General features: G+C 46.3%; 40 protein-coding genes and 1 long non-coding RNA gene across 51 annotated transcripts; 20 read left to right on the top strand and 21 right to left on the bottom strand.

Moving 5' to 3' along the window:
• Positions 1–12,428: 12,428 nt before the first annotated feature.
• Positions 12,429–14,969, bottom strand: LOC122613011 (RING1 and YY1-binding protein A). Its single transcript, XM_043786968.1, has 2 exons — positions 14,462–14,969; positions 12,429–14,082 (listed from the first exon to the last, which is right to left on the bottom strand). Exons 1-2 carry the CDS (start codon positions 14,598–14,600, stop codon positions 13,769–13,771), a joined length of 453 nt encoding a protein of 150 aa, XP_043642903.1. The 5' UTR covers positions 14,601–14,969; the 3' UTR covers positions 12,429–13,768.
• Positions 14,970–15,113: 144 nt separating this feature from the next.
• On the bottom strand, positions 15,114–16,586 carry LOC122612272 (lipopolysaccharide-induced tumor necrosis factor-alpha factor homolog). Its single transcript, XM_043785768.1, has 3 exons — positions 15,832–16,586; positions 15,634–15,763; positions 15,114–15,560 (listed from the first exon to the last, which is right to left on the bottom strand). The coding sequence occupies exons 1-3, from the start codon at positions 16,094–16,096 to the stop codon at positions 15,440–15,442; spliced, it is 516 nt and encodes a 171-aa protein (XP_043641703.1). The 5' UTR covers positions 16,097–16,586; the 3' UTR covers positions 15,114–15,439.
• Positions 16,587–16,733: 147 nt separating this feature from the next.
• Positions 16,734–18,008, bottom strand: LOC122612273 (lipopolysaccharide-induced tumor necrosis factor-alpha factor). The gene is made up of 2 exons (XM_043785769.1): positions 17,440–18,008; positions 16,734–17,075 (listed from the first exon to the last, which is right to left on the bottom strand). Exons 1-2 carry the CDS (start codon positions 17,769–17,771, stop codon positions 16,970–16,972), a joined length of 438 nt encoding a protein of 145 aa, XP_043641704.1. The 5' UTR covers positions 17,772–18,008; the 3' UTR covers positions 16,734–16,969.
• Positions 18,009–18,012: 4 nt separating this feature from the next.
• Positions 18,013–18,602, bottom strand: LOC122612274 (lipopolysaccharide-induced tumor necrosis factor-alpha factor homolog). The gene is made up of 3 exons (XM_043785770.1): positions 18,425–18,602; positions 18,224–18,359; positions 18,013–18,154 (listed from the first exon to the last, which is right to left on the bottom strand). Exons 1-3 carry the CDS (start codon positions 18,567–18,569, stop codon positions 18,049–18,051), a joined length of 387 nt encoding a protein of 128 aa, XP_043641705.1. The 5' UTR covers positions 18,570–18,602; the 3' UTR covers positions 18,013–18,048.
• A 1,442-nt stretch (positions 18,603–20,044) lies between these two features.
• Positions 20,045–20,501, bottom strand: LOC122612277. The gene is made up of 2 exons (XM_043785773.1): positions 20,259–20,501; positions 20,045–20,190 (listed from the first exon to the last, which is right to left on the bottom strand). The coding sequence occupies exons 1-2, from the start codon at positions 20,357–20,359 to the stop codon at positions 20,088–20,090; spliced, it is 204 nt and encodes a 67-aa protein (XP_043641708.1). The 5' UTR covers positions 20,360–20,501; the 3' UTR covers positions 20,045–20,087.
• A 1,419-nt stretch (positions 20,502–21,920) lies between these two features.
• LOC122612275 (lipopolysaccharide-induced tumor necrosis factor-alpha factor homolog) lies at positions 21,921–22,724 on the bottom strand. Its single transcript, XM_043785771.1, has 3 exons — positions 22,551–22,724; positions 22,273–22,405; positions 21,921–22,217 (listed from the first exon to the last, which is right to left on the bottom strand). Exons 1-3 carry the CDS (start codon positions 22,660–22,662, stop codon positions 22,115–22,117), a joined length of 348 nt encoding a protein of 115 aa, XP_043641706.1. The 5' UTR covers positions 22,663–22,724; the 3' UTR covers positions 21,921–22,114.
• A 534-nt stretch (positions 22,725–23,258) lies between these two features.
• LOC122612276 (lipopolysaccharide-induced tumor necrosis factor-alpha factor homolog) lies at positions 23,259–24,617 on the bottom strand. The gene is made up of 3 exons (XM_043785772.1): positions 24,532–24,617; positions 23,598–23,749; positions 23,259–23,532 (listed from the first exon to the last, which is right to left on the bottom strand). Exons 2-3 carry the CDS (start codon positions 23,726–23,728, stop codon positions 23,430–23,432), a joined length of 234 nt encoding a protein of 77 aa, XP_043641707.1. The 5' UTR covers positions 23,729–23,749; positions 24,532–24,617; the 3' UTR covers positions 23,259–23,429.
• A 656-nt stretch (positions 24,618–25,273) lies between these two features.
• Positions 25,274–26,360, bottom strand: LOC122614086 (lipopolysaccharide-induced tumor necrosis factor-alpha factor homolog). The gene is made up of 2 exons (XM_043788558.1): positions 25,943–26,360; positions 25,274–25,635 (listed from the first exon to the last, which is right to left on the bottom strand). The coding sequence occupies exons 1-2, from the start codon at positions 26,251–26,253 to the stop codon at positions 25,539–25,541; spliced, it is 408 nt and encodes a 135-aa protein (XP_043644493.1). The 5' UTR covers positions 26,254–26,360; the 3' UTR covers positions 25,274–25,538.
• Positions 26,361–26,666: 306 nt separating this feature from the next.
• LOC122613516 (lipopolysaccharide-induced tumor necrosis factor-alpha factor homolog) lies at positions 26,667–27,213 on the bottom strand. The gene is given in 2 exon segments (XM_043787724.1): positions 26,667–26,868; positions 26,930–27,213. Coding segments are annotated over 2 exon segments (369 nt in total). The 5' UTR covers positions 27,196–27,213; the 3' UTR covers positions 26,667–26,765.
• A 602-nt stretch (positions 27,214–27,815) lies between these two features.
• LOC122613515 (lipopolysaccharide-induced tumor necrosis factor-alpha factor homolog) lies at positions 27,816–28,972 on the bottom strand. Its single transcript, XM_043787721.1, has 2 exons — positions 28,609–28,972; positions 27,816–27,973 (listed from the first exon to the last, which is right to left on the bottom strand). Exons 1-2 carry the CDS (start codon positions 28,890–28,892, stop codon positions 27,871–27,873), a joined length of 387 nt encoding a protein of 128 aa, XP_043643656.1. The 5' UTR covers positions 28,893–28,972; the 3' UTR covers positions 27,816–27,870.
• A 922-nt stretch (positions 28,973–29,894) lies between these two features.
• Positions 29,895–30,603, top strand: LOC122615046. Its single transcript, XM_043789880.1, has 2 exons — positions 29,895–30,324; positions 30,446–30,603. Exons 1-2 carry the CDS (start codon positions 29,963–29,965, stop codon positions 30,555–30,557), a joined length of 474 nt encoding a protein of 157 aa, XP_043645815.1. The 5' UTR covers positions 29,895–29,962; the 3' UTR covers positions 30,558–30,603.
• A 47-nt stretch (positions 30,604–30,650) lies between these two features.
• LOC122615051 lies at positions 30,651–31,352 on the top strand. Its single transcript, XM_043789885.1, has 2 exons — positions 30,651–31,082; positions 31,152–31,352. Exons 1-2 carry the CDS (start codon positions 30,802–30,804, stop codon positions 31,270–31,272), a joined length of 402 nt encoding a protein of 133 aa, XP_043645820.1. The 5' UTR covers positions 30,651–30,801; the 3' UTR covers positions 31,273–31,352.
• Positions 31,353–31,431: 79 nt separating this feature from the next.
• On the top strand, positions 31,432–32,038 carry LOC122615050. The gene is made up of 2 exons (XM_043789883.1): positions 31,432–31,727; positions 31,792–32,038. The coding sequence occupies exons 1-2, from the start codon at positions 31,531–31,533 to the stop codon at positions 32,036–32,038; spliced, it is 444 nt and encodes a 147-aa protein (XP_043645818.1). The 5' UTR covers positions 31,432–31,530.
• Positions 32,039–32,372: 334 nt separating this feature from the next.
• LOC122615043 (probable cytochrome P450 6d2) lies at positions 32,373–34,436 on the top strand. The gene is made up of 4 exons (XM_043789877.1): positions 32,373–33,154; positions 33,209–33,654; positions 33,705–33,953; positions 34,004–34,436. The coding sequence occupies exons 1-4, from the start codon at positions 32,475–32,477 to the stop codon at positions 34,165–34,167; spliced, it is 1,539 nt and encodes a 512-aa protein (XP_043645812.1). The 5' UTR covers positions 32,373–32,474; the 3' UTR covers positions 34,168–34,436.
• Positions 34,437–34,828: 392 nt separating this feature from the next.
• Positions 34,829–35,489, top strand: LOC122615049. Its single transcript, XM_043789882.1, has 2 exons — positions 34,829–35,157; positions 35,222–35,489. Exons 1-2 carry the CDS (start codon positions 34,829–34,831, stop codon positions 35,346–35,348), a joined length of 456 nt encoding a protein of 151 aa, XP_043645817.1. The 3' UTR covers positions 35,349–35,489.
• Positions 35,490–35,589: 100 nt separating this feature from the next.
• Positions 35,590–36,181, top strand: LOC122615044. Its single transcript, XM_043789878.1, has 2 exons — positions 35,590–35,874; positions 35,938–36,181. Exons 1-2 carry the CDS (start codon positions 35,615–35,617, stop codon positions 36,080–36,082), a joined length of 405 nt encoding a protein of 134 aa, XP_043645813.1. The 5' UTR covers positions 35,590–35,614; the 3' UTR covers positions 36,083–36,181.
• Positions 36,182–36,196: 15 nt separating this feature from the next.
• LOC122615052 lies at positions 36,197–36,575 on the top strand. Its single transcript, XM_043789886.1, has one exon. The coding sequence runs from the start codon at positions 36,302–36,304 to the stop codon at positions 36,485–36,487; it is 186 nt and encodes a 61-aa protein (XP_043645821.1). The 5' UTR covers positions 36,197–36,301; the 3' UTR covers positions 36,488–36,575.
• A 247-nt stretch (positions 36,576–36,822) lies between these two features.
• On the top strand, positions 36,823–37,387 carry LOC122615048. The gene is made up of 2 exons (XM_043789881.1): positions 36,823–37,010; positions 37,066–37,387. Exons 1-2 carry the CDS (start codon positions 36,832–36,834, stop codon positions 37,346–37,348), a joined length of 462 nt encoding a protein of 153 aa, XP_043645816.1. The 5' UTR covers positions 36,823–36,831; the 3' UTR covers positions 37,349–37,387.
• Positions 37,388–38,948: 1,561 nt separating this feature from the next.
• On the top strand, positions 38,949–40,439 carry LOC122615045 (peptidyl-prolyl cis-trans isomerase 6). Its single transcript, XM_043789879.1, has 3 exons — positions 38,949–39,115; positions 39,260–39,384; positions 39,834–40,439. Exons 1-3 carry the CDS (start codon positions 39,026–39,028, stop codon positions 40,234–40,236), a joined length of 618 nt encoding a protein of 205 aa, XP_043645814.1. The 5' UTR covers positions 38,949–39,025; the 3' UTR covers positions 40,237–40,439.
• Positions 40,440–41,431: 992 nt separating this feature from the next.
• LOC122613860 (UDP-glycosyltransferase UGT5) lies at positions 41,432–43,523 on the top strand. The gene is made up of 4 exons (XM_043788272.1): positions 41,432–41,626; positions 41,778–41,939; positions 41,996–42,083; positions 42,143–43,523. The coding sequence occupies exons 1-4, from the start codon at positions 41,612–41,614 to the stop codon at positions 43,477–43,479; spliced, it is 1,602 nt and encodes a 533-aa protein (XP_043644207.1). The 5' UTR covers positions 41,432–41,611; the 3' UTR covers positions 43,480–43,523.
• A 532-nt stretch (positions 43,524–44,055) lies between these two features.
• On the top strand, positions 44,056–45,018 carry LOC122613502 (40S ribosomal protein S24). Its single transcript, XM_043787704.1, has 2 exons — positions 44,056–44,191; positions 44,440–45,018. The coding sequence occupies exon 2, from the start codon at positions 44,450–44,452 to the stop codon at positions 44,843–44,845; it is 396 nt and encodes a 131-aa protein (XP_043643639.1). The 5' UTR covers positions 44,056–44,191; positions 44,440–44,449; the 3' UTR covers positions 44,846–45,018.
• A 391-nt stretch (positions 45,019–45,409) lies between these two features.
• Positions 45,410–46,777, top strand: LOC122613297 (zinc finger Ran-binding domain-containing protein 2). The gene is made up of 3 exons (XM_043787407.1): positions 45,410–45,651; positions 45,729–46,045; positions 46,102–46,777. The coding sequence occupies exons 1-3, from the start codon at positions 45,563–45,565 to the stop codon at positions 46,542–46,544; spliced, it is 849 nt and encodes a 282-aa protein (XP_043643342.1). The 5' UTR covers positions 45,410–45,562; the 3' UTR covers positions 46,545–46,777.
• LOC122613298 (28S ribosomal protein S15, mitochondrial) lies at positions 46,622–47,799 on the bottom strand. Its single transcript, XM_043787409.1, has 3 exons — positions 47,523–47,799; positions 47,329–47,462; positions 46,622–47,271 (listed from the first exon to the last, which is right to left on the bottom strand). Exons 1-3 carry the CDS (start codon positions 47,726–47,728, stop codon positions 46,769–46,771), a joined length of 843 nt encoding a protein of 280 aa, XP_043643344.1. The 5' UTR covers positions 47,729–47,799; the 3' UTR covers positions 46,622–46,768.
• An 88-nt stretch (positions 47,800–47,887) lies between these two features.
• On the top strand, positions 47,888–49,512 carry LOC122613825 (cyclin-dependent kinase 9). Its single transcript, XM_043788218.1, has 4 exons — positions 47,888–48,175; positions 48,238–48,322; positions 48,382–48,639; positions 48,705–49,512. The coding sequence occupies exons 1-4, from the start codon at positions 47,991–47,993 to the stop codon at positions 49,389–49,391; spliced, it is 1,215 nt and encodes a 404-aa protein (XP_043644153.1). The 5' UTR covers positions 47,888–47,990; the 3' UTR covers positions 49,392–49,512.
• A 124-nt stretch (positions 49,513–49,636) lies between these two features.
• Positions 49,637–51,499, top strand: LOC122613971 (alkylated DNA repair protein alkB homolog 8). Its single transcript, XM_043788417.1, has one exon. It carries the CDS (start codon positions 49,637–49,639, stop codon positions 51,482–51,484), a length of 1,848 nt encoding a protein of 615 aa, XP_043644352.1. The 3' UTR covers positions 51,485–51,499.
• A 1,555-nt stretch (positions 51,500–53,054) lies between these two features.
• On the bottom strand, positions 53,055–59,172 carry LOC122613972. Of its 3 annotated transcripts, XM_043788418.1 has the most exons (5): positions 59,049–59,172; positions 58,814–58,977; positions 58,446–58,640; positions 53,744–53,941; positions 53,055–53,676 (listed from the first exon to the last, which is right to left on the bottom strand). In XM_043788418.1, the coding sequence occupies exons 3-5, from the start codon at positions 58,599–58,601 to the stop codon at positions 53,062–53,064; spliced, it is 969 nt and encodes a 322-aa protein (XP_043644353.1). In that variant the 5' UTR covers positions 58,602–58,640; positions 58,814–58,977; positions 59,049–59,172; the 3' UTR covers positions 53,055–53,061. The 3 variants fall into 3 exon arrangements, with proteins under 3 accessions (XP_043644353.1, XP_043644355.1, XP_043644354.1); XM_043788420.1 differs by lacking the exons at positions 58,446–58,640; positions 58,814–58,977; positions 59,049–59,172 and adding an exon at positions 58,136–58,225; XM_043788419.1 differs by lacking the exons at positions 58,446–58,640; positions 58,814–58,977; positions 59,049–59,172 and adding an exon at positions 54,010–54,826.
• Positions 59,173–64,976: 5,804 nt separating this feature from the next.
• Positions 64,977–73,062, bottom strand: LOC122613973. The gene is made up of 3 exons (XR_006325713.1): positions 72,668–73,062; positions 66,143–67,540; positions 64,977–65,091 (listed from the first exon to the last, which is right to left on the bottom strand). It is a non-coding gene; the product is annotated as an uncharacterized LOC122613973 (long non-coding RNA).
• Positions 73,063–74,142: 1,080 nt separating this feature from the next.
• Positions 74,143–78,142, top strand: LOC122612450 (cilia- and flagella-associated protein 57). The gene is made up of 5 exons (XM_043786076.1): positions 74,143–74,485; positions 74,539–74,622; positions 74,688–75,613; positions 75,663–75,832; positions 75,893–78,142. Exons 1-5 carry the CDS (start codon positions 74,286–74,288, stop codon positions 78,026–78,028), a joined length of 3,516 nt encoding a protein of 1,171 aa, XP_043642011.1. The 5' UTR covers positions 74,143–74,285; the 3' UTR covers positions 78,029–78,142.
• LOC122612451 (charged multivesicular body protein 6-A) lies at positions 78,049–79,028 on the bottom strand. The gene is made up of 3 exons (XM_043786077.1): positions 78,870–79,028; positions 78,694–78,803; positions 78,049–78,631 (listed from the first exon to the last, which is right to left on the bottom strand). Exons 1-3 carry the CDS (start codon positions 78,942–78,944, stop codon positions 78,166–78,168), a joined length of 651 nt encoding a protein of 216 aa, XP_043642012.1. The 5' UTR covers positions 78,945–79,028; the 3' UTR covers positions 78,049–78,165.
• A 424-nt stretch (positions 79,029–79,452) lies between these two features.
• Positions 79,453–81,426, bottom strand: LOC122613250 (40S ribosomal protein S16). Its single transcript, XM_043787342.1, has 5 exons — positions 81,315–81,426; positions 81,196–81,237; positions 80,837–80,968; positions 80,416–80,530; positions 79,453–79,695 (listed from the first exon to the last, which is right to left on the bottom strand). Exons 1-5 carry the CDS (start codon positions 81,324–81,326, stop codon positions 79,550–79,552), a joined length of 447 nt encoding a protein of 148 aa, XP_043643277.1. The 5' UTR covers positions 81,327–81,426; the 3' UTR covers positions 79,453–79,549.
• Positions 81,427–81,820: 394 nt separating this feature from the next.
• On the top strand, positions 81,821–87,119 carry LOC122613522. Of its 3 annotated transcripts, none has more exons than XM_043787733.1 (8): positions 81,821–82,227; positions 82,312–84,728; positions 84,794–85,170; positions 85,232–85,510; positions 85,643–85,815; positions 85,857–85,966; positions 86,126–86,283; positions 86,349–87,119. In XM_043787733.1, exons 1-8 carry the CDS (start codon positions 81,930–81,932, stop codon positions 86,488–86,490), a joined length of 3,954 nt encoding a protein of 1,317 aa, XP_043643668.1. In that variant the 5' UTR covers positions 81,821–81,929; the 3' UTR covers positions 86,491–87,119. The 3 variants fall into 3 exon arrangements, 2 of the variants coding, with proteins under 2 accessions (XP_043643668.1, XP_043643669.1); XM_043787734.1 differs by having other exon boundaries at positions 86,132–86,283; positions 86,349–87,118; XR_006325693.1 differs by lacking the exon at positions 86,349–87,119 and having other exon boundaries at positions 85,232–85,966; positions 86,132–86,271.
• Positions 87,120–87,176: 57 nt separating this feature from the next.
• LOC122613523 lies at positions 87,177–88,207 on the bottom strand. The gene is made up of 2 exons (XM_043787735.1): positions 88,103–88,207; positions 87,177–87,649 (listed from the first exon to the last, which is right to left on the bottom strand). The coding sequence occupies exons 1-2, from the start codon at positions 88,112–88,114 to the stop codon at positions 87,371–87,373; spliced, it is 291 nt and encodes a 96-aa protein (XP_043643670.1). The 5' UTR covers positions 88,115–88,207; the 3' UTR covers positions 87,177–87,370.
• Positions 88,208–93,120: 4,913 nt separating this feature from the next.
• Positions 93,121–118,059, top strand: LOC122612375 (E3 ubiquitin-protein ligase MYLIP). Its single transcript, XM_043785945.1, has 4 exons — positions 93,121–93,741; positions 114,442–115,475; positions 116,028–116,666; positions 116,734–118,059. The coding sequence occupies exons 1-4, from the start codon at positions 93,655–93,657 to the stop codon at positions 117,014–117,016; spliced, it is 2,043 nt and encodes a 680-aa protein (XP_043641880.1). The 5' UTR covers positions 93,121–93,654; the 3' UTR covers positions 117,017–118,059.
• Positions 118,060–118,992: 933 nt separating this feature from the next.
• On the top strand, positions 118,993–185,328 carry LOC122614163. 4 transcript variants are annotated; one of them, XM_043788658.1, is made up of 14 exons: positions 119,024–119,272; positions 120,084–120,495; positions 124,574–126,186; positions 140,903–141,122; positions 141,184–141,443; positions 144,614–144,747; positions 144,828–145,106; positions 145,169–145,361; positions 145,994–146,118; positions 146,183–146,401; positions 146,935–147,076; positions 147,157–147,232; positions 182,106–182,876; positions 183,016–185,328. In XM_043788658.1, the coding sequence occupies exons 3-14, from the start codon at positions 124,585–124,587 to the stop codon at positions 185,022–185,024; spliced, it is 6,030 nt and encodes a 2,009-aa protein (XP_043644593.1). In that variant the 5' UTR covers positions 119,024–119,272; positions 120,084–120,495; positions 124,574–124,584; the 3' UTR covers positions 185,025–185,328. The 4 variants fall into 4 exon arrangements, with proteins under 4 accessions (XP_043644595.1, XP_043644593.1, XP_043644592.1 ...); XM_043788657.1 differs by having other exon boundaries at positions 119,024–119,292; XM_043788660.1 differs by lacking the exons at positions 182,106–182,876; positions 183,016–185,328 and adding an exon at positions 161,025–161,074 and having other exon boundaries at positions 118,993–119,292.
• Positions 129,293–131,254, bottom strand: LOC122614166 (esterase B1). The gene is made up of 3 exons (XM_043788663.1): positions 131,206–131,254; positions 131,099–131,151; positions 129,293–131,019 (listed from the first exon to the last, which is right to left on the bottom strand). The coding sequence occupies exons 2-3, from the start codon at positions 131,143–131,145 to the stop codon at positions 129,366–129,368; spliced, it is 1,701 nt and encodes a 566-aa protein (XP_043644598.1). The 5' UTR covers positions 131,146–131,151; positions 131,206–131,254; the 3' UTR covers positions 129,293–129,365.
• A 2,217-nt stretch (positions 185,329–187,545) lies between the features above and the next one.
• Positions 187,546–189,615, bottom strand: LOC122614165 (protein MTO1 homolog, mitochondrial). The gene has a single exon (XM_043788661.1). The coding sequence runs from the start codon at positions 189,605–189,607 to the stop codon at positions 187,622–187,624; it is 1,986 nt and encodes a 661-aa protein (XP_043644596.1). The 5' UTR covers positions 189,608–189,615; the 3' UTR covers positions 187,546–187,621.
• A 201-nt stretch (positions 189,616–189,816) lies between these two features.
• On the bottom strand, positions 189,817–198,574 carry LOC122615088 (small subunit processome component 20 homolog). Its single transcript, XM_043789968.1, has 6 exons — positions 198,375–198,574; positions 195,946–198,310; positions 193,024–195,885; positions 191,101–192,962; positions 190,410–191,042; positions 189,817–190,348 (listed from the first exon to the last, which is right to left on the bottom strand). Exons 1-6 carry the CDS (start codon positions 198,417–198,419, stop codon positions 189,914–189,916), a joined length of 8,202 nt encoding a protein of 2,733 aa, XP_043645903.1. The 5' UTR covers positions 198,420–198,574; the 3' UTR covers positions 189,817–189,913.
• A 216-nt stretch (positions 198,575–198,790) lies between these two features.
• Positions 198,791–203,429, bottom strand: LOC122615089 (5-oxoprolinase). Its single transcript, XM_043789970.1, has 5 exons — positions 202,960–203,429; positions 202,591–202,903; positions 200,323–202,095; positions 199,063–200,263; positions 198,791–199,004 (listed from the first exon to the last, which is right to left on the bottom strand). The coding sequence occupies exons 1-5, from the start codon at positions 203,402–203,404 to the stop codon at positions 198,852–198,854; spliced, it is 3,885 nt and encodes a 1,294-aa protein (XP_043645905.1). The 5' UTR covers positions 203,405–203,429; the 3' UTR covers positions 198,791–198,851.
• A 1,155-nt stretch (positions 203,430–204,584) lies between these two features.
• LOC122612671 (sodium/potassium-transporting ATPase subunit alpha-A) lies at positions 204,585–205,455 on the top strand. Its single transcript, XM_043786426.1, has 2 exons — positions 204,585–204,788; positions 204,850–205,455. The coding sequence occupies exons 1-2, from the start codon at positions 204,603–204,605 to the stop codon at positions 205,417–205,419; spliced, it is 756 nt and encodes a 251-aa protein (XP_043642361.1). The 5' UTR covers positions 204,585–204,602; the 3' UTR covers positions 205,420–205,455.
• Positions 205,456–205,462: 7 nt separating this feature from the next.
• On the top strand, positions 205,463–209,902 carry LOC122612668 (sodium/potassium-transporting ATPase subunit alpha). 4 transcript variants are annotated; one of them, XM_043786421.1, is made up of 6 exons: positions 205,469–205,799; positions 205,859–207,522; positions 207,725–207,899; positions 207,960–208,198; positions 208,265–208,425; positions 209,491–209,902. In XM_043786421.1, exons 1-5 carry the CDS (start codon positions 205,617–205,619, stop codon positions 208,386–208,388), a joined length of 2,385 nt encoding a protein of 794 aa, XP_043642356.1. In that variant the 5' UTR covers positions 205,469–205,616; the 3' UTR covers positions 208,389–208,425; positions 209,491–209,902. The 4 variants fall into 4 exon arrangements, with proteins under 4 accessions (XP_043642358.1, XP_043642357.1, XP_043642356.1 ...); XM_043786422.1 differs by lacking the exon at positions 209,491–209,902 and having other exon boundaries at positions 205,466–205,799; positions 207,725–207,895; positions 207,965–208,198; positions 208,265–208,673; XM_043786420.1 differs by lacking the exon at positions 209,491–209,902 and having other exon boundaries at positions 208,265–208,673.
• A 174-nt stretch (positions 209,903–210,076) lies between these two features.
• LOC122612670 (RNA-binding protein asd-2) lies at positions 210,077–227,140 on the bottom strand. The gene is made up of 8 exons (XM_043786424.1): positions 226,974–227,140; positions 222,219–222,297; positions 215,247–215,332; positions 214,885–215,148; positions 211,605–212,181; positions 210,903–211,148; positions 210,637–210,793; positions 210,077–210,537 (listed from the first exon to the last, which is right to left on the bottom strand). The coding sequence occupies exons 2-8, from the start codon at positions 222,271–222,273 to the stop codon at positions 210,438–210,440; spliced, it is 1,485 nt and encodes a 494-aa protein (XP_043642359.1). The 5' UTR covers positions 222,274–222,297; positions 226,974–227,140; the 3' UTR covers positions 210,077–210,437.
• Positions 227,141–239,593: the final 12,453 nt, after the last annotated feature.

Raw genomic sequence — 239,593 nt, 5'->3', positions numbered from 1 at the left:
ACACACGCACACTCGACCGCCTATGTACTGCAATTATTTATATTGCCTGCATTATGTATAGGCATCGATGCATTTACAAACACTTGCATTTATATACAAACACACACACGCACACACACACACATAGGCACACGTAGGCGCAGCTTCATATCCCTGTGTACACATAACGGTTTTACTTGCTTGCTAACTGCTTAAATTTGCATTAAATGTGCGTATGCAACAAGAGCTGTGTGTGCGTGATTATGTACACAACGCACACTGCCACAAAAGGTATAAGCATGTATATATACGTACATATGTGCATATGTAGTGGTGGGGAAACCACCCAATCGGAAATTTTATTCAATCGCCGGACCCCAAAATTAAAGCTTTAAATATCCCCAGGCAGTTTTGTGCCGGGCTCGAAACTCAACTCGGATTCGCAATTTGATGCAACGATCCGATTTGCCAAGTGGCTTAACCGATGATGGTCGGGAAAATCCAGGAAAGTGCAGCGCAGAGGTCGAGAATCGCAAAGGACTTTAATTTCACGTAAATCCATCGATGTATAAGGGTTATCTTCTCACAAGATCAGATCTTCAGGCAGCTCAGCTTGGTAACCTATTAAATCGCAGGTACTAGATTCTTATCAAAGTCTTTAAACTCGTGGTGCATCCCCTAGAAATTAAGAACTTGTTCATTCTATAGACATTCATTTACTATACTTACTACTTTATAAGACTGGCGGTTCAATTAAATCCAATATGATAAGGTTTTGATAAGGTGTTTGTCAGTTTCAGATTGCAGTGTGGAAAGGTGTAAACTCTCACCAGATGGCAAGTTCCAATGCTGCCAGTACAATGACTTGTTCTAATTCATTAAATTAATTCCGATTTGGAAACTTCCCTCCAGCGCTTGCACTCCCCTTATATGTATGTATAGTACAAGGTATAGTATAGTTGTAAGGTAAATCCCGGCATAAGGTTGGGCATTTATAGCGCTACAAGCTGAGCGGCCCGTTTAAGTTAGTTTTACTTAAAATTCAACTCACAAAACCTGACTTAAGCTCTCGCCGACCGCCCCATTCCTCCAGTGCTTCCTCCTCGAGACCTGAATCGGTGTGGTCTCCGTCTCCGTCTCCAGTCGCAGTCGCAGTCTTGGTCTTAGTCTCTGTTTCTGTTTCTATTTCTGTGTCTGGCACTGTTTGTGCCCCAGCTGCGAGTGGAAAATGCGACTGGAGCTGGGAGCTGGGAGCTGGATACTAAGAGCTGGGAGAGCGGTCGTGTGCCGGGCAAAATGTTGTTTAACCAACATTTGCATTCTATGAATTTTGAATTTTCTGAAACGCAGCCGTAAGAAAGCCCCGAGTCACGACAACAACCAGACTTCAGGCTATTGGCCATAAACCTCTTTTCCACGCTTCTGGGCTCCATTTGCCCGATGTCAGACCTCCCGACTCTGCGCCCTTAGGCTATCGCTTATCTTATCAATGCGTCGGGCTCTCGACATGGACAGCCCAACGGAGCCACCCCCCAACGGGCAACCACCCACCGCACGGGCCTCGTCACTTATCGGTCACAATGGGTGTGAGTTGTTGGTTGGTCGGTGGTCGGTGGGGGGGCATTGGATACGATTTCCAGGGGAGCTGCACTTGCATTTGCGTCGTGGCAAGAGGACAGCTGCAATTGTTACACGGAGAAAAGCGGAACAATGCCGTATCAGTTGGATATGTTGTTCATCCCAAACTCGTTGGGCTTTTTTCATAAAGTTTAACCACATTTTTCATCAGCTTTTGGCTTGAACTTTGATATGGAGGTTAGGCCAGAGGTTAACTTCTAACAGTGCTAACCTTTAAATGAGTTTTGTTTAGAATAAGAAAACCTACTTATGTACATGAAAGATGATACCCCACTAGTTTGGTCAAATGACATTCCAATTAACCCAATGGTTAAGAGGTCATGATTCAAAAATGATTCCAATTTTAATAGAAAACAGCCAAAGTTTGAAATGTTCGATATATACATAGACAAGCAATTGAAATAGATGAACAATTTGTAATATATATTTGTATCAAAATCAGGTCTGTGTGGTGCATTCGCCCAGTGCGTGGGGCCTTCTTGGGGGGATCTCATTAGCATGGCCGTGGCAGTGAAAGCCAGCGAGGGGAATCCTGTGTGCCGTATTCCGAGTCTAACTCCCATTTATCAGCATTTTCCACACACTCGCCATGAGACGAATTCCAAAATCGATTCCATGTTGCTGCTGCTGCTGCTGCTGCTTACACTTGGCCGTAATGTCGCACAGGGAGTTTCAGTTTGAGTTTGAGTTTGGGTTTCAGTTTGGGCTTGGGACTCGACGGCCGTCTGGCATCCAAATGTGTTCCTTCCACACAGATACACACGCACACACACGCTGTGTGGAGGGGAGAGTACGAGGGGAAAGGGAAGGACGAGGACGTCGAGCAACCCTTCGCACATTTCCATTCCATTCCCGTTCGCTGCGATTCGTTCGGTCTAGCGCTTTGAATTCAAACCCCCGTTTTTTCAAAGGACTAACTTCAAATGCCGAAAATAAATGCCCACCTCCCCCCGCGACGCTCCCCCCCGGCCGTGCTCCCTCTTCGCCAAGGGAAATGCATTCTACGTACGTACGTAAAAAAGTAGAAGGAACGAAGAAATTTTAATCCACAACGGACCCGTATGTGTGTCCCCTGGATATATGTGTGTGTGAGTGTGTGTGTGTGCGTGTCATGGATACACATTTCGTGAATGCCGCCCAAGGTGACCAAGGAAGGATATGCGAGGCACCACCATTAGCCGCAGCTAGAGCTCTAGCCGTAGCTGTGCTGTAGCTGTAGCACCACCGAAACACAAAGCAGCACCACCATCTGCAATCGCGGCAAGGTTATCACAGCAGCCACACACACTTACACGTATCTACCTGCCTGGCGTTGAATGGATGCGGATGTTGCATGCCGGGAATCGTTGGGCGTGGAATGTGGAAACAGGTGTCCTTGAATCCCTCGACCGAGAGCAGGAAGCGTTCGATGACTAATAGCGGCGCTGAGGGGGGAGTCTCCCTGGGAATCTCAGTCAAGTGGCATGGTCTTGGAGCTATCTGGTTGCATATCAGATACAAGTATTTATTCTAGATACATCTTCATCCAAAGTGCATAATAAAAACAGTAATCTATCTTGTACAGTTCTCTGAATATTAAGTCAGACGTATCAAATATTCCAAGGACTCTGGATCTATCTGCATCTATTATATTAAATAAAGGGAATGTTTTGTTGCGAACTAGAAGAGTCTTTTAATTATAGGAAATACTTTGAACTTCTATTTGAATGAAAGTGAAAGTTATTATAGTTGCTACTTAACTCTGAGTTCATGACTAATAGAGACTTTTGGGAAATATATAATATGTATATCTAGAAACTCCAGTTTCCTTGTGTATTAGAGAGTTGCGACTGCAATTCCTTCCCATTCCTTCCTTAGAGCAAAGGGGAAAATAGCGAAAATATCGCAGGCAGTGGAATGTGAGCAAAACGGCAATATCCACATCACAGCAGCGAATGTGAAACAAGCGCTGAGATACAGATACAAAACACTTATTTTTAATTTCGATGAATCACCATCGGTTTGGTTCAGTTCGCTTTGGGTTCAGTTCGGTTTTGGTTTTGGTTTCGGTTTCGGTTTTGGTTTTGGCTTTGGTGTTTTGGTTCGGTTTGGTTTGGCTGAAACGAAATTCAGCGACGTCGCCGATGACTGCATGCCTCGCACTGAAGACTGAAGACAGAAGACGGGCGACAGAAGACGGGAGAACGGAGAACGGAGAATTTGGGGAGCGAAGAACGGAGAACGGAAAGTTGAGAACAGGCGACAAAAGACACGCAAACAGACGACGCAAAACAAACTGAAAGAATGCACAAAGAGCAGACGACGATCAAAGCGAAACGTAAGGAAAAACGTTACAAAAAAAGTTCTGGAGGAATACACACACATATATGTATGTATGTATGTATCTCCAGTCGAGGGCCCCAAACCCCTCCGACATTCCAGAGACCCTACGCCAGTCGCCAGAGATAAGGGGTTATCGTAGCCCTCGAAGTTTATTCGGCGGTAGACTCAGCTTTTCTGTTGTTCCCCCAGAAATACGCCAAAAGTATCTCAACCAATTGTTCCGTGCTCTGCGGATTGGCAAAGGAACTAAAGTGGTGAGCTTGGTACTCAAAAGATTCTAGCTACGTACAAAAATTTGAATCTATATATAAGCTACATTCAATTGTAGAGAACTTCACTCCTTGATTTTTGGGCACGCAGCTTAAAAAGTTCGTACACTGCGAGATTAAATAGCAATTAACATTTGGGGTACTTTGCTTAACTTTCTAGATTGTGAAATGTATCTTTGACGTATAAAGCACCTAATAATACTGAATAATGCAGACCTACACCAAAGCGCATTCAGAATGAAGTTCATCCAACTCCATACAGATACGCACTATTATTTTTTCGAGTGCCCTCAAAAGCGAGGAACATCGCAGGCGGTCTCGGGCTGTCGCATCCTTTGTGCGCAGGAGAATAGAGCAGCGGCGGAAGTGCTTTGTCGCCATTGATGTGACAACGACTTCCGCTGTCTCAGCCTGACCTGGGCAGTCCCACTTCGCAGTTCCCAGTCCGGCTGCCTCGTGCGGCCTGGACTGCTCGCAAATATTGATTATTCGAGATTGCGTGCCATATGGGCAACGGCAACGGCAACGGAAAGGTGAGGAGGGTGGAGCAGCGGAGGGGCAGTGGAGGGGCGGTGGCGGGGGCGGCGCTGTGTGGGGGTGGCTAAGTCAGCGACAACGGCGCACATCAAAGGCTTCGTCAAAGTTCTCATTCTGGCGTTGTGGCTGTCGTCATTTGCATTTTGGCGGGTTCCCAATGCGAAGCGAGCGAAGGTCTCTCAAATTGATTGTGAGCCGCAAAACCTGGGAAAGACCTTTGCATATGCATGTCAAGAGTTGTCCGGTGTTCGCTGCTTGGTGTTCGCTGCTCGGTGCCCCATTGTTGTTGCAAGTTGCTGCTGTTGTTGTGGTTGCATGTTGCTGCTTTTGCTGCTGCTGTCAATATTGCTGCTCAGCCTGTTGCTTGGCTTCGCCTGGCAGCCGGGTTTCTGTGTCAGCCACCTGCCTGCCTGCTGCCTGCTGCCTGGCTGATCCGCCTTAGGATCTTTGCGACTCGTTTAAGCACCCTGCCTGCCCCCCTGTCGCCCCCCTTTGGCCCCAAAATGCGCTCCGCAAACCGCTCCTGTTAATTGCTAAGGCCGACCGATGCCACGCCCCGAAATGAATATTAAAATGTGTTGCAACAAATACGAAGAGCACATGAATAAGTAAAAACCGTTGACCACCGGAGCCAGCAGGCAGGATAGCACTTCCTTTTGACCACTGCATTATCATCGAAAAGGGAGCCAATGTCCAAGTGAAATGCCAGATGCTCTGCCAGCATAAAAAACTGCAACCGTTTACAACAGAGAAATATGCAAATATATCAAATACATACGATAACCAATTGAATTGGAGATGATTTAAAAATGTTTGGAAACCCAATTCGTTTTCGATCAAAGTGACGTGCCAAATTAGTCGTCATCCTGCAGCAGGTGATGGGTATTAGGGTATGGCTTTTGCATAAAAAAGGGCACCCAAATCAAATGTAACCAAATCATTATCCGCAGCCACACAAAAATGACGTGCGTGCAACAAAAATGCAATCCGAATCGCAATTGCAGATGCACTGCAGCGATTGTGTTGTTGCTGCTGCTGCTGTTGCTGTTGCTGTTGCTGCTGCTGTTGCTGTTGCGCCTCAATGTCGCTGCAGTGTGCTGCGTTGATGGAGTTGCAGCTATTGCTGCTGCAGTGGGTTCAGTACATGGTCGGAATATATTGTATATGCTTAATGGTGGGCGGTGGGGCGTGTGCGTGTCTGTTTTTTGGGGGTGGTGCTGCTTTGGGGTTGCATTTGGTGGACAGGAAACTTGATAAGTTGCCCGGCACAAAGGAAATGCATGAAATGTGCATGGAATGCATCGTGTCTGTGGTTACTGTGTGTGCGTGTGTGCGAGTGTGGCTGTGCAGATAATTGCAATGTTTGATTATCTCTTGCCTGCCCCGGAATGTAGGCAATAAATAATGAATGCAGTATTTTAAGTGTGTTTTTTTGTTGTCGCTGGCGACGGCCTGTAAAATTCCTAAATTATTTGAATTTTTCAGCAATTAATTTTTTTGTATTCTATTTAACATTTACGTGGGTCCACAAGCCCTTTGAGCTGCTTAACTTAAGCACGACCGTTGCGTTTTCAAACGTATTTCAAGCTCATTCAGCAACTGAGAGACGCAGATACATTCAGCGGGCCCACACACAGATACTGCGCACCAATACCCATGGCTGCGTGCCTCACAGATACACACACACACCACTGGGCCGAAAGGCGCGCTGTTGGCGGGGGTACAAATCCGCCCCAGAAAGTATCTCAATCGTTCGACCCGCCTGCATCCACCGGATTTTCACGATACTTGCCAGGGCGATCGGCGCCAGCAAGTTGGGCATTCGTTGCCAATGCCGCATTGGGCCACATTTATACGAAACATTTTGGTGGTGGCCGCACCATAAAGTAGCGGATACTTTTATCTGCCGCCTGCCTGCGTTGAATTTCATCGATTTTCAGATACTTTTCGGGGCGGCGCGCCAGCAAGTATGGGGATATGTCAAACGCTCGACGGCGTGGCGGCGAATTCGCTACTTGATGGCTGCCTCAAATGGGCGCTGCGCCCCCCGCTCCGCTCCCCCGCAGCCGTAGCTGTTGTAGCTGTAGCTGTAGCTGTAGATGTATCCGTAGCTATAGCCATACAGCTATTGCTGGAGCTTGCCGTCTTGCCTGGCCGCCTTGCCTTTCGCCTCCATTTTGCTCCATTCTGCCAGGGCTGCAGTCCGTATTCCATATAGTGCTCTGGAAATAAATGATGTTCTAAACTTGAGCTTGCTCAGCATCTATTGGAATCCTGACCATATAGTAGGCACTATTTATTTTGTGTGATTTAACTTACTTAAGCTAGCATTTAAAACGAATAAGAAACTCTTCTTGCTAAGCATTGTATACTAAAAAATAAAGATAAAAATATAGTAAGAAATATGCTAAATAATAATAAAATAAATTATGACTAAATATCGTACCAAATATGCTGAATAATAATCATAAAAATTATGACGAAGGAACGTACAGAATATGCTAAAAATTGATAGTAAAACTTATGACTAAAGATCGTATAAAATATGCTAAATAATAATCATATAAATTATGACTAATGATAGGCACAAATGTACTAAATAATTATAATACAAATTATGACTAAAGATCGTACAAACTGATAAATAATTATACTCATATTAATTCATTATTACTCACAACCGGAACTGAAAACTCCAAGTTAGTTGCTAGTTTATAATCTGTAGTTCTCTGAAATGCAGTCCTCTCTACCTTTGCACTTTGTTCTCCCCAGGGAGTTACACATACGCCTTTCTGGGGGAGGGAGGGCACACATTCTTATCGCACCTCCGTCAGCTGTACAAACCGAAAATATCATTTAATTTTCGGTGTTCCCCGATAAGGAGGCAAACTTGCGCTTCGATCGCAGATAGCCAGCGCCGCGCTTTCCGAATGACCCACTTCGAGGTGGAAAGATGGTCACAACTGTGCCCACATAGTGAAGTTTGTGGTAGAACTCAACTGATCCTGATGAGTAAACTAAGATCGTCTTTTAATATTGTGCTTATATTTTAGTTTGTCATTCTGTGAGTTAGATATAGATATCTGGTTTATTCCCAGGTCTGAGCAAGTTTCACATATTTATGGGTTTCCGAAGAAATTCTACTAGTTAGCTTGCTCGGAGGGCTTCCCCGCATGGTATATGTATATTTTATATATAAAGCCCCCATCTAGGTAGTGCCCCCCTTTTGGAGCCTTCGCTATAGAGTCTGTGCTCCATTATTTGCCAGATATTTGGGCAGTGCTGCAGCCCTGGAACCTTTGGCTGTTTGTGCTGCGCTGTCGCCTGGCAAGTATTTTTCTTTCTTGGACTTGGACACATAGCGTTCGTCCGTGAATTTTCTTCCCCGTCAGCAGCTGCAGATACAGGGTGCCCCACCGATCGCGTACCCTCCCTCCTCTCTACTCTCCCCACCTTGCGAAACAAGCAGACGAACTTCGCCCCAAGGCTGGGCCTGCGTTGCTCCACGTCTCTGGTTGCTCGTCACGCAGCGGGAAAAGGCAACAGAAATATTGTTTTTTCTCTCGAGTTGCTCGTGGCCCTGTATCCCCCAATATATGTATGTGTGTGTTTGTGTGTGTGTGTGTGGGGCAGCTGAACGTGTGTGCGTGCAAGTGTGCGAGAGTTTAAGCTTAAAGCTATTGTACACTTGGTGTGTCGTGTCTGCCAGTCCCCCGCATACCCCGCTGCCTGCTTCATCCACTGCCTGCTCCCAGGCCACTCCAAACCCTCGCCCTCCCCCTCCGCCACCCCTCTGCCTTTCTTCTCAGCCGCCCCAGCTCTTCTTCTTCGGCCTCTCCTTCGTCCTCGTCCTCGGCGGCCTGTCGCTGTCCTTTCAGCCAGAGCCAGCGAGCAGCCAGGCAGGATGGAGCAGCTTAGTGGCCAACGGAATGACCAACCAAGTTATACCCTTTTCTGAATTATGCATATCTCTATTTCACAGACCCCTTACTATTTATTAGTACTACTTTACCAGTTATTCAGCTTATAATTAATATTTTCAAATCAAGTTCATTCTACTTCGCATAGTGGTGCTACCCACTTGGCGTAGGGTGTTGCACTAACGTTGCCTTTGCTGTTGCCAGTGTCGCCATCACCATCGTAGTCATCGTAGCCAGCTGCCTCGGCCCTCGGCCACGCCCCCTGCACAGCACCAGCTCCAGCCCCAGCTTCAGCTCCCCCGCCTCGCAGATTCCATTTGGTGTCTCTGGTTCTTCTGTCCCTGGTCCCTCGTCGGTCCTACGCTTTTGCCAACGCATTTTTGTTTTGTTTAGAGCGCAAGTTATGCGGGCGCCAAGGAGGAGAAATCGAGAACGGAGCTCCAAGTGCGATGGAACCAGATGCAGATGGGTGTGCGGATGGGTGTGCGGATGGGGAATACCTCTTGGTACTCGACACATGCCGACAGGTATCGAAAATGTTGCCCAAAATGCAGCAACAGCGCGTTTGCCGCTGAAGGAAAAATGTGAGCGAAAAAAGCCGAGCGAACGAAAGAATTGAAGCTGGTGGCAAAAGTTTGTAGGCAAAGTTGTTCTTTAAGCTGACTTCACCTGACGTCAGACAGCACGCCGGAAGAGCCAGCCGAGCAATCACACCACCCCCAAAAATGCCACCCACTTCCAGCCACCCAGCAGAGTACACCCCCTAAGGCCAACAGCAACAGCAACACCATACCCATCCCCGGGTGATTTTCCCCGGCGCACGCACCTTTACACATTTTTCCACTTCCCTTTCATTCCGCCGGCGAGCTCGGGCCTCCGGACTGCGGGACTCCGGGACTCCTTTGCTCCTTCGCTCCGGCTCTGGGGCCAAATGAAAAATTGCACACGCGGGAATTTGATTTTAACATGAGAAATAAACACAATGAAGCTGACGGCCCAAGCGCGCAGGGCCAGGGGCGTTGAGGGGGGGAAAGCCTTGGGCGAGGGGCACTCAAAGGACCCGAGGGGGTGATGGTGACACTGCGATTGTTGTACGTACGCTGCTCGCTGCTCGAGAAACTTTAATTTCCAAGTTTAATTAAAGCAAGCAGCCCGGGATTTATGGGTCAGGCTATTGATGGTGCAAAAAACTATTACATGGGAATAGTGGATATGGAATAGTTGATAAGGAATAGTTGATAATAATAGCGTATGAACCAGATTCGTCATCCATTAACTTAGGAAACATTTTATCCCCCAGTAATACACATTTATGTAACCACATTAAGTAAATTCCCATAAACATTCTATATACATATGAAGCATGTTTCTTGTGGGTTCTTAAGACTGTGTCATATATCATTTTAAATTTAAATCCAAAAACTATATGTATTGTTGGCCAGCTGTCGCTTGAATTGCGGATATAAGTACGAGTGTTTTTAATTATTCGCCGCATCTGATATATTTGACAGACTTCCACGGGTGACGAGCAATAATTTCTGGGTGCAAGCAATTCGGCGTGCTGTGGCACATTCGAAACAGATAAGCGGCAGCAAATTTTCCAATGCCAGCCCAGTTTTCCACCATCTTTCCCCCTTTCGAAATCCCTTTTTTGGGCAGCCACCTCTTTCGCATAGATTGTGTTTTACGTTGCTCGCATTCCTTGCCTAATGCTGGAATTTCAATTTTAAAGACTAACTTGATTACGAGGCTGAGGGAGGGTAGTTCCCGTAGTTCCCCATTGTCTCGCGCATGAGTTGGCCCAAAGTTACTCTTACTCTTACTCCTACTCTTGCGCGCAAGGATCAAAGTGACATAAGTTTGCCGTTCGCTGTCGACTTTGGCTGCAGATTTCGCCTTGGCTTTGGATTCATCTTCGGCTCCAATTTATCTAATGCCTGCAAAAGTTTTTAATGTAATTAAAATGGCTAAAGCCTAAGTGTGTTTAAAGCCAGCAGATATCGCAGCTTTAAGGGGATTCCCGCACTCGGCATCGGTGGTTATCTAACGCACATGCACACGCACACACGTACAGATTTAGACACACACGTGCGCGTTGCGCCATAAAGTGCTCAAGTTGCTGGCGAGGATTACCAGTGCCATCCTGTAACTTTGCAGGCGATCCTCAAGCCGGACAACGCGGCGTATGCGTCATGCGAAAGCAATGCTTGCAGCAGCAAGGAGTTTTTAACATTTTCCAAATGCTGCAACGTTGATTTTGCTGTTTTTTTCTCGCTCCTCCGAGCAAAACGAGAGTTTCCCACTACACACAAGGACACGGGACGAAGGTGGAGGAACGCAGGACGAAGGACGATGGAGCCAGGACCGGTTGGGTGGCACAGGATGTGCGGACGGTCGCACAGATGAGGCGGAAGCACGGACAAACAAACGGATAAGAAGGCGCAGGGCCACGCAGGACGAAGGACGAAGGACGAGGAGCTGTAGCTGTAGCAAGAGATGGAGCCCAAGAACGAAGCGCACATGGAAGATAAGCGCACAGAGTGTGGCGCTGATAACGCAGGTCCTGCTGCCGCCTGTGGGCCGCAACTAGAGGGATGGAAATCGAGGGGGGTGACATGCCGGGAGGTCCTGTGAATTTTAACATTTTAGAGAAAATACGAACGACGAGAGCTTCGAGCGCCGAGCTAGAAGTCTGAAGCGAATTGCGCGATGGGATGTGGGGTAAGGGGTGCGGAATGTGGATGAAATTGGGTGTGTATGTACGTACGTACAGTCAGGCTTCGTTCGGTGAACTTGTATGCAGCTAGTTTGGGATAAAAATAGGAATTTGTACAACATTAAGCAATGTTTAAAAAATACAGAGGCATTTAGACAATTTTATTTTGTGGGTCAGCAATAAAGCATTGAGAACACTCAATAGCACATTTAAATGAAATAAAAAGTAGTTTCTTATTCAAAATGTTATTCCCAAAAACAAGTGCCCATTTGTAGCAAGTTTTACAATTAGGGAAGAGGTATCTATGCATACATTAAAGAAGAATGGTTGCAGCTAGGAAAGTTGCACTGTGGCAGCGTAGCTGGAACGAAACAATTTGTAATTTATTTGCGAAGCGTGCGATGTGCTCCGGCTCTGTGCGAAAAGTTGAGGCAGCTGCCAAAGGCGTAGCCATCGACCAGAGACGTTGGCTCCAGCTCCAGCTACAGCTACTGCTCCGGCTTCTGCTTCTGCTCCGGACCCGGCTCTAGCACCATCTCCTGTTCCCGTTGGCCATGCATCTGAAACCGAAACTCTGGCAGAAGCACAGCTCTGATCTGAGGCCCGAAAACTGGAGGCCGAGGTTGAGGACGGGAGCACGCGTAAGCAGATACTCAGATACAGATACAGATGGTGCTCTGGAGGGGGGCTGCCCCCCATCCGCCTCCGTCCGGAACACAGAGCACGGCACACTCGCACACACACACACACTTAGGGGTAGTGACGAGTGGAGAGGGAGGAGGATGCGTGGGTGGTCCTGGGTCCTGGGGAAACGGTGGATGTGTACTGGCATCCAGCCGGGGTGGTTCGCGCTCCTGCTGCTGCTGCTCTGCTCTGCTCTTTAAAGACCTTTAAAGTTTAAGTCGTGAATGTCAGCCATAAAAATAAGAATCAAAAAATAAAAGTTGGCAACAAAAGTTTAGCAAGTTGGATAAGCCCAAAATAAAAAATATTAAACTGAACTGAACTGAACCGAACTCTTAAGGCGGGAGAGAAGACAACGACTCCTTGGAATAGCATTTTCGAAATTTATTTAATGTATTTTATAATGCTTTAAAAGTTTACGCTTTACAATTGGAATTCAAGTTTTAACTATCCGTGTGGTCGTGTGATTGTGATTGTGTGAGTGCGGCTTTAATTGCATTTGCTTAAGTTTTGTCTTTGTCTTTGTCGTTGCTGTTGATTAATGCTCAACTGGCCAAGCATTTGGAATACAAACTGTTCATATTAATTGTAAATGTTTACGATAATCCAAGTTGAAGTTTGTCTATTGGAAGTTCTTTCCTGACTACAGTCGGCAGTATCGAGGAGTGTGTGTGTTTGTGTTCATGTGTGGCTAAATAATCTATCTCAAAATACAAATATCAAGCACTTTATAAACCATTATATCCGTTATCCAATATTAAATACAATCGTTCATATCAAAATTCATACTTTTTCATTGTTTGCTAAGTAATTATTGCTATGGTGGAAGAGCGTTTAAGCTCTGCTAAGTACAAAAATTCTCTTTTTGCGAGTTCGAGTATATTCGTCTATTGTTTTGCTGTTAGGCAATATCGGGTGTATCGGGTGTAAACCAAAAGGAAAATCGGACTCGGGCTGGGTGCGTGTGCGGGCCTCTATATATCTGGTTGGTAACGCTTAATCAGTCTTGTATACAAACAAATTAAAATTAGCAAATTGTCTACAACCAAGCTATGTGGCTCGCTCCTCTCGCTACACTTCGTTGTCAAGCAGCATTTTCTAATCAAAAACAAAAACAAAAAAAAAGGAGGGGGATCAGTTTCAAATAGTTACACAAACCATGTGGTATGGGCGCTGCTAGTGGAACATTGAGATTAACTTGCACTTAGTTAAACCATATTTTAATTCGACACTTATAAAACAAATGATATCTGTGTTGAACATGTACACGGCGGTTATACATACAAGTTACCTTTGCATCAATAAATTAGGAATTAGAGTAGCAGAATTAAATTACAACTAAAATTACGATACGAGACAGAGATATTCAGGGAACTCATGCATCGCTATTTACAGGGTCTAGCGCATTTTAAAATGGGATTTGGATTTGGAGAGCGTCGTGTAAATGCAATCGACTCGCCGTCGCGTCGCGTCGCTTCGCTTTGATTTGCCATCTTGGCCTGGACTGGAAGTCATGAACTAGTGGGGGCTTGGCTTTCGGGGCTTTAAACGTGGCCTAATACTTGGTAACTTAAATGGATTTCGATTTACAATTGTTATCGCCAGGGGCCTAACACTTAGAATTTACAACTTGTAACAGGGGACCGGGAACCGTGGCGTAGAATATTGGGGAGCTGGTTGCTTGGAGGCCTGGTATCCATCCTCTAACTCCGGCTGTCGTTGCTCTCGCTGAAGCTCTGCTCACTGGACTCGCGTCGGCTGCTCACCGGCTTGGCCTTGTACTCTGTGATGAACACGGTCACCGAGTTGACCGTCACCTCTCGCGTCTGTGCCGTCGATCGGTCCACGTTTTTCAACCGTGCCGGGTAACGCTTGTGCCGCTGCCGGTCGTGCCCGCTGCCATGCCGTGATCCGGAGGCGGACTTCCCGTTGGGCATGTTGGCACTGGCTCCCGGCAAAGTGGCGGCCTGCTGGGCGACTAGCGCTGAGTTCAGGCGTGGCTTTCGCGTGGAGGTTCCTAAAAAACAAAGGGGTAAAGTGTTAGTAAGTGCAACAGAATTTTTCAAGTCAAGCTAAATGGTTTGATTTTCGAAAAGTATGTGCAATTGGATTTTTTTGTTCTACGTAAGCAAATCGATAGCATCAACAGTATTTGTTTGCCTATTTATTGTATCCATCAACTACAATTCAGCCACATATATTCCAATGTTGTTGATGCTGATGTGTGCATAAATCAGTGTGTATCCTTGCAGAAGGATAAACAAATCGCTCGACCACAACTGCATAAGTGCATAACACATGATCCACAATACGAAAACAGGAACACACCTGGCAATCTGGGCAATCTTGGGACTCGGAAGCGAAACCGATACCAAAGCAAAATCGGGGTCACTCACCTTTCCGCACGTCGCACATGCGACACTTGAAGGCCTCCGCCGAGTTTCTATATGTGCAGACGCTGCAGTCCCAGAAGTTCTCCTCGATCACCTTCGCCTGCCGCTTTTGTCGTCGCACCGGCGAGGATTTCTTGTCCATAATACAGGAGGAGAGGAGGAACGCCTGGGCGCCGCTGGAGTAACCACAATCCAATCGAATCGGACCGAAACGAATCCAATGAAAATGCCCGACTTTTCCCTCTGCCGCCGCCTCTGCCTCTGCCCGCCCCTCTGCTGCTGCGCTGCTACTGCTGCTGGCCGTGTTCCTGTTCCTGTGATGTTTGGTTGCTCTGCCCACGCCTTTGCCACGCCCACGCACACACGGTGGCCTCAGTGGAGATTCGCTGCGCTTTTGGCACGCATTTGTTGCTTAATTCGAGCGATTTCGGTGGCTTTTTGTTGTGAAAAAAACTTTCTGCAATTGTCTTTTTGGCTGCGGCAAGATTGCCATATCGTAAAAGTGCTCAATGCCAGGCTATCGATAATTCGATAGTGGCGTGCCGCCAGTGTTGGACAGCGTGCGGTGGTGGCAACTCTTTCCGTTTGGGCGCCAAAATAGTTATATTTTGAAATATGGCTTGTCATTGTTTTTTGTTTGCATTTTATTGTGAAGCTTCCGCCCACGCTTTTATTTTTTTAGCCAGCCAAAGGCCAGCTGCTTCAGCAACATTGGGTAGGTAAGCGGTTTTGCTTATGTTTACTATAGTGCTTATGGGTAAAGCGGTATTTGAGAAACTTATAACATTTTTTTAAGCTACCTCACATATGCATAAATGACCAATTATGATTCTTTTTGACGCTTTGCGTTCTAGCCAATGGCTTGTGTACATACAAACTTAATTTATCCGCTGGCAAACATCAGCTGCCTTGTGTTTGCTTATAACTTGTATCTTTTGTATCTGTCTAGCCCACAGATCACTTCTTATCTTGGCAGTCTTATCAATGGTTCATCCCTTTTGGATTATAGGCGCCCAGGAAGGTGTTGCACTTGCGACAATAGTGATTTCCAGTGCGGCAACTGTTCATGCAATAGGGAACAAAACACGCACAGCAGCAAAATCTTTAAACAGAAAAAGTTACAAGAAATAAATTATTAGTTGATAGATAGCAACAACTAAAGAATCTTAACATACCCGACCAAACAGAGGAGACCAGCAACCATATGGGTCCTGGAGTTAGCCGTGTGTGTCATCCTCGTGGTTTTGTTGGCTCCACAGGCGGGGCAGAGAACCCTGCTTCGATTTGGACCCAAATGTAGAGTATCTGCAATAACAGCGAGTGACGTCAGAAGAGCTGAACAGCCTAACTATAGCTATTAATGAACTACACACCTGTTGGAACCACTGTGGGTGGTTGTGGGACTGGCTGCTCCACGACAACCACTGGCGGCGGTCTCGCTGGGATAATTGCTGGTGCGGAAACCGCGGAAACCGCTGGAGCCACCGGAACGGAGACCGCCACATCGTACGATGGAGGAGCCTCGATGGGCAGGCCGTTGGCGATGGGATTGCCCAACTCCCTGGTTGGCGTCGGCGAGGGAGCCGTCGGGGTGTTGAAATCCACTTGCGGATAAAGCATGGCTCGCTTCTGGTCCATGGCTAACGCACTATGATACCCTTGCTCGAGTGCGAAGTTCGGGTATTGTTTCGTGTGATTAAAATGACTAAGATATTCAGGTTTCTGTTCAGCGGAAAAAGTTGTTTACTTTGCGTATTTACAACTAGACGGCGTCTTTTGCACTTCGAACGCCGCTCGCAACTGCCAGCGGATTTGTATCCAGGTGGAGATTCAGTTTCTGAATCGCATTCAAGTTTTTTTTTTTTCGGCTCAGATCGGAGCGAGCTTGGAAAAGCTCCCATCCGGTTGAGCAATCAGTTTTGGGGCTGTTGCAAAACCGAAAGTATCTCTCGTCTCGAATAATGTTTACCGAGCTTTATCTAGTGCACACAGCGAACTTCATTGTTTGACCAACTTATCTCCGGTAGGAGAATAGGATGTCCGATAAAGATACAGATAGCCACTTCAGCACAGCCACTAATTAGTTAAGCTTTTGGTAAATTAAATCGCTATATACGCGTCCAAGGGCTTAGTAGTTAGCAGAGTATAATTAAACACTAAGCCAAAGAGCTTTCTGCAAATAAATCAAACAGAAGTGACTGTCTCAAAAAACTTAAGTTATCACTAGCTAATAACAACATTTCTTGTTGTGGCAGTTTAAAGAAAGTATTTATAGTAACATTTAACATTTTGTTTATTGCTTACAAACAATATCTGAAAACTGGGCTAATTTCCCTAAAACAATAATATATTTAGTTCTTTGCCATTTCCAAGCTTTAAAGCGTCACTTGTAATGACGAAATACTTTGCTTTAGTTCGGTTTGCGTGCTGCAGTCCATTTATTAACTAATTACTTGAAGAAAATGTGTACACATGCACAGGTCGCCCCCCCAAAAAAAACTTCTTGGTTGCTCATTTGCGATCGTAGGTGCCCAAATAACGATCGCACATGCCACAGTAGTGATTGGTGTTCATGCAACTGGAAATGCAGTACGGCAGGCACACGCAGCAGTACAACCTGTGGGCAATAAAAGAAAAGGAAGTGAGTCATCAACAAGTGGATTAGACACCTAACTCAGCTAAGGTCTATTCTATTATTATTTTCAGCTGAAACCGTCACTTAATGTCATAATTATGGACATTGCTGACCTACCAAACAGATTCGTAGTCTTATCGTAGATAAGAATATCGAACTCAACTTCACCTGTATTGTGATTCATAAATTCATAGGCGTACAATACAATTTTATAGAGCACTTTCTTGTATGATATATGTAGAATTTATCCGAATAAATGGAGCTTTTTCTGCTTCGCGTGCACAAAGTTGGCTACCAGTTGAGCTTAACTGGCCCATACCAAACCTTATCTTTTCCGGGTACTTACTGGAACAGGCACAAAATCAAGGCTATCAGGTGGGTGCGCGAGTTGGGCTTGAAGGAGACCCGTGTCCGGGCGTAATTGTGGCAGTACGGGCACAGCACATCCAATGGCTCCGGGCCGTAGGGTGAAGCGGGCACCACGGCGACCGTGTGCTGGGTGGTTGAGCTGGTCGCCGGCGCTGGAGCTGAAGTTGGAGTTGGTCCCGGTCCCGTGGTGGTGGCCTGGTCGTAACTGGGCGGCGCCGGTGGCAGAAGGTGCTGTTGCTCGGGTGCCGGCTGCAGCTCGGCGGATCCCTTGGGAGCCACCAAGGGAGCAGCTGGATAGACGGGATCCATGGTGGTTTATTGGGCCCGACTGGGTGTGTGAATCGCTGGGAAATGACTCAAGGGAGCGCCGTGGAAAAAAGTGTTTCGTATCGCGTATTTGTTATCAAGTAAAGCCAAAAGCTTGCCGGCCCGATTGTTTACCCCGTCGAGGGAATTTCATCGTCGGTCTGTCGACACCTGGCCGAAAATGTTCGCATTCGTTGGATGATATGTGTGTGTGAGGTTGTGATCGGAGACGGTGATCGGTGATCGGTTCGATTTGGTTGCATTCGTTTGGTTCTGTTTACTAATCGCTGTTGTAGACGCCGACGAACTTATTGCAATTGCCGCAGAAGTGATTGGCGTTCATGCAGCTGGTGGCGCAGTAGGGCAGGCAGGCACAACACCAGAGGCTGTTTGTGATATTCCACCAGAGATTAGATAAGCTGGGAGCTGGGCAGGTGAGAATCTGCAGATCTTACCCAACGATGCAGAGAATGGCGGCCATGCAGTGCGTCTTCACACTGGGCGAGTACTCCACGCGGGTCAGCTTCTGGATGTGGCAGTGCGGGCAGGTGATGAAGGTGGGATCCGGACCCACCGGCAATACAGTTTGATCTGTAAGTCATTATCATTCGCTTAATTATCTTATTCATTTATAAGCTGTGAACAGCTGAACCCACGTTGTATGATCACCACGGGCGGTGGGGCTGTCGAGTGCACCACCCGAATGGGCGCCTGCACGTGCACCACCTGCTCGTAGCTCGGCGGTGGCATCTGGTGGGGCGGATAGCCCGGGGCTCCCGCCGGCTGCTGATTGTACTGCATCTTCGCCTGGTTGGCAATAACGAACTAAAACCGAGTCAAAAGTCTCGCGTTTCAAAACTCTTGCGAGTGACTGATGTTGCGCAACATTGTTGCTGGCAAAAGCTCTTTTCGTAGCTTTGTATCTTGTTTGCATTGCGTTTGAGCGCAAACGAAGAATTAAGTTGTTTCATTTGTGGAAAGCGAGAGTAGATTCGAATCTCAGTTGAATTCAGGTGCAATTAACGAGGATTGCTTCAGCATCAAAGATTGCAACTTAAAATGATTTTAAATTTGAATGTTTATGCAGGTAAATCTGTTAACAGCGGCTAGGTAAAAATATTTATATTATCACAAACAATTATAAACTTGACATTTGTTCGTGTGCATTTGCAATAAAGATAAGAATGGTGAGCTGAGTCAAAAGCAGGTATTGCATTTTATTTAATCATTTTATAAATAATGTTCTACATACATTTGTATGTATATATTCAATAATATTAACATTTGAGATTGAAACAACAGTCTTTAAAAGTTGCATTACCCATTCATATTATCACTAGCATATTTATTTATCGGCTGTCCGCAGCAACAAGAGGACCTAAAATTAGTTTATAATGAAACTGTATTTCATCTCCACATAGGCAATCTTAGCTCAATAAACATACCGCGCACTAAACCACAATCTTTGGCTCCACGTCAACTTGAGGTCCTCAGAATGTAGGCATTCTTGGGATGTATCTTTCGCTTCGGAATTCGTATCTGTGGCCTTCGGTTCGGATAAAGTTCTGTAAACCTCCACGGATCGCCCCTTGAATGCTGGTGTGCTATTGAACGGCATCTTTCCAGAACTAAGCTCAATCGACAAACCACTTATTGAGCCGCCTCGAAACTCTGCTCCCGAAATCTAGAAACAAGCCCAAGCTGCACTGATAAGGCACCGCTGTTATCAACGAGCTTTTCCCAAGTGTATTTCGTATACTTGTGTGTTTGTATATTTACGTACCAATGCAAGATGCCGGCAAAGAAATCGACTTGTATGATGCTGTCAAATGTATATATTATCGATGTGATAACAGTTGTACATTTATTTTAAGGTCTTTAAATAAGAAATCGGAGATCGGATTTCTGCAAGACTTTTTTTATTTGCTGTGAAAATACTGACAAACTAGCCAACTGAATTGTAAGTGTAACTATACTATTATCATAGTATATTTATTTACGCACACAAGTAGGCAACGAATTTTACAAACGGAGCTTGTTTAATAAATCATGATCCTGGCTAGAATTATTTGGCTTTTACTAAAGGGAGAACCTGATTTCAGTTTTGTGGATGCAAATTCTTGTTACTATTATTATTAATTATTTAAACGTAAGTAGTTTTTGACAGTGTACTCCCAAAGCTCGAAAGCTTTTCGTATATATTCAGCTCCAACTTGTGGCACAGCAGACGCCAAATGCAACAGCTGATAGAAACTTTTGTTGAAATAGAATTGCGTTTTTATTTATGAATGAGATAAGTATATGAGAGAGTATGACATCTTAGTGAGATCGGTCAGGATTGCCTTTCCAGCCACAGGAACTGCATTTGTGGCAGGTGTCATAGATGCCGACTCCACAATAGCGACGACCGCAGCACAGGGCACTAATAAAAAATTATAAACATTTCAGTTGATTTTGAAGTAATATATGCAAGTACATATACTCAAGTACCAGAAATCCATTTTGAACTTCTTGAATCGCGAGATGGCCAGGCGACGTTTGTACACCATGGACTGCGAATCGCAGTTGGGACAACTCAAATCTCTCGGCATTTCACTTGGAGCTCCCAGCCTCGACTATCGCCATCTATTTCGCAATGCAATTCGGTTCGACTGCCGGTTGAATGTGCAATCGATTGACTCATGGGATTCTCTTGAAATCAACGCAGCATACACACAAAACATAAGAGCGCTGCTTCTCAGAAAAGTTTAGATAAACCACATAAATACATTGTATGTACATAGAATATGCGTCACTCCTTCAATCAGTGTTAAACTGGAATCAGTATATTTGAATATATTTTATAATTTGATAGCTGCATACATTTGAAATATCAGCTTTTAATTTCATCACATTTGAAATATCTACTTTTATTTTCTTCACATTTGAAAGATTGGTTTAGTTTCTTCGCTTCTTTTGTTCTGACTTTGGAACTTTCATTCAACGAACATGCCTCGCTGCAATATAATTACGATATTAGCTATTTACTATTATAAAATTGTGATCAACATAGTTTACCAATATCTTATGACACAACCTCTGCAAGCAATCCATCTCTGGTAGTCACCATAACTCATAGTTCGCTGGGCTTCCTTCTTCCGGCACTTGTGGCAATTGGCCCGACTCACAAAACGTCGTTCTTCGAATGGCGGATTTATCTTTGGAGTTTCGGGAATCGGAGGAGGAGTGGGCACTCTTTGGTTTTTCCCCTGATCTGCACTTTCCTCCTGGTTTTCCATCTTACACAGACCTCCGCTGCGCAGCGCTTTCCACTCTTTACTGAACATGCTCTTAGCTTCGTTTTTCCTGAACTGCAGTGATTATGCTGACTGCTGAATCACCCAAGCTGATGAAATTGCCCATGTGAATGACTTTGGTCAATCAAAGAAATCCAATTGAATCAAGGCTAATATGCAATCTTTTGGATTGACTAACAAGTAGCTCTCTGAGTTACTGCTTCTATCTGCAGGTCAATAGTTAATTTTAATACCTGAATCCAGGACCTGAAACTCTGGTAACCAACTCCTTCTAATGCGCATGCAATGGAATAAATACTTTTCCTCATTGGCATGAATTAAGTGTATTTGTTTATTAGTGTACTGCCATACCGCCCAATAAAAGTACTAATCAAACAAATGGATAAGCGATCAAATTACCTTTTTTTACGGGAGTTCCCCTATTTCCTTGATCACAGATATAAAATCCAAGTACATATTGAATTACACAATTCTTCCCTTTGTTGATTGGCATAAGTTTGCATAAGTTCGAATTGTTTAATTTCCTGATTATCAGGTTCAATAAAGCGGAAGTGATAATTGTGTGTACTTATTTTTTAAATTAATTGTAGAAATAATTGAAGCTTATTCCTCAGATAAGCAAGTATGTATTCACATAAATATGTACTCCAAATTCAGCTTCCAAGTACTGGGCAAGCATTTACATACGTCAGCGAAAAACCATTATCATAAAAAATATCAGAGTAGTTGCTGTGACCGAATTGAGGTCTCCTCCCCTCGCAAATTTCTGAAAAGTATTAATATTACATAGGAATTTGCCAACTGGAACCTTCCACTTCTAACATTTATATAGATAGCACCAAATATTCGTGTGATTATATATTTATTTTAAAAGGTACACCAATGCAGAAACAATGTTCAATAAAGCTGAATATGAGTTACATTTCGTAGGTATCTGTTCCAAATCTGATCCCATCGACCATTTCAAAGTGCTGCAAATGCAAAGTGGGATCGGTTCCTGTTCCTTCTGTTCTTCCTGCTCCTTTAGTAATTACTATTCCAAAAGCACTCCTAGTTCTTGTAGGTGCCCACGTAGGCGCCGCAGCTGCTACAGGTGTGCTTGGCCGACTGGCAGGAGTCGGTGCAGTACGGAATGCAGCAGCAGCAAATGCCCCTGAAAATTAGTGGCATTAGTCCGGAGTCTGGAGCAAACAGGTGGATGCACTTACCCCAGCATGCAGATGAGCAGGGCCAGCAGATGGGTCTTGGTGCTCGGCTCGAACTCCACCCTCGTCTGCCGCCGGACGCCGCAGCTCGGACAGGTGGCCATGGATGGTACGCCGCCGAGTACATTGGGAGGAGCTGGAAAAAAACACGATGCGTTTTCTGTATAACATGGGATACACGACGCTTGCAAAGCTTCTCTACAATCGCGTGGCTCCAAGAGATTGGCCACTATTGGCGATTGATTCACACAGTTCACAGTTCTTGGTATTGGAGTATTCACCCTGCATTATCACTGCCTGCGGCTGATTCATCTGGCCATAGGCCTGCGAGGTGTTATCATAGCTGGGCGGTGCCTGGAAACCAGGAGCCTGGGGCGGATAGTTCTTCTCCATTCCAAGTAATTATTCCGAGCGATGTGTGCTACGCGCTTGAAATTCAGCCAGCAACTGAAACCAACTGAAACCGAAGCGAGCTCCTCCAACGGAGGCCTTCACTTCGTCGCTCGGCGAACTTCTCCTCCGACGCGGGGGTGTCGGCATTCCTATGGAGCAGCACTAAGCGATTTCCGTCAAATATTATGTGACGATTAGAGGACTGGACTGCCTTATGTACATATGTACATACATATGTGCCTTTCTGGAGCAGCTTTGGCAGCGAATTGCGAGCCAGCTCAGGCATTAATCAATTTATGTCAATGGCTAGCAATAAAAGCGACATTTCAGCAATTACCTTTTAGTAGAGTATTTCATATTCAGATAGATACAGCACCAGCTTTTTCCCACGCGGGATGAGATGGTCTTTGCCGCTATTTATACGTACACGTGTTATTTATACGCATATACTATATGTATCATCAATTTGCATATTTATATACGACATAAGTGGATTTTAACGCCGCTCAAGAATTGCGTTGTCTCCCACTGAAAGAAGCCCCCCAAGTAAAACAACACTCCTTTACTTCCTGGAATCCTTTTATTGCTGTGCCGAGGATACAAAAGCATAAGCTGCTACTGCAATGTTCTGCGTGTAATCAAAATATTGCGTCGCAGTAAATGTGAGAGGGGTAGCAATACATAAAGTGGGCGAGGTGATGGGCTGCCTTTCGGCACGGCTACCGGCTGCAGTCCGTGGAAAAACACCAACTCCCGAGTGCAGCTGCTCAGCGCTCGTAGGTGCCGATGAAGGCGTTGCAGGATGGGCAGTGGTGGTCGGCGTTGCGGGCGCATTGGGTGCAGTACAGGCAGCAAGCACAGGGCCACAGGCTGCAAGGTAGAGATCATTACTGTGGCATGTAACTATATGTTGCTATAGATGATAGTTGGCTTACCAGGTGAGGCACATGATCAGTGCAATCAGATGGGTCTTGGTGGTGGCCTTCGGCTCCACGCGAGTGGTAACCTGTTGGCGGCAACTGGGGCACACCACGTTGCACGGTTCCGGGCCGACGGGACTTGACATTGGTGACACTGTTGGGGGGAACTGAAAGAATGCAGAAAGAAAGCACAGGAAGCTCTAATAACTCTCATATCGATTGCAGCGGCGGCCTTGAAAGCGTGACAACTTGAAAACCTGAATACGTCGCGTGCCGCTGCTGCGTTGCATGAGCATTAAATTGGCTGCCTAATGGCGATTTTAATTGCACACCCGCCATGCCAACAAGCTGTGATCAGCCTTATCTCCCGTCGATAACTCCGCGCTGCTGCGGCGCAATCCCTTTTGGCGCCGTGACATCATCCCCATGGCTCTTCCCCTCAATGGAAGCGCTTGTGCCATGTGGCAAGCTTCGCGGCGATGCCGTCATCGCACAACCGCTTCTGTTCGTGCCCCATTCCATCTATCATCTCTTCGCCGACACTCACTTTGGTACTTGCCCAATTTGCTTGCTGACCCGGTCTGACCCTGGCCAAAATCAACGGAATCTATTTATGTAGGTTCCCACTGGCTGGAACCCTACTACCTAGCACAATATCCTCATCTATCAGCGGGTGTGTCCGGCGCCAGTGATTAACACTCCACCCCCTGAAATCCGCCCATTGTCCTGCGTGCCTCTGCTCAGTTTTCCCCCGAGTTAAAAGTAAACATTTTGGGGAGCGGCAGCGCAGCGGTAATCATCTTGAAGGCGTTGTCCTCTTTGCCTAGCCACGCATATTTAACTATGTATACGTATGTATAATTTGGCCAGATATTTTTCTGATTACCCAATTACCCAATGTTTGTCCCAATCCCCAGTTTGAATAGCACATCTTTCCCGGTATACTTACAATCGGTGTCGTCGAAATAATTGAAGTGGAATGTCGATTCCACAGAGAGACAAATACAAATAGTTGATGCGCACTGCTGGAGCTGCGAAAGTGTTGTGCGGCCAGAAATTTCAGGGCGCGAAGCGAATAGCCGCGATGGCAAAAGTTATGTCGCTAGGAACAATCGGCTGAGCAACAGGATGTTGCTAATCGCGAGCAGATATCACTAGTTTGGATGATTCATAAAAACGACTTTGTCACATTCCTTGAGAACTTAACATTTAACATATATTCAAATATTGCACTAAATTTTTAGTACTTCGCTAATTTAATTTATAAGCATGAGCAGGAGAATTAAGGCATCTAAGCAGCGGTCTTAATCACATAATTTAGTCTTATTATATTATATCTTTTTTGTTTTCAGACATCAATTTGAACGATGTCAACATGGCGGGTCGCCCAGCAACATGACTTTTACCGGTTCAAACTAATTTCATATCAACATTTAGTGCCGAAACATATGTGGTGTGGCTACGCATGTTTCAAGAAAAGACCGCCAAAAAGTACACAAAAACAACAAAATATATGTACATACATCGAAGCTTAAAATGTATGTTATCATGTATATGTATTTCCTATACCGAAAACCAAACTGTATTTCCCTTGCAATCAAGTTGCCTAAATGTTGCAGCAACAATGTAGCCAGATCCGCAAACAGAAAATACAGCAATTCAAATAAGGGGAACCCCAGAAAACGCTTCGATTGGCCAAGCTTTTTTTTGTTTATTTTATTTTCCTTGTTCGAATTCGCTGTCAGTTGGGCATTGCTTACAAAGCAGATTCGCTTAAAGAATGTATGTATGTATATTTATATACATAAGTATGGTAAGTGTTACTGATAGAGGCACCATTTAGACGCCGTCGATCCATGAGGAGATACATATATATAGTTGGTTATATACGAATATGAATACAGAGTGTGTACGTGGGAGTAAATATGAAATCGGCGAGTTTTTTCGCTGGCGTCTTCAAAACGAACCCAAGCAGGCGTTGCAGTTGGGGCAGAACTGGGAGGTCTTGTAGCAGCAGTTGCAGCAGCAAGGGGCGCAGACGCAGGGCCAGCACCTGGAGGATAAGGAGGGGAAATGTACACATATAATATTGCTTACTTGGCACGATCGGCGATTACTCATACATAGCTTTTCCTGGTAAAGTATAAACAGAACAACTGCGGTCACAAATATAGCAGACTGGTCAAACATTACCATTCATAAAAAGCTATCAACTTAATTTGTTACGTATTAATATATGTATATATGTTACATATACATGTATTATATATTATGTATATAATGTTATATATTGCAGCGTTATATGTAGTACGTTTGTTGCTATGGCTGTGACCACAACTGTGAGAGCTCCATGTACTTACAGGAACAGGCAGAGAAACGCCGCCAGGCAGTAGGTCTTTCCGGTGGGATGGTGCTCCACGCGCACGCGAATCCGGGCGTTGCAGTGGGGACAGATCATTCCCTGGCCGGGATTGTCCACCAGCACCGTGGTCTGATGATGGACCACGTTCACGGGCGGCGGCGACATCGCCGTGGTTTGGATCATCTGGGGCATCGGCGGATAAAGGGGTGCGGGCGACGCCGGGTACTGCTGCAGGTCCGTCTCCGCCGGAGGAGCGGTAGCAAAGTCGTCCGAGTAGGCCGGCGGGGAGTCCACGCGCTTGTAGTCCATTTTAGATACTACTCGATATTCTTCAAATCACAGCGAACGAAACAACCCGTTGTTTACAGTTAAATACCGACCACAGCAAACCGAGAACTGATACCAACTGAAAGCTTCCGAAATGCATGTGCTTCGCTTCGGCGAAAACAAAAACAAAGTACGTATTGAGTACTTCACGAGGGAGCGGGACAACTAGAGGATCGCTGTACATATGTACATCGATGATATCGATGACAGTTAGCCGAAACTGCCTTATCGGCTTACACGGTATTCCATAGATTCTGAATTATTATCGATTACCTTATCTTCAGGGTATTTAGGGCACCAACATTATGAGTACTATCGAGTAATTATCGATAATATGGACCACAAAATTAAACGGTGCGTATGAGTAACGTGCCCCAAAGATGACTTCTTATGACTTAAAATGTTGTAATTATTTATTGTTTCTATATATGGCTAAAGTAGATTAGGTATTGACCTGGAAAGGATGGCTGGCAGTGCGGAGGGGCAGCTCTTGATCAAATGCTGTAGCTCCCTATGTGGCATCCACAGTTGGGACAGTAGTGCTGCACACTCTTGCAGTAGTTGATGAAGTAGGGGAGGCAGATGAAAGGCCAGCAGCTGGGGAATCGGGTAAGCAAAGCAGTTAGTATACCCGGTGGCATCCTGGCGCACCACTCACCAGCAGATGTACAGGGTCAGGCCGCACAGGTGGGTCTTGTAGGTGGGGGCCGTGACCAGACTGGTGGTGACCTCGCCCTTGCAGGCCGGACACCTCACCCTCACCGGCTTGGTGCCCACAGTCGGCGGCAGTGCGTCCGCCCCCACCGCGTTCAGAGTGTATACGGGTATCTAGGTCACCTCAACCCCACAGTCTGGCTGCGCGGTAACGGTCCCCATTTCCGTGTCGACCGGTGCTGGAGCTGTGCCCACCCATGTGCTGCTCATGTTTGCGGCGGGGCATGCACTGAAATAGCCCGCCATTTAATGACAACACTGCTCTATCGCAATCGTTATCTTTTCTGACTAATTGACAGGTACTTTTTAGGTGACCCACCTACTATGACGCTGTGGAGGGGTACAAGAGGAGTCGGCATGTGCAGCACCTGATCGATTGACACTGGTTCCAGTGCCGCTGTGCCATTTCCAGTTGTTGGCTTGATTGGGTGCCAAAAGGGTGGCTGCTTTCCAGACAACTTGTGTATATTGCTTTTGATACAATAGCTATTTATGATCCATTTTACTGATTAGGCTTTTTGAGCGATAGTAATAAGATTATTGTAAAATGGCCATTAAACTGTTGCCGTTAGTTTCTCGCAATGATCGATCGAAACAGCTATTTCCTTAATACCCAAAATGTTGTGGTAAATAACAAATAGTGGCCACATTATCGTCTAAATTTTTAAAAAATTTATATTACTTTATAATCCACTCGAAATACACAGCAGCCAAATGCTTAGTCCCAAGATATCTTGTCGCATTTCCGCTTCCTGTGTGAGTCTCATGAGTTTAATGCGTGACGTTCGTACATTCACAGTTGGTATATTTACAATTCAATTTCAGTGGGCTATGACGCTAGTGCTTAAGGTTTTCTATATTTATGCATAAATAGACGTTAGTTGGTTAGTTCTCGTAGGTGCCGATGTAGGCACTGCAGTTGGGGCAGTAGTGGTTGGCATTCTGGCAGGAGTCCATGCAGTACGGAAGACACACGCAGGGCCAGCAGCTGTGGATGGAGTGGAATTGGAAATTAGCGTTGTATTAAATGGATAGGTTCGGGGAATTAAGCTATTAGTCAGAGCACTAATTCCGAATTGGCCGATATCAGTCAGCTTGCTTGCTTTCACCCCCTTTCCCCCTTTCCAGGCCCCCATTCGTTATCTGACTCAACTCCAGTTCCAGTTGAGATAACAATGTTTTCACGTATCACCTGCATACAGTCGCAATACCCGTAGAAACCTATTGTTTTTCCCCGGCGATAAGGGGCCGCAAGTGGTTCATGGGCGTAGCTTTTTCGCTTTTTAGTAGTTAGCCGAGGCATTGTAACGAGTTGGAAATAAAACAAGTTATAAAACATGTTTGCTTGGGCGATACGCAAACATATCTAGATTGTTAAGCTATCTATAGAGTTATTACTGATTAAGATCTATTACTTTTGTTATAAAAAAAACCATTTCAATTCCTCTTTACGCAACTGTATACAAAAGTTCCAAGTCACTTGACTGGATTAAGGTTAACCTTATGAAGCACTAAGTCCACCTTAAGACACTTTGTTTGGTTTCAAACTCCTGACCCCTAGCTATGTATATACATTTGGTGGTAAGCAGTGACTTCGGATCAGATGCCTGACTAGTGACTCACATGAAGAGGCACAGGATGAGGGCCCAGCAGTGCGTCCTGCCCGAGGGAGTGGCCTTCACGGTGGTCAGTACTTCGGCGTGGCAGGAGGGACAGCGGATACGGGTGGGCCCGCTGCCGATGGGCACCAGGTTGGAGGTGGTGGTGGTCTGGATGATCACCGTGGAGGATTGCGCTGGCTGCGGCATGGGTGGGTACAGTGGTGGCTGGGTGGGGCCGCCGGGCTGATAGGTTTGTGCGGGAGTGTATCCGGACTGCTCACTGTACGGCGGAGGCTGCTTGCTCATGGTTCCGGATTAAGTTTCTTCTTAATGTTTCTTCGAAATGTATTTTTTCTGGTTTCCCGACCGAACTGAACCGATCGCTTTGCTGGCTGGCGTTGCACTGAGGAACGAATCTGAACTGTTGCTCCGGCAATACCTCAACGATTGGCCACTATCTTATCTTATCGCTGGAGAGGTGATAGCTTCCATACAAATGGGGTTTCTGTCAAACTAATAATCGGATACCTCGTTTATTGTGCACTTGATTTAGTGAGCTACAGCGATGCTACTCCTCCATAGGCGACATAGGCGGCAGATGAGTCACTTGCTTGATAACACCTTTATGGCACATGAAGGTGATGAATAAGCCTTAAATAAATGTAACATTTAGTACGTGTATTTTGCCAAGAGAGAGAGTATAAACAAACACAGGTTGTCGACTCGTGTGCTCTCGCCATAAAATAATATTTTTGTAATTTAGCAGGTGCGTGACCGGTTTGTATATATCTACATATGACTCTTTACCAGATATCGCATCATTTTTCCATTTCTGCAGCCTACATTTAATATGAACATTAATTTCACATTAGATGGGAATTTAAATTAAATCCTAAATTGTTTAATTTGTGTCAAAAAACAAACTTATTTATTCTGTCTCATGTGATGCATGTGCTTTATGTTCTATATATGCCCTGCAAAATCCTAGGAATGAAGTTAAACAAATAACAGACCCTGATCCTCAATGGGTTAAGTTAACTGTATATGTATATATATTTATTTGTTATAGGAAAAGCTCAGTTTACCACCCACTCGCCGGAAGCTTTGCGGAAGCTTTTCCTCATGGATCTACGTTCAAGTGCAGCCGTTAACTTCGCAGCCATGAAAATAGTGCTAGGCAAATACGGGGGCTTGACAAACAGATGAACAACTGGTTTGTCTAACGCCCCCCGCAGCCCCAAAAATGAAATATTTTATCCCCCTTGCCAACGAACTGGGCAAGCGATAACTGTTTGACTTATGTTTCTTATGTTTCAATTGTAAAATAACCCAATTTATAGGCAAATAGAAAACCGGAGTCGAGTCAGTTCAACAACATGAGCCGCCAGCTGAAGTTCCACCTCCAAGCGCCCGACGACGAGCAGTTCCCACCGGACCTGGTGGAGATTAACCTCAACCCCAACTGCGGCCAGGTCAAGCAGAAGTCGGCCCAGGCCCTGGACCAGCTGCTCCTGGCCACGCCGCCGCACAGAGGCTATCCCTACGGCTATGCCGAGGACTCCGAGCCGGAGACCTACTTCTGCCGCAAGAGCAACTCCACGGGCCAGCTGGCCGAGAAGGTATCGCCTCCACCGCCCACGGCCACCAACATCAGCTGCCTCCGCCAGATGTACTGTCCGGAGTGCCACGAGCGGTTGCACGAGCAGGGAGTCCGGCTGGAGCGACTCCTTACCATGTGGTGAGTGCACTTCTTCTGGGGTTTCCTTTGTATCTTTATATATGTTATGACACATTAAATAGTTAAGTTATAGTTTATATTTGTATAATATTAATTCGGATTGTTTCCCTATCGTTTCCAGCTGCTTTGCCCTGCTGCCCATCTATCCCTGCTGCCCGAGGCGCTCCACCAACGACTGCAAGGTCATCTGTGGCAAGTGTGGATACCTCTTGGGGGCATGGAAGAGACAATGAGGAGAGGGAAAGGGGAAGGGGCGTGGGTTGGGGCAACCGGAGTGGGTGCTCCGCTTGTAATTGTTTGTTTTGTTTAGTTTTTAAGCACTTTTTTGTTGACCTTGCGGCGAGTGATGAGCGCTGAGACTGAGTGCCAAATAATTTGGTGATTTCTGCACGATGCTCTCAGTGGTTTCTCTTCAATTGGATCTCTTTGGTCAGGTAGATCTCTTTTTCGAATTTCACTGCCTCGGGATTCGCGAAAATGTTTAGCATTCGACGCTGGCCAGTCGCAATGTCTCGGGGGAACGACTTGGATGCGGATCTGGAGTTGGATCTCCAGGAGGGGGACAGGGACAACCAGTCGGCGGCCACCACTATCACGCTGGAGGAGCGTCCTGGCAAGCCGCAGGTGCGATTCTTCAGCATCGGACCCAGCAGCTACCAGGTGCGGTGTCCACTGTGCCAGCAGAGTTCCAAGACGGAAACAGTGGAGATGACAGGAGCGCTGGGCCAGCTCAGCTGCCTCTTGTCCACGTTGTCCTGGTAGGAAACTCCTGAATTCTGAACGTTTAGTCCATGGATTAACTTTCCTCTTAACTCTCCACCTTTCAGTTGCTTTCCCATCTTCGCCCTGACGTTCGTGTACTCCTGTCTGCAGAGTCGCCTGAAGTCGAAGCGCGTGTTCTGCAGCCGATGCGGTGGTCACTTGGGATACCACTGGCGTCCCACTTAGTTTCGGATAGTCTCGGATTCTCGAATTCACGCAAATGATCTATAAATAAACCGGCAGCTGTTGTCAAATCTTTTTAATAAGTTACTTGAATTTATTCGATCATCACTCAGGCACTCAGGCGGTGCCTCCAAAAACGTATCTATACATCTCTCTATCCCACTCTCTGGCACGCTCTTAGACTTTTTGATCGCGAATGCAGATACAGATACATTATGCGAATGCTCGTGGCTCTTCGGTCAGTTGCTCTGTCGCTTCGAGATGGCCAGCACCGAGAGTCTGGATGGCAGCGCCTTCGAGGGCGACATCTCGGCCATTCCGCAGGTGGGCCACCTTACCACTGAGCCCCAGGAGCTGGAGTGTCCGGCCTGCCAGCAGCTGCAGACCACCCACGTGAAGTCGGAGGCAGTCACCTTTCTACAGAAGCTGGCCTGCTCGCTGAATGTGCTGCTCTGCTGGTGCGTAAAGTTTGGGATTTAATTCTATGAAGCAGCCTTCATGGTTCTAATCTCTATCCTCTAGCAATCCCATTCGCTGGAAGGGTCGTCATGATGTGAACCACTACTGCAGCTCCTGTGGCTGCTTCATTGGACGCGACATCACCCTGAGCTGGTACAAAAGGACCCTCTTCCGGCTGCAACGCGGCGAGGTGGAGGACCACGGACGCTGGCAGAACTTCCACAAGGTGGAGAAGGAGCAGCTGGACGAGAAGAAACTGGGCAGACAGCGCAGAGCCATCGAATCGAGGCGCGCCAATGAGCATTATTAAATAAATTTAAGCAATACTACGCAGCAGTCTTAAGAACAATTTAAAGAACTAATTGGGAGCATCAGGATATGCTGTTGATCATCGTGATATGCTGTTTATAGTTAGTTGGGTGTTTTGGCAGTTGGCTCAACAGGTAGTCTCTTTGGGTTTGTTTGCCGCCCTGCTCCCTGAAGAGTCGAAAGCTTTTTCCAGCTGAGAAGTCACTTGTTGATTTGCTGGAAGAGCAGCAAATTCCAGAGAAAAAGCCTCCAGATCGCTGGTCAGTTGTACGTAGCGCTTATCGGGGGTTCTACGTCTCTATAAGAACGCAGCCCATGCAGTAGAAGTGTACAGTTTGGGAGGTGTGCATCGAGAAGTTCGCCAATATTTCACCACTTTCAGAAATTGTAGACTTTCAATACCAAAAGTTGCTGCTCCCCCAAGAGAGATTCTCAAAATGTGGGCTATTCTTCTGGTGATCCTATGCGTGGGTCTGCTGTACAGATATGTGAGGCGGCACTACACCCACTGGCAGCGATTGGGAGTCGAGGAGGAGCCGGCAAAGATACCTTTCGGAGTGATGGATACGGTCATGAAGCAGGAACGAAGCTTGGGCATGGCTCTGAGTGATATATACGCCCGGCACGAGGCCAAAATCGTTGGCATTTACATGATGAACAAGCGCAGCATTCTGATCCGAGATGCCCAATTGGCACGGCAAATCATGACCAGCGATTTCGCCAGTTTCCACGATCGCGGAGTGTACGTGGACGAGGATAAGGATCCCTTGTCCGCCAACCTTTTCAATCTGCGAGGTGCCTCATGGCGGAATCTACGCCAGAAACTCACACCATCGTTCTCGTCCGGCAAAATTAAGGGCATGTTCGGCACCATCGACGATGTGGGCGATAAGTTGGTGCAGCACTTGGAGGGAGCACTGGACCAAAGCGACGAGGTGGAGATCAAGGATGTGATGACCACCTATGCGGTGGACATCATTGGGTCGGTCATTTTTGGCCTGGAGATAGACAGCTTCAGCAATCCGAAGAACGAGTTCCGTGAGATCAGCAGCTCCACGTCAAGGGATGAATCTCTGCTGCTGAAGATTCACAACATGTCCATGTTCATTTGTCCACCGTGAGTTTGAAAATTACCCTGTTTTATAGCCAGATTTATATTACTTTTTCGCAGGATTGCTAAGCTGATGAATCGCCTGGGCTACGAGAGCCGTGTCCTGACATCCCTGCGCGACATGATGAGGCGCACCATCGAGTTCCGGGAGCAGCACAACGTGGTGCGAAAGGACATGCTGCAGCTGCTGATCCGCCTGCGAAATACGGGCAAGATTGGCGAGGACGACGACGAGGTGTGGGACATGGAAACTGCACAGGAGCAGCTGAAGTCCATGTCGATCGAGAAGATCGCCGCCCAGGCATTCCTCTTCTACGTGGCGGGCTCGGAATCCACAGCTGCGGCATCTGCCTTCACCCTCTACGAGCTGTCCATGTACCCGGAACTGCTGCAGGAGGCGCGAGAGGAAGTGGATGCCGTGCTGGCGAAGCACAAGCTAAAGCCCAAGGATAGGTTCACCTACGAGGCGGTGCAGGACTTGAAGTTCTTGGATCTCTGCATCATGGGTGGGTGCACTCATAGTTTCTACCATCCTAAACTCAAAGTATGATTGCAGAAACCATTCGCAAATACCCCGGCCTGCCGTTCCTCAATCGGGAGTGCACCGAAGATTACCCAGTGCCCGGAACCGACCACATCATAACCAAGGGCACACCCATTCTGATCTCGCTCTTTGGCATCCAGCGTGATCCCGCCTATTTCCCCAATCCCAATGGCTACGATCCCCACCGCTTCGATGCGGACACCATGAACTACGACCAGGCTGCCTACATGCCTTTTGGAGAGGGTCCCAGGCACTGCATAGGTAAGGATGTGCATGGTGATCCTGATCCCTTAATCCTTAATCTTTATTAGCTCTTCGCATGGGAAAGGTCAACTCCAAGGTGGCGGTGGCCAAGGTGCTGGCCAACTTCGATCTGATCCCATCTCCGCGCAAGGAGGTGGAGTTCCGTTTCGATGCCGCTCCCGTTTTGGTGACCAAGGAGCCTTTGAAGCTGCGCTTGACCAAGAGAAACTAAATGAAACCTAACTGGCCAAATGCCTTTAATAAGTTTGCTAAGTTTGAGTGCATAGAACACTGTAATAAATAACTAGTTTGGTTTTATTCTACTTATGCTTAAAAGCTCTCTCTCAGCTCGGTTTGTAAACGAGAGAAACTACTAACAAAGCTAGTTTGAGCACATAAAAACATAAACAAATGCCTAAACATAAACAATCGTAGTTATCAGCTGTTTTCGCCGGTTAAACGTGTTTCTACGAACTATAGCGGCACACTGAAAATAAATTATAGTTGTACCTTTTATTCTATATATGGCATAAATCCTAATACGCATTTTTATGTGTTTAAAAAACTATTCCACTTGAAGTATCCCCTCACGATAGGAAATTCCTGAAATAATTTCGAAACGTTTTCCATGTGGTTTGGGTGCGACCGCTCTATATGTTGGGTAAACAAAAATATTCACCGCATGTTTGGCTGTCGATTTGGTTCTGGTTGAGGAATCCCACACCAAATGAATATCCGCCGAATAGCTGCTGATGACATCATAGCTCCAGGGTCGTGTTCGAATTCTTCTCTAGCGGGGAATCTCTCTTAGGAATTCTCTTTACGACTGGCGGCGGATCGGCGCTCGCTGATGAGTTTCGCTTGCTCTGGCGGAGATCAGATAGTCAGTTACCATGGAGCAGCAGGTGGAGCGGCTACGGGTGAGATTGGTGCCCGCCAGCACGGCGGAGGAACGTGCCAGGAATATCATTGCCAATGTGGTCGTGGAGGATGGTCTGGTGCCCTACATCGATGATCACGCGGCGGAGAAGGTGACGCTGATTCCCCAGCAGTCGGCTGCTCCACTTTCCGCCTCCCAGCAGGAACCAACCATCCGGTACTACGCCGTTGGACCCTCCACCTACAAGCTGTTGTGCCCACTCTGCCGGGAGCGGAGTCAGGCGGCGGTGATGAGGGCAGCCAGCTGCAAGGACGCCAGCTTGTGCCTCAGCCTGCTGTCCTGGTAAGTGACTATCCCCCCGTCTGGGATCTCGATCTTTGCAGCAACTAAGACATTCGTATTGCAGCATCTTTCCGCTCTTTTGGATCTGCTGCGTGTGCACCTGGTGCGGATGCAATCGGGAGTGGACCACCAAGGGCGTCTACTGCAGCTCGTGTGGCGGCAAAGTGGGAATCCAGCGCAAGGCCAAATAGCCCATTCAGCGCACCAATTAAATCGAGAATTAATGCCAAATTTTTATGTGTTCTATAATTCTATTACGCGTCTAACTCAATTAAAGACACACTGTAAATCACTTCGGCCGCTGCTCTTTCTGTGCTCTTCCCAAACTCATGCTCTTTGCCACACTTGGGAAATACACATGTTTTTTCTCTGTGCACCCTCTTCCATTTATGAGTTTCGAAACAGGTTGCCAGCTGGCTTGGCAGCGTTTCGCTTTCAGTTCGATTGTGGAGCGATCATGACGACAACGCTGCCGGAGAAGGAGGCGGCCACGCAGCGGGAGATCAGGGAGCGGGTGGCCAAGGCTCTGGAGGATCGGAAGGAGCGCAAGATCTACGAGAACTTTGCCACGCCCCTGGCCGGCACGTTCCTCAACCTGCCACACGAGCCCGTGGAGATCAAGTGCCCCGCCTGCGGCATCAAGGATCTGAGTGTGGTGCAGAATGATCTGAAGTGGTGGGCCAGTGAGATAAACCGCATTGTGGGCTGTCTCTTCGTGTAGGTTGCTCTATTTTCACATATTTCACGGTGAAATGAAAACTTTTAAAATCCCTTTTGCAGGACCTTCTGTTGCTGCTGCTGCTTCAATTACTTTGTGCCCTGCAAGCAAACGGATCGAAGTCATTACTGCGGCAATTGCGGCTGCTACTTTGGACGCTCTATGAAGAGAAGGCAGCCACTCAAATTGAAGGCAACCACCGCCTAGGCAGCATTGCTCGCATATTTATTGAAATTCCTCCAAATCACTCGAGTTCCCACCCACTGCAATACCATCGAAACACAAAAATAAACCGAAAATATCATACTCTCTCTTGTGGGTCTAAGTTTTTCTCTTCCCAAGTCATTTGACTTATTCCAACCATTTCTCTTCGCCTGCCTCAGTCTGCGTTCGTTTTCGAAACAGTCAACATCTTTCGTGGCGATAATGGCTCAGGATCCGAAACCACTTTACTTTGCCGTGGGTCCCGGCCCCAACGACATCACCTGTCCCTATTGCAGGACCAAGGCCAAGACCCGCGTGGTGCGATCCTGGCTGCGTTGCTGCACCAAGAGGCATCACTGTGGTGCCTGCGGCGAGTACCTGGGCGTATACCGCCGTCCACAACTTTAGATGCCCACCACCCACGAAGATGTCATCGAATCTGAATTAACTCAGTTTTGTACTCTTATTTAAATACAATAAAATACACTGTTTTTTAAGCGAATAAAACTTTCTTTCGAGTATAAGCAATATTTCTTACACTGTACATCCAATGGTCTTTGTAACGCAGAGAGAATTATTCATTTGATTTCCATGCGTTGACTTAATTGCCAGACCAACGCCTCGGTTAAGAGCAAGTGGCAGAGAGATTCCGATTTTGATTTTTCCCTCCCTTGATCACCCATGATCTTCCATGATCTCTCCAAATTTGATCTATCTTTCAGTCACCGCTCGTGCTCGCTGGAAGTCACACCATGACGATAGAGGAACCGCAGATTGTGGCCATCAGCGTCAGCCACAAGCCACAAGTGGGATACCTGAAAGAGGAGTCCACCTGGATTCATTGTCCTTCGTGTGAGAGGACTGGCACCAGTGTGGTGCAACTGGAGCTGGTCACTTGCCTGCAGAGATTCCTGGGATTCACAAAACTCTGGTTGGCCATCTGCATAGAGTTGGCGAAATCCGTCGTAATATTCAATTTATTTCAGTAAGAAATGGTCTGGCCGCCAGGACATCAATCACTATTGTTCGCACTGCGGCTGCTTCATTGGAAGATTTGTGCCCATCAGCTGCATGGAACGTTGCATTTCGAGATCGGCGCGTAAACAGGCGGCCGTGGATGAGATGACCCTGAAGACACGACCCAAAGATTGCGCTGAAAGGGCACAGAAATCCAGGGAGAAAGTTCTGGCCAGCAGGGAGAAGAAGAGAGCAGAGAAAGCTGCCAAGGATCTGGAAAAATCCCAAACGCAAATAGCAGTACACCAATAATCAAGTGCTTCCGGCTGTTTAAACTCACACCATCGACTAAACAACATTTATTTTATGTGTTACTTATTGTGCTAAGAACAGTAAATAAAATAAAATACCCTCCTTTTATGCTCCATATGTATATCCGTATCTTTAAGATAAACTTTTAGCTTGTAGCTTCTAGCTTGTAACTCTTTGTTCTCGTAATCAATGAAATAATTATCTTCTCCGCCGCTCTCCTTTGTAAAAATCCAAGAAAAACATATTACTTATGTTACATAATTCGAAATATAATGATTTACTTCACACTAAAGTAACTGAGGGAAACACTTATCAACGTTTCATATGTACATATACTTATAGTGTAATCCCTATTCACTGGAAATAATGTGATTCTGTGATATTTTATAGAAAAATAGTAAAAATAAATCTATATTGGATTTGAGGTACTCAGTGGCTATAAAAACTCAGCTCAGCAGTCCACATAGTTTAGTAGAGTTTTGATAGGCAAACAACATGCGACACATTCTAGTGCTCCTTATTTTTGGGCTTGCTTGGCAAAACATCCTTGCCATGAATATCGTAAGAATTTTGTATATCCTCAACACGAGATAATACGCCACTGTATTCTATTCCAAATTACAGCCCCCGGAATCATCCTACTATGATCCCGCTGATACTGATGATAATGATATAAGTATGATTTCTTTTCGGCTAAAAAATGTGGAAAATAAGTTAAGTGATTTGTATGAAATGATGGACAGAAAGAACCTCGTTAGAGAACCGCCAACTACTTTATCTGGCAATAATGCTTGGCCGTTTACCGAAATTAACAGTGAAAACGTATTTAGCACGGAATCTGAATCGCCTGGCGTAGAACATTCTTGGGGTACCGGATTCATACCGATTGGAACGAAGACATACTATATTGAGAACTTTAAGAAGCAAACCTGGGCGGTCGCTCAGTACAAATGTAAGCTAATGGGCGGTGTCCTGTTTAGTCCTCGCACCCAAGCTGTGTGGGACACTGTACGAATGAACTTGGATCAAAACAAAAATTACTGGACTGACACTCGCAAGGACGCCTCATATGTATTCGGCAGCAACTACGAAAAGGCCGAATTTCTGGAGTTTGATCCGAATTTTCAAAAGATGTGCATAGAACTGGATTCTCAATCGAATCATTTAATGAACGAAGAGCACTGCGATATTAAAAACTATTTTATATGCGAACTGGGCTTGTAATATTTGATTAATAAAATAAAAATAATATTAATAACTTTACCAGTAAACTCAACTCCCAGAAAATCAAACGAACTTTGTTTCTACGAAAAATTTAACTAATACATTCGACATATTAGCTAATGACGTTTTTATACAAAATAAATGTTACACCGATGAATTGAAGTAAATAATAAATTATTAGTTTCTTTATTTGTTTAATCCCTTTAACTTTTCATATTTTGCTGCAATATGAATTTTGAATTTTCCGCCAACGCTGTCATCGAATGGTCACACTTAAACATCGATACTTCGACAAAAACATAGAAAAACATGGAAAGTATCGCTAAACCCATCGATTGGGAGATGCAGCAAAGTTTTCTTACATCACTAACAGAAACCGAAATTTCAATCGGGAAATATCCATCGGCGACGTCGTTTGAAGAATAAACTGAAGCGCTGGGAATCTCTGGAACGATGAAGCTGTTCTTATCCGTTTTCGTGGTGGCCCTGGTGGCCGGCATCGTTGTTGCCGACGATAACAAGGGACCCAAAGTGACCGATAAGGTGAGTGCTCCATGGACTTTCGTCCTTACATTCTCCACACACATCTACATACCATATACCTGCATATACACACACACTCAAATTCACTGCGCCATAAATCAAGTGAGATGACTTGTTAATAATAAACCGCTTCCGATTGCGTAGGTTTTCTTTGACATCACCATTGGCGGTGAGCCCGCTGGCCGCGTCGAGATCGGTCTGTTCGGCAAGACGGTTCCCAAGACGGTCGAGAACTTCAAGGAGCTGGCGCTGAAGCCCCAAGGCGAAGGGTGAGTAGGGTATCTGAGTGCCGAAAATACCCCAAATCTAGTTAGGGTGCCTGTTACCGCTACGCCAGCAAAAGACGCCGCTGATTAGCGGCACTTTGTAGGTTATAGCGGTTCTCTCAGATTGAAGCAATTACGTGGCGTTTGAGCGGCCAATCGTATTCATCAGTTGACAAAGCACAACTCGGCAATAGGCGGCACTAATGGGTTAACAAAGAACGCCAACTAGTGCTAAGTCTATGCTATACTCTGCCAAACTATAAAAGTGCAGTTTATAGGCTCATTTTTTTTGTGCTCTTTATTTATGCGTTAGTTTTTTTTTGTTTTTTGATCCGAGTTCAAAACCCAGTTGTGCCTATATATATTTACGATTTTTGTTTAGTTCTTTAATTCGATTATAAACAAACAAGGAAAATTAAACTGATTGCCATACATCGCTCTTAACCCCGCAGCTACAAGGGCAGCAAGTTCCACCGCATCATCAAGGACTTCATGATCCAGGGCGGTGACTTCACCAAGGGCGACGGCACCGGCGGACGCTCCATCTACGGCGAGCGCTTCGAGGATGAGAACTTCAAGCTGAAGCACTACGGCGCCGGCTGGTTGAGCATGGCCAACGCTGGCAAGGACACCAACGGATCGCAGTTCTTCATCACCACCAAGCAGACCAGCTGGCTGGATGGACGCCACGTCGTCTTCGGCAAGATCCTGTCGGGCATGAATGTTGTGCGCCAGATCGAGAACTCGGCCACCGATGCCCGCGACCGTCCCGTCAAGGATGTGGTCATCGCCAACAGCGGCACCCTGCCCGTTTCGGAGGCCTTCTCCGTGGCCAAGGCCGATGCCACCGACTAAACTGGTTTTGGGAGCAGTCCTTTCATCCATCAGCAACATAACCGATTTGAATTAAGCATAAACGCATAATCGATTTTTCCAGACATTTGCATTTACCATAGCTCGCCATGTTTATTTACATTTCGTTCCGTAAGCAAGTAATTGTGCTCAACTAAACAAAAAACAGAAATGGCATAAATAAAGAATGAATTGTGTGTGATAAAGAGCTGGAATCATTCTGTGTGTCTATACCATGATGCCGGTGGTGTGCAGGTTCAATGAACCGGTTTTGGAACCCCATCCAACGCCGCTTTCTTTTGGCTCTGACTTCCCTTAGTGGCAACCGGTTTATGCCTTCTTCGCCAATTTGTTTGCCTTTGTATGTTCAGCCGTTCTCGATTTAGATTGCCCATCTGGTGCTGTTCGCTTTGTTGTTGATAAACAACGCTCGGTTCGTCACATTTTTCTGATTTACACACTTGCGACAATTTAAAGAACACACTGCCGAGTGCGTTTGTGTATTTGCTCAGCTTGTTTGGGTCTGCTGGGAACTAATTGGATATGATTTGAATGAACAGGTGCGGGACTGTCTCTGCAGAAGTTCATTGGGTCGATTCACATTTAAGTCTGACTGGCTCATCTTTCCATCCAGAGTCCTCTTAACCAATATTAGGTGTCTTTTTTGGCTTATAAAGTTTCCTTTCACAGCGCCGGATTTTAATATTTCGTACTATATATATGTCATAATAATATATGTCATACATAATATATACTATATTATGTATTTAGAGGTGAAAGCCCGAAACCAGCCCTCTAGTAACTAATTATATATAGCACTTTTGTCAGCTACCAGACAATAGTGAGTTGGCAACTTTAGCAATTAGCGAATGCACTCAAACACAACAACACTTTCTAATTGTGCATATGTCTGCCAATCCTTAGACTCCACTTCCCCAATCTTTTGTTTTGAGCGAGAGAAGCCAACAACTCAAGAGACGATCTCATATAGCTCAAATGGGGGGAATCATATATATGTGTATATACAATAAAGAACATACATATGTACATATGTGCAATTGTACCCCTTTCAAAGGCCCCACAATCGCTGTGTATACATTAATGAAAGCAATAGGATCTATATGGAAGGCATGTGTATTGGGGTCTGGTGGCAATCTCATGTGCCACACATGTTCCAGTGACCACAGAATTTCTGGACGTACTTCTAAGATTATATTCCCGAGAGCAATCAGTTGAGTGTTTTGTTTTTGTGGGGAGTCGAGGCGCAGGGAGCGATAGGTTCAGTCTGATTCGTATACTCAATACAACCGGAAGAGTTTACCGGCGAATGCAATTGCAATACGGCCGGAACTTAACTACAATTCCTAGCTGATCGCTGATGATAGGGAATATGGTTGGTAAACCGATAAAAGAGGTTCAGGAAAAAGGTGTCATCTGAATAGTTTCGAAGCTGCTGGAAGGAAGACTGATAAGAGATCGTCTTCTATTCGATGATGTGTACTTTCGAAAATGACCTAATTCATTGTGTGTATGCTAAACCATAGGAATCTCAATGGAATCGTTGGATCTTTGTGGCCATTTTGGGACTAGCCTTGGGGCAGATGGCACAGGCAGCCAAGATCCTGGTACTGTTTCCCCATGCCAACGAGGGTCACTTTGCGGTGATGCGGACTCTGGTCACCGAATTGGCCAATCGAGAGCACACAGTAAGTGACAGTGCTCTTTTTTAAAACCAATATCAAAAGAAAGTCTTTCGAAACAGATTGAAGTCTATACCGGTCATGGTTTGGGCGAGTCACTGGATAACGTGACTGAAACGGTGACAGCGGAATTTCCCTTTTGGAGCGAGTGTAAGTAAGCTTCTGGAGAAGATTGGTTACAAAAGTGATATATATAAACCCGCATACAGTGCAAAATCTGGCGGCGCCAAAGGGAAACCTCGCTGATCTTGGTCGCCTACCGTTGGAGAAACTCCGGCAGTCATTGGCCAACGTTGGAGCCCGGTCGTTGGACCACTTCCTCGCCCAGGAGCCCATCCAAAAGCTGCTGAAGATGTCCTACCTTGAGTTCGATTTCGATGTGATCCTAGTGGACTACTTTTACACGGAGGCGCTGTTGGCACTTGGAGCTCTTCATCAGCGGCCTGTTGTGGGCATCATTTCCACGGATTTCGGCAACTATATGGATGCCGTACAGGAGGCACTGGTACCTGCCGCTTGTTCACCCATCGATTTTGAGCGGGATCAGCCCCAAATGGGCTTCTCTGAGAGATTCGGAAATATCCGTACATGTATTGCCCGCCGTAAGCAGTTCATCAACGATCACTACGGCGGTCAGGAGCAATTGGTGACCAAGTACTTCAAGCTGCAGAGCTCGATCTCCGAGCTGCAGGCCAGCCAGCTATCCGTGCTGCTGCTGAATAGTCATGTGCCATTGATAACTCCCAGAGTTAGTATCCAACAGATAGTTCCCGCCGGTGGACTTCACATCCGGGGTCCCAAGGAGCTGCCCTGGAATGTGAAGCGCTTCCTGGAGGAGGCGCGTCCTGGAGTCCTCTACGTTCAACTGGGAAACGAACAGGCTTGTGGCCAGTTACCCAAGGAGAAACTCGATACCCTGTTTGCCTTCTTCTCCGCCAGAAAGCAGAGTATTATCTGGACCTGTCACGACGTCAAGACCCTGGAGGGATTGCCAAAGAACGTGATGATCCAGCATGCTGTGCCGCAGATAGACATCCTGGCGCACCCGAGAGTCAAGGCTTTCCTAACCAATGGAGACCTCCTGAACCTGCAGGAGGGCATCATGCGCAATGTGCCCATTCTGGGATTGCCCCTCTTCCAGCACGAAAGGCGGAACATGGAGCTAGCCGTGGGATTGGGAGTGGGTCTACAGCTGGATGAGGGCAATGTGACTACTGAGTCATTAAACTGGGCAGTGGACAAGCTACTCCACGAGTCACACTTCCAGTTGACCATCCGGGAAGTGTCCCTGGAGTTCAGGGACCGTCCCCTTGGCGCTTTGGCCAGCGCTCTCTTCTGGGTGAACTACGTGGCCCGGCACAAGGGAGGAGCGGCGCTGAGGACTCGAGGCATTGGAATCTCCTCCTGCCAGCTGCACCTGTTCGACCTCTTCGTTTTCTATGCCGGAGTAGCTACTTTAGTCGTAACCTTGCTGGCGGCCCTGAGTTTCGGCGGCATTTACATTTGGAATAAGAAAAACAATTCCAAGTCAACCAAAGTAAATTAGGTTTAATTTCTTAAATAAAGTGCACATTGAGCAGTTTTTGATGCCATATAAGATTGCATTCCCAAGAAAATGAATAAAAAAAAAGCTGAATAATCAAAAAGTCGTGTTCTGCCATTCAAGAAAGTCAAGATTTGTTTACTTCTTTTTTACAGAACCTAAATATAGTTATGCGGGTTTAAAAAATCCAATACATTTAATGGTATCTATTTGTAAAGTCGGAATCATTAATGGTTTTTTCATTCTTTATTTCCCATATGTTTTCTACCACTTCATTTCACGGCCTGCAGCTGTTTTGGGTACAAAGACTATAAAAATTTACTATATAGCAAATTGATCTTCAATTTGACGCTAAAAGAACAAAAAAAATTCTAACTTACCGTTGCTTAAAAAATTGTATGAATGGACTGTTAGTAATGCCTTTCAAGCTATCTAGTTACTTCATCAAAATATAATGATTTCATTAACGTAGAAAATTTAACAATTAATTCGATTTACATAACTTATTTAAGACCTTTTCATAAATATATTTTAAATTTACGCTACAATCTGGCAACAACGATTGCGCGAAAAATACTGGCGCTGCCATATTTCCAGAAATATCGAAAGTATCGAATCATCGCCATTTCTTCCATCTCTGAAACGGCCATCTTCCTTTCTACTAAATCGCGTTCGCAAAACGACGTGTTTAAAACCTTTTCAAGTGTTTTAAAAGGTAACTAATCCTCAGAACTGCTTAAAAATGCAGGCAAAGACCGCCAGCAGAGTGTCCATAGCTCCGTGATTGAGGGCAGTGTCCGTGGGCGGCTAATGAGCCCAGAAACATGTCACACGTGGAGACATGGAGCACCCACGGCCAGTGAGGTTATGTTGTTCAGCTCGGTGGCGACAAAAACAATCCGGAGTGGCGAGCATTTTGTTTGAATGAAAGGCCCAAGCTAATACCCAAACATTCTCTTGCAGCTCCGTCAAAATGTCCGGTACAACCGCTACCATCCGCACCCGCAAGTTCATGACCAACCGCCTGCTCGCCAGGAAACAGATGGTCTGCGATGTCCTCCACCCAGGACTGTCGTCGGTGAACAAGACCGAGATCCGCGAGAAGCTCGCCGCCATGTACAAGGTCACCCCCGATGTGGTCTTCGCATTCGGATTCCGCACCAACTTCGGTGGCGGCCGCTCCACCGGCTTTGCCCTCATCTACGACACCCTGGACTTCGCCAAGAAGTTCGAGCCCAAGTACCGCCTTGCCCGTCACGGCCTCTTCGAGCAGAAGAAGCAGACCCGCAAGCAGCGCAAGGAGCGTCGCAACAGGATGAAGAAGGTGCGCGGTACTGCCAAGGCCAAGATCGGTACTGGCAAGAAGTAAGCCTGATGGAGGAAAGCACGTCTGCAGGCATCCCCTGCTATTCCCAAAAGCTGCTGGTTATGCGTTAGTCAAACTTCTTTACCAACCATTCAACAACCGACAAAACAAAATCAGTGTTTACTTTTGGAGCGGCTTTTGTTTGTAAACTAAGGAAATAAAACTCTAAAAGTATACAAGTTTCCGTTGTTGATTATCTGGGAAAGGCGCGAGTGCAAGTAGAGTTATTTATTTATAGTTGGCTTCATAGTGTCTGGACCAATTTCATATGCAAAACTACTGGACAATCACGCAATATTGCCAATAGCTCTTGTTTGTCTATTGTACTCCGTTAGTAACTAGGAAAAATTTCTCCAAATTGAAAATTCCCGTTATTGGTACTTAATTTATTGCAAATGAGTTAAAAGTTTGACCTAACACTTAATAATAATAATTTCAATTGAATTAAAATTAAATTCCCAAATAAATTTAAGAGTACCGCATATACAATTTCAAAAATGTGGTCTATCGGGATTAAATAAGGGCAATCGATTGTAGCTGTTGGAGCCAGACTATCGATAATTTCATCGATGTTTTGACCACTCTATTTCGTACCGTATACAGAATATAATATTGGCAAAAGAAAAATCTCGGTTAGATGCTGCTCCTAAGGCCTGAGGAGGATTACTTGGACGCCCAGTAGCATTATCCTTTGGCAGAGGACGCAGCCAACGCCCAGACATGTCCAGTTCAAATGGAGGCGTGGCATCAGGGGCCGCGGGAAGCAGCGGCGTCGCTTCGCCTGGCGATTGGATTTGCCCAGATTACGAGTGAGTGCCCGTAAAGATGCAGGGATAGCGGCCAAGTGAGAAGTCCTTCGAGTCTCATCTTTCCCACGATTTTGCAGCTGTCGCCATCTGAACTTCGCCCGCCGTTTGCAGTGCAACAAATGCGACCGGGACCGTGATGGCAGTGATAAGCCGGACCGGGACAAGGATCGAGACCGGGATCGGGAACGCGGAAACGGGAGCAGCAGCAGTAGCAGCAGCTCGAGCAAAAAGAAGCTGGGCACCGAGATCGGCAAGGCGGCGGCCGACAAGTCGCGAGGCTTGTTCAGCGCCGAGGATTGGCAGTGCAGCAAGTGCGCCAATGTGAACTGGGCCCGTCGCCAAACCTGCAATATGTGCAACGCTCCAAAGTTCTCGGATGTGGAGGAGCGGACTGGTGAGTTAATAGAAGCCTCTTCCGCTTCAAAACCCACTTAACCATTTTATTTGAAGGCTTTGGCGGTGGATACAATGATCGCGGCGTGGTAGAGTACAAGGATCGTCAGGATTCGGATAGCGAGTACGATGAGTTCGGACGTCGCAAGAAGCGAAAGCACGGCGAGCATCGGGAGGACTCCAAAAGGCCCCGAAGATCTAGTCGAGATGAGCAGCGGAATGAGGAGGAAGAAGATGAGGAAGACGACGAGGGAGATGACGAGGATCTGTCGAAGTACGATCTCTGGGGCGACGAAGAAGTCACTTCCACAGATGTCAAGAGCAAAGAGGCCACTGGCAATGGCGATAAGGAGCGCAAGCGTACCTCACGCGACTCTACCTCTTCCGTGTCTTCCTCGTCGTCGTCTAGTTCGTCCAGCTCCAGCGACTCTTCGTCGAGCAGCTCGAGTAGCTCCAGCAGCGGTGGCAGGCGGAAAACCGCCTCGTCCAGCAGACGTTAGCTGCAAACCGTATCCTTTAAGAACTTCCCCTTAAATGCATCTGTTTTTACACATTTCTCTAAGGCAAACATGCTTGCCTTCTTATTTATTGCCAGTATGCGCTCTGATGATCATGACATATGGTACGATGTCCAGTCTAACGTTTAAAGTATAATAAAACATATAATTTAAGAACACCAGCATTTACATTTATTGTAAGACACCGTAACATTAAAGAATCGGGCCTAATTGAAGCCATCCTCGTTTTGTTTCTTGCTGCTGGCGGCTTCCTCTGCCTGCTGCAGCTCCTTCAGCATTTCCAGCTGCCTTTTTGAGTCGGCGATCTGCTCTTCTGTCACGGTTACGGGAACATCGCAGGATATCTGCTCCTGCCGCACGAACTGCATCTTCTTGATGGCCTCCTCAAGGAAGGGTATTTGCTGGGCCTGCAGCTGCTTATGGTAGGCCTCAAGTCGATCTTCCTTGAGGTTTTCGCAGTAAGTGTCGGTCAACTTTTGCAGGGACTCCTTGCGGGTAATCCAGTGGAAATGTTCGGGCGGTGGCTTGTACACCAGGTCGAGCTTCTCAAGAATCCACTCGAAGCGAGGATAGTCCCAACGTCTCAAGTACTTGAGGAACTTCTTGCGTTTGTCGATGAGCTCCTTGAGTCGCACCTTGATCATCTTGTCGCGGGGATGCTTATCCATGTGCTCCTGGTAGCGGCGGATCACTGCTGTCATTTTTGCCACTAAAATGCGGATGAATTAGGGGCAACTGCTATATGTGCACTCTGCAAAATACGTACATTTGGCCTCCATTGAGCCGAAGTCCTGGGCATGTCTTTGCACCTCCTTGACCATCTCATCGCGGTAGAATTTTGTGGTCAGGTAACTGGCATTGTTGCTAAGCTTGAACAAAGATTTAACAGACTCATCGGCTCTATAGCAATGGTGAGATGATATTAATAAACAATTATATTTGCAGAGTACTGTAGCATACTTATCCAGTTCCTTACAGTCCCTGAATTCCGGCAGCAGTTCGTCGGCTTTCAGAGGAGGCAGCTTGGCCAGATCACCGCTCTTCTCGGGCTTAAAGCACGCGATCTTCTCGGGGCGCACCCATTTGATTTTCAGGTCCGACTTGAATGCATATTCCCGGACAAACTGGCGCTGCCCTGCCTGGGCTATATTCAACAGTTTATTCATTAAATCGGCTTTTATTTGTTGGCCAAATTTTGGCTAGGTTATATCACTTGGCCAGTGTATACCAACAATCGAAAAGTGATTGCTGCACAGCTGTTTGACTTATCGATTTATTATCGATGTGCATCGGCAGTGTGTGCACACCAGTATTATTTTATCCAACAGCTGTAGCAACACCAATTGTTGCTGGTTTCTTTCTTTTCGACTGTCGGCATCTCGCGGAACTGGGATTGTGAAAACTGTACAAATAGAGGCAAATTTAACCATGGCGCACATGTCCCACATGCTCCAGCAGCCTTCAGGGTCGACGCCCTCCAACGTGGGCTCCAGCTCGTCGCGCACGATGTCTCTGATGGAGAAACAGAAGTACATCGAGGACTACGACTTTCCCTACTGCGACGAGAGCAACAAATACGAAAAGGTGGCGAAAATAGGCCAAGGCACATTCGGGTAAGTCTTCAAATTGGTGATAACTAACTTTGAACACCTAAACCATAATCCTTCCATTTCAGGGAGGTTTTTAAGGCTCGCGAGAAGAATGGCAACAAAAAGTTTGTGGCCATGAAAAAGGTGCTGATGGATAACGAAAAGGAGGGCGTGCGTGATAAGAAACATCTTAAGAGAGGAATTCCTAATTTATATATGTGCTCTCCTAGTTTCCCATCACGGCTCTGCGAGAGATCCGCATCCTGCAGCTGCTGAAGCACGAGAACGTGGTGAACCTGATCGAGATCTGCCGCACCAAGGCCACCGCCACGAATGGTTACAGATCCACCTTCTATTTGGTCTTTGACTTCTGCGAACACGATTTGGCAGGTCTTCTGTCCAACATGAACGTCAAGTTTAGTTTGGGCGAAATCAAAAAGGTTATGCAGCAGCTGTTGAATGGTTTGTACTACATCCACAGCAATAAGGTGAGTCATAACATAAAGAAATGCTTCGGTTTTACATGTACATATCTTTTATTTTGCATCATTAGATCCTGCACCGAGACATGAAAGCTGCCAATGTGCTGATTACCAAGCATGGCATCCTGAAACTGGCTGATTTCGGCTTGGCCCGTGCTTTTAGCATTCCAAAGAATGAAAGTAAGAATCGCTATACAAATCGTGTTGTAACCTTGTGGTACCGGCCGCCGGAGCTGCTGCTGGGTGACCGTAACTACGGTCCGCCCGTGGACATGTGGGGAGCCGGCTGCATAATGGCGGAGATGTGGACTCGATCGCCCATCATGCAAGGCAATACGGAGCAGCAGCAGCTTACCTTCATCTCGCAGCTGTGCGGCTCCTTTACACCGGATGTGTGGCCGGGAGTGGAGGAGCTGGAGCTGTACAAATCCATCGAGCTGCCAAAGAACCAGAAGCGTCGAGTCAAGGAGCGATTGCGTCCGTATGTCAAGGATCAAACCGGCTGTGATCTGTTGGATAAATTGCTGACCCTCGATCCTAAGAAACGCATCGATGCGGACACAGCTTTAAACCACGATTTCTTCTGGACGGATCCCATGCCCAGCGACTTGAGCAAGATGTTGTCCCAGCACCTGCAGAGCATGTTTGAGTACCTGGCGCAGCCACGTCGCAGCAACCAGATGCGCAACTATCACCAACAATTGACCACCATGAACCAGAAGCCCCAGGACAACAGTATGATTGACCGGGTTTGGTAGACTGCCAGAGGTGTACGCACCCGATTTTGTACTATTAGTTTCTCAACTTCAACTAGTGTTAGATGATTAGGTTAGTGAACAATACAAATATTGGCATTTGCATTAGCGCTTGCTCCAAGTATACCTACATGTCTCGTTTCTTTAAAGATATAATAATGGGGTAACCGTCCAAGTAAGGGTATTCACAAATCGACTTATTTAGATAATTAAAAACATTGAAAAGGTGTGTACACACTGGCCTCGAAATGCACGTTGAGGAAACGCAGCAAAAGGTAAACAAGGCCAAAAAGGCGGATAAAAAGCAGCGAAGATGTCTTGCAATCATCAAAAATGACTGCGAGGTGTCTCCCAGCGATGAACCCACCACTTACCTGGCGATACTCAACGTGGGACTCAGCAATGGTCTCACGGAGGAGTGTCTGCTAATGGAGGCCGCTGCGACTGGTGGAAAAGTCGTTCAAGTGGTCATGTTGCCGGGAAAATCGTACTGTTTTCTGATTTGCGCCAGCTTGGAGGATTCCCAGCACATATATGAGGGGATGCACAACATATCGACCATTGGACAACAGGGAGCTGTCGCCTACCTCAGCTATGTAAAGCAATTACCGGCAAATGCGGGAAAAAGTGAGTGGAACAAGCCACTTCCCGGAGGCCTTCATGTAATTGCTGACTTTGTCAGCGAAGAGGAGGAGGCAACGCTGTTGAGCGCCATTGGTGGGGATGGCAGAACCTCCGAAGCCACGGGAACTCTAAAGCATCGAAACGTCAAGCACTTTGGCTTTGAGTTTCTTTACGGTAGCAATAATGTGGATCCCTCAAAGCCTCTGAAGCAGTCTATACCATCGGCCTGCGATATTCTGTGGCCGCGACTAGATAGCTTCGCTTCCACGTGGGACTGGAGCTCTCCTGACCAGCTGACAGTGAATGAATACGAACCCGGTCATGGAATTCCGCCTCATGTGGACACACACAGTGCATTCTTGGATCCCATTCTCTCGCTATCCCTGCAATCCGACGTGGTAATGGATTTCCGGCGAGGAGATGACCAGGTTCAAGTCAGACTTCCGCGCCGATCCTTGCTGATAATGTCGGGTGAAGCTCGCTACGACTGGACACACGGCATCAAACCAAAGCACATTGATGTGGTACCCAGTGCATCTGGCGGTTTGACAACTCAGGCCCGCGGCAAGAGAACTTCGTTGACTTTTCGACGTCTGCGAAAAGGTCCCTGCGATTGCTCGTATCCCGCGCTTTGCGACACACAGCAAACCAAGGTGCCGCAGGAGTTGACCGCATCACTGGCTGCTCAGGCCGTCACTCTGGAGCAACAGAATGTCCACGAGGTGTACGATAAGATTGCGGATCACTTTAGCGAAACGCGACACACGCCGTGGCCACAAGTAGCTGAATTTCTGGACTCCTTTGAACCTCAATCTGTGGTGCTGGACATTGGCTGCGGCAATGGCAAGTATCTGGGCTGCAACCCACAGCTCCTGGCCGTTGGTTGCGACAGAGCGCAAGGATTACTTGCTGTAGGTCGTCGGAAGGGACAAAATGTGTTTCGATGCGACTGTCTCAATGTGCCCGTCCGCTCGTCCAGCATCGATGGCTGCATCAGTATAGCGGTTATTCATCACCTAGCCACCAAAGAGCGTAGATTGGCCGCCTTGCAGGAGATGGCACGTGTGCTCCGACCAGGAGGACGTGCTTTGGTTTACGTTTGGGCCAAGGATCAACGAAAGAATGATAAGAAGTCGACTTATCTCCGGCAAAACAAGGCAGTGAATAAGGAGCGTACCACTGAGCAGCAGCAACGTCAGAGGCAACATCAGGAACTGGAACAGCAGCTGCCGAACAATAACCCACTTCCTATTCACACTAATCGCACTGAGTTCCAGCAGCAAGACGTTCTGGTGCCATGGAAGACCAAGGATGAGCAGAAGACCACGTATCTGCGATACTACCATGTCTTCGAGGAGCAGGAACTGGAAAACCTGGTGTCCCAGCTGCAAGAGGTACAATTAATCAAAAGCTATTACGACCAGGGCAATCATTGCGCGATTTTTGAGAAAATATCAAAAAACTCTTTATGAAATGATTACATTTATGTAATTCGTTTATTTGATTTCAAAAATACACATTCACACAGTTTTACTTTGGTTTTGTGTTAGCGAATTGAACGTAAACTAGAACTTAGTTAAGCTTACTGCTGACCCATCCAAATGATGATCTATTTATTGTAGCTTTGGACCATAAATTGACAATTCCTTAATAACAACGTTTGTGTTCCACTGAAGGGATTTTCAGTTGATGTAGGTACAAGTGCATGTGTATTTACAATTGTTGTATTTGAAGTTTGAAACAAACTGGATAGGATAGATCTCAAGTGTCTAACGCGTACGTGGATAGATAAAATTCGAGTATCATAACTAAAATGTAAAGAGACTACCTAAAACAGTGAGCGGGAGCAAATGGGCTTGGTGCCATAGATTCCTATAGTATTGTTCCTATATAAACTTCTATAAATCCATCAATAAGTTCGCCTAACACGAGATATACACTTTTGTATAGGGTACGCGCTACAGAAACATCTACACGGAATACACGCAAGAGTCTGGTTTCAAAAACACTCAGAAGTCGTCCACGGCACTTACTTTTGCAAAAAACTCTACGTCTAGTTAATAGTCATGAAATAGGATGCTTAAAGCTAATTATGGACTAGTTACAGTTTCAAACGTTTCGCTTTGGTCGTGGGTACAGTAGAGAATTTGATATGTTAGCATTGTAACATTTGGACTATGTGATTTCATTGTCTTAAAGCTACGAGCTAAGTGTATAGCAGGTGTCCAGGTATTCGTAGCTGGAGCTACCAAGTGGAGCCCGGCATGAATCACACTGCTTTCCGGGTTTCTTCGAGGATCATATCGTGAACTGAAACCCTGTTGATCCGTGCAAGGCTCTTGGACGCACATAACTAATCTTACTGGGTGTATAAATATATATATATGTATATATTTGGTAAATCTATATAGACCGCGTGTATAAGAGTGGTGGTGCCCAAGTGTTTTGTGTTCGTTTTGGCTATATGTATAGGAGAAGAATTAAAGAGAATCGATTTAATAGTTTCAACAGCTAGGTGAGTCTACGGACTAGGTTAAACCAGAAATTCATCATCGTCGTAATATTAAAGCCTGATAGTTTACTTGTTTGTTGTTAAAGCTGATTTATCAGTTAATAGGTATGCATACACACATACACCATAATCGACTTATAAAGTTCTACAGGTTGGTTTTCCATTGTTTTCGTCTATAATGTACATATGTGTATACGTCAGTCGTTGTTGAATATACAAAGCTTTCCTTGCCGGGTGATGACCACTGGTACAGTATCTTCTTTTGTTTTTCTATCCTATTACTACTTCTCGTCCTTTCACTTCCTTGTTTTTTGCATTCTACGTTTTAAAGCCTCTCACCGAAACACTTATTTGAGCAGCTGGCATACTTTCTCCGTCTCAACTATCTCGTCTCAGATTATTTAAGTAGGATTAGGATTGGGACACTCTGTCTGCGGCTTTGGGAATTCTCAAGGACTATCCAGGAGCAGGGGATCCGGGGTCCGGGGTCCAGTTGCCTTCAGTGCGAGCTTAGATAAATGTTTCGGCTGCCATTTGTTACAAGCACTCGGCAAGCGGTGGCTTCTCAATGGGCGGCGAGGGACCGGATACGGAAACCATTGGCACGGCATTGATCTTCGGCTTGACGATCTTCAGTCCCAGGTTGCCCAGGTTCTTGGGGCTGCTGTGCGGCGACGAGGAGGCGGTCGAGGATCGCTGGTGCACCAGGACCCGTGGCTTGGCCTCGATGGCAATGCTGGGCGAGGATGAGGCCGAAACGCTGGCCGTGGCAGTGGCACTGGCCAGGAGCGGCACGTGGACCAGCTCCTCCACCGTCTCCGCCGAGTCCTGCGACTCGTGAATCACGGCATCAGCATCGCTGTGGATGAGTGCCGCCGTGGACAGCGTATCGCCCTCGTCGTCCTGCATGTAAGGTGGTGGTGCCTCCAGCGAAATGCTGCCCACAATCATGTTGGCCGTGGTTATGGCCGCTGATCGCGCCAGCAGACTGGTCACGGCGGTGGGCGACTGCTTGCCATCGTGGATGACCGGCAGCCGGAGCAGCTCGCCTCCAGCGCCTCCGCACTCCTTCAGCTCGATGTCGTTGCTGTCCTGCGAGAGGTGCTGCTGCTTGCAGGACTCATCGTCGGTGCGCCACGGCCGCAGGCTCCTCTGCAAATGGAAATCATTGGTTGTAATTAAGGAATATAGCTCCAATCATCAGTTCACTCTAACTCACCCTTCTTCCGTTGTCCGTAATGTTCTCGGCGCTCTTGGCCTTCCTGCAGAGGACACTCTGGGAGCCGTGGCGCCGCAGGAACTCTATGGAGTCGAAGCCTCGCCCCTCCGAGGACACAAAGATGGCCGAGTTGATCCGGCTGCGGGTGCAGCGCTCCGAAATGGAGGTGGAGTGCTCCTCGGCCAGCATGTGGATGTGCTGCAATGAGAAGTAGGTCAGTAAGGATCTCCGCCGGGTGTTGCCGCATCCTCCGGCCAGTTGCTTACGCGACTATTGCAGTGCAACGGTGGGTGGGCACATTCACTGCTGTCGAACTGCGTTCCGCAAAAGGAGCAGAGCAAGAGAGAGAGAGAGGGAAGAGAGATAGAAAGAGATAGAGAGGAGACAGTAGAGCGGACAGTACCCAACAGGGGGATTCACACGCACAACACACATAAGCCCGCATCAAGGACCTCCCGCCACACTGGAGCAAGGACCAACAAGAACAGGAGCAAGCGACAAGCGATGGACAATCTACAGCCTGGCTACACACTACTGCAGTACAGGACACGAAGCCGGGACTCAAGCGGATGCGGATTGCGATTTGCGATTTGTGAATTTGCTGTGAGAGAGAAGTGAGCGGGTGTGGGCCGTTTCCATCCAGTGGGTTTAGCTGCTAATCTGTACAAGGTGATTGATATTGATGGGTGAGTGGTGCGATTTGGTGCTCCGGTCTGCAATCTGAAGTGGAACTCGAACTCGAAATCGAACAGGAACTCGAACTCCAGGCAAAACCATGTGAACGTGCTCCACAAGCTGCAAGTGCTGGGGGCTAGTGTTGGGCACATCCTGCTCCGTTTGGTGGACAAAGTCGATGGCGCTACCTTTGGCGAGGAAACGACAGTTACCCAATTGCTGCCGAGAACAGAATAACTTGTTTGGCCAAAGGGGTAAATAAAATGAACAAACTTGCATTGGAAAATGTCAACAGTGCGTATGAGTAATAAAGGTTAATAACACTTTCTAAATATTTAAATACTCTTATTTCGAAACGCTAAATAAGCTGCCCAGAAGCAAAGACATTAGAATAACAAGATGCGTAACGGCCATACATTAGTTTTGCACTATGCAGCCACTTTTTTGGTGACGACCAAAATTGCTCTCTTTTCGCTCGCCTAAAATTGAGAGCGTAAAAATCTAAAAATAGAATTGTCTTACTTGTGTGAGTTAAAACATTAAAGGAGATAGTGTGTATGTGTGCGTGCTTCTGCTAGAAGACGATTTTCGGGCCGAAATCAATTTTGATCTAAGAAACGAATTTGATTAATGTTTTGGTCAATTTCGATTCAAAACTATTATGGTTTGAAAGAAGTTTTTTTAATATTCGTTTGATAAATCGCCGCTCGAATTAGCTACCGGTTACATATTTATATTTATATTTATATTGATAATTATTAATATGTAATATATGTAATATATTTCCGTACTTTACCAATGCAACAAAACGACTTTAATTGATTATAAATACAATTATATAGCGAAATTTAAAAAATCGAGGAGCTATACGTATAGTCAGCTTTAAGCAAACGTTTTAAGAGAAAAAAAAAACGTATTAAAAGAAAAAACAAAAAAAATTGGCGCGCTTTTCTGCCTACCCATAATTGCGGGCTGTTTTAAAAACAACAAAATGAAATATAAGAAAATAATTTAAATGAATCTTAGTTGCATTTTAAATACTGAAAATGCTTAATTTTCATACTAGTAATTTGACTAAATAACTACAGTAAATAATTAAAACGTATACAAAGTAAATTATTATTACTACTGTAATTTAAAACAAAGAATTTCCAAAAAAAGAAATTACATTTCAAAAGTAAATATTTCATACAAATAATTCATATTAAAAAATTAATATTTATAAAATAAATAAAAATATGGAATCTGTTTATTGCAAAATTGATTTCTTGAAGCACGAAGTGCGGACATAAGCACCGAAGAATCATTGTCTTCTTATATTTTTCACACGTCGCACGGTGAATACTCTAATGACAATTATTGTAATATAAAGTCATCTTTTAAAATTATTATGCATTTTTTTGTACATAGATTGTGCTATTATTATTTCTGTGTTAAATTTGAATAATTGTTATGTTAAGGCAATGCAAGACTAGAGTTTTTAAGTGGTGTCAATTTATAAAAAATAATATAGATTTAAAGTCTAAGAACTTCTAAGATGAAGGGAATATATTGTCATTTTTACAATGCATGTGCATACGTGTGCACCAATACAGTGGTCAGCTGTCGCTGTATGCGTACAAGAGAGCTGGTGGCTCTAGAGCTCTCCGCTCTCTGGCTTTTGAATAAAATTTCGAGAGAGCGAAAAGCCACTTGAAAAGCCACCACGAAAAAATCGTGTGCAAAAAAATCGTATGGCGTTACGCATCTTGTTATTCTAATGTCTTTGCCAGAAGAGTGTAAAAACCAATTTGCCGGATGTGAATTCAAACTAAGCTTGTCCCAAGTGACCATGGCCATGTGCTAATTCCCTCGCCAAAGGGAGCCACCCAGTTTTGAGGTCGTTCCACCCAACACTAGCTGGCTGACTTACGCTGGCCGGCTCGCTGTAGTTGCTGTGGTTGAGCACCGAGGATTCGGTGTGGATGGTGTCGCTGGCCACCATGCTGTGGTACTTCTGCAGCTGGAGCTGCATCGTCGACGAGCCGCGACTGTCGCGCGATCCCTCCCGCGATCGATCCGCACAGGAGTACTGCCTCCTGTACTGGCGTCTCCTTCGCCCGGCACTGGCGGATGGATTGGCATCCGTGATGGTGCCCAGCTGGTGATCAGCGCATCCCAGCGCTCGAGGCGGCAACGGAGGCGGGCGAAAGTAGCTGGGATCGTAGCTGAATTGCCGCCTCCGCCACTGGTCGTACTGCCTATAGTGGCTGAACAGGCGACGGCGGCGCAGAATTAGCTGCTTCTTGGCCTCCAGCACCTCGTCCTCCTCGACAAAGGTGCGCTCCTGGGAGTTCTTGAGGATGCCGCGCTGCTGGGCGAACTTGCGCTGCTTCATGGCACCAGCCGCCTGCAGTGGCAGTATGCGATGGACGGGCTCCTTGGCCCGCTGGAGCAGTTGCTGATCCTCCCTATCCTTGTCCAGGACGTCTTCGCCCTCCACCTCGATGTTGTCGTCCCCAGTGGCCTCGCCTCCGTCCAGGCTGTCCACATTCTCCAGCACATTGGCGCCCACAATGGACTGATTATCGACGCTGGGACCGCGCACATAGGTGTTCACCGGAGTGCCATGGCTGTGGCCATGTCCGTGGCTGGACGCCGCGCTTACGGCCGCCGAGGAGGCTTCGCGGTGCGCTGGTTGCTAGCTCTCCACATCCGCCTTGTGCAGCAGGGCAAACTGGCAGCCGCAGTCGCGCTCCAGCTCCCTCCGCGGATACTGGAAGCAGCGGTCGAAGATACCACAGCCCTCGCACCGCGGCAAGCACTGTTTTGGGTCCGGTGGGGTGGGTTGGGGCAGGGCCAACCAATAACCAAAGTTCGGAAGCGGGAACAGTAAGAGCGGCAAGAGCGGGATCAGGAGCAGGAGCAGGAGCAAGTTCAGCAGGCGAGAGCGAAGTGAAAGTAGGGAATGTTTCGTCAGTGAGATCTCGGGAAAGCGCCCACCTGAACAGCAAAGCTCAAAACCAAAACCGCTAAATGCATTTAGGATACAGACGAACGAACTTCTTCAACTGCATACAAGATTTCGATTTAGTTAACATGTTGCGATGTTCAAAACTATGGGTCTTAATTGTTAATGTTTTATTTTAGGAACAAAATGTACTTATTTTATTACTTATGCTTGCGCTCAAAAAGTTCGTTCGTATATCTATGGAATGTGGATAGTACGAGTTATAAATTAGAAGTGCTCTCATATGCATAGCGCATCCTGAGCTCATTGAATCTAGGTGGAATCGCTAGTTGACATCGGCGAGCCGAAGACCGCATACTCTTCAGAAAGCTATAAAGTCAAATCCAGAGAGTATGCCCCCAGAACTAGTGCCATAAGCCTACGGAAAAGAAAGCTAAAATAAATGCGAAATGCACGTGCTACCTGGGCAAGCAAATCAAAAGAAGTAACAGTCGAAAGAGTCGCATTTCTACGGGAGAAAGGTATAAACACATTTCACTTGAATCAGAATCACCAGCTGATTTATGCATAAGCGGACCACTAGAGTTCCTTTTGGCAAGAAGTATCCAATTGATAGGAAAGCATTATCAATTCAGTTCTAGAACACTTAACGCTCGGAAAATATTGAACATGGTTTTCAGTCTATACTTGGGGAATGGGTCGGGGTTGTGCACGGATTAAAAAGGAAATTGTGATTGTACTTTGTTCAAAAAGAGTCGAATATTTACTTAAATTGATGCATAGAAAAAAGCGAGTAAAATGCAAAGATATTTTTTGTTTTTTGTTTGTTTCGTATATAAGTAAGTTGGAAGAATTTGTTATTTTTGAATACCTTGACAAAGAAATCGGGGTGTAGGTTCTAAAAATGAAGCATAACAAAAAAATGAAACAGAGATAAGTTCCTTCGCGAAAATCCAAACGCTCAGCGCTCCGAGTAAACCTAGAAACCCGCACAACCATCATCCCCACCTCCCCGATCGGGATCGGGATCGAAAGCGGCATTGGGATAGCAACAAGAATCCCCGTGGCGGAACTCACCTGGTGCGAGTGCTGTCCATTGCATCCGCTGGCGCTGCACACGCCCGTGCCCGGCACCTTCAGCTGCTCGTGCTTGTAGTCCGGCTGGTAGGGCAGCAGCATCCGGATCTTGCCCCACCGGTTGAAGAACAGCGCGATGGCTCCGGCCCAGACCATCAGCACGATCAGCACAATGCCGATCTCCACGCCGCGAATCTGCAGCAGGAACACAGCAAAGAATCAAAGATTTAAACAACAACATGCCTAAATACATATTCTGAGCTTGAGCTCATAATCCACTTATTGAGATAATTGACTTTAAAGCCAATAATCGAAATTCAATTATCCCCATTGCTAATGCGAATTAATTGCATATCATTGGTGCTCACCGTGGGCAATTCCCTGGTGGTGCCATGGGTCAGGGTGTTGGTGGCCGTGGAGGTCACGTCGTCGCCAAAGATGCTGGCATTATTGCTGCCATTGCGAGCGCCATTGCTCCCGTTGCCGTAGATGCCCGGCGGAAAGTCCTGCTGCGAGGTGTTCTTGGGCAGATCTAAAAATTCAGATAGCAATCGGGTGATTATAACCATGGCTGGAGAGGCAGGATATCGCTAGGATACTCACCCAGCGTCTTGAACTTGATCTGGCCGCGGCTGCGGTACTTCTTGCCCTGCCAGATGGCCGTCACAACGAGGGAGTACTGGGTGCTGGGCAGCAGGCGATCCAGGACAATGGCCTCGCTGCTGCCGGCGACGTCCTGTACAACCCTGTAACTTAAATTAATTCAATTACCACTCTCGAACGGCAGCTAAGGGTAGGTGTGGCGGGGGGTGCAGTGTGTGTGTGTGTGTGGGTGGTTCCAGGATTGTGCAATCGCAAGTGTGTGCGTGTGTGAGTGTGTAAGTGTGTAAGTGTGTGTGTGTGCTAATTGAACCAACTTTCAGTCGTGAAATATGAGGCCGGTCCGTGTTGGTAATTACAGCATTGGCCAATATTTCACTTTGTCACTTTCTCACAGCGCAGCTACCAAACATGTCCTAGATTTGCCAATTGAGCTCACATTACCCACCCCAAGCCAGCCCGCCCCACCAAAGATCCTGCTCCCCCTGTGTGTCCGGAGTGTCGCGCTGCCCACTGGCGAATGCCCCAAGCGGCGCGGGGAGGGAGTGAGGGGGCAATGGCAAAAGTGGCCCAGACTTCTGGCCTTTTGTGCACCGGCTTCCATTGCTGCGAGTGTAACAACTACAAGCGCCTGACAAATGATTCATTATTCATACGTGTAACAAACGCAGAACCACCGCTCACACACGACTCTGTGAGCCGCCCAATGGCCCCCCAATGGCGCCCGATGGCGACGGAGCCCAAACAGAGAACAGAGAACAGAAGTATGCCCCATTTCGCCAGCAGACGGGGCAAAAACACCGAACGCCAAACAAGCAATCGTAAATGTTGGAAAAACAAAACACAGGTAAACAATGTCGCTTGGCCGCTCTAATGATGCCCTGTTTACGGCGGAATGCATTTTAGAAAAATGCCTGGCATATCACAAAATCAACTGTTTTTTCGCTGGCGTTCCATGAATACTCTTTAATGTCAAAAGGATTATTTTATGTTTATATATAGAGAGCACTATTTCGGACCTTTATTAGCATACACGATTATAATTGCTGATCTAATCAATATGCACGTAAGCAGAAATAATGATTTTGTTCGGTGCAAAGGTCAATAGATTCTTGTTACTTTCTCCACCTTTTGTTTCGGAAAAATAAATCGGATAAAGTGAGCGATAAATATTCCAGCTAATTAGATGCTTATATGTGGCTAACATAAAAAGGCCATGAAGTTAAGCAGGAAAATGGGATTTAATAGGATTTTCTAACAACATTTTCGAATGACCTTTGAGTAACACTGCCAATTGATACGAATTAAGGACATAAGCGCGCTCTTACGGCGCATTGTGAATTCACATCTGGCTGGCGCGCAAAAACTGCTCTCGATTCGCCGCCGGCGGCGACTGCTAAATAATTGATTAGCCACATGTGTCGCATCCATTTGCATACAGCCAATAGACCCGCTGGGCCGCAGGGCAACTGGAATTGGGCCGAATTGGGCCGACTTGGGCAAACAGCGGCCAGTCGATCCCATCCCATCCTATTTCTACTGACATCCTGCCGCCAGGCTGCCACATGTGACAGCAGCAGGCGCTGTCTAAAGTTTCGCCGCTAAAGTTTTCATCATCGTGCGGCGTCGCTGGGGGGAAATCAAGTTTAAGCTCCCCTTTTCCTCGGCTCTTTGGCATTAAATTTCGGCGAGGAAGGCGCTTATTATACACAATTTAAACACACGCCATGGCAGCAGTTTTACTGGCATTTTTCTGGGTGGATCCCTTGGCCTTTTGGCTGGCCACCAGAAATGCAAGCGAATTTCCATTTGCCAAAGGAAAAGCGGAAAAAGGAAGGAAGGAAGTTTCTAATTTTCTCGTCGGTTTTCCCTTTCCAACTTTACGGCCTGATTGCGGCCTGTGGAAATTCATTTGATATTCAGAAATATGGCTGGATATGCATTTCGGCCGGGTTTATTTCTCTTTTTTTAATGTCCCCTTTTGTGAGCGGTATCCGGTTTATTCCGGCTTGATAAATAAACAATTAGCTTAGCAGGACGGCCGTACAACTTTCGCATTCGTTACTCAAACTTCGCAGTATGCATACAATATGTCACACAAAATATACAAATGTGTACTCGCACGAAGGGCTTTCTGTTCTGTTGTTATTTAATAACTTATAACTTCCATGGGACTGGTTTTGAAACCTAAAAAAAAAAAAACCATAACTTTTAGCCGCCATGTGTTGCCTCGAATGTAACCAAGCATTTTTGGTTTGATTCGCTCAGTGACAATCGTACTGCACCTTTGCTCCTTTGCACCTTTGAACTTAAAAATTCAATTAAAAATACGCATACGCCCCGTTGGCCGGCGCCATCAATGTTCAATGAAGGCTTTTTGGGGCAGGACAGATAACTGCCAAGGAAGAATCGACCGCAAGCACTCGAGTTCCTTGGCAACAGCACAATAAGCCAGCTTATTTGGCCATACACATGGCATATACAAATCAGGTTTAGATTATGCTGGCACAATGCTTTCGATTCCATTTCCTGTTACTGCGCGGCCCGTGCACTTTTGTGGCTTATACTGGAAAATTTATGTCGTCATCGCAGCTGGAAGCACACTCAAATCTCATCCGCTCAGCCACAACACAGCAACTATAGCTATCTACGTATATATGTACACATGTTTATACTGTATACACTTCAGTGGGGCCTTGGCATTTCAATTTCAATTTCAATTTTAATAATGTCAAATTGGCTCTAAAAACACCGATAAGAATAGTGAATAAAATCCAGCACACGGCTACCTATTGATCGGGACTTTCCATTTATTCCGCCTTTGTCCAGCACATGTCCTGCCCCGCCCCTTTTTACGCCTCGTGCCACTACTCCTCCTCCTCCGCTGGGACAGTAATTGTTATTAATTATTATTGTTATTGATGGTGCTTGACATGCTTGGACGTATTGAACTCCCACCCCCTACAACAGGCACTCATTGTTCGTCAAGAATTTCATAAATCCACTTAGTAATTTGGAGCATGCATGGCACACTGGCACAAAATCTAGTTACCCTGACCATTAGCCATGTTTTCCGTAGACTTAAGAAACTCTTTTCAGGTATTTCTGGTACTTATCAAAAGCTAGCTACACTTATAGTCAATATCCCCTATTTGTCATTTGTTTTCAATATATTATCAACATAAGTAGGCCCAGCTAGCCGCAGATTTTCTCGCAGTGCACGGCCAAGTGCATATCGATGTGTGTGTGTTGGCCCGTATCTGTTGTATACCTGTCCGAAACGTCTAGGACAAAAGCCCATTTCACTTGGGGGCTCGAGCCCAAGGCGAAGCCCAAGCTAATGCCAAAGCCAAAGCCAATGGAAAAGGCAATGGCAAAGGCAAAGCTCGAGCCGACTCACCGTCAGAACGTGTCTATGTACAAATCATACATTATTCAGGGACACAATTTACTCGAAAAACGGCAGGAAGATAGAACAGAGTGAAGCCACCGCCAATCACCCACCAGCACCACCCACCATAATGACTGGCAGTCGGAAGTATGTAATACTCGTACAACAAAAATCGATAGGAAAGTAACACAAAAATTAAAAACAAACTGACTAATAAATAATGACCGAACGAACGAAGCAACTACCAAAAAAAAAAAAACACACACACAGACCACCACTGGGGGGTCTAAGTTTTGTAATAAAATTTTTGACATAGGCGTGAACTTTATAGAACAACGGGCCAAAATGACTGCTCAGTGCTGGAATGGCGGGCAGTAAAAGACAAAACACGCTCATGCAGTCAAAAGCCAAAAGAAAAAGGCCAGCACTCACCTACACACTCACACACACACACACGCACGCAAGGCGGGCCATTAAATTGAAAAACACCTTGGCCAAAACGGTCGACTACGTCGGACTGCAGTCGAAAGGCAGAGAAGCACAAAAGCCGAGCACTTAACTTATTACACGGACGGCATTCCGTGGCAGCGAACGGGCTAAAATGCCCGGTCCAAGCCAAGCTGCCACTGCGAAACCCGACTTGGCCAACACGGAGCGGAAGTGCTTAGTTTGCTGGCGAAATATGCAAGCTATTCGCTACATCGCACTGCCATCGTTCAGTGCACGGGGAGAATGGGATGCTCAAGAAGATTAAATCAAATTGTAAATTCATGACAAGTAAAGTATTTGTATAGTTAGTTTCCAAGTAAAGTAGTTAAGAAGTAAAGATATATCCCAATCTTGAACTACTCGTAATGTTCTTACCAGAATGGCAAGCGAATATGAGCCAATTAGTTGGTAATATTTTCTCACAGTGCAGGGGATAGTTGCTGCTCTTCCGGTTGCCACGCAGCAAACACGAGCGTTGAGCAACAGCAATCAGCGAGAACGGGACGTGTGTAGGTGGCAATGCAAATGGGAATGCAAAACGCTAGAATGCTACAACGCTACATAGAATGCTAGGTTGGTGGATGGTGGATGGTAGATGGCAAATGCTGAATTGCAGGCAAGTCAGCAGCAGCAGCTGGGCTGCATTATTCGGTAAATCATCAGGAGAATTGCCAGGGGAGTTATCTGAAGGCGGCGCGGTCGCAAAGTCCCTGACATATGAGTGCACATGAGCTCGCAGCTCATGAATATGGCTGCACAGCCAACGGCATTGCCATATTGCCACATAAGCTGGCAAACTTGGCCAACTCGAAGTTTTCCCAGCTCAAGTTCCTCGCAAATCGAAGCTAATTGAGTGGCAATAAAGTTCAGCGTTCTTGAACTGGCAGCCACCCATTAAAACTGGCATTTTTCACACGCGGCAAAGTCTTAAGTGTCACTGGCAGCATTCTTTAATTAACTATATTATAGTTTCCAAGTTTAATTGAACGCATTAAGCAAAAACTAAACTGTTTGAGTTTGATATAAAAAGGCTATATACAAATAAATGTCGAGAACGAACTCAAGTGGACTTTGCTTTGATAAATTGTTCAGATAAATTGTTCAACTACAATCAAATTTTCATGCCAATAAAACTCAGGAAAAGCTCGCGCATTTTATCTCTTAAATCCTCATCTCAGTTAGTTTTCTATGCAGCATTTTTGCCATGAACTTGAAAATGCTGAAGAGAATCGAGCATAATTGGAATTTTTATGAGGCAGCTGGTTGTGCAGGCTAAGGAAATTGAGTTGTAATTCCTTAGAAGTTGGCCAAGCATTGTGTACGAAACTCCTCGCACTTTTGCCTTTTGTTTTAAATAACTTGGCTACAAATACACGGCGCTTTTGTTTTTCTTTCGAGCCGCACTCGCGGTCAATTTGGCCCCAAGTCTCCCATTTACTTGGGGCCATTCCCACCCACTCCCTGGGTTTACTTTAACTTGGCCCGTTATTTAGCTCATGGCCAAGCAAACTCACACACACACACACTTACACTGACAGACCGGCCTCTTGACTGGCCGCTGGCACGCCCCTCCGCCCACTGACGCCCACAACAGCCGCACACAGCCCCGAAACTCACTCCATGGAGCGTCAATTGCAGGCAGAGTTTTTCCTTTGTCCACTTGAGGTCTGCATAAATGCAATTGCACTTGCCTTACACAACGAGAAAATGGGAGGTAGTTGCTTTTTCATGATCCTAAATAATGCTGAGTGTATGAATGGTGAAAGACCTTGTCTAAGGGCAGTATTATCAAGGAATTTAGAAGCAGTTGAGCAGCTTTTACAATTTAAATGAATCATATCACTGGAGAGCCTCGGCAGTTAACGAAATGTGGCCAATGCTTTTGGGCCGTGCAATCGGAAGCCGTCAGAAGCCCAAAGCCCCTTTAAGCCCGTCAACTGAATGGTAAGTGAGTGTGCTTTGCCGTCATTTGGACAGTCAAGTGGCCCGGCGGATTGAGTTTTAGCTTTGTTAGTGGTACCTACCTGTCGTCCGTGGGCTTGTACGTCACGATGTACTTCTCGATGGGATGTGCCTTCAGATCGATTTGCGTCTGCCACGACACTCGGACCGCCGTGGGCGTGAGGAACGTAACGGTTATGTTCTCCGGCGTGGCCGGAATGGTGCCTATTATAGGGATAATTGCTTGTTATTATGCCATTATCGTACTGTAAATGCCCGTGCTACGCATATACACATATACTCGCACATAGTGCTTTATAGTACAAACACTAGCCAAGTTTATGCGTCTGGGGATTTACGGGATTTGGTTTGAGCCGTATCGTAAAGACGTCAGCCCTTAAGTTGTGTCATAAAATTGGGAGCTTTGCGAATATTCTTCACCATATCTCTTGGCCCTCGAAGCAGATTACATTCGTCACTCGAGTTGTCAATCTTTTATCAATTGACCATTTGTGGTCTCTTACCACTTCTGATGCTTTTCAAGTTGTCTTGATTTAGATAGTTATTTAATAGGTATTATTTGGTTGTTGGGAAACATAAAACATTCTAAGCCAAATGCATTCATTTAGTATAAGCTGGTGGATAACCAAATACTGCATAAACTAAAACGTGTGTTTGGCACAAATTTCTAATTTATTTAGAAGCTTAACTAAAACTACAAATCTCAATGCTGAAAACATCTTATTTTATGCTTTTAATTGTCGTTCGACCTCAATTCTATATTCTAAATGCAGCTTTGGTAAATTTATTTTAAATTTGACTGCTTACTTGTCTATTAAAGTTTAGCAAAAGCTGAAGATATACAAACAATTTCGCTAACTGATTAGTTGGTTTTCAATAGAGACAATTTGCCATAAAATATAAATTGGCCTGACCTGAATTCTTTTATACCTTGCTGCATATCTAAGACAATAAATACGGAGTAGTTAGATTGCCAGACATTGCTAAAGATAAACCCAAGTTGAACTGGCTGACCCTGGAGGAAACTTATAAGGAGGTGGTAAAAAGTCGTCTAAAAGTCGTTGGGCAAACGAATAATCGCTGATGGAGCACTATTCTGAGCCCAAAGTAAAGGGCTTTGTTGGTGTCAACAGCTTGAGCTGCTTAGGGTTAAGGTATCGCAGGACATGACATTGTTGCTCCAAATTATTACGACTTCTTTGGGAGGATTTAGGACCCTAAATTCACGGACTTGGGATCTGCTCTTCGTACTCACCCGCTAGGCAAGCGTTAACAAACAGCACAGCTATGAGCACAAACATGCTTTCGAATGAATCCTGCTTTTGCTTTTGTTGGCGGGCGCTTTGTTTTTCTTGCTTTGCTGCTTTTCCTGTTTTTCCTGCTGCTGTTGGAACTTTCCCTTTTTTTCTCTGTGGGCGGTTTACCTCTTTGCTACGGTTTCCGCTTGGCTAATTCGTTGTTGCAGTTTCGGGTTTTTCCCCACAAAATAGTTGCGCTTCCTTTTTTTGCTTTGGGGTTTATTTTTAAAATAATCTAACTAAACATAAAATCAGTCTTGCTTTGTGCCCAGCACACTTTCTTTTCGTGTTTTGCGATGCCTTTAATCGAGTTTCAAATTTTCAATAGTGCAGCTGCAGCGCTTCCGTTTCCTGCTAATTGACTTTGTCAATGACATTTGCATGAAAAGTTTTTCCCGTGTATTTATGTCCTTGCGGGGGTTGTGGAGGGGGGAGCTTGGGGAATTTATGCGTGTATATTTTTATAACACATTTTTATGGCTCTCCGTGTGCGTTCGTCTCTCCGGTGTCTCCGGTTTGAATCGTCATCGAATCGAATCGAGTCGAATAGAATCGCATTTGATGTACGTTCCGATAGTGTGCTATATTATATAGTTGGGGATCTGGGAAGGCGGGGGCACTGGGAGTTGGGTAAGTGGGATGAGTGGGGTAAGTGGGCTGAGTGGTGTGAGTGGGGATATAGCAGTAGTAGTAGTTTTTCCGTTTCGTGCTCGCCTCTGTTCAACTGGGGAATTATTCACATTGCGTTCGCTTTTTGTTTTTGTATTTATTCTTTTTATTTTTATTTTGCTTCTGCTTCTGCGGCTTGTGTTATTATTCCTTGCTGTTCATTGCTTTTTGGTGTTGTTGTTGTGTTGTTGTTGCTGCTGCTGCTCGACTTTATAAAAATCAATAAAAAGCGACTTTTTGTCTGACAGCCGTTGATTTGGATGGCAGCCTAAGTGAGTTTTTGTTCTGCTTCCGATTGTGTGTTTCTATTGAGGTTTCAATTTGGGCTAGGGTTTGGGCTTTGAGTTTTGGGTTCTTCTGCTCTGTTGCTTTCCGCCCCTACTAAAGCACATATATATAAATATATATTTACGAAATGAATTCAGGGAGAACAGGCCCTAAAAGCGACCACCTGTCGTCGCCTGTCGCTTTGGTCCTTTTGTAATTCCTGCGGTTTCCTGCTGTCAATTTTATTTAGTCTGTTACACTTTGTATTTTGTTAACAATTCCGGCATAATTGGCAAAGCACTTGGCCCGCATTTTCGTCGACCTGTGATTTTTCTGATTCAATTTTGGCGTTTGTTTTTCCTCGGCGCTGCTTTCGGCTTGCGGTTAATTATGGCCAAATGTTTTCGGCTGTGAGGAGGCTGCAATAAATCAGAATGGCATTAATGGCTTGCGGCAAAATATGCGCATATATTTGTGCAAAAACTATACCACTAACCACTGTGTGTGTGTGTGTGTGTGTGTGTGTGTGTGTGTGTGTTTCTGTGCAACATTTACATTAATTATAATGAGCTGTGTTCTCAACTCAATCACAATTAAGCGAACACGACTCATTCGTTATTCATTAACCAGATCGAAGCAAAGAAAACAGAAACGAAACGCAATTACATTATGTGCTGCATACTTTTTGGGGCTCTGCCTCCGAATTTAATTGGCATTGCGCATACGCCATGTGGACAACCTTAGCTCCGAAATACACACCCAAACTAACCCTAACCCCACACACACAAACGAACACACACAGACTGACTACACACGCATACCTAATGTGCTATACATAATCCCACATTCAATCCATGTTTCATCTGCATCAGACAATTCAATTTGTGGATTTCCCCGATCATGCATGAGTTTTGCGGAGAATTTCCCTTTGTGTTTTCAGATTTTCGATTAGCATGCACGGCTGGAAACTATGTGGTCAACATGTGCGGTCTGCGTTTTTCCTTTTGCTTTTTTGATCCGCTTTTTTTAGACTTTTAGCCCCGCAACCTGTTGATGGTGTAAATTTTTTCGTTTATTGGCGCCGTTTACTCTGATTTGGCGCTTCTCACGAAACGAAAGCAATAACATATTACATTTCTTTTCACTGACATTCCAAAGAAATAACGAAACCCAGCGGACTGTGGCCGATTTCACTTGCTCGAAAAACCAATTGGGAGCACTGCCATCAAATGTCTGTAAAAAAAGGGACCCATGTTTTATGGCCAATATTGAAGAGGAAAAGTCCTGATGGGACCTGCAATCGAAGTTGGCTATAAATCTCTTCTATTACTTCAAACGTATAAAGTGCGCGCAAATAGACGACATAAAGTTGCACAAAGTTAGACTTATTAAATGTTTGTAAGTATGGACAAACAGAGAGTACAGCACTTCATAAAGGTCGTTAAAACTTGATTTCTTCAGCTTTATGCTTAATACTTGGAGTATTAGGTTAAGTGAGCGATAATCTCTTAATACATCAAATTGCTGTCGAGGGCCATTCAACTTTTCGCCATATCTCAGAAAAATGAGTGTTTGCACTTAAGTAAATAACAGCATTTAGCAGCTGTCATTGTCCAAGGATAATTGGGATTACTCTCGCTGACTGGACACTCTTATCTTTTGGCCAGCAACCGACCACGCCCACCGCCTTCATGTACGCCCCTTGACCAGCGACGGGCCACCGCTCGATACTCATTAAATTTATGCATTTATGTCTCATTCTTGTCGGTCGAGAGACCCTTAAAAGTTTTATGAACTTTTGGCATACACTTTGGCATGCTCGAGGCTTTCGGGAACAAGATAGCAACAGCCATGAGAGAATGTGTAATGAGTGAGCGCACACGCTTTGCAATTTAAATGATAATTTTTAAACGCAAAACGAAGTAAATACGGAATAAAGCTTAAAAATTCCAAAACTGGAGTGTTTGGATTGGGTATACGGCCAAAAGAAATGCATAAAAGCGACATGACAGCGTTCTGAATAAGACATTAAATTATCAAAATTCCAAAGAAAAGAATTTCATTAAGGCGTTGAAAGAAAACCAAGCAGGATGACGTGACAACTGCTTGAATATTAAAATGAAGTTCAAAATGGTACATATGTATGTATGACTGCTGGAGTTTTGCAAAGGGTGTGCAAATACGAAATTAAATTTACATGTTGCCATTAATAATTTAAATAACATATGAAGCGATTATGAAGCTGGAGAGTGTAGCATTAAGAAAGCGAATGGAGAGATATGTGAAACTGTGTTGACGCGGTTAAGCGCAAATTCGAAATTAAATTTAAAAATTCAAAAAGTGTGTTGCTAATTGAACGGGGGAATAATAAAACAGAGCCCCAAAGAGCTGACGCATCGTCGGCGGGGGCAGACAGGTGGAGGTTGAATGGGTTAAACTGGGTGAAAGCGGGTGAAAATGGGTGGTTGCCTGGTGCTGGCATTCTGTGGAAATTGGGGAGCGAGTGCATGCATTCCCGCAGTGGAAAATAAGTAGGTGAAAGCAGTTACCGTTAAACGAAAATGGCGGCTAGTACGCGCTGTCGCTTTCGCTTTCGGTTTCGCTTTCGCCAACGCTCTTAATTATAACGACGTCACATGCACAAAGCCACTCTCTCACACACACACACACACAAAGAAACACAAAGACACACACACACATGAAAACAAACAAGCGCACACACGTCAGTTGATAATTTTCTGGTTTTTTATTGCATACTCTGCGGCGCAGGGACTCCTTTGGCATTTGGCGCGTCTGTTTGGCTTAGCTGCCAACTGGCGGACTCGGGATTGTCAGCCGGGCAGACAATAAATCAATCAGCTGTGCCAACATCCAATTCCTGCGCAGACAATGCTCCAATGCTCCCATGCCGCCGCGCCATATATTCCCAGCCCGGCATATTGGTAGTCGCGTGTGGCGCGGTGTGTGAGCGCTATTAACAAAAAGGTCAACTTGGCCGCTACAATTGAAGCCCGAAAGCCGAGAGGCACAGCCAAAAGGAAAGGAATGGCTAGGAAAGGAAAGGAAAGGGCTAGGGGATGTGGGAAATACCGGGCAAAGGCTTGTGTGTGTGCTGCGCTCCAGCTTTTACACCGGTGCACACTGCTCGAAAGTCAACATTTGACCTGGAACTAATGACTAAACTGGCAAGCCAACATGGCGGATGAGCAATAATGCCAGCCAAAGTGACACATAAAGCCTATCTGTGCGTGTCTCGGCAGCTGCAATTTAAAATGAGTTCATAATTTATATCTAGCTTACATAGGTGTATTTTGAGTAAAATTGTAAGTTAATGTTTGAAATTAGAAAGTGAGCTGAATCTGTAGATCAACAACTTATGATCAAACATTTTACTTAAGCCCTAAACAAATTGGAGTCTTGTGGTGCACTCTGAAATTTCTCCCAGTGCAGAGTGTATATTTGAACAAGTGCGAGCACTGGTGTGTGTAAGTGAAACGTTTCGGAGCGAAAGAGAGGGCGAAGGAAAGGGCGGGCGCATGCTATTATGTCCTGGCTGTAAAACAAAAAAGAAAAGGCTAGAGAAAATAAGGGAAAACACTTGACTCCAATTTCGGCGAGATTTTCCACAGCTATGCTGGGATGCCGAGGATGGCGGAAGATCGCTGATGAAAGGAGTGCAGTGTGAGGAGGGGGGAAATCAGGGAAACAGGCTGCCAAGGACGATGATAAAAAATTAAGCGCGTGATGGGGGGCTAAAGTGGGCTTTAATTGAGTACTACTTTCAGCTTAAAGCTCGCGAGCATAAAGAGCTGATAAAAAATAATTGAAGCAATGAAAGACCAAAATGGAAAATGTTTTTCTTTCTTTCTGCAATGCGCAGCTGAGTGTGGGAATGCTGAAAGTTATAAAACAAAGAAAAATAGTTAAGAAACACATTGAAAATAAAAGCAGTTGAATGCTTCTTTCGTTTCAAATAACTAATGAGATACCCTCAATTCCAATGGCTAAGTTACTCATATATGTACATAATATTCCAAATTATAATATTATGATCTTGTTAGGCAGGAATTTTTAATTGTACTCAAGTTTTAATTGGATACTCAAAATGATAGCTATCCTTGTGTACACACTTCAGCTAATTAGGAGCTACATAATGAGAGAACTTCACGTTGTTACGCACTTTTCGACTTTTTGATCGATTTCCTCATGCTGTGTTCATTTAGGCGTAAACTCATTCGCTTACAATGAAATGTTGTTTATTTACAGATCGCTAATGAGCACAAGCACAAGCAACTTTCAGCGATGAAGAAATTTCCATTTTTAATCGGTCAAACTTTGCGGCATTTTGCTCGACTTCGTGCAAGTCCACAAATACGCGGAGCGAGTCGTGTTAATATATATACATATATATATATAGAATCGGTGCATATATATCTAGATGTACTGCCACATGGTGGAGCAATGCACGCAATGCGACGACTGTGGTTGCGACGGATTTAAATTTAAACGAACATTTACGTTTTCCGGGCATTTTGCCGCCGATCCGATTTTCATTTGACCTGTTCTAGTTGCGGTGAATGTGCGGATATCTGTATACATACATACATACATACATACTGCCCGTGGGATTCTTTGTGGAAAACGATTTGTTTATAATAACCTACTACGTGCGACTCGCTATGGTTCGAATGGCCAAATAAAACAGGGGAAATTGAGAACTGGAAAAGATTTACAGCAGTGCAAGGGCGAGGTATTAACCCACACAAAAATTCAAAAACAGCCAGGTTAATTGTGAATTCGCTGCTTGTTTTCGCCAAACAAACGAAACAGGAGCATTAAAATTACTTTTTAATTGCCACAGCTGTGCTGCTGCTACTTTTCAGGTTGAGTTCGCTGGCTGACAGAGTCCATTAGGCCATTTTCCATTCCATTTCATTTGCGTTTTCATCGCGCATTTCCCCCCCACTTCCGTTTCTGATTTTCGCCATTTAATTGGCTTAAAATTCAGTCGCCTTCTTGAGAAGAGCCGCAAAGGACTCAGTACACAGGACTCAGTACTCAGTTCTCACTGTTAATTGAGCGACTGTCACAAAATCACAAACACACCTACATATGTATGAACACAGAAAAGAAATTCGGAGATCTCATTATATGAAATGCAACACGAAGGTATTTTTCTGCCCAAACATTGATAATTTCACAATAGTTTACCAATTATTTGAGAAAGACGTGACAGCACTCAAGTCGTAAATCGATAGAAAATAATAAAAGCGCCATAGAGCATTTTAATAGCTTGTCTAGATCAATAATATTATTAATTACAATGTAACTTTGCGTATAAACTAGTTTCCAACTAACTGTTACATTTAAAAAAGGAACAAATTGCTTTAGACAAATGATAACTGTGTGGAAATTGTTTCGCAGTGGACAAACAAAAGTTTCAACAGCTCGCGGCACGCTTGAAATCTGCAAAACACACACAATCCAGCCATCAACGGCTGTGTACACTGTCACACAATTTGCAAGTTTCTTTTTTTTGTATTTACTTTTTGCCGTCGGACTCTGGTTAACCGGCTCAGCCACCTGCTAGTGACACGCCTCTCCGGCTCGCCGCCTCCTCCGTGCGGGTCGCGCGCCTGGATACAATACTGATTCTGATTCTGAATCGGACGTGGATGCGGATGTGGATGCGGATTCGGAATCCCAGTCCCAGTCTCTGGCCCGATCCCTACGCGCAATCAGAGCTGGAAAGGCGTGCATCCACTGATAACGGCGAAAACAAACACTTCACTGCGCTCGGTTCTCAGTGCTCAGTTCTCAGTGGGCTGTTGTCTGCACTCGGTTCTCTGCCCGATTAACTGTGCTTTGGAGCCACTGCCTTTCGCTTGCGCTTTTGCTTTCGCTTTCACTTCCGTTTCCGGTTTCCGTTTGCTCGTTGTGCTGCGGCCGACGCGAAAACTACTACTGAAATGGACAGCGGAAAATGAAAACGAAACTGAACCGAAAAAGCCGAGAGAGAAAGCTTTTCACGCCAGCGGTGCACGGAATGGAAATGCCCTGTTGACTGTTTTATGGCTAAATCGGATGGATCGGGTTTACTTGAAGTAATCATCTAATATAATAACCTTAATATAATATTAACCAACTTGGAAAACTTCTGATTTTCCAGACAAAAAGAATCATTTGCTTCTGATATGGCTTATTTATTATTCGTGTAATAATATAATAATAATATAAATCACAAAAGTACCAACAAAGTTCACACCAACGCAGTCGTATTAACAATTATTCCATTAGGCAATACTGCTATTAAATGCTTTATACGCATGGAAATCGTGTTGTCTGCAAGGAAAACCATTAATCAAGACAATTCCCCACCCAATCTATTTCCCCAACTGGGAGTGCTCACACCATTTTCGGCATATCCAACTTGTAGGATTGTGGCCACAAAAGCTTTTCCCCTTTCTCAAGACTTTCCCAGCTGCAGAGAGGCCGAGCAGCTTTTCTTTAACTAACAATTTCTTGCGTTAGGTCGTGTTCGCAGTGCCAAGGAGACGATTGCCGCCAACTATTTGTGGGGATTTATGGGGGAGGGCACAATGTTTGGGGACACAACTGACCGACTGACTTACTGACTAACTGGCTGACTGACTAACTGACTTACAGGCTGATTGACTGGCTGACTGACTAACTGACAGAGTGACAGACAGACCCATATTCAGCGAAAAGCGCATTCACAGAGTTCAAGTGCGATTGTGTGGCTGCTGCTGTTGTTTTTGTTGCCCAGGAAACGAGCGCCAATTTCAGCGGAAATTTCAATGTTGTTTTTATCAAGCGCTTAGCTTTCATCACTGCCCTCCCCCTCCCCTTTCCTTGTCACTCGAGGGTTTAAATTAAAAGCATACTTAGCGGCGCTTAATTACTTATTCATGGACGCTCGCGGCTCCGTTCAGTTTGGAATAGAGCCAGCAGAGCCTGGTGTTGTTAGGCGCTCGCTTTCACTTGCCATGGATGCCATGGAGTTAGCTGTCGCTGGCAGGACTGCCTAACGATTTGCCTCAGGTTGTTTGATCGAATTTTCAGTTCCTCCAAGTTGTCTGTCTGCCAGCTAAAATTGGAATCCCGGTCCGCGTGCGTATATATTTTGTATAAAACTCGGTGAGAATGGATGAAGCCGGCAAGGATGATGCGAAGCGAGCCTCCATGTCCAACAGCACGGTGACGATAAGGCCACGGCTCATCTATGGTCTGCGCTCGGATGTGATTGGCAACATCCACTTCAATCTGACCAAGGAGGTCATCTATCCGGTGGAGGGCGTCCTGGCGTTCCACGACTACGTCCAAAACAAGCAGAGGTTTCTCAGGTACTCCACGTCTTATATTAAGGATTATAAGGATTATCTTTGTAATCCTGCAGGCTGCCGGAGGATACGCGACCCGAGGTGATATCCATAAGTTCCCATCGCAAACTGCTGGCGGTGCTGGAGAGGCACTCAAAAAAGTAAGAGCTTCATTTCAAATGATACATATTTCCTTGATTGATTGGACTCTTTAACTTCCTATTAGTGGACGGTATATATCCATTTATGAGTTGGCCACCCTGAAGAAGAGACGCCACTTGGAGCTGCCGAGCAACCATCGCAATGCGGAGATCCAGCAGATGATCTTCACCAACGACTCCAGATCGGTGGCGCTGATCACCCGCCCGCCGGAGGAGACCCTCATAATGTTGGTGCTGGACAAAACCAGTACGGTGATCGAGGGCAGGGCGACGATACCAGGATCTCATGGTGGCGCCGAGTGCATCGCTGGCAATCCCAACGATTGCAGTTTTCTGGCTGTCGGAGGAGAACGCACCCTGTTGCTGATGAGTAAATCGGAGCGGGGTTTCAGTATCAGCAATAATCTGAAGGTGAAATATCGGGTAACCTCGATGGCCTTCTTATCGCTGGACCTTCTGATGGTGGGCACATCGGATGATCAGTTGATCCTGGTGGAGAACGGCGAGCAGAAGTTGGCTCAAAAGGCAAGCGATGCGGACACCGTGGACTTGATGATCGATCAGGAGGTCTTCGATCGGGACAAGGAGTTGCAGGATCAGCGTTTCTTGCCCACACAGGCGGTCAGTCTTCCTGATAGGAGAGTCCTGTGCATGACCGCCTTTCCCAAGGGATTCGCCTACGTCATCTTCAATCGGGCCTTCGTCTTCGAGCGCGTTTCCAAGTTCAAGTTCGAGAGAAAAACCATTCTGACGGTGCCCACTAATCTGTATGCGGAGCATATGTACCAGATTCAAAATCTGGCCATCGACCACAAACAGGAAACGGTGATAGTGACCGCATCCCATTGCCAGATTTACGTGGGCATTCTCATTGTTCCCGAGACCCTGAAAACCAAGCAGCTGAAGTTCGAACCGCTGGGAGTGCTCATCCACACTGGAGAAATCATCGCCATGTCCGTGTGCGCCTGGAAACCCATCATCATGACTGCCTGTGCGTAGAACTTCCACCTTCTTGATCACATTTTAATATTATCCTGCAGCCAGGGATCAGACCATCCGGATCTGGAACTATGAAACCGCTTTGGTGGAGCTGGTGCGCAAGTTCCAGGTGGATGTCAACATTGTGGAGCTTAGCCTAACCGGCCAGATGGCGGCCATTGGCTTCTCGGATCAGCTGCGTATCACCCAGATCTTCATGGATGATCTAAACGTAAGTTGTTTACTTATACAACTTATTTACTATTATATATTTTACTGTGTATTACCTTAGATTGTCAAGACGTACAACTTTCCGCACTGCAACGCGGTGCGGTATTCCAACTTTGGTCACATGATGGCCGCCGCCTATGACAACAACATAGCCGTCACCTCAGTGTACAAGCTGGATGTGCTGATCAATCTGAAAGGACACAATGGCATTGTGCTATCCGTGGCGTGGTCGAGGACGGACAAGTTCCTGATCTCCGGCGGAGCAGAGGGTGCTATCTATCTGTGGGACATTGAGACGGGCGCCCGCCTGCAGGAGATCGTCCAGAAGGGCACCGAATACGTGACCATATCCTGCAGCACCAACGATCCGATGACGATCTTCGCGGGCACCAGCATCGGAACGATCCGCGAGTTCCAGGACTCCACGCTGGTGAGGGAGATCACCATTCCGTCGCGGACCAAGGGATCTGTATCCGATATTTGTCTGGCCAGATCGGACTTGATTATGTTTGTGGCTGATCATGAGGGCAACCTCTTCAACATGCAACTGCCGTTCCTGGAGGCCGGCGGCGGAACCTTCACCAATTTTCGGTTCTTCGATGGACCGGTCAACAAGCTGCGCTTCTCCTACGATAGCACGCTGTTGTTTGCGATATCCAACAAGGGCACCCTGGCCATTTGGGCCATGGACAACATCGAGGGCAAGGTGCCCTACATGGATCAGGATCTGATGCGCAGCCAGGAGGTCCTCATACCGCGCAGCCAACTCAACGACAAAATCGAACAGATTGCCAACCTGGAGTTGCGTTTGAAACAGCAGGCGGAGGAGTTCCAGTACCAGTTGAGCCAGAACGAGATCTTTGATGGCCAGCAGCTGCAGGAGGTGCACAGGAGCTACTGCTCGGCGCTGGAGGAGCTGAAGGAGTTGAACAACGAGATCGAGGCGAGGCACACGGAGGAGATGAATCACATCACGTTCCAGATCAATTCCATACGGGAGGACCATCGCATTCAGCTGGACACGCTGGCCACTCAGTACTCGGAACGGATGCTGATAGAGTACCAGAAGTTCACCAATCTGCGCGAGAATATGCTGGAGCTGCGCGAGAGCTACGAGGACAAGCTGAAGAACTCCACGGGTACGTTGCAGGATACGGTGGAGGCCCTGGAGAACAACTACAAGCAGCAGCTGAACGAGCGCAAGGAGCTCATCCGCGACCTGATGAAGGAGATGCAGGACAAGAAGGCCGAGTTCATTGAGTACTGCCGCGAGGTGGAGCTGGAGAACGATCGCAACATGGTCTCCACGCAAACGGAGTACGAAAACAAGTTGACCACTGAGCGTAATGAAACCCAAATGTGGCGTGGTAAGGCGGGAGTGTTGCAGAAGAAGTTCGAATCTCAGAGCCGAGAGATTGACAATCTGCTAGAGGAAGTGGAGATCCTTAAGGAGGAGCATCACAAGTCGCAGCGCAACATCCAGAAACAGATGCGCAACATCGAAGATCTACAGAAGGACATTGCCGATCGCGACTACGCCATCAACGGCAAGGAAAAACGCATCCAGGACCTGCTGCACAAGAACCAGGAGCTGGACAAGTACAAGCAGGTGCTGGGCCACAAGATCGCCGAGCTCAAGGCGCAGATAGAGCCGCGCGAATTTCAGATCAACGACAAACGCAAACACATCATCGAAATGGAGGCGGAGCTGGAAGGCCTTAACCAGAACAACGTGCAGCTGGAGCTGCAGTTGAAGGAGATGCGTGATAAGTACCTCAGTAATGTGGCCGAACTTCGGACGGAGCGACATCGGGCGAAGGCGTCCCGGGAGTGTCTGCACGCCATCTGCTCGGACATTTACTATGTGGCCGGGGAGATCAACTCGGCCGAGGGCCTCAAGAAGGCGGTGAAGGAGCTGTTCCGCAAACACGCCTCCGACGACGAGCTCAAGCGATTCGTCACCCTGGACGCAGAGGTCAGGGACGAGTTTATGCGGCAGCGTAAGCAGATCGAGAATGTGCTGGATAGATACAAGTCGGTGGCCGAGGACAAGTCTGTGCAGAAGAAATACGACAAGCTGTTTAAGGAGAACGTGATCCTGATTGAGGAGATCGAGAAGCTGAACGAGACCAACAAAATGCTGCGCAGCAAGGTCAAGGAGGACCTGCGTCGATCAACAAAGACAATCCACAAGTAGACAGGAGGACTGTCTATGTGTTCTGTAGTCAAGCATAATCTATTAAAATATGTATTTCACATTGGACTTATCGAGAAATTTAGTTGAACGACAATATATACATACAAAATGGCATTGGTTTCGTTTTACTTTAGGTTCTATGCCTCCACCAGGACTTTCTTCGGTTTGCTGCTGGTTGCTTTGGTCTTTTCCGGCTCCTCGACTGACTCGCTCTCCGCGGGCACGGGCAGATCTTCGGTGGGCACCTCTGGCAGCTGGACACCCTTCTGTTGCTCTTCCTCCGCCTCCAGGGCATCCAGTTCGGCCAGCACGTCCTCCTCGTCCTGCGTGGTCAGCACATCCGTCAGTATGGCGTCTATTTCCTGTTGCTTTTCGATGCCCTCGCGGGTCTCGTCCATGATTCGCTCCACTTCGTCGATGTCCAGCATTTCGTGCACCTTCTTCAGGGCAGCATTGCCCGCCTTCAGGCCGTCCAGCACCTTCATCTCCACCTGGGCGAACTCAATGTCCGCGGCCAACTTCTCCAGGTTCTCCAGCTGCTTGTCGGCATTGGTCAGCAGACTCTCCTGGTACTTCTTCTTGCGCAGCAGCAGTTTGGCCCGGCTAAAATGAAAGCAATCGGTTTAAATGACCACATACATGGATGCAGTGGGTATGACACATACTCCTTGCGACCCTGCTGTAGGCACTTCCTGGCCAGGAGGCGATCATTCTCCAATTGCGTCTCGATTCGTTTTTGGTACTGCTTGAGCCGATCCCTTTGTTGCTTCAATTGCTGCAGTAGGGAAAATGGTTAATGGTTGGTCCGGACTTCTGGGCGACCCAGTGACCACGAACTTACCAGCACCGCCTTGTCCTGGTCGGTGATCCGACTAGGAGCCGTCTTTTTGCTGGTTTTTCCAAACAAAGCTCCCATGACTAACTACGTGGCAGTGCAGACAATTTAGCTACTTTGTAGCTAGGGAGTGGGAAATTGGGGAAATCTGGAGTCGAAACACTTTACACAACAATAAAAAAGCACGTACAAAAGAATGTATAAACATAAAGTGCTTATATGGAAACAATAATCTTCAATATATAAGCTTTCCACGGAGTCATTTGTTAGATATTATTGGCTTAATTAGCTATACAACTATATTTTGAAAAACAAACGTTGGCTGCATTGCAGAGTGGCCGTTGTCGGAGTTCTGCGAAAAGTGCCGCGTTCATTTAAATACCAATAAATAATACCATACATATACCGCACTTTGATTGCTTTTAGCAGAGACACGAACCTAGCGGAATTTTTAAAACAATTTTTAAATATTACACTTTTAATGAGATAAGTTACTTCCAAATCTTCTGATTTGAAGGAATCCTTGTAACATAAACCACACCCGGCTGGTCGATTAGATACCCACTTATAGAACAAAACCACTCGTTTGTACAGTTAATTATTCCGTTTTATTCGCACTTGCGTGCAAACCATTTTCAAATTGTAAAAAATAGCTCTAATCCAAATTGAAAACCAGACAGAGTAGTTTAACGGTACGACTTCTGGTAGCGAGCACGGGCACCTGGACCGCCGAACTTCTTGGGCTCGCAGCGACGCGGGTCGCCGACCAGCAGGGTTCTGTCGTACTGCACCAGAATGTCCTTGATCTCCTTCTTGGAGGCCTCATCGACGTCTGCAAGAGAGAATGTTCAAAGAATTAGCAATATAGCACAGAACGTAACTAAAAAACAACCTAAACAAAAGTTTGGCTACAAGTGTCGATGAAGCCTCAAATAGCAATGGTCAAATCTGCCAAAACTCTCTTTGATTGCGACATGCACTTAATCTCCCTTGCTCGAGTCTTTTCCAGGAAACGGCTATTGGTTCCAGCAAAAATCTGGGAGAAGGTGCTAGCAATTCTCGTATAAAATAGTATAAATGTGCCTGAAGCATCACCCACTTTGCACAACAACATTGCAACTTGGTTGGTATATGCTCATAAATTCATCTGCCTTTCAATAATGATTCGGAGGAAAAGGGATAACAATTCCAACAAAAATCTGGAAAAAGGGGACTGCGTTTCCTAGTAGTGTTTCTGAAGCATCACCCAATTTGCATAATAATCGCGCAACTTGGTTGGTATATGCTCATAATAAAGTTTAATCTGCCTTTCAATAATGATTCGGAGGAAAAGGGGTAACAATTCCAACAAAAATCTGGAAAAAGGGTCTTAAATTCCTAGTGTTTCTGAAGCATCACCCAATCAACACATCTATCGTGTAGCTTGGTTGGTATATGCTCATAACTTAATCTGCCTTTCAATAATGATTCGAAGGAAAAGGGATAATAATTCCAACAAAAATCTGGAAAAAGGCGTTGTGCTTCTGAGTTCTGAATCCGAGGCTATACTTACATTTCTGGTAGAAGGCAACAAGAGCCTTGGAGATGGCCTGGCGGATGGCGTAGATCTGGGCTACATGACCACCACCGCTGACGCGCACGCGGATGTCCACGCCGGCGAATTTCTCCTGCAAAATACAGATTTATATCCGTGTTAATGGAGGCTCACAAATGGTGCATTCATATTGTTGTTGAGTTCGATCAGAATTAAAAATTCATCTCATTTGGCTTCGAATTCGGGATAAAGGTTATCATCATATTAGAGCTACAAGCCAGGCTTCCGTTTCAAAAGGGGCTGCGGATGCAGGTAACATATTTTAATGTATACATATTTCATTTGCCCTATATTTTTCTGTGTATCAAAACACATTGCTGTACCAGCATTTTGGAAGCGGAAACCTTGGCTTTCTGGGCTGCTCCGGCGGCGTACTCACCTTGCCGAGCAACAGAAGGGGCTCCTGCAGTTTGTATTGCAGGACCTTGGGTTCAATCTGCTCCAGAGGACGACCGTTCACCTTCAGGAGGCCGTTGCCACGCTTGCAGTAAGCGACGGCGGTGGCGGTTTTCTGCAATAATAAAGATCACCGGTTATCACTAAACGATCCTGGCTACAGTCAGCTTTAAATCCAATTTCCAGGCTAAAATCCTCGCGCACACGCACACAAACATAACCTCTGCGATGATGAGGCGGCGACAGCAGCGATTTTTTGCCGCCGCCGTTTGACGCGAGTTTTTCGCCTGCACGTGTCGCACGATTATTTTAGTGGATTTTGTTTGCTTAATTCACACACACCTTGCGTCCGAAGACCTGGACAGCCTGCACGGGTTCTCTGCGCTGCAAAATACAAATATTTGCAACATTTTAGGCATTAGTTAGAGACGAATTCGCTGTTTTTTCACAGGCACAAATACCTTCTGCTGCATTTTGCTCCGCGAGTTGGGTAGGAAAAGAGCGGAAGTCGCGTTGACAGTTAGGGTGACCGCATTTCGGCGTTCGCGCAGCTGTCATTGGGAAAATACCAGAAAGCGACACCTGCCGGACAGTGCTGCAAAACGGGGTGCTATCGGATAAGTCAGTTTAAATGTTGAGTGATATTCTTAGTTTGTTATTTACTTTTATTGTCATAAGTACTGCAAAGAATAAAAACCAAAATGTTAGAAAATTTAAAATTCTATTAACTTGCTGACAAATTTCTATAACTATGTCAGCAAGCGTTTACTTAAACTCCAAAACATATAAATTACTGCCATTAGACAACAAAAAGTAAAGAACTTAAATAATAATCGATCTGTGTGAATTGTATGTAAATTTAATCTCATAATTGGAATATTTTGTGTTCCTTGCGAATACATTTTCCATATCTAAGCTACGAAATACCGAGATTTGGTATTTTCTTAAACAAACGCACTCTATCGATAGATTACCATCTCTATCATAAAGACAATGAAAAAAAGATTAATTTTGGTGCATCAGTGTCAGTAAATATCCAAAAAAGTGCTCAAAGTGCCTAATTCCGCGAGCCAAAAATGGTTGTTTGCACAGCCACAATGCCCCCGGAAACACGGCAAGTACCCGCGATGAAGAAAGAGCACTCGGAACTGCTGGAAAACCCCGCAAACTCTGAACCTGCTGACCCTGGCAATAAAGGAGAGGTAGTCGTCGAGGAGGATCGCGAAGAGGGCGAGATTGTAGATGAATTCGAACTGATAATTTCATCCGAGGATGAGGAGTACAAGTTGCGCGCCAGGATACAGCAGCTGGAGGAGAACAACAAGGATGTGGAGCGCATGGACATGCTATCCGCCAATTTGGCACATCAATACAGTAAGCAACACGTTGGGTTCTACGCATTTAGATAAAGGGGGTTCCCTTTTGGGTTGGTTGAACTTATGCCCATTGTCATTGCAGATTACCCAAAGCCTGTACCGCGCTTGCCGTCGCAGCAACAAAAGTCGCCCGTTTACATCCTGTCGGATGTGTCCAGCCAGTCCGACGATGAGTTCGAGGCCCAGCGAAAGTATCGCAAGCACAAGGTGCGCCGCCTGGAGCTGGGCAAAAGGCACAATCCTACGTTGCCCAGTGACTATAGGCGAAATCCCTTTGTCAGGCGCCACAAGCACACCTCGCCACCTCCTCCGGTCACCACACAGCGCCGGCGGCAAGACTATCACCATCATCAGCCGCCCAATCACCACCAGCGTCGCCACCAGCAACATCACGAGCTTGATGATTCCCTGGACAGCGACGGCGAGCTGGGCGAGTACGACCTAAACGATGACAACGAGGACGACGAGATAGACCTGCACAGGCTTAGACTGAGCCGGAATAAGTTGCGCGTGGCCTTGGCGCGGGAGGAGCGAGAGGAATTTGTAAGTCACTACAAAAACAGTCTGAGGGAGCGACTTCAGTACCGCGTGCCCAAGTCACCTAGCCCAAAGCAGGAGGTGTCGCAAACCGAAGATCCAGCCGAGCTTAAGCTTCGACTTATAGCCCTTAAATCTGCCATACTGAAAAAGCATTTAGCGCGTAAGAAGCGAGACGCAGAGCGGGCTTACTCACCCACTGATATGATCAATCGCGTGCATCCCGCCATTTCCAACGACGACGACATCGATGACTTCATGGAGATCAGTCCAGCAGCATCGCCAGATCGAGTACAAAGTCCGCCGAGATACCCAATAGATTACGCCGTGGACACAAAGCCTGTGGACATGGAACTAGCCGAAACGGACAGCGATGATCAGCAAAAAGAAGTCTGGAATTCGTGGTCAAACAACTGGAACTCCATTGATAACGCAGGCGGCAGTTGGCGTTGCTTCTTGCCCAACAACTTGCCACCCGTTTCGGTGCCCATTGTGATAGACGAAGACGATGAGGTAGATATACATACGGATGATCGGATAAGGAGAGAAAATATGGTTTACGATGACGACGAAGTACCGCCGCCACCGCCGCCCTTTCACATTCCACAAATGCATCTGGAGGACGAGGACGCCCGGGATGCCATGCACCTAGTCGACCAGCATTCCAATCATAGCTATAACTCGGAGTTGCAGACCGTTTCCATGGAAAACTCGCAGACGATTATGAAGACATTTGACCAATCCCAGGCGAATTCGAGTGACGATGAGGCTGGAGCCTTGCGAGCTATTTTGCTATCCAATTTACGGGCAAATAGACCTCCACCACCACCTCCAAGAACCCCACATCCTGCTGATTCTGAACCCAATTCTGCTCCGGATCCGGACCACGTCTCGGAACCTATTGCAGTCCCTGTGCTCTCTCCTGTACCTGTTCCTGTTCTCGATTCAGTGCCTTCTCTTGTACCTGGTCCCGTGGCTCAACTTAAGGACGAATCAACGCAAGACAATGATTCAGATGATCCGGAAGAGCTGCGTTTATTGCTACTTTCCAGCATAGCAAGCAAAAAGCGAACCCATGACCCAAAATCGAAGTCCGGTTTAAGTCCGGAGATACTCAAGAATGCTGTGAAACGCTTCCAGCCCTCGGATTTGCCCATAAAAGATGAACAGTCTCAGGACCAACAGTCAGTTCTAGAAGAGAATAATGAACTGGAAGTAGGAAAGGAAATAATAAATGAAGTTGTGGCTGAGCCGATTGCATTGGAAATTGCGCCCATTAACGTGGAGACTTTGGAGCTGCCACAGCCAGTGGCCAAGCTAAAGATCCAGGCACGGAAGCAAACGTCGCCGTCCACAAAAATCATAAAAATTGTAAAGCCCAACAAAGTGATAAACAAAAAGACAACGACCAAACGGAAATTGCTCGGAAATGAAGGTTCCGGGTTGACCATAAAGCGGCCAACAGCCCTAATGATTAAGGAGCCCAGCGCTCCACTGCGTGGTCAGGAAGTGATCGCATCCAGCACTCGCCTGATCACCACCGTAGATCCAGCCAGCATCAAAGTAAATAAGCTGATCATTAGCTTAGCAGAGGAGTCGGCCGCCAGTGATGATGACCTGGAACTGAGTTCGTGCTTCGCTTATACAAACGCAGACATTGCCAGCCCCTTGAGTTTGGCAATGGGTAGCTTAAGTGGCTCCACCACCAGATCAAATACTCCCATATCCGAGATTGCCGAAACGGCTCCCAATGCCAATAACAATCTCAGACGAACTGTGATCAATGAATACTTTGAGAAGAAGATCGACGATTTTCTAAAGCAAGCTAGATCCAAAGCTCCCACAACTAACTCACCAGAGGCAGCTACAGAAAAGAGTTCTGAGAAACCCCAGGTTGAGGACAAACCTCCAGCAAGTGCTACTTCTTCCAAGACGCAGACGCCGCCAAAGACGACGCCGGTGGTGTGTTTACAAATCATTCGTATAAAAGCATTTTGATATTTAATATAATTTCATTTCTTTCTCAGGCTGTTCGTCATTTGCCAGTGGCATCGCAGAAGGAATACCTCCGTTTGGTCGAGCGCATGCAAATGTTGGAGCAAAAGAAGGTGCGGGCAGTCAAAGCAACTGCTCCTGTGGCCAAAAGTAAAGCACCTACGGTTGACAAGCCATCGTCGCAGAGCAAATCACCGCCAAGCACGGCGAACATTGTAAAGAACCCAGCCAAGGAAGTCCTAGCAAGTACAACGACTTCCACCATGACCAACGCCAAAGCTACCTCAACCGTTCAGAAACCTCAAGTCAAAGCTGCGGATTTAAAATCACCAAAAACAAAAGCTAAGCAAAATCAGATGTCCAAGGAGAGTCGTTTGAAGGCATTTGAGAATTCGTTTGTTAAGATTGGGTAGATATATTATAGTAAAAAGAGCATATAGTTACTATTTTCTGATTATGATTATTTTCAGGGGAAGCATGCTCGTCAATCTGGACAAATCGCTGCAAATGGTGGAAGAAGCCAAGAAGTCAAAGGCAATACGTCTGCGATGCTCACATCGTCTCAAGGAACTTTATGCCGAGATGCAGACCGTGAGGCAGGCGGTAAAACAGGAGGAACTTAAGCTAGCGAGGATTCAGCCCGAGATTCAGGCCAGCCATGAGATCATCATATCACTGAAGCAGAAACGACATAAACTCCATGCGGCGGCTATGGACTTGGGGCGTGGATTAAGGGGCGATGACTACAGGTATTACCATCATCAACCACAACAGCAACCAGAACGGCGTGGGAAATCTGGAACAAAACGATTACAGAAACCAAATCAACGACTAAAGAATGGGAGGAGCTCTATGCTACTAACGATTTGCTATTCTTACAGGTTAATCGACGAGGGAAAGGCTGCCATCACCACCAAATCAACTCTGCTCACAAAGGAGATACGCTTGTATAATTCTATTGTAAACTACGCTGACCTTAAGAAACTGACTGATGCGGAGATTAGTGAACCAAACACTGTGATGCACAAGGAATTCAAAGCGGTCAACAGGAGGAGTCAAGGGAAAATGTTGAGTCGAATTCTCAGGAACCGGAAGCTTTACAGCCTGCTCAACCTTTAACGGATCCTCAGATTAAAAGGCATAGTGAAGCAGAGATAGAGCCTGCGATTGGAAAACAACCTGAAACGGGGACTGACCCTCCAGATGTGCGTGGATTATGATTTGTACAAATTGCTTCAAAATCTATAGCTAAGAACCTCATTCAAGGCGACTTTTCGCAGTTATTCTTCAGTGTATTATCACACTGTTATTTCTAACTTTTTGCCACAAACCCGCATTAACAATACGGTTGAGTTTATTTCCAGGAACAGGCGCAGGAAAAAACTGTAGAAGTAGCCGTAAAATCTAGCGCACCCTACACGGTTAGCATAATGCGGGAACTGCGCGAGGAGAAGTGCGACGAGCATCTTGGGGACAACTATCTAAGTGCCTATCAAACACCCATGTGCAGGAACTACAATAGGTGTGTATTAATAGAGTAAACGGTCGCCTGCCGAATTGTATTTGCTTTGTATTCTCTTTTGTAAGCCACCTCGATGTCCACGCCACAATCTGCCCGTTTGATCTGATGGGTCGCTGTGAGGATGCGGACTGCTCCTACCTGCACTTAGCCCGCCCCGACTCCCAAAATGAGCTAATGCCAAACCCTCTCTCAATATCTTACCAATAACAAACTCACTAAAAACATAAATAACCCAAACAAAAATATGTAAAAGCGTGCTTGAATTCTGGTAAGTTGGACTCTTCACGCGACTTAATATTTAAATGTTGCTTTCAGTCAACGTTAAAAAGAAAGAAACCCACAAATCACATGCCAAGCAGACGAAGAGAAGCATCCGCCGGCGCAGCGAGTGCTAAACCATAAAAACCGAAAAATAGCAATGAAAAAACAATCGTTACTAGGTTGTACCTTGTTTGTTAAATACATTTATATATATCGTATATCGTGTAGTGCAAGTTCCACGTCTCCGTCGCTCGAGGACTAGTTTTCGGGCTAAAGTTTGAACGGATGTGCATCCCTTGTTTCGCTTATAGTTTTTTACCTTATTATTTAAACTATTTTTGAACAATGTCGCCATAAATGAATGCTCGAAGGCAACGATTATATAAGCTTAAATAGTTGATTTCAATGCGCGATGATTATAATTTATAAATGCGTTTGCCAATTACAAACATTTTCATATCGCAGAAAATACCAAATTTATTTTTTTTATTTCGAAATCACTTTTTGATATCCAATTAAAGAAGTTTAATTATTATAAAGTTTTCTAAAAATGCAAAAAATGAATTTACAAAACAAATTCGGCAAAAAACAAAAAAAAAATGAAGAGAAATAAATAAAAGAAGCGTACAAAATGAAATGAGGAGTCTTTCAGTGTGGGAAGGGTAAAGACCGCAAATACGCTAATTTAGCCTTGTTTATTCCTAAATATAATTTAAATAAATACAGTGGGTTTATCACAGCCAATCCATGCAGGAGCGCGAGCCAATTTACACAGTTTACACAGTTTACGCAGTTTCCATCGCCTCCTGGATCCCGCATCCCGGTTCTACTCGTTGCCGAAGTACACGTACTCCTGGCACCAGTCCTTGATGCCATCCTCGTTGCCGCAGCACATGGGATAGACAAACTCCGACTTGGTCACCTTGGCGCACCGCATGCACAGCTCCATCGTATTGGAGTCCTTCTCGCACTGTTGCACCTTCAGCACCGTCTCCACCGACAGATTGCCGTGGTATTCGCTGGGATCCACGTTGACCTCGCCCGCGGAGGGTCGGGCATCGGCACTGAGTACGAGTAGAGTCATCATCAATATGTTGCTGAACATCTGTAATCAGTCCAAAGTTGAACCATTCGTTAATTGAATTTTCGACTGTGACACAATTGAGTGGCGAGGAGCATTAGAGGCGCTTCAATCTGGTTCTGAGCCAGATAAATCAAATGAATTGTGAGCCAGAATAAACGAGTTTGTTGGAGTTTAAACCTTGATCCTCTTGCAATAAAAGGACTATGTCTGCTGGCCAAAGTGGCATAAACATTTTTAATTCATTTGCAAAATCTCGTTCACTTCCTTAGATTAGTTTCGTTTATTGGTTCAATTCACTTAAAGTGTTTTTCATGTGGCACCTGTCCAATAAATCATTCTCAAGTGTAATTGCTTTATTTGCAAAGTACATTTCGATGGCTGATTAGCACTCAGCATTATCTTCGGGAGTTTTACTAGACTTTGGAATCGAGCAATCGAATTCTCAGGGACAGATGTTCCATTTTTGGTGCTTACTTTCTTAGCCATCTCTTTCTCAGTTGCTAAACTAACACTTTTTATCCGCACCACGGCCAATTCGCCAAGTACGCGCCGACGTGATATTTCCTTCGAACGATCTGATCGCAACTGGAAGCCAGCGGAGCTCGGGCATTACTTTTTATACTTGGCCCACGCTGGCTGAACAGATCGTGCTGAGATCGTCCAGCATTCGTGACACATAATCCCTGATAGGCCAGTGGCCAGTATCAGGTAATACTAGCACCTTCTACTATCTCGATCTCGGCGAACGTGCCATTTCGATGGCAAGGAGTTGGCATTTCCCCCAAAACTCACAATCGCACATTCCCCTGGCATCGCAAAATCAGTAGGCGGCCACTTCACGCACGAGTGTGCCATTAGGTTTGAGTCGGTGCGTGAATTTGGCAGCGATTAGGACGCGACACTATCTTCTGTCCAGTGGGATGGGATGATGCATGAATGTATGGGGATTCTGGCGCGTGAATAAATCATTTGTGACCACCATATGGCTGTGTTGTTAAAACACTTTGGTGAAGAAATACTATTTTACGCAGCGTGTTTGCTTCTTAGTAGTTGCGATTGTTTGCATATTACTCATACGCACCGTTGCCATTCTTTTATAATGCAGTTTTTTATTTATATATTTAATATGTTATTTGATTTCCCTAAGCTAATAACCTATTTTAATCAGTTTTATTAATAATATAAGTGCATATGATGGTGAACGCACCTATTCCACCCATTGCATTGTAATCCAGCTGAACGCATTTCATTCCTATGACGATCGAACTAATAGATGCATGTGTGACCGCATAGTGCACATAAATGTTGCGTATACACAGTCAATTAGTGAAACATCATGTTGCTGATAAGCGGATTTCATGGGCGCCCAACTGATTAAAGCTGATCACTGTGATCCCAATCGCGCAATGCAATTATATTTCATTTGCTGTGCAATGTCTGGGACAGTGTTTACTTCCGGCAATAAAGCGGGTTCTCTGGAAGCAAAATCTTGGAGGTGGTTTCATCACACTTCTTCATACGCATTGCCGGATGACCTCACCCACTATCTACAGAGCCCTTTTTTCAGCACTACATACATATGTATAATTAAGTGCATTCATTCACTATGCGCAAAACTAATAAGCGATTCGTCGCCAACAGAAATTGCATTTCGAATTCTCGGAACTGACAGCGGTTATTCCCCGAAATATGTAAAGGCGTACACTTTTAATTGCTTTATTTTTCCACATTGTAGGTGCGAGCATTTTGCTGCCGAAGGTCGTGGATGGTAAAAAAGTATTCATTGGTTGAAAGGGGGGCTTTTAATTAGAGCTAGTGTTTTCTTAAAAACAAATAAATAATAACTTACGTGTGTAATGCGGAATGCAGAGGGGTTTTCGGAAAGGCCCGTCTAGTAGTTCAGTAAATGGCACCCTTAAGGCAACCCTGATCCCAGCCGATAACCCTTGATTGAGTGTAAGCGAAATCAATTTCCTCAATTAATCCGCACTGTAATCCATTCACAACTAAACAAGTAATGTAGGTAAACTAGTGAAGGGGAATTTTGGAACGAGCAAGTTGTATTTGGATTACATGATGCGTAGGAAAAGGGGAAATTCAGAAACTATGTATCTGGATGTAGAAAATGATTAACCTTAGTGCGGGGAAAAGTTGCTCGGCTGGATGGCGATTAACCGATTGATGGGTCCATCTTGATTTGTATATATTTGAAGACCTAGTTTGAAGTACATATACCGAGCAAACAAACAATGCAGCGCTGATTAGGCTAATCACATCATCGCAATCGTAATAGTTTCAACTACTTGAATTGCACCATATATTTTTGTAGCAAATTAAACCTTTGTTTAATGCAAATTGCTGGTGTGTTGAACTGCTATTTGAATATCCAGGGCAATGTCATTGAATGCGCCAATATATAGGAGCGATCATAAACAATGATTCCTGGGCTCGACAATGAACCTTGTAGCGAAAGATTAACGCAATCAGACGAAATTCCTGTTGATTTCTTTCGCTTGGTTTTGAGTTTTGAGTTAATTAGTCCAATCCAACAATCGAGTGGACAGGGAAACGATCCCTCCATCTACAAGTACATACATAGTATTTCGCCAGACAAATGATTTCGGTAATCTGATCGACACGGATCTGGGTACTTAAAGCGTGACAATTACTGGGCGAATTTTTGAAGAAATCATGGCAATTATTTGACTACTGGTGAATGGTTATTGATCGGAGGCCCTGTTGCCAAGTGGATCTCGCATGCACACGGAAATTGACACTTCTGTATTTATATATTTATAGTGCGAGGGTGAAATGCAGATTGGCGATTGCCGATCGCCAGCTATAAATACGATTCAGAATGTTTACAATACGGTGGCCGAGACTGCTGGCTGCTTATCAGAGGGAGGTCACCCACCGCCATTGTTTGTTTGTCTCCGGCTCGGTCCTAGATGACTAATGTCATCAGCCGAATTGCTTGGCCCCCACCTTGGCCCGACCCCATAAATAATGCCCAACTTTCCACCCACACTGTCTGCGAATGACTTCGGCATGTCCAAAGTCCATTGCCGTAATCTCGATTGCGTTTTACGATCCATGTGGCATGCGGCTGAAGTGTGTCGTCGATCGCAGGATATAAATCGGGTGATTAAACATTGATTATCGGTCACGAACGAGACGGTCAAGTGTATGGCTTCACCTTCGATTTTCCCTGCAATATCTTTCGATTTCACATTGGCACGAAACTAGTAGATTCGCACAAACAATTGTTGGCAAGTCATCTTACAAGGGATCTAAAAGATATCCCATCATATACCAATTTAGATTTCAGTAAATTATAACTTCACATTCTATACATGTGCAATTATATCTATATAACATATTTTTCAAACTAATCGTCATTGTACATATGTTTTAATTTTAGTTCGATTTTTTTTTACTTCTTTTCAAATTATGGCTGTTTGTATTAATTTTATATATATTTTCCTTTTTTCGTTGGGTTTTATTTTATTTCTACATTTTCTGTACCTTACAGACGTCCATTTTACATTGTATTTTACACAAAAGCTTGGCAGCCCGAAATATCTGTTTGCTGGTTCTAGAATACAATAAATGGCTTTTAAGCTTTCGTGTCAAGTCGAGGTAAATTGCCAAGTATAAAATAATTTAAGAATTTGCATGTATTAAAACAAATATTTATAAAGTGTTAAAAAAAAAAATTAAATATAAAAAATTAAAGGAATAAGTTTCAACATTAATAAAGATTATAAATTCCTTAAAAGCCTGCATTCCTTTCATTTAGAGTTTATATAAGTTTTTATTTCAGCACATATTTTGCATTCTAAAGTGTTAAACAATATTTTATTTGTACGCCAAACATGTGACACATTTGGTGCATATTTAAGCTGCACAGACATAATCCAACTTGAATGGCCAAATGCAGCTAAATAAACTGTTTATCCACTGATTACCCGAATGTTTGCCTGACAACTAATTAAATTGGCTGCCGGAATGCAGTCGACATTCTGCCATTTTGCCATTTTGGCATTGCGAACGCGCCATGGCGGACATCCCAGGAGACGCCAGATTTGCATAGTTTATGCCATGAAGTTGTACAAATGCCATTCCGATGCCCAGCCAGGCCCCATTTGCCCCCCATTTACCCCCCATACACCGCCCATTCAATCATTGTCCGTTGTCAATTGCCAATGGCCATTGCAGTGATATTGATTTTCTGTACCGAAACCCCTGTTGGGAACGCATTACGAGTGCACAACTATTTATTGCATAGTACGCTATAGCCAAGGTCAGTTCTAGACCCAGCCAACCAGCCAACCAGGCAACCCCATTATTGGGGGATTTGGGGAAAACGTGACCCGGCTCCATTCAGTGTCACCTGGTTCACCCCTGTCACCTTTTGTCACCTTAGTCACCTGACCCACAAAACCTACCCCAAACATAATAATGGGGGTAAATATCACGACGCTGGTTGTGCTGACTTATGCAAGTCACTTTACATTTGGAAGCTGATGGCTTTCCCATCGAATTTATCAGTGGTTCTAAGGTCGCATCGACTATCTAATCTTGTTCGCTTGTACTCATCTTACTCAGGATCATCAGGATAATTGGGATGGACCCTGTTATTAGCTGTTAAGTAAGCCCATAAAGCCCCCCCCCCCAAAACTTTGATTTGTTTAAGTATATCGAAAGCTTCTAGTTGCATGACAACCATCACGTAAGCCAGTATAAACACGCAGCGATCTCTATGTGACCTCCATGGGGGTCAATCGATCTAGCCTCTCATAATGAACTCATTAGAGAAACAGTGCCGCATTTCACTGGCTTATGCCAACGAGGTTACTGCAGGATACACACATCCTTTGAATGCATTCCCTACACAAAACAGCTGGTCAGTAAGCCAGAATCAGAATCAGAACCAGAAAAACAGCTGCATTGCAATGAAAAGGAAAAGGAAGAGAAAAGATAACTGCACATGCGCACATGCACAGCGCATTCGTTCAACGATTTACCTGCATTTCAGTTTCAATCTGAGAACAAAAGCCTCGTGGCTGAAAACAACAAGAACTGCAACAGCTGGAGCTGAATGAAACATACAGTAGCCTCTGGCTACAACTAACCCAGCCCATTGATCAGCGTTAAATTGTACATATGTACACATATAAGACATAAATAATAAATTGTTAACCATTCATTATAATAGTTAATAAATAATATGTATTTAACTAATTCCCAAGCAATTTTGTACACCTCAGACATTTCTATTAATATATTTACATCTCTTAGTAAACAAGTAAAACTCAAAAAGTAAATTGCACAGAAAGCCTCTTAACTCCTAAGCAAAGAGACCCGTTTTTGGTGCTCTTGAACTGGCTCTTTGACTGGTGCGCAAGAGAAAGCTTAAGAGAGAGCGCGCAATTGTTGCTACTTAAGCAACACGCAGCGCTCGCAGTTGTTCATTCTATGTTTGGCAGCGCTGTGTTAAACACCGAAAAAACCTGATACAAAAACAACAAGGATATCCGTGAAATCGCCGGGAAAACTAGCACGAAGTAATATTTTTATTTTTGCACAACAAAATTACAAAAACCAAACTGAAATCAAATTCAAGAGACGCAACAACTGTAGCAACAATCAAAAAAAAAAGTGTACGTGCAAATCCAGCGTGCGTTCGTTGCCGCTTAACAAATACGAGTATGTGTAGAAAATTCGAAAAGTGCAAATATATTTAAATCACTACGCCAGTGCTCAACGTTCACAGTTAACAAACAAAACAAGTCACATAATTGCAAATAGAATTAAAACAGTTACACAGACTGCAGCGATAAACGCGGTGCAACCTGTAGCGCTTCAATTGCGATTGTGATTTTGATTTTGAATATACATACACAAACACACACACGGCTTTTGTGCAAACAAGCCGGAAGCAAATCCCAAATGCAATTGTTTTGAACCGCAGCTGAGCGGAGCTTTTTACCTGTTGGACAAGAAATCACAAAAAAGGCCAAAACATGTGGTGCATTGTCAACCTGCCCAACGGCACCCAGCAAGCCGTCAAGTGGGATCCCAAAGCCAATGGCCAGGAGTGTCTGGAGAAGGTGAGTTCATCGGTTCTCTAACTATTGCTATACATACATATATGTATGTACCTACGTTGTTAGAACACCGTGGCTGGTAGTTTTCCATAGAAGCCGCTTGGCAGTTGAGTGAAAATTGCAACATCATAGCCTCTGATCCGCCACAACTTCTTATAGAAGGCACTATATCAAAATTTCACTTATGATATCTTAGGATATGCTTATCTCATTTCTTATATGTAAGTTCCATCAGAAGAAAAGTGTTTTTTCCGTTCCCGTATAAAAGTTCCCTTCTTAGTCATTAATTATCGATACTTTGTAACGAAACTCAATAACACCAGATAGGAAAAAGTATCGTGGGCAGTATTTACAGCAGGGAGTACATCTATCCTGATAAAGTGGGAGCCGTAAACTAAGTAGCAACCCCATATAAAACCACGTCTAACCGCGCACTTGCACTTGACACTGATGTTGATACCATCTCCATGATAGAAACCCACAGAACGTTGTTATTCAACAATGTGCCCGAAAACAACAGGCTTTTCCTTACTTAACGCCAAGTGCATGTGGTTTGAGCCATTAAACCATTGCTATTGCCAGCCACATTGCTATTTCTACGCATTACACTCACCCAACTCAAGGGCATCAGCCTCGGGCTTCTGGAACTCAAGGGAAAGTCAGGCAGCAGCTCCACTTCACCAGCAGAGGTTACAAAATTATCCAGGCGCACTCCTTGTCGTGTGGCATTACTTCATCGCTTATCGATCTTCAAACGTGGTTTACGCAATTTGGCACTGAATTACGTATCCTCTATAAGAGGATATTACGGTGTGACAATAAAGGGGCCTTCGAATCACTTGAGGTTATAGAGATTGGTTGGTGGCTGGTTTTATCTTTGGAAATAAATAACTAAAAAATGATTACTTTTTTATGACCAACGTGCACAGCGAACAAAAGTGTTCTCATTTCATTTTAATGACGCCCTTTTTTTTCATGGCGAATTTCGTTACGGCTAATACCAGAGTGGCTTACTACACGTATAAAAAAAGGCGATAAAAGAATCTTCATTTGGGGGCGCACTCGACTTCCAGTCGAGAGGCGCAGCACTCGATTCCATTTCAATTAGCATTTTTTCGTGGGAGCTCTGGACCTGATTGTACTATACCATCTTACTATACCATACTCACTATATGATACAACGCCTATCATCGGTGGCAAAAGTGAGCGTGTGTGTGTGCTTTGCATTTCCATTTCCATTTCGATTCGCATTTCGTTATCAGCTCGGGGGGGCCATGTCCAATTCCAGTGTCTTGTTGTTTACCAGTTTTGCACTAATTCATTTTAAATGCCAAATACCCTTGACTCGCGCTGCCCCCCGCGATAGTTTTTCACAGCCGCAAGGTGTTTTCAAAGAGTTGAAAAATACAGAAAGTAAGGGTATCAATGTTTCAGTGGCTAAGTTGACTTGCTTATGATGTATGCACAAATCCCTTCCTGTAATTTCGAATGCATCCATTACAATATTACCTATTTAGGAGTTTAGTTTTCCGTGCACTTAACATTTCGCCCGCGAGTTCAATGTCCAAGTGGCCGCCACTTAAGGCGATTAGTGCAAACACTTGACCATTCCGCTTCTGTGCGCTGTTACTACGAGCGCCATACATGCGGCTTTGCTCCACCAAAGCCCCCCAACCCCACCTCCCACCTCCCACATTATAGACCCATTCCAGCTACCACAAAGATTAAAGCCAATTCGGCAATTCGCCCTGTTTGTCAGGCTAATTAGTTCCCTGGCCTATTTGCGAACCATACGTACGTACATTAGTGTCTGTGCAATCTAATCGCGCCAACTTATCAAATGGATGGCTCTCGCCACACACACACACACAGAGACATTAATATGCAGGTGAATACGAGTGTACATATGTCGTAGGCCCGATTCGTTGCCAACTTTATTATCTGCCGTGGAAAACAAGAGCCGAACAAGAAAATATGCTTCTTCAACTGGTGTTTATCTTATCGCACGCCTATCCGTATCGGAGTAACTCACTTGCTATCAATGTTTACGGCTCTGGACTAAAGTTAAGATCGTCGAATTGGGGCAGAACGCAAATGGTTTTTATACATTTTATATGGGGGGCTTAGCACTAATCGTTGCAAAGGTTACGCTGCCTGTGATTCCAGCGATTACTAATTGATTTCTATTCTTGGATTGCACTTTACAAGTGCTTTTAGGGGCATATAGCGCAGTTCTATAAATCGAGCGAACTTTCTTGCGGAAAATGCACTTTGTAATGAAGTTGCAGTTGTGGGAACTGCACAATCTCCGTCGTTATATGGGCAATACAAGCTCATCGTGATAACCAGTTTATTGGTCAGCCTTTCATGGCACTCTTTGCATATATAGAAAACAACGAGCCTTTGTTCCCATTCCCAAGTGATGTTAATCGCTTCTTTCTACCCCAATGCAACAGTTGCATTAACCCCCCCAATGACATTGAATCCCAATCTGAATCTGGATCCGAATCGGCGCCTTATCAATACCACATGTTTCCACTCACGTATGCTCCAAGTGTGTTGATGTATGTATGGATTTATGTACTATGTATGCTGCACAGTTCAATGTTCAACTGCGCTCTGTATCAGCCGCGTTGATCTGGGAAAACATCTGGCAAAGTGTTTTAAATCATTATACTCGTATATATATAGCTCATATATATGGCCGCAATCTGTGACTCGCTGGGGATTAAACGAATTAATATTTCTGCCGCTGTGATTTAACTTTGAGCCGTGCGTCAGCCTAATCTATGAATACTAATATGCCAATGCCCATGATTAATTCCGGAGCAGCTTATCACTGCAAAAGAATGACGCGCCGTTTGTAACCATCGATAAGGTGTGTTACAAATTCGTCATCGTTTTTTATTTTGACGGCGTGACAGTGAGGAATCCTTGGCTATTAATAAAGTATGATGGGAAATTAATTAGTTATCTGCGCGGGAATGACTCAAAGAGGAAGCCTCTCCACTGAATGTCACCTGGGTGGACGAACCTTGAGTGATAGTGACCACTTCGAGGGCCATGGCAATGACAAGGTCCGAATTTTCAGCGGGTCTCAATCGCGGCTTAGTGATAAGTCCGCTTGGGTTGTAAACGAGGCACTTTGGCTGATAAGCGTGGCGGGCTTACATAACTTTCAGCACTGGCTAATCAACTCTGGGGGGGCTGGTACATCTAGTATGGACAGAGGGATGTGGACAGAGGCTCGGCACAGTTGCACATTTTAATTACGGGCTGCCAGGCGGACTCGGGACTCGGAACTAGGAACTTGGAACTGGGAACTTGGATCTCGAGTCCCGGACTGGGGAGCAGCAAAGTTTGCGCCCTCGTACAATCGCTGTGCGAAAAAGTTTGCGCCTGACGTCAGTGGGAGGACGTTTTCGACGAGTTTGCATGTCAAAGGAGAATTACATTTTTGTTACCTCGATTTAACAATCATACCGGCTACATCACACACACATGCATGCAAATATACGCTTTTGGGCGTGTCTGCCCAGCGATTCGCAGTCAGTCAGGCAATTTCCCCATATCCCATTTACCATTTACCATTTCCCATTTGCCATTTTCCCTCTGCCGAAATGCCTTTGCTCCTCATCGCCCAAGGACTCCGCTTTTGAGGACTGTGGGCCATGTGCAACAGTTTTATGCTCGATAATAGTTACTTGCAATTACCAGCTACTTGTAATTGTAATTGCATTTCAAATTGCCATTTTCGTGGCTCGTTTGTCGTCACAGCCGAGTTTTGAGTGGCCATTTGAGTTGTTTTTGATTGCCTGCTTGCGTTCTTCACATGGATCGAGTGCTGGCTCTCCACTGGGCTCGGCATTTCGAGCATTTCGCAAAAGGGCCTGCTGTTACATGACAAAGTCCACAGAACCAGGAAAAGGAAAACAACCCACGAGTTGGCCGACTCACGGTAGTGGAAAACTTTCCAATCATGGCAAGTTCCATGCTGAGGAAACGTGATCGCAGTACTGACCTAGGCAGTAACAGCTCCCAAGTATTACGCACCGATGTTATTGCGGTTCTACTTGTTTTCTTTGGCTCTTTAATCTCTACTTCAATCTTTATTAGCAACACTTAAATGCACAGAAAGCCAGCAGGCATTATTACTATTACTGTGCACTTTAATGCACTTTTCGCCCACTGTGCCGCAGGGTCCCTCCATTGATTGTGACTCCTTATCGGATTGCCTGTCAACAGGCTGCGTTAATCAGATCCCTCTGCTCCGCCAAAATGACATCCATTTTCTAGGTGTAATTATATTTGCGAACACTGCTGTTGCCTTCGTTCCCTTCGTTAAGGCTTTCTCCCGATGGGAGGCCAACTGGGCTGGGGAATGTGGCAGGGACAGGGAGGATTAGAAGGCAGCTGGATGATGAGTTCTTTCAACACCCTTGAAGTGTGGGATTACGAGCTGGGTGTGGCAATAGTGGGCGTTGGGTGGTGGGCGAATGCTCGAGTGTGCGACTTGCAACAATTGAAAGATGTGCAACGAGGCAAGTTTCCAGGCAAGATTTGATGAGGCAGCTCAAGTGGCAGAGGGGCGCCAGAGAGGCGCTGGAGTGGAATGCTGGAGGGGGTAGGCGGGGAGGCGGGTCAAGTGCAGCAGCCGCTGGCCAATTTGCGTGTCTCTCGTGTCACGACAAAAGGCCAATTCAAGCAGTGAAATTTGAATAAAAACCAGACATGTATACGGCAGTCAAGGGACTGCAAGGATATGCCAGAAATGCCATTCACAGCGGATCGTCCTTGTCAATATCATTAGTGTACAAAATCAACAAAGACTTGTTCTACATGTGTGCCCCCATAGGTGAGCAGATAAAAGCTCCCAAATAAAATCAGGTCCCAAAATCACATTTCTTTCTGCGCGTTAAGTAAACAAGCGATCTGTCCAGATGTTTGCATATACTATATATATACATTTAGCAGCGTTGAGCAAAGACAAATGTCAGAAAGCACAGAGAATATACTTATCGTGTTTGGGTCGCTGTCTCTCTTTTTATCAGCTTCTTCTGATAAGCTTGAGAATTTCGTATATTAATACCCGGTGTCAACAACGCAGAACAGACTGATAAAAAAGGGGAGCCGTGGGGAAAATGGAACAGAAAGAGATACAGATACAGAAACCGAAAGAGATACAGATACAGAAACAGAAGACAGAAACAGAAACTGAAGACAGGTAGAGCAAGCCAAGTCAGATATGGGAGCAATCAAGGCGTAAATGATAAATAAGCATTAATAATTTCGTTCTCGATTATTTTTGTCCGTAAAACGCAATTTCCGAGCTTTTTGCGCTTTTGCGCTTTTCATTTTTTTTTTGTTTTGCCATTTGTTTCCATTTGGCGTTCAACAGATGTTTAATTAAAATTGAAATTTCCCCACAACACCTTGTGCTGTGTGCTTTGTTTGCCCATTTGCTTGAACTCCAAGTTTAGTGATTAATATTAAGCATACGCCATGTACGCCATGGCCTTAAATCCTTGGGCCAAATGCGGTTTTTGGCCCTAACAGCAGGAAATTCTTACTGGCCAGAAGAGCGCACAACACACACACGTGCTGCTACAGAAAGAATAACTTACGGCTATAAGCAAAAGTATCTGTATCTGTAGCTGAGTATCTGAGTATCTGGTGCTTGCGCTTGTGCTCGCTTCGTATTTGTGTTTCCCTCCGTTTTAGGTTGTCTCGCTGTTTATATGTTTTTATTTTGTTGTTGCTGCGGAGCCAAGCCCATGCGAAAAATAAAAAAAAAATGTAAAGCGCAAAAGGCACAAAACGAGATTTACCTATTTTTCGTATTTTTGTCAAGTTTCATTTTTCGCCATACGTACACACGATATATACATATATTATAAAGGTATATGTAAGCATGTATATTTGTATGTAAATTTGTTATTTTATTTCGATGCTCTGCTTTCTGCTCCGCTTCGCGCTGCTTTTATTTGTTGCAGTCGACAGTTATTAACAATTTAAGCAAACAAGCGAAGATAAACACAAATATATTTAAGGCGGGTCCCCCGAGTTTTCAGTTCCATTTGGCACCTCGGAGAGCGAATGTGCCAGTTTGCCTCATTGTTTGGCCCCCCGAAAAAGATACAACGCAATAGAGTTCATTTAAATTGGGCGACAAGATGATTATAATTAAATGTCTTTATTTAAACGGCAAGCCAATGTATTTTCGCACTCGATGAGCCTGTATTACGTGTTTTTTCTCAGCGCATTACTCGGTTAAATCGAAACCTGTTCACTATATTGTCTCGATTAGTTTTGTACAACCAACCATGTTGTTTTCTATAAATACTTGTAATTTATGGTTTCAATTTGGTTATAAAATCTTTTGATGTTTCGTCCCCTGTGTGAGTGTGTATATCGAAAAGCATTCTTGACCGCCGCAAATATGCCATAAATTTTTAAAGTTCGCACAAGCCAACTAAAAACAAGCGAGTTGGCTTTATGTGCACATCCGTACAATACAATGTGAATACTGTATGGTGGTCGTATATCATCTATTTTTCCCCACTATTCGAATTGGGCTTGGGCACTTTACACACAGCAGTTGCAAAGTTCTGGCAAAAAAATAAGAGTGGCAAGAGGCCGGCAAAAGTTATTTAAATCGCAGGCATACATATTCAGTGGCCGTTGATATTGTTTAATTGTTGTTTACCGCTAAATTGCCAGAAGTCAACTGAAATTTTACTCATCGCTGGTAAAAAAATATCTAGTTAGTACGGAACAAATGCCATGTTTGCATTTGCATTTGCATTGATTGCCTGCACATAAAGTATACGCATGCACACATGTTTATTATGCACTAGTATCAATAAATATTCGCTCGTGCAACGAAGTAATCTGGCCGGAATTTATTTATTTATGCAGCCTCTATGCAAATGATTCTTGTGCACCCAGAAGTGCCAGTGCTAAATCTGGAAAATTGGTCAAAGCAAGAATTAATTTTCCAAACAATTAAATCCGAACGGAGCTGCCAACTACCCACACACTCACTCACCTTCCGCCTGTCCAACGTTGTTGGCCAATTTGGGAATTAATTGCCAACCGATGCCGAAACCCAAACCCAAACCCAAACCCAAGCCTAAAACATAAAACCCACACCCAGAAGCAATGCATTTTCCCCCGCATTTTCCACCGCATTTTCCGGCAGCCCAAACGCCATCACTTTCATGTCGCTTTCGCTGCAGCAGGACGTTTGTCATGTTCGCTGGACATTTGCGTTTGTGTCCGAAAATGCAAAATGCACCGCAGGCTGTGCCCAACCTGGGGCAACCCACACGTCCAGGGTTGCCAGGGGCACTACGCATTTTAGAGCATATTTAATACACATTTTAGAGACTTATTAAATAAATGTGTGAGTTTGTTAAACTTCAGTAAAAGTCTGGCGAGTGGCGGACTTTGAAAACTTTTTTAATAATCCATTTGCGAGGCTACGGCTAATGCTTTTCACTTTGGCAGGGAAAATCTAGTAACTCAAAACTATTTAGCAAATTAAGAAGTCTCAGTATTGCTGCCTAAAAGGTTTCGGTTATAAACGGGATTGATTTAGAGTTCTGGGAACGGCAACTTGGCAATTGTAAAGTTTGCCATTCGTGTGCAAAGAAAGTTTGCCAGGTGAAAGAGCTACAAGTAATTTGCAGAAACAAGCCGATTTAAGTTCAGAGTTCACATGCCTACACACTCACTTCCGGAAGTGCTGAATTCGGGCGAGTCGACAACCCTGGCGAGCATACATCATGTGCCCAGTGCTGAAGTTTGGAGCTGCGAGGGTCACACCACGAAGGCTTCGTGGTGCGTGCGCCATCCTGTCTGCGTCCTTGCCCTCCCTCCCACTCCCACTCCCTACTCCCTCCCCCTTTTTCCAGCTTTTCCTGTGCCAGTGCCTGTGCATGTGTGTGTGCCTATGTGTGTTTGTGTTTGTGCGCGTCCTTGGCAGCGCAATTTATGTTTACACCGTGTGCTGGCAGTGCGCCCGCAAATCTATCTGGAGAATGGAGAATCGCTCCCAGCCAGTCGCCGAATGAAGTCGGGCCGAGGCGCGCCCAATCAAAAGGAAATTATACTCGCGTGCCGAAGCACACCATGCTACAGCAGAGATTCGGTAGCTGCAACTTTCGCAATTGGAACTTGCTGTAACTCCAATAGAACGAGTAAATCAGCGCGTTTATAAGAAAAGTTTCCCACTTGATAAAACAAGCACGTGACATTTAGCCATTGTCCTTTTGGGCAGAACTAAAACATTAATCCGCAACTAATGCCATTTAGCACTGATCCACTTACAACGACCCCATCTAGAGAGACCCTTGTGTGCTACTGCTGAACTAGAGTTATAAATAGGTCAGATAGTATATGGATTCTATAAATGGAAAGCGAACTGTACGGCGAAATCGAGTGGGTGCACTCACTCCACGGGCAGGGCGGAGTTGGCATCGAATGAAGTCAGCGGCCGTCACGTGCAATGCGAACTCGACTTGATTCGCCACTCTCGATGCGAGAACTCCTCGCACATATCGATTAAATGGCTTAAGTCGAGCGTGGTGCTGTTTGGGGCACTTGGGGCTTGTAGTTCGCGGAGCCCATGCCATTCCCCGGCTAATTGGAAGCCGTTTTGTGGGGGGAACAAGTGGGTGTGGATGTGGGTGTGGATGTGGGTGTGGGTGGCTCAGCCATCTAGTAGTTGTAGTGTGTAGTTTTGGGGAGGTCTAACGCTAATCCAACGACAATGACAAGGCTGCTAGCGAACGCGAAGTGAGACAAGGAACACACAATTGGGGGGAAGTGGGGGAGAATGGGGGAAAGTGTCGTCTGCTTTTAAGCCCCCATTTAATGCAATTACCGCTGGCAGAGTCAGGGGCATTCTGTCTTTTAGCACCGTGCACTGAGAATACTACTAAAAAGTGATGGTTTCCACATTAACCGAGCGCCCTATTCATTCGGAAATAGTTCTAGAAAACTGTATGGACATTTTTTGTGTAACAGCTTCTATTCAGAAAAAATGAATGTTTTAAGCTCAACCTAGAGTGGCCAAAGTGATATATAAAGCACACACACATAGCACAGAATTTGGTCACTCTGCAGCTTCATTTCTGAGACCTGTATCTGCAAGGTTAGAGAAACTTGCTCCCTGTTTCTGGCAGTGCGCGCTGAGCACTTTGACGATGATGCAGAAATCGTGCCTGCACATGACAATGACGAAATTTGAGCAAAATCAATGTTGCCGGCAAATGATAATGTCATTTGCTAAGCAGGCGCCCCCACGAGTTTGCAGCAAATCCTCTTGAGGTCTAGTACTATCTATTGTTTCCATGGTTTTTGCATATTATCCTTGAACTGCTTTCTCCCCATTTCGCCAAAGGTTGGCGGTGGAATGGCGAAGCGAAGAGGGCGGCAGAAACCATAGAAACCCGAATGCACAACAACCAAGCGGAAATATGGCCAAGTAAACCACCGCCAATCCCCAACCCCCAACGCCCACTTTTCCAACCTGCCACCTGCCTGCAAATAAAGCTTACTCTCGCCCAGGCCAGCACATACCATACAACATATAGCTTAGAACAATATTAAACAATAAAAAAATGGGGAATTTCTACAGGAAACAGGAGAAAGCGAGTAAAAGCTGAGGAGAAGAGGCGAAGAGGAGGAGAACAATAAATTGCGTGAAAATGCAACCGAAAAAAATGCAAGCCGCAAAACAAACCGCAGAAACAGGGGAATGCATTCAATGCTTTTCCCATTGTATTCGAATTTAGTTTTGTGAAAAAGCCGACAAGCTAGCCCCTCCCTTCACACCTCCCCCAGGCAGCTCCCAACCTCACCCCCCTGAGCGCCATGCTGAGTGCCATTTTGATGTGTCTCTAATGGCAAGGCTTTTGTTTCGCCCTCTCTGCACTTTCCTTGCCTCACTTTTATTGCCTCTAACCGAAGCGAGTCCTGTGTGGCTTTCACTATTATTTTCTTTGGCCTTTCTTTTCTTTCTTTTCTTTGCTCCTTGCGCGATTTTCCCACCTACTGGCGGAGAGGGGGGAGCACAACAGAGGACCTTGCGAAACAAAGAGGGCCAATAAAAGCTTATAAAATTGTGATGGGAAATGAACTCGCGCGCCCAATCCGATCAGCAATCGGATCAAGGTTTGAATCACACAGCACAGCACGAAATTCGGAAGGATTTCAAATGAATCCTAATTCATAAAGCTAAACTATGCGTCAAAGTATGCAACTATAAAATTAAAGTACAAAAAGCGAACTATTTCACTTTGGCATGTGTTTAAATAGCTCTTTGCGATGACAAATCATATTAAATACTGTTTCACCTTGCATGTCATTTGGCCGCCTTTCCGCCCAATTTCAATTTTTAATTCGGAATCAAATTGAATTGCAATTCGTTTGCACAAGGCGACGGGCTTTTCATTCGCGATTTTCCCCGTTTCAATTAGCGCACGAATAATTCGTCCTTCGGCGGTCTTAATTAAATGCTTTTACTTAAATTTTACTGCCCAAAGATGTACGGTGTCCTGCGGCAGTCATGTCCTGTGTTTGCATTGTTCGCCATTCTGCCCCCAAACCGCCTTTGTTTTTTGCCAACCAACCTGCTCCCCCGACCCCTCCCCTCACCCCCCGTAGGAAACCACAATCAGCAGCAGGATAATGCCGTTTTAATTGAGCCTCTTAAAGCGGCTTTTCATTGCCAGGACCAAAATTAATTAAGGCGCACTGCCTAAGAAAACACACTTTTCGTTCGCGGCGCGTTTTTATTGCGATTTAATGGAAAACTGTGCTGGACTGGACGGGCATGTGATTTATTTATTTTATTGTAATTGGATTTAGAAACCGGTCTGTGTTTCTGTGTGTGGGGGTAGAACTTTACATATAGTACTATTATATTCATATTGCTGTGCCAAATGGCCCGGGGTCACGAAATGATAATTGCGGGAATTACCGAGTGTATCAATGCATTTTTTATTTGCACGTTTTCCCTTTTCGCAATGCGAGTAGAGTGGAACACTGAGTTCAGGAGTAATCAAATCGCACCCCCTAATCATTTCATTTCTAATCAGAGTGTGCTGCCTAGACCTGCAGTCTGCCAGGTGCCGGGTTTCCAGCAAATCCCCACCAAGTCCCCATCTAATGCCCATTTTCCATTCCATTTTCCCAGGCTTCGTCATCCACTTAGCCCGTATCCGCTACCCGAGCTTTCCTTTCGCCGGCATCAAAAGCATTTTCCGCTAGTAAATTGCTTGAAAAGAAAATTCTACAATTTTAACGAAGTGAAAATTGCCATTTGGCATATGGTGGGTGTGGAGTGTGGAGTGCGAAGCTCGCTGGTCGTTCGCCATCAAATGTCCATCAAAGCTTCCGAACTTGGCCAAGAAGTGGGTATTTGCGTAGTGACGGGGGAGCCTAAAGCCAGGCATCATTAACTGCAATGACTAAAGTCATTTGAATGGAGCGAAGAATGGCGGGGAAGGAATACAGTGCGAAAAATTGCCAACCAAATTACTTTCATTCGATTAGTTGCTACAATGTCGTAAATATTCTATCTCCTTTGGTCCTTCGAGCCGGAAGTTATAGCTTTTCTGATTTCAGAATGTGCACGATTTCGAGATTATTTCTCGCAGTGCATTTGAGGTCAGCGGTTGAGTGGGGGCCGAGCCATTGGACCATTGTAGTATTCGGTGAGGTTAAGCTTGTCACGCGCGATTTCCGATACCGTGGCGCAAATGTAAAAAGGGCCCAAGGACGAATGCAATTTACAATTAGAATAAATGAGCCTAGGCACGGCAGGCTCGGAAAACTCGGCGAGACTCGCGGAAACTCAGGAAACGGTGACCGGCGGACACAAGTTTTAAGTGAGCGAACAACTTTAAATGATATATTATTATGTGCTTTGGCAGCGAGAGTACCCCAGAACCCGAGAACCCATTTGCATGGCAAATTCCCGTCCGTCCGCCCCACCAGAATTATCAAGTGCAAACGTGGAATTGCTTCGGGGGGATGAGGGGGAATGAGGGGGGAAGAGCAGACTTTTGGCCAAAAAGAAAATCAATACGAGGCAGACAAGAGCCAAGTTGGCACCTGGCAACAGGCATCGGGATATACACACATACACCTACCTATATACGAGTACAAGTATAAAACAAAATATACATTTTTTGGTAACTGACAGATACAAACCGGCTAGCTGTGTGGGTGAGTACGAGTATAGAACGAGTATGTAGGTATTTGATAACTTAATTGAAATACATTGGAGAGCGGCCAGAAGCGAGGGCGAGTGAGGAAAACTTGTAAGCCTGCCTGCTGGATTTATGGGTAAACAAGTTCATAGCCGGGGTTATAAAACTGGGCGGTGGACAGTAGGTGGGTGTGGAGCTTTGTGGGCGAGCAGCGGATAAATCATCAAAGCAGCTGCAGCACGAGGTCCTTAAAAGGACGAGGGACGTTGGCAAGCCAGCTCATCGCTTTGTGTGTAAACTTTCGCAGGCCCCGGAGAGCCGAAAAGCGAAAACCGATTTGCTGATATCTCTGTTATTATATTTTGGAACTGTGCCACCGCCGTGCCATCCATGTGCCCCACTATACTTTATGCCGCATAATGTTGGCCCTATTATGCAGCCTTTTCCCGCGCGGACACAAAGTCCGCCATCCGGAAGAAATTTCTTTTTATTATTATGTCCTATTTTTGCTCGTTTTTTTTCCGTTTTTGGCCGGGCTCGGCATCTTAAACATTCGACAATTGTCCAAGTCCTGTGGTCGACCCTGACCTTTGGGCCACATAACCGCGCCCCTTTTGCCGTGGAATGCATCGCCGGCAAACATTTCGTCATCTCAGGATTCCTCATTCCTCAGCATTTCCATTTCGGGCTCTCGCATGTGCACTTGACATTCTTTTGGCCAAGTTTGCGCCTCCTTTGTTGGCCAGCAAAGTTTAGCCCCTTCCTTCCAGCAGCAGCAGTCATTTCATTTGGGCGCAATGCAATTTATCAAGTTGCAAATGTGATTCCGCCAGTCTGGGCAAATGGTATGGAAATCAAATGAATGTTTTCGGGCAAACAGTATTTCTTTCTGCCAGATGAGCTAAGTGATCACAGCCAGAGCTCTGGTTTCCAAGCCAACTTTTTGCGAGCAGGAAAACTTTCAGTTGTTGGCGCTTCAAGTTTGCCAACTTGCTTGTGGCGATAAGGTGGTGGAAAGTGTTAGTGGAATTGTAATTAAAATGAGTGACTTAATACCTTTATCACCATATCAAACCATCTATCTTTTAGCAAGGCAGGAACTTAAAAGGCATATACTACTCCTAAGTACCAATTAGTTGGGATTCAAGGAGATAGAATTTGATGGCGTTTAAGCTGATTATTTGGTGCTCTCGAGCAGTGGCAGCTCTTAAAAGCCGGCCACAAAGTTAAGCCAGCTATAATCTGGCAGCACGTCGCGGCAATTGGGAATGCAGTGCAGTGCAGTGCAGTGCCATGCTAATTAGGGCGAACTGCAACTGGAAAGCAGCCCCTTCGCTTTTCCCGCTCGCATAATTTCTGGAGCTGCTGCCCCTACAATGTAATGCATTTGCATGCTTATTTGGTGCGCTGTTTGCACTGCATCGCCAACTCCCGGGGGGGGTGGGGAAAACAAAACGAGGAAGTAAAAGGGTAGCAGTGGCTGTGGCAGTGGTAGTTGTGCCATGGGACCCTGCGGCTTTTCCGCATTTTCGCGCAACGCACGCAAAAAGTGGCAGCCACTGAAAATGACGCATACTTAACGAAACCAAAACAACAGAGGCGGATGAAACAAAAAAGAACGGAAAAGCACTACACACAAAAAAGTCAACTGAAAGGAAGGAGCAGAGAGCGGGGAGCAGGGAGCGGGGGGTGGGAAAAAATTATGGCAACAGCCAGGACACACATTCCTGCATAAATATGCACAGGACACATATATTTTCATTTGGGTGCCCTGATTTTCCCCTACACAACACACAAACAAGCGCACAACATCAGCATGATTTTTGTTCAAGACTGCAGCCGCAGCCGCAGCCTCAGTCGTTTGCAATTGACGTTGGCTTTTAGCTTTTAGCCGTTGACGCAACCGTTTTTGGCCCACTGCGAGTGCGAAGGCGAGTGCCGAATGCCGAGTGCCAAGAGTCACGTACCACTGACTGAGCTGGCCAAAACAGCTAAATACGGCCGAGAAACCGGCATCCCTCGCTCGCCGACAACAGCATTTTCATTAATAATGCAGCAGGACAGCCCCGCTGGATCACTCAGCGAATTGGGGCCAGCCATATCATTGCCAAAAACACAACAAAACCCAAAAAAGGAGCACGAGCCACAAGAAGGAGAATGTGGATGGGGATGGGGATGGGAATGAGGATGAGAGTTTTATGGCCCTGGCTCCATAAACTTGGCTCTGGCCCGACTCCGAAAGATGTGTCAACAGCCACCAAGCAAGCGGCTTTCACTTAGGAAGTGCGCCAAATGCGAGATCGCTGCAAGGACAAGCGATGCACTGGAAATAATTAAGGGGAAGTAATAAGGGATTCTACAAGACAGCATCTGCCTGACAGTTCCTCTTTTTCGACAGTTGAAGAAACAAACCATAATTATTATACTCATATATCTTGAATCCCTAGAAGACAGTCCACGTAGTGACGTAAGCTGTGTTTTTCTGGAGTGCTTCGAAATGTTCTACCACAATTGCTGACTAGAATTAATAGTTCATTTTAATAGCACTTTTTCAGAGACATGAAAGCTGCGAGGACATGGCTACTCCACCATTTCGATTGGCTTTTTAATTGCACTTATGAAATGGCATTAGACCATTCGTTACGTTCCGTTCCGTTCCGTCCGCTGCATTTGTTCTTCCCATTCTTCTGCGCTGCCTTCTTGCCTTCTTGTTCCTATTGCATTTTTAGTGTGCACTTTGAATGCAGCGCTTTTGTTGTTTCTTGTTTTTAGCTTTTAGTTTCTTCTAGCATTTGTATTTGTTTCGTTTTTGCTATAAAATTTATGGCCAACGATCAAAGTCCAATGTTCAGTCGGTCGCTGCCTCTGCCGCTGCCGACGGCGACGTCGCTGCCCACTGCACCGCTGCAGAAATAAAATGAAATGCATTCGCTCTCCATCTCTTTCACTTCGCCCGCGAGCAGAGAGCGCGAGCGAGAGAGATGGCACACACGTGCTTACATTCTAATAAGAACTAGTAAGTGCCTTTTAGTTTCATTCCAATCCGATTTCAACGGAACGGAAAATCAAAATGCCAGGGGGCCTGATTATATAGATTGGGGGGCAGGCGTGAAAACTGGCCGATTAGCAACAAAAGTGGCGCTTCCCTGTGCCATTTCACTCGCTGCCGCATCGAAAGGGAAATTCAATAATGGGGCGCAATCACAAATATCGCAGTGCCGAAGGTCGCTCCTGAAGGTTGCAGCTGACAACACTTGTTGATAGCCGATAGTTTGCATTACTAATTAGACATCGTGAGATTGTCGCTATTACAGCATTTAGCACATCTTTTCGCCAACGAAATTCGCTGAGTAATGTGAGCTCGATTGTAAGTGCTGTTTTGATGATTAAGGGAAAGGTACTTGTAGGTCATATGCTGAACACAAAACTAGTTCATTGTACGCTGGAAATGTATTCGGTATGAGTTTATTAAAACCCCCCTTAATATTATTATTCCCAGCTATAACTTCAAGCTAATATTGCCATTTCGCAAATATTTAAGTGGCTTGATGACAAATCGATTGGAAATACCGAGCTTTAGATGCCTTGCCAGAGGCGCGATTCGTCACCTGAATAGAATTCAGCTCGGAATGAAACCAAGCAGGTTGCATCAGTGGCTCAAACACTTTGGCACCTTGACATTTCGATCTTTAGCCTGCGATAATTGCTGCGCCCGGTGGTCCAGACTTTCCCTCAATTAATTTGCACTCGCCGCCGCTTTTCGCTTTCCCTATTTCCATATTTCCATATTTCATCTGCTCCATTTACCGGGTGTATGTTTCCATTTTCGCCATTTGTCAGATGAATTCTGCCATTCGGCCGCTTCTCACGTCGGCAATTAAAAGAAGGCGGCGAGGGGAGAGGGGAAGGGGGGCGGGCGGTGCAGGTTGCTACAGACAGGTCCGACTTATAAGGTGGCGCACATGGCGGGCACGTGATTCGCATCCCCCCGCCCCTGCCCCCCGCCACACCCGACCCCTTTCCGCGGCGCATAGGTAATTAAGTGCAATTTATAGCCAATTTCCATGCATCGAACCTGTTTCAGTGCACTTTAATTCCCATCAACAGGGAGAAAAGGGAGGATGAATTGATCACTTAAAATTTACATATCATTTGATAAATATTTTAAACTTTTTAGTATTATCTTGATTGCACACCAATGATAATCAACTCATTCAAATTTAAATTTGCCTATTCTATTGCCAACTTTTTTTCCAGTGCATCGCGAGGTGCAGCTGCTGCCGCCCCTCTTCCCCTCTCTTATTCTTCTCATGGGACTCATCTGTCATCGGTTGATGGGGGTAGGTGAGGGGCAGTGGGGGAGTGGCGATCACTCGATAAGCACATGACCTGCAAAATAGAGCGCAAAAAGGCGCTTATGCCGTTTATGGATTCGGATCTCCAACTGCCTTTGTTTATCTCGCTCAGCGAAGAGGAAGAAAACAGCAGCAGCAGTAGCCTTGATCACTCTCACTCTCTCCGCATCACTGTCTCCCTTACGCCCCCGCTGTTTCTCTCATTTGCACGTGAGCTGCTCGAAATGCATTTAATTATCAGCGGCACTCTCTTTCTCTCCACTTCTTGCATTTCGCTGCTCTCGCTCTCGCACAAGGGGGGTTCAAAGTACAAAAGTCGGTGCTCCACTGACGTCATGAGCTTCAGTTTCCATTACAGTTACAGTTTCGGTTTCGGCTGGCCATTAAACCAAGCAAATACAAAACACGAAAAAAAAAAACAGACGGCGATCGCTGATACATATAAGCAAGCACACAAGCACCAGCAAATTATAAACAACGGAGAGCACACAACAAAACACAGCACAGCACCGCACAGCAACAATGCAAAAGCAACAAGGCAACAAAACAACACTCACTAGGCGAGTGCCAGTCCAAAGTCCAATTGGCATTTCGAAGACTCGGGTCCAAAGTCCAATTCGGTCGGGTTTTCTGCTCCCAGCCAGTCATAGTCTCCCCCCACGAAGAGCCCCCCCGCCCTTGCCACACTCCTCACTCCGCGCGCTTACAATGGTTGTCTGTACCGAAAAGAAGAGAGCACCACGTACTCTTTGCACTCTCGCGCTCCCCATCTTCCACATGCACTTTTGGCTCCACATTGTTTACCTTTGCTAACTCTCCCTTAAGCGCGCGCTCTTGAGACTCTTAGGCGCAGGTAAAGTAGAGAACAGGTGTAGACTCACTTTACACGTGCTCATTAAGAGATGTTGCTTTGCTGCTTGGAAACACAAGCACAACTCATTTATTAACTCGCATTGTAAACCACCATTTGTTCTTAATCAAAGCAGAAAGCTAAGAAGGCGCCAACAAAATACAAGTAATAGTAACAAGCAAATTCCTTGGAACGAAAGTTCCCTTCATTTAGTACAAATAACTATAAATAGCAATAAATAGGTTCAATAAAACGGCAGTTTCCCCATTAAATCGCTTAATGCGAAAATGTAAACCTATCCCAAGACGCATCATAAAAAACTGAAATAAAAGCACGTGCAAATATGGGCGTAATTTCGGTCAGTGATTTTACGAGCCATAGTAAAAAGCCCAATATGGTCAGCAAATAAGGCACAATGCATTGTGCACACATACAAACATATATTACGAAATGCATTATGGCACATAATCAAAATCAAGAAGGGTACTTTTGTCATACATTTTCTGCTGCAAATATATAGTATATGGGAATTACGAAAGTCGGCGGTTATGTCAGATTTAGTGGAGCTTGAGATTGAGATTGAGTTGGAGCTCGGCTTCCCGGCTTATTTGCCATTTGGGGGGCTGAAAGTAAGTTCACGTTTCGCATTTTGCAGGCGGCGGCAACGGCGGCGATTCGCTTTCGTGTTTCATTTAATTTTAGCGAAATCCACAAAAGTGGACTTTGCACTTGACAGCGGCGACGCCAGCGACGATTTTCTGTATTTCAGTTGTATTTCAGCTGTATTTTCGTGTGATTTTCGTTATGTCTGATTTTTGTTATTTCTCTGCGCTGAATGAATGTTTGCGCTTCTGTTGAGTTCCGCCTGTTGCCACGTTTTGCTCTCCAACCCCAAAAATAAATCGAAATAAATCTACGGAATTATATCGGTGCGCACAACTTGTTGAATTGAATTGCTGCAAAGAGCTTAAATCATTTGTGTTTATAGAAAACTGGTTAGAATCATGTCTGATCTCAGTAGTATTAACAGCTCACCTAATAACGAAAGTAACGTGCTTATTCTACATTAATTAGTTGCTTTTTGTTTATTGATTTTGCCAAAAAGAAACATGCGTTTGAAAATCCAATCAATTTCGTGCTTCATCATTATTTGTTTATTTATGGCGCACAGTTGTTTGAAAACTTTTATGCGCACATTAACCCTCAAAATGTTGCAAGATTTCCAGAACGAAGACGATTTTCTGCGTTCTGAATATGCGCCATTTCGAAATTCAATTGGTGCGCCATCTGCCATTTAACTTGCCACTGCCACTCAGCCGAAATTCTGTTAAATGCGTGGCACGAGATTTGAGCTATTAGGGCGGGAAAAGCTCTCGAGAGGCTTCATTAGATTCGCTCTCCGGCTGTCAATGGCAACCCGCCCACGACTCTGGCCCCACTCAAGTCCCCACTTTCCACTCTCAGTTCCATCTATACATCCACCCATCCACCCATCAATTCATTCTCCATTTGAGCCCTGAATCCAAGGGCTTCGGTTTGCGTTCCCCCAGCAGCTGAACATCAAATTCTTCGTCGGCTGTCTGGCAACCGTTGCTAAGCTGCCACGCCCACCGCCCCCCAATCGAGTGGCATGTAAATTGATCTGCGCACTTGATTAATTAATTGCGTTCGACTCGAAGCTGCTGGAGCACTGCAAACTGCAAACTACAAGCTGCGAGCTGCAAACTGGAAACCGCAACTGCCACAACTGTCGTCTTAATTAGTCCAACGTGTTCTTCGAGTGGCTTCGCTCAGCGAATCCAGTTTCATGCAGTCCAGATGTCCTTTATGTCCTTTGCTCAAGGCGAAACTTGCCGCGGTTTCCAGGACACTCACTGCATTTGAACTGCGAAATGTGTGAGCTACTGGCACCTTTAACGAGCAACAAACATCAAAATGATAATAAATCATTACCTAAATAAGAACCTGAATAAGCAACAACTTATTCTGAAACCCAAGCAGCCACAAGCGCCTAGAAGTAGGCTATGAAAAGTGGCAGCTAAATATAACTTAAACACCACAAACATCGCAATTTGCAATCCTTAATAGACACCAAGCTGGCCAAACAGCAGCGGCAAACAGAACAAATTGACTCAAATTTCACTTTAATGGCTAATAATTCCTCTCATAAATTTAAACCTACCAACCCTCCTCCCCCACTCCCTCCATTTTCCATTTCCCAGAGGGTTTTTCTTTTCGTTGCTGCTGCGGCTTCGCCTAATTGGAAATGGGGAAAAGCGTAAAAATGTGCGAAGGCGTTGATGCGTGAGCAACTTGTTGCCTTGGCTCACGCACACACTCGCAAGTGCGGAGTGCGGAAGTACGTACACCTCATTATGCAAAGTGCTGCAGGAGCAAAGGATACACACACACATACATACGTATATGCATAGATGTATGTGTGTACTTGGGGAACTGGGTGTATTTAAAGCCTCGATTTTCCGCTTCTTTTGTTTGGCGGTTTTCGAAATTTGAAATTTCATTTCAGCGGCGGCAGCGACAGCCAGTGCAACTTGCCTTTGGGGTTTTGGGATTGGGATTGCGATTGGGATTGGGATTGCAACTGGCATTGGCTGGGAAAGTGTGGTGTTTTGGCTTGTTAAGGCCAACAAATAACCATCATCGTCATCGACGGTGGCAGTGGCATTATGGAGCACATAAGGATGTTGTTCTGCCAAGAGATGCGCTGCCAGCATTTGAACTCGTTCCATTCGAAATGATGACACGCTCGTTGCATAAGCAAATATTTCTGAAAACCACGGCATCAGTGAGGCGCATGCCGCCCACTTTACACCCACTTGGCACCCACCCACATGCGCAGCCAACCACCCACATTTCCCAATCCATCCACTTGCCACAGACAGTTGTTGCTGCGGATGTTGCTGCTGCGGATGTTGCCGCTGTCATGGCGAAATGTTGGTAGATAGTCGTGCCACACAGGACATGCTCTTGGCTGAGGACCAGCAGAGTCCTGGCCGCGTGTCGCTGACAGGCTCTGTCAAGCTGAATTGATAAGTCGCTGATCCAGAATAGATTGAAAAACATTTAGATTAAGCTTTAATTCGCAGTTGGCGCACAATGGAAAGCAGTGGCCGCCAGCTTAAGAGAGATTAAGTGGAGCAGTGCCCAACTGACCTACATTACAGCCAAGTAACTAGGAGCCACTACTGCTTACCATGCTCATAGTCTATGTAGTATCTTAGTTACCCAACTAACCATCCGTATCCTTCGCTTGCAGGTCTGTCGCGCCATGAACATCATCTGCGAGATGGAGTACTTCGGCCTGGAGCACTGGACGCCCAACCAGAAGGAGTCGCAGACGCGCCAGTGGATCAATCTGCGCAACCGGCTCTCCGGCGACAGCGGCAGCAGTGGCAGCGGCATCCAGCTGATGCTGGCGCTGCGCGTCAAGTTCTGGGTGCCGGTGCACTTCATCCTCCAGGAGAGCGTGCGCAATCTGTTCTACATGCAGGCCAGGCGCGATCTCCTCGAGGGCCGACTCACCGCGCCCGACTGGAGTGGCGCGGCCAAGTTGGCGGCGCTGCTCTGCCAGGCGGACGGGCTGCGCTTCAATGAGGCATCGCTGCGGGCCGACTGCCCCATGCGGATGCGGCGCGAGTTGGCGCAGCAGCAGCAGCAGCAACAGCAGCAGGCGCAGCAGCAGCGCCTGGAGCAGCAGCGCAAGGAGAAGGAGCACGTGCTGAGCTTCAAGAAGCGGCGCCTGTCCAAGCAGAAGTCCATGGAGCACATCGAGATCTGCGCGCTGCCGGTGGCCAGCACCACCAGCTGCAGTCTGCAGCCCTCGCCATCCGCCTCCGCATCTGCATCTGCATCTGCATCCGCCTCAGCATCAGCATCTGTCTCAGCATCCGCTTCAGCATCCGCCTCCACATCCGCCTGCTCGCAAACCCACTCGAACAGCAGCTCCAGCAGCTCCAGCAGCCCCAGCAACAGCAGCAGCCAAACGGGTCTGGACGAGCGACTGGCCAGCAATCCGCTGCGCGTCTACGAGGAGTACTTCATGCAGCCGAGCGGCGAGGCGGAGCCGCCGGCGGACTATCTGCGCCAAATAGCCGTGGAGCACGGCAAGCTGGCCAAGCTGCAGATGAGCCTCAAGACGGCCAAGTACTGGCTGCTCAAGTCCATCCAGGATCTCGAGGGCTACGGCGAGGAGCTCTTCAGCGGCGTCACCACCAACGAGAGTGCCACGCGCTGCGACATCGCGGTGGGCGCCCATGGCATCACCGTTTGCCGGGGGGGCGAGAAGCAGAGGTGAGTGCCAGGACGCTCCCAAGGATGCGATCCTTTAGCTACTTAGGTGTATTTTCCACAACTCAAAGTAAAGAACTCACAGGGCACAATTAGGAATATGATTAGAATCATAGAATTTTCTAATAGAATCTTTTGCATATTCCACTTCTGACTTTCCTAACTCATATAATTTCCAACACCAAATTGAGTAATTGCGCATCCATAGAAGCAAAGTCAAGGTGAGACCCTAAAAAAGTGGCTCAGAACGAAAACAACATTCTTACAAGTAGATGGTGCATTAACCTGAATAATTAAACGGACTTTTTACAGTCGTTTCTTGACAATATCGTTCGCCATGATTGTGGCTCCAAGTTAATGTAGCGCAAAATTAGCGTCAAAGGTAACACGTTTAATAGAACTCACTTTCTGCGTTATAAACCTAGAAATACATACTTAACATTTGATTTACAAGTGCCTTGTTAATCTATAGAGTTACCCAATTACTTATGGGAGTTAAGTTAAGCCTATGAAGTATACTGCAAAACTAATGGACTTGTGTTTCCCATTGTGCAGCATCCCCTTTGGCGCCATCGCTGCGGCCAAGTCGCTGCGTCGCACCTTCAAGCTGGAGTACGTGGACGACCACAACGACCGCAAGGAGCTGGAGATCAAGCTGCCCAAGCAGCCGATAGCCGCCGGCCTCTACCGCTCCATCACGGAGCGCCACGCCTTCTACGTGTGCGACAAGGTGCGCGGCGTGGTGACCAACCAGTTCACCCGCGACCTCAAGGGCACCATCGCCTCCATGTTCATGGAGAACACGGAGCTGGGCAAGCGCTACGTCTTCGACATCCAGCACACGTGCCGCGAGGTGCACGACCAGGCCAGGCGGACGCTCCACGAGCGCGGCGGCGATCTGGTGGCGGAGGGCGCCACCGCCGAGGGCTGTGCTGCTGCCGCTGGAGGATTGGGCGTCTCTGCCGTTGGCGAGCCGGGCGTGAGCCCGTGGGCGACGACTGGTGCCGGCGGCTCCATGGCCGGCAAGATAGATTTGGCCATACGCGAGAAGGAGGCACGTGAGGCGGCGATTGAGCGTTGCGTGGACACGCGCATCTCGGAGGCCATGCAGTGCAAGATCTGCATGGACCGCGCCATCAACACAGTGTTCAATCCGTGCTGTCACGTCATCGCCTGCGCCCAGTGCGCTGCAAGGTGAGTTGCTCTCAGCGTCCTTTGGTCCTTTTGAATCTATAGTAACTTCTGGTTTGCCACCTTGCAGATGCAGCAACTGCCCCAACTGTCGGGTGAAGATCACCAGCGTGGTCAAAATCTATCTGCCGCCGGAGCTGCGCACCAGCCAAACCGGCAGCGGCGCCACAACCACCACCAGCAGCAGCAGCAGCAACATGGCCACCGATGGCCACGTGGAGGAGCAGCTGCTCCAGCAGCAGCTGGACGAGATCTCGGCAGCACCCGCCTCGCTGGAGGCGGGAGTAGGAGCAGGAGCAGGAGCAGGAGCAACCGGACCTGGTGGACAGCCGAAGGTGACGACGGCCGCCTAGAATTGGTTGTGCTCGCTGCTGTTCCGGCTGATGGAATGGGTGTGCGTGCCGATTGTCTGAGAAGCAACATGATTCACCACTAGTACTCCATAGTACTCACTAGTACTCACTAGTACTCGTACTCTATGACCACAACCTACACAATGGGAACAAACCGACGAATGGCAAGCAAGCAACATGCAACATGCAACATGCCACGTGCCACGTGCAACAGGCGAAATGGGTTTGAAACCGATTCGAAGCGGAGCAGTCAGTCAGTCAGTCAACAATCGTAGCTCTATCTTTACTCAAGTATTTTAGCGACATAAGCAACTGAAACTTTAACTCTAAATCTAAACCTAACTCTAGCTGTAGCTGTAACTCTAATCTACAGAGTAGCCATATACACGATATATATATATACAGATATATATATATACTTACTATTTATAGATGTACGGACTTCGAGAAAGTGCTATTTAAACTCGTCTAAGACTTCACTGCATAGCCTATGCCTAGAATCTATAACTGCAGATTGTTTCATATTCATATACACACTGTATACTGTATACACATAGATATATATATTTACGATCGTTATAGATCAGCGATACCTTATACCATATACCTTATACGATGTAGCCCTTGAATGTACAACATAGTTACTTACTAAAACGTTAGCAATTTTACCAACTAAACTCGAGATGTATTTATTAACGCCTAAACTCTTTAGTATTCCACCTCACCCAAAGGATCCCAATCCTAATCCCCCATAAGAAGCCCCCAATTCTCATATATATATATGTATATTTACCCCACGGATACCTATTATAGCATAATATATGTACAATACTAGCGTGTGTATATAGGACAAGCGTACAATAATCGCAAACCCAAGGAGCAAAGTAGTACTAAGTACCTGCAAACAAACGGAAAAACCGAAACAGAAATGAAACACGAAACACGAAAGTATCTCTGCAGCGGATATTACATAGTCAATAATAGATGTTAACAATGTTATATTATACTATATATACATAAATATATATATACATATATATATATATATACATATAAAAGAAACCAATGAAAAAACCTTAAATGTAACTTCTTATCCGTTGTTTTTTATTTGGAAAGCAAATCTTCTTTTCCTGTCGTCTTCAGTTGAAAGTTTTCTGTGGATTATTTCTCAATTTCTCAATTTTCAGTTCTACTTATCAGTTTAATTACTTCATTTCCTTGCTTCATTTCGCTTTCGTTGAATGAAAACTGAATTCGAAATAAATGTTCTTGACCCAAAAACAACTCATCAAGTTCCTCTCATTTGAAATCATCTCCACCTCATCGTCTGCTCCTTTCATTTTCTTATTTATGAGCGCGTTGGAATTCCTCATAGCTGGCAAATATATGCGAAATCCTTATGAACTCTATGAAATGAGTCCAATCAATCTGCAAATGTGCTCGATTAAAAACACCATCAGCTGCGAATAGCCCATTTCTGGACTTTGTGTGGAGTGCTGGGATTGGTTCCTTGAACTGATAAAATCGCTTGAAAGATTCTGGCTTCTCGTGTCCACATTTCTTATGAGACTGATTAAGTTTTTCGGAATCTTCAAAGCACTTTTTACGATCTGCAGCAGGAATTCTTCGGTTTTGATATTCAGCGTATTATTTGGATCTGCCATTTTCCCAGTGAGCTCGTTGGAAAAAGGTGATTCAAATCCGATTCCCAAGCCTGTTATGAAAGCGAGTTAGTAGTTTCCATCGTAAATAAATAAATTGCTTACACAAGAAAAGCGGGAGAATAAAAATCATTGAGTTCATAATTCAGACTTAATTGTTGCTGCTACAGTGGATTTTGGGTTGAGATGTGGGGCTAACGTCTACTGTTTGTTTAATCGGAATCATTAGGATATCATAAACTCCAACTTCATTTTAATGGAAAAGCTAAATTTTTGAATTGCGCGCCCACAATTGCCACGAACGCGTTAGCACGTAACTCAATTTGAGCCGCCAATGAGCAACAGCTGATGCTGCGCTCTTCTTCTTCCACCGCCGACAATCACCCGTTGAAATGCAGCGATGTGGCAGCGCCGCCGGGCCAGGTGGCAATTCTGCGCCGTGGTGTGCACACACTGGCCGCCACTGCTGGTCGGCTCTTCTTCTTGCCACTGCTGCAATTATATATCGCTGTTCCGTCGTCTCCGCCGATCCAACTCCGCGCTAAAAATCGCTTTAAAACCGCACACTCGCAGCTCAACGGCCCGCGATTAATCCGTAAATATTGCAATTGCACGGTGGGCGCTAAAAAAACAAGCCAAATTAATAAGCACAACACAAAACAAACGGAAACGCACACGCACACACACACACACATGTAGCAGGCGAGCAGCTGACGCCGGCAGAGGCAGTGCAGCGACAGTGGCAGCGACAGCGCCAGCGGCAGCGGCAGCGACTGCAGCAACAAGCAACAAAAGTAAAAGGCAAACAATTGGATAAGCGCTATTAAGGTGTTAAAACGGCAGCCAACTTAACAGTCCAAGAGTTCAGCTTGGAAAGCTAACGGTTCCAAGGTCGCAGCGCTAAAAAAATCGCACAAAATACTCGCTATTTATTCGTCTTGTTGTTATTGTTGTTGTTCTTGCTGCTGCAACAGTTGCAGCCTATGCGTGTGTGTGAGTGTGTGATTGTGCGATCGCCGTCGTCCGTCTCGCTCGCACTAGCAGCAAATAGTCGCCGGTGAAATGGTGTCGCCTTTCGCAGCCGACGTCAACGTCGCTGCCGACGTCGGCGCCGAGACCACCACTGTGGCAATGAAACGCAATTTGTTGTTCTTGTTGCCGTAAAAATGTTTACAATGCGATCGGAATGCACTGGCAGAAATCGAGAGTGATCCGCATCCAATTATACCCCTTAAAATTTCAAATTAAATACATACAGATCGCAGTTACACGCATTTAAATATTAAAAAAATGCCAAGTGATCAAGATAAACATATCTATAAGTTCGAAACACATAAGTCCGTCCATAACGATGTGATTTATCATAATAAATAAAATTAATAAAAAAAAAATTAAATTCTTTTTAGATTGTTCAGCCCGAGCAAAAACATAAATTCCAAACACTATTTTAATCAGCTGAACATGGAAAACCGTGAATAATGCCGCAATTGCTCAGTTCAAAATTTGAAAATCCACCAGTGCTCTTAATAGCTTCAAAAGCAAGTGAAGAAATTTAGAATAAAACGAGTGATAGCCAACAAGAAACAGCGAGAAACGCCAAGGAAAGTCGAGAAAAGTCTAGAAAAGTGTAGAGAAGTCTAGAAAAGTGCCTGAAACCAAATGTGTTTGTACCGAAGTTAAGTCCCTTCGATCCGCCCAAATCGGCTTTAATTCCCCTCAAATCCCCCCACTTCCGCCCAATAATTCAACGAGAAAAACGAGCACATGAGTTGGATTAATCGGAGTCAACTGGAATAGGCCGAAGCACCCGGAGCACAGGTCAGTATCGGAACAATCAGGCCATTTTAACTGACATCGCTCAGTTAAAAAACATTCGAATTCAATTGAACGGTTCGCCTTCAATCGGTTGAAACCGGTTATCAGTTACCGATTACCAGTTACCGGTTCGCTTCAAAATTCAATTAATTTAAATCAATTCAGACCAGACAGTTTTGGTTTCATTCGCCTGCCTTTGCTTTCCATCACAAATATCGGATGAAAATGATTTAAAAAATTGCACAATTCCTGGCAAACGAGGAATTTAAAATGCTCTATCTTAAATGCACATCTCACTGATATTAACGCTTTTTAAGTGAAAAGGCGTGACGAAAGTAACACGTTTTTTACGGATGAAAATGTGATACAAACTGGGGCTACTTCAAGTGTTAGATAGTAGTCATGATTTGAAAGGGAAATTCCCAATAGAAGCTAGGAAAATTACTTAAAGCCTAGAAGAAGGAAAATTAAATCAAAAATGAAATTAACACCTGCCATTAAAATATATAAATTCGACATCCTTATACGGTTTTAAAGCCAATTGCTAAAATATCAGTAACATCTGATTGGCTGCAACGCATAAAATATTATTTCATTTGTCCAACTGATGAAATAATCATTAAAATGGTAATTTAATGAGGCGCTCGCCTTTTGCAGCAAGCAAAAACAAAAACAAACCTCATGATGAACATACAACAAAACTCGAAATAAAAGCGATGATTTATGCAATAATTTAATATGCATTTCGCACAGCCACTCACACATACATACATATGTATGTACATACATACAGATTGCTTCTTTGTTGGTCGCATTTGGTTTGAACTTTAAAGAGCGACTACGGTTATTAATTTAACCTTTTTATTCGACTCCACTTGGTTTAATTCGAGAGCAGAATGCAGCAGGTCCCAAAACCTGAATCCGCAAATCCCTGAGCCCCTTTTAGCTGTCCGGTTTCTTTTTTTGGGCGCCCTTAATGGAAAAAATGTTGAGCGGTCTTTTTGCCTTTCCCCCCTCTGGCTATAATCCCCTTTTTTGGATACCCTTGCAGTCGGACCTAGCACTTCGATTAGGGCTCAGTAGTTTGTAAAAGAGATTGGATTAAAGTATTTTGTTTCATGCCTAAAATGTAGCATACTTTGAAAACACTTTTTTTGTTTTTATATCAACAATATAAGGATGTTTTTATTGATCAATGCACTGTTAACCATGTGGCAACTAAATTTGATCTGTTTAAAGTGTTTGTTACTTAAGTTTTATCCTTGTATAACTAGAACTCACCAGTTCAAGTGAATCGAAACCCTGTTTGTTTCGATCTGCAAAATATGTTCTTCAGCAGAGTTGATAGTTGCAACTCCAATAGGGTATTCCTTAATTCGATACCACCAAAGTTCCATTTTATTCTCATTCCCCATTGTTTTTGCGTCTGTTTACGCTGAACTGTTGGGAAGAGGGGAAAGGGGAATGGAGCGGGGTGCCCCAAAGGAACCAGACGTCCTGCCATAAAATTGCATGTCCAAGTTGTTTTATTTGATTATGCGATCGTGTGCGTGTGTGTGTGTGGATTTTTGTGGCTGTGTTCGGTGTTTTTGTTGCAGCAAGAGTTTATTGCGCGGAATGCTATTTAATAAATTCCATTTTCTCTGTCATTTTGCCGTGTTTTTTGTTCTTTTTTGTTTCTGCATCTCGGGCAGGATTTATGTTGCTGCTTTTGTTAGCGCTGTTTTTCCGTTTTCCATCTTGTTTGGCCAATGCAAATTTTAAATAAAATTCAATTTCCCTGGCAACTTCAATTGCGTCAAAGGCCAGCCAAAAGTTGTGGAAAACGTGAGTTATGAGCATCCGTTGCAATATGCACAGCTTGCTGCTTGGCTCGCTGCAACTTCATATTTCACTCCGGGATTTATTACTAATTTGGTTGCCTATTTTTGCCCCTTTAATGCAGTGCGCTTCCCGCGGCGCTCAGTTTTCCCAGTTGGGGAAATGAAGGAAAACTGGCACAGGCGAGCAAAGAATAGATAAAAAGCGACGAACAATAAAGACGGCAAAACTTAAGCACCTTAACTCACTTTTGCCAGCTCTACAGCAGAAACTCGCAAAAAAGAACTCGACACATAATCGAGAGCAGAGCGAACGAAAAGAATTTCCCAACTACGCTAAAAACTTTTCCGAACAACGCAACTTTTTCGTTTTCCATGCCCCCTCCCAAAACTTTTCCAATGTTCCTGCAGCCGTTTTGTTATTGTTATTGTATGCAACTTCCGCCACAGCTAACATATAACTATAACTATAGAACTATGGAGCAACTACACAAAAAGGGGAGAACGAGAAAATACAGCCAAGAACATCGACGATAAGCGGGAGTTCAATGTTTAAAGCTGAGCATTTTCCGCATTTGGGGGAAAACTTTAAAGGAAAAAACCGGGGGTATGCTGGTTTGCTTTTCTATTTCACTTGTTCTCGGGCTGTGCCACGCCCTCAAAAATACAAAGGCAAGGACATGGGGGCCATAAAAATGTTCCTCTGGGCTGCTGGGCTGTTGGGCTGCTGGGAGGAGAAACAAAAACTTTGAAAAACAACTGCACGGGGTGGAAAAACAGGGGCAGGTGGGCGGCAACAACAGCAACAATGTTCAAGTGCAGGCACTGGGAAAAACTAGGGAAAAACACACTGAGACGCTAGTGGCCATTCTAATAGGAGAAGGTTTCTAATGTTTAAATGTATAATCATATTCACAGAATATAAGTACTAAGCATTTTTATACCCATAACAACTTATATTGCACCACATGTAACATGTGTAAATTGGAACCCTTTTTCTAATATTCAACTTACTTAGTACTGCGAATACCACTATTATCTTAACCGCCACTGTGCAGCCAACACACTGGAAAACAAACAAAAACCCTGCTAACAACTCTTAAAAGCTGGCACCAGAAAAATGGGGGAAAAATACAAAATATGAGCGCTCCAAACTGCATTTTCCCACTAGCAAAACAAAAAAAGGGAAAAACAATGCTGCAAATGCAGCAGCGAGTCGGAAAAAAATCAATATAATGCGCATAAATAAATTAAAAATAATTGCAATGTGAAAGGAAAAACTTCCGTTTTGCATGCCGCTGTTTACATTATATGCAACTTTATTATGGCCACTCGAAATTACTGCTGCTGCTGCAAAGCGCACGCATTTTCGTAGATAAATAATAAAACATTTAATTAGCGGAGTAAATATTATGATTGCATAATGCTGAATTAAAAAACAATCCACTTGCAAAATAGCGCACTTTGCTCAACTGTTGTTGCCATCTGCCATCATCATGATGATGGGAATCGCTAAACGAGGGCAGCACAAAATTGTTTAGCGAATCCATACTGGAGCTGGAGTATACTATACTGTGGCATAGTATGTACTTGATAAAGCGAATTAGCACCATTCGAATCTGGTCCGTGGCATAAACAAATAGCCGATATATTTAGCCAGGCACTCGACCGGATATATCTGGAACTCTGAAGTGCAAAAAAGTTGCTAAATCGCGTGGCGGGGGGAGGAAACCCGGCGATTTTTCTTGCCGTTCCGCTCGTTATCAGGAGGCCGTATACCCTGTATACTGTGCTGATCTTTCGAGTGGCCGACTTGCGTCACATGTCTGAAATTTACATACACATTAATGAAAACAAATGCGAGAGAGATCGGTTCGAATCAAATGGAATCAAAAAATGAAATCACTGCGACTCGCAAACAAGAAGCAACGTCCGACAAATCGTCGCATCACTTTAACATGCAAATCACACACTTTTCCCCCTCTTCCCTCCATTGGAGCAGAAGTATACACTTCCCACATCGATGCCCACAGAGCTCAGAGATCATGATCGCAGAGTGATGCGGGTTATCGCGAGACCCCTGCTCCAAGGGGCTATCTCCATAGGCAATCGCTCGCTTAACGAGCGGCGAATTTTCAATCACCAACTGCAGGGAGGTTGGCACCAGAATCAACCTCTTCCAACTAGTAATTCAATTGATTTAATATTAAAGATATTCACTCAAGTTCAAATATTAAATAATACCCATCTCTCGATTGCAGCTGCGTATACTATGGAAAAGGCGAAGGCGTACATCAAAAATGAACTTCGCGGTGGCAGCCAGCAATCCGAGCCAGCAACCACGCCGAACCCGCCCTCTCCGGCCTCGGCGCCTGGGACACTCCAAGCCACCAAGCAGCCCTATCCGCCCATGGAGCTGATGCCCTCGCCGGGAGCAGCCGCCCATCGGAACACCCGGACGCCGGGCGAGCAGTACCACTTTGGCTATCAGCCGCATCCCGCCCAGCATTACCATACGGGCGCCAAGTCGACGGGCAGAGCCTCGGCGCCGCCCGATAACCATCATGTGGCCATGACCATATGTTTTGTGTGCGGCGGACATGGCAGCTTTGAGCCGCAGCCCCTGCGGATTCGCCACAATGCCGAGCGTCCTTCGGAGTCGTATTTCCCATTTCTGGAGCGCCATGAACCGCCGAACGGCGTGGCTGGCGTGGCACCGGGCCAGGAGTACGTGTGGGCCTGCATGCTCTGCTTTCGTTCCCTGAACGAGCAGTGGGATGCCTACGAGCGGCAGAAGAAGCCACTGCTGCAGCGCATCTACCACATGAAGCGGGTGGACGGCAAGGGCTACATAGGTGCCGATGTGGCCACACAGAGCGAGTATGCCGCTCAGGTGCTCGGTCTGAGTGCCGAGCATCTCACCCAGAATGGCCTGGTGGAGGGGCATGGAGATCCCTACGCCCTGGCACGCCACTATTCGCCGCAGCAGCCGTCACACCACCACCACAATCACAGTACCTCCAGGAATGCCTCACCCTCGCCAAATCCCAGTGCTGCCGGTGGTGGTGGTGCTGGTGCCGCTGGTGGTGCTGGTGGTGGTGGTGGGGAGTTCTATCCCAGGAATTCGACGCCGTCGAGCAACCACAACAGATACCTGAGCAGGCCGCAATCGCGGGACATGCCCGTGGCCTCGCCCATATCGCGACCGCCCAGCGAACCGCCGGCCATGAAATCCGCCGGCTATGCGCAGCAGAAGTTCAAGCTGAGCCCGGCCCCGCCCACTGGCTACCAAGGACAGGCGCCCTATCATCCCGCCCAGTACCAGCAGCTGCAGCAGCAGACGGCTGCCTATCACTTGCTGCAGCAGCAGGTGAACGCCGCCGGCGGAGCAGCGGAGTCGGCCCACTACAAGGGCAATCCCTATGGTGCCTTGCCCTCACCTGGCAGCGGTCCACTGGGTCCACGTGCTCCGTCTGCGCTCGAAGATGACAATGCCACCGTGCTGGATCTGCGCAACTCGTCCAATTCCAGTGCTCCGCCAGCACCGCGGCATGCTGGCAGCACTGCATCCGTCGCCCAGCCAAGTCAGCCGCAGGCGGAGGTGGGCATCCTGGACCTGTCCATGCCGGACAAGAACTCCATCACCGAGGTGTGCTACGTGTGCGGCGATGAGCAGCGCCGTGGCAGCCTCATCGAGCTGAGCACAGTGAAGCCCCGCGAAACGGGCAGACCCGGACCCTCCGTGCCCTACTTTCCCCTCTTCAACGAGCAGCATCCGCGCCCAGCACGTTCGCGCCCCAAGGATCCGCGCGGCATGATCCAGGCCTGTCTGCCCTGCTACGAGGACCTCATGCAGCAGTGGCATGTCCACCAGGTGAGTTTGCAATGCAAATACTTGACTTTCTCATTCGCATACATGCATATGGAGCGGATTCATCCGCTGTCGCCAGCGGGCACCCATATCCATATCCAATTGATATATCGCCTTGAAGTGGCTGGGGATGGGAGACAAGTCAAGGGATTGAAGCTGTCGCAGCGCGTTGGTTGTTAACTTGAGATGCATGAAAGCTAAATGCAGCTGGGAAAATCATCTAGACTTCATTTAGTTTTCACACTTTGCGAGTTAACAGCGGAACAGTTGTGCTTCATAGGCTTTCAACCAAATGGTTAAACTAAAGTCCTGTGCACAAGCAACTCATCCCAGAGGCTCTCCATCAGTCTGGCCCCCAAATGTTCGTATGTTCCCCATGAAATGTTTGAATATGCAAATAGAAATGTTTATGGATGCTGGCAAATACGTACATGCCAGAGCTTTGCAAAATATGTGGTGAAAATTTCAATATTGTTCGCTCTGGCATAAATAATGGAATTCAATAAAAATGCTTTTGGGGCGTAGCTGCGTAGAAAGGAAGTGGAAATGCAAAAGCAAACATTGGCAACAAAATACGAAAAAAGAAATACAAGAGGCGAAACAAATTTACGAGAGCAGTTTTTCGCGTCGCACGAATCAAAATAAACAAAAATATGGCCACGCCATCCATTGGGAATGGGAATGGAGATGAGGATGAGGATGGGGATGATGATGGTGGCCATAACGATGATCATGATGATGTTGGCGCCATGCAGATTGACCCGGGACTGTAAGGCTCTCCACTGTGCGAACGATTAATCAGTGGGGTCGTCGTCGTCGTCGTCGCAGCCTCCACTCGCATATACATATATGCGTATATATGCTCCATAGAGCTTCCCCCCTGCTCCCCCCTCGTAAGAGGGCATTATCTTCATCCTCGGACAGTCCCCACCAGAGGTGGGAGGGGGGTTGGGGTCGTTGGGATCACACGGGGGAGCGGACGGCGGTCGTAAAGGCGGCGAATGTTGTGGGAATTTTGACCGCAGGGTCGCTTGTGTTTCTGATTAAATTTTAATAGCTTTCCGCGATTATTTCGCTTCTTTCGTTTTATTTCGCTGTCGCCTCTTTTTTTTGCCTGTTTTTCTCTTTTATTTATTTGTCTTTCGGTTTTATTTGTGAATGCGAAAATGTATTTATAAATTTGAGACATCGCCCTGGTTTCGCTCATTGATGATAGTGCTCGGTGGAGCATTGGGGCTTGCGGAGATTGGGGCACGAAAGTTGGTGTCAGTGTGCTTAGCATTTGTAGAGTGATTCATTGAAGGTATCACTTCATTTTAGTATTGGTTTCCTATTGATTTGATAATTCAGTTTTTTGCATAATGTGATATATATATTACAAGTAACTCAAGTAACTTAATTTGATGTAATGCGGTTGCCACCACTTTGGAAAACACCACTCACACGCAATCAAACCCATAAATGGAAATTAATTTGTTAAGTCTGAGTGCCCACAGCTCCATAACCCCACCACCCAAAATTACCCACCCATTACCACCCATCGCCACCCACCGCAACCGCCTGCCCTCGGCACGAAACCAAAACAATTTGAATTTTAAATTCAGAGCCGAGCTGAAATTTGCAACATGCCATAAAAATGCAAAATTCACAGCTGCTGAGACGAGACGCTGCCGCCTCCGGAGGGGGAGGGGGAGGAGGAGCGGGGAAATGCGATGTGTAAAATGCCGGATAAATAATTAAATGCCATTAATTGGAATTGTGTAAATTTCGCTGGAAAAAGTAAAGCCCAAGCGAAAATAAGCGAGGGGAAAAAAACTGAATGCCCACGAAACAATAAATAAATAAAGGCAAATAAAATGGCAAATGCTGCAATGCGGAATGGAGCGTGAGCGTGAGAGGTGTGTCCACTGTGTTCGCACTGTGTCCAGTGTCCAGTGTCCACTGTGTCCAGCCTATTCAGGGAAATGCTGGATGAATAAATAATCAAACTGGGAAAATCATAGTGGCGCTGCGTTGGGGCGACGAGACAAATTAATTAAATTTAACCCAGTAAACCATGGAAACTCTCCGTTGGCTGCCTGCCAGAATTGCCAGCCGCACCAAAACGAGCCTACGCATATTTTCCGCACCTCCCCCCAACCCCACCCATTTTCCTACCCTCCCACCCACCACATTGGCCATGCAGCGAAAAGTGCGAAAAGCAATTTAAATATTTATGCTCAAAATGTATTTAAAGCCCAGCCGGCGCAGCCAAACAAAATCAAATAATGAACGAAATAAGAAAATTTCAATCGATCCGTTGGTCTGGCTCGCTGCCAGCACCGAAATAAACTAAAGCCATAAACTATATCTAGATAAGCTATAAACAATTGTATAAACAAATCGATGCCGATATCCTCTAGAATCGGAAAATTCACACAGGCCTATGCGAATGGGTTAAACTCATTAAAACTCGTTTGGAAATCCACATTTATTTCAAGCTAATTATATCAATAGGAAGTTTCATTTCCGTTTGATTAAAACAAATACTTTATAGGAATTATTTATTTATGTTCTGCATAGATGTGCAAATGAGCCTGAACTCTATGCTTGTCTTGGTATTCGAAAATGTTCAGTTCCTGCGAATGCCCATAAAAAGTGGCGAAATTCCTTGAAAATTTAATTGTTATTTAAACATTTCATAAATTTATGAGCTCGTAAATGGGCTGAAAAAATAGAACAGCACCGCAAAGGAGAACGAATCATAAGATTGACAACAATGACCTGCGGAATTCCCTTGGCTCCCAAACCGAAGAATTTCCTGGCATTTTGCCCAAAAGTCAATAAAAGAAACGCAAACACGACCCAGACACTAGATCCAGATAAAACTGGCTGCGAAATCAATTCCAAGCGAAAAGCGTGCTCATAAAAAGGAAATAAAATGCATGGGCATAAATTAGGCAAATAATTTGTGGTGTGGGCTTATTTTTATGGGTCAGTTCTTGTGTCATATTTTTGGGGAAACAAATGCTCTGTGCTTTAAGCAAATGATATGAGACGCTGATTAAATTCCACTGATATTCCACTTATAAAAATGAACAAACGAAATGTATTTATTAGGCAAGTAAATGTTTAAGAGACTCCTGAAGTTTGAGAGATGCAAACCAAAAAGGATATATAGCTTATAGATAGACTTAGACTCTTTAGTAGAGGCTCTCCCTGGTGTAGAAGCTATCCCACACCACAAACTGTTTGCTCTCCGGCAGCGCAATGAACTCCAGGCCATCGGCGATGTTGAGGCAGTGTTCCACGCCACCCGGACGCAGTGGATCCCACTTGACCGGGGCGATGATCTCGCAGTTGGGATCGCCGGTGCTGGCGAATGATGTCCACATGCCCACCAGTCGCTCAATGGTGCGGTACTCGGGCGAATTCTTGTCCAGTTTGCTGGAGAGTACGCCGTAGAACAAGTAGGAAAGGTCATCCGCGTGGCACACACCCCGCACCTTCTTGCCGCACTTCAGGATGCGATAGTGATTGAAGTGCGACGAATCCATGTCGAAGCGATACAGATACGTGGGCAAGTTGGTGGCATAGGCCAGGCGAGCGAGCAAGGTGCGATGGATGTCGTGCCAGAAGTTCTTGATGCTCAGCATGTGGAGGCACTCGTAGAGCTCCATGCTCGCCCGCTCGGGGTCGTCGAAGTAGGACTTCTTCAGCCTCCGCACCATCTCCGCCAGCTCCTCCTGGTCGATGGCATCGCGAACCTGTTTGGGTATTATGGCCTCGAAGGCACTCAGCATATACAGCGGATCATCCAAGGTGGTCCGATACGAAAAGAGTCCTTCGAACGAGGTGCCGCCAATGATCAGTGGAATGGAGTTGCCCCAGGCGCTGGACAGCTGCTCTTGCTGCGACTTGGGGATCACGCAATCCTCGCCAACATATGGCTCGATGACCGGGGCAAAGGCCAGGATCTCGTAGTCGCGCTCCTCCTCCTGCGTCACGATCGCATTGCAGTACTGGGCCAGCTTGCTGGCCGGGATCTGCTGGAAGAACTCCAGCAGCTCCTTCTCGCTCTCCAAGTTGCCGGCATAGCCCAGTTCCTTGCCCAATCTCTGTGGCCACTTTCGATCCGGTTGCGTGGCCCAAGCACACAACGCTGAACCGGATTGCACGATGGCGCGGTGGAAGAGTCCTCTGGCCTGCTCCGTTTGCATGAGGATGTGCGTGGATGCGCCGCCAGCCGATTCGCCGAATACGGTTATGTTCTCGGGATCGCCATTGAAACTGGCTATGTTCTCCTTGACCCAACGCAGTGCCTGGATCTGGTCCTTCAGACCCGCGTTTCCCGGTATCTTGAGCGCCTTGTCCTTCAGACTCAGAAAGCCCAGGGCACCCACGCGATAGTTGATGGTCACCAGCAGGACATCGTGCTTCATAAAGTAGTCGGGTCCATAGAGTTCCCGCGAGGCTGCGCCCACTTGAAAGCCCCCACCGAAGATCCAGACCATGACGGGCAGTGGCTTCGGGGACTCCAGCCTCTTGGCGTACACATTGAGGTACAGGCAATCCTCGGATCCTTCGGCAGCGGCGGTTATGGAGTTCCTCTGCATGGGCTTCTCCCGGGCATAGGTGCAGTCCCGGACTCCCTGCCACGAGCTCGGCGGTTGGGGTGCACGGAAGCGCAGCTCGCCCACGGGCGGCTGGGCAAAGGGAATGCCCTCGAAGGAGTAGTACGGCTCGCCATCGTAGACTGTCCTGCGCTGCTGACCCTTCAACTGGCCATATTTGGTGGCCAGCTCCTTGCTGTGACCCGTGCCCAGCTTGTACTGCACCACCTTATGGCCAATCACCCTGAAAAGAGAGAGAGAGAGAGCAGAGCAGTGATGATGACTCATCGGTTCAGCACGCTTCTGAACTTTGCACTACTCACTTGGCGCCCAGTTTCAACTTGTCACTGAAGCTCACGCGCAAATCCATTGCTGCCTAATCTCAACTGTGTCGCTTACTAAGTATTATATTAATATTAAGTATACGCACTACAATCTACTTTGGCCGCAAATCCACGAATCCACAAATCCTCTCTGACACTACCAACGCGCTCGAACGCCAGACAGAGACTGAAAACGCTTCTCGCTGCTCCAGTTGATGATAAAATTGTTTAGATAGTCCCATAGCCGCGCCCTCAAGTGGGGGCCAGTGGGGCGACCATAATAATTACCACTGTTCTGGAGCCCCACAGCCCACTCAGTGAGTGGGTCGTGTCCATATGCGCTGTCCATATGCGGATCAGTTGATAGTGGTGCCGCACTGAGCACCGAATCCCTAATTCAGTTCGAACACAGCTATATTTGGGCGCTGGAAGCGATAAGATTCGAGTGGTGATTGGGCTGAAATCACATATTTTGGTAAACACTGTCAGGTGGAGATTAAAAAGTGCAGTTAAACAGAAGTATCATTACTTGGCATACAGTCAAGGTTAATGGGGAGATTAATGTAAGATGGGTTTAGGGAACCTGCCTAATTGAAATTGTATCTTAGTTAATGGGGAACAAGTTAATGATTTAAGTAATCTATATACTTATTTCTTATTAAACCACTTAAAATGCAAAGTATGCCCTTAGACACCTTCAACAGAGTTTATAGTGTTATTAGTTGCTGTAAAGTTAGGCATATATTTAATATTTGGATGATTGGTTTAAGTATCTTCTAGATATTTATAGCTTTTAGTACTTCGAGCTCAGTGTATATTGATTACCGTATGTGCGTACTGGTTAGCCCAAAAAGTGACTTAAATAGATGATGCAAATTCCACGGAATAAGTGATGGAGCAAAGAAAACGTGGCTGTCATTAATTAGGCATTACAATGCTCCTTGGAGCAGCTGCCTTTGCATTTAAGTTGATTTTGCGTTGGCAATTCACTCTTTACATTTGCGCCAAACAACGATGACGATGGTGACGATGGTGATGATGGTGACGATGGTGATGATGCTGATGACTTAAGAGGCTGAGTGGGTGGTTGGGTGAAAGGTGGCCAGCGTGGGTGGAGTGGCTGGTGTGGTTGGAGTGGCTCTGGTGGTGGAGTGGGTGGTTTCCCTGGCAACGGGCACCATTCCGAAGGAGAGTCTCCTGCGGCTTTAGCCTGTCTGGTCGCCTTGGTTGGCTGGCTGGGCTCTCTTGTTGTTTGTGCATTAGTTAATGTGATTATTTCACACTTCGTCTGCTCTGAACTAACATTTAATTTGGCTCCAACTCCCTTCCTTTCCCTGCCCTTCCCTTCCTTCCATTTCCTTGCCTTTCCTTTTGCCCTTTTGTTTGTTTTCCTTTTGTTTGGCCAGTATCATTGTTTGTTGTGCCGCCCGTGTTCAAGTGTGTGTGCGTTTACTTAACTTTTGTTATCACTTAAGATGCGTTTAGGATCGTGTTCTAAATGCTGCATCTGCCTATGGCCCTCAATTCGACAATATGTACTAAGCATTGGCTCAGCGTCTTTAGAGACTTTACTTAATTAAAGCCTTTATGCCTTCTGTCTCTGCATTAAATCTTAACTTAAATGATTCAACCATTTTCGGGCCCAATTCAATTTCGTTGGCTATTTCGCCTACATTGTTTCCGCTTCTCCTGTTGCCAGGTGGATTATTGGTTGCCTGAGTGTGTCTGAGTGCATGCCCCACACTCGCTGCATTCCGGCCCCCAAAGCACCCAATGCACCCAAAGTACCAGAAGTACCCACATTGTGCAAATTCGTGCTGCACTGTTGGTGTTGCCATCGACTAAATAAATAAACATTGCAATCTATGTTGGAGAGCGTTTGTTTGGCTGTGTTGCTGTTTTCTTATTTGCTCCGCTTTTCAGCTCGGCGCCATTGCAATTGCAAACAGGCTACGCATTTGTCTATATCCGTCTACAGTGGGCGCCCACTAGCTTGAACTCAGATGCAGTACAATTTCTATGAGATTCTATGTGGGACTTGGTGTCTCCATAGTACTATATTATGCTTTAAAATTATCTTGCATGTTTTAGCCAAAGCTTTAACTTGCGTTCATGTTACGGACGTTGCACTGTAGCTCTGTGTGCACTCCATCCACGAGTTATTCGCTCTTGGCATGACGACCTCCAAGTGCTTGCGTCTGCTTCAGTCCCTCCTCCACGGCGTCCCCTCTTTCGCTGCATCTTCATCGCCTCCTCCTCTTTACGGCAGTGTTTACATGAAGTTGGCAGCGCCTACTTGCCAGAGGTGACGACCCCCGACCTCCGACCTCCGACCTGCTACCCCCGACCTCCAACCGCCGACCCATTGCCCCTCGCCTTGTCCCACTTCTCTTTTTGCCACTGTTTTTCCTCATCACTTTTTTTTTTTGTTTTTTTTTTTATTGTTTGTGCTTCTGTTTTTCCCCGTTTTTGGCGTTTTCCTTTTCTTTTTTTTTTGCCAAGCACTCGCTTTTTACTTGATTTCACGGGCTTTTCGCCTCGATTTTTCATGGCTGCCGTCATCGAAGGAATTCGAGGCAATAAAACTTAATTCAGAGTGCTGCTGCTGTGGGGTCAAATTGGAATTCAATTCAATTAGAAAAGTATGTGCGCCTAAATCCGAAAACCAAAACAAAATCAATCAATTTTGTTTGTCAAGTCGAGTGCACTAAATAAATAACGTTTCCAATGCTCTACACTCTTTTCGTATGAATCAAACGTGATTCACATGAAAATGAGTATGCCTTCTCCCACATTGTAGTGTTTTCAAAATGGCATTATTATAAATAATTTGTATGCGGTTTTAATTGATTTTTTTAGTTGCGCCCAATTTGGTATTTCAGGCGTGCAGTGTAAACATTGTACGCCAAATATTCGCAAATTGCGGGATAAATTAAATTAATTATTGTGCACGCGCAGAACCTTCGGCAATATATTTAATTCTGCTGAAATTGTTTCCGCTAAATTGAGTTAGTTTTTCTTCAGTTCTCAATGTTTATTGAAAGTTTTTCGATTTGAATATGTACTGTGCACAAATCGTTGCATACTTTTTGGGGCCAGAACCCCAAATGTACTAATTACTTAATAGTATGGGTAAAAGTGCTCGGAAAGGGCATTAACATGTGAACTCACTTTTAAATTGATAGCAGCGTTTTATGAGTTAATGGAAATTTGGCATAACTAACTGATTAGCGCCTGAGTTGACTTTAGATAACACAACTGATTACCTAACCAGTTACTGTGTGTGTGTTTGTGGCCAACCAGTTTATGTGCCAAGCAATCTTATTAATTATCCATCCAAATCCATTCGTCAAACTGACTGATTACCGAACTAACAGCTAGCTACTTAGCGTACTTAGTTACTCACTACTAGTGGCTTTAGTTCAGTTAGTTAGTTGCTAGTTAGCCACTAGTTCCTGCCTCCAACTGACTGATTACCCAACCGTCTCGACTCTTCAGCTTTCTTGGCTCTTTGCGGCTTTCGTCTCCCCAATCGACGCTCCAGTTGAATGCGAATGCGAATGTGGTTCACTTCATTTCGTCGCTCCATTTTGGCTTTTCGATTCGTGGCTCTGTGTGCGTGTGTGTGTGTGTGGGTGTAAGCGTGTTTATTTTGAGTGCGACTCAGTGTCTGTGTAAGAGTGTGTGCGAGTGTGAGTGTGAGCTCCACACGAAGCCGCCGTCGACGTCGCTGCGACTGCGCCGCTTGTTTTGTTTGTTTGCGTTTGTTTTAGCTGCCTTGCTGCTGCTGCCTTTGCCTTTTGCCTTTTGCTTTGTTTTTCTTGCGGGCACAAGAACAAACGAACGAGGGCAGCAGCAGCAGCAGCAACAACAACAACAATGCGTCGCAGGGCTCCACTCTATCAGCAAACTCGCCGTCGTCGCCGCTGTCGCAGCTGGCGTCGCTGGCAGCGTCGACGCCGGCAGCGGGCGCTCGATCCGTTCTTGCCGCCGCAGTCGCTCTTTTCAGTCGTCGTCGTCGGCCGTCGCTGGCATCATTATACCGTTCCATCGTCGCGCGATTTTCAATCTCAATTCGCAATTGTTTATTGCTCGAATTAAATATATATATGTAAATATGCATTTGTGTGTGTGTGGTTGTTATCAACAAGAACGGCAGTATGTGTGCCAAATCAAAATTGATAAATGCACAATATAAAGTGTGACAGCAACAACAACGAAAACACAACAACAACAGCTTGTAGCAGGAGCCAAATGAGTGTATTAATAATAAAAGCAAACAAAAGTTCAATGTCTGTGGTCGCCACTGCCGGCAACGGTGGCAGTGCCCCAAAAACAGGTTTTCCCAAATGAAGTGCAAAGAAAATGTATAACCAGCAACTTAACGACGCCGCGTCTGCTGAAAAAAAAAACAACAAAAAACAGCAAACATAACGAGCAACTTTGTGCCCTTTTCCAGTTAGTTAATCGCCGGCTATCATCTTCAAGGGTTAACTAAAAGGTGTCAGTCGCTGGAGATGCGCGCGTGCTCGTGCTTTCAGCTCGGCGATGAGTCAGCGCACTTTGGCTCAGTGTATTCGATAATCGAATTGCCGCCAGGCAGTTCAATGATTTCCATGCGGGAACTAATAAAGCGCGCAATTAATTCAATTTAAAGCAGTTAAAGCCGTGCACTTGGCATGCCGTTACAAGTGGCACTGCAGCAAATGAATGGAAATGCAGGAATTACCAAGCGAATGCATTTAAATGCGACACCAATGTTGCCAATTAATCAATTTCTTATAATATTTATAAATGAGAACATAAGAAGTTCAAAATAAATGTGTTAATCACTGTTGTTCCACTGGAAATCAAACTCTATAGCAATTTGTATCCCAGGTTGAAAAGCACTCTCGCCTTTCGTTTGCTTATCATAGAAAGTTGTGATTTTAATTCGAAATTAGATCAAGATATTTAACATCATATTGTGTATTACTTAATATTTGAAGTTTTTGGGACTTGGCACCTATCAACTTGGGGAAATGCCATCTCTAGGACCCAGCGGGTCAAGTTTTTTTTGGCCATTATGCAGTGTATCTTAACCTGTCATCGCGGTGGCAGCGCCATTAGGTCTGCGCCAGTGTGCGTGCGTATCTGTGTGCCGCAAGTTGAAGTACAAGTACAAGTACAAGTACACGTAGAAGCAGGCGACTTAAGCAAGTGAGGCGGCGCGAGTCAAGAACACCAACTACCGTTTCACTTTGCGCGCTTTAAACACGCGCATTTTTTTCTGCCGTTTTCCGCGTGTGTTTGTTTGCGTGTACCGTTCTAAAAATAAAGCCAACGTTCCATGCGCAAGCCCCCTTTCTAGATTGTGTCTACAATATGCACACACATACATATGTATGTGCATATGGACACATACTTTTGCCACATTTTTCCTTTGCCGGAAAGCAAAAGATTGCTGGCCGTGTATTTCTTTTATCGGTTATTTAATGTGATTTATTTGCGTGCGAATGTTGATTTATATCGCCCGAAAGCAGTCACAGTCGAAACTATAACAACAATATCAACTCCCTGCTTTTATCACGCACATGGGCACTTAAGTGGGTCAAAAAATAATTGGCACGCCCCCTCTGGCGCCGCCGACCGCCCTTGCCACACTCCACACACCACACACGCACACACTAAACAGTTTACTGCTTGTCCTTGTCCTCCCACATTGACCCACTTGGGTGGGCGTGGCTCGACTGCGAGTTGGGGCTTTAGTTTCGGTGTTGTTATGTTTTGTTTGGTTTTGTGTTGCTTTGTTTAAGCCAAGGCCAAGCTGCTCACTCCCGTTACCAATTCGCAATTACCTCACAACGCCACTCCCACTCACACTCACAATTGACTTCTGTTTACAGACAATCCAATCAATCGGCTTGTTTGGAGTTCAGATCCCTATCTCAACTAACTAGCTCATGCTAAATAGGTGCATTTGAGTACTTGGCTTTCATCGATTTTCCCACCTCCCACTGAAGTCGATTAGGTTTTCGATATAATTGATTCATTACCCGCAGTCTTTTTGTATGCATTTCCTATGCATTATAACTAATGGTATTCATAGTCGGCACGAGTACTGAGCTTAACCGATAAGCTGCCATAATATATGTATTTCATTTAGGTACTTATAATTAGTTAGCTAGTTACTTTTTTACTTGCTGTTAACGAAAGTTACTGGGGAGCGTAGAATGTTTAAAGCAAAACTCAATCTAAAGTTGGCCAACTATTGGGGAAATCCCTCAACCTTTCGCACTGCCCCACGCTTTGCGTTTACTTTCGCTCGAGTGCGAAGCTTATTAGCCAACTTGTGCAGAGCAGTTTCCACACCCCTTGCCCACACACTCTGTTGTTATGGTTATCAACTGCCACGCCTTTCGCACGAGCTCCAACTGATTGCCAGAGGGGCGGGGAGTGGGCAGAGCACTCTAAAGGTCCCAGTACTCGCATTCACGCGATACTCATTCCCATTTTTGGGAAGCAACAGGTGCTGTTTACTGAGTATGCAGAGAAACAAGTATTCGAACAGATAGCTCATTGCCACAATGGTAATACTACTGATCGTAAATCATTGATGCACTGTTATGTTTAATTTAGTCTAACTATAAGAGTGGATGAAAACAGCTGTATTATAAGCACACAAAAGGCGAGTGTTAGTAAAAAACTAAATTCATTAAAAGTGCAACTAAAAAACAATGATCGTGTGCTGTGCGGTTTAATGTACGCCAGTGCTGCGCCTCCATTAGGCCTGGCATGTTGCATGTAATGCATAATTAGTTACCTCTTAATCGCGTGTGTTTGTGGAATTTCGCAGCACCCCGGGAACGGATACGGATGCATCATTATCATGCTCATCACCATCACCATCCCCATCACCATCATCATTATGAGCACTGTGATCATTATCATGGCGAGCGTCATCCGTCGTCGCGTTCGCGTTTTATCCACGCCCAAGTGCACACAGCAAACATAAAAAGAAGGAGAGCAAGAACGTTTATATCGGTTTCAATTAAATTTAATTTGTATCGTGTTGTAATTAAGGTGCCGCACACACACACACACACTCAGACGCCGTGAAATCTCTAATTAATCTGCCAGAGAAAACACAACACAACACCAAACACATGAAGTGATTCATTCAATCTCAATTGAATACAATTGAGCAATTGAAATGCTGTGAAAAAATGATCCACATTTGTGGAACAAAAAAATCCAAAGTATTTGAGTGCTCAGTGACCAAGTGATTTCCCCTCCCAGCTCAAAATGGCTCAAAACCTGACCATGTTGGTGGCCGAGAGCAACGGCAGTAACAATAGTACAACAAACAGCAATGAAAACAGCAATAGCAGCAACACGCCAGTCAATTTCAAGCCAAAGGATACGAATGGCTGGAAGGATTACAAGAAACTAAAGACATATCTCATCCTAAAGGATCAGCAAAGCGAAAAGGTAACATGGCTGAAGTTGCACAATCGATGATCAATGATAAGTTATCGATTTCTGCGATATTTCTGTTTCAACACAATAATAATAGTTTAGCGAAAGTCATATGATGACCTCAAATTGTGTGAATGATGAATGCTATTGTAGTTTTATGATGTTCAATTTGAAAAACTGCCGGATGTGACCTACAAAAATCGATAGCCAACTCGTACAAAGCACAATCGAAAGTTATTGCTATCGTTGATAATTGCGCTTCTATCTTACAGATAACAGTGTCAATCGCGCATTATAGAAAGCGTTCTACGGGGTATTCAATATGCCCGTGCAATCAATCAATATTGACCCAAATTATAGACTAAACAAACAATTAATAATAAACCATAAAGATAAAAAATGTAAGCTGACACAATTCTGAGTGTTTTATAATCCTCAGAGAAGGAAACAAGTCCATTAATTAGTAAAAGTTACTGACTCTGAGGGAACTACTTATACATTTATATATATTTCAGCTGAAAAAGTGTCTGAAAAGTTGTGAACAACTTTTTCGTACATCAAACAGAAATGTTGCCGACCGCAATCCAGATTTCCTCCCACTTTGTTTTATAATTAACAGAACAAACGCCACAGAAGTTATGAAAGAACGGAAAAAAGTTGCCCATAAAAAGTTATTAAACGGTCATGACCCCCATTTCGAAATGCTTATCAACAGCGTGAAAAGCAAAAACAAACAAAAATGGGGTCTAAAAGAGTTTTTTTTTCTTGTTTTTTGTTTTTGTTTGGTTTTATGGGGGGGCTCTGCAGACTAGAAGTGAAGTCAACGAGGGAGCATGGAAAGCGGACATAAAAAATGAACAGCAGAAAGAACATCTATAAAAACGAATGACGAACTTGTTCCTCCACAAAGCCAACTGTCAGACGTCGGCTTGTAAGTGGTCGCCCCCCAAGAGGGGGAGGGGCTGCAAGGAGAAGTAGGAGGAGAAGGAGGGGTAGGGGGAAGTGGAGACGCCACCGAGCCATTGGATCAATAAATATAGATGACATGGCACTGTCCAGATTGATGTGATATGTGTGCGCGAGAGCCGCATGACAAAGCAAACAAACGAAATGGAAGCAGATACGGATACAAATACACTCGCAAATATGTATATGTACAAATGTACATACATACATAAGTACTGTGCTCCCTGTAGGTATGGATACTTTTGTATCTGGAAGTTACCCATGCTGTGCCCGTTGTGCAATCAAAATGCGCGCCTATCAATGTCAGAGAATCTGACACAATGAAATACGGAAAGTAAACAAACAATTAAATTTACTTAGTGCCTAATAAAATATATGAATGCTCTGACCCCAGGCTCGCCGTGGTTTCTTCTAATCTGAGTGGACAGCTGCCCAGATACACAAGGCGAACAAGCTGCATAGATACATAAATTCTGGCGGTTGAAAAAAAAAGATTAGCAGGCAACGTCAAAATAAAAAATGCATAAAGTTATTCAAATGAAACGAGAGCAGCCACTCTGTCGTATACGTAATATGGAGCTCTTCATTCTCTTTGACGGTTTATGTTTTTTTTTTTCTTTTTTTGGGGGTGCGTTTCCGTTTTCACGTGCGTAAATTAATTTGCATAAACACAGATGACGTCTGGCTGCGGATTTCCGTGGGCTTGTGACAGCACCGTGCCAAACCTGATAATACTAATTACTCAAATTTTAAATATGTTTCATGCTCATACCGTATGTCTAAAGTGACAATTATTCTAGTAGAAAAACATTTTGGGTCAGGGATAATCCTCGAGCTTCTAGAAATAATTCTATTGCTAAGCCCAAAGAATCCAACGAATCTGAAAATCTTCCAATTGTATTAAGCTCTTTTATTAAATGCTCGCTGCCGGTTGCATCACGAAATGTTTTATTCATGCGTTTCAATCCATCAATCAACCCAAATGTAATCTATCAATGTCGTTTCTATGTCATCATGTTGAACATTTATGAGCATTCAAAGACGTCTTGCTGTTTTGAAGTGGAAACTTAAACTCAGTCAATTATTGCCTCGCGCTGGCTGGATAACTAAATATGTGATTATTATTTTGGGTTTTGCAAATTTGTTGCATTGCATTATTCACTTGGCGTAAAGGTCGTCACTATGAATAGGATTTAGCAGTTGCCTGCTAAAATTGCCGGCTTCGTTAATCGATTTTAAATAGAACCATATTTGTGTATTTCACACCTCCTACGTGGCTGCTTTCACAGCTCTGCTAAATGAATCTGTCAATTTTCGGATAAGGTCTTTTGATTTGGCTTCAGCCCATGACTAACACCATCTTGTTTTCACTTATTTCAGGCATCTCACAAACCGGAGTCGGAGCGATCCTATCAGCTGCGAAAACGCTCCACGCCCGCGGCCGAAAGAACCACTTTCGTTTGCTACACCTGTGGCACGGACACGCCCTCCTCGCAACTGCGCCTCGTCTACTGCTGTCCAAATGCCGAACGGGAGCCCTATTATCCATTCATCAAGACCATGAAGGTGTACAAAAACGCTAGTCCAATTAGCCCGCAAGGTAAGTGCGTTGAGTACCAGTTGTGTCATCCCAACTAAGGCAATCATCTCTTGGCTTTCAGGCATGGTCCAGGTCTGCTCCGCCTGCAACGAGAAGCACTCCGGCTTGGCGGAAGGCGGTCCACCTCCAGCTACGTCCAGCACCCACTCCGCACTGGGTGCAGGTTCGCCCAGTGCTGGCCACTCGCTGGAATCGAACTCGGCCATGTACAGCACCAGTGGAGCGATAACCGGCAATAGTGGGGCTCAGTTCGGGGGTCGTAACTCGCCATCCGAGAAATCGCTGGCCAACTCGGACTCCATGAGTAATGTGCGATTTAGGGTAAGGAATTCGCCGATAACTGCTGGAACGATAGTAGTTGCTGAGCTAGAAGAAATGTGGTCATCATGACAATTGACGAAAATCCATAGAGAATAGTACGGCACATTGTATTGTATCTGAAAGAAACCCGTTCGTATTGGTTAGAATAGGAAATGGTCTCCTCTGAAACTAATTCTTCCTGGTTTGCTTGAGAAGAGTCGGTTATTTCATAGATGACGCAGTTGAATGAATAGATTGCCAATAACAATTTGTGAGCTTTACTCGAGTGAGATTCTCATTTGCCTGCATTATAAATAAACCATTATATATATGCATGTGCGTGTGCTCACAGAGTATCGGTTAAGTGCGCAAACATGGAAATTTACTAGAGAGTGCGCGGGAGATAATAGTTATGGTGTACCAATATATGTAGGAATAACAATGATTGCACTTATTACAGCCAACTGGTGGGAGAGACTGAGAGGATCGGATCGGATGGGCTGGGATGGGATCGGATGGGATCGCCTGGGTCAGTAGCAGTGGCACCCGCAGCAGCGATAACCGTGCTCACATTTCCAGTGATTAGCCGGCACTCACTTGCCCCCTCTGCGGTATGCGATAACCCAGCTGATCCGGGACCCATTAAAGTGCCAGGCGTCTGGGAGTGGGCATACAGCCGACAGATAGACGGTTGGCTGGAGGATGGTTCACGACCTGGAATTGTTGAGTAATTCATTTGTAGCCAGAAGGCCGTCGGATAGGGTGGGCTTATCAGCCTCGGGATTGTTCTCTACCCCTGCCTCCCCTTTTGGGGGGAGCTAAGTCTAAAATGGATTCGATCGTCAGCATGCTGGCCAATTTGAGTCAACTAATGCCCAGATTAGATAGCCGGAACCCCTGTTCATTGCCCACGGCAACCGTGCATGTGCCTCATCCTCCTCCTGCTCCACCTCCTCCGGAGAAGAGCAAACAAATGTGGAGCAAGTGCGAGTGTAGCAGAGGAGGCGGAGGGGGTCCAAACGAAATTATCGTCTAAACAAGACAGCACATATGCGGGGGCAATAAAAACTGGGTAAACTTGGTCGAGTCAGAGTCGGTTTTTTTTGTGTCAGCTTAAGGCATCTGCCTCGAACCGGTTTACTTGTCTGCTTTTTGCTTAATTCTACTTAAACGCTTTTTATTTATAGCCGGCTGTTGTTCTTCTTGTTGCTCTCGAAGCGCCTTTAGTTTTGTTTATTTTGCGTTTAGTTCTGTTGTCGCATTCTTCTTTTTTTTGCTTTTTGGTTTTTTGCCCCCACAATTCTAATTCGAAATCTTTGAGCGTTTCGCCGTAGACAATTGAAAGACTTGTCGTCGCCTCGCTCATAAATTATTACCATCTTCAAATTCACTCCTCATATTCGCATGCGTTTACTCTGGGATTTATGTTTGTTTTATACGATCGGGTATAGTGAAATACTTTTGTTTAATCTGCCAGTGTTTGTTGACTATTTGTATAGCTTAATTTGTCTTTTAGTTTTTGCTGCTTGATTTACTGTTTCGTTTTGCTGATTTTAGTTTTGTTAGATTGTTTCCTGTGTGGCCCCTAGTCATTATTTATATTTGCCAAACAGCATTGAGTCAAAAGCTTCTACATTATACTTATTTCTTTGAGAATTCAGGCATGTCTGCAGCCTTGACAGAGTTGATTGACTTGCAAACACGAAATGATCTCTATGTTTCTAAGCAATTGCTTAATGCGAAATGTTTCTTCATGTGTCATGTGTTTCGGCTTTGATTAAACAGTAGTCATCTGTTTGCTAAGCGTGTGGTTCGGAAAAAGGGAAAATTTTCAGCCCAATAATTTATCTTTGAACAGGTGTCTGCCATTTGCTCTATTTTCCATATCTGTGGCCATACAAATACAACATGCGTGTACACATCATATACGAAAGCTCGCGTTATTCTGGGTTTATTCAGGTCATTGCACAATCGAGCAGAGTTTTCGAAACGCGTTTTCTTGCATAAAGGAACAGTAAACTGAAGCACAAAATACGAAATTAAATATAGATAAATGCAAATGTTTATCAATACGCCAGCGACAATAAAAACAATGCCAACAGTAACTCAATATTTAAACAATTCGTTCCGAATTGTTTACATGAGTATTGTCTTATTTGTTGATTTCCAGTTTTCATTTTCATGCGACTCCGACTCCACTCCGCACTATTTGCATTACGGTCTCTGGGCTTTGAATTGCAAATGTTTGCCTTGGCAACACACGATAGACGTAGGATCCATATCTGCTGACTATCATTGTCGTCCTTCCTCAGATAGCACATTTTAAAGGTTGTAAATGTATTAATCAAACAACGGCCGAGTCATTCAACTTTCTGGAGTAGTAAATATCAATAAATGCTGATAAATACCGAGTGTCCAAATACGCATTTAAAAGTTCCGTATAATCAGTTCGTCGGTGGTAAAACAATCAAGCTTGATTTAACGAATAGATTTAACCCCTTTGTTTGCTGCTCTACCCACAATTGATTCAAGTGATCACGAACCCATAATTTTCGAAAACCAACGACCAGAAAAGAATTCCTCTGTGACTTGTAGGGCCCTTGAAAAGCAAGTTGTATTCAAATACGGACATTGTTGACATACATAAACAAATTGGTGCCAAGTCATGTTCGGTATAAGTAAACAAATAAACAAAAGCAATAGTTAACATTCAGCTGGCTTCAACTTTGAACCGCGGTAATGATTGATATCAGCAGTTGTAACCCGAAATCATCTAATTAGCCCTAAACGGACCGCGATAAGGAGCTTTTGGTTTTGGAGCGGTACTCGCTCTCGCCCTCGAAATATAAGTCGCAAAACGAAGGGAGATAAGTGATAGCCACACGGTTCGAACTGGATCGAATCGGTATTGAACGGCAAAAGCCGAAAGCAAAACCAGTCGATCGCCAGTCATAGTCGAGTGCCTACTCCTTGAATAGCAAATCAATTGTATAAAATATTTAATAAAATTTGGTTGGTCTTTTTTCCACGCTCGCTAGCTGATTAGATAGGGTGCAACTTAGTCTTTGGGAAACGACAAGGCAGCTGGCATTCGCTGAGTACAAGAAGAGCGTGTGCGTTATATTCTTAGAACGAACACACAAATAGCTTATACAATCTGTATGTTTTCAATTTCATTCCATTATTGATAGCCCTACGAGACGAACTCGAACAATTCGAACTCAAACACGGCACGCGACCTCAAACAAATTCGTCGCAGCGATTCGCGTCCCAATTCGCCGAGTTCCAGCCAAGGAGCCATCGAAAATGGACACGGCCAGTATCCGTAAGTAAATCCAATATTATTAATACAACATAGGTGTATGTACACATGTATATCTAATGCCAGCGCATTTCTTCTTGCAGTTGCTCCATTTGCAAAGTGCTGTGCCCCTCAAACAAAATGGATTGGCTGTCCACCAGTGCCGAGCACATGAACTCCCACGCCATGCACTTTCCCTGTCTCAAGGCCAACGCCGTCACCAACAACAACAATAATAATAATACCAATAACAACAATAATAATAATAACAACAACAACGAACTTAACAGCAATCGCGTGCTAGCCTGCAAGGACTGCAAGGATTACTTGGCCAGCCAGTGGGAGACCATGGATGCAGAACGCGTTCCCCTGGAGCACAGAAGGTTATCCATATTATTTCAATGCATTATTGCATACATTTCTAACTGGTGTCATCCACTTGCAGATACAACATTCCTTCCCCCATGCTGACCTCCAGTTCACCAAACGGATCTCGTCACGGCGCCATGAGTATCAACACTCCGCCCTCCACACCATCCATATCCTCCTCGACGCCTGCCAGCACCTCCATCTACTGCTATCTCTGCGGGCTGCACTCGGACCTCACGCTAGCCAGAGTGCTCTATGCCAGTAAAGAGGTACCGTCATCGAGCAGGGCAATAGATATATTAGATAGCTCAGAAGGATCCTTCACGAGCTTTGCACTCAATCATATAAGTAGAACTGGGAATGATATAAGATAGACATACATACGGATGTAAAAAGTTATTGAATAGGCTAGGGGCTGTGCTAAGTGGATTTCTATAAATCACATGAGTTTGAAATGTGTAACAATGGACACTAGCTACGGTACTAATGCTTCGTTTGTGTTTGTGTTCAGTGTGTTAAGTAGTCACTTAATTTGAGCCACATTGTATTCACGCTTTTTGTGTGCATTGTAATCTCTTACCAAACATGTAATTTGCTGATAAGTAAAGCCGTTTTCCCATTTTCTATGAATATAACTACATATTAATGCATTTGCTGTTAGATAGCGTTCATAGTTATAGATACACAAACGACATATGTTTCGGCGAGCAATGATTAGCAAATTAACCAAAATTAGTTACTTTAGGTGTCAATCAGATCAGGTGAAGTATCAATAGTTTTTATATAAGAAAGGGTTAGCATTTGCCACCAAACATAGTTTTGATTATTCATTATTTTATCAGTATACCTATGATTTTTGTTCTAACATATGTGTAACCTTTACTCTCTTTATTACCTTTAGGGTTCGCGTCCGTATTTCCCACTGTTGCTCAAACACAATTCACTTCCCAATGCGGAGCAGTTAAGAAACAATTCTGCGTTGGTTTGCACCTTTTGTTACCATTCCATGTTGAATCAATGGCGAAAGTAAGTTCCCAGTCTTTAATATCAAATATTGAAATAGTCATTAATGTGATCTACCTTCTTGCAGGTATGAGGCTCAAAGTCCCAGCGTGAACCCAGCGGATCGTAAATACAATTGGCACGACTACAACTGTCACCTGTGCGGCATTACGACTTACCGGAAAAGAGTCCGGGCGTTACCCGTCAACGAGTTTCCCTTTGTGAAGCACCAGAAGAGCGATGACGGCCTGCTGCTGGAAAACGGGGAATACGCGGTCGTCTGCCTAGATTGCTACGAGAGCTTAAGGTGTGAAACTGAACAGAAAGCACCGCTTCGCTTTTGACTTATAAAAAAGATAGATCTTGTATCTAGTACCAGATACTTTATTTAGTACCTATACAGGAAAGCAAACCAGTGGAATAGTTTCCTTAGAAAATTGTATATACATTTAATTTGACAGATTAAGGTAGTTCCTTTTCTAGATTCTTTACAAGAAATGAAATAGATTTTATAAAAATGTATAACTATTCATAGAAATTAAGTTCATATTATTTCTAGTCAAGAAAATGGTATCTATTCTATTATTTTAGACTTCCTTCTTTGTTAATTGGCTCTGAATGTTGCTGAGCTACATTTAATCAGTTTAAGATTCATGTTTATGGCAGGTAGAAGCAGTTCGGTTTGGATGAATACTGGTTTGCATCACTGATAAAAGACGGTTCACTGCTTTTAGCACTATCATAAAAGTTCTCATAAACGTCACACATTTGTCATGAAAGTGAAAGCAAACTCGCACTTTTAAGATGCTTATCTACATAATTAATGCATATTCTTTACAGACAACAAGCCTCGCAGCACGATCGCTTCGGAGTGCCCATATCCAGGCGGGCCTACAACTGGGTGCCCCAACCGCCTCCGCCGGAGGACAGTCCCGAGTCCGCAGTGGCCCGCTTGCCCTGCGGCGAGCGCACCGATCGCATTGTGAGTATCTGCGCATTCCAGTAGCTCCCGATGCAATGCAATCTGACCCCTGTCCATGTGCCAATTCTCGCCCCTCCCAGCACATCAACAATGCCTTGAGGCCCGTGCCAGGAAAGAAGACCACATCGCCCAAGCAGTACGACAAGTCAAAAGAAGGTAAGTGACTCCTCTTTCGGCGGGGGAAGCCGATCCGATTTCGAGTCCGATTCCCATTCCGCCCCCGTTTCCGTCTCCATTCTGGTAATGCGAAACGCCAAGCCAGCGCCCCGGGGTTAGCAGGTTCAAGTGAAACCCAATTCGCGTCAATAAATTTCAATTGGTTTCACTTAACTTTGAGTGTTCGGCGTTGGCCGCTTTGCTCGGACAGTCCAATAATAGCCTGAGCCCCGACTTGGTCAATGGTTTGGGTGGTTAGGGCATTTGCCGGGTTCGGAGATTATTTGCAATTTGCATTTTTGCTCAAAAAGAGTTGAGCATTTGTGGGGAATCTGTGTTATGCCTTTCTGCTTTTGCATTTCAACTGATTTCACAGTATTTTGCATATGCAAGCTAGTCTTAGCGTTGTCCTTATGTGGAATTTATAAAAATGCCGCTTCTCCGTTTCTTTGTCACCTCCAACACATAGGTTAATACCCACATGCATCGTGTTAAAAAGTTTACGTTTCTGGTTTTGAACACTTTTATGCTGATGTGATTTGAGGATATTTGAGAAAAAAAGAAACATTTTTCCTACTCAAAGGAAAGCACATTTTTCAAGCATGTCCATTGTGCATTCATACACATTTGTCTTTGCCTAAATTCAATTTTTAGGTATATATGTATCATATATCGCCACTAGCACTCGAGTGTCCTTAATCCCACATGAATACCGAACCGCACACTCGGAAAAATCTGTGCAAAAGCCTCTCTAATTGCATTTCCCCAATTCGAATGGAGAGGAAACTTCAAGCTGAATAAGAAATCAACTGATTAAATGCCCAATAACAAGCTGGGACCACAAGGAGGTTTCCATGTACTAGCTGTTGTAATAAATATTGATTTTTTATGAATTGCATTGGGGCTGGGTGTGTGTGTGTGTGTGTGTGTGGAAGTGAGTGCTTTCGCCCCCACCCGCCCTCATGCCTCGCTTATTTATGCAGCAGCAATGGCGTCGGTAAACTTCTTCAATAAAATGCCAAAAAGGAAACATCATAAAAATAAATAAACAGAGAAACCACAAGCTCACAGACGGTCTCCTTGTGTATTTGTATGTGTGTGTGTGTGGGTGTATAACATTGCACACGAATTTTTATGCAGCCCACCCACCATTCCACCATTCCTCCATTCCTCCACCAACTGAACTACGAACCACGAACCACCCACTGAAAACCACCTACAAATGCCACTTCCGACAACAGCAATCCCCCAAAGGAAAAGGAGCACGAGGACGAAAAGGAAAACGAACGACTGACTGAGCGAGAGAGCGAGCGAGCACAAATAATAAAAGCAACAGCATAAAGTATTTCGAATTGAATTACTCCGTGTTATCCTGTCAACCATACGAAAACACTCAAGACCATTCAACATGCCACACGCTTCCTGCGCCCCATGCACACCCACTGTTGCCCACTGTAGCCCACTGTTTCCCCAGGGGATCGCTGCCCCACCACCGCACACACCGTTTAAGGAGTTGGCATCGATTTGCAAAAAGTATATTACCGCCCGGAAAGAGGGGAGAACTTGAAGCCGCCGCCCCAGTCAACCCACCTCCCCCCTGTGCTGCCAATAAAACGAAGTTATGCCCCATGGTGGCGGCTGGGCGGTTGGGGAGTTGAATAAGTAAACATAAAACCACTGAATTTACGCTTATTGCACCCGCAAACATTTTGTTTAACACAACAACAGACGTCGTCGCACTCTCCATCTCTCTCCCTCTCGCCCTTTCCCGCTCACATTCTCTATGCCCGTCTCGCTCTGCACAGTGGGTTGTGTGGGTGTCATTTCCGGCCTCAATTTCAAAAGAAGCTCAAATTTCCACACAATTTTCCGGCTTCGCTCTTTGGCACTTTGGCTCGTCTCGTTTCGTTGCCTTTCGTTTCGTATCGTTTCGTTTCGTACGCTCTCCGAATGGTTTTTTACCCCACCAAATTGGGTTGGGTTTTCCACCTACCAACCACCGACATCCCCTCCCCCTCAGTGTTTTCCCTTCCTCCGTTTGACTGACAGCCGTTTCCTCCTCGCCGCCACTTGTTCAGTCAGTCACTCAGCAAGGATACAGCTTGGAACCAGCAACCCCACTCGGGCCACAGTTCTGTTTCTGCCGCCTTTGGTTGTGCTTTTTACTTTAGCCACATCTTGTTGTTGCCCAAGTTGCCACCTTTGCCACAAAAATATTTCAAGCACTTGCCACCGCCCCGCACCGCCCCCCCACCCATCCTACAGCCAACCCCACTGCCCGCCCTCGTTTCCGTTTTGCGTAGAATAACAGTTACATTATCCTTTTTATTGCCACACTTTCCAGACACGAATGCCAGGACGAGACTGAAAGAAAAGTGTGAACGAGACAGCGGGGTGTGGTTTGCGGGAGGGGGTTCGGTGCTCGGGGTTCGGAGTTGAAAACCAGGCCCAGACACAGACATATTTGGCTTGTGGCAAGCTACGACCTAAGCCCCGCACCGACCCTTCCTGCGCCTTCTCAGTTTATTGTGCTCGACCCCCTGGAACCCAGAAACCCAAAGGACTCACCCCCACCCCCCTTTCACCCCACGCCCATTTCACAAGCTTGAAACTTCCAGGAAATTGTGGGCAAAAAATGTGCAGTGCCTTTATTTTTGCTACAGCAGTCAGCTCGGCTGACTCGAGTCGCAGTAAATTGTGGTAAACACGAAGCCAAGTGTTTGGCGAGTATTTACTCGGTTTGGGCCCACAGTGGTTGCACAGTGGGTCGCATCGTCATTTGCATAATTGGCAAACATGATTGCAGACAGCGAAGCTCTTGTGCCGAAGAATGGGACGTGTATGATGTATATTCAAGGGGAGTTATGCAAAGTAAAATTGACTTCTAGTCCTAGATTATGGTGATTTTCCTACTCCTTGAATATTCAATATACGGTGGGTGTGTTTCCGCTTTGAATTCCTGTGAAGTTCGTCATATTGAAGACAAATTACTAGGCCTTCTTGCTGGCAGTACGTATGTTCCTTTTTCGCTTTATTATTTAAAAGAAGGAATAACTCATCGTATATTTCAGAGCATTTCAAGGCTCCATTTAGTCGCTTTCCCTGCCTCAAACGGTAACAAATTCAGGCAATTGATTTGCGTGTTAAATCGGTTTACTGTCTTGCCCATTTCGACAGGACATTTTCCATTTCGAGCAACACGCTTTACATCTTTGTCGGCAGCGCAGTCTTACAACTTCATCCCTTTGTAATCATCATCATCATCTGCTAGCAGCAGCTGATTTATCCCACACACACCCACACACCCACAGCTCCCCAGCCCCATCCGGAAGATATATGCATATGGTTGTGCTCGTGGCTGTCAGCACATAACCTCAACTCACTTGAGAAGGGGGAGGGGGGATTCCCCGTTTCGCTTTCGTCCTTTGTGCCATTCCCCCGGCGTCCGTGGCGCTCACATAAAGCGCTGATGTGGCATGAAAAAACATATAAATTCTGCCAATCGATGAAGATAAAATACATTTTGTAATACGTTAGCCCGCCACCCGATCTTCCGCCACTCAATGGGAGCGTCGAGGAGGGGGGCGGGGGCGTCTGAGGTCAACCGTTTGAGTGTGGGCGTCTTTTGGGAGTCAACGAAGTGTGCAACGTCAACTCGCACGCACACAGTAGCACGAAAAGGCATTCCGTGTGGGTGTAAGTGAAATTTCAAGTGGCGCTACCAAGGCAAACTTCGGCATTGACTCTGTGCCGGGGTGTACAGTGGAGCCTCCGTAGCTGCAACCATTTTAATTGGTTTAGTTCTATAGTTAGTCAATCATAGTAGGTAGTAGGAAGTGCAATACCATACATTTCTTAATTTCGAATAAGGAATATTTATTATTTATTTTAATTAATGTTGGAACTAAGAGTTGGAAGTTCTTTTAGAGAAGCGTTCCTGTGTATGTGCTGCTGGCTGTATGGAAACCCTTTAAAAGCTTGTTGTTGCCAGACACATAAACGTTTAGCCCATAAACCCTTGATGTATGGAACATAAACACCACACTTGCAAGTGCCACTCATTCGGTGGTTTCTGGGGATCGGGCATCGGGACGCCGGGTGCGAGGCATCGTGGGTCTTGTGGCCCTTGTGTCACTGGTTAGTGGTGGTGATGGTGGTGGTGGTGGTGTTGGTGGCGGTGGTTGCTTGCCAGCTAACTGCTAACTGAAATCCAATGTGTGTCCGGATGCGGGTGGGAGCACGGGTTTCAGCTTGGTCCTGGTTCTGGTTCTGGGTGTGGGATCTGGGTTTTGGGTTTTGGGTTCTCAGTTCTCGGTCCGGCAACCGCAATGTCAATAAATATGTTACGCCCGACTCGTCCTTTTTGCAGCCCTTCAAGGGGGCTGTTGTCGGTTAGCAATTTGGTTAAACATATTTATTTGAGGCAACTGGCCGGTAGTTCATTCCCATTGGCGCCCACTGTGTGTTTTCTTTTGTTCGATTTCGGCCGGAACATCGAGTTAGCATCGTCGAGTAACAATTTCTGTATTTTTCCCCATTCAATTTGTAGGCATCGATTTATTTCCGACAATTGCGGAGCAGTAAAAATATTTTCATTTTGCCTCAATTCGATAAAAATGAAATGCATTTATTTGCACAAAGTTTGCCCAGCAATGAAATTGCATATTTTGCTGCCGCATAAATTGCACAAGGTTTCTATTAGCCGGGCTTACGAGATCTTCATTGACTGGCCCAAAAGCTGATGCCAAAAGATAATCTTATTGTTGACTCCCTTTCGCAGTTGCTTGCCATACGAAAAGTTTTCGGGTTCTCGAGCTAGTTGTTCGTTACTTTATTGTTGCACAAACTGCAGTCCCAAATTTAATTAAAAACTTGACAACAACTAAGGACCCGACTTGCACTTCTACCAAACCCCCAGGTGCACTGGGTTGGGCTGAGAATGGGGCAGAGAAGGGGGTGAAGTCTCCAAGACACGAAGTGCGCGATTTTTGTTTCTTGTTTCACTTTTGTTGCTTCTTGTTGTTGCCTCTGTCGCCGCCATATTTACTTTGTATTTGTTTACGTTTTTATTGTGTGCCTTAGCACACGAATTTAAATATTTGCCAGTTGCTCCTTGCTGCGAAACAGCAACAAACACGGAGGTACAATAACATTTGTGAAGCACGAGGTGCACCGGGAAAAATAATGGGCGTTCTATGGGATATTTTCTGAATAAAAAAGGAGCATGAGAGAAAATTTTATTCACTAAAACTTGAAATATTATATTTGGATTTTTCGAAGGATTTCATAATTGTTTTATAATTACAATAGCATTTTTAATTTTAAAGGCAATGTTTTCCTTACCAATTTATTATTTATAAACTTTTTAGGGCAATTTCAATACCTTCCGCAATCGAAACAAAAAAAAATCGAAGCCTTTTCTTAGAGTGTACCATTGTTGCTTCTTTTATTGCACTTTTCACTTGCTTCACCTCGCTCCTTCTTCCTTTGCGCGTCTGTTTGTGTATGTGTGCCAGCGCCAAAGTGATTTACTGTTATAAATATTTGCTTGTGAGCTTTTTAAGTACTTTTTCTCTTCGCTTCCTTTGCCGTACTTTGGTTGTTTCGTTCTTTCGTTTTTTTTGTCGGTTTTGGTTTTGTATTTCGCCGTGCTGTTTGTTGTTTTGCACTTTCTTTTTCGCCACGTTTGCTTTGGCATTCATTTCCAGTTTACTCAGTTCTTCGTCAGCGCCTAGTAACTGTTTGCTTTATGAGCTCAGACCAGCTTTCGAGCGCCACCACCCACCCACCATGCCACCCAACACCCACCTACAGAACAGCGCACCCACCCACTCGCCTTTCACTTTGTTTGCTTGTTTCTGTTGCATACTTTTCAGCGTAATTTTATTGAATCGTGTTTACCCTTATGTCGACTCGGGTTTTGTTTGTGTTTTCCTTTACTCATTTTTATTACCCGCCCCCTTTGTGCCGCACATTTTAGGTTGTTCTGCTACACCGCAATAAATATTCGTTTTTGCGGATCGTTGGTAATTTTAAAAATCATACATATACTTTTAGAACTTTTACAAAGTGAAATTTAATTACATTGTTCTAGGTTGAAGTTTTATTATGCAGCTCTATTTTGAAACCATAAAGCATAGGGCTATTTGCTTTAGGGCTCTGGTAACACTCTATACCCTTGTAGGCAGTCTCCACTGTGCGGTTGCACTCCTGATTCCTCCTCACCGCCCCCCGGGGGAATCATTTTGCATTAACTGAGCAAATAAACCAACTTTGTTATACTTTCGTTCATTTCATTTCGTTTGCCTTGGCCGTAGGTAAAGAATGAAGAAGGGGATGAGGAAGGGAATGGGGTATGGTGGCCGAAGGGGGGGGGGCAGAGGCGTCTAAAGCTGTGGACCTTGTTTGCTGTTGATATTTCTGCTTCTGGTGCTGGTTCTGCTTTGGTTTCTGTTTCTGGGCTTTTGTTCTGCTTGGATGGGTATTTACCCTGTTTCGCAGTTGTTTGCTCGTGCTCCCCCCTTCCCCTTCCCGCTGTGTGTGTGTGTGTGAAATTGAATGCTCAATTGAGCACTTAATTAGCAAAAACAGTTTTTAATGACGACACGAAAGCTTTTATGCTTTCAATTCTTTGTGCAGTGGGGTCTCGTTTTGTGTACACCGAGAGAAAGGCAATGAAGTTTCTTAAGAGAAATATCTTATAAATTCTGATGTTCCATGCTTTTGTTCAACGAGCACTTGCAGTTATTCAAATGCATTTTCAATTAATTAAAGGCAACTTTTGTGCGCCCCTCGTGTTTTTAATTCGCTACGCTGGGAATAAGTTATTTGTATGGTGGTTGCTTTTCTTGTTAATTGTCCGTACTTAACATTGCCGCTCTATGGGGGAATCCCCGCTTATTTTTGAGCACGTGTCGGCTCCTTTTCTTCACTCCCCCCCGCTCTGCCAGTTGTATCCACTTTGCCGCTGGTGCGCTCACGCACACAAATGCCTGCATGCGTCCGGCATAATTGTCGATGTGATTAATGTGTTTTTAAGTGCATCATTTTGAGCATATTACGAGTTTATAGGGGTTAATTTCGCTCCCCTGAGCACTTTGCATGCCATTGAGGCCCCTTTGGCATTTTAATTGAATTGTTGCCATTGCTTTGCCCGCTCACGTTGTTTCCGATTGTTGTTGCTGTTTTCTCCTGTTTTCTGCACGGTATTTATGACCGCTTCCTTTACTTTTCTTTTGTGCTGCGCCGCGCCGCGCCGCCTCACGATTTTTTAATTAACGCTCATCTGCTTAAGCGGAAAAGTGTTAAAATTGTTTCGCAGTGGGGTTGAATGCACGGAAAACATAATTTGTTTTTAAATATGATTATGAAATGGATAGAAATTAAAGCACCACCAGCATATATGCATGCTTATTGCTCAATATTTAATTTGTATAATTGATTGCTCAAAAATAAAGTAATTTCTTAATATCTTCTAGCTTGCTTTCGTAAAAAACAACTAAAGTTTTTATATGGAAGTGCTAGTTTTAGCTGAATTTATGGTCGAGTGTACGGAAACCAAAAGACTCTTTTGAGCGTCTGAAGATACAAATACGTCTGTGCTCCTTTGGGTATTCTTTTCCTGCCTTCGCTGGCCAAGTATTTCAACCCCCAAAACTTGAATCTCGAACTGCGTAAATCCGCTTCCCTGGAATCCGTTGCCTTTGCTTCGGTATCGAAAGACAAACATCAAGTGGCATTGAGCATTGGGCATTGGGATACATCATAAAATACTTCAGTTAGCTGATGATGATGATAATGATGCGGATCCTGCTCCCGGGCATTCATGGGCCCTTCATGCATCAGTGGGCAACAACAACATTTGCAAATTCAATTGAATTGATACACGCACCACTTGTTAACCAATTCGGCCAGAACGAGCCCACCCATGGACTACTAGCCACCATCAGCCCATCCAGGAATATGACCCATGCTGCCATCCTGCCATCGTGCTATCCTGCCATCCTGCCATCCGGCCATCCTGTTATCCAACCGTCCATTCACCCAATCATCCTTCTAGCCTTCTGCAACCACCTAGTTCCCTCGCCCCGGTGCGGTCGTCTTATTATTGGTTTTACATACACATCCGTTCCTCAAATATCATTAGAAGGATACGCATACGCCTCCCATGAATCCAGGATTGCAAGTCAGTCAACAATGTGGATATGTGGGCGGTGGGGGGGTGGACAGATTGACAGGGGGGTGGTGTGCCAGTAGGAATTGGTGGCTTGGCACGCCGGGTTATTCGAACAATGGCTTAAGGGCCTATAAAATCACACAAGGGGTTATAAATCCATTTGCAAAACCAAAATCCAAAAATATCCCAAAGCCAAACAAGGGGCTTACCGCCTTCCCTCCTCCCACCACCCAAAATAAAGGCCTATTTTCATGGTTTGGTGACATCCACTTGGTTGTATCCTCATGTACATACCCTTATATGTATATGCATCAGAGAACTGCAGCAAGCCACCGGCACCCTAAGTGCACCCGGTAAACACCGGGTATTTCAGCACCCGGGTGTTTGTAGACACTCTATTTTCAGCAAAGACAAACACCCGGGTGTTTTGCCACCCGGTTGTCTTTTGCTACTTGCACAAAAACAACCGGGTGTCTGCTGTGCAACAAAGTTTAGGGTGATTGACGCGCAAGCAACGATCGGCCGCAGGTACTTTTCTGTATGCATAAAATTTGTATGGGTGGAAGCGAGACGGTCTCAGAAATGAAGGGTGAAAGGGAACACCCAAGAAAAAGGTCGTGCACATGTCTTAACAAAAAACCAACTTATATATTATTAAAAAATATATTATATATTTTATAACTTAATTAACACTATTATATTTCTATTGTTTTTTCGTTTGTTTTTATACCCGTTACTCGTAGAGTAAAAGGGTATACTAGATTCGTTGAAAAGTATGTAACAGGCAGAAGCAAGCGTTTCCGACCATATAAAGTATATATATTCTTGATCAGGATCAATAGCCGAGTCGATCTGGCCATGTCCGTCTGTCCGTCCGTCTGTCTGTCCGTCTGTCCGTCTGTCTGTCCGTCCGTATGAACGTCGAGATCTCAGGAACTATAAAAGCTAGAAAGTTGAGAATAAGCATACAGACTCCAGAGACATATACGCAGCGCAAGTTTGTCGATTCATGTTGCCACGCCTACTCTAACGCCCACAAACCGCCATTTAAAAAATGTTTTGATATTTTTTCACGTTTTGCCACGCCCACTTTAACGCCCACAAACCGCCCAAAACTGCCACGCCCACACTTTTGAAAAATGTGTTGATATTTTTTCATTTTCTTGTTAGTATTGTAAATTTCTATTGATCTGCAGAAAAACTTTTTGCCATGCCCACCCTAACGCCCACAAACCGCACAAAACTGCCACGCCCATACTTTTGAAAAATGTTGTGACATTTTTTCACATTGTTGTTTGTCTTGTAAATATAACTCTATATACCAAAAATCTTTTTGTCACGCCCACTCTAACGCCCACAAGCCGCCAAAAACGGTCAGTGTTGTAATTTCCCTTCGCACTTTTACCAGCTGAGTAACGGGTATCAGATAGTCGGGGAACCCGACTATAGCGTTCTATCTTGTTTTTTATTATACAATTTTATTTATTATTCTTTTTATAAAATTATACATTTATAGAAGCAAATATTAAAAATTTTAACAAAGCAAATAATATAATATATACAACGAAAAGTATATTTTGCGTTGTTTAAATTTCTGTAAAAAGAATGCAAAAAAAGGAGACGATCTTCAGATTTTGGGCATAATATATTTCGTTTTTCAGGAATTATGCTACCACAGGCACTCGAGTGTCCACCAGACACCCGGGTGTTTGGCGAGACACCCGGGTGTTTCCGAGAAATAAATGAGTGTTTTTGCCACTCATCCCTTTTTGGGCACTTGCCTTTTTCTGCATGTTTGCCTTCCCTATCCTTCGTTATGAGTGGCGAGTGTGATCGGTACCCGCTACCTAGAGTGCCGCATTGATTCGGGTGCGCGCACACCAGGGTGCCTGCAGACACCCGAATATTTTGAGCGGGTGTTTGCAAGTACCCGCCGTGACCGGCGTGAGTGGCACCCGATACCCAAATTTGTTGAGTGTGATTAAGGTGGCAAAAAAGGCTACCCATGCAGTTCTCTGATATGCATGCATGTAGGCATTTGCCCCGGGCTTAAACCAAAAAAAAAAAGTTCATGTAAAATGGGCACTGAGTTCGTGACTTGCATGATTGATCTGCAGCACTGGAGAAATTGAGCGAAGAGTTTGATTAACAGAGGTCAAAGGTTGGGTAGCTCAATCCCAAATTGCCCTGAAATGTACGATTTTCGAAACCACTTTCTGCAATTTTACACTTTTAATTTGATTTTTCAATTTTTAAATTTGAAATAGAACCTTGAGCGAATATTTAAATGGCAGTCTGCTCGTCGCCTTCCAGATTCTGTCAATCAAGCTGCACACCGTTATGAAAAATAATCGTTCATTGTCATACGGAGTGTTGTTTTTCCTTTTTTCTTGGGCCTTAACAACTTTTCAGAATGTCGGAAGTGGAATGGATGGAATGGTATGGTGGCGTTGCCATGGATGACACAAAAGCCGGTTATGTCCTGGTATGGGGATCTGGAAAAACTCCCGCTGCATCAGCGCCCTTTTGACGACTTTCTCGCTTATCCGACCCTGCACCTGAGCTATTTGTGCACTTTTCACATTTGCACCGAACACTCAACCCCTTTCACCCGTTCTTACCCCTTTTTGTGCGCTGCGTTTTGATGGAGCGCGTAGTTTGGCCATAAAAGTTTCGCAGCTTGCCAACAGCAGCAGCAGCAGTAGCAGCAGCAGCAGCAGCAGATTTTATTAGTTTTTCACGTTCTGCATTTTCCGCGCGCGCTTTTCACATGCCGCTGAAATGCCGGAGCCAGCCGAAGCTCGGTTTATTGTTATGGCAACATCGTAAAAATTTATCATGCTCTCGTAGTTGGCAAAACGACAACACCCCAGCCACAGAAACAACGCGAATTCCGCCAGCAAAAAAAAAACGAACAAAAAAAAACAATAAAACAAAAGCAACAAAACCAACGACAGCAACAATAATAACCACACCCCAGAACAACACAAAGCAAAGTTATCGCATTTTTATGACAATTTGACGACGACTTTCATTGCAATTTCGAAGGTGGCAAACCATTTCTTCGAGCGCCCAAAACATCCAAGTAGCGCACAAAAAATGCTTTATATCTATATCTTCAAACATCCACGGACTAATAGTCTGGGAGTTGTGATTTGTGCAGCTTGGCAGCTGAAAGTTGTTCCTCAAGAGCACTGAATGTTTAATCATAACGAAACATGAATTGCTCCACGGCTGATGGATGAAGTTTTTACAACGCGCTTCTTAAGCGTTTTGAAATTATTTGAGACTTAAGATTGATATAGAATCAAAGTGACTTGTGTTTTGTTTACTAAAAGTGACAAACAGCTAAATACTCGAACATTCTATTGCAAACTGCATCCAAAAATATGCATTTAATAGCATTTTCAAATTGTTTTCTAACCTGGAATTTTCCAAGCAGTACACTTTTCGACTTTGATGAGCAGCACAAAAAATGCCCCGAAAAATACTTTCACCACGCTCCATTAGTTAGAAAATAACCCAAAAGTTGGCTGGCATCTGAAAAATTAACACCAAAGCAGCACAGAGCGAGAGGAAAATGGACAGGGAGGGAAAGGAAAAGGAAAATTTGAAAATATTCTCACATTTGAACTTCGAGCAGGAAACACTAAAATGCAATGCCAAAAGCTATGGGAGCAACAAAAACAAGGTTACCAACCAACCGACTGGTGAAATGTAGAGAGTGTGTTTACCCCCATTTCTCCCGATTGGAAACCCCATTTCTCTCACTCACACTCACCTCACACTCTCTAGGACTCTCAATTTTTCTCCCTTTCTCGCTGTTATTACCAAGCCAAATCTCTCGTAGTTCCACGTAGTGCAGAGCACTACACTTCTCTCGATTTCTCTCCGGGATTCCCTCTCTATTGGCCTCTCCGTTTCTCTCTGGGATCAGGACACGCCACCATGGCCACCCTGGCCACCTGTCTAATCGGTGTTTGTTAGTATATAAATCTAAAAGCTAATCCGCTTGTATTTCCGCTTGGGCGCTGTGAGGTTAGACCGGAAATTCCGCTCTACATGCAGAATGCAGCGGCAGAAGCAGCAGGATTCGTGGGGGCGGCGCAAAACCCACTCGCAAGGACGAAAACGAGGAGAATCCGAGGACGATGTCGAGGACGAGGACGAGTCTAGGAATATTGACGCTGGGTGTCGACGTCGGAAGTTGTGTTGTGCGCCGGTTGTTGTTGCTTGTTTAGGGATTTGTTGTGGCAGCCGCCATACACTTGCTCACCCTAAATGGCTCCTGCTGCTGCTGCTGCTCCTCTCCTGCAAATATTTTTTACAGCCACAACCGAGTCCTCCTCCAGCATGTGTGTGTGCGTGTGTGAGCGTGTGTTTGAGTGTGTGTGTGCGTTAGTGTCCGTGTGAGTGCACCAGTTCCCAAAGCTCTGACGCCTGTGTCAAGGTATCGATGGAAAGCCGAATTCAGGAAATGTTGATTTTTTTCGCCTGCTCTGAGCACACTGAAAGAAATTTATTCCTGCTTTAATTATATATATATACATATATTAAAGTTTGTTTAAGGTAATTTGGTTAAGCCAGCTAGTTAGAAACAGAATCAAAATATAGCTTTTATAAATCGAGTAGTGGGGTACTGCTATAACCACTAGGGCGTTCTAAAATCGCTCCTTGTTTCCTATTTAACGTTATGCCGATTACTTTCTCTCAGTGCAACTATCTGTGTATCGCCGAATGCTTCGCTGGCATAGCTGCCGTTGCTGCTGTTGCTGTTTGCTCTTGCTGCTGCTGTTGCACATTGCATGTTGCTGCTGTGGCACGGCACCTATCCACATAGCTAGAGCACTCGCTTCGCAGCTATCTCTGTTCCACACTCGTCCTGCCTCACTCTGCTTCTCTCAGCATAAGGATACAATGGCTTCGTATCCTGGCCACACGATTCGTGTGTGTTTGGTTCGGCTGGAAGATGGCCTGCCAGTTGCTCCTTGAGCCCCGGAACTGCAACCAAAAAGGGGGTCTGGTGGCGCTCGGTTGGTGCATGGGTGGTGCTCGTGGGTGGTTATGGGGTTTTTGGGGGTGGTGCATCCACCGAGAGCAGGAGACCCAACCGCTGAGAACCGAGAGCGAGAACTTGAAAAGTGAAAAACTTTTGACTGTGGCTGCTCTCCAGTTGGGAAATGGCATGGTGCAGTGCTGTGGGTGGTGGGTGGTGGTTGGGCGGTTCGTTGGCTGGTTTTCTAGGTGGTTTAGTGGGTGGCGGCTCCTAGTGCGGTGACTGTGGGTCAGGTGCGGAGCTGTGCTGTCAGTTTAGCACAAAGCCATATCCGTTATGAGCGGGCGAAAAGAGCAACAAACTGAGCGCTCAGCCCGGATTTGTACGTCGGTTCAAAAGGGCAAGTGAGGCAAGTGGGGCAAAAAAGGGGAGCACACAGAACCACAGAGGCGCATACACACGCACTCTAGGATGCCAGATAGAGACAGGTAGGTGAGGTCAGAGAGAAAGGGAGTGCTTTTGACCAGTGGCCAAGTCCGAAGCGAGGGCTCGTAACTAATAACCAAGTAAATTGATACGTGACCCTGCATTTAAATGCCATTATTGCCTACGCCCCCCAGACAACCTATCGCGGCCCCTCGATCCCCTGGTGTGATGGTGTGGTGTCCAGTCAGTCCGGGGTCAGTCAAGTGAGTGGAGGTCCTGCTCTTGGGCCTGCGCTTGACTTGCGCCCACCTCGCAGCCTCACGGACTCGCAATTTCGCAGGAAGTGTGGCGAATCAAGCGAGGAAAGTGGGGAGCCAAATCGGAAGGGGGTACTCGGATCCGGAGCTGGAGCTGGAGCTCTGGGAAAACTGGGGGCTGGGGCCGACTCTCGACTCTCTGCCAATTTGTGATTGGAATTTTTGATGAGCCCAACTGACGTATTGATTGACTGACTGTGCACACAGGACAGGACCGTAGCATCCTGCTAGCATGCAAAAATTCAGTTCTCCATCTCATCTCGTGCCAGCCTCCAGACCCCCAGACATCCCCCCACCCCCCAGATCCTGCCCTCACGCCCCCGTGACGTCTGTCAGCGGCAGAGGAAGTCGGCAAAAAGTTATCCGAATAGTGCGGAAGCCGATGCAAGCACAGTGGGGACTCGTTGCATAAACTTTGAATTTGATTTAGTGTATTTTATAAGAAGTCATTAAATATATACATCCAACTTTAGTTTCCTTGAGAGTAGTTTTCCCGCGGGAGTGATGACTGCTGGTGGTAGGTTTCATAAAAGATCTGCCTAAAAATGTTACGACTATCGATGCTGTACTGTAATGTAGGGAGGGTGGTGCACTGACTAGCTTAACTTTCTGACTGAAATCCTTTTCCTTTTGGGGCAAGTGAGAGAAGTAATCGCTACATGTGTATGCTGTGCATCCAGCCACTTTTCAGCGCCCGCCCACCCGCTGACCTCAAGTGGAAGTTTGTCTGCAAGTCCTTTTCGTCCTTAGAACAACAATTGTGCGAGGCCAAGCGACTTGGCGAATTTCCCTCCACAGGCACTGGCACTGGCACTGGCGACTGCTTCTGCTTTTGCTTCTGCTTCTGCTGCTTCCTTTTGGACAGCTATTGTGCTTCTGTAAATGGCTGTATGTGTGTGTGTGTGCCGAAGGAAATGGTTGCGGAAATGAGCACGGAAAATTGTACACACGACCGGAAACTTGGAAAAGTTTCGTTGTATTCTCAGACAGTTGCAAACGGACCTCCCCCGTGCCCCATTTCCCATTTCCCATTTCCCATTTTCCGTTTCCCGCTTGGCTGCTGCGACTGCCCGCGGGTATGATTAAAGTTTTCCTTTTAATTTCTAACAATTGTGTTTCGGTTTAGATTTGGGTTCTCGCTTTCCTTCCTCATCCTCATCCCCATCCTCTGCATCTGCGGTTCTCGTTTGCCCTACGAACCGAAGAAGTGAGCATATTGATTTCTGGGGAATACTACTACCACTATATAGAATTAGTAAACTGTAATTGAGTGGGACATGGCAATTATTTCTGCATTCACTGAATTTCGAACTTTTCCGTTCAGTTCAGTTCGTTAGCTGCAATTGCATTACTTTGGTATCAGTGGTCAATTTGGGTATGCACTTTGTACTTGAAGACGAACAGAACACCTAAAATACGATCATAAATCATTTCATGTTCGACATTACCACTTAATGATTATTATAGTTCCCTTGAGCGTTTTCTCGACTAAACTGTTTGAAATCATATTCACGTGTCCACTTAGACATGTCGTCGTGGAACCACGTGACTTTCGCATTCAGCTCTCGGTGTCCAAGAAACGGATTCGCCAATTGCCACAGAAAACCGCTCACTCGTCAAGTCATCTGCGGTCGCCTGTCGGAATGCCAGGCATTTGGCACTGGCACAAAAAAGGGTATTTAGACATTTACCGTCTACTTAACATCGTCGTCCTTTCTCGTCGTCCCTCCCCTCGCCCCCTCCCTTAGCTCTGGCATTTGCCTCGAAGCTTTTCCAGTCCGCGAATTCCTCGCACTTCCGTGGGGTTTCGTGCCATTTTGAAGTCCTATAGTCCTCACTTACCCTCTCTTACCCTCTCTCTTTCGCACTCGCACTTGCTCGCTCTCTTTCCGGCAGTGAATCGTCCGTCTCTTTCGCTGTTTGCCCGCCTGTCTTCACAAACTTGTCGCTATGTGGTGTGAAAAATATTTAAGCGTGAAGTTTTAGCAGCGGTTTTCCCTCGAAGGCTCATTGTCGACGTTGTCCTCGGCCTTCTCTTAACCCCCTGTTGCCCATAATGCTCCTCTTGCGCCACCTCGTGCCCTCTTCCCCTCGCCCCCCTGACGAACATCGTGTTTCCGCATCATTTTTAACGCCACTTTTGTGTAAGCTTTGCGTTTATTCTACTCTGCTTTCGAGTTTGCTATTTCTCTCTCTGTGTGTGTGTGTGTGTCTGTGTGTATGAGTTTGACTTGTGTGTGTGTGTGTGTGTGATCTTGCGATGGTGTTGGTGCATCCTCTGGTATCCGTGTCGGTATTTTTGTGGATTTGTTTTGTGTCTGAGGGTGTTTTTCTAAATGGCTTTTAAAATCTCATCGCCAGCGTTTTGTCCTCGACGATGGCAGAAGTGTCTCGAGGCTGCCCACAGGGATTGGAAAGAGAGTGGTGGAGTTCAGGGAGTGCAAAGGGCTCCTGCGGTTGCCCCTTCTACAAAAAAGGGAGATGAGGATGGTGGTGGTGATGATGCTATTGGGGGAGGTGGGTGCTTTTGGTCGAGTTTTGTGTGGCTGGCAGTCTATTGTGTTATTGGTTTTGGCGATGACTTTGCTTTGCTTTGGCGTTCCTGATTGTTGCTTCCCTTTCCCTGTCCTCCGTTTCCGTTTTCCTGCATTACTTATCGTCCTTTTTGGAATGTGTTTGCCACTAGAGATTTGAACTGTAATTGGTTTTGAACAAGTTCCCATATTTTTTGGACAGTTTGTACAAAGTTGGATGGGTGGTGTGAAGCTACTCGTATAGTAAATGGTAAATCAATTATTATAAAAGATATGCAAGAATCAAACGTTCCTATTGAAATGCAATATTTTGCCAAGCTCAAAGGATTGTGGTCACACTTTATCGTAAACAGCTATGGTCACACTTCTTTGGAAGAAAAGTTCCAGAGTACTTCCCTTTACCTAATTTGCTAACACACAAAGCCCTTTCATGGCTTCTCCTGCCTAGCGTAACCACTTAATTCACTGAGATCGAATGCATCCAATGCATCCCAGTCATCGAACGTTTATCGTCCCTACCATAGTATAACCCCTACAACCTGCCAAAGCCCCGCACCTCGCTCCCCGCACCCCGTCACCCTCATCCGCAAAGAGCCGGCAATATCCTGGTCATACTCATCCGATTTGGCCTGCTTCACACTGAACAAGGCAATAATTTCTGCTCCTAAGCCCTATTAACCATTGCTAACCGAATGGTGCAAGCAGCCAACTGAAAAGGGGGGGAGGAGGGCGGGATGTGGTCGTCGGAAAATGGGAAAAGTGGGTGTATGGAAGTGTGGGGGGCGTGGCAGGACTGCGTTGACTGAGCGAGCAATTGAATAAGCGGCAGAGGAGCACAAAGAATTCGAGGACGGGCGAAGGGGTTGCGGGGCGACGGCCCAAAGGCAGGACCCAGAAGCCAGGATACCGAGTACCCGGACCATTCTATCCAATTTTCATCGGCCCAATGATGATGGCAATGGGCGACTGGCGACTGGCAACTGGCAACTGCCGGCAAAGGCCGTGCAAATCCGGAACGAACGAACATATTGACAAATTATCCTTTTTACACGCATCGCCTGCTGAGTTGGCCTCTCTCCTCGTCGCCTCACTGCACCGCCTATTCGACTGCCTGCCATACATAGGAGTGCACAGCTGCGGTCAACTTAGTAGCAGTTAGTCAGTTAAGCCTAATATTTCTGTCCGCATAAGCCACGTAATATAATATAGTGAATGGTGTGTTTAGGCGAAATGATACTATAAAAGCTCTAGTTTTGTTTTCATTTTATTACACTCTGAAATGATGTAGGAATTTAAAATGTTGTAAAATTACACAAAAAGGTGTTAGAATCAATTGATATTGAAATTTGTCTAAATATTTTGCGCCCTATTAAGTTGGCGTATATCCTGCTGCTCGCTGCTGTGCACACATACATATATAGAAGGCATTGTTAAATGTGCCAATGTGCTCACACAGTTGTTCCGCTGTCGATGAGGCCGCCTGCTGCGCTGCCGCCGTCACAGCGACGTCGTTATCGTAATCGTTGCTCCGTGTGCAAGTGTGTGTGCACACAAACAGAGCCCGAAATAACAACAACAGCAAAAAGGAGCCAGGACGAAGAAGCATCGGCAGCAGGATGAAGAACGGGGCAGGGGAACCAGAAGCAGCGCATGAGAATGAAGCTGCATACCAGCCAAATGCTCATCCGAGGATATCATGAAGGCTGTCTTTGTTCCGCCACTCAAACACACACACACACACACACACATGTCGGTAAGAGTCCTTTTTTATGTACCCGAATCCTTGGCACCTCTTTGTTGCTTGAGGTTAGGTAATACTTTTCTGAGTAGGGGATCGCGGATCGCATCCTTCTTTTTTACCCCCTGAGGCTCAATTTATGCTCAATTTGTTTGCAATCAATTTGGGTTCGAGGATTTCGGGGTGGCAACCCGCTCAAAACGATCTTCAGACCCGGCGTTTTGAAAAGGATCGCCTAATTGAGCATGACATATACATGTTCAGGGTTAAACAAAAGAGTAACATTATCAATTGGTTTTTGTTGCGTATTATTTCAAAGTTTTGTATTTTTTTATACAATCTTAAATAAATCAAAATATGTTTGCTTCTAAATGATCATAAAGTTCTGTGGTATAGAGAGAACGTTATGAAAAATATCTTTAAATCCACACACTGAGCCGATAAACACAAGCTCTGCAATCAAAACACAATCTTTTGGGTGGCTCAAACCATTCCGGCCACCACCACTTTCGCACCACCAATTAGACGCCCCGCCGCTCTGTGGCTTTGCACTTTACTACCCACATTCGACTTTTATGCGGAGACGTGTTTGTTTGTGTTTTGCAATAATTAACTCAACTTAAGCTCTCAACGCCGTCGCCGCCCCAAAAGGTAGGCAACAATATTTCTGCAGCACCCACCCACCCACTTGGCGCCCACTTGGAATAACTGGACCCGGACCCGGATCGGGATGCTTCTGTTGGCCAGCGACTGCGCTGCTGCAGTTCTGCCAAGGTGTTGAACACACGAACCGCAGGTTTTGTTTACAGCACTCACTTGTTGTAGCTTGTTGTTGTTGTCGTTGTTGGTGCTTTTGCTGTTGGTGTTGCTGCAACAAAGGAGCTAACAACAAAAACAACCAGGGACAAACCTCAACGATGTGCCTCTGTTGTTGCTTTTGTTTTGTATTTGTGTTGTTGTTGCTGCTGCTGTTGTTGTTGCGGTGGCCACCATTTTGCGTCTTCACCGGTTCTCTCTTCTGCCTGCCTCTCTTGCTCTCTCTCCGCCGCCGTTGCCCCCCAAAAATTGCAGCAAGCACACATCAACATACATATCCACCCCAAAAAAGTGCAGCAGAATGAGCGGGAGTGTGCAGTTCAGCAGTTCAGAGTGCACACGAATCGAAATTGCTCCACACAACAACAGCAACAACAACTGCTGCGTGTGCACTCTACGTACTTTCTCCGGCTCTCTGCCTTTCCTTTCCTCTCCCGCTCCCGCTTCCGCTCTTTCTCTTACCTTCTCTCCGCCACTCGCTCACTCACACGCCGACGCCGACTGTCGCCGTGCTCCGCTCACTCACCATTTCTAAGCAGCGGGCGTACACTGGGGGAAAAGGAGGTGTACGTCTAGGTTTGTGGCAACAGTATTAAGAACTTTCAAGAAAATGTTCTTATAAATGCTAGATTTTGTCTGTAATAAAATCATAAGTTAAACAATTTCTTTTGTTAAGCTCAGTTTCCGATATATCTTTGAAACGAAGATAACTTTATCATCGAAAGTAACAGCAAGGCATCAATAACAGTGTACGCTCTCTCGCTGTTCTGGACTCTCGGCGAGAGAGCGGGCGGAGAGTGCGAGTGTGAGTGCGGTGTGTGAGTGAGTGCTCGAGTGTTTGAGTGTGCGGCGGACGTCTTACCCATTTCGGAGTCGAGCGGCCGTCCGCCGTTTAGTCCTTTCGCAAACGTCGCCAGTGGCGTGTCTTCGGCTTTTGGTTTCTCGGCTTGCTGGCCAACGCTCTCTCTCCTGGCCAATTCGCACATTTTTTGGATTGCGCGATTAGCGGTTGCCAATTAAGGCGCGTGGTTCTCGAGTCTCGTGCTTGCGATTGTAAATGTGAATGTGATTTCGGTGCGTTACTAAGTGAGTGCTTGTGTGTGTGTGGGTGTCTCACCGTTACAGTATTGCGAGTGTTTGAGTGCGGAGGCGGCCGAGCGAATTGAATTACAATTACAGTTGTGATTACGATTACGATATTGCAGTAATTATGGCCGCCACTTGAGGCGTGAGAATCGTGTGGGCGCCCGCAGAATTCGGCTGTCTAAAAGCCCTCGCCCTCGTCCTCGTCCATTTGCATTTCTTGGTGGATCAAGTGCAGCAGTGGCAGCAGCAGCAGCAGCTCCAGCAAACGTTAACCCCGCTGAACCCGAAATAAAACGAAAAGCGGCAAAGTTTGAACCATCCCCCCGTAAACCCCCCAACACCCCCTCCAACTCAACACCCTCGGAAGGCAAAAGTTTTCGGCGTGGAATTTAAATTGGAAAAGTAAAATGAAAAGAAAAGCGCTCGAGTAAAAGTTAAACAAAGTGCAAAGTAAATATTAAATTAAGAAAGCGAATAAGAAATACCAAAAAAGCTAAAAAAAAAAAAGAAGAACCAGGCGACGGCGAATTTTCGGTGCAGTGCAACAAAAGAAAAAGAAAATCCAGGAAGGAAGTGAAGTGGAGTGCAGCGAGCGGAAGAGAAAGGAGAAAGCAGCGAGGAGAACGCGTCGGCGGGTAGAGAAAACAACTTCCGCTTGCATCCTTCGTCTTGTGCCGCCTCTTCTTCCTCCTTTCATTAATGCCTTTCTCGCGAAAATCTGAACCTTTTGCACGCAGGTCGAGGCATCGTTTATAAAGTCCCCGCCCCGCCTCCCCCCAGCTGCCTGTTTTATTATTCCGTTTCCTTGGATTAACTCAATTTGTTGTCCCGCGACGTAGTAAAAAAAAAAACAAGAAAAAGGAAGGGAAAAACATCGCTGGGGAACCAGTAAAGAAAAGAAATCGAAGTACGACGAGTGGGGAAAAAAAACAAAAGGATCCGAACTCAGATCCTGGAGCCGGGATTACGCGAACGCAAAGTGCAATCCAGTGCAGCCCAATACACACGCTCTGCGGCAGAAAGAGAGCGCGTGTGAGTGAGTGTGCGAGAGAGACAGCCAGTGGCACCTTGCTCGGATTATAGTCCATAATAAATGATGGAATGGCTACCAAGAGGATTACCCAGCATCCATGCTCCGATACCGATTTGTGGTGAGTCCTTGGTAAAGTCCTTCCAAAAAGTAGCCCTCCTTTATGGCATTTGGATCCAGTTACTCGCTGAGGATCGTTTTACAGTGGCTTAAGGCAATGGGTTCTATACTAATAACCTCTATTGTGCATATATATTTATGAAAAAAGAAACGACTGTTTTTATAGGCAGCCCCCTGCAGTAACAGTTTGTCAACACCTACATATTATTCGCGTGTTTATAGCCCATTGGAATTTGAGGAAAACATGCAAGCCAAAAGCTTGAAAATTTCATAAAATTTATGGCACTTGGAGTACAAATTTGTGGGTCAAAAGAACACTATAGAAAACACTATATACACTATTCAAGAAGAATTTACAAGGAATTCTCTGAAATTATGTTTTTATTCGTGCTTCCACTTTTATTCACATTACCACTTGACATGGCTGCTTTTAATCGTTTATTTGTTCAATCTGATCATAAAAAGTCCGAAGATCTCTGCATAGTTAGCAACTTAAACTCTTGTCAAGCACAGAAATTGAACTGCGCCTCTGAAAGTCTCAAAACCCATAATCTTTGCACCCGTCTAAAGTAATCCACCGCCACCTTGAAGACCAATAAAATTTCAATTTCAGCGCTAAAAGTGCTTTGGCATTAATTGTCTCTGATGTCTCGAGTAGTGCGTGTTTCCGAAAATATCTCAGCCCCCCATCTGTGCCCCATCTATGCCCCATCCATGCCAACCAATATAGAATTCCATAAAAATAGTGAAAGATGGACCGGGACGGAGGTTGCCCAACAACCAATAGGTTCGTTTAATTTTCATCTATTTATTTTGACATCGCGGCTCTGGGGCGGCAATTAAATGTCAACACGCACAGCAAAGTCGTTCCCCGGAGTAAAGATCTCTTCGGGGGATTACCGCTGTGGGGGGAAATGGAAGTGGAAAATGGGAAATGAAAATAAAGAAGGAAAATGGGATCGCGTCACTTAGGAGCGGAAAAACAAGCATAAACACGAAGCGATCGGAATTGATTAATTTGCTGACACGCACAGCTGATAGTTGATAGTTCATAGCGGATGGCGGATGGCTGATGGTGGAAATGTCAGATCAAAGTTATTTGTTTTGGCTGCCACGGCAGCTGTTGCAGCTCCTCTGTTTGTTTTTCCAACGATCTTGGGTGTTGTTTTAGCGCTGCCGTGGGGAAATTATCACCTTGTAAATTGTCTTTCACGAACAGCAAATCCCACACACCGAGAATCGAGAATCGAGAACTCTCAACACGTTTCCCAATTCCACGGCGACGGAGGAGCAGGAGGAGGTGCAAGGAAAATGGGGCAGTGGATGGGGGCAATTCGAAGCATTCGGCCAGTAAATATTCATGGAATTGCTCTCGCCTGCATTTGCATGAATATTCATTTAATTATGGTCTTAGCCTTAACAGAGTTAATTAAACTTTAAATAAGCCGCATTCATTTGATATTGCACAACTGCAGAGGCATTACGAGTATTACGCCCCCCCAATGTTCATAGTCCCGTGTCAAATACACACATTTTGTAATTCATTTGTCCGTCAGTGTAAATAAGCCACATGAGAGATGCCAATGGCAAAACACAAAATTAATTTTGCAGTTATTTTTGTGCTATTTTTGTGGCAAATTGAATTAGAGGCGAACAAACAAACGTTTGTCGAACGCATTATTAATTCCCAAAAATAATACACAATTGACTTGTTGGTCAAATGTCAGTCGACGAAACGAATTGTTGGTCTGCTATCCCTTATCGTCTGTCTGATTTCGTACTGTTTCTGTTGCTGTTTCTATTGCTGTTTATATTTCTGTGTTTTGTCTTGTCCGGGGCCAAAATCAATATTTGCCCAGCAACGGCAATAAACGCACTGAAAATCGCATTGAAATGATAATAATTTGTGTAAACAGTGGCCGGAACATGTGTGCTTCACTTCGGAAAAAGCATCTTTTCCCCCATCGAATACCATCGAACCATCGAAGGAAATGTTTCGGTGCAGGCTATAAAATTGAAATAACAAACAAATGTTGTGGCACTATTCTCCACTCACTCTATTCTATTTTATTCTGCTGTTGAGGAAATGTCTGAATTAGAGGATGGGGCTTCCCCGCCCCCCCAACTAAGTAGCGATTACAATAAACTCTTCGCACTTTGAGAATTACCCAAACACTCGAGCAATTTGTATCTGTATCTGTAGAGGGCAACCCGCTACCCGCACATAAAAGTATCTCTTGCTCACACGCACAGACATTCAATTAAAATGTCAGCCTGGCAGCTGTGCGTTTGAGTGTTGCAACATGGATTTTCGGGGGATTGGAAATTAATGTACAAACTCCGGCCAGAGTGGAGCAGCTAAATGACAAGGCAATCCTGCGAAGGAAAGACATTAACGAGCCACCTCGGGGAATTTCAAGGAGGAATTCGAGTGCGGGGAATGCGGGGAATGGGGGAATGAGGAATGGGGAATGGGTATCCGACCGGTTGAGTGAGTAAATTTGTATGCCAATTACTTAAGCAGCTCAGACAAGACAAGACATGAAGTGACCAGACGCACCCAAAGGATCCTCCAGCTCCTGTTTTCGGTTCTCTCAACCTCGTCTCCATCCTCATCCTCGTGCTCATGCTCATGCTCGTCCTTGTCCTCGGGCAAAGGGGTCAGAGTCATTAACATGCTGTTGTCGTTTGGCAGCATTTAGGACGACATCTGCACCTTTTTCGGGCACAACCTCCTCTATAACTCCTGCCCCCCCTTCTCAGTTGGTGCCCCCGGGCAGCTTGTGTGGCACTGGAGACACGGCAGGGCGACAGCTTTTGACACTAAAAAGCCAGCCGCAGAAGGACACGCCCACCACCATGAGGACGACCACAGGACGTGTTTGTGTTCAAGAAGCACACTTAACCACACACACGCACACTCGGTTTTGGGACCAAAAAGAAAGGACATGCTGCACAAATTTTAATACGGCAAAAGTATTTGCCAAAAATCGTTTGTTTGCTTATGGAGATTTCCGTCTCACAGCCTCACAATTTTCTCTGCCGCTCTGTCTCTGTGTCTCTGTATGAAAGTTTTGTGGAAAAACTTTTCATTTTGTGGCCTGCAGGCACGCCCCCATTGACCCGTAACCTCTTAACCCATGTCGGCCGCCCATCAGTGCGAGTTCGTTTCGCTTAACCTTTCTGCTACGCCCCGGGGTGGAAATGGCCACATTCATCCTGCCAAGAATATGTCGTCGCAAAGTTTTCCTCGCCTCACTTCACAATCTTCTTGGAAACTTTTCGGTTACTCTGGCGTTAAAGGAAGTTGCTGCCAAGGAGTTTTCAATAGTCTTCTATTATTTGCCTTCCCCTTGGTTAAAAGCAATCTAATCTAATTTGCGAGAACTTTTCGAGTCCAGCAATGGCGGTTAGTGTTGCCGCATGCAAAGCTCTAATGATATATAACACACCAAAATTTATAAACGATTTGTAAGTGCTTTGTTTTCAAAGTTGGAATATGTAATATACATATATATACATTTGCTCTTCTGCTAAGAAAGGCAGAAATTAATTTCTGTTGACCACAAGTCTAAACAATGAGACTTCCGTATTGTCCCGCTTTGGCTAATCAGCTTTGCATCTTATAATGCGATTTTCCAGCGCTGAGCTCAGCTGAGCTTGCACTTAATTTCGTCCTGCTCATCCTGCGGCTAAGTCCTGTCTAATGTGTTGAGCAGTAAAATACCGCTCACTGCTCACTGCACACTGCTGACTGCTCAAACTCGTGTATAATTGAAGCTGTTTGCGGTCCTGCTGTGTTTGTCTGGGCCCTGAAAAATGGCGAGAGCTAAAGCGGACTCACTGCGGCTCAGTATGAATATTAAAACTTAATTTAAAATCCATGCCACACACACAAAAAGGCTCCTCGGGCTATGGCAAATTCACACAAAAAAAAAGAAAAGCTGGAGAAGCTGAAAGAAAGGGATAAAGCCAAGCCAAGGCGCACTTGCTGCAAGGCGTCGCCCGCTTCGCGCAACTGTACAAACAGCAGCGGAAATAATGAAGGAGCAGAGGAGCGGAAAGGAGCAAGGAGGGGGCTTTTGGTGGGTGGCATCCTGCAGGAGCAGCAGCTCCGGGGCAGGGCACTGTGAAGAGGGAAAAACACATTTTTGCACTTTTATAGCGCAACATCTTTTGTGCACAGACATCCTTCGTCCTGCGTCCCACGTCCTTCGTCCTGCGTCGCCTCCCAAACCCCACTCATCCTTGATCCGAGCTCGCACATAAAGTCAGACAGAGGGGCGGGGAATAGGGATTGGTGGGGGAAAGGACTCTTCTGCGGGCGTGGGGAGCGTGCCTTTAATAAACCCACTTTATTGTTTAGAGCCCAAATAAAATAATCCCCTTAAATGATGCCTTCGCATAATAGACGCCTTGCCAGCCATTCTGCCTGCTGCTTATTTTACGGCTGCCCCGCCCCCGTCCCCTGCCCAGACGCCTCCTTATCCTCCTTTTGCGACGTCCTTGGCCATTCCAGCCGTGCTTCTGCTTTGTTGCGTCTCGGCACAGTGGGCAGTAAATCATGTTTCGTAAACAAAAATACAAACAATCATTGTCAGTAATTACAAACACTTTTCTCTGCTAATTGCAAGCTATGGTATCGGATTTTATGAAACATTTGCAGTGTTGAGGTGTTGAAATGTAAGACAATTAAAAGAGAATGATTACAAACAAGTGTGTAGCAATTCTTTTGCTCTAACAAAGTTTGGAACGAAACTTTCAATTCGGATAGTTTTCGGTTACCAAAGTAAATTCTGTGTATTCTGTGTATCATTATAATCACACTTGAAACATTCGATTCTCTTACGTATAGTCACTGTCTTTCTGACTCGTATTTAAAAATTGTTATTGGGTGTTGGCAACTGTTCTACCTGAGCCACTGTGCCGAAAACAAGGCTCCGAGGGCCAGATCCTGCGACTGAGCCGGAGCATTTGCGTTAGCGTCACTAATGATGATGATTTTGTGGTAAAACGTTGTGTTTGTGCTAATCGGGACAATATTATGCGGCAGTAAAAAGTAAATGACTCAAGACGGCGAGCGGCGCACGGAGGACGGAGGACGGAGGATGAAGGAGGAGGATAAGACCCGCAGCCCGTGGAAGAGGGTGAGGGTGAGGGATTGAGAGGCCAACGGGGGGTCAGACAGGCAGCAGGATGGGCGGTCGGTCCTGGGACAGCTGGCGGAGGCGAGACCCGAGCACCGCCTTTCCCTGGAACGATTGAGGATTGCGCCTGGGATGGAGGGAGATTGGAAGGAAAGGGAAGGGAGGAGAGCGAAGGGACAGGAGACAGAAGCTGGGAGCAAGGAGCAACAAAGGCGGAGGACACGGCTAAGCCAAGAAAAGGCGGCCACAACATGGTTGCTCTATGGCAGCAAAACACAAAACACGCTGTGGAAAAAAGCGAAGGGAAAATGCGAAATAAAAGGATCAACTGCGAGGGCAAGGGTGCAAAAGGGCGGGGCGTGCAAAATGCGGGGGGTTGGCCTGGCGTGGCCCATAAAGGACATGGGCCCACAAAGGCAGCAAACGGACAACATCCCTTAGCCGAGAATCAGACTGAAACTCAAACTCAGAAGGAGACTGAGATGGAGATGAAGACGGAGACTGGAACCCAATCCCTAAATCCGTCCGCCATCCGTCTCGACTCGGCCAAAAGCTGACTGCTTGGCTGACTAATGCGAAAAATACGTAATTGCGCATAAATACGGGATTAACAAAGTGCTCGTCGTCAGTTGTCGCCTTTGCTGGTCTGAATGGATTGCCCGGTTTGCCCGGCTTGTTTGGACTGGAATGGGTTTGGCTTGGATTTTGTTGCGTGGCCTCCGGCGCTTGCAACCCCATTTTCATATCGCTTACGACCAAAATTAGGCATTTCAATGCATCACAAAAGAGACTGCTGCTGGGTTGGAATGGCATCGGATGGAATGGGATGAGATGGGTTGGGTTTGGGATTGAAATGGCAAGGGATGAGTGTGGCCGTGAAAAGGGAAACCAATTCAAGTTGTCGGAAATCCTGTGAAACAGTTGCCTGGACTTTGCGGAATTAGTTGCGGGACTTAATCAGAGTGAATTCCCTTTTATGATGATGATGCTGCTAATCCATCAGTTACGCTACCCAGATTTGCCAGGGACAACTTAACTTGAACTACTTTTTCCGTCACTTCTATGTTGGCATGTTATATGAGCAACTAAACCGATAAGCAATTTCAGTGAGGCGTGAAAAATCCTTCGATTTATTAAGCCGCATAACTTGGTTTTGAGGTTTATTTACTATAATGCAAAACCTACCAAAATAGCATATTATTAATAAAAGGAATTCTTTTTAATAACAACCCGATATCTTTGCTTAAGTATAGAGTTTATTCGTATGCGAAATCAACCCACTAACGTCTTATTCCTCTTTTCTTTCTTGCAGGTGAGTGACACAAACAATTCAATTTGCACTACGATTAGTTAGTTCGCATTGACCAAATGTCGTTTACTGTAAGTATTATCCGTGCCGAGTCGAGCCGAGCCCGAGCCGCAGGCAGGCAAAGGACTAATTGGGGTCTGTACAGTGTACACCGGTAGCAAGCAGTTCGCCTGGCACTTGTGCCTTTGAGGCACTGCGACGAGGCACTCGTAGGACACTCGCCTGAAAAGGACTCGCTGGTGAGGAGGACGTGAGGTGGGCTCAACTCGAATGAGTTGACTCGGCACAAGGGGATATGTGTGTATCACTCACACACTCACTCGCAGTCAAGTGTCTTTGCTCCGTCTCCTTTGAGGCATGTCCTTTCTGCAGACACGCACACACACACACGCACACACACAGGGACATATGTAGATGCATCCTTATTCATTTCCTGGCCCCTTTCTTGGCAGTGTCCTCGGCATATGGCTGCCATTTCTGCCACTTGAGCCGTCTGTCGCCCAGAACTTCTTCTCCTGCAGAGCGATTTGAGAGAGATTTAATTGGAAATGCTTTTCAAGGGGTGTGTTTTAGCATCTATTTCTTTTTTTTTCCTTTTTTTTATTTTGTGTACTTCTGGAGAATCCTGGCGATTTCAGGCGAACGATAATCCCGCCCGAAGTGGAGTAACTAAATGTGGGATCAATTGCACCTGCTGCGAGCGCCTCAATTTGCCTGCTGCCCGCCGAGTGTGGATGGAATTTCATTTATGACCGCCTTGAATGCGTTCTGCACTTGGAATGCTATGGAGTTGTGGAGTTGTGCATTTCTTGCGCGCGTGCTGGGAATTTCCAGTGTGGAATTCCTTCATTCTGGCCATGCCTTCAGACATTGTTCTCCAGCTCCTGGCAACGGCAGACTCAAACGCAGGCCAGGACAATTTCTTGCTTGAGGATGTGGAAGTAGAAGTGGCTCCTGCTGCTGGCATTCTCCATTGTGTTCGTGATTCCCGGCACTTGTTTATGGTCCGTATATGGGGAAGCTGGTGCCGGAGTGTGTGCTTTCGGGCCGGAATGTGACTGCGAACTATTTAAATTGTGTACGAATGCGAACCGAAAAGTTTGCAAACATTTTTCTTGCCCGGTGCAGGCTCCTGCATCCTGCGCCGTATCCGCATCCGGTTCCGGTGCCTTCGCCCCGGCCGTTTATACCTCCATGTCCTGGCACGCTGGCATCCTAGCATCCTGGCACTCAGCCACCCAGAGTCCTGTGTCCTCCGGCGACCAAAAGAACTGGCTGTGCGTGCCGGAATGCTGTGAGGCGATATTTGCCGTCTTGTAGACAAAATTGCTGAAATGCTTTTGCTTTTCCAATTAATTAAAATGAGCTCTGTGTTGGGTACACAGCTAGAAAAGGGGCAAATTGGGAGTAGGGACACAAATCCTGCTTCGTTTAGTTCCACCGCATTAAAGAGGACGTTATTTAGTTTGACTCGATAATTAGCGAGGACTTTAGAATCAGAGCCACAGAGCAAGAAATATAATTGGATTTGAAACAGTAGAGCTCTCCAGTTGCAAGCCAGTGAGTTGTAGTCTATAATTATGTATGACCCGACTGCCCATTTGCTAAATGAAATTCGATTCTTCAGGATTCAGGATTCACGAAAGCGTCAGCAGGACATATAGAGGATATTTGGATGTGTGTGCTGTTGGCGCTGTGCTGTGTTCAAACAGGAACTGCAACTGCCCGATGATGCATGGAATTATTATGCATATTTATAGTTGCTTTGTTTGCTTAATAATATTGTTGGTTCAGGAAACAGTGCACAGTACACAGCCTGAACGGTAGTTCACCATCGATATCGAATTTTGGGTCCAAATCATATTACAAGCCCGCCTAGAGATAGGTAGTTTTCGTCGGTTTAATGGAGGCGTGACCGCAGCCATTCACAACGCTCTCCGATGTGGGAATGGGAATGGGGATATAGAAATTACCAGCTCCACGTCCGCATCCTGAAACTGAGCTCCTTTGCCTGTGTATCCATGGTGTCCAGGCTAGGCTTTTGTGGCTGCACCTCCACTTGGAAAATCCGACCGCAACAGACCAGCAATAATTAATGCATGAGCTGCTGCCACTGCTGCTGCTGCTGCTGCTGCTGCACCGCTCCAGCTGCCAACTAACTAAACTCGCAGGCATTGGACGCCTCTGCCTCCTCTGCTCCTCTGAACCCTGAACCCTCCTCCTCCTCTAGCTTCCGGCCACTTCTACGGCTTGAGTGGGAGTGCCCACTGCCCAACGCCCATCCGCTTGGCAGTGTGGCCCCGGGAAAAGGGCCGTGTCCCCTGGACGATGCTCGGGATCCAGGAGCTGTCGAGGAGCAACGGCAAATAATTGCATATGAAACCGCAGGACCAGTTGACGGCCTCCTTTGCTGCACTGCGCCAGCAGGACGGTAGCCGCAGGCCATGAACAGGACGCAGGACGCAGGATACAGGACGCAGGATGGAGCGACTGAAATGGAATCAAACTTAATTTATAATTCATTTGTGCACCACACGTTGGGCTTCATGCCGTCGCCTCCTGAGCAAATTGGGAAAGTAAATTAAGCTCAAAGATTCCGTTTTCTAAGGGACCGGTGATTGTTGCCCGGATTTCAATATGGACTTTAGGGTTGAAAGGTTAAGGCTCAACGTTTTATACTGGCCAAGCAAAAATCCGAACCGTAGCATAGGCTTTAAAAATCAATACACTTTCCGCTGCTTTTTGAAACTCTTGAAGACAATGTAGAGATAAATTCTCGAAAGGAATCTGTTTTCAAAAGGATTTTTAACCATAGAGACCAATAACAATTCACACTTTGTAGATGATTCATAGAGTTATAACTTGAGTATTTTCCAGCACAAGTGCCATTCACAGTCCCAACCACAGTGGCATTCATTATCTATAACTTGGATCCCCTTTCGACTCACTCACCCACTTCTAAGCCACCGCTATCGAAAGTTCAACAAAACGGCGGAATAAAAGGCAAGTGGGAGGGGGAGGGGGCCACAATTTCGCATTTGATTTAATTGTGAATGTATTTATTAAATAAATTATTCATGGCCAGGGTGAGTGCACTTCGCCATGCGAATGTGCTGCGGCTGACCTAAACATGTCCTGGCCGCAGGAGCACCATCACTGCTGCACAGCACAGCAGGATGTGTGGGCGAATTTAAGCAGAGTGGCCGGTGGATGGCAAGGACGAGGAGGACAAGGAGGAGGTCCTGTGTTCCGTTTGCCACTGTAATTAGTTGTGGTGGAATAATCGCATGCGACCGGCGACATTTCTCTGTGGCAAGGAATGTTCGGTGGTTTTGGCTACTCCACTCTTTGTGTGTATGTGTGTGTGTCCATGGCACGGCATGGAGCGGAATGCGGAAGTGGTGGGTCAAAGGACGGTGAACTGGGGGCGGTGGCAAATGGCATAAATTCGGAATGAGCCCCTACGAATTTACCATAATAATGGGGGGTATGGACCACCATATGGAGATGGGTGGCGCGACGAGGATGTGGATGGAAACATGTGTTTATGTGTGCAATAATGGGCTGCGGGCGGAAAAGGCAGCCTGGGTGGGGCACCACTTGCGGTTGAGTGGTGCGTGCAGTTGGTGGTGCTGGCATTTTCGCCTTTCTCGGAATCGGTGACATTTTAATTTACCCAAGCGAGAAAACCAATTTTGTTGCAATGAACCAAACTGCAAAATGTGACAAATGCCACAGTAGCAGCAGCAGCAGCAACAGCAGCAGCAGCACAGCAACAAGAACAATGAGTACATAGAGTGAGGAGCATTGTGTTCTATGCATAATTTATTCAACATTTATTTATTGGCAGTTATGATTTGCATTATGTGGCTGTCAAGGGCTCTTCGGGGGCAGCGACGAAAAAGGGACGGACTCCTGCACTCTGAGGTTCATTTAATTGACTTTACAAAATTACATTTGCATCTGACCAAATTAACTGAAATGAATAAGCCTGCCAAACATTTCCGACCCCGCATTCAGATGGCAGCTAATAAATGAGTTATAAATCAATGGATGTGTGATTTGCAATTGGATTCCCTTGCCGTGCGGATCTAAACTCGATATTGTGTGTGTGGGAATGGCCAGCAAAGGAAGGTGGTTTTATAATAATAATTAGCTGTGGAGAATTGTCTGTGGATTGCAGGGTTTGAAATTTTCAGGTCGAATTAAATCACAAATCATAGAAGCATACGTTTCCTTGGTAATTCTTTATTTATGCATTTACAAATGACTAAAAACTATACTTTGTAGAAGCAGTATCTATCCGTGTTATAAAGTCTACATATTCCATTTGTCCGCTTGCATTGGTGCCACCAAAAACCGGAGAGAGTTTAGTTCGTGCCCCGCCGGGATAGTTACACTTTCAGTTCCGGCTGGCTCGGATCGGATCCGGTTCCGCGTGACGGACCGTTGCACATTCCTGGGCGCTTTAAGAGGCACTATCATGGCGAAAAAAGCTCGCCATGGGATATATCCGCACTTCGGATGGAAACGGGAAGCGGGAAGCGGGAAGCGGGAAACGGGAGTCGAGTCTTGTGGTGCTCTCGTGTCAGTGCGCTGATTAAATTCGGCAAATAACGCTGATGCCTGCAAATCGCCGCTCAATGCGAATGCAGTATCTCCACATGGCACATGGTTTGTGTGTGTGTGTGTGTGTTTGCGTGTCAGTGTGTGGGTGCTCGCTGCAGGGTGTGGCATCTGAGTCAGGTTTGGAACTAAAACTGGGCTCTGGGGTTGGGATCTGGGTCTGGGGTCTGGGATCTGGGACCATGTTGAAGTACACAAAACCCAGGCAAACAAACAGGCATTTCATGGCAAACAACACTGCGACGGCATGGGGGTGGGGGATGGGGAAAGGGGAAAGGGTAGAGGCCGAGGGACTCTACTCTAGTTTTCCCTACACTGCATACACTGCATACTCCGCTACATTTCCATACGTACCACCCCACCCAATATAACGCATCCGACCCATCGCCCATCTCCCCCCTGTTTTGCCTGAGCCCACAGGCTGAGTTGGGCAAACTGGCAAATACGGCCAGCCACGTCAACGTTGGCATCATCGTCATCGGCATCGGCATCGAGGAGCTTTGTTTGGTTTGTCCGGGCGGGTTGAGGGGTTGGGTTCCGGGTTTTAGGTATGGACGCTGATATGGGCATGTGAGATTCCAGCCTACCCACCCATCCAACCATCCACAGCCAGCTCTGCTCTGCTCTCAACTCATTCGCATTCGCAGTCGTCGGCATTTTATTGTTCTAGTCGTCGACATCGATGTTGGTACTGCAGGTTCGGGCATTATTTCGGTTTAGTTTGGTAAATACACATGCTGCAGCAGCAGCAGCCAGCACATGCACATGCACATGCACATTTTCACTCCCATTTCCATGTCCCGGCCATCTACATAGTTCCCCAGATCCCAGTTCTCACATCCCAGAGCCCAACCTGCACTCACCCCATTTTCATAAACGACACAAAACGCTCTAAACCATGAGCTTATGCAGCAGACGTTATCATGATGTTCTACTGGGGAAAAGCTGTTGATGGTGATGGTGGTGATGATGATGATGACGAAGCCAGTGATGCATCTGCATTCTTCGTTGCATTTTTCCTTCATTTAATAAAAGCTCTCGAAGAGCACTGCTGCCAGCCGCCTGCCTGCCTGCCTGCCAGATTCCGCTCGGATGGAAAGCCAGTAAATAAATAAAACCCAAAGCAGAACTAAGGCTACCGAGGTGATAATATTTACCCAACCACAAAAGTTGTTCTCTATTTTTGTTGAATTGTTGATTTTCACAAAAATCCGAAATATGTGCAGCTCCAGCTCCAGCTCCAAGCTCTCGAAGCGAAACAGTATCCAGCATGTAGTAGTTCACCACCACCGACACCCTGCCAACTGCCAACTGCCACCTACATACCGCCTGCCGTGTACCGCCCCTGGAAAAACCACTTCCAATGCGAGCTTCCATTTGAGACCGAGCAGCTTTAAGGTCCACAAAGGACCAGCCAGCCAGTCAGCCAGCCAGCGAAATGGTTTTCCAAATACATGCCGTGCCGGCCTCATAACATCGTTGTCCTCGATGTCGTTGCAAATTCCATTCGGCATTGAATGCGAGCGGAGATGATGGTGCTGCAGGAACAGCAGGAACAGCAGGAGCGGCAGAAGCAGCAGCAGATGCAGAAGCAGCAGGAGGAGGAGGACTGGCCAGGAGTTCTCTCCTGGTTCGGCGACCTGAAATGGGCGGTCTCTCGGGGGTGTGGCTGTCATATCTGAAAGCAATTTCGGAGCGGGCAACCCGAAAACGAGTAACAAGAATCGATAAATTCGTTGGGCGTGCAATTTGCGCCGTTCGGAGGACCCTCAAAGGAAAAGTGGTGGGCACCGAAAGGAGGCGAACAAAGGTGGTGGTGCTGATGCTGGTGGTGCTGATGGTGTTGGTGGTGGTACTGCGTAGTCGGAATCGTACGCCCCCATCCCCACTTTCGATTCGCATGGCTGAGTGGACCATGTCCGAAATTCAAGTTTCGAGCCTTCGCCATTTGCATTCAACCAGCGTCAACCTGCTGGCGATGGAGTGACTGCTCTTGTTCTGGCTTCTGCTCCTCCTGCTGGCCATCCTGGCATCCTGGGATGGCGATGGCAATGGCGGTGGCACTCCTCGCCCCTCACCCAACACACACGGCACCCGGGATCCACCTTGTCGCCTACGTATGCAAATTGCCGCAAATGCAACGAGGCGTATGCGCAATTTCTGCCCGTCACACAACTCGCGGACATCAATCAGATATTAGCAGAGGAAATTCGAACGAACTCAGTCTGCCCTCATCCCCTAGGAAACCTGGTTCTGTTTCGAATTACAGAGTCCGAGGACCGTAAAATCGGTTGCCTCCGATTCCCACTGAGCTTATGCAGAGTGCATTTGGCGAAGAGCAGTTCTTGAAACTTCCATGAGCTCCTTTTCACATCATATTGTTTTAATTTTGCGTACACCTTCAAGTTAAGAGCCTCACAGAGATAGCTCTCCATTGCGATTGTTGTAAAGAGGAAGTAATTGTAGTACCAAAGTACTAAAGGAAAACTTTTTAGAGTTACAATAGACACAACTAGTTTTGGTATAATCTAATTACTCCCTTTCCATTGCAGTGCCACCAAAGGCTGGACAGAAGCGGCCAGCCACCAGCCCGGCACCGCACATTCCCGTGCCGCACCACCTGCAAACACCTCCTGGCGGAGGCGGCGGCGGCTTGCCGGGATCTTCGGTGGCCAACAGTCCGGTTCCATCGTCCGCCGGCGGCAACCCCCTGCTGAACCACGCCCTGCCCAGCAATCACATTGGCACCCCGTCACCGCAGCAGCATCAGCACCAGCAGCATCAACAGCAGCAGCAGCAGCAACAACATCAAGCTCAACAACAGGCCCAACAGCAGGCGGTGGCGGCTGCAGTGCAGCAGCAGCTGGCAGCCGGAGTGGGCTTGCCACCAGGAGCTATCGGTGCCGCATCGGCCAGTAGTCGGGGCTCCTTTGCCGCCGCCCTGCGAACGCTGGCCAAGCAAGCGGACATCAAGGAGGAGGACGTCGGTGGAGACAGGAGTGTGCCAACTTCGGGAGCCGGTGGACCACCACCGTCGTCAGCTGGCCCAGGAGCGCTGAATTCGGTGGCCGGCCGTGTGGGATCCGAGCGACCTGGCGAGGATCGAGTGTCCAGCAACAAGAAGCGTTCACCTCCATCGCCTCAGCCGCCGGAGAAGATCGCCCGTCTGAGTCACGCACCACAAACGGCATCGCTGCAACCGGAACTCTTGGCCAGGAGCGGATTCCAGCCGTACAGATCGGACGAGCGACTGATGCATCCGGCGGGTGCCTTTCCGCTGGAGGCCTACTCCCACTTTGCCGGACTGCCGGGTATTCCGCCAGGTTAGCAGAATGATTAACGCTGATAATGGAGTAGTAACATATATCACATTTAATAGTTTGAACATTAATGTATATGTTAATAGTCCGATTCTCCGCGATTATTCCACTGAACATTTTGTAATCACCATACCTATTTCAGCTTTTCTGAATCCCGCTGGTCTACCGTATACGGAGCAGCTCTACCTGGAGCACAGATACCAACTGTTTCGTGCCGCCGGCGCACATCCCTCACATCCGCATGCGGCCGCACTGTATCCCCAAATGGCCTCGCCGTACTCCCACCTATACTCGATGATGCCCGGAGCAGCGTTGGGTATCTCGCCAGCGATGCACGACCGGATGAAGCTGGAGGAGGAGCACCGGGCGCGACTGGCGAGGGAGGAGGAACGCGAACGAGAGATTCAGCGCGAGAAAGAGCGTGAGCTGCGGGAGCAGCGCGAGAAGGAGCAGCGGGAAAAGGAGCAACGGGAGAAGGAGCAGCGCGAACGGGAGCAGCGTGAGAAGGAGCAGCGCGAGAAGGAGGCACGGGAACGGAAGCTGCGGGACGAGGAGCGAGAGCGCGAGCGGGAGCGACAGCAACTGTTGACTGCCTCGCACCATTACTCGAACCAGTTGTACTCCCCACTGAACCGAAATCTATTGGGTTCCATGATTCCACATCTCAATATGAGTTTACGAGGACCCCCAGGTGCACTTCATGGCCTTCCCGGAATGTCGCACTACCATGCAGCGGCAGCGAATGCCCAGCGGCAGAGTCCCCACGGAGCCATGGGTCTTAATCTTGGCATGGCTGGGCTCCCAGGCGTTCCCCAACTGGGTGGTCACGGGCCCAATCTGCAGCACCACCTGCAGCAGGCGGCCATGGGATTGGCTCATCCGGGCGCTGCTGGCCTCACGCATCCCGGCTTCTCAGCCGCTGCCCTTGGACTCGGCGCACATCCGCACAGTCTGAACCTCAGCCATCCGCATATGTCGCCCCACCATCCCGCCTCGCTGGCCCACCAATTGCCACCGCATACCTCTTCAGCCGGCGGAGGAGGGCTGAGCAACTCCATACCCGTCACAGCCAGCTCCAGTTTGTCTGCGTCCTCACCACACACCAGCCTAAACCTGACATCATCTGTGAAGCTTAGCGCTGATCAGGTACCCACATCGACGCCCAGCGGTGTTGTCAGCGGCAGTGGAATGCCTCCCACTACCTCTAGTTCCCACATTCCCAACATGGGCCACTATTACCACCACGGGCACTTGGCGGCCATGCATGCGGCTGCAGCGGCGGCCAGCGGAATGACTCCCACAGCTGCTCACCAGCAACAGCCCCTGTCGCTGCCCAGCTCACCCAAAATCACGCCACCGATCACTCCATCATCCTCGGCCAACGGAGGCCGAGCGGGCGGCAGTCCGCATGCAATGAGGCATCATATAGCTGCAGCTGTGGCGGCTGCAGCCCAACAATCGGCGATGATAGACAAGGCAGCCACGCCGGTGACCCATGAGCCCACCACCTTGGATTTGACTGGGTCAAATTCGAATTCGAGCAACCAGGCGCCATCTAACGCCAGCAGTGGCCAGCCGACAAACCACGAAGTAAATGGCGCCGAATCCAACGGAGCATCGCAGACAGAAAGCAAGGAGCACTTGGCAATCAAAGAGGATGGCCACAAAAGCTCTCCGCCGCCGGTGGCGCTTGAAAAGAAACCAGCCACACCGAATGCAGCCGCAGACAAACCCATCCATCCGGACAGCTCACCGGAAAACTCTTCCCGGCGCAGTGCCAGTCCACAGTCGGACGCAAACAACTCGCTGCCGGCGGTCAATGCTGCCGCCGCAGCATCAGGTAAATGCAAAGAGGAGACCCCAAAGATTCTAGACTCGGACACGACTGCCACCACCCAGATAGACATAGGGGAGGAGAAACAGCGGGTCAGGCTATCGGTATCGCCCACACCGACACCGACTCCTCCAAAGACCATGGTCGCCTCACCAGACACAGTGTCTACCTCCGGCGGGGTGACCTCCACAACCAGTGGCACCACCCCGCCGCCGGTGGTCAGCAGCAGCACCAGCAGTGCCAGCAAAGTGCCGGCCCTGACCAGCGACGAGGTGTCCACCAGTGCCGCCACGTCCGCTGCCGAGCCCACCAGATGATGAATGGTCCCCTGGCGGGAGTGGGTCGTTTAGCGAAGCGTATGCTCGCTTAGATTTAAGTTTTGAAAGTCGCATCGGATCGGAACTAGTTAACATCTACCTTCAGTAACATAATACTAAGCGTAAATTTAGTTGTTAGTCGAGCATCTTAATTTATACAAGAAATTGTAATGTATTGCCAGCGCCGCTTAGATCCAATTCTAAACGTTTTAATCCTTAGTTATTATTATTATTATTTCCCTATTTAAATGTGAAGCGTATACTTTTAGAAATGGCCTGAATAAATCATTTTTGTTTACAATTATTTGAATTACACTTATTATTTTGCTTTGGTTTCATTGGTTTTGAGATCCCTAAAAGGTAAACTTCCTATTTCGCTTAGAACTTCCCAACTAAAGCGGTCCAACTCGGTGTATTTCAGATGACAGCAAACCACAGCTGGGCGGACTGGTTCGCAGCAACAGTGCGGAGGAGGCTACAGCCTTATGACACCAACTCTTCAGCAATTCCAACAACTAACTAATGAAAAACTACAGCGACATTGGGATGTACTTGCTGTCGGAGCAAGCTCTTCACCAGCAGCGCAAGCGGATGCTGGACGAGTTCCTGAAGCTATAGGATTCTCCTGAGTAACCAGGAACGAATGGCCAACAAATCAGCATGAGAAGTGAGGCATGAGGCCACTATAAATAATACAATGTAAATTCCACAACAGATATCAGATATTTGTTTTTTCTCGGTGTTACAATCTAATGTTTACCCAACCAGTTGAATACAATTCTACCACAATTAGACATTTTGAATTGGTGTAAAAATCGTAAATGCATAAAATGTAAAATAATGTGACATATTCCAAGTGAAGTAATTACTATCAAACGAAACGTTAGCCGCTAAGAGTTTTAGGTACGTACTTGCATGGAACTCTGGATGTAGTTTTCATGTGGCAATGTTCATCGCCCGAAAATATTAATGCTAGTTGTAAAGTTAGACTAAATTCTGATAAGAAATTTATATATACACAACAGAAACCGAAATTATACAAACATACTGGGTAGCTATATTTTATTCTTAAATTGCTAATTGCTAATAATTGTGATTTGGAGAGTACGAATAAAAATGGAAAACGTATGAACATGTAACTCGAATACAAAGTGGGGAAAACGGAACTGAAATTTAGATAACAAATCAAATCAAAAACCTAGCGAGATATTCTGGAATGGATTAGTAGTGAACAGCGAAAGGCCGAAATTATTTTTCGAAATTAACCAACTTTTGTATGCCACCCTTTGGCCCTTAAAACTCTTTATTTATTCGAACTGGAAATTGATTTGAAATATTTTGTACGCAGAACTTAGAGTGCCGAATTCGGAAGACGCATTCGCCACAATCTTCAAGAACACAAATCCAAACACAAGCTAGCAAATGGAGACGTACTATTAACAAGAGTACTATGTATCCACACTATAATTGATGTTTATAGTAAGTAGTCAATACCCTAACAGCAAGCAAACTCTCAAAGATATAGACCTAGTTTTCATTCCCGTTTCTAATCTTTGCCCCTCCAACTTGCCTCCCAGTTTTTCCTTTGTGTTTGAGATTGCCTAACAAAGTAACGGTTTACATATATTTTAATGCATAAATCTCGAGCAATCTGTGATATTATAAAAACAAAAAAATGAAAAACCAAACCAAAACTTAAAAACCCTTGCGTATGTACTATACGATTCAAGTCGTTTCCGAAGCAGGACACACCAGAAAGTAATGGCTTATGGAGTCCTTGCCGAATATGGACACCGATACGCTTCGACACTTTCGAACCATTTTCGCCATATGCAAGTCGACTTTTCCTTTTGACAAAAACTATGTGTATGTACCAGTAAAACTGAAAATGAATATATTTTAATAACTAATCATAATAGATTCTTGAATGAAACACATAACTGAAATCGATTGGCGCGCATCTAGTAACGTAACCACAAATGCCATGCGATAGCTAATTAACTACTGCAAAATAGTTTCAAATACAACCTTAACAAATGAAAACAACTCGATCGTAAATTAATTGTATTGTAACTCCCCCTCAATCTTCGTTGTGTGTGTAACAGAATACAAAGTGTAAAACATTAAACTGTAAGCTAATCGAAACAAAATCGAAACCAAAAACCGAAAACCAAATACAACAGCTACCGAAACCATAGCAATAGACATAAAGAGGAACGCTCCAGTCTGTCCGGAAACTGATCTTACAGCCGAATTCAGAATTTAACACACCTCAAAGTCCTGAGATGCCTATTCCCCATCGGACTAAGATCAACATCTCGACAGTCGGACGCTCCTTTCTTGGATCTTCAAACGACCACACCATATAGTTGGGTATATATCAACACAATCGCGCAGCAGAATAGATATGTACGAATGTTCAACCATGTGGCAAACGATATGCGAAACAAACATTAAACAATATTGTGCAACTTTACATAAGGCATTTATGATTTTATGAAATAAACTCTACTTAAGGATGTACTTTGCAAGTTATTTGTGGTTTGGGATTATATTACATTAACTTTTAGCTACAGTTTGTATCAATCAACCTTAACCTAGGCTTTGGCTACCTCAGCTTTTTTAACGTACTTAAGAATCCTCACAATTGTCGAAGGAGTTACCCCTTGAATTCTACTTGCCGCCGCAATCGTCTGCGGCTGGATGAGCGTCAGCTTCTGTCGCTCCTCGTTGGACAAGCTCAGCGACTTTGAGAAGTAATCAATGTCGGCGGGAATGGACAGGCGCTCCTCTCGACGCACATCCTCCACATCTCGTTGCTGTTCATCGACAAAGAACGAGTACAGAGCCTCGATTTTCAGCCTTTCGGCCAGGTTACGCTCGCCTTTCAGCCAGCTCAGTTCGTTGGGATGAATCTGGATTAGCTGCTCGATAGTGATGTTATCCGCCGGAATTCCCAGCATGTCGAAAGCCGTTTTCTCCACCGAAGCTTTAGCCTTTGGCAGATCGAGTGCTTGTCGCCAGTAGTGAGTGTGCTTCCGTAATCGCCGCAACGACTCAATGGCCGATTGCAATCTCTCCTCGGTTTGCTGGAAGTGCTGGTAGCGATCTGAGGATACAAGTCCAAATTCGTAGCCCTTTTTGGTGAGACGCATGTCGGCATTGTCCGGACGAAGTGACAGCCGAAACTCGGCCCGGCTGGTAAACATGCGGTAGGGTTCGTTGGTGCCTAACGAGGTGAGGTCATCGATCAGCACTCCTATGTATCCCTCAGTTCGACTAATTGTTAGTTGCCTTCCGTCGCCATGTCTGGTTTTTCCAGCTGCATTGGCTCCCGCTATGATTCCCTGGGCGGCCGCTTCTTCATAGCCAGTAGTTCCATTTATCTGGCCAGCAAAGAAGAGTCCTGGCACTCGCTTCGTTTCCAGTGTGGGATACAGCTCACGGGGGTCTATAAAATCGTACTCCACTCCGTAACCGGGCTGGACAACTACCGCCTTTTCCAGACCTTGGATGGCGTGGACCAGCTCAACTTGCTGATCGTGGGGCAGCGTGCAGGAGATTCCCTGGGGATACACTAAGGGACTATCCAGACCTTCTGGCTCTAACCACACCTGATGGACCTTCGCGCCGAACCTCAGGATCTTAGACTCAATCGAGGGGCAGTAGCGTGGTCCGGTTATCTCCTCGGTAACATGTCGATTTACATGAAGATTATCGCGCACGATGTCGCTGACTTTTGGTGTGGTGTAGGTGAGGTAGCATGGTAGCTGGTCCTTGGCGGGTAGCCAAACGTCTTTGTTGAGAAAGGAGAACGGCATGGGCGGATCATCACCGTCGTGCCTTTGGAGCTGAGAGTAATCCACACTGCTCTTTGCTATTCTAGGCGGAGTGCCAGTTTTTAGCCTCCCCATGCGAAAACCTAATCTGTCGATCGCCTCGCCCAGAGCTTTTGCTGGAGCGTCTCCAATCCGGCCGGCCGGACGCACCTCGAGTCCGATGTTGATGTGTGCCCGCAGGAATGTGCCCGTAGTGAGCACCACGGATCGACTGCGCACCACTTCTCCGTTGGCCAGCAGGACGCCGGAACAACGGCGGGCTTGGGTTTCCTGTTCATCCTCTATCAGCAGATTGTCCACGGCAGCTGCTCGAATCTCCAGATTGGGAGTGCTGTGCAGCTCCTGCTGCACAGCCTTCTTGTACAGCTGGCGATCGATCTGCGCCCGGGGTCCCCAAACAGCTGGTCCGCGTCGTCTGTTCAGCACCTTGTAGTGTACGCCGGAAACATCGCAACAGCGGGCACATACGCCATCCAGGGCGTCCACCTCGCGCATCAGGTGACCCTTGCCAATGCCACCGAACGACGGATTGCAGGACATCTCGCCAATAGTCTCCAGCTTGTGGGTTAGCAGCAGGGTGCGGGATCCCATGCGAGCAGCTGCTGCCGAGGCCTCTGTGCCGGCATGTCCGCCTCCGATGACCACCACGTCGTAGATCTCGGCACCGGCGCTGTGGGCACATCTCGTTGGAGGCCGAAACCTTGTAGCCAGTCCGCGCAGCACGGCTTTTCGTAGCTGCAGCATTTTCAAAATACCAAACAATAACAACAACTGGAGTTGCACAACACATGTTCTGGCCGTGTAATCGGTAGTTGATATATCGATAGGTTGGTTGCATACGCAATCAATCGAAAAGTGGCGGTAAATTTAAAATAATCTACTTGCTTCGCATTAAAAATAATAAGCTCCACAGGTTTATTTTCCCGTAACACAATCTTATAAAATATTGCAAAAACGCCATGTATTTTTTCACTTTGCTTATGTTACAATTTTCGTTATATTTCCGTTCTACTTAGAAAGAACTTAGATTAAAGCAGACCGACTAACTAATTAAAATCCATCCATCTCAGCTTTTCGTTTGCGCTTTTTCAGCTTTTGTTTTATGTCCGGCGCCTTGCCACGCACAACTGCCGCCTTCAGACGCTTCGCCGCCTTCTTGCGCTCCTGCATACCAGCCTTTCGCTTGGCCGCCCGTTCAGGGTCGTGAATCTTTTCTTGGGCCACAACCTTGCGACGCTCTGCTCGGCGCACCATCAGCTTGGTCTGCACCGCATTTCTGAGTTTGTCGTACACTTCGGCTCCGATGCGCTTCCTCAGGCGACTGCCTACACGGAGAGCTTGTTGGCGCAGATCCGCATCCACGTTCTGATCCTCCTCAGACATTTCCCGAACCAGCGCCTGGAGAAGAGACGGTGCCAGTCGGGACACGGACTCCACACTGAGAAGCGTGGACAGCGCCTCTATCAGCGTAAACATAGCAGTTCTCTAAAATTGGAGTAAGTTAAGGTTAGAAAATACTCTGGGGTTTATACGTGCTCATACGTACTATGCTGATGTCGTGAGGCGCCTTTGCCACTTCCTTGTTAATAAGGAAACGTATATTACGAATCAGCCAGTTTAGATTTATTTTGTTGACCGGCTCTAGATCCTCTTCATCATCGTTCTTCTCCTGTTTCAGACTGAACGGAACGTCCCTCAGCATATGCCCAACAAATAACAGAATCTTCGACAACTCGTCAATCATCTCCTGCGCCGTCTCGCCCGGCGTAACCTGAGCACACAGATCCAACACCAAAGATTTGATGTCCTCTGCAGGCTGTGCGTAAATGAAGTACAGCGCCTTCTCAGCTCCTTCTTCTAATTTAATTCCAGACAACTGCTGGCCAACATAGGCGAAATCGAAGTGGGCCACGATGTGTGTCAGCAATTTGGCAGCATTGCAGCGCACCCAGTTGTGTTCGTGATTCAGAAGTCTCTGAGAGCCATAGGCCAAATCATCGATGGTGTCAGAAAGTTGTGAATTGCTGAGCAAGGCTTCTCCGCAATGCTCGAAGATCTTCAGCAGACAGTACTGCAGTTGGATGAGCTGATGGTCAACTTTCCGCTGCTGATGCTCCAAAATCGATTCATTGTCTAGACCAGCTAGCAGTACATCTTCACCCGGCAGGGTGGCGAATTTCTATAAAAATAAATTGTGAGTTGAAACGCGATGCTTGTACATGGCAAACTGTTATTACCTTTCGCTTTTTCTTTTTGTGAAGATCACTTTCGTCCACCTCCTTTGCGAGATGTCCTGGGGCCCGCACGAATCTACCTCCCGCCTCCGCATCTCCCAAGGTCAGAACGTTCACCAAAGTGGGCAGAACCAGTGGCAACCTTTCCGCAAACCCAGCTTTCTCGGCCTCCACAAATCGTGACAGAAGAGCAGCGGCCATTTCTCGGACTCCTGGTTTCTGACTGGACTGAGGTGCGGTGAAGAATAGTAGCGTTAGATCCAGCAGGGGCTGCCGTTCCAGTTTGGTGAGGCGTCCAATTAGAGCTTCCAGAGCAGCGGCCACACTGCGTCGGCATGACGGATCCTCATCGTTGACCAGTCGAGTGCCCAGGGAAAGGTATAAGAACTCTGACTGTTTTACTAGCATAAGCTGCGGAAACTTGTTGATGATGGAGTGCATAAACTGAATAGCCGACTGACGACCAGCGGTTTGGCTGTAGCACAACTGAACCGACATGAACTTCACAATCTGCTCAACCTTCTGGCGCAGTGTATATTCCATAATGTAGGTGAGCAGAACGCCACGACATTCATCGCGCACATAATCCGAGGAAGAGGTAATTGATAGGTCTCCCAACCGCTTCATTAGATCGTGCAAGGAGCGGGTGTCCACCTTCCGACCCACAAGCGCCTTCAGCAGGGTAAACACCATGGTTTGGCTGCTACATTCGCCCTCCTGCAGTTCCTGTTCGATGTGCAGAAGTAGCTGCTCGATCTGTTCATTGGACAGCTGGTAGTCCTCGCATTTGCGCAGCAGGGCCACCACTGCTTTGAAGCTCGCTCTGACCAGCTGAGCGTTCTCCTCCTGCCGAGTGGCACCAAATGTTGAAAAGTTCTTAAGGATCTGAAACATGCGTGCCACCACAGGTTGCAGTGCCTCACGGTTCAGATCGGACAGCTCGTACTCTCCCAACCAAATGGCTGTGTAGCACTTGAGGGCGTAGGTGGTGGTCCTGGCATGATTGCTGCTCAAAGAGTCCTTGAGAAGTGGTAGAAGGGGATGCAGGAAGGGCTGGTAATCCAGATCCGTTAGCTTCTTTCGTTTGAGCACGAAGTGTAGGAGTTCCAAACCGAATTCGACCAGAATGTGAGCATTGGCCTGTGCGTTAGACTTCACTTGCTTGTTGCCGATGGCCACACTTCGTCTACCCGGCGCCGGCTGTAGGATCAGGCAGTCTGGACGAGTCCTCTTCATCAGAGCTTGCTCTTTTTCAGTAAGCTGGCGCTTTTTGGTTCCTGGAAGGAGGTCACTGATGCTCTCCGACATTGTGCCGTATATGAATATCAGCAGACTCTCCCTTGCGATGTGTGTGTTCTCCACCAAGCCACCCACAATTTTGGCGAAACACTCTTGAATCTTCTGCGTGACCTTGCGGGAGTGAGATCGAGCCAAGTGCTCCTTGAACGGTAGAAGCAGGTCCAAAAGGCAGTTGTCCCGAATGTGACGAGCGGCTATGTTCAGCGTTAAGTAGCTCTTCGCGCTTGGCTTTGCTTCTGGCGTGTGGGCCACAATCTTCTCCACCTCCTTCTCGGCGTTTACATCGCCGAATATGTCATTGAGAGCCACTTCCAGCAGATTCTGCAGACATTTTTCAATATGGTCTGGTTTCAGGTCGCTCTTCAGAGCATCCAAAACACCGTGCAGAGTGACAGAGAGAACGTGCACCTGGAATCCACGTGTCAGCAAGGATTGCAACTGCTCCAACAGCATTCCCAGGTAGCTGCCACCCAGGGTGGTCATAATCTTTTTAAGAATGTCACGGGTAAGCATGCGCACGGATTTCAGAGGGGAGCGCAGAAATGTACACACCTTCATGAAGATTCCTGGACAAAATAAATAATGAAATAGTGACTTCCTTTAAAAAAGACTTGAGAGTTCACTTACCAGGCAAACTGTTCTCCAATAGTTCCAAAGGAAGCTTCTGCAGCAGCTTAACCATAGCCAGGGCAATGGGCACCCGTTGGATCTCCTCTTCCTCGCGCTCGTAGCTCAATCGTCGACGGTTCACCTTGTGCTTGGTGTCGTAGTTGGTTTTCTCAGTGATTGATCGGTTGAGGGTTGGCAGCAACACTGTTGTAATGGTGGCCATGACCTTCTTGGCAGCGTTGGGAGCGAGCAGTTGGGTGCGCTGCTGTTCCACCACTGGTTCGTTCGTTTCTTCTTCCTCGAAGACAATAAAGTCCGACTGATCGTCCTCCTTTTTCACGGGTGTCTCATCGGCTTCAGCGTCCTCTTCCGACTTTACTTTGTCCGACTCCTCGGCGGGCTCCTTGGTCTCCACTTCCTCGGTTAGCTTTTCCTTGAGCTTGGCGAGTGAAGCTAAGTCCGTTTGCGCCTGGGTCAAGTCGAAATGAAAGGCGTCCAGGATGCGCACTACAAGTCTGACGCACTGCTTCTGCTGGCTATGGACGTACCTCAATTTCTGAAGGTAGTAGCGCAGAACTGCTTGGTATTGCGTCCAGGGCAGGAATTCACTCATCACACCAACTGCCTCGATGGCGGCATCCACAAGCGTGTGTTTGCCCGAATGCCGTTCGCTCATAAGATACCGGGTGGCCAGCGGCAGGAGGAACTGCGTGAGAGTGCGGGCGCATGGTGGAGCCGTTCGCCAACTGCCTCCGGAGATGTTAACCAAGCGCTGCAGGGCGCGACCGTGCCGCTGGGTCTGCAGGTGAAGCATGTTCTCAAAGAAGTCCACCTCCAGGTCGTGTTTATCCGTTAGCGGTGCGAGATCCTTCAGGATCTCGTGTGCAGCAGGACATTGGCGTGCCAGTTCGCCCAGCAAGCCGATGGCCTCACTCCTCGCATGCTCATGCTTCTCATCTCGCATACAGCGCTGCAGCAAAGGCAACACCGTGTCTTCCAGCCAGAACTGCAGGTCCTCCTTAACTTCTAGTTGAAGAGTTATGAGAGGAAGCAGGGGCTTTAATAGTTCTCCTATGTTAACTCGCATGCCCAAATCCGAATCATTGCGCAGCATGTAAAAGCAGTTGTAGACAACAAGGACGCCAAGTTGCAAGTCGATCTTTTGCTCTTTCTTCTCCACCAACTGCTTAAGTTCCGACAGAGCTTCCAGACGCCTATCATAATCCGGCTGCTCCAGCCATCTTTTGTCCCAGGCGTTCAGCAGGAGCACAATCCTTACCCACTCCCGCAAGGAGGCGGCAATGGGGGCTAGCTCGGAGTTTTGTTTCGCCTCCTTGTGCAGTCTTTTGGCCATGTCTGCCAAGAGATCGCAAAGTAACTTTCTAGCAGGCAGCGCACTAACCTGCTCGAAGAGTGGAGCCAACTGGCGAAGATAGTTCTGCGGTTTGGGGACACGCTTCAAAAGATTGCCCAATGTGGTGACTAATTGAACGACTGTCTCTGGTGCAGCTGAAGCCGATTGTTTGGTGAATATCGGCAGCAGCACTTGTAGTAGCAGTTCACAAGTATCTGGCTCCTCCACATGCGAAGTAATAAGAGTTAAAATGTTGAGTTCCCTCTTGTCGAGCGTTTGTCTGCCTGCCTTCTTGTGGCGCCAGCTGTTCTGCAGCTGTTGAAGGATCGTTGGAATGTGGGGATGTACAATAGACAAGGCCTCGGCTCCATACTCCTCCGTGGCTGCCGACTCCAGCAGATGTTCCACCACCTGCAAAAGTGCACGCTTGACATTCGGCTTGGCTTTTTCGTTTAGTAGCAGTGCCATTAGGTGGTGCATTATCGGAAGTTCATCAGCAGGAGAAGCTCTATTTAGCCATTTCTGAAAGCGGGGCTCTCCGCCCCACAAGAGAAGCAACTTCAGCATGGGGGTGGGTGTGTGAATGGAGTCCTGCGAGAGGCGAGCGATGCCTGGCCAAAGGTAGACCTCGCAAATAGCGTTCATCTGTGGCTCCTGCCACAACTCCTCCATGTCCACCAGTTGGCCGAAGTAGTTGACCAGAGTCTGCAGACCCGAGTGCTTCACATTCTTGTAGGCAGCTACCAGTTTTCCTTCTCCATTGATGACTTCCTGTGCTACGCTGCCCACGAGCAGAAGTAATTTGAGAACGTAACATTGGAAGTCAGTCGTCAGCTTGCCGGCGAACTCCTTGCGAATGAGTTCCAGTAGATTGACGATCCTCTGCAATTGCTTAGCTGCAATAACCGCCGACGGATCATAGGATTCTCGAGCATATTTAGCAACCTCGTTCACGGGCTTATCGGTGTAGGCAGAAAACCTTCCGAATGCCATTTGCAGAAAATCCATAATCTCCGACTCCTCCAGCTGGCCCAGGAAGCGCAGAATCAGCGTCTTTCGCAGCTGGGCACTCAGTTGCTTCTGGACACCCTTGGTGAGCATTTTGCCGTAGAGCACTCGCAGCATGAAGGGAATCAGCTCTGATCTCTGCTGAGCCGTAAGGCTCGACAGTTCGAAACCACTGAGCGTTGTTTTGAACTTTTCCTCATCAATTAGTCCCGATAACTGAGTCTTCTGCTGGACCAAAGCTGCTGGTTGCTTGTAGGCCGCAAGGCAGTCCAAAGCCAATTGCTGCAACTGGGAGTTAGGACCGGCTAGAAGCTCCAGATAAAAGTCATGCATCTCGGCCTGACGATGCAAAGCCTTGGGATTGGGCTGGGATACAAAACAGGCCAGTTTTAGCTGAAGCGTTTGCAGTATGAACTTTGTGTGGGCATTTTGGGTTCTTCTCTTTTGACGGCCTCGTGGCTCGGGTTTGGTTTCACTGTTTTCATTTTCATCATCGTCCTCGACATCGACATCCGCAGCTAAAATAGAGAGAAAAGCTTTATAAGAATGATCGTTGGAAATTTATTTAAAAAACTTACCCGTCGCCTCATTCACATTCCAAGTGTGCTCCGATTTCTCCAATTGTGCGCGATATTCATCATCCACAAACTGCAAAAACAAACGCACCAAATCAGCATTCTTTACCTCAGCAAGAGTGCCCAACTTGGGCACGCTCTGCCAAAGAAGCTGCCGGTAGTTAAGGGCCTGCTGAAGGGTCAATTGTTGCTCTCCAGGCAGAGGAAGGAGCATGGTTAGTGCCGCCGACTGGTAGTCCCTTTGAAATGGCACTTGCAGAGTAGTAACTTCCTTCTTGTAGTCTATGCAGGCGACAGTATCGACTAACTTGGTCTTAAATAATGTCCAGAATTCATCAACTGCCATGGTCTTGACGTAGGCGGCCAGGAGCTGTTGAACTGGAGCCCACACAAACTTGAAGTTGTTGTATAAGAGGCCAAGCAGGAGGCTAACGGCGTGCTCCTTGAAATGTGGCAGCTGGGAGAATTGTTTGAACTGAGCAGACGCTGGTTCCAATTGCTGCAGTTGGAGGAGTAGCTCACGGTAGTTGTGGACGGTGGGTTCAATGCAGGCAGCGGCATAAAAGTGGGAATACGGATTGGGCTTGCTCGAGGAGTTCAGCACATCCAAGCAGTGAGCAGCTATGCGTCTGTATAGTGATACAGGCTGGCTTAGGAGACCCGCAACTGCGAAAAGTAATTCTTCAGAAGTGGATAACTCGTTCTTAGGGCCTTGTAAAAGAACTACTTGCAAGCATGCCAAAGCCCGAAGGTCCTTTCCCAGTTCAGGAATAAGGTAATCATTGAGAGCAGATCGCAGACTCTTAGGTAAGTTAAACTTGAGCAACGCATGAGTTTGAAGTAGTAAGAGCAGCTGTGTAAAATCCTTTTCGTTATCGCTTATGAGTTTCTCAATAACTGATTGCAATCCTTGTTCTATAGGCTGCTTGCTGAAGCCCCTCAAATGGGGAGCTAGGATGATAAGAAGCAGATGCTCCTCTTTGGTCAAGTCCAAGTGCAGAAGTTCTTGTTCCACGAACTTAATGGTCTCCTTTTGTTTTAACTGGAGGGGATATGCCACCCATTGGGCCAGTGAATCGCCATCCACTTGTAGCGGCCTTTTGTGCTGAACGATGCGAGCCAGGAGCTCCAGCGCGCCTACTTGACTCTGTTCCTCGTAGTACCCAATGACGTTGGGAAGAACCAGGATCTCAAACTGTGAATAGTCCAGAAGCTGCAGAATGGCGTCTTCGTACACGGTTACTTGTTTTCGGCTGATGCTTAACAGCTTCTGCAGCAGACGACTGGCATCCAACTGGGTAAGTTGAGTGTGCTGAGCCTTCAACAGACTGGTGACCAATGTGGTTAATGGCTGAAGAGGATCCAGTTCTCGGTCCAAAAGTTTTAGCAAAGTAGCAACTACCAGCGGAAGCTCGGAGACATAGCGCCCATCCTTGTGAGTGACCAGGGGAAGCATTAGGACTATCACCCGTTGCTCATCCACACTTTCACTGCTCGCAACCGAACACAGTTTCTGCCACAGGACGTTGCTTTGATCTGGGCGCAGAAAGTTGAGCAGGAGACCCAAAGAATACTCCACGATATCTCCCAGAAGTTCTGTCTGGGCTTTGGTATGAACGGAGTCCTTGTTGACGAGCACCTCCAGGACATGGGCGAAGATTTCGGCCGCCGAATTGTGCAGCTGTCCGTTGACGCCGCGCAGAATTTCGTAGATGAGCCGCCCGCAGCCGTGGACACTCTCCACCTGCTCCCGCAACACAGTCTTCAGCACATAGGTCAGAAAACGCGGGAAATCGCGGACATCTCGTGCAATGTACGCAAAGCATTCTACCGCAAAGTTAGTCACGTGCTCGGCATAGTGCTGTTCGTCCAGAAGCGGCAGAATTGCATTGAAGACCACACCGATGTTGCGCTTTAGATAAGGCTTGAGGGTCTTGAACAGATGCGCCAGGCAGATGAGCGTCCATTCCAGCTGCTCGGAGTCTTGGGTGTTCAGCAGGCAAATAAGTCGGTCCAGAACCCGCTGGAAGTACGGGTAGAACTCCTCGCGGAGATCCCTGGCCAGGACATAGAGCAGTTCCAGCAGCGGCTGCTGCGACAAATTCGTGGCGGTGGACAGACGTTCGAGCAGCAGGTCTACAACAAAGTCCTTCTGGTGCAGCAGCTGCGGCAGAGTGACTATCTTGCGACAGCGCTTGCTGAAGTAGTTGTACTCCTCGGTGAGATTGAGCACGTTCCATTTCTGAATAGTCTGCTGAAAGTAGGTGGCATTCTCCTCCTCGTCGAGCTCCTCGTTCCGATGACCGATGTGGTAGAGGGCCAAGTGCCGCAGGTCGATTTCATTCACCCGATCTCCGAAAGATTTGAACTGCGGGAAAACAACGTGTGAGACCGGTGGTCACCAACAACGTGAGACTTCTGGGGACACTCACCCGAAAGGTATTGGTGTCCTTCGTTTTTTCCGCCAAGGATGCCATGTTTCTACAGTTTGCACTTGTTTACCATTCACTTCATTTGCGTTTGGCTGCTTTAATTCACGGAAAAACACTTTTGTTTACGGACACTTTTCTTTCAAATGCAACACGTGCGAAACATATTTACGCACTGGTATCGATAGACAGTCGGCGATTGCACTTACCGAAAACATATGTTCGCTTGAAAATATCGATAGTGCCGCATATCGACCCGCAATGGCGCACTTTTTAAATTGCTCGTCGAAATAATTAAACGTTATAGAAAGTTCATTTTATTAGAATTAATATACGGAAAGGTGATACAAGTACTTTTAAGTCGTTTTAGTTTTGATATTGCACAAATAATAATAATGCACAAATAATAAGAATAGTAGTTCAAACATAAAGAAACATTTATTAATATGGCACATAAAAATTGAAATATCAAAAATGTGTTTAGGCAGACTCCTGGGACTGAAGATAATTGAAAACAGTGCCACGTTCCACGTATCGTTTGCTGGCTTCCTGCCTCAAGGTTTCTCCGGACTTGGAAAAGTCTTCAATAGGTCCATATCCGCCACCGCCGGGAGTTTTCATGGCAAAAGTGTCCTGCAAAGTAAGGATCAGTAGTTAGTTAAGTTTCAAATAAATGTGTATCAAAGTGTACCCCAGCTTCCACATCAATGCAGGTCTTTCCAGCCAGAGCGATCACTCGACCATCCCGTTTCACCACCAAATTGCGACCACTCTTGCCCGATTCGCCACCTGCAAGACCGTAGGGCTGCAGGGTTCGTCGCTCCGTCAGGACGGACAGGGTGACTGGTTTACGGAACAGCAGATCCCGCTCCACACCCTCGCCTCCGTTGAACTGGCCTCTTCCGCCGGAACCATCGGTGCGCAGGCAGAACCTCTTTAGGATCATAGGATAGCGCAGTTCCAAGATTTCCGGATCCGTGATGCGGGTGTTCGTCATGTGGGTGTGCACTCCGCCGGCGCCATGCCAGCCGGGTCCGGCACCAGCTCCTCCGGCCACGGTCTCATAGTAACCCCAGGACTCGTCTCCGATGGTAATATTGTTCATGCATCCTTGCGAGGCGGCACAAACTCCGAAGGCCTTCAGCACCGTGTCCACGATGCGCTGCGAGGTCTGCACATTGCCGCCGACCACAGCGGCTCCCTCGGAGGGATCCAGGATGGAGTTTTTCGGAATGATCACCTGGATAGGTGCCAAGCAGCCCTGGTTGAGTGGCACATCGTGGCCCACCATGCAGCGCAGGCAGTAGATTAGGGCGGACAAGGTGATGGCCCGCGGGGCATTGCAGTTGCCCCACACTTCCACTCCCGATCCGGTGAAGTCGCAAAGAGCCGATCCCTGCTCCGCATCGATGGTCACTTTGAGTGCGATGGGCGAGCCGTCGTCCATGAACTCCTTCGCCTCGAGCACTGTGGATCCCGTGCGCTCCAAAGTATCCCGGCCAATCTGACACAACATATCACGCACCGCCAGTTCGGCGTTCTTCTGGATGTGCGACATGTAGGCCTGGACCACATCTAACCCATAGCTGCCGATCAGCTCCGCCACCAGCTGGATGCCCTTGTGGTTGGCGGCGATCTGAGCCTTCAGGTCAGATAGGTTGTCGCTCAAGTTCCGGGTGCCTACAGCTCCCTTTGCGGCCGTGGGAGTGGTGAGCTGCTCGATGATCTGCTGCTCCTGGAACAGGCCATTCTCCACAATCAGGAAGGACTTGAAGGCGGCGCCCTCCTGAGCCAACGAGGTGGAGTGCGGCGGCATAGACCCAGGAGTAATGCCACCAATATCCGCATGGTGACCACGGGAGGCCACAAAGAAAACGGGTCGCGGATGAGTTCTGAAAGGAATACTATAGTTAGACAAGAACTTTAAAGACCACGAACCACCAAAACTCACTCATAAAAGACTGGCGTGATGACGGTTAAGTCGGGCAGGTGAGATCCTCCTGCCGATGGATGGTTGGCCAGGATGACATCGCCGTTCTTGAGGGTCTCCCCGCGCACCCTTAGTTGATACTGCACGGTTTCCTGCATGGCGCCCAGGTGAACTGGAATGTGTGGAGCATTGCTAACCAAACCACCATCTGGCCCGAAGAGCGCACAGGAGAAGTCCAGACGCTCCTTGATGTTGGTGGAAATCGAAGTGCGCTGGAGCACCCTGCCCATCTGCTCGGCGATGCTCATGAAGCGGTGGCTAAAGATGCTCAGATGCACTGGATCCAAGTCTGCATTGATGCCATGCTTGCCACCCGTCTTCACGTCCATGATGAGGTCCCCGAATTCAGTGACTTGGACACCACACTCCGGTTCCACGACGATGGTCGAGAGCTGGTCAATGAGCACCGCTGGTCCGGTGATCCTGTGTCCGGCCAGCAGGTTCTTGGTCAGGTAAATCGGAGCCTCGAAAGCGCCCTGGTCGAAGTGAAGTCGAGTATTCGCCTCCGCCGAAGGCGTCACTTCGGATGCAGCCAGAACTTTCGACTCCGGTGGTGTGTCGTTCTTGCCCAATCCACGAATGCGAATGTCGTCCACAATAATCCGCCTGTTTTGCAATACGAAACCAAACTCCGTGCGATAGCGCTCCAGGAAGGTGGCATGGAAATCTCCATAGGCCACTAATAGGGGACTTGAATCGGATGACGGCTTTCCAGCTGAAGGAGCCACCATTAGGGCGCCATCGGTGCCTTCGTATCGCAGGTGAAGGAAGGGCTCCAGCTCAATGCGCTTGAATCCCTGCTCGGACAACTTGTCGTGACATTGCTTGGACAAGGCATCCAAGCGATCCTTCAGCTGCTGGGCATTCGCATCGCTGAACTCCAGGCCATTCGGCTCTTGGACCTCTTGCACCACGTCCGCCAGAGCCATTCCATAGGCAGATAGAATGCCGGCGTACTTGTGGACCACAACCTTTGCGATTCCCAGATTTCGGGCAATGGCACAGGCGTGCTGGCCACCGGCTCCTCCAAAGCAGGAGAGCACGTGGTTGGCCGTATCCAATCCACGGGATTGGGTCAGGGCACGAATCGGACGACACATGGTTTCGTTGGCCACCCGAATGAAACCGAGTGCCACATCCTCGACGCTTAGGACTCTCTTGTCCCCGGAGCTCTTCAAGTAGTCATTGATCTCGGCCTGGAGCTCCACAAACTTACTCCTGGCGATCTCATGATCCAGCGGTTCGTTCTCCCGCGGACCAAAGATCTTGGGGAAGTACTGTGGCAGTATACGTCCAAGTATTAGATTGGCATCCGTGACTGTCAGTGGTCCGCCCTTCTTGTAGCAGGCAGGTCCAGGATGCGAACCTGCCGATTCCGGACCCACCACAAATATCCCGGATCGGAAGAAGAGCCGGGAGCCACCGCCTGCAGCCACGGTGTTGATGTCCAACTGCGGAGCCTGGATGGTTACACCTGCTGTGGTGCTTTCGATCACGTGCTCGTAGGTGCCGGCATACCGGGACACATCCGTAGAGGTGCCGCCCATGTCGAAGCCGATCAGCGGCAGTTCCGTTTCCCTGGCTCCGGTCAGAGCGTATCCCACCACTCCGCCAGCTGGACCGGAGAGAATGGCCCGAGCGCCACGGAAGTTCTCCATATTGGTCAGACCGCCGTCGGATTGCATGAAGAGCACATCCACGCCCTCCAACTGCTTGTCGAATCCGGATTTGAAGCTACGGAATACGAAAATGACAGATAAATGCAGCTGTTCCTCTTTTTTTTGCCACCACTGTGGTAATGACAGAGTGCTTTTGTTTTATACCCTCAAGATCTGAGGCAACTTGGGTATACTGATTAGATAGCTTACATGAGATAACCTCTATGCCCACCTAATAAATTAATATTATTCTACTACTGCTTTTTAATATTAACATATCACTAATAAACACTTGAAACCTATGAGATATCTTGAAGATTTGTTTAACGTTTTATACCATTAACAGGTAATGTCGCGTCGAACCCAACAAATATGTCTATTACTTTATATTCTAGATTTGTTTACTTTACGTAACACAACTCAGCTTTGGATGTGTGTTTGTTTAGCTTGGATTTCGCTTTCAGTCTGACTACGAGCTTATCTATATGGCGACTCTCTAAAAAACATGTTTGGCCACGAAAAGAGCTGGGTCATTCGGCTAATTTACAAACCAGAGATAAGGTGCACTCACCTGGCCAAGTAGCGATCCACATGGGGAGTCAGGTAGGCCTCCGCGCAGGCCGTGTAGCCACGGGCCACCACCCGGCACATGGGCATGGCCTGGTGGGACAGCGTCACATGGCTGAAGCCCAGCTCCCGGGCAATGGCTCCCACTCGGAGCTCGTGCTCCGGACAGGCGTAGCTGTGGGCCAAGACCACGGACACGGACGAGACGCCCTGATCACGGGCAGCGGAGAGGGACTGTCGCACTGCCACCTCGTCAACGGGACGCACCTCCAGGTACTGGGTGCCGGCCACACCCTCCAGCACCTTCCAGCTGTGATCTGTGTGGATACATTCTACGTAGTCAGGGAGGGCATCATATGCCATCTCTACTTACTGAGCTCACAGCGGACCGCCTGCTTGGGAACTATGCGGCAGTCCACCTCGACCACGGATTTGTACAGATTCGCTGGCTTGCGAATGTTCAGATCGAAGATCTTCGGCCTGGCCTGGTTGCCAATGTAGAGCAGATCCCGAAAGCCGCAGTTCACCACCAAGACCACTGGGTCTCCCTTGCGCTCCAAGAGCGCATTGGTGGCCACCGTGGTGCCCATGCGAACCCAACCGATTTTCGAGGTATCCACCAAACCGCTCGCTGCCAGATCCTCTCCGGTCTCCTCTTTCAGAATCCGGCGGATGCCCTCGCGGGGCGCATCGCTGTACCGCTCCGGATCCTCGGAGAGCAGCTTCATGGTGCGCACTTTGCCACCTGGACAGATGCACAGTACGTCCGTAAAGGTGCCGCCGCGATCGATTGCGAAACAGTACTTGTTGCCCGACATTGTGTTCTTTGTGCTGCGATCCCGGGTGAGTGGAACATTAAGACTGAGCGGACCCCGTGTGTTATACGCCGTATATATACAGGTGGTGATAATATATGTATGTGATCAAGTGCCATTCTCTATTCTCCCCAAAGCACGAAAAAGCTTTCAAGACGTGATCAGCTGTTGTTCTAGGGGAGAAGCCACTGCTGAACACCGAATTTGGAATACTCTGCCTGTGTTTTCCTAGTTTTACCCTGAATCTGAAATGGTTTTCAGTGTGCTAGTTAACTTTTTTTTGCAATTATTATTAAATGGAATGCATAATAACAAAGTAAGTATAACTAAAAAAGTATATGAGTAAACCCAACTAACCTCATACGTTTCTGGTACTTTCTTATATATTTCTTACTAATCTATGATTGCCAGCTTATAAGTTACCTCCCCTTTTTGTTCACCATGGGAACTGTTTTGTTTCTGTATAATATTATTATATTGAATGTGATTAATATAGTATGGTATTGATTTTAAAGCCAGAGCTTGTCTGCCCATGTAGAGCAATTACAGTCTAATTAAAGGCACTCGTCGATGTTCCAGCACTTTACTGCCGCTTTTATGCTGCCACAAAGGAACCCATTGACCTCCAATGATGGCGCATATCATCCGGCCGTATAGTTTGTTCCAATTCGAAGTTATTGAGCGCAAACGCTGGAATTTCTCGTTTCGTTGATGGCCCCGCAACCCATAAATATATGCAAATGCATGTTTTATCTGTTTTTTACACGACAGCAATGAAATTTGATGACTTATTAAACGAGGCCATAAAGAGCGCACTCCGTCCGCTTGTAAATATACGGCGTATGGTACATGGAACATGCCAGTGTCAATATCACGGAATCGGCCTTTGGGCGCAATTGTTTGCAGAAAGGCGGCGTATCAATTCGAGTCGATTTGCGAGTTCGATTGCGATTGCGACTCCCAGCGGAACCGTTGAGATTGTTCCTCAGTTTCTCGGCTCCCGTTATGACCCCTAATGCCCGTAACCCCTGACCCCTGGACCCCTGGCCCCAGGACCCCGGGGCGACTGAAGTGATAGCGGGAGTTGCGCTGCTGGTTTATGAGAAAACATTGATGGCCATTTTACGAGCCATTTTGGCATTTTGGCAGTTCTACACGCCAGAAACACTGCTACACGAATTGCCTAGAGTTTTCCGTAAACATGGTGCTCTGCTTCAAACGGATCTCGAAATGGAGAGGCAGGTGGTGTCGCCGCAGGGGGAAGAAACGGGAACGGGACTCACTGCATCAGACGGAGAACGAGTTGTGGCTGGAGTACTGCGGCCCGTATCTGCACATCTGGCCATTTCACGAGCTCTGCCTCAGATTGGAGACGAATGTCTCCCAGGTGAGATCGGGAACATAATCACAGATCATCACATTTATAGCCGGAGCACCATATCCACCAGGGTCTAACCGCGGAGGCGGCGGGCAAAAAGCTGGCCAGGAATGGCAAGAATGTTTTGCCACTTGCCGCCAAGCAGGATTTGCGACTTTGGCAGTTCGTGAAGAACTGCTTCAGCGTCTTGGGCTGCTTCATACTGCTGAGTTCCGTGGCTTCTTTCACGCTATACTACCTAATTGAAGTTAGAATGTCTGACAATGAAAAGGTGGATCCGGAGTACTTGGTATCGGGCATCATCCTGCTGGTCACCTTCTTTCTCGCAGGACTCCTGGTGCAAATGCAAGAAGATGACAACGAGGACATGGTCGTGGCCTTCGACGAGCTAATGCCCATGTATTGCACTGTAATAAGAGACGGCGAAAAGGAGGTCATCCTCACGCAGGACGTAGTGGCCGGTGACATCCTGCCCATCAAGTATGGACAGCGGCTGCCTGCCGATATGCGATTCTTCAGCACCACGGGTCTGGAGCTCAACAACGTGGCGCTGACAGGACACTCGAAGCCCGTGCACATCACTCCTTTGGCGAACGAGGGACGACAGAGATACTCCCGCGTGGAGTACATCAAGGATTAAGCTGGCTTAGATTATTTCTTATTGTATTCTGTTCCTTGAGCCGTCGCTCTAGGATTTATCACTCATACGTACTGTTGGCTGTGGTCAACTATCATCTGGGAGTTGGTGGCACAATTCATTATCCTAGACACATCCAATCATCCAAGGCATCTGTTGCCCATGTGACACTTTAGGCAAATCAAATAAACAGCTTTGAAATGACTTCCAAAGCCTTGTCGAAATGGAGCTCCAGCAATATGGGACTAGCCTGCACCCATGCGATCAGTGGCTTTGGCTTCGGAGTGGCCCTAGCCTGTGGAAGGAACACGGAAGCGGGCTCGATGACGGCACTCAGCTTCCAGGAGCGATCTCCCAGTCGTTCGGAGAAGCATCAGAAGCAAGTAAGCGGAGCTGCTAGAAGCGTCCTAGAGAAGATACATCTAACCCCATTGTACCTTAGATCTCCTACTATCTGCTCCTGGTGGCTTCGGTTTGTTTCCTCCTGCTGTTCTGCACCACCGGGTTCGAGCATGGCCAGGTTGTGTATGCAGTCAATCTCTCACTGCTGCTGGGCCTGACGCCCTTGTACCTGCCCTTCATCCTTTACTGGGGCCTGAGGCGGACAAAGGTGCGTATGAGGAGAAAGCAGTGCCATGTGAGGAACCTTCGGGGTGCTTCCACACTGGGACTCTCCACCGTTATTGTGTCCGACTTGGTTGGGACGATGACCAAGCGGCGTATGCGGGTATCGGAGATCTTCGTGGACATGGCGCTGCTGAGTGTCGATAATCTGGGCGTAAGTGCTCAGAGTCCGCGATTTATCGAGCTGATCCAGGCATCAGTTCTCTGCAACGATGCGGTCATTTGTCCGGGTAACATTGGAGTGCCCAAGATGCAGAAGGACATGTACGGCAATATCCTGGACATAGCACTGCTCAAGTTCGGCCTGATGAACCTGCCGAACATTGATCTGCTGCGTCAAGACCACGAGAAGGTGGCCAACAAGCACTACACCAGTGAGGACAAGGTCCAGGTGACGGTGCACAGGACTCGCGACGCCGACGGCCAGCTGAAGCTCATCCTGCTGATGAAGGGCCACTGCGACGTGGTGATCCGCCGCTGCTCCACCTTTGCCATTCGGGACGAGGAACTGCCCCTGGACGAGCAGCTGCAGGAAATAATTCTCAGTCTGGCGGATGGACTTCTCGAGGCAGGCCGCCATGTCCGCGCCTTCGCCTACAAGGAGTTGGGCGACGAGCTGGAGTTTCGCCGCTTCTCCCAGGTGAACACCGGACTGGAGGGCGGGGGGGAGTACAAGTACCGCGACTACCTGGCGGTGGACACCTACTCGCTGAGGTTCCTGGGCATGATTGCCACCTACAATCCACCGCGGAGCACCATTCCCAAAGCGGTGGATCGCTGCCAAGCGGCGGGCATCAAGTTGATTGTGGTCACCCAACGCAAACCCAAAATGGCCAAGGCTGTGGCCCTTGATGTGGGCATCCTGCCGGCTGCGACGGACACTTTTCAGGCTCCCACCAAGCGGATGCCATACGTCGCGGATGTGGTGGACATGTCGCTGTACGCGGACGAGAAGCCGCAGCACCAGCGGCGCCACATCGAGCAGCTGCTCCTGGACCATCGGGATTTGGTGTGTGCCGGGACGAGCACGGATCAACTCCACTGGATTGCGGATGCGTGTCGCCGCTTGGGAGCCGTGGTCTCCGTCATTGGGGGCACACTCCATGACACACCCGCCATGAGGAGCAGCCATGTGGGCGTGGCCAGGTACGGATGTGCGGTCATGTGCGAGGCCAGCGCCGATCTCATCTTGCTGGACAGCTCCTTTGCCACACTGGTCAACGTGGTCGGCGATAGCCGTCTGCTGTTCGAGAATCTGAAGAAGGCTCTGGCCTATTGCCTGGCCACCAACACATGCAACATACTGGTGTACTGCTCCTTCTTCCTGCTCGGCGTTCCCCTGCACATCCACATCATAGATGAGCTCATACTCGCCTTCCTGGTCAACTTGGTCCCCGCCTTGGCCCTGATTCATGAGCCCCCGGAGGAGAATCTGATGCTGCAGATGCCCAAAGTGTACGACGACTTTCTGCTTAATAGTCGGTAAGTTCTAACTCACAAATTTTGGGCATAACATATCTGAAAGAGGATGTCCTTGTAATACCGAAAGCCATATTTATTATTATTATGGTTTTGGAGTATTTGAGGCAGAGAATGTTACTTTAGATAGCAACGGCACATGGGGAAAAATATTTCTAAATTCTTTTCTTCATTGTTCGGTGTTTTTCCAAAACGTATCCTGTAGACTTTTCTTTGTGTCCCACATCCTTGTGGGAACCATCGAAGCTGCAGCTGTTTTTATGACCTACTTCGTGTTCATGGCGGACAAGGGATTCCTGCCGAGGACACTGGTGGACCTGCACATCCCGTGGCACGACGACATGCTCGACGACATCACCGACTCCTTCGGCCAGGAGTGGGTAGGCATAACCATCTGCATCTGCAGGATGTAAACCGAGCTGAACTGTGACTTTCCGCAGAGCAGTGAGGCGCGCGTGCAGCTGGAGTGCCAAGTGTCCTCCATTTGCCTGATGGCCATCACCGCGATGCAGTGCACCAACCTGGTGCTGACCAAGACCGGACGTGCCAATCTGCTGGCCCACGGATTCGGCAACTGGCTGCTCCTTCTGGCGGTCCTCTTTTTGATCCTACTATGCGTGCTGTTGTGCATCATGGACTCCACGGTGTGCCTGCGCCTGGAGGGCACCAACGAGCTGCAGTGCGTACTCCTGGCCAACTGACATTCTCTGGCCACCTCATGACATTGATCCTTCCTTGTTTTCAGCTTTGGCCACTTTCTCTGGACCAACTGGCCGTTCATGGTGCTGCTGGTCCTGCTCGAAACCACTCGCAGATACTTTCTTCGCCTCTTTCCAGACAGTTGGCTGGAGCTGGTTACTATGTATTGAGCACATAGTAATTGCACTTGGAAAGCAAATACTACCAGTAAGTGATACCTATAATTGCAGCCTTAGATAGAAGCAGAATTATGAGTATTATTAAATGAAACTGCTTCTGGTTTCATGTGTACAAACGAAAGGATTTGCTCTTCCTTGAGGATGCATTAAATTCATTGCCCCATAACTTGCTTACCTGAGCTCCTCTGTGCACCGTAAAAAGAGGCACATTAAACCCAGAATCCTCTGGGTGAAACCGAATCCCCGGGACTATAAGTTTTAAGGGACATAGATTGCCGAGAGTGCATTTCCGTATTATTTTTTATGGAAACAGCGGGCATAAACTTCAGGTGCACTGCACTTTCCCCTTTAAGTGAGGTGCAGTAAAACAAAAGAAACACTTTAAATTGTATTTTTAAAATATTGCATTTATTTGTGACTAGCTCGAAGCTGTGGTGGTTGTGGTGGTGGCGTTTGGTGTGGTTTTTGGTGGTTGGGTGGAATTTTGCTGAAGTTTTTTCACATTTAAGACTGGTTTAATTATTTAGTTTGTTTTGCATATTTGAGATCTACATTTAATGACATGAGTAGGACCATTCACGGACTTGCTTTCTTTGAACATCAATATTTTGCATTAACTTTACTTTTAATTTACGCTGTAAATATTCGTTTGGTTTTTATTCTTGTTTTTTGGTTTTGTTTTTTTTTTTTGTTTTTTTGATTAAACTTTCTGTGAACATTAATTGAGTAATGTTGTTATTGTATATTGGTTAACGCTATTTAAGAACTATGTGGATTGTGCACAGTCAACAAAGTAACTGGGTAGCTAAAGTGAACTCTCGACGTGAATCGGAATTATCTGCTGGAATCATCGGTACAGTGTAGCCGACTCGCTAACTTTGAGATCGAATTCCTATAGTTTCCATATCAATTCAAACACTAATCGAAGCATCGCGGCGAAGTGGGAGGGGGGGCAGGGGATGGAACATCCTCCTATTCCCAGACCAAGGACCTTGCAACACATTATCGTCGGGTGCTTGTACATATATGATGTATATGTATATACTATATAGCATACTCGTATGTTATCTGAACGAAAAATATAACTCTGTAGGCGATCGCTGCTCTTTCGATGTTCTGAAACATTCTGTTCTGAAACTGAAACCGAACTATCATATCTATCAGCTGTGGCTTTGGATCCGAGGGGACTCAAATTGGATTGGAATCAATCAATCAACCAATCAATCAATCAATCAGGCAACGCAAGCTGAAGGCGGTGGGATCTCTCTGATCGGGGGTTCTACCTCAACTGTATGTACGTCTACATCCTTCTACTGTCTTGGCTGTTAAAATACGTTAAAATTATTGTATTATCTCATTAATTTAGTAGTTTCGTTTGGTTTAATCTTAAGTTTATGTAGATTTAAGTACACACATATTTATATTTGTATATTCGCTTGTATACGTGTTCGTATGTATTGTATATATATCTTTTGTGGTACTCGTGTTTGGTATCTGCATTCGAATTTGCATTCGCATTCGTATTGTGTGTATATTTATTTAAAGTAATTTTTTTAAAGTAATTGCGTTTACATTTATTCTATTGAAGTTTTCTCTCGTTTTTAATTTGACACTAAGTTTAGGTTTCAATTTTGTTAGGGGTTTAAACTCTGTTCCATTCGAACATTGGGTTTGCCTAGGCTTGCATCTGTGCATCTGTGGAAATAAAACATCGCATTGCAAATAGACGCTCCGTTTATTCTCAGTAAAAAATAAAATCGTGTAGCACGAGCTCGAGATTCGCTCGGGATAAGTTCACAGTTAGTCCCTAAAGATCGGTATCGGTATCGGTATATACTATATAGCCTTACTACGGGGGGGAGGGGGAGGGTGTACATAGAAGTACGAGTACGCATCAACTACGCAAACATCGCCTAGAAATATTCGCTACATATTCGCTCCTCGAGACTCTCGCTGATCCTCCCAAAGGGTGAGGCGGGGCAGGTGGTATTCGGTCAGATTGGTCTATCTGGGCAGCCGCAGGTGGAGCAGCTCACTGGGTTAGACGCCCTGGGCGAGGCTCTCCTTGGACAGCGCCAGGATCGGCTGCTCCACCGCCCGGTGCGGTATGATGAACGGCGAGGCCAGCATCTGCAAGGGTCTACAAGAGAAAACATGGTCATTAAGTTCCCTCATCCCCCGGATTAATCCATTCAAGTCGGAGTACGTGGGATGGCTCGTTTCCGGGCGGGCAACTCACTCAGCGAAACTGGTGGCCGTCACCATCGGCTGGCGGACCGAGTGCAGCGCCTGCGAGTTCTTGGCCCTGGCCAGCAGGCTCATCACCGTGCGCTTGGTGGGATTCATTCCGGAGCGGGGAACTCCCAGCAGAGGACGCTTCCTTCCCAGGCCGCCACCTGGCGCACAGAGGGAAAATTATCATTAAATACAATATCTTTAGCAATCCCCTTTAGCTTGCACTGGTTTTTATCAGTGTAGCAACTAAGACTGGCTGCTGAGGCTCACCTATGTTGATGGTCTTGACGTTGCGCAGCGCGGGATGCAGGAGTGCGGTGCCCGGTGGCTCCAGCAGCGTGAGCGTCGATCCGGATGACTCCCCGTCGCCGGGCAACTGAAGGGCGGCGGCACCCGCCTGGGTGGTGGGCAGCCCGGCCATGGTGGCCCCCACTCCGGTGGCCGGCTTCAGGAGTCCTCCGATTCCTGCGGCTGTCAGCTGATGCTGGAGTGCCACTGCCATGGCTGTGGTGTGCACTGCAGGAGATTCAAAGGCGCACAAAGAAGGAGAACCGAATGAGTGGCAGCTGGAGGATTGCTTTGCAAATGGTGGGGCGGAAAAGGTTGGACTTTGGTAACCGAAGCCTTCAATGCACTTTCAGCTTAATTATCCTTGTAGTCTTTAACCAAGATTTTCTAGGATCTGTTCTGATTTAAACATAAACTCAGTTTGAAAACTCAAAACTACATTGAGAAGCTACTAGCTAGTAGTACTGAAGTAGCTACTGAAATGTTGTTTAAATTTCTAATTTCTATACATATTCTATATGTTCGAATATAAAGTCCTGTGTATCCTGTGAAAGTGTGCCTAAGCTTGAAAATTAACTTGACTTCCGACTGGAGCTGGATTACGTTCATTGGCCCATTCATGCACTGCATCAATGGCAGCCGTAAATTCCAATTAAAAGTCGAGCTCAGCCGGAGTACACTTACGTGCCGCCGCCGTCGCCGGAGTCGCCTGTCCGGAGAGATGCTCCCCGCAGGCAGCCGCTGCGGCACTGGCTCCACCGTGGGCCTGCTGCAGGAGCTGGTGGAAGTGCGCCTGGTGGCTGTGGTGGTGCTGGACCTGCTGCTGCTGCTGTTGCTGCTGGTTTCCGTGGGCGTGTGCTGGGTGCAGGTGGGCGTGGTGCTGTTGGTGCTGCTGGTGCTGCTGGTGGTGCTGGTGCGGATGCGGATGCTCGGAGCTGGTGGTGCTGATGGTCGTGATGCCACTGATGCCCAGGCTGGCGCAGCTGGACGAGCAGTCAAGCTTGTCGACTGCCGACAGGCACTCCATGCCGCTGGCGTCGTCCGATTTGTCATCGTTGGACGTGTCCATGTCGGCCAGTCCGCCGCCCAGGCCACGCCCACTGGCCCCGTTGGAGGAGCAGTTGGTGGCGCCGCCCACCTGGCTGCCGCTGTTGATGGTGGGACTGTGCGAGTCCTCCAGCGAGTGGGCGCCCAGTGCGGGCGTGGACGTCAGCGCCTGCATCTCCCACATCTGCTCCTGGCGGATGTCGTCGTGGTAGTCCTGCGGGCAAGAGATGAGTGATTCAGTGATGACAGTGGCAACACATAGAGCCGCTCCCATGAGCTATACAGCAGACATGGTGCTGAATAATATGTTTCATAATGGGGTTTTCAACAACAATGTGGACTGTGTACTTCAATCTAGTGGCATTGCATTCGGAGTGGTATTCGTGTTAAAGTACGAACTTTTGCGCTGTATCTCGTTGGAGATATATAAACTTTCAGTTTGTGGTGCCGCCACGTAATGCAGTTGTGCGGCACCAAGATACTGTCCAGCGTCCATCACTGGCGGGGATTAGTTGTGGAACCACAGGAACACCTCAGTCGAGCAATTAAATTTAATTCACGTTTCCCTGGCGGCCGTCGCTGGCAATAAATGCGAATTTTATTGGATGTCAATTAAAAGTTTGTGCGCAGCCACGTTTCATGTGTCGCCGGCGGAGCACCCTTTGAGTAGGAATCCATTCCTGCCCCAGGACACTCACATGTATGTATTGGTCGCACACATGTGCGATGTGTGTATCTGAGTATCTGTGAGTGCTTAATGCAATTATGTGGGTGGCAATGGAGTGGGCGTGGGTGTGGGAGTGGCTGTGGGAGTGACTGTGGGTTCTGGGTGACGATGGGCCTGGATGCGATGGATACACGCACGTTGGATACACATTTCATCAACCCCATTAACCAACTAACTCGTTTATGAATATATATCTCTGAATTTGCAAAACATATGTGTTTCCTACACTTTTACTACCTCTACTACTGTCACCCAAGTGCTCCATTTTATGGCACTCGCTGGCGAACATAAATCGAGATTGCAGATGCCATAAACAATTTCCCGCCAGGTGGGTGAGTCTTAAATATGTCGCAGATGAGATTCACAGAGACTCTATAGCAAAAGAATGGGGAAAAAGTGCCACACACACTCCAGGTAACCCCAGCAATTTATCTAAATTGAAACAGTTTCCACTTTCATCGCCTTTGTCTCTGCCTCGTGTTGGGGATATCATATAATTTCTATGCAAATTTTCGTCGTGTGTAATCAGATCGGAATAACTCAGGGGAAAAAGTCTGTGCCGGCGACCAGGAACCAGCAACCAGGAGGGAGTTTCAATGTTGCCAGCATCTGCCAGTCAAAGGTCGGCCAGGATGTCAATATATTGGATTACCCGACCCCCTATCCTTACTGGGTGTAAGCGCATCCTCTCCAGCTTAAGCTGGCCATAATGTGGAAATGTGGAGAGACTTCAGAACGCTGACGGTTCGGTGGTAGGTGAGAATTGAATTTTGTGGAAAATTATAGATCAAAGCCCGGCTCTGGTCCCAAGGTGTAATTTGCAATAAGCTGGATATATGGCGTTCATTTGTAATTCTCTCGGATCCAAGAACTGCTCCAGTACCCAGTACCCAGTATACATTCTATATGTATGGCTACCCCGGATAGATGGCCCCGGCATGCCGTTTAAATTGCGCCATGTCCACTCCCCACATTTCTGGCTGCAACTTAACGGAGATGTATAAATAAAGTATGCCGGCGCCGGGCAAGTGAGGATGATGCCCAGGACGTGCTGCCTCCAGGACTGCTCACAATCTGCCTGCGTCCCCGTCTGCAGGCAGCAGATAGTAAACGCTCAACGTTTGTGTCTCTGGCGGGGAAGGGGCAAGGAACACACACACACACACTCGTTGGCTCCGGAAGATGGCAATGGCGTTGGCCATGGCGATGGCGATGGCGATGTGACGATGGCGATGTGGCGATGGCGATGGCGATGGCGTTGGCGTGTCGAGCGCCGCACAATGGCCAAGAGGAAGATGCAAGCCAAGTTCGCCCGCTTCGCAGCCAAAAGGAGTGGGGCAAGTGGCAGAATGGGCGGGTGGTGGGCGGCACCAGTCGAGTGCCGTGGGGTGGTAAATGTAATTACAGCACAATGCAATTTAGTCAGCGAGCACGGGGCGCTGGAGCAGGAAACCCGCTGCATGCCACGCGAACACTGGCAACACGGAAGCCGAAGTCGATAACGAGCACATCCTTGGAGCAGTTGCAGCAGTGGAGCAGTTCGAGGAGCAGGCTCTTGAACTACACTTCCAAAACTATTCGCCATGACTTTCGCAAATTTGACTTTAATTAAAGTCGTCAGCGAGTTCGGAAACTTTCATCAAAACAGCGCAGTTTTCTAAAGTTAAAACGCAATTGGCCCCAAAACATGACATTCTGGAAAAGTGGAGAGCAGAGAACACACTCGCTTAATAAGCGGGTTTTAATCAAAAGAGCTTGTAAGCCCTTCAATAATAATCAAATTTTGTTTAATTTAAAATAAGCATTTTCCCATAGTCTAAAAGCGGCACAAACGTATTTCCCTAAGGCTTAGGTATTATAAAGGGACTTTGGTTTTCAGCAGGAACCAGCAAGCAGTCTATAAATAATATAATTTAATCGCCACACAAAACGAAATGTCTACCCACTCGGTTGACTGTCTTTAAAATGCTCCGAATGCTCCGAATGCCTTTCCAAATTAAAGCACGCTTTTTGCCCAAGTGCACTCGACGCGGCCATAACTTGAAGTCCCTTGTACGGGCCAACTTTAAGATGCTCATTTGCCTGCCCATGGCGCGGGCGAAAGTTGAGTCATTAATGGGTATTAAACACAAACAATGCCGCGGGAGTTGCCCCCCAAAATGATGCAGAGATGCCACCCGCCCGACTCACCGGAACCAGAAAGCGGCGCACTTCCGCCAGCGCGTAGGCTATCCGGGCATGTGCCTCCGCCGGAGCGGCGAAGGTCGAGATCTCGACGTGCAGGTCCTCGAAGAGGTGGGCGTAGCGACTGTCCCCGCTGCCACGCAGCTCCTCCTCCTTCCGCCGGTCCCGCATCGATCCGCGTCCCAGCACGGCCATCTTGCACATGGTGTCCTCCTGCAGGCGCTTCATCGAGTTGCCCTTGGGTCCGAGCAGCTTGCCCACGAAATTGAACTGTTGTGTGGCGGCACAAAGGGAAATGCAATGAAAATGTTTACCCTCCGTTAACTGGTTTCCATTCCTCCTCTGCTGCTCCGCCTCCACCTACATACCTTTGGGTGATCCCGCACAGGAACGGCCACTTTGACGGCCACCTTCACCGGCTTGTCGCGTGTTATGTCCAGCATTTTAAGTTTCTCTGCGGGATGGGAAACAGGAAAATGCATTCAGCTTAATGTGCGTGTAATTAAACGTGTAATTCTCCTTTATGCCGAGGCACTTTATGCGGTTCGAATGGATGGATAGTGGATAACGAGTTGAATATTTAATGGGATACCCCAAGGCCTCATATTTCGGCAACTAATTCCTTACGTCCGTAACAATTACAATAATTAATGTAAACAGGTCTGTTAAATGAGAGTATAGTAATAAATCCATTAAATGATTTAATGGGCAACGTCAATCTTTACTACCGTGACATAGAGTAAATAGTGAAAACTGGTCAAATTTATATAAAATTTCTTAGCTTATACCCAACGGTAAACCAACTAATTAAGTCCCATAGCATAAAGTTTGGCGAGCAGTAATTTACTAAATGAAGAGTTCGTTATTTTGACGAGCGAGAGCCGAAAGTATTAAGTACCATCCTTATATATATTTGAATACTTTAGTGCAGGAAAAGAAAAATGAAATGGAAGTATAAGTAATAAATAGTTTTTCATTAACTTGATAGTTTTGCTGTTGTTCTACTCAATGTTAAACTGTATCTAAATATAACAAATATGTTAAGCATTTGTTTTGGCACTTAAACTCTTTAAAGCTGCAAACTAAAGCTACATTAAATTATTCCCATTAAATGGCATTAAACATTAATTGGGTCTGATTATAAAAACATGCAAATAACGCATGGAATGCAACTTATAAATGGGCGTGCATTTTAATAAATCATAAAGTCAAAACTGTCAGAAAGACCATATCATAATTCCATTTGCGAATTGAACAAGGACCCTTATAAATGCTTGTATGATTGATTGGATTTATGCATTCGCTTTTTTCGATTTAGGTTTTGCACTAAGTGCAAAACAAACAGTGAAATGATAAATGTATTAACAGTCGAAAAAAACAAATATGTACTTCTTGCACGTTCCATTTCACACTCAATGTTATTTACATGATGATACAGCGAAAGTTAATTTAATTGCGGTATTACGCCTCTGCAAATTGTGTGTAGAAATTCAAGATTGTGCCATTCATTTTGTGAGTGCTGCCGAGTGAATAAATGTCTTCGTTGCGCACTATTCACACCACCACCACCATCACCACCAGTCGCCCTCATAAGTATGCTACAGTCGCAGAGTTCATCGGATTATCTCGAGCTGACTTGTGTCACCTGCCCACACATCCGCATCCGCATCTTGGCATCCCCCTGCCCCTGCACCGCCATATGTATAGTATCTCCGATCTGGTATCTGTGTCCCTGTATCTTTAGCTGCCCGCAGCAGAAGCTGCGACATTTGTAAACATTCGGCGGAGCCTTAAAGACAGCCATGGAGGCGAGTCCTTTCTACTTGCCACTCCGCCTCCGCCTCTCTTTCCTTTGGAGCTCTCTCTCTCTCTCTCTTTTAGTTTCGGCTGTTTGTAACTAATTAAGCAAAATGCTTCTGCACACACACACACACACTAACACTTGCACACAAACATATACAAAACCGAAAATAAGTAGGAGAGGAGCGGGGGGAAGGGTTGGATAAATCTGTTGACAGGCCCAAACATGAAAACATTTTTGTTTGCTCTTCAGCTCGGGCTCAAGTCCTGGCAAGGACTCACGGGGACACACAAACACAAGCGCCTAGCTTGGAGAGGGGGGGGAAGGGGCAAGGGGTAAGGAGAGGGTACACACACACTAGCCCACACCTTGGCGCACACACACACACACTCAGAGGCATCGTCACTCATTAGCAGGCGAAATGGCTTTCTTAACACCTTTTGTCGTTGCCTTTTGCACGGAATGCAACATTTGCCTGCAACAGAGCTGTCACATCGGCTGCTTTATAGCTAAATGGTCGGCCATTGACCGATGCTTATTGGGCGGAAAATCAGGAAAAGCTGTTCGACAAATATTTGTTTTCCCATGTTTCTGGCTTTTTAACTTCTTTAAACGGAACTCACAGCCAAAAGCGCAACAGTTTTGTGCAGCTAACAATCATGACTAACTATGCGTAACAGATTTGATTTGATTTTCGAAAATTTAATTTTTGTCGAATTTTTGCATTTTTGATAAGGGGTAACATCATAGTTTTTGGCAACAAAATGCAAAATTTGAAATTATGAATATTACATTTTCTAGAATGCAATTAATTTGCATATTCTGTCGCGAGTTTAGCGATGTTTTATATTCCACTTTTGGACCAACATTTTTTGGTTTACGCCAAATAAATTATGAATTTTTGACAAAAAATCATAATAGTGGCAATAATTTAATTTTAGATGGGGTTTTTGAGCTGTTGGTGAGCCAAAAAAGGTCGTATAACCAGAAGAACGCCTGTTTTGTGCACCTAACAACCAAAACTAACAAACTGTATCACTTTTTGGGTGAATCTGAAAACTTGAATTTTGGTCAAATTTTTGCATTTTTGATAAGGGGTAACATCATAATTTTTTGCGAAAAATGGCCAAAATTTTAAGATTGGAGTTATGCACACCGATGAATTCAGAATTTCACGACGAGTCTAACGAGGTATGGCATTCCATATTTGGACATTTTTTTTTATTTTATTTCTTTTGGCTAAGAAACTAACTATTTTTGGATGGAAAAACGGAAATAAAAAGGAATAAGGAATTTTTTGTGCGGTTATTTAGCTGTAAATCATTTAGGCCAAGACTCAGAGCCAAATGAGCGCTGCTTTTGTGCAGCTGACAGCCAAATCTATCGATTGAGTATCGAGTATTCTAATCCTTCTCCCATTAGTGGATGCCCTTTCTTTGGGTAGTCTGCAGTTGACATCACTGGCCCACCGCTTCTTTCTTGCCTGCTTAACGCCCACTTGCGCCCCACTACCACCCACAACCGCCCACCGCCCAGCTCCTTGCAGACGGCCTTTCTGTCGCTACGGCTGCTTCTTGTCAGTGGCAGCAACATGCATAAGTAGCTGGCAGTTGTCAGCGGAGAGCACTCTGATGGGCTTCAGGTGGGCCACCTGGAACAGGTGGGTCAGGTGGGCCAAGTGGGTGGTGGTGAGAGGGTGGGCCATTGCTATTTCAGGCGGAGGCTGAAATGCAAGTAGGTGAAAGCGTAAGATCTGTGTTAATTGTTTGGCATTGGCGGACGGCGGACGGCGGACCTGCCGTCATAATATTTATGCTGGCTCGAATACAAAGCGTGCTCTGTCCGCTGCTCTGTCATGCTTCGGCTTGATTAATTACGCTCATCAGTCCGAGGTGGAATATCCTAAAAGGATATCCGTGTTCTCCTTCCGCCCGCTTGTCCCGCAGAAATTAGATTCATTTCCATTTCATTCGGCATTGTTTGCCATGCTCACTGGAGAGCACTGGTACGTAAGACCACGAAAGTTGTGTTGCATTGTTTTCCCTCGGCACGGACTTTTCAATTAACGCCATTTCTCCGGCAATTAGGTTCGGCTGACATAACTTTTTACTCACGGCCACGGCCGTATTTAAAGTAATCTATGCATATTTGTTTTAATTAAACGATATTTTCACAATTGTCGCACGGATCGATTCATTTGCGGGCAGCCAAATACCATTCCTTTGTCCGTCTTGCATTTAAAGCGCCATTAATTGCCCTTTTGCACAATGATTATGTAAATTTATTGATTAACATTTACCTGCGCTGCTCGAAAGAGCAATAATAGTAATAATTACTTTTGCGCTCGCAGCCATGACAATAATTATTTCATCCGCCCGCATCGCACATTGCGAAACTTTCTCCACAGTTTTGTGCCCAGCTACTGCCACTGCCACTGCCCACTTTCCACTTTCCAGTTTCCTGTTCAATTTGGCAGTGCTTCGGTTCTGGCCAGGTTGCCGCCGTCTAATCTCCACTAATTTATGGCCAGCACGGCCATTAACGTAATTAGGTATGCATTTCAGGCCACCAGGTGGCGCTGCCCACAAGGATTTGGCCGCGCGAGAGTGCAGCGGGTGTCCTGGCAGCGTTCCACGTCCCGAGGTGGAGGTGGAAATGGTTGGACCACTACTAAACCACCACTTTACTAAACGCTTCAAACGATGTAAATCAGATTTAAATATCAACTTTGCCGCACAGTCACAGACTTTAGATGTTAGACCTTAGAAACTAGCAGTTGCCGCTTGTTTCCTTGGCTTTTCCGCCGACGCGAATCCCTCGGGGCAGGTTGCTAAACATTTGCTCAGTCACTGCAATTGTTTCCGTTGCCACTTTCTGTTGCTTACGAGTGAGTATTCCCTGTGTATTTTGTTTGCCGCCCGTGCGCTGCCATATTTTCCACATTTTCCTCTTTTGCGAGCCGCCTTTCCGTGCGGCCTTTCCGGGTCATTTGCTCGTCCGGAAAAGCGGAAAACACTGTGCTGCTGCCTACTACGTTGTCGCAGTCCGCAGTCCGCTGTCCGCTGTCCGCTGTCCGTAGTGCGGAGTCCTTCATCCGTGTCCCTTGTTTTCCAGAGTTGCTGCCCTGGGGCCAGGCACTTGAGCCAGCAACCCCACAGCAGACCCCCCAACCACCAACCCCTGACCCAAGGAAAATGCCTGGAAAAACCCTCTTCAGAGCGATGACGTTGTCTTGGGCATGATATATAACCCCTTCGCTGCCCCGACCTCTGGCACCTGCCCACCTGCACGGTGAGAAAGCACATCTAAGCATCTCACGGATGCCACCTAACTTCTGAGACACAGAAGTCAGCTGAGATTTGAAACGAAAAGTTTTGCGTTCATTAGGTACGACATTATAAACTCATGGCATTTCGGCTGCCTTCTTTTCAAAAGTTTCGGGACTCACTGAGTCTGATCGAAAAACAGCAGATAATAAGGAATGCCAAGATGCGAAAATATATCAATCTTATACTTGGAAAATTTATACATTCCCATAGATTTTATCAGGACGCTGACATCAAATTCTGTGGTTTAATAGGTCTCAAGCAAATACATCATTTTATATATATTTGTTGCCCAATTCGAAGTAAGCCTCTTGTCTGTAGACAACGGAGGCTTAAAAACAATCAAATATTTATAGATAAATGCGCCATAAAATCGGGCAGTTTCGCTGCGTGTGGCCTTGGTCAAAGGTCATGTGGGAGTCAAGTGTATGAATGTTTATGCGCAAATTATTCAATTTCGAAGAGGAGAGATTTTCACAGCCCTGTTTGACCGTTGGCCATTTCAATATGGCCCAAAGGAGCTGCCAGTTTAATCAACATTTCGTCAGTGTTAATGTCCCCGGCAATCGTCCTCGGCTCGTGGCCGAACCATTGATGGTCCATTTAAACGATTTTCGACAGGACACCAGCGATACCTTCTCCGCATCAATCCTCTCTCCCCTCCCTTCAATGCTCTGCTCCGGAGTCTCCCCGTTGGTTTAACATTTCCCCGGGGACGGATTACCACGGAATGCGTCTCGTTAGCCGAAACAAAAGTAAAAATAATCATAAAAAGGAAACAAGAGTCGGCGGCAGGACGAAAAAAAAGCTAAAAAAAAAAGTTAACTTCTGCCCAGAAGCTTACATGTTTTGTGGAAGGGGAGGGGGCGGGGGTCGTCCTAAACATCCTTTCTCTGCTTGTTTATCGCCTCACCCCCCTTCCTGCTCGAGCTCGTTTCGCTTTTCCTCCCCGGCGACAATCTGTAATCCAATGGAGCCATTTTTTTCAGTTTTCCCTTTTTGTTTAAATTTCCAGTATTGCTGGGATTAGACTCAAAAGCGGGCGCTACAGAAGTCAGCTTTGATGGATATATCGTCTCGTTTCCCTCTTTCCCTCCATGTGTTTCTTGTTTTCTTCTTTTTTTTTTGTTTTTGTGAGATTTCTTTGTATTATTTTCCTTCAAAGCTGAGCTCGTCTTTTGCCCTGATTGAATAGAGAATTTTAAGTTCAAATGAAAGGCGAGGACGGCAAATAGTTTTGTTTTTTTCGCTCATGACGCAATCGACTGCTGTGTGTTTATGATTAAATTTACCACCAGCCAGCAAAGCGTTTCGCTATCGGTATCAGCCAGTGTGACGACGACAGTTTTTACGACGGATGCCAGGATGCCGGGATGCTGGGATACGGGGATACTGGGTTGCCCGCTCGCTTTTATGTCCTTCCTTAACTTTTGCGTAAACAAGTCGAAAGTCGAAAAGGTGGAATAGCAGAAAAAATTCACATTTCCCCCTTCCCCCATCCAGCCAAGCGGAGCCGGGAAACTCTGTGTGCGGGCTTTTCTAAACGCCCACAGAGCATATATGATAGAGTGGGTGGGTGTGGGTGTGTGGCTGTGCTGGTGGTGGTGGTGGCTTCTCCACTCTGTTTGTCTTTCCTTCGGATTCGATTCCAAACTATGCTGGGATCTACATACACTGCCCTTCGGCACTATCAGACGGCCAAGTGGGGAGACTCGCAGATTCGGTGGAGTAAAAAACGAGTAGATTCAATCGTTTTATCACAGCTTGATTCAGCCGATAAGCTGCTTGACTGACTCCTCAACGAATTGGACAAACCTGTTTTCCATAAAGCAGATTGATAGTGCCACCCTATATGGTATATTATGGATATTGCCATTTTCAATCAGTTTCCGTAACTTCTCTAGCACAATATTCAAATGTATCTAAGGCTTTCACAAATAATCATACTTTTCTATATAAAGTGTAGTGGTTTGTGGAACGTTTTTACAAGATTAAATTTCGAGATAAGTCAGCAAAATGTTACATTCATTTATAAACCAGGTATTCCGGTAAGCCAACCCATCTTGTACGCAAAATTGGAGATTTACTCTTCACCGAATCTAAGCGAATCTAATAAACCCCCAAATTCGAACCGCACTGTATGCCCCAGACAATTTGTGTCATCGACTGTGCCACATTCTCGGCATTTGCCGGCAATTATATAATCCACATACCTGAACCTTTCAGGGACCTTTCCTCCAGCGCACTTAAGCCAGCTTTAGTTTCCATCCTTTGTTGCTTTCCTTGCGGTGACTGCAAAGTGAAAGAATGTGAATAATCTATATGAGCATGTAATAATAGTTTGAGGCCAAAGGGATTTGGTCCCTTTCAAGTTTTCAGCTAAGCCAGCCCCCCTTCTCCCTTCTCCATTCTCCATTTCCCCCCTCCCCTGATCGGCCAACATGCTGCTGTAAGCCCGTGTAAAAAGCTTAAGGAAAACTTTGGAAAATTTTTATCATAATGCAGCTGACAAAAACGCCCCAACATGGTAAATACTTAAGAAACTTGTGGGTGGGTGGCTGACGGGTGGTAAGTGGTAGGTGGTAGCTGGTGGGTGAGGTGGGTTGCGGGGGTGAGGGGGAAAATTTGGTTTCAAATCTGTTGATAAGTTCCATAATGAAATAAGCCCGGGCAAAGTTGGTAGCGATTCCTACGCATATCCCCAAAAGACAATCGAAAGTTTTTCTAACCCCGTGGAGTGAACTTTGCCGAATCTTTATGAATATTGATTGCAGCTGCCGGTGATCTCTGGACCTCCTCCTTCCCCCCTCTATCTAGCCCTATGTTTGGGGATTGGGTTTCAGTGGCGTCAGAGATTGACTCTCATGCCGTGTCCCCCATCCATCCAGCCATCCAGCCATTCATCTATCTGTGGAAACCAAACATTTGCCCCACTCGGAGTGTCAAGTATCGGTTTCCCCAGTCAGCAAATATGTATGGCTGACACAGGGAGAGGGTCCTGGCGCTACTCGAAAGTAAAATCGCAATTCAACTCATATCATTCCCAGATGAGAAGTACCCCGGTGCAGATGTACACTTGTGCACCCATGGAAGCGTAATAGGTGACCCCGATTGCGCTCTGTGTACCAGGGGATAATTGGCCAGTGCGCCCCATTAAGTTCTGGATGGCATGCCATCCAAGATTCAGTAGCTCCCCCGTCCCTGGAGCATAAAATCATAAAACCGAAAGAATCGTATAATTTTCATGGCCATAAAACACTCAGTCACGCTGCTTAATTGCCTTGCAGGATGATTTGAACTATTTGTATTTACATCGCGATATTCGCAGCGTCCTCCACTCGAATTTTAAAGTAAAGCCAGTCTACCTGGAAAATTGATGAACGCTCGATAACGAGCGGAAGTGGGCTAAAGTTCTTAAAATTAATGACAGTTCAAGCGCCCAAAAATCTCAAAATCTCCGCCAATGTTTGTGTTTGAGTCCTTTCTCAGTTGCCGCTGTATCCTTTGCCCCGCTTTCCTCTGAGCTCCTTTCTTTTCCCACCGTTTTCGCAACTAAGTTTGACGGATTTGTGCGCAGTTTCAGATTAATGCTGCGATTATTGTTTACCGTCGGAATTACGCACAGTGGGTCGTGATCAAGTTTGTTCTCAGCTAAGTAAATGTTATTCTTCAGTAGAATAAGTATATACTTAAAGTAGCGTAAAGTAAAGTGGAGATGCATTACTTTTATGACAAAATGGCTCGTTGAACATGGAAAAAGTGCAATTATGATGGGGCTAGTGCTCAGTTCTTGGGGTATAAAACATTATTCACACCTGTGCTTGGTGCAGCTACCATCAACAACCTACTCCACTTTTCCTGGCTTTTTCCACTGTGCCAGGACAACGACGGCCGCGCGTTCCTTATGCAAAATTTAACCCAGTGTAGAGTAGGTCGGCTCACTCAGTCGGTCGGTGGGGTGGGGTGAGGTGGCTGAGCTGGGTCTCCGGATCGGTGGGTTTGCTTTATTCATCCCGCTCCTCGGGCTCCGGTCTCCGGTCTCCCCCTGCCCCCTGCCCCCCTTACGGCGCCCCTCTCGCTCCCACTCGTTTGTCTTTGTGCAGCTCGGCACGCACGATTTAAGGATAACGAGGATGGAATGCAGGAAGCGAGGCAAATATTTACACAGTTGGATGATTTAGATAAAGAAGACATGAACATGAACCATAAAGCGAACGAAGAAGGCGACAGTGACTGGAAAAGGGAAAGGGGAGGAGGGGGGACGGGAAAACCCCAGGACATTGTGGAAACTGGGGCGGACATGGCGGCGGGGGTGGGGGGATAGAGAAATTCGAATACAATGAAGGGGATTTCGGCGACGGTCGTGATTGCCAAGTGCCATTCCGTGGAACAAGGAATATTAATCCAAATTAATGGCGTTATCCTGCCGGAAGTGGCGCCTTTACCCTCCCACCCCCACCCGCAAATACAAAAATTACACAATTGGCAAACAGCTGCAATTGAAGACAATTAAGTTACCAAACGCGTGCCTTTGATTTAAAGACCGATCCATTCGGTATGCAGAGCAATGCACACCTGGATAATTTATTCAAGCGAATATTGCAGTCACAGTAACATCAGAAAAATGAAAACCAAATGGAAATGCAAATACACACAACACAAACACAAACTCGCACATGCATGCCATGGCTGGGAAAACTCCATATACCCCAACTGTACCATGTGCCATGTACCATGTACCATATTTCCATACACCCACTAGACCACCAGCACACCAGCCGCATCCAGCAGCTCTTTCGTCCTGCAGCCATTGCTCATCCTGCGAAACGGGCCCACTTGAATATTGTATCTGTGTATCTGTGTATCTGCATTTCAACAGCTACGTGTCAAATCCGTCTAAAAGCCGAAGGGCTCGCATCTGCATGTAAATGAATGTGTAACATATTTCATCAGATTCGCACAACATTTGAATTATTTGGGCATTGTGTCAACATTCCGTATCCCATAAATCCCAAAACAGCCGATGCATAGATGATTGAGTGCAGAGGCGCCATCAACCTTTCATCTTTCTTGCAAAGCCCTGCTTGGTTTATTTGCTTGCCTCGCATTTATTTGACCACTCGGTCAATATGAGAGTCCGAAAAATGAAATATTCAAAATGCCTCGGCGAACGGAGCTCCATCCGCCGCCCACTTAAAACACAAAGCCCAACCCACCAATTCACCAACACACCAATTCAGCAATCCACCAACCCACCAATTCAACAATCCTCCATTTCAACAATTCAACAATCCACCAGCCGACGAGCCACCCCTTTCAAACGTGTTTGCCTCCTAAATGCTAGAGGAATTCCTGACCGGAAATTGTTTCACAAGCGTTGGCCAATTAATTTCAAAAAATAATGGAACCATTTTTTCACCTCTCCCGCACTGAAAGAATGAATTTCCCATTTTTCAAGCGGTGGTCTCTAAAAAAACTTGCCTAAGATGCAACATTATAATATTCTAGCCATATATTCTAGCCATAATATTTTAAGAAGAACGAACTGCATTAATTACAAATTACGTTTAATCCAATAGTTCATTATATTGCTGTCATTATAAATAATGGCACATAAATCATAAATGTACATTTATATTGCAGTTTGCGGCATAACTTGTGCTAATAATAGATAATATAGATATAGATAATAGTACCAAATGATCATTCAATTTTCTGTCAGTGCAGGAAAGTATAGAAATGTTGTTTCACCTAAAATAACCAAGAAGAGTGAAAATGGCAGGAATTTGTTTATTTAATCGACTGCGGGAAATACTCAATCAGGAGCACCGAGCTCGGAACTGATTTCCTACAAAGTCCATGGACCGTGGACCATGTCCATGTGCCGTCCAAAATCGGCAGATAGCCATTAAAGTGTCGTTGATTAATCGATGTGGCTATCAAAGCCGCATAATCGGATATCCCGCAGCAGTGCATCGTGGCGCCAATGCATTTCACAAATTGATTTATGTGGGTGTGCATTTTAAATGGGCCAAAGTTGCAACATTACGTACGGTATGGCTGGCTTTACCATTAATCATATACAAGCTAATCTCGTATTCATGACTTTTTCCCCCTTTCTAATGAAGCACAAAATAGTTACTCTCTCTGGTCATGTCTCCTGCGGGAATTTCGGGGTCCTGACCCACGAAAGTTTGGCTTTTTAAAGCCGGCTGCAAAGCAGATTCATAGACGTGTCCTTCCAGCTAGTAGTATGCATCGAAATGTATGTGGAAATGTATAATTCAGCCGCAAAAAGTAAAACTTTTCCCTTTATTCTCGAATAAGTTGGCCGCAAACCCGAAAAGGGCAATGCCAAAGGTCCTTTCAGCCTCGCAGGCATTCCTTCATAAATAATTTCATGATTCCAAATTCCATTTCCCTCTTTTTTGTGTTCGGCCAAAGCAAAGGTTTTTTTTTTCTGTTGGGGTTTTTGGGTTTGAACGCAAAGTGGGGGGTGGGTGTACACCTACATGGGGAGCGACTTAATAAATTAGTCTTCATCAATAATCATCTGTGTAATAATTTATCAGAATTAGTTATATACATTTTTGCCAGGTCCGAGCGGAAATCACCAAATAAATGGCTTTCCACTCTGTTGGCGTTGAGAGTGAGATAAATCAAAAGCAATTACATTCATTCATTCTCGTTTATATGACTGCCACCGCCCAGGATTCCATGCGATTCGAGTTGCCTCGGGGGGAATTAGTCCTGTTGGTCCTGCAGATTTCGGACGCCCAGGACAACACACACTTTCGCCCACCGGCTATTTGTACTTCTACATACTTTGGCAAACACACGGCCATCGAGCCACTCAAGCCGCATTCCAGGTGAATAATTCAGTTACTTTGCCCGGCCGTAATTATGTTGTAACAGGTGTGAAATCGTCCCCACATTTTATACACTGCCGAACGTGAGCCAATATTTACCTAGTTAAGAAGAAATTATGCCCGGATTGCCGGAATTGCCGGAGTAGCCGGAATAGCCGGGATTGCTTGGTGGTCCTTGCTTGGTGGTCCTTGCTTTAATATTCGGCTGCGGACGCGCACATTTGTCTCAATTTTCACAGTCACTTCAATTTTCACTTTGCCAAATGACAAATGCCCGTGAGCGCTTATTTCATTGCTTATTCATAGGCCGTAAACATTTCGCGCGGAAATTCATTGGGGCCTGATTAAAGATGCATGCCTAAGGTGCGACGCCGTGCTTCGCTTTTAATTCCGAGTCACTCGGCACCATTCCACTCGAGTCTACGCGACTCCACCTCCAATCCACCGCACAACACTACACTCCACACTCCACTCTACTCCACCACTCTGCTCCACGGAACTCCACGAGGAACCACCGCGCACCGTGGCAGATAATGTCATCCGATTTCGGGCGCCCGAAACCGCAAAGGATCCAACTGAGTTCGGTTAGCCTGGCAGCCACAGAACAAAACGCCACCGGAGTGGCTAGATGTTTGGATAGCTGGCTGGCTGGCTGGATGTTTGGATGGCTGTTTGGCGACAACAAACTTTCACTGCTGGAGTTGAAGCTAAAGTGGGTGTTGGCCAAGGGGGTGGCCATACACCACTTGACACAAGATAAACAATTTGTCTCTCTGGGGCAACTTGGCGCCAAACACCTGACTGTGGATGCTGGCTGCGCTTGTGTGTGTGGTGTGTCCACTTGGCTACTGGCACTCCACCGATCTCGAGTGCAACCGCATGCCGGAGTTCTCGAACCGTTCCGTTAAGAGCCCGCCGCGCAACTGATGGGTCCAGAATGTGGCCAACTCGCTGGAGGCCTCTGAGAACTAAGAACTGTGAACTGAGCACTGAGAACTGAGCACTGACAACTGTGGATGCTGAATGCTGGGATGCTGGGATACTGGGATGCTGATTCTGCGCAATGCCAGCAGAGGCATGCTGCTTCCATACTGGGAACAGTTGTGCGAGGATGCAGGCCAAGTGATGTCCTGTGCGTCGGCATATCCGTTATGCTTTGAAATGCACACGGCCATAATTACTTTCGGCTCGGCTTTGCCATGCGATTAGCCAGGTGAATTGCTGAAAACTGGCTCGGATTGGCTTTCGCCAATGTGGCAGTGCAGCAAACTCGGTTGCACTCCCAGATTATTCCGGCTGGAGTGACGGCAGCCTTAAATATTAATCATCTCATTTGGGGCACAGATGCTACTACTCTAAGCTTGAAGGATTCCAACATCTAAGGAACGAAACCCTTAAACAAATTAAAGAAACAAAAGCATTCAGTGGCAGAAACATCCATGGTTTCCGCTCCACGTTTCCTAGTAATCCTCGAAAACGTGGTCGAATATCAGACTTTTGCGCCGCGGGAGCGCGATGAATTTTCATGGAAAGCGAGTTGCATAACTCCCAAAAAAGAAGAACCGACCGACCACATGCAAGAATCTCATTTCGACCAAATCGATCGATCTGCGAGCGGGAAATGGGCGGTTTACATTGTGTTTCTGTGGCTGGCTTCAACTGAAGCCAAAGCAAATTTACATTCAAGTTTTCGGCAGCGTTCTTCTCCAACCACACACAACAAAAAAAAACCCAAAAAACCAGAAAAAAAACGAATGTCAGAGAGGAAGAAGAACTGCTGGAACTACGTGGTATATGTATGTATATCGAAGGAACCGTGGTCCTGGCCCCCGCAAATGCATCCTTGTTTATCGTGGCCCCAGTGTCCTGCACCTCGTCCTGCCGCTTCCCCGCTTCCCCGTTCCCCTGTTACCAATTTAGCCGAATACAAAACGCTTTAGGGCCCTATTTGGATACCGTTCAATGCACCAGGGACTCGCCCCATGTATGACAAACAAACATAAACATTGTGGCCGAAACGGAGACCCAGAGTATCGCATCCTTGGTGGAGACTCTGTAGGCTATATGTATGTGCCAGGATATGTTTGCGTGGCGCACTCTAATTAAAATTTGTGCCGCCGGCCCCTTCCTCCCCTCACTCCACCCCCTCAGCTGCAATGCTTGCTAACTGTTTAACGAGGTTACGGCCAAAATGTGAAAAAGGACCTCCGCTTTCGTGAAAAATTTGCTGCCAAAAAAAAAAAAGAAACAAAATGCTAAACACGAACGCAAAACTAAACAATGTCCGAGGGCTTGAGAAAATTTAATAAACTCGTGCCCCCAGCGATTTGTACCCGTAATGCCCGAATGAGCTGCGAATTTGTTAAAAGCCAGCGGAGGAAGCAGCTAGAGGTGAGCATTCCACTTAAAAAGGAATATAATACACCCTTGATTACAATCGTTATGAAGTTTTTTATGGAAATACTCGTTGTGCTGGAGAGGCTTAAAAAATGACTTATTGGAACATTTTTCTCTCTAGAAGATCATTTAATAGAAAAGAAATTCAAGAATTGCTTGGATTAAATTCTAATAAATTGAATAATAAAGAAACTGCTGGTATAAAAACCAGGCGGGGGCCATCCCTAGCACAAGCCCACTTTGCTACCCATTGAAGTGCATAATTCATACCCATTACTCTGCCATCCTGGCGCATTAATTGTGCATTCCATGACGTTTAATTGCAGTTAACTGTCGGATGCTCGGCATGCGATGACATTTGTTTGATGTGCCCGGCATGCACGGAACACACATAGCAACATGGAAACATGTCCGGAGTCCTGAGTCCTGAGACCGGAGTCCTCAGTCCGGGATCCGATCCGCTGCGGGGATAGAAGGCGAGTAGTCGGTCTAGGTCCCCTGACAAGATGCAAAGTTTTAATTGATTTCCTGGCCTGGAGAAGAGACCGAGTCCCGAGCACCGAGTCCTGCTCTTTAGGACGACGTCTATGGGACACCGAAATGGAGACACTTTGCCAGGCCGGGCAGAAAATCATAATTCAGCAAGCGAATGGGAGCGGAGCAAACATGTCGGCAGCAATTTTATGGCCAAGTTTGGGGGAAGATGGGGGAGATGGGGGCCACCAAAGTCAGTTTGGTTCACTTTAGTCCGTGTTTCGGCTTAGAAGTTTCCGCTTTTGGGGCCGACGGAGCAACTAAATGCCAGCCGTAAACTTTGGCTTTAGTGCACTGTGCATTCCACTCGCCAAATAAAAGGCTACAAAGTGTTTTGTGTTTACCAGTGCCACACTGTGGTACCCACTCTCTACATGCATGTTGCATGCAACACAGTGACATCTCACATAAAACTTTTTGGCAAGGCGAACTCGACCTCACGGGATTCTCGCTTGCTGGAGCAGAAGGATCCGGCGGAGTGACTACCGGAGTGACTACAGGCCATAGGCATAGGCATAGGCATCGGAATCGGCAGCCGGTTGCAACTGCTGGGGTGGCTGGGGTAAAGCCAAATGTGCCATTTATAATTTAAGCGGGATTAAAGTTTCCCACAATGGCGCTACTTGCCACAGAACATGCCGCGCTTCGGTAAACTTTTTTTATGCCCCCCAGAAGAAGGCAAGGAGCAAGGAGCAGCGAGTTGCCAGCAAATTTGACATCCGCGCCCCAGACATGGCAAAGCGGATTAGGCAAGTGGCCCCGAGACAAGCTCCGCCAAGCGAGACACTTCCCGAGTTCGCTTTCTTCGGCAATCTGCTCCACTTTTGGGCTAGCACTCTTGGATTGGCGACCAAACTTTCGACGGCAGGCGTCGATGGCGGGATTTTGCCAACCAGTTTAGCTCCAATTAAGTGCTTCTCCACTTGGGTAGTTAGACGCGGAGTAGAGATTAGTTTGAACCTAGCGATCGAGATTCTATAGCTTATGCAGATGGGATAGGCACGTTTATTAAACTGCCTAAGAAAAGTACCACACAGGTGTGTTACCTGTGGAGAAATCGTAAGCCGGATCTCGCAGTTGTATCTAATAAAGTGTGAAAATGCAGTGAGTCAAATGGAATTATCCGGGAAACTCGAACTCACCGGACACCTGAAGGCGAAACAATTTCCAAAGTTTGTCCCCGGAGTTTTCGCACGTGAAACTGAAAACCGGAAAGCGACCGGGCGACTGGGCGACTGGTTTTTCATCGGTGCGTCCAAAATGCATTTTCCCTTTTGGCAAAGCGCTGGAGATTTTGGAGCAACTGCAGCAGCGCCCACTTCTCTCTCGCTTTTTGCGCGCCGAGCTTGGATGGCACTGGGAATGGGAATGGAACTGGGAGTGGAAATGCGAATGGCAAAAACAAAGGCGGCGAATTGAAAGCGGGAAAGCCAGGGAGGAAAGCGGCAACCAGAAACAGCAATAGCAACAGCAGCGCAGCAATTTCGCAAATTGTCTTGGAAAATGGCGAAAATGCTTTTCCAGCAGTCGGCCGCACACACCGCAAGCTGGGTGGCATAAGCGCTGGGAAATGCCGGCGGCAGTTTTCGGATTAATTATGAAAAGTCCCAGCCCCACCACCGCAGACCCAAAGACCCATAAGAACTGGGCTGAGATTCCGAGTGGAGCTTGGGAGTTGGGGAGATGCGAAGCCACCTGGCTGGATGCTTCACATTGTTTTCTGGGGGTCAGCAGCTTAATTGTCTGCTAAGTGTCACAGTGCACACGAAGAGTGTGCGGACAGGCAGTCGCCCAGCTGTAGTTGGATGTCCTGCATCCAGACACGTGCCACCTGCCACATGCCACCTGCCATCTGCCACCTGCCACCTGCTAGCACCCGTTCTGCCTTTGGGCCAATTTGACATGGTAGTTCGCACTGCAGTGAACTGCACTGGAGCCCCTCATAAACAAAAGCACTTTTGACTAATCAAACTTATCGAAAACGGGACAGGCCTCTCGCTCAATGAGCACTCCGTAGCCGGAGCTGCCGTAGTTGCCGTAGTTGCCTCAACTCAAACACCGCATCTCTCGGTTGCCAGACGAACCGTAAATCGCCTTTGAGACGGCACCCCGACAATTGCCACTAAGCCAGGCCCAGAGCACGGCGAGCATTCCGGAACAGTTGGCAGTGCGGAGTACGGAAAGGAGGAGTACGGAGTGAGGAGTGAGGAGTGCGGAGTGCGGAGTACGGACACTCGGGAGTTCCAGCCCGACTTCAAAACTCAGTGGCTTTGATTTTCAATTACCTTTACTTGATTCATATGCAATGAAAGCCTGCCACTGCCAACTGTCCAGCTGACGTGCACACTCACATCCATATCCTCTCTTACACACACTGCCGCACCGCCACACAAGCACACTTGAAGAAAATATTGGTTTATTGGAAAATGCGTTTGATTCGCAAGCACTTGATGGGCAATAACTGGATGCTTATGTTTCATGCACTTTAGTTGAAAAGTTTCGCTTACAGAGGCAACCAAAAGTTGCAATAACTTACTGAAAATCAGCAACTGATGGGAGCCACGATTTCGCGCAGTGCACTTGTCGTACTGGCACATTGATGTGTGTACGTGGCTGGATGAAAGGCTGGCTGAAAGGGAAAAAGGAATGGGCTTCGGGCCGTGCCGTTTCGGCCTTGGGCAAATATTACATCCTGCCTCGGACATGAATGATGTGCGCTTTGTGGAAAGCGCTGTAAAACACTTAACGGAACGAAGGCAGCACTGCAGTGATAAGGCAGCTGGGTGGTTGGGTGGTTTGTTGGCTGGGTTAACTGGGTGGTTGGGTGGCTGGGTGGCCAAGTAAGCCGAGCTGGGGGTGGCCATTGATGGAGTGCTGGGGCGGCTGCTGCGGTGGCCAGCGCGAATAATACACTCCATTGAGTCTGGGGCCAAAAACACTTCACACTCTTCTCCAAATTACCGAAGCCTTGATTAACTCGGCACGGCGGTTGGGTTGGACTGCAAATTTATGGGGAATGTTAAATTGGAATGCATTCCCAGCTGGCCATAAGCAGATCCCACGGCATCAGGAGCGCTACTTTTACTGCCTGCTCAATGGAGCATTCGAAAGTGGTTTTCCTTGCTCGCCCGGCTTTCTTTCCCTGCCCTTCTTTCCCTTCTTTTCTTTCTTTTTTTTTATTAATTAAATGCCACAAAAGGTGGCAATGTGCTTTGTGCGGAGTTTGGTATCAAAGTGGTGCGCAGTCATAAAAAAAGATCGGATCAGAGCTGTTCATTAGCTAATGGCCCGGAATTGCCCTTAAATATCCGCGTGGAAACCCTTTGCCCATTTTCACTGGGATTTCCACCGAACAACTGTTACCGCAAAGCCTCAATTTTCAATTCAACATTCAACTCGGACTCTGCAGCCAAAAGGATTTCCCACATTTATTATGATTGTTTCGCTTTTATGATTGTTATGCCCGCCGAATTGCCCTAACTTTGGGTATTTACATTTCTACGTCCTTTTCGGGGAAATATTGCCAGTTCCCCAGGGTCCTAAAACGGGTAACGCTGTTTGCTCTAACTACACTTTAAAAAAGAAGTTACTCTTTTGAACCCTATTATTTGTATTAACCTTTTTTGAATAAAGTTCAACCCAACTGGTTACTTGAAAGCACTATTCCAGATTTCTTTGGCAGCGCATGCTAGTACTCTGTTTGCTTCGATTTCGGGTTTTCCATTCACGCTTTCCCTGGGTGTTTGCTTTTGCTATTTCCACGTACATTTTTCGCCAAATGTTCAGACTTTCTGTCCATTTTTCTCCGTTTTCCTCCAAAACGCTGGTACCTACGTACATATATATGCACATAAACCGACCTCGTTGCCTTTCATTCTGCGGGAATTTAAAATCCCAAACAAAAGAATGCGAGATAAATAGAAAAGCAAGGCACAAAAGAGCAGTGAAGCCAATTTTTTGCTGTCGACATTTATTCAATGGACGACTTGGAATCGGAAATAATAAACCACTTGACTGGCAGAAGGCCCGAATAAGCAGGTTTTAGTCCGGCCAAATGGAATGACATTTTTGCACTTCCGGGCAGCAAAAGCCATTGAGCTGCAAACGACATAAAATGTATTTGGCTAAATAAATAAACTCGATTACCATTCGATTCTCCCCAAGCGCATCCGTACTGTAATTAAACTAATTAAATTGTCAAAGACATTGTGTGTGTGTGCGCAAAGGGAGTTGGCATCGATTTCATTCCAGGGCCTGCAATAATAATGCACACTGATATATTGCGCATACGTAACGTTGACCCGAGGCCACTGGCATTGCTGGACTTATGTGCTTATGGGCTTAGGCTGTGTTGCTGTGCTGCTGTGATGTTCGAATGCAATCTAATCAATTACCTGAATTCAAGCAGATACCTCCCCATTGGGCTCGCCGCAACGATTGCCTTGGCTCATTAATTTCGCCCAGCACTTCCGCCGCTGCAGTCCATTCATCAATTTTGTGCTGAAGTTACATTACGAATTCCCCCGACTGGCGATCCCACAGCGGCGTTTTCACTGTGCGGGGATGTCAATTAAAATTGTGGCAAACTCAAGTGTCACTCAAACCACGCTTTGCTGTTTTGTCCTCCCAAAAAGGGGGCGTGGCGTGTGCAGCAGCAGCAGCAGCAGCAGGCGGCAGATGTTGCAGCGCACACAGCGGCCACATCAGCAGCAGCATCAACAGTAGCAGCAGCAGCAACATCAAGTGGCATTCGCATGAATGTGCATATGTAATTGCGGCCAGGCGGGCGGTCTCGCTATCTCGCTCCTTTTTGCGCAGCCCTCTCGCTCGCACGCCCGCCCCATTCAGCCGTGGCATTCATCAATAATTCAAGCATTTTCACACTCGAAGCGGCGGTTTGTGGTCGGCATGCGGGGTCAGAGTGCAACTGACATGTCCGTCGATGATTGCGGTCCGAGGTGTTCGACATCCAGCATGCAGCATTCAGGCATTCAGCATTGGGTCATCGAAAAAAGTCATTACTATAAGATAAATATTGACCGACGGCTCTTTGTGCAGCCATACACAATTTATAATTGTTTGCTTATTAATTAAGTCGATGGAGCGAAGGGGCAGGTCAACATTCGCAGCGACAACAAAGATGTGATTTAAAACACGCGGCTGCAAAAAACGAAAACTAATTAAGATAAAGCTGTTTTTAGAACACCGAAGGCACGGAAAGTTAATCAACCTTTAACGATGATTGCGGTTGAATTTGTCATTAAAGTCAATCAAACATCCATCAGTATTTTGACCCTTCAACGAAATACATTCACTACTAACCAAGCTTGACAAAGAAACATGGGTTGATTTAATAAAGGTTTGAATTCATATTTATGCCTGGCATGTAATTCAGCAGCCTTAAAACCAATTAAGCTATGCTGATATGCAGGATTTGCCTAAATTGATAGCACTTTTTATGTGTAATGTAAGTCAAGCTGCTCAGCTTTGAGAGCACATCAGAAATGCTAGTTATTTAATACAACTTGATGTTTCCCGAGTAACAAGAACTCAAGTTGCAAAGAGGCAAAGGGAAAATGTGCTTTATGCAATACAGTTTTATTTGAGTTCATGTTTGCACGTTTCGCTTTTGGGAAATTCGAAATTAAATTGTTGGCATAGCTCGCTGGCACCCCTGGCCAAACGGAGAACTTCAGCCGGGATTACCGCAGAAACTGGCTTGCGAAAATTTAGAAAATAAACCGAATTGCTTGCATCAATTAGCCGAGCAATTCGAGGAGCCCCAAAACAAACAGGGCAACTTTTTTCGGCTTTTCACAAAGTTTGCTCTCTTCGCCAACTAAATCATGGCTTGACACTTACCGATTACTGACGTCGAGGTGAAAGGCGGAAAGCGGATGGGCGAAGGGTGAAAGGTGGGAGGTGAGAGGTGAGGGAAAACCCCGCCATTGATCGGTGGCATTGTGAAGTGACTTTTTAATGCAATTGAATTGATTGTGGCAAAGTCGCAACTGAACGCCACTACCGCCAAGCTGATGAAAGGCGATTGAAGCCAGCGACAATCGAATGAATGAATCAATGAATGAATGAGAGAGAGAAGTCGAATGAATAGGACGAAGGGAAACACGAATGCTCAATGTTGCTGCATTTAACAAGGAAAATTCAGCTGCAAAAAAGCAAAAGGACGAGGAAGTGACTCACTCACTCACTCACTCTCTTCCTGGTTTTCCCATTGCCGGAAAAGTCTTTGTTCGCCCGCTTGCGTGAGACTTTCAATAGGTTGACTGTTTAATCGTGTGGCAGCAGCACGAACTGTCTGCGTTTCCCGCTCAACCCGCCGCTTCACTATCCACGTCCAACTACCCCTTACCCACTCCGAATCTCCAAACCCCCCAGCTCCAGCTCCCCCCTCACCCTCACCCTCCGACGATGGCGGTGTCAAAAGTTAATGCTAACGCGGCGATTTCCATTTGACCTCGTTACCCGACACGCAACTCGCCTTTCGGAGGAAGGGGCGATCAGCCGGCGGATGGGCGTATCCGTGGTGGATTTGCAATCTGTGGCAGGAGCATTTAGGATTTCATTGTTGCCACACTCTCACGTGCAATGTGCATTTTGGGCGCTATGCAACGAAACTACCCTTCATCTTCTTTTAAATCGCATTTAGTTAAGTTGCTTGGTGTTTTAAAGTAATGCAGAGAGTATTCGGCAGTCGTTTCAGTGCTTTAATTACGACATTTCCGCTCTTTAATTGTATTGTTTGAGTTGGAAAATGTTATTTGCACTTTTTTGTGACACCTCCGACAATTGATAGGAAGTCGGAGGATAAACGCTTGTGGCTCTCTGTGTGGGGATGTGTGCTCGGAATAAATGGGGTCGAATGGGGTCAACGGGTGGGTGCGGATGGCAGCTTTGCCGTGCATTCAGGCTCGGAGTCAGGAGCTCCCCCCGAGAAACGCTGCTGCCAAATCCAACCACCTCTGCAGTTGGCATTTGCATAAATTTTGCTCTACAAAAAGCATTTAAGCATTTGTTTAGAGAGGGGAGTGGGGCCAGGGATCCCAAGTCCTGAAATGACATGTGATGTCGACACATGACAAGCTGGCGTACATATATACATATACATATATGTAAGTATGTGTACCTTAAATGTATACTTTCGCGTTTGTGCGCATTTCAAGTCAGCGAGCAAAGCGAAAGCAAAGTGAAAGCGAACGTAACGTATACGCACCGTTGCACAGCGAAAAATCGCTGACTCTGATGGGATGGCGAAAGGAAATGAATGGGAAGCCGCAAGACAAATCCCCGCTATCTGCAATTTGTAATTCAAATTGCCAGCCCACCGACCACCGCCAATGTGGGCTTATGGACTTTGTTTTGTCGCGCCGTCTAATTACAGAAATACAATGGAAAATCACCAATTCCGGGCGGGCACACGATGTTATGGCTTTTCGGCTCGATTGCGCGGACGGCAGGTCATCAGGATGCTTTTCAGGGGTTTTCCAAATTGCCATTTGCCATACATATTACCTGATGCCTCCATTCCAAATTATTTGCATTCGCCCGACGCCCGCCATCAAACTGAAATTTATCTCGTTAGCTACCGTCGCTGGCAGCTGTCACCGATGCGAAGTCCTTTGGGAGAAAAAGTCCTTTTCGAGGCAGGCGGATGCGCCGAGCAGGGAGATGACTGGAGGTGGCTGGAGCACATCAGCTTGGCAAAATGCGGGGGAAATCTGCAGCATCCGCCTGCCTCAAGATGCTGTGGCAGCACTTGGCGACAATTTCACAAGCAAACTCGAAATTATGAACCCATGGAGACGAAGAGGCGAAGGCGAACGAGCTGGAGATGATGGTGAAGATGGAGGAGGAGATGGAGGAAATATGGAGATGGGGGCCCTCAGACTGCCGGGAATCGATACGATGATGAGCATGATGATGCCACCTACTGGCAGATGCTTCGCTCCGTTTAATGAAATCAATTAAATTATTTATTTTTGCCTTTTTATTCGCCTGCTCATTTGCATATTTATTAAAATATTTATTAAAATGCTGCTCGTTACACATTTCATTTAGTGTTTGGAAGTTGTTGGCTGTCAAGTTATTTATTTGCCTGACCTCTCATATTCAGCAGATGCTCTCTTCCGAATTTAAAAGAAATTTCTTAAATTTGTAACTTTTCCTTTACCTTTTACCTGTTAAATCATCATATGTTGCCATGCGAGTAACCATTACTTTTGGCAAGCACAATTTGAAATTGAAGTTTGACTCCACTTCGACTTACCTGTGTGATATTACTTTCACCTTTCCCTGGACTTCCCTAAGCCATGGCCGGTACATTGATCGAAAAATATTATAGTAGCCGCACAATGGAGTCTTCTGTTTCGCTTGTGATTAACTTTCGAATCAATTTCCTTGTGAATGCAATTTGCGGAATGGGTTTCCTTTCATCGCTGCTCCCCGGTCACTACTCACTACTCGGTTGTGGAAAACCCACTTTCACCGCACCCACGCCCCGGACATTCGCCATTATCCTGGTCCATTGTAGTGCATTCTTTATGAGTTATGTTTGCCCTTTCAACGAGTGAGAGAGAGTGAAAAGGGCGGAAACGATGGGAATTTTACGAGGAATTCCTGTAAGCGATTCTGCGACTTATTTTTTAATGAAGCTAAAACAGCAATTATAACAATACAAAGGTACGCAAAGCTGACACGACTGCACACAGGTGGCTGTTTCAATGGACTGGGATGGATGGAGTGGTTGGGATGGGATGGAGTGGGTTGGGATGGGATGAAATATGGAAGGTGGCTGATGGACAGGTGGGCGGAGCCATATTTTATGTATTTCCATTGTTGTCCTCACCTTTCCACGTCGGCTTTTGTGGGCTTCGTCAGCCAAATTGCTTCAGCTTCTGCTTCTTTCTGTTCCAGCATTCCCTTTTTTTTTTGTTTGTGCTCCGCTTTCCAGGTGACAAGTTGCCTGTCTCCAGGCTTTTGCTTAGTATCCTGCGAGTCCTGCCGCCTCCTGCCGTCGCCTGCCCTTCGCTGCTGTCTGTGTAATATATATTGCCGAAATTAAATTTTAATTATTCATGTATGTGTTGGTAAAGTTTAATTAAATGTTTTTATTTGCCTGCTGTCCCGCTGCCCCGCTGCTCTGCTGGATTCTGGATACTGAATGCTGGATACTGGATTCGGGATGCTCACCCCGGGGAAACCTGCGGGCCAGGCTAAAACCGGAGCTTATTGTGTTTGCCATAACGCGACTTTCGGGCCAAGGATTACGCCAGCATGGGCATAATAATTACATGAAAATATTTATTCACCTACGCAGTCTATTTGCGTGCGCGAGTTTAAATCTAGACAGAGTAAACAATTCCTTTGGCGGGCTAAAAAACAGATTAATTGACTAAAAGCACAAATTGAATTGCGCGTATCAAAGAGAAATGTGTGTGTTTGTGCACACTCAGCTTAAATTTATTGAAATTGCATTTTAAATCGGTTTTGGGCTCTTATCTCTTTAATTTATGCCGCCTAAAGTTAATGAATATCGGAAGTAAATGGCTGCAAACATGGCAGCAAACTTGAAAATGGTTTGTACTACAAATTAATAAAAAGCTAATATTTAAATGTTGCAAACATCATTAGAAGCTAAAACCTATTCCCGCATAACTGCATACAAGCATTGGTGGTCACATGTAATTACATTTAAGTGCAATATCATTGCCCCATTGAAAACCGGATAGTTGCCAGCTTCGCTTTGTTCGCAAGGGAAAGTGGCACTTGAC

The sequence above is a fragment of the Drosophila teissieri genome, chromosome 2R (genome assembly GCF_016746235.2).
Source record: "Drosophila teissieri strain GT53w chromosome 2R, Prin_Dtei_1.1, whole genome shotgun sequence".
Classification (NCBI taxonomy): domain Eukaryota; kingdom Metazoa; phylum Arthropoda; class Insecta; order Diptera; family Drosophilidae; genus Drosophila; species Drosophila teissieri.
This window is presented reverse-complemented; position numbering and strand designations above follow the sequence as displayed.

Excerpts from the sequence above, each read along its gene's own strand:
- LOC122613011 (XM_043786968.1), bottom strand. The coding sequence starts at position 14,600 with ATGGACAAGAAATCCTCGCCGGTGCGACGACAAAAGCGGCAGGCGAAG. Across the intron at positions 14,083-14,461 it reads CATGTGCGACGTGCGGAAAG|GAACCTCCACGCGAAAGCCA; the intron begins GTGAGTGACCCC and ends TTTGTTTTTTAG.
- LOC122612272 (XM_043785768.1), bottom strand. The coding sequence starts at position 16,096 with ATGGACCAGAAGCGAGCCATGCTTTATCCGCAAGTGGATTTCAACACC. Across the intron at positions 15,764-15,831 it reads ACCCACAGTGGTTCCAACAG|ATACTCTACATTTGGGTCCA; the intron begins GTGTGTAGTTCA and ends CTGTTATTGCAG. Across the intron at positions 15,561-15,633 it reads GGTCTCCTCTGTTTGGTCGG|ATTTTGCTGCTGTGCGTGTT; the intron begins GTATGTTAAGAT and ends TTCTGTTTAAAG.
- LOC122612273 (XM_043785769.1), bottom strand. The coding sequence starts at position 17,771 with ATGGATCCCGTCTATCCAGCTGCTCCCTTGGTGGCTCCCAAGGGATCC. Across the intron at positions 17,076-17,439 it reads TTGATTTTGTGCCTGTTCCA|GTTGTACTGCTGCGTGTGCC; the intron begins GTAAGTACCCGG and ends TATTGCCCACAG.
- LOC122612274 (XM_043785770.1), bottom strand. The coding sequence starts at position 18,569 with ATGCAGTACAATCAGCAGCCGGCGGGAGCCCCGGGCTATCCGCCCCAC. Across the intron at positions 18,360-18,424 it reads GCCCGTGGTGATCATACAAC|ATCAAACTGTATTGCCGGTG; the intron begins GTGGGTTCAGCT and ends AATGACTTACAG. Across the intron at positions 18,155-18,223 it reads GCCATTCTCTGCATCGTTGG|CCTCTGGTGTTGTGCCTGCC; the intron begins GTAAGATCTGCA and ends TATCACAAACAG.
- LOC122612277 (XM_043785773.1), bottom strand. The coding sequence starts at position 20,359 with ATGCCGAGAGATTTGAGTTGTCCCAACTGCGATTCGCAGTCCATGGTG. Across the intron at positions 20,191-20,258 it reads AAGTTCAAAATGGATTTCTG|TGCCCTGTGCTGCGGTCGTC; the intron begins GTACTTGAGTAT and ends ATTTTTTATTAG.
- LOC122612275 (XM_043785771.1), bottom strand. The coding sequence starts at position 22,662 with ATGGAGAAGAACTATCCGCCCCAGGCTCCTGGTTTCCAGGCACCGCCC. Across the intron at positions 22,406-22,550 it reads GCAGGCAGTGATAATGCAGG|CTCCTCCCAATGTACTCGGC; the intron begins GTGAATACTCCA and ends GTTTTTTTCCAG. Across the intron at positions 22,218-22,272 it reads CTGCTCATCTGCATGCTGGG|GGGCATTTGCTGCTGCTGCA; the intron begins GTAAGTGCATCC and ends ACTAATTTTCAG.
- LOC122612276 (XM_043785772.1), bottom strand. The coding sequence starts at position 23,728 with ATGTCAAGTCCCGTCGGCCCGGAACCGTGCAACGTGGTGTGCCCCAGT. Across the intron at positions 23,533-23,597 it reads CTGATCATGTGCCTCACCTG|CCTGTGGCCCTGTGCTTGCT; the intron begins GTAAGCCAACTA and ends TCTACCTTGCAG.
- LOC122614086 (XM_043788558.1), bottom strand. The coding sequence starts at position 26,253 with ATGGACTACAAGCGCGTGGACTCCCCGCCGGCCTACTCGGACGACTTT. Across the intron at positions 25,636-25,942 it reads GCGTTTCTCTGCCTGTTCCT|GTGCTGGCCCTGCGTCTGCG; the intron begins GTAAGTACATGG and ends CTTATCCTCCAG.
- LOC122613515 (XM_043787721.1), bottom strand. The coding sequence starts at position 28,892 with ATGAGCAAGCAGCCTCCGCCGTACAGTGAGCAGTCCGGATACACTCCC. Across the intron at positions 27,974-28,608 it reads CTCATCCTGTGCCTCTTCAT|CTGCTGGCCCTGCGTGTGTC; the intron begins GTGAGTCACTAG and ends CTCCATCCACAG.
- LOC122615046 (XM_043789880.1), top strand. The coding sequence starts at position 29,963 with ATGAGCCGCCAGCTGAAGTTCCACCTCCAAGCGCCCGACGACGAGCAG. Across the intron at positions 30,325-30,445 it reads GAGCGACTCCTTACCATGTG|CTGCTTTGCCCTGCTGCCCA; the intron begins GTGAGTGCACTT and ends TATCGTTTCCAG.
- LOC122615051 (XM_043789885.1), top strand. The coding sequence starts at position 30,802 with ATGTTTAGCATTCGACGCTGGCCAGTCGCAATGTCTCGGGGGAACGAC. Across the intron at positions 31,083-31,151 it reads CTCTTGTCCACGTTGTCCTG|TTGCTTTCCCATCTTCGCCC; the intron begins GTAGGAAACTCC and ends TCCACCTTTCAG.
- LOC122615050 (XM_043789883.1), top strand. The coding sequence starts at position 31,531 with ATGGCCAGCACCGAGAGTCTGGATGGCAGCGCCTTCGAGGGCGACATC. Across the intron at positions 31,728-31,791 it reads CTGAATGTGCTGCTCTGCTG|CAATCCCATTCGCTGGAAGG; the intron begins GTGCGTAAAGTT and ends TCTATCCTCTAG.
- LOC122615043 (XM_043789877.1), top strand. The coding sequence starts at position 32,475 with ATGTGGGCTATTCTTCTGGTGATCCTATGCGTGGGTCTGCTGTACAGA. Across the intron at positions 33,155-33,208 it reads TCCATGTTCATTTGTCCACC|GATTGCTAAGCTGATGAATC; the intron begins GTGAGTTTGAAA and ends ACTTTTTCGCAG. Across the intron at positions 33,954-34,003 it reads GGGTCCCAGGCACTGCATAG|CTCTTCGCATGGGAAAGGTC; the intron begins GTAAGGATGTGC and ends AATCTTTATTAG.
- LOC122615049 (XM_043789882.1), top strand. The coding sequence starts at position 34,829 with ATGGAGCAGCAGGTGGAGCGGCTACGGGTGAGATTGGTGCCCGCCAGC. Across the intron at positions 35,158-35,221 it reads TGCCTCAGCCTGCTGTCCTG|CATCTTTCCGCTCTTTTGGA; the intron begins GTAAGTGACTAT and ends TTCGTATTGCAG.
- LOC122615044 (XM_043789878.1), top strand. The coding sequence starts at position 35,615 with ATGACGACAACGCTGCCGGAGAAGGAGGCGGCCACGCAGCGGGAGATC. Across the intron at positions 35,875-35,937 it reads ATTGTGGGCTGTCTCTTCGT|GACCTTCTGTTGCTGCTGCT; the intron begins GTAGGTTGCTCT and ends TCCCTTTTGCAG.
- LOC122615052 (XM_043789886.1), top strand. The coding sequence starts at position 36,302 with ATGGCTCAGGATCCGAAACCACTTTACTTTGCCGTGGGTCCCGGCCCC.
- LOC122615048 (XM_043789881.1), top strand. The coding sequence starts at position 36,832 with ATGACGATAGAGGAACCGCAGATTGTGGCCATCAGCGTCAGCCACAAG. Across the intron at positions 37,011-37,065 it reads CTGGGATTCACAAAACTCTG|TAAGAAATGGTCTGGCCGCC; the intron begins GTTGGCCATCTG and ends AATTTATTTCAG.
- LOC122615045 (XM_043789879.1), top strand. The coding sequence starts at position 39,026 with ATGAAGCTGTTCTTATCCGTTTTCGTGGTGGCCCTGGTGGCCGGCATC. Across the intron at positions 39,116-39,259 it reads GACCCAAAGTGACCGATAAG|GTTTTCTTTGACATCACCAT; the intron begins GTGAGTGCTCCA and ends CCGATTGCGTAG. Across the intron at positions 39,385-39,833 it reads CTGAAGCCCCAAGGCGAAGG|CTACAAGGGCAGCAAGTTCC; the intron begins GTGAGTAGGGTA and ends TTAACCCCGCAG.
- LOC122613860 (XM_043788272.1), top strand. Across the intron at positions 41,940-41,995 it reads TGGCCAATCGAGAGCACACA|ATTGAAGTCTATACCGGTCA; the intron begins GTAAGTGACAGT and ends CTTTCGAAACAG. Across the intron at positions 42,084-42,142 it reads ATTTCCCTTTTGGAGCGAGT|TGCAAAATCTGGCGGCGCCA; the intron begins GTAAGTAAGCTT and ends ACCCGCATACAG.
- LOC122613502 (XM_043787704.1), top strand. The coding sequence starts at position 44,450 with ATGTCCGGTACAACCGCTACCATCCGCACCCGCAAGTTCATGACCAAC.
- LOC122613297 (XM_043787407.1), top strand. The coding sequence starts at position 45,563 with ATGTCCAGTTCAAATGGAGGCGTGGCATCAGGGGCCGCGGGAAGCAGC. Across the intron at positions 45,652-45,728 it reads TGGATTTGCCCAGATTACGA|CTGTCGCCATCTGAACTTCG; the intron begins GTGAGTGCCCGT and ends ACGATTTTGCAG. Across the intron at positions 46,046-46,101 it reads GGATGTGGAGGAGCGGACTG|GCTTTGGCGGTGGATACAAT; the intron begins GTGAGTTAATAG and ends TTTTATTTGAAG.
- LOC122613298 (XM_043787409.1), bottom strand. The coding sequence starts at position 47,728 with ATGAATAAACTGTTGAATATAGCCCAGGCAGGGCAGCGCCAGTTTGTC. Across the intron at positions 47,463-47,522 it reads GACTGTAAGGAACTGGATAA|AGCCGATGAGTCTGTTAAAT; the intron begins GTATGCTACAGT and ends CCATTGCTATAG. Across the intron at positions 47,272-47,328 it reads CGGCTCAATGGAGGCCAAAT|TGGCAAAAATGACAGCAGTG; the intron begins GTACGTATTTTG and ends TCCGCATTTTAG.
- LOC122613825 (XM_043788218.1), top strand. The coding sequence starts at position 47,991 with ATGGCGCACATGTCCCACATGCTCCAGCAGCCTTCAGGGTCGACGCCC. Across the intron at positions 48,176-48,237 it reads ATAGGCCAAGGCACATTCGG|GGAGGTTTTTAAGGCTCGCG; the intron begins GTAAGTCTTCAA and ends CTTCCATTTCAG. Across the intron at positions 48,640-48,704 it reads ACTACATCCACAGCAATAAG|ATCCTGCACCGAGACATGAA; the intron begins GTGAGTCATAAC and ends TTGCATCATTAG.
- LOC122613971 (XM_043788417.1), top strand. The coding sequence starts at position 49,637 with ATGCACGTTGAGGAAACGCAGCAAAAGGTAAACAAGGCCAAAAAGGCG.
- LOC122613972 (XM_043788418.1), bottom strand. The coding sequence starts at position 58,601 with ATGGTCTGGGCCGGAGCCATCGCGCTGTTCTTCAACCGGTGGGGCAAG. Across the intron at positions 53,942-58,445 it reads ATGGACAGCACTCGCACCAG|CACATCCACATGCTGGCCGA; the intron begins GTGAGTTCCGCC and ends TTCTCATTGCAG. Across the intron at positions 53,677-53,743 it reads TTACGGACAACGGAAGAAGG|AGGAGCCTGCGGCCGTGGCG; the intron begins GTGAGTTAGAGT and ends TTCCATTTGCAG.
- LOC122612450 (XM_043786076.1), top strand. The coding sequence starts at position 74,286 with ATGGATGAAGCCGGCAAGGATGATGCGAAGCGAGCCTCCATGTCCAAC. Across the intron at positions 74,486-74,538 it reads AACAAGCAGAGGTTTCTCAG|GCTGCCGGAGGATACGCGAC; the intron begins GTACTCCACGTC and ends GTAATCCTGCAG. Across the intron at positions 75,614-75,662 it reads ACCCATCATCATGACTGCCT|CCAGGGATCAGACCATCCGG; the intron begins GTGCGTAGAACT and ends ATTATCCTGCAG.
- LOC122612451 (XM_043786077.1), bottom strand. The coding sequence starts at position 78,944 with ATGGGAGCTTTGTTTGGAAAAACCAGCAAAAAGACGGCTCCTAGTCGG. Across the intron at positions 78,804-78,869 it reads ACCAGGACAAGGCGGTGCTG|CAATTGAAGCAACAAAGGGA; the intron begins GTAAGTTCGTGG and ends TCCCTACTGCAG. Across the intron at positions 78,632-78,693 it reads CTACAGCAGGGTCGCAAGGA|CCGGGCCAAACTGCTGCTGC; the intron begins GTATGTGTCATA and ends CTTTCATTTTAG.
- LOC122613250 (XM_043787342.1), bottom strand. Across the intron at positions 80,969-81,195 it reads TCCAGGTCTTCGGACGCAAG|AAAACCGCCACCGCCGTCGC; the intron begins GTGTGTGTGAAT and ends TTATTATTGCAG. Across the intron at positions 79,696-80,415 it reads TGTTGCCTTCTACCAGAAAT|ACGTCGATGAGGCCTCCAAG; the intron begins GTAAGTATAGCC and ends TCTCTCTTGCAG.
- LOC122613522 (XM_043787733.1), top strand. The coding sequence starts at position 81,930 with ATGGTTGTTTGCACAGCCACAATGCCCCCGGAAACACGGCAAGTACCC. Across the intron at positions 84,729-84,793 it reads CGCCAAAGACGACGCCGGTG|GCTGTTCGTCATTTGCCAGT; the intron begins GTGTGTTTACAA and ends TTTCTTTCTCAG. Across the intron at positions 85,171-85,231 it reads AATTCGTTTGTTAAGATTGG|GGGAAGCATGCTCGTCAATC; the intron begins GTAGATATATTA and ends GATTATTTTCAG.
- LOC122612375 (XM_043785945.1), top strand. The coding sequence starts at position 93,655 with ATGTGGTGCATTGTCAACCTGCCCAACGGCACCCAGCAAGCCGTCAAG. Across the intron at positions 115,476-116,027 it reads CGGGGGGGCGAGAAGCAGAG|CATCCCCTTTGGCGCCATCG; the intron begins GTGAGTGCCAGG and ends CCCATTGTGCAG. Across the intron at positions 116,667-116,733 it reads TGCGCCCAGTGCGCTGCAAG|ATGCAGCAACTGCCCCAACT; the intron begins GTGAGTTGCTCT and ends GCCACCTTGCAG.
- LOC122614163 (XM_043788658.1), top strand. The coding sequence starts at position 124,585 with ATGGAAAAGGCGAAGGCGTACATCAAAAATGAACTTCGCGGTGGCAGC. Across the intron at positions 126,187-140,902 it reads AGCAGTGGCATGTCCACCAG|GCATCTCACAAACCGGAGTC; the intron begins GTGAGTTTGCAA and ends CACTTATTTCAG. Across the intron at positions 182,877-183,015 it reads ACTGCCGGGTATTCCGCCAG|CTTTTCTGAATCCCGCTGGT; the intron begins GTTAGCAGAATG and ends TACCTATTTCAG.
- LOC122614166 (XM_043788663.1), bottom strand. The coding sequence starts at position 131,145 with ATGGATTTGCGCGTGAGCTTCAGTGACAAGTTGAAACTGGGCGCCAA. Across the intron at positions 131,020-131,098 it reads AAGTTGAAACTGGGCGCCAA|GGTGATTGGCCATAAGGTGG; the intron begins GTGAGTAGTGCA and ends CTCTCTTTTCAG.
- LOC122614165 (XM_043788661.1), bottom strand. The coding sequence starts at position 189,607 with ATGCTGCAGCTACGAAAAGCCGTGCTGCGCGGACTGGCTACAAGGTTT.
- LOC122615088 (XM_043789968.1), bottom strand. The coding sequence starts at position 198,419 with ATGGCATCCTTGGCGGAAAAAACGAAGGACACCAATACCTTTCGG. Across the intron at positions 198,311-198,374 it reads AGGACACCAATACCTTTCGG|TTCAAATCTTTCGGAGATCG; the intron begins GTGAGTGTCCCC and ends GTTTTCCCGCAG. Across the intron at positions 195,886-195,945 it reads GAATGTGAATGAGGCGACGG|CTGCGGATGTCGATGTCGAG; the intron begins GTAAGTTTTTTA and ends TCTCTATTTTAG.
- LOC122615089 (XM_043789970.1), bottom strand. The coding sequence starts at position 203,404 with ATGTCGGGCAACAAGTACTGTTTCGCAATCGATCGCGGCGGCACCTTT. Across the intron at positions 202,904-202,959 it reads GGCGGTCCGCTGTGAGCTCA|ATCACAGCTGGAAGGTGCTG; the intron begins GTAAGTAGAGAT and ends GTATCCACACAG. Across the intron at positions 202,096-202,590 it reads GTGGATCGCTACTTGGCCAG|CTTCAAATCCGGATTCGACA; the intron begins GTGAGTGCACCT and ends CGTATTCCGTAG.
- LOC122612671 (XM_043786426.1), top strand. The coding sequence starts at position 204,603 with ATGGTGCTCTGCTTCAAACGGATCTCGAAATGGAGAGGCAGGTGGTGT. Across the intron at positions 204,789-204,849 it reads TGGAGACGAATGTCTCCCAG|GGTCTAACCGCGGAGGCGGC; the intron begins GTGAGATCGGGA and ends CATATCCACCAG.
- LOC122612668 (XM_043786421.1), top strand. The coding sequence starts at position 205,617 with ATGACTTCCAAAGCCTTGTCGAAATGGAGCTCCAGCAATATGGGACTA. Across the intron at positions 205,800-205,858 it reads CGGAGAAGCATCAGAAGCAA|ATCTCCTACTATCTGCTCCT; the intron begins GTAAGCGGAGCT and ends ATTGTACCTTAG. Across the intron at positions 207,523-207,724 it reads GACTTTCTGCTTAATAGTCG|ACTTTTCTTTGTGTCCCACA; the intron begins GTAAGTTCTAAC and ends CGTATCCTGTAG.
- LOC122612670 (XM_043786424.1), bottom strand. The coding sequence starts at position 222,273 with ATGGAAACTAAAGCTGGCTTAAGTGCGCTGGAGGAAAGGTCCCTGAAA. Across the intron at positions 215,333-222,218 it reads AAGGTCCCTGAAAGGTTCAG|AGAAACTTAAAATGCTGGAC; the intron begins GTATGTGGATTA and ends CCCATCCCGCAG. Across the intron at positions 210,794-210,902 it reads CGTCAAGACCATCAACATAG|GTGGCGGCCTGGGAAGGAAG; the intron begins GTGAGCCTCAGC and ends TCTGTGCGCCAG.